The sequence below is a fragment of the Prinia subflava genome, chromosome Z (genome assembly GCF_021018805.1).
Source record: "Prinia subflava isolate CZ2003 ecotype Zambia chromosome Z, Cam_Psub_1.2, whole genome shotgun sequence".
Classification (NCBI taxonomy): domain Eukaryota; kingdom Metazoa; phylum Chordata; class Aves; order Passeriformes; family Cisticolidae; genus Prinia; species Prinia subflava.
Genome location: NC_086283.1, coordinates 40,435,792 through 40,724,149, shown reverse-complemented (window position 1 = coordinate 40,724,149; position 288,358 = coordinate 40,435,792). Strand labels below are relative to the sequence as shown.

The window sequence follows — 288,358 nt, the reverse complement described above, 5'->3', positions numbered from 1 at the left end:
CCCGTGGGCAGCAGGGCAGGGAGGGGATTCTGCCCCTCTGCCCCCTCTGCTCAGACCCCACCTGCAGAGCTGCCTCCAGCCCTGGGGTCCCAGCACAGGAAGGACATGGAGCTGTTGGAGAGAGTGCAGAGGAGGGACACCAAGGGGATCAGAGGGATGGAGCACCTCTCATATGAGGAAAGGCTGAGAAAATGGGGACTATTCAGCCTAGAGAAGTCTTTGAGGTGACCTAATTGTGGCCTTCCAGTCCCTGAAGGGACTCCACAAGAAGGATAGAGAGGGATTTTTTGCAAGAGCATAGAGTGACAGGACAAGGGGTAATGGAGTCAAACTGAAAGAATGTAGGTTTAGATATGGTATTAGGAAGAAATTTTTTACTGTTAGGGTGGTGAAGCCCTGGCACAGATTGCCCAGAGGAGTTGTGGATGCCCCATCTCTGAAAGTGTTCAAAGCCAGACTGAATGGGGCTTGGAGTGTCCTAGTCTGGTGGAAGGTGTCCCTATCCATGGCAGAGAGTTGGAAACCAGATGATCTTTAAGGTCTCTTCCATGCCAAGCGATTCTTTGATACTATAATTATTTGGTATGCTATTTAAAAAGACATCTGGGTAGAGGGCTTCCCAGTAGGGAGTGACTATTGCTGGGGTATGCAGCTGAGCAGCAGCATTGATAATTGCAGTTCTGAGTGAATATACTTTAAATCAGGAATACAGTGAGAGATGGACATCTTCTTTGTTCCAGTTACCAGGAATTTCCATTAGTTTTCCCCGGGGCTGCACTACATCTGTGTCTTACTCTACTTGGCAGACTTTCTTGGCAAAATATAATTCTGCATTATTTACATACAGAAGATTTCTGGTACATTACTCTTTTTGAATGTAGAGAGAAAACACTGCTAACTGCCATATTCCTTTAACAAATTATAAAGCATATTTTAGTTGGAGGAGATGAAATGGATCTGGTAGTTTTGAAGAAGCCTCGTTCTGATTGTTTCTGCAACTGTTGAAATACAACACCTTAATCCCAATTTTATCTAAACCTTCTAGTGTTGTCTAGACTCAAGTTTTTACTGAAACAGCACAAAGGCACAAGTTTGTCTACACTGTGCTTCATTTGGAAATGGCAAGATAAGAGACTGTTTGGTAGCAAGTTGTTTGTAATATTAAGGTTAGGTTGCTCTCCTTAGAGAATGTGATATCTCAGTACTGGTAACATTTAATTTAGATCCAATCCTTTCCTTCAGCCACATAACAATTAAATAATGTACTTACTTTACTAACAACTGTGAGAAAAAAACCCCCAAATGTATCTTTTGCTTTTCACTACCCTTTCATTACATTGATAATGTCGAAGTCATGGCAGCATTAGTCTAATTATTTTCTTGTTAAACAGTGTGCAACTGAAATGTTCAGAAGCATTTATAAAGTCATCATTACTCAAAGTAAGCAACAAAGTGCATAGAAGAGCAAACAGAAGAGGAAAGACAGGCTATTTGTTGATTTTTAAAAATTATCAGTTGCTTATCAGAAAAATGAAATGTTATTAAGCAATCAGCATCTCCAGTTGTAAATATATATCATTCTTCCACTTCTCCAGAAGTTGTGGATCGCATGGTAAAGATCTGCTTTCAGTTTCACTCCTTCCAATAACATGGAGATTGACTTTCTCAAGAATTTAGGGGTTTTAATTCACCTTGCTGAGTAAGTGCCTCAGGGTATCTCCCTTGACAAAACTCATCAATAGTTCAACAGGATTTCTACTGAAATAATTCTTGGATGAGACAAACCCCATGTATTCGGTGAAATATTTGCCATGTAGGAAACTGGTTTTTCCTCATATTTCTAGCTGGAAAATTTTTGACCTCCCTTGTTAAATGTGGTGGCTTCAAAGCAAGGATCTAAAGGAAAAAATATTGTGTTGAGCTTCCTCACCCTGCTTTAGTGTTTTAAAAAGTCCTTCTTATACAGTCAGGCATATCCACTTGCAATGAGAGTCAGTGGATACCCAATTCTAATGCAAAGCTCATTATACTTCAGCAGTGTGTTGAGAGTTGCTTAAAGTTTGAAGTGATGACTTCCTTTTGTTCAGATTTTATACAGTGGACAAGACCAAAGAACTTCCATATGCTCCTTTCAATTTATCCTTAAATACTACATTTCAAATAATAGAACAGTAAGTTTCAGTGCAAGTATATTAAATTTGAGAGAGAAGAGTGTAGTTGTGTTGAGTTATATTGGAGTACTACTGAAAAAAATGATAAAAATAATGGCAGCACTATTGTAATGCCTATTCATTAGCTCAGGAAATGCAAGACAATTCAAAGAAAGTTGAACATGTTAATAAGTTATGATCACACAATACTAAAATATCTGAACAGCCTTAACTCAGATGAGCCAAGAATATCTGGAACCATGACATTGTTACAGTTCTGATACTTCAGGATTTGTGAACCAGAATAGACGCAACTAATATTTTTTCAATAACTTCTCATGGGAATTCAAAAATTGAGGAGTGGGGAAAAGCAAGTGAAGAGTTTGAAGGCAGGTAAGCTCTTCTCCACCCAAAAAAGGTAAAAGATTTCAAATAAGTATTTAATAATGGACTTGGAAAATGATTGGGACTGGATAAAAATAGAAGGGTAAAAGACTCAGAGGCTGACATTGGAAATGTGGTGGCAGAAGATGCTTGAACAGATAAAATGAAGATGACAAGAGAACAGAGAACTGCAGTGGGTAGGACAGTAGAGACAATTTGGTTTAACTCACAGATTGCAATCCCTCAAGGGCCTAATATTAACCACAGGAGTGATGAGTCTCCGAAGGCTTCTTCTGGCTATGAATCACTGTGACACCTCTTGGTAATATGCATTTTATGCCTTCTAGCAACTGATCTACATGTAGAATAGCAGCTCTCCACTGTCACAATTGGTCAGCCTGGTTGGAAAGGATCTCAGCTGAGAGCGTGGCCTTCAGAGAGCATGGCCAGAACAAGCTGGCCACCGATCTGACTCCTGCTGCTGAAACTTCTCTTCTAGATGGGTGCTCAGTTCCCTAAAGAGACAGAAAGTTAATGCTAGAAACAAACACTACTGCAACAGCATATGCAGTAGTGAGAATTATAGATATTATATGTATAATTATATATATATTTTAATATATTAATTATATTATCTCTCAGTAGAGAGATATTTTCTCTACTGATAAAAATGTGTTTATGAAGATTTTACAAGAGAGTGTGTGTCAGCAGTTGATGTTGTGGGACTTAGACAACTTGGATGGTCAAACATAGGGGGGTTTTAATGTGGCCCTGCAGAAGCCACCAGCATGGGGAGGATTGTGAGAAAGATATTCTGTGTTCACCTCAGGACTCACATGCCCAAGTGCTGCAGATCTGCTGATGGTCTAGACAGCTGCTACCCAAATAAATACCATCATGTACCATGACCATATTAGATAAAAATGGTTAGGTTTTTATCCAGTAAAATGGACATACTCCTGTGTTTTGCCAATCTGTCTTATGATCTCAGGTGGAGGAGTACCAAAGGCAAGAGCTACTAGACCCTCTTAGTGCTGCTTTGTTCACTGCCAGACAGCAGCTACCCTCAGGGCCTCCTGATGGGGATATACACACCTTTTCCAAGTGGCATGTGGAGGTCATCACCAGCATTTACCTGCTGCTTGTGTTCAAGAAGGTAAGCTCCTAAGGGACAGCCAGCCAATCTTGTGTGTCTGTATCCAGGAGCAGGTTCCAAGCATAGTATAGCAATGTGGGAAAAAATGTGGGCATTACTTTGTATTTCCATTGTATTGGAAATTATTATGCTTCAAAGGAAAAAGATTTGCACCATTTTATGAAAAAAATCCATTTATCAAAAGCATATGAAAAAAATGTGAAGCCACTGAGCTTTTGTCCCCATGATCTATGCATGAAAGTTATGTCTAACATAATTTTCATGTTTGCTGAAGTTTCTTGATGGTTGCTTTCATACCCCCAAGCTGCAAAAGGCAGGGCAATTTTGATTAGCTGGTTGGGTGCTGAATTTTAAAAATTTCCAAATCCTATATATCCAAAATATAAATACATTAAGCATCCTGGATATAATGGCATTTTTGTAGTAGTGAGGGGTTTTAGGAAAGAATATACTACTCACATTTATGAAAAAGAAAAGAAGTATAAAATGTACCTTCCAGCTACATGTACCAAGATGTTAGAGTCAAAACTGGCTCAGCAAATACAAGCCAAAATAATAAATTAATATACCATGAATATAATAACATTAATTAGAAATGTCTACCAAAGTCAATTACTTCATGTAGTCTTTCTTCTCCTTCTTCTCCTGATGAGTGCTTGCAGCAGTCCCACTTACAGATACCATCTCAGCCAGCAAAACAGCAACAGCTATTTCTCAATCATATCTTCCCATTGCTCAAGCATCACCACAAATGTGAGGTCTTCAATTCAACCAGGAAAACAGAAATTAAGGAGGAAAGTGCGTGTATTGTAAGTATAAAGATCCATCAGAAAAATGCCTCTTGTCACTTATTTTTCTTAATGGAAGCTAGTTCCAAATTCCTTGAATTTGGCCAATTGCTCCAGTCAAAAGCTGCTGTCAGAAGTGAGGCTGCAGCACCCTTGGCTGAAGCAAGTAAAACTTTTGCATTACTATAGTTATAAAAATGAACAGATTTTTCTGAAGTCCTCTTTTGCCCCCTGCCTTTCTGGTACATGTGTCAGTAATTGAACTTTTCTCTCTGGAGAATTTAAATAGAAAACAAACTCAAACACATATTCATCATAATTTGACATTTTGGAGGTTACTGCTGCATGCAAATGAAGAGATTAGCAATGTTTTTGTGAGATATTGTTTATTTACAGAAATTTTCCTCACAAAAAAAAAAAGGTGGTTAAAGAAGAAGCGAATTCCCCTTTTCCTAATAGACTTTCATTTAAACTTACTTACAAGCAAGTTTTCAATGCCAAATTGTCTTTTACAGCCACATGTATTTCTGCTCCCTTTAAAAAATCACATTTTTTAAAATTTGCAAATCTGAGTATATTGCCAGTGTATTTTGCAACTTTGTTCTATCTTTGGAGACACAGCTTCAGAAATAAAAGCATCTGCATACTACCAGTGATGGAAAAAGAATTTCAACCCATTGCTATTTGCATTAAAACATAATTGTTTCCTTTATCTACACACAAGTTTACTATTCCTGTTAGGTAGGGGCAAATGAACACCTTCATTTAGCTGTTCACAGGGGTTTGTGTGCTGCTCAGTAAAGACGAATGAACAATGCAAACTAAAAAATGACATGTTCCTGGACCATAAATTAGTATTACACTGAATTTATGGCACAAATAGGCTTTTCTTTGGTTATGATGCTGGTTCTCTGGTGGACAACAAAACTCACCTAAGGTGACCTTTGTGCTATGGTGCACCTCCAATTATGCAGAGAAACACAAAGCTATTTAACAGATTCATTTTTTTTATCAACTTAACTTCCATGAAGCGCATTAGCAACTTCAAACAAAAATCTTTGGAGGAAGACTAAAGCACATGACTTTGCAAGTTAAGAAAGCCCCTTCTAATATATGAGAACAAGGCATCCTGTAGGAAACCAGAATTTGTTTGGCAACACTGTCGGAGTAATGCAGGTCAGCACCCTCTCAAGTGCTCTCGAGGGCTGCCCGAGCTCGGTTGCGCCTTTGCGGATGCTTTGCAGGCGCATCTCCATTAGTGCAACAGTTATTAAGGCATCGAGTTTGAAGAGTCAGCTATGACTAGAATTAGATGTATACACACGCACACACACACGCAAAACCAGACACATACGCACATTCGTGGAGTCACAGGACTGTGGCCACGCTTTGAAACAGAGACCGGGAGCTCGGGAAGCAGCTCCTGGCTTGGGATCCCCGGGAGGAGCGAGAGGCAGCTCCCTCTAGGCTGCGACATGCAGGACGAGGAGAAACAGAGAAAAGAGACAGATCCAAGAGCAGGGCGGCAACCCACTCAAGTGGACAGGCACCCACTGATGACTAAGTTGCTCTGTCTGCTCCCCAGCTCAGCGGGCCAGAGAGGCGCGTTTTCCCGCGGCAGCCTTCCAGGGTTTCCCTCATGACTCATGCAGGGAGCATTCCCCGAAAACGAGCACGCCCCCGGCCGGGGCTTCCGCAGAGGTTCCCGGGGCACTTCAGTAGGACCAAAGAACAGCTGGTGCCAAGCTTGGCAGAGGCGTCGGTTCCGGCCGGAGAAAGGCTCCGAGGAGTGAGGGAGGGAGCGGGGCCATGCCTCCTTTCGGCCCGGCACCCCGGGCACCCTGGTCGCCAGCGCCAGGGGCAGATTGACCCCCAGCGTCCCCCTCACACCGATACCTTGTGCCCGGGGCAGCCTGTCTTTGGTCGTCCTGTGCATCCCGATACCCAGTGCCCGGTGCAGCCGACCGCCCTGTCAGCTAGGCTGTCCCCACGGCCGAGCAGGCAGCCCCCGCAGCCTCAGCAAGCGAAGGGGGTCCTCCGGGGAAAGGGTTTTGTAAGCCTAAACAAAGTTTCACCTTCGAAAGAAAAAAATCCCGCAATTGTAGACGGGGGTGGAGAAACGACCACTATGCTCCTAGCAAATGCTTCCCCGCTAGCGTGTTAGAACATTGCACTGGAGGTGTCCCTGCAACCTCAGGGTGGAGGGTATGCACGCCCAGCCCCGGGCAGACCCTCGGCAGGTGCCAGGATTTTTCTCACCTTTAAGAGAAAATCGGGTTTTACTGTACCAGTTCCCGCTGAAGTTGGACCCCACGTGGTTATGGGGAGGGATACTCACACTTCTTTCAAGTATGATTGTCTGTTGCAAAGCTTTTGTGTTTTCCTGTGTTTTGGTTGGGGTTTGGATGATGCCTTTGATTATTATTCGTTATCCCGGTTTTATTTTCGAATCAGTGACACAACTTCAAGGCTGAGTAATAATTATTTACAGTTCTGGAAAGAGGTGCAAGAGACGTCCAAATGAGCCCCGGTTATGGAATTGGAAACCTTTATTTCCGTAGGCGTACAGGTACATATATGAAGCCAGCAATGATCTGAAGCCCGGGAGGAGAAAAACAACGTGTAAAGACATCATGGATAATCACAACGGTAATCAACCAGTTTCTCTAGTGCTTCTGAAGCACGGGCATCCCCCTCTTCAGCTGTCTTCTGTGCCTTGTCGGGTCACGTAGCGGCGCAGGATAATTAACCTTTGGCTTTTTCTTACACAGTCCTTTGTAGCTTGATCATCTTTCTTCAGATCACCTTCTTACCGCGGGGATCCACCTACAATTACAGCCTTTGTAACCACGGCAAGATACAAGAGGATCTACTAAACGTTTTGGATGCAGACATAACATTTACACAAGAGGTTGGTGCTTTCTCTGGTGGCATCGGAGGGAAACTGTCGGGACGGCACTGCTTCCACGATTTTACCCTTGACCACCGGCAGCTACTTTCTGAAAATCTCAGTTAGCAAGCCGGGAGTTGGCTAGTTTAGTAAACCGGTACCTGTGAAACAGGACCTTGAAGTTATGTCCAGCTCTCCTCCTGCGACCTTCCTAAAATGTGCTTCGCTGAAGCTGGGACTGGCAGGGACGGAGAGCAGGAGCCCGGGCGGCCGCTGCCAGAGCTGTACCCGACCCTTCCCAGCGCCTTGCAGACCTCTAGGACTGAAAGTCGTTTGTATAATGCTTCACGGACGCTGAAGATGGTGTCACGGTTGCAAAGGTGATAAGTGGTTTAGAAGCTACGCGGAGGGTTCACACGCGCAGCCGGCCCTTAGAGCAAAGACCAGTCAGTTTTTCGGGGAAGACAGCCCTGGCGCTGGTTCGGGCATCACAGCCCGGAGCTGCCCAGGCAGCCCAGCAGCAGCAGCCCCGCACGGACGCCCGACGATTCTCGCTCACTTCCTGCGAGGCCCCAGCGGGGCGGCGGGGATGCCGAGGCGGGAGGGATGTCCGTAACGGGGTGTCCGGGGCTGGCTGGCAAGCCGGCGAAGGCGGCCCCGTGGGACGTGGCTTTAACCATCATCCCCTGCTTGTTGTTTCCCTCTAGGAGCTACGACTCGATTTTCACACCTGCGACGACGCGCCCTTCGAGCCGGCGGGCAAGCACCAGTCCGAGGTTCGCACCGGCCCGTGCACTTCCCGGCGGCTAGGTGGCATTCTCTTTCCAAAAGGAAAAAGAAAAGAAAGGAAAAAAAAAAAAAAAAAAAGGGGAAAAGAGGGCAGACAAAGGGAGAGAGGGGTATGAGGGAATGGGGGGAAAGTATGGGGGAAAAGGAAAGCATGGAGAAGGGGGCAAGGATGAGGAGCGGGAAGTCGTGGATAGGCAACCTCTTTTTAAGGATGCGCGGGTAGGCGCTGAAGGGAAAAGGAGTTAAGAGTTGTGACTGGCAGTCTGCTCGCAGGACTCCAGGCGGGCGGAACGAGCGGGCCGGCTGCTGGAATGCCTCCTGGAGCGGGCGCGGGGATGCGGGGAGCGGCCGGAGCTGTGGCGCGTCACCCGGTTCGTTCTGAAGCACCACTGCCCCGGCTTCTGCGCGTCACGGGAGGGTACTGGGACCGCGCAGCGGGACAGCGCCGGGGACAGCGCCGCCGGGACTTCAAGCCCGGTCCCGTGCGACAAAAGCAAAGCCCGGGAGCTGATGGCAGTGTGGAGAAGCTACAACAACTTGGGATAGGTGGCCTGCGGGTGGCGCGGCTTTTCATTTTGCCTCCTCTGCCGGACTTCACTTGCATTGTCCGCCGTGCAGTCATAGCAACGGAGTTATCCTGGGGGTTGGTATTTTTTTTAATAGCCATAATTTATTAAAAAAACAAAAACAAACCAAAAAACCCAAACCCACATACAAAACCAACATTACCACCACCATAAAAAACCTCAAACCAGACACCTCGGGAAGTTCAGAGGCTCCCAATGCGGGCAGCCCCCGGGTTGCGCCATCGGAGGTGGGCTCACCTCGCGCCCCGCTGCCGCCTCTGCCGGCGGGGCCACAGGCAACCGGACTGGTGCTTGGCAAGGGCAAAGGGGATAAGAAAAGAACAAACGGGGATACAAAAATGAAGAATAAATGGAAAATATCCGCGCAGTCGCGGCTGCATGGAGTGTTTGCGGCGGAGCTGGCGGCCGAGGCCCCGCTCGGGCCCGGGGCGGGGCCGGGCCGCTTTCGGCGGCGCACGGCGGGGCGGGGCGGGGCGGCGGAAGCGGGCGGGCGCTTCCTGCGGGAGGGCGGGCGGTCGGCGGGCGGATGCGGACGCGGACACGTGCGGAGCGATGGCGCGGGAGGGCGCGGGGCTCTTCGCCGCGTTCCGCGTGCTCGGCCGCTTCAGCGGGCACGTCCCGCACGTCCTGCGCTATCACGGCCGCCACCGCGAGTTCTACCTGGCCGCCGCCGTCGGGCGCAGCGTCCATACCTACAATGTGAGTAAGCGGCGTCCCGGTCCCCGCTCTTTCTTCCTTGCCGTGGCGGGTCGGGGCCGTGCAGGGGGACCCGGCTCTTCCTTCCTTTCGCCGTTATGGTGCGGGAGCGTGTGTGAGGCCGCGGCGCCGCGCCTCTGCAGGCGGCAGTGACCGGGAGGGAGGGAGGGATGGGGCGGGAAGGAGGAATGCTGCCGGCTGACGGGCCGGGAATGGGCTCGTTCAGCCGTGTGGGCAGCGCTGGCTGAGGCGGCACAGCCCATCCGTCCGGAGCGCCCAGGTGCTGAAGCTTTTCATTGTTACCAGATAAATCAAAGCGGAGCCGCTCATGGTGTAGCGATTGAGGGTTACGATTTAGGGACGAGAGGCATTCAGATCCTATTAAAACTCCTGTGTGAAAACGGATGAGCATAGTTGAGTTCAGCAAGATGAAAGCCTGTGATAGGGACTCGCTTTTTGCAGTGTAGAATCATAAACCCATTAAGTTTGGAAGGGACCTGTGGAGATCACCAAGGCCAACCCCCCTGCCAAGGCAGGGTCACCTAGAGCAGGTTACAGGGGAACGTGGTGGCTAGGTGGGTTTGGAATGCCTGAAAAGAGGGAGACTCCGTGACTCCCGGGGCTCAGTCAAAGCATTTTCACTGTATGAGAAACAGTGCACAGAACTGAGCTGAGTACAGTGAACACCAATGTGCGGACATTAGGGATCTTCCTGTGCTTCTGTGGCGTCTTTTAGCGTTCACTCCTGTCAGTCTTCTTCGCAGCCTTTGAAGTGGAGTAGTGATCATCACTACTTCATTAGATGTTTGCAACTAAAGCAAATTCTCTGTGAACAGAGATAAAACTAGAATACAGTGCGGTTGTAGTGAAAACAAGGTAGAAGCACACGTAATGTGGAAACTCAGGTACCCAAGCTCCTCAGGATGTCTTAGCATGTCCTTAGTTTCCTGTGCATTAGGGAAAAATACATCAGGAAGCACAATTTACTGTTGGTGAGTAGTTGTGTTTTGGCAAATGTATTGTCCCATTCCTTCTGACCTACTGTCTGTGTGTGTTTCAGTAGACATTGTTATAAACTAGGATCAATAATTTTTATAGTTTGTGTGGTATCAAATTCATTGCCTGACCTAGGTTACTACCTAGAATTTTTACTTTCTGTTTATACCAAATTCATTGTAATCAATCACTAAAAATGCTTTTTTAATGTTCTCATTGCAGGTGAAGAAGCTTGGTATTGTTGCTGTGAGTAAGTATTCACAAATTGTTCATTCCTCTTATTTTGCTGGTTTTTTTTTTAACAAGCGTGACATCTGCACTTCATTTTCAACTCAAAAACAATATAAATTGTGCTTGCTAATATTTACACTGAAACATAATAAAAGGAGTCTCAGAAATCTAAAATATCAGTTTGGAAATAAGACTGCTGTTGAAACCAAAATTTAGTTTTCTTAGAGACATACCTTTTGAATCTTCTGTTCTTGCCATCTTGTTCTTCTAAAAACACCTCTAAGCCATAAGGATTGCACAGTGAATAAAGCTCAGTTATTAATTTACTGAATTAATTTTAAATCCCCTTTTTGTTGTTCTTTTGATTATTAGAGGACTGTCATAGGAGGAGAACAATTACATGAAGAAAATAGATGTGAACACCTTCAGGGAGTGTTAGGAATTGGTTTTACTGGTGCATACAAAGTACATGAACTGATGGCTTGACCTTTGATTCGCTTGGTCTTTGGTGACAAAACACTCTGGGTGTCAGCAGCGGGGCCCACGTTCTTCAATGCCACCACCAGCTGCCTGGGTGAGGAGGCAACGTGCACTCCTAGGATAAGCTTGTAGAAGGTGCTGTTGTAGGAGGAGGAGCTGACACCCAGAAGAGTCCAGGGAGCTGTTGCAAAACTGAGGCTTAGGTCAACAGGAGCCTTGCCAAGTTCAGCGAAGACGGGTGCAGAACCCTGCTGCACCTGGGACACCGCAGAGCTGGGAACTGACTGGCTTCATGGCATCCTGCTGGAAGGAAGCTGGGGCTGTGCTGGTGCCAGGCTAAATGTGGACCTCATTAGGAAGGCATCCAGCAGGTCAGGCAAAGCTGTTCTTCTCGTGCACCTCATGCTGATAAGGCAATGCCTGGGCTGCAGCACCCTGTTAATATGGTTCTGTCCCTTCCACAGCTCCCCTTTCTCCTGCAGGAGGCATGCTGAGAAGCAGGACAGTATCAGGGCCTACAGCAAGCAGTGTGAAAAGAGACACTGGAGTAACTGGATCTGCTTAGTGCTGAGAAGGGCAAGACATGGGGTGACCCAGAGGCAGCAGGTTGTCTGAAGGGCAGTTGGGTGGCAGGGCTGGATTTTGTGCTGATGCTGGGGTGGTAGACAGAGCAGAGGGGGCAACACCTGCAGACTGCAGCTTGAGAGGGTCTCAGTGGAGGGTAGGAGAAATGGCCCTAAACTTGGTACAGTGTAGATCTTCAGCAGAACTCCTTCCTCAGAAGTGTTCAAGACCCAGCTGGGCCCAGCTGCAGCTAACGCAGTCTAGCACTGGTGATAAACTTCATGAAGAGCTGATGCGATGTTGAGCCTGTTGAACCAGTTCCAAAGGTCCCTTTCACTTGATGCTTAGATGATACAGAGGGATGCACTCTGTCTTGAAAAGTAGGGGCTTTACTTCTGTATGCCACAAAATTTTTACAGAGATGTCATATATAAAATATTTTTATTAAAAAACCTCTGAAAACTTGAGAATAAATGTCACACAACTAGGACTAGATTTAGAATATCAGCTATGCATTTTTAAAGTGGTAAACATATTACGTTTTCATCTTGCAAAATCATAAAAACATTGGCTATTCTGTTCTGCAGTGGGCTACATCTTTTTATGTATATAATCATTAAGCTTTTTGGGACATTGAGAGCAGACATACAAAATCGTGACTGAGAAAAGAATGCGCAGCCTCTCTCCTTTTACGGCACCGTTAGTCTGTTGATGTTATGTGGCTGGTGCTCTGAACTTTTTAATTTGGGTCTGCCTGAATCTGTCTTAGCCTAAGCGGCCTTGCATACAGCTCCTGTGGAGTACCAGGTATCTGTAACCCGGCTGTAAGCCTGAGTCACTTGGGCTTGGTGCTGTGGGAGGATGTGTTCAAACAAGTGAAGCTTCATAGAGTGCTAGCTTCTTTTATGTTCTTATTTTAGCTCCTCCTTTGAACCTGTGCTGCAGTACAGCAGAGGGTGCAGTTTTGTTTGCATCTGCTAATAGTTCACAGTTACAAAGCACCTTTATGGGAAAGACTGCTATGTGACCATGCTAGTTTGTATCAGGTGCACTCCCATAGTGATTTTTGACCTGGTGTTTCTCTGCAGAAATGTAAAGTGTTGTAATTTACATTTTTATATTTCCTTGCATTGAGAGTATTATTCCCTATAGTAATTTTTTTTCCATTTTTCTATCGTTTGGGAACTTTGGCTCTTTTATTTTTTAGGCTAGTAAAGTAAATATCCTAGTATTAGATACTCTTTCTGAACCAGTCATGAGGTAGGGAATAAGATGAATTCTTAGAGTATGAAATTCTCAGTGTGTGCAGGAGAACACAGGTGCAGGAGTGGGTCACTAACTCCCAGGCCTGCAGAGTAACTTAACCTAATAAGCATTGCTAATCCTGAGACTTTATCAGTTGTGTTCCCAGCCCTCACAAAGCTAATGTGTACCTTTGCTTATATAGTTCACTGATTTATTATTACGTGTTTTTCAAACAATTAAGTGTTTTTTGTGATCTCCCAATCTTATGTTACTTATGGTGTTGTTACTGGTGTAGTGTTCTGCAGTAATATTTGCATTCTTCTGAAATATGTGCATTTCTCTAAAATCGAACATAATGTTTGACCAGAGGGATTTCTTAGTGGGTCACCATGCAAAAAAAGTACACAAATACACTGTCAAGCTTTCTCTCTTGCTAGGAACCTGAAACTTGTTTAACTTTTCTTTTGTTTGATCAACAGGTAATACTTTGCCACAAGACATCACATGTTTGGCCGCAGATCGCATGTTGATATTTGCTTCATATGACAATGTTCTCCATGCTTTTGCCAGGAACAAAGAGGTTCCTATTAACTTACTTATTACTCAGTAGTACAAAGCAGTTGTGTAGTGTTTGGGGTATAAAGGCAGTTAATTTCCTATGAAAGCCTATTTCCATAGCTGTTTGGTACCTGCAGTTTTAGGGAAACAAACTGTAGAATCAGAAGTAAAAAGTCTAAACTGGGAGAATGTAAGAACAAATTCCATAATACTGAACTGTTTTGAATACTAATTACAATAATAAGGTAGCTATTTAAAGATATTTTTTAAATCATGAATTCATGAAAGCTAAATTAATTGAAAATAAATAATTAAAAATACTTAGGTAGCATATTTTTTGCAAACAGTTTTAAATATCAGTTATCTATCTTGCACTTCAAGTTGTGTGGCCTTTCCATGAATTTTATTTAAACTTGTTGCTGACATCTGTTAGCTCTCCTTAAGTATTATGTTAACATTATATTCTACCTTAACATTGGAAGCGTTTCTGTTTTGAAATTATAGGTGGTTCATACTTATGAAGGCCACAAGGCAAGGATACACCTTCTGCAGCCTTTTGGTGATCATGTCATCTCTGTGGATGTTGATAATGTTCTTATTGTTTGGAATATACAGTCAGAAGGTGAGAGATTTTATTTTTGTTCCTGCTTTATAGGATAGCACTGTTAGACATTCAGTAATTTAAGAAGGAGTTTTTTAAAATGCACATGTTCAGAAGTAGTTTATTCTTAAAAAAAAAAAATTCTTAAAGGATCATGCTACTTAATTGGTGATCTGAAGTCCTGATCCTGCGGTAATGTTTCATGAATGGATACTGTACCATGTGCAGAGGCCCGGTAAGATTCTGTGTAGATGTAAAAGAGAGAATGATTATATGAAAATTACAGTGAGTGTTCCATTTTCTCGTAATGGCTGCGATAAAGCGGCTTTGGCATTATTTCTGCAATTCTTTGATACTTACCAGACTAGGTATGACTAAATGCTGATGAATAATCTTCTCTTGCTGTTGTCAAGTGCTTTGTGAAATTGTGCTTCAGCGCCCCATTTTTCTTTAGAAAGCTTTCATTGGTGTGTCCAGTGTTATTCTCTGCATGCTGGTTGTCAAAAGTATCTGTAAACAGGCTTCAGAGATTTAGAACTGATATAACGAACAAAAGGCATGCTAATCAGATGAGGTGTTTTGCTCAGGCAGGAGCAGGAATCCCTCAGAAAGATTAAAATCTCTGTGGTATTGCCAGTATTGTTGTAGTGGATAGACTTGGAAAAAAATATGCCTTCAAGCCAACAGATGTTAGAATGTAAAGAAGTTTAGCCTCTTCTGTTACACATTAGTTAATCCTTTAATGTCAGAAACACCAGTTGCAGGATTTGAAGAGTTAAACATCTATCCTGCTTTTACATTTGCAAAGAGATGATAAGCCTGCAGATTTGTAGGTGTAGCCACACTAACACTGTTTTTTACTGTTCTTTGCAGAAGAATATCTTCAAATAGATTTTGATAAAGCCATTTTTGCAGTTTCTGCACTTTTGCATCCCAGCACCTATCTGAATAAAATTCTCCTTGGAAGTGAACAAGGAACCTTGCAGCTATGGAATATAAGATCAAAGTAAGATTCTTGATACTTGATACTGAGTACTGGCACAGGTTTTCAGTTGGTGTATCTCCAGGAGCAAAGAATGCTACTGCTCCCTGAATGCTGATGCCTTTCAGGTTGCGTATTGTTTACTCTCCTTGCAAAATGTCAGGGGTTGTTCAGGATTTTTTTTTTCCTTAATTTCTTGGAATCACATAGCTTTACCATGAAAGCTATTGGAATAATAGTAAAAGCATGTTCAGGCCTCCGCATCCCATCTTCCAAGCTTGACTTTTTTGGTTTGGTGGGCCCAAGGAAGTGCTGGCAGGTAGAATGGAGATAAATTACCGGCATTTGAGCCTTAGATATGAGATGTGTAGACATGCAGTTGTCTCTGAGCGTATCTCAGTAGATCATCATCCAGTGTCAGTGTTTCATTCCTACCTAGTTGCTTTTCTAAATCATGAAAGTCACAGGTACAATGAGCTTTGCTGCATGGTAGTGTTCATACTGCAAATATGTTTTAAGTCAGCTTGCATAAATCAGTGTTCCATTCTCCTAACTCAACTTGCCATGATATCACTGATATTTCTTTTGTTTCATGTGTTCATGGCATGTAGTTATGTCACCGTTGTAGTATTAATGCACAACACTAGGCTTTTCAATAAAATTTAGCCACAAGTTTTATTTTTAACCTTAATTCTTAGTATCACAGGCTTTATTTTTCTTTTATCTGACTTAAAAGAATAGAAAGCTGATGTACTTTTCTGTATAAGTACATTTAAAGCAACCATTGTGTCATGGAAAATCCCCAAGGATTAATTGATTTATGGATTTTTTAATATTTGTTTTACAGCAAACTCTTGTACTCATTTCCAGGATGGGCCTCAGCAGTTACAACTCTTGAACAAGTTAGTATTTTTGTTATTTTTTGTTTTCATATGTAACTAGTCAAGAACAGACGGCAAAATATCGTTTAAACTTACAGCAGTAAAGATGGCGTGTATCTCTCAGATATTTGTAGTAACCCTCTCATGACTGAGGGTTTATTATCTGCTCTTCCTCTATTCCTAGTTCTGTTGCATCTTATCTGTTTTGTGTTCATCACATCTATATCTTCACTGAATGATGTTGTGAATTCAGAGTTTTCAAGATGCATGTGTATCTTGAAGTCTCATTACACTGGTAGTTTTTTGCCAAATTCGTTTTTCTTCGGAGTTTGATAAAATGTAGATTTTATTGATTCAGTAAAAGATTTTGTAATGGTATTTGCTATATTTTTTTTTAGATATAAAAGTAAGTTAAAACTTATTCCTAGCATTAATGACAGCTGTGAAAATGGTCAGCAGCTGTCCAGGATAAAACTTGTAAATATGTGGGGGAGTGTAGCAGAGTGTATAATGGTCTTCTGGAGCTGCTGGACACTTCAAGTGATCTGTTTTTTGAAGGAGTCTCAGTTTCTGGGAACAGATTTTTTTTTCATTTCTTGCAGGCTCCAGCAGTGGATGTTGTTGCTGTCGGCCTTGTATCTGGTCATATTATTGTACATAATATCAAGTATGATGAAACTCTAATGAAATTCCAACAGGACTGGGGTCCCATCACAGCAATATCTTTTCGTACAGGTAAGTCCTAGTGTTTTTAGTGAAAATATGTATGGAAGCACTAACACTAAGTGGAACAGGGGAAAATAGTTTGTGATAAAACATTTCAGAGTCAAATTTGTGCTGAGAGTTTTAGTTTTCAAAGGCTGAAGGTAATCTAGAAAAGGTAGCAATAAGTAAGGGATATCATGCATTTTCATAATGCTAGCTGTTTTATAGCATTTTCTTGTGCTCTTAGTGTACAGGAAGCATACTTGAAAAGAAAAGTTTGTTTACAGTGTGCCAAGAGCTAACACAGTAGACAATTGTCAGAGGTATTGTAATCAGTACATCTTGCTTTGGTGTCCAAACCTACTTCTCAGCGGTGTTTTTCCCCCCCAAACAATGTTAATATTTGGGTGAATACTGAATAAATGTTACAGGGGAATCTTAACTTGTATTCTAACAAACATGTCCTAATTATTAAAGCTAGTTACTTCAAGGTTAATCCTGCCTACAGAGCTGTTGATACTGAATGTATTCTCTCATTTGAATAACCTTGCAAATCTTAAAAGAGTATAGATTGGGTGCAGACCCTGTTGAGGAAGAATGCTTCTGGAGAAAACTGAGGAAAGACTTGTGAGAAATAGAAAAAAGAGCCTTTTTGTGCCAATATCTGTTGTGCTTTCAAGCAAAACCTCTAGCTCTGATTCCTGGATATAGAGATTTTATTGTTATCTGATATGAAAAGGTCCTATTTTTATTATCAGTGAGTTTTGTTTCTTTTCTGATTGACATACTACAATATTTCTGTTAAAAACTGTATTATTTCTACCATCAACTGGAGATTTCTTTTTCCTTGTGATGATAGACTTTTCTAGCATCAGTTTTAAGATGTGACAAGTCAGTAGGGATGAGGTTCATGTCAGTAAGCAAACCATTTGAAATTTTAGATGGCCACCCAGTAATGGCAGCTGGTAGCCCAGTTGGACACATTGCTTTGTGGGATCTGGAAGAGAAGAAACTGATGTGCCAGATGCAAGATGCCCATTCCACAGCAATAGCTGGCATGACATTTGTCCCTGGAGAGCCACTGCTCATTACTAATGGTGCTGATAATGCTCTACGGGTGAGTTACAATTGCTGCTGCTCTCTAAAACAAAACTCAAGTTACTGGTCTCTGTTGGACTGTAGTGGACTGTGGTTCAAAGATTTGCTGCTGTCTTGTCATTGCTTCATTTACTGCTTTTTAGTACTCTTGAAGAACAAAGCTTTGGATCCACTTTTCCAGAACCATGCTTTATATCCCGGTAATTGCTTAAATTTTGATCCATTCTGGTAATGTTTTTGATCATAAGCAGCTGGTGTTGATAGGAGTCCCTTGTGCTGCATGTCATCTGATGCCACTGGGTTTTGGTGGAGGGGCAGAATGAACAGCAGGAAACAAATCAGGTGATGTGATGGAAACTTCTGAAGTTTCAAGGATGAAAGCCAGTGTGTGAAGTTGGCTGCTGGAGCTCCCAGATAAACATGTTCTGCTGACAAGAGGTGCAATTATTAGCAAGGCAATGCTTATTAGCCTGGTTTTTCTGCGTATTTTGGGGTACAGGTTTGGATTTTTGATGGACCTGGTGGTACAGGCCGCGTATTGAGAAGCCGAATGGGACATAGTGCACCACCAACAAAAATCAGATATCATGGGCAAGATGGAAAGCAAATTCTTAGTGCAGGTATGAATCTCCATTCTTTTTCAGTCTGATTTCTTGCTGTGATAAAGAAAATGTGCAGAGCTAAGTGTCTTTGTTTTGTTAATACACTAAATTTCAAGTGGTGTATAATATATTTATGAAACATAGTAAGTCGTTAATATAAACAGTGTAATTAATTACTGTAACAAGTGTTTCACCAGAGTTTTCCTACTGTAGTAGGAAACTAGTGTTTTCCTAGAGTAACAAACATATCAGCAAGTAAGCTGAAGAGTACTTGAAAGCAGAATAGCAAAGGAGCTGCCCTTATCATCCATATTTATATATTTGATGAATAAAAATGGTTTTGTTATCTTCTGAGCAAGTATTAGCTGTTCAGAATGAAACCTGTAACAGCTCAAGAAACTTGGTTGTGGCAGGGGAAAATTAAGCAGCATAATGCATTTAGTAACTAAATTTGAGTACCTACTTTTTCCACTAGTTTGATCAAGCTTTGTGACTTGCACTCTCTTTGTGATTTATTACAGCTTACTTTATCTGTAATATATATTTTTAAGGTTGCTTTTTACTGAGATATTAATCTAAAAGTGTAAAAATGGCTACCCTTCCTTAGAAACTAGCATATTTAAAAAGACCCCGTATGAAAGAGAAGTGCTAGATCAGAGTGTGTTCTGCCCCAGACTGCTTAGGCGATGGGATGATAGAGATTCAACATCTAGTGTCTAATTAGTCTTAAGTAATTAATTGTCTATTTGGGCTGGCTACTTTTGAAGGCATTACACTACCTGTACTAAAATCTCTTGCTGGTCATCCAACTAGTGACTTGCATTTGTGTAATGAGTAACTGCCCGTATTTCAGCTCACACCAGACAAACCACAATATCAATCAGGTGTTGCTTAACAAGTCTTCACATTTGCTTTTGCAGTGGAGAGGTCACAGAGGCAACCTTTGCAATGAAAAGGGTCTTAACCTTTGAGATGTGATGTATCTGCAGTGTAGAAAGACTAACTCTCTACACTCCTTTTAAAACAGTGGTAAAACTTTTTGCAGCAGAAATTAATTAGGGTTGCCTTTCATGGGCTACTGGTTTCCTTAGAAGAAGCATCTCCTCAAATTAACTTCATGACATTTCATTAATGTTACAGACACTGCAGAGTCAGAGGAATTGAACATGGAAAGAATGTCTGTGAACAGGGGTCATTCTGATCATGTGTGGAGCAGAGTTGTAGGAATGGGACATAGGCATAGAAAACTAGGCTCCATTAGTTCTACTACTTAGAGTGTATCTGTATTTATTCTTGGACCATAACTTTGAGTGAATACCTTATTATGGTGTTTTAAATTGCTTATTGGTTATTTTTTGCTTTTCTTACTCAAATAGCTTATGAGTAAAGTTGATTTTTACTCTTCACTGCTCTGTGCTAATACTTTCTTAGGTCAAGATGGAACATTGCAATCTTTTTCAACAGTGCATGAAAAGTTCAATAAAAGCTTAGGACATGGTAAGTGTTTCAGTCACAGTACAAACACAGATGAAAAGAAGTCCCAAAAGGTATTCATGTAAATGTTAGACAGGCCTTATTTTCACTTCAATGGTTCTATAAAAGCTCATCACTTCAGTTATTTTGCAAACTCAGTCCTTCCCGCAGTGAGTGTACTCTGTTTACACTTAAAAACCCCCTGATTTCTGATCATAGCAGTGTATCTTCCTTCACTGTGGGAAACACTGTGCATGATTTCTGTATTAAAAATGTGTAAAACAGTAGCTAACATTTCAATATATGTAATCGCAACTTTTTACTCCATTTCTATTTTGTTCAATTGACTGAATTATTAGCCAATTCATATTTCTTGCCTTGAGTTAGTTTGATTTAGTGTAAAGTTTGACTTAAACACATCTTGCATATCATGCCATGGTTAAGGAACACTTTCATTTGAAAGACCAAGGATCAGAAAGACTAAAATAAGTTTTAGTTTTAAGTATCTATGTTGTTATATATGTATTTGGACCTGTTTGAAAATATACTTAAAAATTAATTTGGACATCATTTTGAAATTCAAGATTCTTAGAACGAGCTTGGTGCTGTTTGTTGCTTTATATAGTCATGTACATAAGACTGTGTTTTTAGCTGTGGTGCAGGGAAACTCTGCCAAAGGATTCCAGCACAAGGTCTTGGGACAGGTAGATTGAGTAGTGAATTCACAGCTATGCATGTAAAAGGCTGGTGATTGCCTCAGCATTGCATGAATTTTGATACAAACTCTATTAGTGTTCTTAGCTCTACAAATCTAGGGAACAGTGATGTGTTTATTTAAGCCATTTAACAGTCCTTTTTAAAACATTATTCTCGGTTTTGATAATGAGACTGAGACCCCTAATGTCTGTTTTTAAGGTTCAATAAATAAAAAGAAATCAAAAAAGAAAGGCCTTAAGCTGGATACGATGGCACTTCCACCAATTACATCCTTTGCTTCAGGTGAGTGGTCTTTGACATACGTTACAGACTAAATGTGAATACATTATCTTCATGTATTCATTTCATTTTTTAACCCTCAAAACACTGTTGATTTGGAAGCACATGCTATATCCAGATTATTCTGTGGCCTTTCATGAGCTACTAAGTGAGAGTTTAAAATTGCATTTGATTTAGTAAACTGTTCCAATATTTCTGAAAGAGCATTTTATATTGAAATGTCCTTATCTGCTCTTGGCTTCAAAATCTCCTGCACAGGAGTCAATATCTACAGATGTACATATTATACCAGGCTGGAGAAAGAGCAGCTAGGTGGAGGAAGAAGATCTTAGTCAGCTGAGGAAATCTTCATTACAGTTACAGTGGATTTTGAGTCCTCAGTACATTTATTTGAGTCACTTTTAAAATCTGAATTTAAAGTAATGCGTTCATTTGTAATTCAGTATGCAAATAACAAAACTATCTTCTTGAGGCAGAATTACAATTATCTTTGCTTCATCAAAATGTGCTTCTTTAAATTAATAACCTCCTCTTCAGACTTGAAATCAGTTTTGTCAGAAGTGTAGCTGTTTTTTCTTCCAAGGATGATTAATTGTTTCCCATGTTAAAAGATCTGGATTTACAATTTTGTGGAGCCAGTGGCTTCTGTGATACAGACAGTCTATACACACTTGTTACAAGTATTTGTATATTTTTAAGATTTATATTTAAAATTAATTAAAATTAATATTAGAGCTACCTGTGTTTGAAGACATAAAACCTCCATTTATTTAAGTGCACTTTAGAGTTTCTTCTTTCTCTTTGTTTGGTTAGGCGAACCTATTTGTATCTTGTTTTAATCTTTGAAGTTCTAGAAATACCCAACTTCAAACTTTCAATGTTTTAAAATTTCCAGAAAAAAAAAATCTAACTTGCTCATTATTTAGATCCCTATATATCACATTTGACTACAAAGTTTGGATGCAGAGCTCTTGATAAACAATTTTCCTGGAAATGCAAAAGAAGGATTTTGCTATGTGAAGCAGATTTACCTCTTAAACCAGACTTTGTATGGTGGCTTCTGCTGATTCAACAGCTGAAGAAAAAGTTAAAGACACTCAGCTGGAAATATGTAGAGATTGAGCAATCTGAACCATTCAAAGTAGTTTAAAACATTTACATTGAAATATGCATTTCAAACTGCAGAGGCTAAAATATGCAACGACACAAAGCGTAACATGCCAACATACCTCAACCATGCTTGAGGTTTTGCTGTTAATTTTAGTTACACTGCATGTGCACAACTATTTGGCCAGCAATTTTTCTTTTGCCTTTTGAGTTGCCTTTTGAGTGTGCAACAAGAACGAACTGTTCTGTCTAAAGGTACTTTAAATATCAGGAGAGCTTAAGTTTGACTTTAGGATTACTGTTTCTGAAAGGACTCTGTGTTACCTTGCAGAAGTGGCACATCAGAGTGACTGGGATGGTATTGTTGCCTGCCATCAAGGGTATATAACCTGTACAACCTGGAACTATCAGAAAACCTCCATGGGAGCTCACAAACTGAGGCCGGAAGAATTTAGCAAACACAAACCTGTTGACATATATGCAACAGTAAGTTTATTTTAGGGTAAGATTTCTTCAGATTCACACTGTATGCTATTTTGATTCCTGTTGGTACAGAAATAATGCTTAGAATGAAAAGGCACGCAGGTCTAGATGTGTTTTGGTTGCTCGCAGGATGCTTTCGGTCAGCTCAGTGTGTCCAGTGAGCTCGTTTGTAATGCTTATGGTCTTACGAAAAATTTTTCTTTTTCCCTAAACATTCTGATTAAATGCACTAACTTTCTGGATCAGAGAGCTTGTTGGTGTTTATCTTTAGTCTTTCACAGTGATGTAGAGTTGTCCATTTGTCTCTGATGATTAACTCACTCTGAGAATGCAGATTGCTGAAGACTCTGTGCCTTTTCTGGCAGTACAGGGAAGTGTATTTCCAAATTGTAAGAAGGATATTACCTCAAAAATCCTTTACAACTTGAACTGGAGACAATAACACTGTCAAACACACAGTGATTGAGATGCAAAAGTTTGCTGAGGTTTACCAGCTTTTTAAAGGAGAAGGTACTGTGGCAAACCTCATTTGCTAGGGGTTCATGCAACTCATACGTCTTATGATATGTGTTTTTTTGACATTATGGTTAGTAGTTCGGTGTTAGATAAATTAAATTGTGAATACCCAGTTTTCTTTTGACTGCTAGATTCTTTGGACTGTACCTTTCCAAAGGCATCTAGACCATTGTTTCTTTGTTTCTTTCTATTTGGGAGGGTATTGGTTGGGCAATTGAATGAGGCATGCAGTTGCCATCCTTACACTTTGTCTTAAGGACTGAATTTGTGGATATCTTTATTATGTAATTTACAGTGCTATATTATTGCCTATGGGTTCTGATGGATGTCACTAAGCTAGGATTTCATTATCTTTTAACCATGCATTGCCATATTTAATTCATGTTGATTATTTGCCCATTACAGAGCTTCTCCCTCTGCTTTCTTGAAATGTAATTTGTTTGTTCTGTGCAGGTTTCCTCAAAGAACATGTTAGTGTTTTGTATTCCTGATATGCTATGTACCTTCTAACAACTTCACTAATTGGTAGACACGTAAAGAATGGTTTCCATAGGTGCTTTGTTTTGTTGATTTTTTTTTTTTTATTTCCCCAAAAGGCAGTTGACATTACCTCATGTGGTAACTTCGCTGTAATTGGGATGTCAACTGGACAGGTAGATGTGTATAACATGCAGTCTGGCATTCACAGAGGGCATTATGGCAAGGAAACAGGTAAGAACTCCCAAACTTCCAAAATACTGCTGCTTAACAGAATGGCAGTTCCCTGACGTTCTATCATCATGAAAATTTAACACAGATTCTAAGTTGAATTCAGGATGCATTTCAGCTTTTCTAATTATGCTGCACTGTCCTGTCTTGCAGTCAGAAACCTGACTTGAAAGGCAGGATTTGTGATAATTTTAACAGCTCTGATGTTAGCATATCCTTGGTTTTATTTAACACCTAATTGTCAGTTACCACGATGGTTAGCACTGAAATGAGATGCACTGGCTTTCACTCTTTTTGAGATAGTCACATTTCCAGTACACGGCTTCTTGTTTTATAGAGTTCTATCTCTTAGATAAATTTTCCCATCTGTCTTGTGCCCCCTGCTTAGAAATGAAAGAATGTTTCATGTGAATGGAAAATTGAAGTCCTAAGCAAGTCCAGTTCTTTGCAGATGGCATTACTTTTAATTATCCAGCTGCAAATTTAGGATGTAATGTGATAGTGCACTGACATTTCCTTTTAAAGTTGCATACATATATATTTCATGTCATGTACTCTCATGCATATTTTTTTGGCACTTGTGATCTGAATTTTTTATTGTAAAAACAAGGAAAAAGTCCTGATGAGCTTTTAAGACTTACTGGATTTTTAAAAGCCATCTAGCTCAGCAAACATGAAGTGGTCTGTTTATAAAATCATTGGTTGATAGTGGGATGAATTTTCTAATTTTGCTTACTGGCCAGTAGCTGCAGGTAGAGATTAAGAAATAAAATTGATCCAAAACCAGAGGAGCTATGTCTTTACACTGCACTTTGAAGTAGCTTTGGAAAACTCCCAGACTTGGTGCCTGAACTGCAGTTATAAATTTTGTCTGGAGTGGTAGGTACTCTTGGAGGCATTCCTTAAGTAATTCAAGAAGTCCCTCAAATCTCACAGTCACAAGAAGTTCCTCAAACTGAAAGCAGAAATAAAAGCTAGCACTTAGCTTCAGTTGCACATCTTGCTTGTATTCTAGGTGTTTACTTGAAACCAGTTTGGTTTCTGTAGAGATGAAAAAAGCTTAGAATGCTGGAACATCTTGTCAGATAGCTTTCAAATTGTCATATACTTACTGATCATTCATTGTAGTCAGGCAAAGATAAACAAAATAGTGTTTGGCATTCAGCTGATTTCTGTGCTAAGTTTAAGTTCTAGAATAATACTCTCTTTTCTCCTGCTTTGCAGCACATGAAGGGGCCATTAGAGGGGTAGCAGTGGATGGATTGAACCAGCTGGTAATCACAGCAGGAAGTGAAGGATTAATTAAATTTTGGAAATTCAAAATGAAAGATCTCGTTTATTCCACTGAACTTTCTTCTTCTCCAAGTGGAATTCTGCTTCATAGAGACAGGTAAGAAACTGAAGTTATTTTATGTGTATATTGTTTGGTGAACATACCTATCTAGAAAGGCAACCAGTATTCTTAATTAGAATATATTAGAACTTACATTTCTAATGCTTTGAAATACAACTGACTAGTACACAGAGGATGACAAGACATTTTATTAGACTGAAGGAATGTAACCTTTGTTATTTTTAGGATAAAAGATACTTGGGGCAATGTTAGGATGTTTTTATTTTTTGTCTCTTGAGTATTCCCTATCATATGTGTTGATATTTCTTGGCAGTGGTATTCTGGGAATTGCCTTTGATGACTTCACTATTAGTGTTTTGGATATAGAAACCAGGAAGATTGTCAGGACGTTCTCAGGACACCATGGACGGATTAATGACATGGTAATTGTTAACTTGTTTTCTGTAACAAGTGACATACACAGATACCTAACAGATTTTACAGATGGTAGATTTCTCTGTGTGTATTAAATCATTGGATATTTTGTTCAGCTTTGAACAGTAAAGCTGTGGTTCAGCTCCACAGCACTTTTAGCCATGTTAGTTTGGAAATGTAAAGTGGTCAAATTGCCATCTGTTTTTTAATGTGCTTTGTGATTTAACTATAACTTTGCAACGAGATGATTTGGGGGTCAAACAAAACAAAGCACCGGGAATAATGAAAACCATGTTGAGGAGCAGAATTGTGCAGAAGTCTCAGCTGTGTCTGTAGAAAAGCTGAGCAAGCTGAAAATAGTTTTGAGATTATGCAGCACATTGATAATTCCTTATTTGTATCTTATGTGATAGTTCATTGTAATGTTTATTGAAATACCTTTTAGCTTCGAATTTATTTATAAATGCTATTAAAAAGATATTTACTTGACTTATTCAACTTCATGCTTAGAAATATGTTTCCACCATGAACATAAAAGTGAGGACTGAAGTGCTTTGACTAACAGTGAGATATGTTCTGTGTTTTATCTTTGAACCTGTTCTTTAAAAGTTTCTGGTTGTGTTCTTTACTCACTTTCAGTAGCATATTGTCAGTTTTGGTTTATGGCCATATGATTTCACCTGGATTTTAGGGAGCCGTCTAATCTTGGCAGGGCCTCATGTCCCCACTTATTGGTTGTGCCATTAAATTGACTATTTTATTTTAGACTTTCAGTCCTGATGGTCGTTGGCTGATAAGTTCATCAATGGACTGCTCCATTAAGACTTGGGACCTTCCCTCTGGATGGTAAGTCAGTTTAAAAGAATACAGCAGAAGAAATTATCCCCTTCTGATAAATGGCAGAAGGCCTTCTGGCTTGATTATCTGTCACCAGATGTGATATTCAAAGTTGCACATGATATAACAACTTTGCCCACTATTTATTTATTGCGTCCAGTGCTAGCAATGCATGTGTTTTTCTGAGTCCGCAGAATAACACTGTCCTGAAGATCTGTTGGTGACACTTGGAACTTCCATGTAGTGTGAATGAGTGTAAATTTGTTCTTGTCTTGAAGCAGCACTATAATCTAAAGGGAAAGTGATTGCTTAAGGGGAATTGCACTGTGATAGGCTGAGGTGTTCATAGGATCACAGAGTGCTTGGAGTTGGCAGCAAAGATACAGTCCAACTGTCTTGGTTTGGAAAGGCATAATTTTCTCACTAGGTCACCTGACCTATTTTTTCACTAGGTCAGGATACTCAGAGCCCCACCTTGGCCTTGAACACTTCCAGGGCTGGGCCATGTACTCCTTATTTATACTTATTTATCTGTTCCAGTGCCTCACCACCCTCATCACAAAAAAATTCTACCCTACATCCAATCTAAACCCACATTCAAGGTAGTGCCCCTTGTCCTGCCACCACAAGACTTGTTAAAAAGTCTCTCTCAATATTTCCTGTAAGCTCCCTTTAAGTATTGAAGGGCTACAAGGTTGTCTCCCCAAGCACCTTCTGTTCTCTAGGGTGAAGAACTCCACAGCTTTCTCATTTTCCTCATAGGAAATGTGTTCCAGGCCTTGAGTCATTTTCCTGGAGCTGATCTAAATTCATGTGTGTCTTGTGCTGGGGGCCCCAGAGTTGGATGCAGTATTCCAGTTAGTTTTGTAAAGAGAAGCCTGTTTTCACTTACATTCATTTTAACAACACAGTATGGCTTTACATCAGTTATATTTTTCATTTGTTTATACTTGCAAGTGCCAAAAATACTCTCTCATGATCCACTCTGAGTAGTCTTCTCCCAGAATAAAGTTTGGCTGAGAAGTAGGCAAGTACACACAAGAAGTTCAGGAGTCTAGGAAAAAAACAAGCTGAGAAGTAACTTTGCGTTCTGCCAGTGCATTCTTTCAGCAGCACATCAGATAGACTTTTTATTTTTGTAATCTAAGGTAGTGCTGTGCAGTGTACAGCTCTGCTGGTTGTGCCTGGAACTGAAAGATTTCATTTGGGTTGATTATTTTTGTTGATGTGGTTTGGTGAATAATTTTGTATACTGTAAAAGTTCTCATTTTACTACCAGAAGTGCATTGCATCTCAACAAACAATTGTCCTGTTCTTTCATGATGAGAGTCACTAGTCTAAAATAGGTCAGGATGGACGCTAAGTCTTCTTTCCAGTATAAATGGCAAGGAAATTAGCATTCTGGTTTTCCTCTTTCTAACACTTTCCCTTGCAAAGTAATACAAAAAATTGCAGCATTAATTACTATCAGTTTCTTCTATTTTTCTTTTCTTCAGTAATAAAATTCTTGGCAATAAGAATCTATTTGTAATGTTTTTATAAGCAGTCTGAGAGTAGTTCTCTTTTACATGTAAAAAAATTAAATATTTTGTCTCTTGTCTCTGAAATTTGGGTCCAGGTGAAATCTAGGCAGGTAAATGACAAGCCTTGGTTTTAAATGTAATTTTCTTAAATTATTCTTCCAGTATGTAAAGGCAAGGTTTTCCCATAACTATAGGCAGAGGAATGTATTGAAAAGAAAAAACAGCTTTTAATAAAAGGCCTGATGCTTGCTTTACCTCTGTGGGCCATAAATAAAAAAAGCATGAATTGTGTGTTCTAAAGCCTCAGCTTTGATACTGTTCTTATAAAAAGTTTGAAAACATGTGTCTAGAATCCATCATTATGAAAATCACCAACTGACTTTAATAAATGGTCTGTATCTATCTATAATGGTGGTATCTATTAACTGGACATCTGTTTTTCCTTGGAAGTGAAGCTTAACTGTCCTTATATAGTGTAATGCAGGTCTTCCTAGTGCGTGTTTTAACATAGGGCTTTTTTTAAACCGGGAAAAAATTACAAATTTGTGTAAAGAAAATTACAAGCAGGAGCGCTGCTGTACAGATGTTTCTGCTGTGCAGCTTGGGTAGACAAACTGAGAAATCAGAGGTATTCACTGGCTGTTCATAGTTTCTATGGAGCACTTGAGAAAAAACAGAATAAGAGACCTGTTACATGTGAGCTCAACATTATATTTTCCATTGTCTCAGTAAGGCAGGAAGTATAGAGGTAGATGCCTTCAGCCCCAAGGCTTTTTGTGTAAAAATGACAACTGTCTTATTTCCTGTAGTAGATTGATCCGTCCTTCCCCCAAGCCTGTAATTTTAATCATGATTTAAGTTCAGTCAGTAGAAAAACTTAATTTCTTGTTAAATTCATCTTCGAGTTCTTTGTGGTTGATTTATTTAACAGAATTTCTCAGTTGCAGGTAAGGATTGTCATAAAAAGATGGATTTGAAACTAAGAAAAAAGATCTAGGATAAATTTTTCTTGCCATTGTGCACTGTGTGCAAAATGTGTCTGACATTATATATGGGATTTATGGGTTTAGTGTTAATATATTTTATATTGAAAGTGATGAATGATTTTTCTCTTACCCGAGACTTGCAACATGTGTCTAAGAACATGCAGGGGGAATAAAACATTCCATTCAGGGAAAACAGGCTTTTATTTTTGACATGTTCCCTCAAACCATCACAGGGGTTCTCAGTGTCTAAGAAAATATATGCCCACAAGATTTTATGTTTTAAACTGAAACATTACATCAATATTTTTTCTGTGGCTAGTGAGCAGAACAGGGCTGTAGAGCTGTAAACAAGAACAAAGTATTCACACTCTTCGTTAGTTCTTTTTGTTTCTCTTGGTGAACTAGTTGTCAAATTTAGCTTTTACTCAAAATTTGAAGTAACTGAAATTTGTATTTGAGTGAGTGACAAGCACTGCTGTCAACCTGGGCTTGAGTGGAAGTCTGCTAGAGAGTGCATCATCCAGAACTTAAAAGTATCATTGTTAAAATAGTTGCATGGTAATATATTATTATAATGTTAGAATAGTTGCATTTTAACTTTGTTTTTACATGATATTTTTTCAGTATTCTGCAATCATGAAAAAATGATCAAAGAATGTTTCTCAGACGGAATGCCAAAACTGTTGCAGATAATCAAACTTCACATTGTACAGTTCATACTTTGTTTCAGAAACGTTAGGGTCTAGTATTAACCAACTGTATATGAAGTATGCTGAGAGAGGGAATTGTCAGTCTGAGCAACCAGGGCTGACTGGAAATTCAGAATTTATGGCCAGTAAAAGGTTTGTGTTAGAATGGTTCATCACATATTCTCCAGGGTGTGCATTTCTAAAGAGGCATCAGCTTTATGCAGTTTTCGAGCATTTTGTAGAGACAAAGGGTTTGTTGTACAGTGATGTTCATTTAATGTGTTTATGTAATATATTTGGATATTTCTACTACCCTGGTTTGTGTCCATACTTCTAGTGGCCTGTTTGCATTCAGCTGTAACTCAGATGTGTGCAGATAAACAAGTTTATCTTGCTGATAAGTACTCTGTTGTGTCTTTTTCTCCATAGTCTCATAGATTGTTTTTTGGTAGACTCTGCAGCTGTGAGCCTTACTATGTCCCCTACAGGAGATTTTCTGGCTTCTGCACATGTGGATGATCTTGGAATTTATTTGTGGTGAGTATGTAATCTGTTTCTACACAGAATTGAGGATGGGGCAGGGTTCTTTTATTGCAAACAGAGAATTGCCCTGTGAGTATCATCTCCAATGTTTTGTGTTCTCTGGTTCTAATTAGGACAAGTGTTCTGTGCTGCTCTGATTCATAAGTCACGAAATTTCCACAGTTATTACTTATTCAGATAGTTTAAATGATCTCTTTTTTTGAAATGTTTCATACTCTTAAGAATTCCTATTAATGCCGGTTGTGAAGTTTTTCTTAGACTCCATTTCCCCCACCGCTTTGAGTTGTCTTTGTTCAAATAGTGCTTCTTTCTGAAGTATTTTTCTTGTCCTGCTGTACAGTGTTCTCTAGGACTTCTGAGCAGTATATGAAAGTTGTGATTATTTCTCTTTATAAGTGATAAATGAGCACAGAAGTAGAATGTGATTTAGTTCAGTTTCCTCATTCCAGCTTTAAAGGAAATGACTGTTCAGGTCTAGTACAGAGGTAACACACCTCAGTGCCACATTAAAATGGCTTGGGTCTTTTTCCCGTTCAGTTGACAGATTATTTCAGGTTATGTATGTTTGCTGTAGTTTTGACTGAGGAGTGTTCAGTTGTTAGGCCTTCCTGTGGTTAAGTAAAAGTGCTTCTTTGTGAATCACAACAGTTGTTTTTACCTAGCCCTAGTTTATATTGACAAAAGAAGCAATTTGCCAGATTATTTGTGTTCATGTTTCAAACCTGAAGAAAATTTGCCAAGAGTATTATCCTAAAATTATGTGAAAGCAGGATAAATCATTTATGTTTGCATAATGTGTTCAGCCTGGAGAAGGCTCTGGGGAGACCTTAGAGCCCCTTCCAGTGCCTAAAGGGGCTCCAGTGCTCCAGGAGAATGGGTGAGGGGCTTTGAACAAAGGCCTGGAGTGACAGGAAAAGGGGGAATGGCTTCAAACTGAAGAAGATAGGTTTAGAGTACACACTGGAAACACATTGTGAGAGTGGTGGAACAGTGGCACAGGTAAGTACTTTTTTGGCCATCAGGACCAGGACAGTTACTGCCCCTGTCCTGGGCACTGGTCAGATCGGACTTCAAATTGTGTGTTTAGTTCTGGGCCCCTCACTTCAAAAAGAACATTGAGGTCTGCATCCCTATTATTATCATGTTCTTGGCAATAATACTTAAACATAACATTTCTATTTCAGATCTTCAGGTGAGTCTATTGCCACACTTCATTTCCTGCCTATCTGGTAGATGAAGAGAGATAATCTTGAATAGAGCCTGGTGAATTGCCATTGTGCTGCAGCAGTATTAGACTGTGGTGTAAATTACGTCTGAAGTACTTGTTCCCATTCATCTAGAGAAGGCTTTTAAAATGCCTGTCTTATTTTTTCAGGTCAAACCGTTCTTTGTATTCACTTGTGTCATTGCGGCCCCTTCCTGCAGATTATGAACCATCTTTGGTGACACTCCCCAGCACCTGCCCTATGCAAGGTAATCCTCAGATGAAAGTGTATTTTTTTTTCCCTTGCAGTTTGTTCCCCTGCTTGTATGCCATAGATTCATTGCAGTTGTCTTGTTGACAGGAGAATTGGGTTCACCTGACCTGGCATGGGCCTGTGCCCAGTGGAATTTTTTACTGAATTAATAGAAGTGATTGTGCTTCAGAAGTCCTCTAGATGGAGATCTTGTCTGCCCAAGTTTCTAGTGCCTACATTTGGATCTCCATTTGGAGGAGAAGCACACCTACCTATTGGCCACTAGAACATCATCATGATGATAGTGGCTGCTTTATCAAGCTCACACTTGCATTACATACTGAAATTAGGGAGACAGGAATTCATCCCAGAGCTTGGAATGTTTTTGCCCTGATGCTGGCTGAAAGCTTTAACCCACTTTGTGTCTTCAGCAAATGTAAAGTTCCTGTTTAGATGCTAAGGTCTCTTCATGGATTATATTCCTTTGTTATTTCAGGCTTGTTTATTAGCTTCATTGTTTTACCCAGCTAATATTTTACAAAAAGAAAGGAAAGTAGACCTGTCTGGTCAACACCACACAGGAAATCAAGAGAAAATTGAGTGACTGACATTGTAACTTTTCTTGTGGGATGTTGTGCTTTAATATTGAGATTTTCTTCATTTTTATGTACCACTTCAGTCATACCTATGAAGAGGTTGTGATGAGGTAGAGAATATTGTGCAAGTATTTAAATGCAAGGATTTCACAGCTTTATAACTTAGAACTAAAATTACTGTTTATATATTTGTACAGTTAGAACAATGGATTACTGCCAAAATTTTGTTTTCTTTAGTAACTCTGTAAACGGCTTTTATATCACTTCAGTGAAAGTAGGGAAATCTTATCAGTCTTTAAAATTTTGGTTATTAAATTCTGCATCTTAACTATAATATTTTTAAATTATTTAATATTTCATAAGGCTAATACAGATTGTTTCTGTAGCTTTTCAGCTCTGTGTTATGTTAGCACTTATGTCTATAACTAATATGCATTTGTTATTCAAAAACTGCAAAACAAAAGTGTTGGGCTTGATTTTTTAAAAAAATTATCTGGAGTATGAGTGTTCATACAAGATATCTGTTTCTGCAAGATGTGGATGTGTCAGGAGATGAAGAGCCATGTGATGAAATGATAGAATATGTCTCACCTGAGCAATTGGGAGAGCAGCTGGTGACCCTTTCCTTGTTACCGGAATCAAGGTGGAAAAATCTCATCAACCTTGATATTATCAAGGTACTGAAACCGTGCAGAAAATAGCATACATCCATACATTTGCCCTATTTCTATGAAATGTATTACCTATTCTTGTAACTTGATCCTGCCTTTCAGGTTATTTTTCAGGATTTTGCAGTAAAAGTCTGTGTGGTGTTTTTCACAATTCCTGGGATTTGGGAGAAGGGCTGTTTTTCTGCTGAATAGTTGCTTCATAATTAGTCATAAAAGATTCTAATTGTATCTTTACTTTTCAGTAAACTTCAGTATACTTAGTCTTTAGAGTTTTCACAGTATTTTAAAAATTAAACTCTTGACAAACAAAATATTCCCACATTCTCTTACTATGATGATAATGATTTTAATTCAAATATCTAATTAACAGAAAAGAAATAAACCAAGAGAGCCACCAAAAGTTCCAAAGTCAGCACCTTTCTTCATCCCAACACTTCCTGGTCTTATACCCCGATACATTCCACCAGAGGAGGAAGATGATAGACAGGTAAAAAGAAGAATAAATGTAATTGTGTTTATGTAGTGTATTTTAAAAAAACTGTCAAATGCTTTTTAGTGTTGGGTTCAATCACTAGACTTTAAAGTACCAGTTTTAACTTGCGACATTATTGCTTTATTTCTCGGTCTTATTCTCTCAGTTGAAAAATAAGGTAATTGAGTTGTAAAAATGTATTTGCATATTCATGGACACACTGCTGTGTTTTTTTGTCTAGTCGAAGGTGGTAAACCTTGGGGTACTGGCACAGAAATCTGATTTCTATATTCATCTTGAAGAAGCCCTGAGCACCAACGAATGTAAGTTAACAAAATATTTTACTAAAAATGTTGATTCTGCTTTTATTTTGATATATATTTGATTTCTAATGTCAGAATTGTAACAGATGGGGAAAAAAAATGCATAGTACATATATAAGTATAAAAGGCAGAGAAAATTACTTAATACACAGATAGCCAGACTAGATCAAAGATCCATTGGTACTGAAGCTCTTCTGCAGCACAGAACTCAGTTTTGGCTAAAACCTGAGCAATGGGGAACAAAGAGACACGAACGTCCTTATGCACCTAAAGTACACGAGCACGGCAGCGCCACAGCACAGCCCTGCGCCCAGTAGCACCTTGGTGTTGTAGAAGGCTTGCTTGATAAAATTCTCTTGCTGCAGCAGCAACATTCCTGCCACTCTGCCAGCCCCACTGCTGCCGGCAGCCAGTGCTGTCCTCACACGGAGCTCTGCGGGTGCTGCAGGGCGCTGCCCGCCCCGCCCGGGCTGCCCAGCGGCTGCACTGGGAGTCGCCTGCATGCTGCTCCGGTTCCAGCGGACCCTCAGGGGCCGCAGCAGGACCTGCTCCTGGCACCACGGCTTTCAGCTTCTCCTTGGGAGGCAGCGCGCCGCCCTGCGCGGGCACAGCGGGCAGCCCGCATCAGCGGTGTCCAGCGGCAGCGAGGTGCACGCGGAGGGGCTGCCTGGCGGGCTCTCCTGCTCCCTGGCCGGGCAGGTGTGGTGAGCAGGAGCCCAGCGGCTGCAAGCAGCATTCCGGCTGGCGAGCGGAGAACCAGCTCAGCGGGACAGCCAAGGCCATCGTGCCCGAGGGTGCGTGGGGCCATGGGCTGTGATTATAGTTCTCTGTAAGCTGGGCACTGGCTCGGTGCATCAACAACTTCCAGGTCACCTTCCTTCATTGTAACTTTCTTGCTTTTCTGCCTATGCTGGATTACAGTGCTGCTATTTTGGGCGAAAGCATGTCCATCATTTGCTTGTGGTGTGGGAATTTCATGCCAAAGGGACCAAACACGGAGGGATTTTCATCAGAGTAAGGCAATTCTGCAAAGCATGGGTCAATCTCGGGGTCGGATATGGCTTTTGGTAGCGCTGAGAGTTTGGGGGAATTAGTTTCTGAAGCTGCAAAATGGCTGACTTTCATGCAGCTTTCTTTAATGGCCACCATTATTGTCCCCCATGTGGCAAGATGCTCACAAAGCATCAGCGTCACCATCCCTGGTCATACCGAAAAGTCTCTCCCCTACCATTTGCCAGGCTTCTGCTTGAAGAGGGCCATTAAAGAGAAAATCTTTAACGTGATTAAACACCCAGTCTAGCAGGATACTCATCAATTTCACATCAGCAGTATAGTCTGTGATAGTCTGTGATGTAGGAACTGCTGTACTTGGTCCAAGTTCCTGCTTTATTCCAGGGATATTCCACCTCCTATATTGCTCCCACTGGTTTACCCAGCTTCTAGATGAGATAGGCACACTTGAATTACCTTGAGTTCTTTCCCAAACTCTTCCAGTCTTTCCCTGGATTCTCTTCCTGGCTGATTCCTTGACTCAGTGGAAGTTGCTACTGGAGTGGTGTATACCCTGCACTACTTTTATAGGTCCTGATTCAAGACAGCCATTTGTAGCAGTGGGGAACAAAAAGGCATGGACCCCCTTATGCATCCAGAGTAGATCTCCTTATTGTAGAAATTACCCCCCTTTTATACTTCTAGGTTCCACCACACAGAGCCAGAACCTAACACAAGAAGGGCGCCCATTGGCTGCTGAGCTGCAGTGCTGCTGTCCACTCATTCCATTACCCAGTCAGCTTCCTGTTCATGTGCTGTCCATGCATTTCTCCTCATAACTGCCTCTCAGCCCCCAACCAGCTCCCAACCATCTAGCCTGCAGCCGTGCCTTCCCCACAGGGCCTTCTGGTGAATATAAGCCTTAACAGCTTTAAAAAATATAACCCCACATTCCACAAAAACCCTTATGGTGAAAGAAGGTTGTGTTCCTAAGATCATTAAACTTTTTTGGAAATCGTGGTGATATCATCAGAAAAGGTGCTATGTATTATTTTGAGGGAAAGGAAGGAAGGAGGGGATTGATTTGATAAGGAATAGTCTGGTGATTCACTGAAACATGAAAAACGTAATGTGCCTAGCAAGTTCTCCTTTCAAGGGCTACTTCACCAGACATTCAATGAACTTAGTGTTAATTCATTGCCCTGTGATTTAAAGTCTAAGAAGAAATAAATGGTACAAAAATAAGGTGTTGGATTTCTTTGAACATTCAGTTTGTTTTGAATTTCAGTCACTTAAATGACCTGTGTAATGTACCAGCTGTTTTTCATGTTTATCTTGTGACACTACAGAATCATTGAAACTCAGAATTTTTAAAATGATTGCTAATATAGTAGATTTGGAAATGTAAATGGAGAACAGTTTGTCCACAAAACAGTTCTGTTGAGAATTCTTCTGCTTAAATTTTCTTGAGATGACCAGCTTACTCAAGTGCACTTAAAAGGTTTTGTGTGCAGAACTGTATCTGTCACAAACAGTATGTGTTCTTACACCTTATTTTTAGTATTTTGATTGACAGTGTTCCATTAAAGTGCCTCAGAGCGACTCAGAAGAGGTGAATGTTTAAAAATCTTGTGGATGCTGGCCGTACCAGGGAGGAAATGCGCTCTGATGCATTGTGGTGGTGGACATGTGGACTTGCCTCAGGCCACCTCTGCTGTAAGGCAGGTGTGATCCAGGGTCTGTGCCACAGCCACAGTTGTGGGAGCCTCATGATCCTGGTTGGGCCAGCTGCTGATGGGGAGCATGGCTCTTTGCAAATTAACTGGACCAAGCAAATTAAAAGAATCCTGCTGGAACCATCCTGGTTTGCTGTTGGGGTGGAAACAGGGTTTCACATCTCAGATCAGGACTGTGGAAGATGTGCAGGATTGAGCTGCAACCTTTTCCATGTTGTATATGTATCAACTTAACAACATGTTCCGTGTTTCATTTACTTAATGTCATAAAAAAAGATATTTAATGCATCTGTTTCATACTGTTAAATCAGTTATATTTAAAACTAGCTAATGATTTTTGTAGGAATCAAATACTGATTTATACCACCTGAGGAATATTAACCAATGCCTAATACCATTGGCTACCATGAAACTGGTCTTCTTAGTGAAAGAAATGTTAATCAGATACATTTTAAAAATGTTATAACTAGTTGGATTTGCAGCCAAACATATTTTTGCCGCTTCATTTTTAAAGCAAATGGATGGAATCCTCATGCATCATTGGGTAGGATGATAGAAATCCTGAGAAGGAACAATTATGAAGAGGAAGAAAGTTTGTAAATTGCATGTATTTCTACTATGGAGAAGATTTTCCCCCAACACCCTCCAGCATAAGGCATTCATTTAGCAAAAGTTATAATTTTGTTAGATGCACCAGAAGATGTTGTTTTGTTTCATGTCAACTAAAGTAAAGATGCTTAGTAAAAGTGGTGCTCTCTGTCTTTCAGAATATATTCACAGTTAATGATTCAAAATCTCAAGGATGTACATTCATTCTGCCAAGATATATGAAATGACAATGTTATGTGGTTAATTAGAAATTTTGTTTAACTTAAAAGACAGAAGAGTGAAAAAGTGAAACAAATACCAATATGTTAGTTGTATGTTTCAATTTCAAGTAAAGTGCATCTATTCTTCTAGTATGTGGTGGGATAGTAAATTAAAGACAGGGATACGTTGTTTTGAAAACAGAAAAGTAAGAGAACAGCAAAACCTTGAAAGTCATAGTCACTGCTTACGAATTTTAGAATAAGCCTGTCTTATGAAGGATCTGTTAGGTTCTGTTTTGCAGTTGTTATTGATAATGTGTTTCTCAATGTTCTAACGCAGATAAAACTCCACTTGACTTACTGAAAAGTTTGGGGCCATCTAATATTGAGTTAGAACTACGGGGTTTGGCCCCTGAAGGAGGTGGCTCCATGGAGGTGATGCTGAGCTTTCTGAGGATGATTGGGGTGATGCTGAACAAGAGGTACAACTTTGAACTCGCTCAGGCATACCTGGCACTATTTTTAAAGGTAACAATTTTCTTATAAAATTTATGTTAGTACTATTTAAAATAATGGATATGCAGTAGAAACCTATTTGAAGGGTTTTTGAAATGGTTTTAAAATATCTAATTGATTGTATTGGATGATTTGGCAATTCATTTGGTGACAGTCGAGAAAAACTTGCAAAACAAAAGATGTTGTGAAGTGGCTCTGCCAGTCAGGTTTTGTTCTATTCCTTACTTAAAATGGGTTTTATTTTTTTGTAACATGCCTAAATTCTTAGTGGTTGTTAATTGTTAAACTAATGTATGTTCTGTCTTAAATAAGCAAAAAATGTAATACACAATGGTTGGGAAGTAAATTAGACATTTTGATGGATTTATCACTAGACATTGCAAGCCTGAGCTACTTGCCATGTCAGTGGGCTGCCTTTCTTGTGTTTCCTGTGAGTATCACAGAACAGTGAAATGATTCCAGGGTGTGTGTAAGTTAGAAAGTTACATTACTGAAGCATATTAACAGTTGCTCTTAGAGACAAAGTGGTTCTGCAGAAGATTGAAACCCTTCTGAAGTACAGGTGCTTAAGATACTCTGATTTATGAAATCATGTGAAAGGAATTAATAGCAGTTTACTTGGAAAACACGGTTGCAAACATTCAGACACGTGTAATGCCAGGGCATCCACAGCTTCTCTTGGTAACCTGTTCCATTGCCTCACCACATTCACAGTAAAGAATTTTGTCTAATATTCAGACTGTGCAGACTAATAATATTGTGCAGACTAAAGCTCAATATCAAGGCTCCTAGATTTAAATTGTAGCTTGGCAAATAAATGTTCCCTCCATTAAGCGGTAATAATTGATGCAAGATCAGAAGGTTTATCTTCCTTCTGTTTTAACAAGGTTGCCATTTGTCACATAAAGAGACCTCATCCGTCTCTATCGCTATAGTGTGTGCTAGCATCATTCTTCTTGATGTGTGCAACATGGATAATTAAAATAATAATCCTGAATGACCTTAGCACATCTGTCTAGCCTTTCTGGCCTAAAGAGGAATTTGTGGTGCAGGTCAGAAAGTGGAGAAAGTTACCCTCTAGGGAAGTGTGATGAGAATAGATTCAGCAGCCTTGCCAGAAGATGATCTAGTAAAAATATAGCAGATTTAGGACGTTTTGCTGCCTTATCCCATTTAGTACATGAAAAATGGCTTGTAAAAACCAGCAAAAATGAGGCAGTATTAAATAAAAGAAATTAATTGAAGGAAAAAAGTCCTGTCCTTACTTGGGACATTTTCTGAAAGCAAAGTATTGGAATTGAATGGGGAAAAGAGTCTTTCATTGTTTCACTAACTGCTTGTTTTTATTTTCAGTTACATCTTAAGTTTCTCTCATCGGAGCCAAAACTCTTGGAAGAATTATCCAAATTGTCAATGCAACTTGAGGAAACTTGGATTCATTTGCAGGCTCTCTTCAATCAGAGTCTGTGTGTTCTGACATATATGAAGAGTGCTTTGCTGTAAAATACTTCAGAGTTTTGTCTGCATAAGATTTCCCTCAGAGTAATAGTAAAATTTATTACAAAAGATACTGGATTCCAAAAATCATACTGGGTCTTGGAATCATGGAATCATTAAGTTTGAAAAAGACCTCCATGACCATCAAGTCCAACCTTCTGCTGGATACCACCCTGTCCACTAAGCCATATCATTACGTGCCAGACAATTCATTTTTTTTAATAAAATCCCTGATTTTCCAGGGATGGTGATTCCACCATCCTGTTCCAGTTCTTCTTCTGGTGCTGTATTTTGTACAGCTACATATGGCAGAGCTTTAGAACTTGCATAACTGCCTATTTTTGTTCACTTTGGTTGGAGAAAAAGTTACTGCATGCAGCTAAAGTGTTTATTGTGTTGGCCTGTGCTGTCAATGCACAGACATTTGGATTCAAGGCCCAGAGCAACCTGGCCTTGGCAGGGGGTTGAAAGTAGGTGATCTTTAAAGTTTCTTCCAACCCAAGCAATTCAATGATTCTCTGATTCTATGGCTACATAAAATGTAGCTCACAATGAAGAAATAACGTGGGAAAAAAAGAAGTGGGAATGTAACTTCCATGCAGGAGACCAAAAACTGTATTTTTCTTAATAAAGTCATTGTTGATGCAAAAATAAAACAAAAGGTCTGAATTGTTAACACTTCATTAACATTATTTTAAAGCAAATTAATCTAAAAATTATGTTCCTCTGCAATCAGAGCAATTTTCTTACGATGTTTGTAAAAATCAGTTGTCTTCTCACTTTTGCAGGCATCTATTTCTGTATGCAAAGATTTCCAGCTGTACTAAAAATTACTGAACTTCAAAAAAACCCTGAAAACCCAAGCTAAACAAGCTAAACAAACAAAACCAGACTTTCAGGCGGCTCAGTTTCATACGAAAATTGTTTCTTTTCTTAAGGAGGAAAGATTACTGGCAAAGAAGCTTTGTTTTGAGGGATTTTTAATTAAATCAGATGGGGGTTTTTTACAATTTGATATTTGGGTTTCAAACCATAAGGTTTGGGCATAGTTTGTGACCTCTGCAGTGAAATTATCTTGAACTTTGCCGTTTGAGAGTACTTCCTCCCAGCAGAAGAATCTCCTGAGCAAGCCTTTGGTCTATTTCACATGCTCAAGCTATGTACACAGAACAACAGAGCAACTCATACAAATATGCAATTTCAATGAGTAAACTTGAAAGGTGATTCATTGCATTTGACAGAAAACTGAAGCAATAGTGGGGTCAACTGTTTTTTTTTAATGCCATCACATTGTAGAACCCCTTTTAGTCATGTGACTGGAACAAATTGCAAACATGGAATCACACAACAACAGAAGGGCATGGCTTGAAAGGGACCCCTTGCTGTGGGCCAGGAGCACCTTTCACTAGACCAAGTTGCTCAGGGCCCCTTCCAATGTGACTGGATATTTCCAGGGATGGGGCATCTACAGCTTTTCTTGGTAACCCGTAATGGTGTCTCACTGTTTGTCACAGGAAGAATTTCCTGCTAATATCCAATCTGAACCTACTGTCCTTGAGTCTAAAGTCATCCATGTACACATGAAGTTTCTTACAAAGTTTGCTACTGAGGGTTAAGAAGATCCTTTGTACCACAGAACTATTTGTTTCTGGTGATATGATTCTTGACAACCCATTGCTCCCAATTTATTGGATTGATCTGAAGTTGTCCAAAATCCCTTAAATGTCAGTGTAATATATAATGAACCTCTCAGCTTGCAGGCATTACTGTTACTCCTTTAGAAGATCTTACAGAATAATTTTCTGAATAAAGACAAAATGTACAAAGGTTAATAAGGCAGTATTTGCAGATCTGCCTCAGTGGAAGAAGGTAGAGTGGATAAAGAACTTTCCTCATGGATCATAGGAAAGGTCTGTCAAGCCCATTATTCCATCTCCAGCTGGAGGAAGGAAGAGATGTAGTATAGCAGCCTGGTTGTGTATGAAGTGATCCTTTCTCAAGCATATCACAGCACCTTTCAGCAGACAGCAATTAGATACTCTGTGACCCAGCTGTAGCCTGACAGTTGTGTTTAATGTTCTGTGACAGACCTTTTGTTCTCTGTGAGTTCATCATCTAATCTCTTTTAGAACCCATTTATCCTTCACAACATCCTGTAGTAATGGGGCCTACAATTTAATTAAGGGGAATAATGTATTCCTGTTTAAATACTCCAGACTTTCTATCTTCTAATGTATGCCCCTCCTTGAATGTGAGAAATAGCAGTTGCGCTTTAGTCTTCATCCTTCACAGACTTTGCCTCAGTGCAGTGGTGGAAGGGTTTCTACTCATGAAAGGCACACTTTATTTTGGTGAGTGCACATGTCTGCTTTTTCACTGACATCCAATTACCCTTTCTGGGCACAGATGTTTAAATCTGTATGTACAAGATTTGTCTACAAAACCTTTAAGAATTGTAGAGTAGTGTTTTTTTCCCCCTTCTGTTTCCATGGTCTGCTAATGTAATTTTAAGAAAAAACTCTGAAAAAGCAGGCTATATTCTTAAAGCAGAAACATCATTTTTGTGAGTAATGTATGTATAGCACAGTTGATGTGATGTTTACAGTCTGTATGACCTCATTAAATGTGTTTAATGCAGTTTCTTATATCATACACATACGTGTTTTAAGTCCACCTGGAACACTTCAATAACTTCCTTCAGAATATAGTATGTAGATATGAGTGCTATCTCACCTTTATTCTTACATCATTTCTCAACATTTCTACTCATCACTGCTATTTCAGGGGTGTTCTACAATTATTAAAGCTGTAGAGTCTTCCACCAGTAGTTCTGATTGCTTTGTGTTCTTGGTCTGTTATTTTGTCCTTTTTACCCCACATCAAAATTGTGAACAACTTGTCATTAATAAAAATCTTCGTCAGAAATAAAAAATAATTTCCTCCTGCTAGTGCATGAAAGTAGATATTTCACCTGCTATTTCCTGTATTGCTCCTTTACCTGAGATGTCAGGGACAGTTTTTTGTGGTATTAGTCAAAAAAATTGTTGATTACAAGTGGTAACACATATGAAAACTAAATCTGATAATTTGGGTTTTGTGTTGCCCATAAGAACTCACTTTAGCATGGTGCTTTTGTAATGGCATATGCAATAAAATGTGGAAAAAATTCTAGATGGGTGAAGGGGATATAGTTGTTAACTCTAGGTTTTCTTCCAAACAGGGCAGCTACTGGGGATTTTACCATTTTTTACGCAATGCCAAGCCCATCTTAAGCTAGCTCTGAGTAGCAACTTGCTGTTAAAATTCTCCATGTTACTGTATGTCACAGCACTCCTTCCAGCTTCCTCTCATCCTATGCCTGCCTCTGTTCCTGCACTTCCTTTTCACCATGAGTTTCTCAGCTCTTTTTGTTTCTGAATGCAGCTGCTGCTCTTAGCAACTCCTACACACAGCAGTCCCGTCAAGTTAGGTCTCTGTACTTCCGCTACTTTCTTTTGACTCTGTTTTTTTCCAAACAGATTTGGTACTCTAAGCCTGGTAGTTGGACCTTGCTACCTGAATTTGCTACTGAGTTGATTCAGATGCTGTACACTGAACTTTGCTCCTCCCTGAACTGTAAGAAGCCTTCAATCTTAGTGGTCTTTGCTTTCCTTTTTCATTCAAGTGAAAATAGAGTTGTTATGAGAAGATGCATGCAAACATGGAGAGTAAAAGGATGCCAATGTTTACATTGTTCAGTAGCCAGTGTAGACTTCTCACTTGAAGCACTCCAACATTTTGTACATTTCAAATTTAGCTCTTACTTCTTCAAGAAAAACATTAGAAACATCTCATATCTGTGCAAGTTGCCGTACTGCAAGTGTTGTAGTCCTGGAGTAAGGAAACTGGAAGATACTCATTTGCATTCTGTTAATTAGAAAAGGCAGAGTATTTGTTGGCATATTTGAACTCTGGGCTTTGTATCTTAAGAACTATTTGTTTTATGAAACATTCTCTTTTAATAAAAATAATTTACCTTTTTAGAGATGGGGATTCTAATCAGCGTCTTATTTGATGCAAGTACAAGGACAGGCATACTTTACTTTTTGATATGCAATATTTGTTAGAGGAGACCAAAATGCTGTCATTAAATGTCCTTAACCCCTGTGCTTTTCTTTTTGTGAAGCAGTGGTGAATTCAGGAAAGCAAAATGAAAGATAAAACAATTAAGATTTTCCTACCCTGGCTGTTATGTGTTCTGTTCTATGATTATGTGTTCCCCAGAAGGATTAAATGAGCTCTCTGATGCTTGTTGCACATCACAGAGCTTTGCTGTCTAGTAGCAGTCACTGAAAAATTATTTTCCTCCACTGATGTGTGCACTGCTGGTTTGTTTATGTGAAACAGTTTATGTGGCTAAGTGAATTACATATTGCTTCCCTGACTATCCAGTGTGCTAAGATAGGCTGGCTCTATGACTGTTAAGATTACAAATGTTTTAAGGATCCTCACCCTGAAGGATCAGTCTACCTCAGTATTTTGCAGTTACCTAAATCACCCATAGAATAAGTCAGAATAAAGTAGAATAAAATACCTGTAGAATCCTCACTCAGTTGCTATTTTTGTAGAGACTATGAAAGTAAAAACAAACTTGCTTACTTATGTCCAGAGGATTCCTTCACCCTTTTTTGTTAGCATACTTGCCTTTCAGCTACACAGCTGAAGCTCTGTCACTTACTGTCCTTCAAGTTGCCCAATGTTGATCTCAGAATGAGACACGAATTTAGCAACTCATCCCATTCATTAGCAGTCCAAACGCTTTCTGAGGGTTGTTCAGATTCACATATCTCAAAAGGATTTTGTAAGTATAGCTCACTGAAAAATATAGCCATGACATTCTTTTCTTCACACCAGTGACGTTCCTGCTCTCTGGAAATGTTACATGTGTTTGCTACAGCTGGAACTGAAAAGTCACCAGCCTGTTGTAACGCAACATGTCCCTGTCCTGTCCTGTGGAGCAAAGCCCAGGTAAATGTGTTTTCAGAGTGTGTCAGGTTACTTGTTTTGTTGAACATCAGGTTTGATCACACGGGGTTGTGCAGCTGGTTGTTCTTCACATTTGTGATTAACCTTTGTGTTTGCCCATTGCTTTGGGTTGTTGAAGGGGTGAGGGATGAGTGCCCAGTTCTCTTTGAAGAATTACATTTCAACAGAATCAAGACAAATGTAAGCTATTTTAGCAGTGCTTACATCAGTGCTTAATTGAGATGGGTTATTCATGGTGCTAGAGTAAACAGCACCATCTGTACAGAAATCCCTGCAGCTCCCTTTGTGTTGGTGGGTGAGGATGACAACCCACTTGTGCATATGGAAAGGGCAGAAATACTTGATACTTTTTTTCTTTAGTCTCCACAGGCAAAGTCTGCTTCCGTTCTCAGTGTGTACCAGCATCCTCTCTGAGAGAGTTGGCAGCAATGGGGGAGAAATGGCTTTGAAACTTTGGAGCACAGAGCTCTGAAGTCACCTTATAACCATGGTGCACAGGACTTTGCACACATGCTGTCCAATGTGACAGCATTGGCTACCATTGCCTGTCACAGCATTGGCATCAAGGATGTCCCTGACAACTGGGTTGAGGCTGTTGAGCCCATTTTTAGCAGAGGTGGAGGATGTGGGTTTATCAAACTTCCCACGTTCTCCAAAACAGTTGTGGAGCACATGCTGCATGTGCTTTTGGAATCCATCTCTAGTGCACAGAGGGAAAGATAATGATGAACAACCAGCAGAGAGTCATAAGGGCAATTCATGCTTGTCCAAGGTGTTTGCCTTCTAGGATGAAAAGGCTGGTTGGGCGCACAAAGGAAGAGCCATGAATTTAATTACAAAATTTAGTGCAATTACAGCAGTCTGTGATTACATTATCATAGTCTATTATGAAACACTCTAAATTGCTACTCTGAAAGTCAACAGGCATGCTTTCAGTTAATATTTTGCAAATCATGATGCTTGTTCATGGCAGTCAGTCTGTGTACCTTTTATATTGCGGGCTGACATAAGCAGCATATTGGTTCTGCGGCACAAAGGTGTGGATTTCTTTTGCAGTTACCTGTTATAAATCAGCATTACAGAAGTTAATTTAGTCACATTCTAATTATGCCTAATGAATGATTATTTTGTTTAATATCCCATAGCAAAGAAGCTCAATAAATTAGATGCAGGGTGTTGAATAATGCTAATGGCATTCAAGAGATTTGCACTGAGGCCTAGAGGAATTAGTCTGGCAAACTAGTTGAAAGTATTTCAAGTGAATGGCTGATAAAAAATTATTCTAAAATTGATGTGTGCCACAACTTGGCTGTTTTATAAGTTCTTGCCTTTTACCCATGGATGTTTCAATTTTGTGTATCACTGCTGTATCATGTTCCCTGCTGCAGCTATAGATCTTTCTTCTTTTTACAATAGCTTCTTTAGCCTGACTATTTTGTAACCATTTGGTAACAAAATTTTATGCTTGAGCAAAGACTCTTCCTGGGATACAAGGTGCTTACTCTGGGAATGGTGGGAGGTCCAAGAAACGCTGCTAAAAGAGACTGCAAAACCACATAGCCAGCTCAGAAAAAGGTGCAAAGTGCAGTTTTCTTACTGTGAAGGTGGTGCCTAGAAATGTATTTCTGGAACAAGACTCAGGTGCTTGGGCTTGGAGATGGCAAATTGTACAATAAACGGACTGTGATGTATCTTCAGGAGCTGGGTGCTTACTGCAACTAAATCTCATTTTTCAGTCAGGAAAATGCATGAAGTGATTTAAAGCATCTGTGCAATCAGAAGTAGGAAAGCTTTTCTGTCCTCAGGAAGAGAATGGGCCCCAGTACAATGGTACTTAACCCAGGAGAGAAAGTCCTCTCTAGAGATGCTGTCCCCATTACAGCATCTCTCTCAATAAGTAATGAAAAATTGCCTGAATATCACAGGAGCTACAGCAACAACAGAAAAACCTGCTTGGAGGAGAAAAACACAGAGCATCATTTTACACAAGAGAACTTGTGGATAATGAAGTAATACCAGTGTTCCTGCAGGGAAGCAAGGTTCTGATTGCTGAAAGCTCATAATGAGTAAAGACAAATTCACGTATCTCCTCTTCCTTGCTTGGCTGTGGGAGCATTGTGGCTGTGCTGTAGAAACACTTTTTGCCCTTACAGTGAATTGACTGCAAGATCTTTATGCCTTAGATTATTTCTAAGGTCCTTCGCTTAGACAAGATCATAGGGTCCAAAAGTGGCCCCAACTGGCCAATACTGAGGATATCACATGCAAGTTGCAATCCTGGCCTTCTTTGCAGGATCAAACAGAATGATTTCTACATAAACAGAAGGCCCAAATCTGGAATCCTTTCTGAGAACTGATTTGGTTTTCTATATTAATTTGGATTTAAGTCTGTCTATTGTGATTGCCAGTGTTGAGACCTTAAAGGGCAACAGAAAGAACTTATGTAGTGGAAAAATAAAAAGATATTGGCACAGTACTAACTTGATAAAAGCATGTGAAAAGTGTACTAATTTTTTCTCAACAGAATCTAATTAGTGAAATATACTGAATGTTTCTAGGCATTGTCAAGACCTGAACAGATTTGTCTTTCTAAACAGAAGGTTAAGATACAGATTATTTTTTCATGAAAATATCTGGGTTTTTGAGCTTGGGCATTTTTAAACCTAATTTATAACTATTTAATAATCTACTTTTAGATTATTAAGAAAGTACTGAAAAACAAAGAAAGTACTGAAATTGTCAAAATGAAAGGAAAAAAATCCTGAAATATTAGGAGTGAAATAGTGACATAAATTCTAATCCTAAGGGATAATGATAGTGAAAACATTATGTGCTAATGAAGGCATACCATGTTAGATTCTCTGCTGCATGCATATGAGAATGTTTTCTAACTGAGCCTAGTACCTGGTATTTAAAGAATAATTCTTGATTATATCACACATATGTAAGTAGACTATTTTGACATAACTGAGGAGGTGCTGTTCTTCATTGAATGTCTTTTCCTTTCATGCTCTAAGGAAAAGCTTTGAAAATATGGTAAATTTTTTTCAAGCAGAACCATAGTACAGCCTAGATACTCATTCCTCAGCTTATGTATCATCCTGGAGCCACAGATCATTACAGATGGTACCATTAATCTTGACATAACCTGCCCTTATGACCCCAACTCCATTAAAGCCTTTGAACCAAGAAAGACAGATGGAGCTCTGGGATTAGCAAGAGTTGGCCCTATGGGTTGTTATTCAACTTCAACATGAGGCATGAGTTCCTTGATAGGCCTGGACAGCCTAAACAGAGACATAATGTACTGAGGCATCAGATGAAGAAGTTCCAATAATAAGATGAATCTAAACCTATTTTATTTGATCTATCAAGGGTTGTGGGCTCATGCCCAGGAGTGGAGTGTCAGTGTTAAGCTGAAAGCTGATGCTGGAGAAGAAACCAAACCCAAGCCATGATGCTAGAATATTCTTGTCGTTTCAGTGTGTTCCATCAGTAAAAGGATGGTTACAGTAGCCTCTCTGAAGTTCGGCTTTATATGCTACTCCAGATTTTTTTGTTATTCTGATTTAAATATTTTTTAAAATACTGGTTACAGTCCTAAAAGAGGTGCTGTGGTCTAGGTAACCATTAAGCTGTTTTAGCTGTCTGCTTTTAATAACCATCAGTCCTAAGTGAACTGTCAATTAAAATGACAGATTTTTGTTGGTTAGAGATATCTACAGTGAATCTCTAGTCAGTGACAAGAAACAGGCTTCTATGTTACAAGACAGCCTGCTGTAATAACAGGAAAAATATTTTTATAATAGGCCATAAATCAATTTTCTACTGTCTTTCCACAATAAAATAGTATGTTGTTTTGGAAAGAGATTGGAGTAAAAGCTTTAAATGGGACTTTTGTAAAACCTACAAAGACAAGATTGCTAAATAAGTTCTTGAATTTTACTTAATCATAATTTAGAACTACATTCAGAAAGGCTAAGTAACTCTTTTTGTGTGCCTTGGAGAACATTAAACAAAATAATTCTCTGTCTTTAAACAGAAAAAGACAACTGGCAGTTTCAAATTATGTTTTAGCCTCTGTTGTTCTGTTATAATTATTCTACATTGCCACAGACTTCACCTCCCACAAATAGTAACCTCACTAGATATTGGAAACACATATTTGTAAAAGCAACAGACAAATGAAAACCATTCAAAGTTACTTTAAATCAAATAAAATAAAAAGTATCATGATTAAGAGAATTATGGAATTTGCCTCCTTTTCCAATCAGTAAAGAGACACCCAGATTTCCTCTTAACTATGACTATTATCCCCCCAAAACCAGAAAAGCAGTTTACTAGTATTAATTGATTAAGTTTCCAACTATCTCAATCTCCTCTCACTTTATGTGCAATTGTTCTTGCAGTATTCACCCCACTGCTTCCATATCATCTACAGGAATTGGAAGAGCTGATTCAAATACTGTGGACACATCTGGTCAATTCAACATTTGTGTTCTGTAGTTCTAAGCAAAATTCTTTCTTTGCATTGTTTAGTTATGCTTTTCTCGTTTAACTAAAAGGGCAGGTGTCTTACTAAAATGACAGGATTGTTACTCAGATTGTACTAAGATACAGGAAAAATCTTATTTGTTCCATTAATCTTTTTAATTTCCACTCTAGGATTCAAACTGTAACAATTATCTTTTGTTACAGATTGTTTCTATTCCTATTAGAGAAGGACTTGAAAGGCAGGTGCTTCTTTTTCCATTGTTGTTTTGTTAGCAACCACTTTCTGAGAAGCTAATTCTCAGTCTAAGCAGCACCCGCTCATATTATGATTTTGGTAATAATTTCCACTTCCTCAGAGGGAGATTCAAAGGCTAAAAGTGCTTGACTTGGATAAATTTAACTTGAAAGCAAACCGTGAATAGGTAAATGTTATCAGAACTGTATGACTTGTAGGAAAATAGACCATCTAGCCTAGTGCCATGTAGAAATATCCCTATATGTCATTCAGGACTGTTACCCAGAGATTCAGTTCCCAGCTGTGTCTTACAGGCCTGAAAAGCTTTGTGCTAGCTCACTATCTCTTGCTTTTCTCATCATGCAATCTTGATACACCTGTTGTTGCTGAATGTCCTCTAACAAGTCAGCAGAATGACCAGAAATAGTACACAGGAATTCCAACTCTTAGCTCAAACTCTTATCCTACCACTCAGAATTAGTCCTGTCTTGAGAAAATTGGAACTGTAAGAAGAAGAGTAGTGAAAGTTATGATTTCTGCATTCATTGTAAGCCAGACTAGAGATAAAACTATGTTTTAGTTTCCATTGTGTGATCAACTGTATCTTTGTGAAGATTGCTGCTCAAGCATTTTACCCAGGAATTGCTAAAGACACAACCTATATTCTCCATCTCCTCACAATTAATCCTTATGCAACTGGGCTCCCTCCTCCCTTGCCCCTTCCTTTTGATTTTCTACATCTTCAGTATGGGTAAAATTAAAACAGAGGCAGCTGAAAAATTACCTCTTATAGGGAAGGAAAAATGTGTACCTGTTCAAAGTAGATCTACTTTGTACATATAAACACTGAACAGTGTAGGTACTCTTTTTCATGAAATTAAAATTATTTACAATTACTTTGTGTTTTGAATGCTTTCATGAATAACCATGAAGGTTGATTATTTCTTGAGTTGTAGACAGCATGGGATAACTGCAAACAACAGAGAGTAAGTTGCTGGCTGCATTATCCTCTTAGTTACCAAGCTAACTATTAATCTGGTAAAAAAAATACAGGCAAACCTCCTGGAATCCTATTGCAGTTTTTAAGAATACCTTTAAAAAACACGAGCAAAACAAAACCCACAAACAAACATTAAAAATTCACAAAATTGCAAAGCAAAGGTAACTAACTTAAATTATTGTTTTCAGGTACTTCATGAACTTTTCAGGTACTTCATGAACTAACAATTACCACTTCTGGATTAAAAGTAAAAGCTTATTCAGAGTATATCAGCTTTTTTCAATAATGTGCCCTTCCTTGTCAAAATCCAAAATCTGGATTCCTTTTCATTGCAGGGAAACTGTTTCAAAATAACATTGTTTTCCTTTGGAAATTTTATGTTAAACAGCTTTGGATGAGATCTGGGCACAAGAGGACATGTCTTCAGGTTGTGCTGACCCTCTTAAATGTAGTAACTGTGCTTTTGCAGGTTCTTTTCATTATATGAAGCCATTAGCATTAAATGAACAGCCTCATTTATGATGTCATGACCAAAGCACTCTTTCTCTTCCTCGTAAACTGAGAGAAGATTGACGTAGTTGGAAACGTAGTCAATTGTGTAGGGTAAGCTAGCAGCTGGTGAGGTGTGTTCAGCCTTGGATTGTCATTGTGGAGCATCTCTGTTGCAAAAGCATGACCTGGTGTTTAACACTTAAAGAGGCAGAAAAATTGCTAAGAATATGAGTAGTTTATGTTCTCTGTTTTGCACACATATTTAAATGTTTATATAATTTAATGGGATCTCTTACATGGTTTGCAGACTCGGTAACTTCTCTAAGGCTCTGTATAAACTTTAAAAAGCATATTCAGTGTTAATGTTCAAGTGCTCTAAAGCTAATGCAGGGCACTGATAAATTATATGTGACATTTATTATGCTACATTCTGTGCTGACCCAAAGCTAATGGAAATTACCAAGTATTGTTTGCCTGTATTTGTTCCCATTACGAGTACTTGCTCTCAGTGGCTCTTTGGGCTGCTCATCTTATCTATTTATCTGTTTAGTGACTTGAGCTGCCTGAAGTCTTTCTAATTCCCATGATCAGTTCCACTTCTGTAAGGACAAATACAGGAGGAGGATCACAATGAGAGGAAAGATGTGTGCTAATGTCTTTACAAATAATTGGATGGGTGAAGATATGGGTGTTAGCGACCTGCAAATGGCTCATAAAGTCTCTACTAGCTTTGGGCAGCAGGTTTGTTACTGGGCCCAGACAGCTTGGCTCCTGAGAAACGCAAGGGTCTGCACAAGCCTGAACTTCGTAACTTTGGGATAAAACAGGAGGTTCAAGAGGGGATGTGGGGTAGATGGTTCAGGAGCGCTGTACCTTTCTACTGCCTTACCCACTGGGGAAAGTAAGAGGGCAACATACAGCCGGGAGCTTAGGATAAAAAGAGGGTGTGCCCTCCAAAACCCCGAGAGAGAAAACCCTGCAGGCGTGTGCCCCGGTGGACTCCGTCCCTTTGTTAGACTAAAGTTGAAGGACTCCTCTGTCTCCGTTTTGTACATAAACCTCTGGTGTTTGTGGATTTTCCTGACAACAAGAAGGAACAAAGTTGAAAAAAGGTAAAAGCTTGCAGTTAATACCAGGCTTGCAGAAAAGCAGAGTTTTTTGCAAGCAAAAATCTTGCAAAACTAGAACAGAAAGATGTTCTTTTCTCAGATCTGTCACCATCTCTCAGTGCCTTAAATAAAACAGTAATGTATTCCTGAGTTCCTTCATCAATGAATCAGTGCTCGGTGTGTCACTGTTACCAGGAATTCAAAAGATTATTTTATAAATGAGCAAAACGAAGTGTCAGACTAGAAGGAAACATCCTTCTCAATATGCAAGTAACACTTAGGCACACAAAGGTTGTGGCTCGCTCTGTGCCAGCGTGTCATATTGTGCTTATACGTCTTGTTAGAACAATTGCATTTAGCTCTTGCAAAACCTTTCCAGTGGTTGGACTTCCTTAACTGTCAGAATGATTGAGTAGTTTGGATGCCTTCCAAAGCTCATTTTTTTCCCAGTAACCTAGATTGTTTAAGATCAAGCGTGTCAGAGAGAAGAAATATTCCCCAGCAATGTCTGCTGCAGGAACTGGTGGAAACATCACTGGACATGACTCAAACCAGACAAGAATATGGTTTGTTGCAAATTTATATTGGCAGGTCTTGATCATAAGTGTCAAGTTTAGTCATATTAAGATTCCTGAACAATTTTCATATTTGGCTTTCTGAATTATGGAGAGGGAAATAATCTTCTGATGGCAGGTGGTTAAAAAACTGTCATCTATCCCATGCATGTGGGAAGAACATTATAGAATGCTGAAATTCTACAAGGATGTAACAAAGTGTATTGGTGGTCAGCCCCTTCTATTGAATGAGGCACTTTCATCCTTGTGTTGAGTGAGGTGTGTGATGAGTGTGGTCATGGACTCTAAATGAACTCAAAGGCAGAAACAAGTATTTTTGATGTTTGGTAATGACTTGAAAAAACAAGTTCTTGAATATGTGCTCACAGCACTCTGGCCCTGTGCAGTGTCCTTACCTTTAGTAGCTTCAGCTCAAAAATTTTGCCTCACAGCAAAATTCGATTCTTTTGGTCAAGTCTGTTAAGGAGCAATTATTTAATCTTGAAAATGTCCAGACATTCTTCCTCCGTGGTAAGCATCATCATGTTTTAATAATGATATTTTTATTATACTTTCTAGCTACATGAAGGAACTGGATTTCCTTGTAAAAGCCAATGACTTTCACCATTGCTGAGATACTGTCTGAGAGAGGAAGGGAGGAAGGGGCTAAGGGGCTAAGGGAGGGAGGTAGGACAGTCGGAAGGGCGGAAGGAAGGAAGGGCGGAAGGAAGGGCGGAAGGAAGGGCGGAAGGGCGGAAGGAAGGGCGGAAGGGCGGAAGGAAGGAAGGGCGGAAGGAAGGAAGGAAGGCCGGAAGGAAGGAAGGAAGGCCGGAAGGAAGGAAGGAAGGGCGGAAGGAAGGAAGGAAGGGCGGAAGGTGCGGAAGGAAGGAAGGTGCGGAAGGTGCGGAAGGTGCGGAAGGTGCGGAAGGTGCGGAAGGAAGGTGCGGAAGGAAGGAAGGGCGGAAGGAAGGAAGGGCGGAAGGAAGGAAGGAAGGAAGGAAGGAAGGAAGGAAGGAAGGAAGGAAGGAAGGAAGGAAGGAAGGAAGGAAGGAAGGAAGGAAGGAAGGAAGGGCGGAAGGAAGGAAGGAAGGAAGGAAGGAAGGAAGGAAGGAAGGAAGGAAGGAAGGAAGGAAGGAAGGAAGGAAGGGCGGAAGGAAGGAAGGAAGGAAGGAAGGAAGGGCGGAAGGAAGGAAGGAAGGAAGGAAGGAAGGAAGGAAGGGCGGAAGGAAGGAAGGAAGGAAGGAAGGAAGGAAGGAAGGAAGGAAGGAAGGAAGGAAGGAAGGAAGGAAGGAAGGAAGGAAGGAAGGAAGGGCGGAAGGAAGGAAGGAAGGAAGGAAGGAAGGAAGGAAGGAAGGAAGGAAGGAAGGAAGGAAGGAAGGGCGGAAGGAAGGAAGGGCGGAAGGAAGGAAGGGCGGAAGGAAGGAAGGAAGGGCGGAAGGAAGGAAGGGCGGAAGGAAGGGCGGAAGGAAGGAAGGGCGGAAGGGCGGAAGGAAGGAAGGGCGGAAGGAAGGGCGGAAGGAAGGAAGGGCGGAAGGAAGGAAGGAAGGAAGGAAGGAAGGAAGGAAGGAAGGAAGGAAGGAAGGAAGGAAGGAAGGAAGGGCGGAAGGAAGGAAGGGCGGAAGGAAGGAAGGAAGGAAGGAAGGAAGGAAGGGCGGAAGGAAGGAAGGAAGGAAGGAAGGAAGGAAGGAAGGAAGGAAGGAAGGAAGGAAGGAAGGAAGGAAGGAAGGAAGGAAGGAAGGAAGGAAGGAAGGAAGGAAGGAAGGAAGGAAGGAAGGAAGGAAGGAAGGAAGGAAGGAAGGAAGGAAGGAAGGAAGGAAGGAAGGAAGGAAGGAAGGAAGGAAGGAAGGAAGGAAGGAAGGAAGGAAGGAAGGAAGGAAGGAAGGAAGGAAGGAAGGGCGGAAGGAAGGAAGGGCGGAAGGAAGGAAGGGCGGAAGGGCGGAAGGGCGGAAGGGCGGAAGGAAGGAAGGGCGGAAGGGCGGAAGGGCGGAAGGAAGGAAGGAAGGAAGGAAGGAAGGAAGGAAGGAAGGAAGGAAGGAAGGAAGGAAGGAAGGAAGGAAGGAAGGAAGGAAGGAAGGAAGGAAGGAAGGAAGGAAGGAAGGAAGGAAGGAAGGAAGGAAGGAAGGAAGGAAGGAAGGAAATAGGCTTTAGTGGACCTGGACAACAGGATTCATCTGTGATACTGAACGCATTACAACAGGAGATAGCAGAGGGAGAAGAGGTCAGCACACTTCAGCAAGTGAAGACTCTTCAGATATATAAAACAAATGTTGAAATTTTTTTCTTAATTTTTGCATTCAAGATACTAATCTTTCCTTTTTTTAAAACCACAAATGCTCTATATGCGGTCTGCATTATGTTAGATGATTCTTATTGTATATTCAAAGATTAAAATCTGTCCAGGATATTTTTTAAATTGAAGGAAGGCATCACCTTTAAGATTTTACCGTGTATCCTCAGATGAATAGACTTCACCAGCTGCAAGGCAGCAAAGATATGCAGTCATGTTAACCCACACTGTCCTCTGTCTTTTTTAGGCTAGGAGACAATTTCAACAACTTGGCTATCTCATGGTCTTCAATTTTTTTTTTTTTTTTGTCATTTCACATAGTAAATTATTTGATGCCTGCTTGGAATAAAATTTCATGCTAGCTAATGCTGTTACAGAAGGAGCATGAGCATGGTAATAGCAATGATGTGAGCACTAACTGTGAGTATAACAGTTTTTCAGGAAGAAGGCTTGAGATGCAAAAATGTAAATTCACTGAAAATTTCCATATTTTAATGATAAAACATATGTGATAATTTAATGAGGAGATTCTGGATGGGAGAATGGGGGGCAGGGAAAGCACATGCTGATAGGATCCCAGTGGTGATACTCTCCTTATGCTGCCAGAAGGCAACAGATAGTTTTGACCTACCATTTAATGAGAAAAAGAGATGCCACTAGAGTATCATTTTGTAACACTCAGATATTCTTCAGTATCCTTCTGCTTTCATCTGCTAGTTTGCATTCTGGTTATAAAAGTTCTGCATCTATTGTAAGAACTTTGAGAGCAAGTGGGGGAGGCTGGCATTGGGGACATACTCTCAGCCACTGGAAGTTGTCTGCAGCCACCAACGCCCACAAAGTTTAAATTTGGTCTGTCATAATGTCTGTTTGGTTTCACAAATGAGGTCCCTGGTTAATATTTCCCTCCTATCCTAGGAATCGTCACAGCAATCTCAGTACCTGTGTCCACACACAGCCTCTCCATCCTCCACCAAAAAAGTTCTTCCTTCTGCCAGCATTAGTTGCTTTCCAGTTGCATTCCATCACTTGTAATGGAATGTAAAGGTCTGTTTCTTGTGCCTCCCCAGACAATTTCCCATTTGTACCTATTTATTCTGCAGAGCAGTAGCCTCCTAAATTAAAATGTAATCAGTATACTCTGGATGCACCACATTAATTAGGCATTGTTGCACAGGGATCCTTATTTTCAATAGAAAGTATAGATGATTCAGCCTCAGAAGCAGCTTTTTATTTGCCACCTGGTTATTTTTCTTGTGGGAAAATCAAACCTCCCTGTACTTCCAAGTGTATGAACTACGCTTATAGTTCACAGATGCATTTGAATACATTAGACTACTATGAAATAATTAATTCTTGTCGTGGGGAACATCTCTCTAGCAAACATACCATAAGCTGCAGACTCAGTCCCTGGAGTCTTTCTTCTTTGAAATTTGTATGAACTCTTGCTGCTGCAATCCTGTTTAAGGGTTGACAGTGCTTTCAGTTTAAAATCAGCATTTTTAAAAAGTCAGCATCAGAAAATTTAGTACCTACAGATGACTTAGGCATAGGGCCTTCTTCTTTTCTTGGCTCTGGGGCTTAAAAAAAAATATACACATATCTGATCCTTGCCATTTCTTTCAACCTAAGAAAAGATGATAGAGACTGCTGGTGGGGGATGATGCTTTCTGTAGTCTATGAGAAAAGTTTGCAGTTTGTGTAGCTGTGATTTTAAACAATCTGCACTTTTTAGGAAGTTGGCAGGGAAGTTCAGAAGGTCCAGTGGCATGGAACTAAGGCTGTTTCTTCAAAAAGTAAGTTTATATTCACCAATCCACTTAGATTTTTGCTTGGTTCAGCAAGGTGTACACGTAGGCTTAATTTTCAGTAAAATCTATGACGTGAACTGAAGCCCATTCTTTATGTCTTGCTAATAAAGATGCTAGATCTAGAAAAAGAGCCTCTTTTCCAGGATGAGAATGCGGTGTGAGCTGGAGCTGAAAAGAGGAGAACCTGCCCTACTCTTGGTGTGGTACCTGCTGATTAGACAGCTGTAATCAGCCAGGAGGTACTGAAGCACCTGATTGCCTGCTTCTGCACTTAAGACTTTAAAAACACATTTCTGGGAAGAATAGTTCATGATAAAATTACCTGTGACCACAAGGGAGGGGATCTGAGAGCCCAGAGTGCACTCCCAGACTCCTGTATAATGGGTCATGGTCCAAATTCACCAGAAACCAATTCTTGTTGTTTCAGGCTGAAAGCAGATAAGCTTGTTTACAAGAGCTGGTCACATGTGCCTGTATTGATAAGCCTGTGCATGGCCTATGTGTACACCCTCTACACAAGTCACTTCAGCATAAGTCCATGGTACCCAATCCCACTCATGTGAGTGGGATCATGCATTCAGCCCCCTGCTTGCCTGTCTCTAATTTGTCAGAGGAACACGTTGAATATAGGATGTTTAAAGCTGTTTAAAGCTCTTTGTTCTGTGATGCTAGTCTGGCTGTCATACTTTATTCTGCTTTTCTCATTTGTAGCCTTTGGCAGAGTCTATTTCTAGATGCAGCATTTTAGTAGAAAATTTATGCTGTTGCTGCAGGAGTGATTCTCTGGTTCAGTGGGAGAAAAAGAGAAGGGTTTTTCTCTAACAATCTATCACTATTTTAGTATCAATGGTATAAACTGTATCCTTGAAAATACATACCTTGTGGTGAGTTCATTTCTAGAAGAAAAGCACTCCCTTAGGTGGTCTTAAGTGAAGATCTGGCTTTGGTGTTTTGGTTTATTTTTTTAATTGAGAACAAAGTTTGGGCTGAAATTATTTGGGTTTATCAAGATCTAATAACAATATTAGAATTCTGCAGAAATGTGTCATTGTAGGTGTGTAAACCAGCATTCTCTGCTACGGAAATATTGTGTTTTTTGAGCAAGTCACTGAGGATTCGGAAATCCAAACTGCAGCAGGAAGATTAGATTCTTTAAAAGAAGCTGATATAAAATGCAACATGCATTTAAAAACTTTATCTGAAAATTGCTTATTGCCAGTTATACATACCAGTTATATATAGAATAAAGACAGTCCTACATATCTCAGTGATCTGTTTTTCATCAGACCTTCACTGCTTGTTTTAAACATTTTGCACACATCACAAGGCTTCTCTTATAAAAGTTCTGGGTTTGGTAGCCTAGACAGGAGTTTGTAGGTTTGACAAAAGCATCCTGTATAGCATGAGTTGCTGTAAAGTTAAGGTACCCTTAATTTCAGTATTCTATTTGCCTGCATTTCCTCTCTCATAACAGGGTGACTCATGTGGCCTCCAAGTTAATTTTATTATTTTTCTAGAACCCCTATTCCATGTCATGCAGTTAGTCAAAATGCACACAGGGTACTGAAGAAATTATTTTGATGAAAAAACTGCACACAATGCATAAGGATACAGGGAGAAGTTATACTAGCAGTTACTGTGCCTGAAAATGGTAGACATGGCAAAACCTTGAACTTCTTTCTTGCTTTTATTTGCAAATTTTTTAACCAGGAAATTGTTTTCCCTCTGGCAGAGCATCAGGTCATAGGTGAGGCTGCTGAAGATAGTACAGGAGATAGTACAAGGAGAAACATACAACTTAAATATTGGTTTCTGAGAGCAGTGGCTCTCACTGATGTTAGAGGAACTCAGGCCTTTCTCTAGTAACTTCAAAGTCTGGCTTGAAAATACTGTACAGGTTTAGGGGAAGAGTAACAGAGTAGAGACATAGATGACTGATGTAGTTTCCAAAGTATTTTATCAGCCTCCTACTTAATAGCTGAAAGTCTATTGAGAAAAATAATATTTGGGACTGTGATATTTATGGTGATGCTAATGCCTGGAGAGGCTGACCTAGAACAAAGACTAGACAGAGTTAAAGGAACAAAGTAGGTATGTATTAAAAGGCCTTAAAAGGATACACCTTGGGCAGTACAAAAGCCTGGCCAGGGCTCTGCCCAAGATGGACCCAAGACTGATGCAAGACAGACAATGGGTCACAAGTTTTCACACTTCTGTAAGTTTTGGTTTGTTTACATATTGCAGTTAATTGTCCAATTACAGCTTCAGGAAATGAAGTCCCATCCTCCTGGTTTGCTCTCTTCAATTTGCCATTTTTTATGCTTTTTGGGCCTGAGGCTGTAACAGTTGGCCTTGGATCTCAGGCTGGAAAAGGATTGTTTTGTCTAACTACCCTGTGAAAAGAGCTAACTAACACTTAACATTAATTCAGAGCCATACACTAAGGCAGTATAGAATCTGAAAAATATGAAAGCTAAAACTTAAAGCATCTATGCTACAGCATCCACTTCACTCAGTTTTTCTCATGACTATTCTATGATTCTATGACAAGGTGCTAAATTGATGTCATCATTTTTGGAAAATCTTCACACCTTCAGAGAACTTACGCTCCTGCTTTTTATTATTTCCACTAATTTGAATGTTGCAGTGGCTGATGCAGGCTTTTTTGGTCTCTCTTGCTAAATGGTTTTCCTCCTGGTAACCCAGCAGGAAAGAATTACCCAAGACACGCCTGTGAGTGCTGCCCAAAAGCATGGTGGTTTTTTGCCATGTTAAGCTGTGTGACTATGAAATGTGAAAAATCATAGCCAAGATAAATGTACCAAACAGATACTTCAGTGTCCTGTCGTTTTGGCTTTACATTGTTACCAACTAAGGAGTTTAGGATTTTGGTTTTGTTTGGATTTTTTTCTGTTTGTTTGGGTGGCCATTTTTTGGTGGTTGTTGTTGTCTGTGCTGCTACTGCTTCTCTGTCATAGAACTGGGGACTACCTTCTCCAAAGGAAGAAAAAGAAAAGCTCAATAGGAATCCAGAGTACTCAGAGCTAGACTCAGTAAATAATTTTGTATGAAAAAACCCCAAAAGGCTGGAAGAAATCAAAGTTTTCTATATTTTGCTATATGTTTTTGAAGTTAAATATTCTACTTAAAAACTTTTGTTGTTTTAAAAGTTCTACTGAAAACAAACTTTCTAAACTCAGTTTGAGTTAACTATTGAAAAAGTTAACCCAAGATGAGTCTGATGAAGTATTTTGTTTACTTGAAATAAGTCACTTGCCTTTTACTGCAAGGCCCAAAAATACTGATAGTAAGTTGTCTTAAATAAGTTAGTGTGGGTTTTCACCAACCAACCAGGGAGTCTCCTGCAGAGCCAGAAATGAAACACGCAAACAAGTCTTCATTCTGGTTAGGAGCAAAAGCTGAACGTTTTCCCTCATTTCAGACTGCAGGTTCTTTCCAAATGCAGTCAGAGAAACATAAGTAGCTCTGCCATTCCCCTGTTCACTTTGGTAGCTCACATTTCCTTCCCCGTGTGAGTTAAGATGCTTGTCTATGTATCTGCTGACATTTTGTACCGGTATTTGCTAAAAATCTAAGGAAATATGAAAGTGGCAAGTAAAATGGAAGCAGTCTAGATTTTCTGGAAATCTTGTGTAGAAAAAGGCAAGATTAGCTGGCTGACAGACAGACATAGCATTATCAGTGCACTTTCATCTGCTGTTGTAAAAACCCCATTTTCCATATTAAGGTCTAACTGTTGACCCTGAAGGGGGACTGGTGACAAACCTCCTACAAGATGTCTGACCAGATATTTCTTTCACTTCCAGTTGCTAATAGGCTTAATGATCGTTGGCGCTGCATAAGTATAAACCAATGTTTATTTCCAATCTATTATTAAAACTATACAAATAATTGTTCAACCTTTAACAGGAAAAAAAGAAAAAAAAGAAAAAAAGGTGTTAAATGCCTCTATCAAAGAGACAAAAAGTGTGAGGAACATACAGCAAGAGTAGCTTGGAGAGTGCTTAATGCTTTAGTTTGTTTCTGTATACTGATTAGTGATTTTACTATTGCCTTCCTACACAAGAGTGCTATGGAAGCAGGAGGTATTTTGTTCAAGTGAAAAAAACCCTTTCTGTACATCTACAGTAATTATGTGCAGATCAGCATTCAAATTATACTTGTTTTTTTACCTATACCTTGTTCAGCAAGGTATACCAGCATTCAAATTATTCTTGCTTTTTTACCTTGTCATTTACCCTTGTGAAGGCTGAAAGATTGTTTATATCCTCTTAGTGAACTTAGCTTCACTGTGAAGACTGGTCCAATGCAGGGTAGGACTTTTTAAATATATTTTGAATATAAGCAAAAATTTGACAGATCCATTTGAATGCTATTCTGATTTATGATCATAGCATTTGATTTAGTGAAGAATTTTTCACTGAAATCAATGCTCAATATTTCAGTGATTACATTTCTGTTCAGATTTTTTAAAAGTAGTTATGTGATACTACTTAAGAAAATCAGGATGTTCTTAAACATGTGTAAAATTTTACTGGCAACAAGAAGAATTTATGAGTCTTTGCAAAGTGATTTATATGAGTCAGATGTTGCCAAGGCTTTTAGGTACACTTCATAAATCAGGGGTCTAAACAATGGTAAGATTATTTACAGTACCAAATTAATGTGTGAAAAATAAACGAGAGGAATTGTTTTCATAAGTAATGAAACTGCTCTACATTTTGCTTTGCTTCAGATTTACTGAACTGAGTTCGCATGGCAGGGTTTTGGTAGAGAGACGGTGATGGAATAAGTTCCAGCCTGTTCAAAGGCAGACTTGCTGCTGGATGAGTGAGAACACCTCTGGGGTAGCATTGCTAAGAACAGAGAAAAAATCCCTGCACAACAGGTCAGGAGTCCAAGGAGAGGAGCAAGGATATGTGAGATTACGAGCCCTACAGGCACCAAGGTCAGTGGGGAAGGAGGGCCAGGCACAGAAGCAGATTCCCCTGCAGACCCGTGGTGCAGCCCATGGTGAAGCAGCTGTGTCCCTGCAGCCCATGGAGATCCATAGTGGATCAGAGACCCACGTGCAGCCCATGGAGACCTCACACCGGAGCAGATGGATGTGCTCAAAAGAGGCTGTGATTCCATGGGAAGTCTGTGCTGGAGCAAGCTCCTCACAGGCTTTCATGAACTCCTGGGGGCCCTACACAGGGGCAGTGAGTTTCTGAAGGACTGCACCCCAAGAAAGGGACTCAGACTGGAGCAGTTGATGAAGAACTGCAGTCCATGGAAAGGACTCATGTTGGAGAAGTTCATGAAGGGCTCTCTCACATGGGAAGGGACCCCATGCTGGAGCAAGGAAAGAGTGTGGGGAGTCCTGCCCCTGAGGAGGGAGGAGTGCCAGACACATGCCATAAACTGACCACAGCCCCCACTTCTCATCCTCCTGCAGCACGGGTGGGGAGAAGACAGAGAAAAATAGAGTAAAAGTAAGACGGGAGAACTTGGAGGGAAGGTGGTTTAAGTTGAATCTATTTTGTCTGTGATGGCAACTGCTGAGTGACCTCTTCCTGCCTTTATCTCACCCCAAGAACTTTTTCTTGTATTTTCTTTCTCGTGTCCAGCTGAGGAAGGTGGTGATAGAGCAGCCTGGGCAGGAACCAGCCAGGGTCAACCCACCACACTGGCTGAGGTCATAATGCAACACACAGGTAGAGACTCTCAAATACCATCTCTACACATGGTATCCAACTCACTTTACTGAAAATTCTACCTGGGTGCCTTATATTCTACATGTAATCTTGTTCAGTTTTAGTTGGAAAACAGTGGTTGAAGGGATGAGTATAGTAATAAAATAATACATTTGTTCAGTCTGCAAATGTGATCATTGTTTTTAATTCCCACCATAGAATTAAATGAGTGTACATATTTTAAAAATTTAGCCAAACAAGAATTTAAACAAAGTGAACTGCAGCTGATTTTCTTAAAGTGCAAATGAAACTCATATGCTGTGCTTGAAAATGCATGATTTTATTGGTGTAACATGTTTGAATATATATGTATATCATGTAGAGAAGAAATTGCAGTGCTGTGACTTGGAAATTCTGACTTCTTTTTTGCCTTGGAGGGATTCAGATTTTTTTTGTTTTACAAGATGTAGCATATTTTTATGAAAATATAATCTCATATGATCTTGAGTCATGAGTGAATTTATTAGGTATTTCCAGCATTTCTGAGATTTTATGAAAACTGCAGAAATTATTTATGCTATATATACATATGCCTGCATTTCTATCAGTAGGTTTAATGATACTGAGTTGCTGAATAATTGGTAGGACTTTGCATTTCAGCAGCAGCTTAGTGTAAGATATCCCTGTGTACACCCTTTCATGACAGTAACTACTTTTGAACTGTAATATATACAGAATAAAAATCTTTATGTGGATGCTTATCAAGGAGCAGAACAGCTGCTGAAAGGCTTCCTTTTACCCAACAGTAAACTCTTCTTGTCCTTGGAAGTTAAATTAGTTGTAGTGAATTTTCAAGAATCAAAATGGAAAAATCCAGGAGTTATATGGAGAAAGTTAAGCACGGCGAGGAAAGCTGGAGCTCCAGGGCTTTTATACAAGAACTGTTGAAAAGTGAAGCTGTTAGGTAAGAGCTTTATACCTGAGCAGAGACAACCTCATGCAGGCCTGAAATAGGCACCACATTCAGGTGAGACAAAGTGGGTATAAATTTGTGTTTTCCTACTTCTCTCTTCTACATTTGTTCACAGATAAGCTTACTTCCTGGGGGCAGAGATGCCCTTCTGCTTCGTCTCTGGTCGAACTGTGTCACAGAAATATTGTTACTGGTGGTAGGGCCATATGAATCCAAAGACTCAAGGGCCCTGTAAAAGAATAAAAACCCCAAAACATAGACATTCAGTCTAGAGGGGAGTAAATTGAGTAATTATTCTCTGAAATACTCAAGTGCAGGAATTTTCACTCCTTGGAATTTCTGCATAAACATTTTCCCATGACTGCTGTCTCATTTTCAGATCCCTCAACAAAAGCATCAGGTCTGTCTCTTGAAATTATCACCCTCATGGAGACCAAAGGTGCAGTACAGTACTGGACCTAAACACAAAACTAAATAGTTAACCTTTACTTTTGAGTTGGATATTGTTGTAATATCGGGATTTTTTTTTCCAGAGTTAGATCTTTTCTAGAACCCCTTCAGCTAATACAGCAAGCCTGTTATCATCAACATCAGCCAGGGCACTCAAACAGATTAGATTGCAATTGAACAAGACCATATCTGGATACTTAATCAGAAAGATGTACAAAACAATCTCAACAAACTACAGCCATTTCCTGTCTCATAAAAGCTGCAATTTTCCTGAATTTGCAGAACTGGAAGCAATTAGATCAGAAATCAGGATAAATTAGAATAGCTATGTTTTCTCTTCTGTACCATGCCCTGGGTACAAACTGTTTGTGTTTCCCACTGTTGTCACTGGCACTCAAGTCACAAGAAACCCAGTCACAACTAGACTACAGTTAACAGCCCTCTCAATTTATAGCCACTAAAATATGAGGCAAAGGAGTGAAACAAAGAAGGTCTGTTCCATAATGGGTTGCAGCAGTCAGAACTGATGGCCTTGATTGTTTTTCACAACACAGCACAGGTTTATTTATTTTATTTGGGGCAAGGGGAGGTCACAGAATCAGACTACTGGAAAGGCAAGATTACTAGCTGCTCTAGCTAGTAACTTAGCTGCCTTTTGGAATAGCAGTAGGGATAGACCTTGGATTCTCTTTGATTTTAACTGTGGCTGTTCAGTTATTGGTAATGGATCAGCTACAGAACTCACTTTACTGCTAAAAAAATGTTGAGGTGCTGGCAATGGAGAGTTAGATTTACACCTGTAGTAAAAAATCTTGCATTGCTGTATCTGTGTGTATTCATATGGGAAAACCAAGCAGACAGCTTAGACTGCCTCTCTCTGCTGGGCAATATAACACTGAGGGACCTGCTGATTTTTTAACTCGGTTTTTCTCACAAGTCAACAAAAGGACATGCACAACCACTGACTAACTTTTAAAATTAAATGAGTGGCAGTTGTTACCCTTCAAATGATTCCTTTATGGGTTTTTTTTGGCACCGGCAAAACATGCATTTTAGGAAATAGGAAAAATGTGTTCTAAGTATTAAGTATGGTAAAGGTGTTAGGGTTTTTTTAATTTCTTCAATTTATTGCAAATCCACACATGCTGCTAATGCTTCAATCTCCCCCCAGCCTTCCCCTAAAATGACCCATTTACTACTGAGTTGAGGTTGGATTCCAGCCTACCCTGGGAAAGGGAATTCTCTTCATATAAATGACCATTTCACAGAAACTGCAAACTTTGCCTTCTGCTTACAATCTTCATATACTTTCCTGTATGAATATTTCTTTTTCCAAATACCAAAATGTGGATGAAATTTTCTTTTCTTTCTTGAGAGTGAAAGAAACAATATTAACAGTCAGCTTTTTTTTTGGTTTTTTTTTAAGTGCTTGCCTGTGACTGGGTCTCTTTATATTTGTTTTCCTAATACGTGTTTTCAGCTTTCTGTTGAAACTCTGGCATCACCTTAAACCTGGTATGAGGTTTGTATTTTTACTTGTACATTTTAGAGTTCACTTCATGGGTTACTTTTTTTGGGGGGTGCAGGGGGTGGTGCGAGGAGGGTGTTCTTTTTCTCTGTGATGGAGGGGGTTTAAACTACATATTTAAACCATTTATATAATAGCATTTGAGGGGGAAGAGAAAGTTCTGCCTTAGAAACAAGGAAGCACTATATCGTGGGGAAATTTCTTGAGCTGCTAACAATGGCAGAGGACTTCCAGCTGGATTTTGTTTGAGCAGGGATTAGAGAGCCAGCAACAGCTGAGTGAGCTTATCTGAGGAAGAGCTATGTGTAACTTCTGTGGGTCCTACTAGGTGACTTCTGGTTTGTGAAGCTTGTCCTCAAAGGGGTGGTTTATTTGGGTTTAATGACTCATAGATTTATGGACCAGCTTTTTTGGGGTTTTTTGTGTGTGTGGGGGGGGGTTTTTTGTTTGTTTGTTTGTTTGTTTGTTTGTTTGTGAACCAATGCTGTTTGATCCTGCAAAATGAAAGGGAATGCTTCAAGTATCCTCCAACAGTCTAGAAATCAAATGATTTATTGAATCACTTTAAGAGGGACAGGAAAAATAAGTGACTGTCGTGCAAAAATAAGTGTTCTTTGTGCCTTCCCGCAATGCCTATAAAATGACCCTATTGATACCTGCAGCCCACATGATGTGGTTCAGTGATGGTTGAATCACACTGTTTTCTAACAGTTTATCTTCAGGCAATCACTTCTTTTATCCCCATTTATATGTCTGCTTTTCCCAGTCACTAGCAAAAAAATCGTTGACTTCAAAACCCGTGAGTAGGCTTTGAGGTAAAGGGCACGTTGTTACTGCCCTTCACCTTTATTGTCGCTCTACAAAGGGTCAGCCTGTTCCTCCTCTTCGTTTCCTTGCGCAGAGACACCTCCTCCCCAACATCGCTACTCTGCTGACCCCTCCCAGCACTGCGTTCATTCTCACCTGATTTAAACTCTTCATGTACACGGCTGATGAGAGTCCATTGTTACCCAGCAGCTCTATAAATCTTTAGGTAGACTTAGATTTACACATAAAACAGCATGAAAGATGATAATGAATTAAGAGGCTGTGATGAACTTGTTCAGCACAAGTAATAAGGCTTCCTATACATAAATAAAAACAAAGAAATTGGCAGAAGTTTATAGCATTCCCAACTGACAGGCATCCATGGAAGCTCACATTGTGATCCAGAGGTACTGGAAGTTGAGAGGGAGATGAAAGATATTACAGAAAATAAAATGTAATGCAAGGCTTTGTATTCAGCAGGGAAAATCAATGACAGGGAAGTGAAAGCTTTGGGGATTTACCCTGATCTCCACTTCTTTGACTTGTATGTGACACATTTTGAGCAACTTCTGTTTCAGAAGAATTAATCTGCATTACAATTACAGCAGATAAGCATCTGGTCTAGCATAGGTGGAAATGTGGAATCCATACTGGATCATCTTTGTAAAGAAGGAAGCTCTAGTACATGAACATCATTTTGAGGGAAATATTCCTTAATGGGGAATATATCTGACGATTTGCTTTTCGTAGATAACACTACCTTTACTACAGTAGGCATGGACACATGGCACCTTCAATAAGAAGCTGCTGCTGTTTGGCTCGGAAGAAATACTGACATAAACTTCAGAGGACTAACAGTACCCTTCCAAATGATGCCCACAAACTGGGAATTACTTATTCAAAACTCAGGACAGAATTTGTTTTTCCTTGAGTTCCTACACAAGGCCTAACTGCTAGAATTGTATGGAAACTTCAGAAGTCAAGTTTAAAAGGTTCATAGCCCACATTTACCTTTAAATTTAGCCTTCTAAAGTTCTGCTTATACCTGATGCAGTGATGTCCGTACATAAGACAAGAGCATTCACAAGACAGGACCACAGCAACCAGGAGGGCAGAAAGATTACTGATTCCACACCTCCATCAAGACACTAGATAACATTCCTGCTCTGGGGGTTAAATTTATGGGTGACAGGAGAGAGGCAGAAGACTGGACTTCTCTTGCATGTATGTTTTGTTCACATAAATTGCTTCCTCCCTGACTTTTTCCTTTGAGTTTGTAACCTGGGTTTGTTTCCTTCCTCAAAGGCCTTTTTCCTTTGAGTTTGTAACCTGGGTTTGTTGATCTTTGTATCCCCATAATAAAATTTTGTGCATGGTGTGTCACAAATCGATACATGAAGATTTGTTAGTGTTTTAGTTTTATGTCCAATAAACTTGGTGCACATCTTCACGTGGTTACCACAGACCTGAGTTGGAGCACTGCACATTTGAAATGCTGTCTTTGGTGTCCATGAGACTGAGAGGCTCGCTTTTTTTTCTTTTTTCTTTTCTTTTTTTTTTTTTTTTTTTTTTTTTTTTTTTTTTTTTTTTTTCTGGTTAGATATGGTGTGCAACCTGAAGAATCTTTAATTCAACATGGACATATTTGGACATCATGATCTTAATTTTTGAAGTGAATTTTTTGAATTTTTGATGTGGACCTTCAGAAGAACAATGTCCCATCAGTTTTCAAGTACAATGTTGTCAGCATGATGCAATGCAGCTCTCGTTTGAGTCAGTTTCAAGGAAAGTAAAATGCCTTTTCTAGAGGTATCCCACTTAAAAAAAGCATCATAAAAGGAAATCCACTGGTGCTATGTCACTTAGTAAGGAGTGGCTGAAAGCTCACGATAACTATATCTAGATTGTTAGAGATATGAGTCTGACAGCAGGTACCTGGATAAATATAGTGCAACTAAAATAATTTCTTCAAAAGCCCCACCAGAACAGAATGATATGTGCCCTTTGGCTTGCAGAATATGTTAGATATTTGACCAAAAATACAGTGTAGTAGAAAACCACTGTCTTCTAAATGTGCTGCTCTGACATTTTGTGTGTATGATTGTCTTCATCAGAGTCATGACCTATCAGCCAAAGACTTAGGAAGAGAAGTTTTGCATGCACCAGAGAGCGAGCTGAGTGGTTGAAAGAGGGCATGAGCAGCAGTGAAAAGGCTGCCTGCCTGCTGATCTCAGCCCTGTAACTGTGGGTGCTCTGGGCATGACGTTCATCTCAAAGGAAATTTGGCATTGCTTTCAAACTGTATTGGATGGAACTTGGGTCTCTAATCAGGACTTTGGGTTGCTTTTTCCAGACTTTCAAATACGAATTTGAAAATTATAAAATCTCAAATTTCAGTGGGGATCTGCATTTTAATTTTATAATGGCAATGAGTAAACTTGAGGCAAAAAGGTTTTATTTCTCTTTTACCTATCTCATTTATCTCTTATCATTTCCCACTACAACAAAGATTAGTTTAGGAGATACTTTCATTAGCTGGTTTCTCAGAGAGAAACATTTCTTTGTTAAGATCTTTGAGAAATTAAGAGGTTCAGAATAAAGATGGGCAATCCATCTGGTTACAGTAAGGAACTTAAGGAACAGTAAGAGACAGACTTGTTTATGAGGGGAAACAAATCATTTTGGAAAACATCAATACACCTGAATTAGCACAACGCCGAGCAGGATACTGTGCTTTACTTGAGCAAGAAATACGACACTTAAAAAACAGGCCAGTGAATTGTGGTTGAAAGTCAGAAGACACAGGTTTGCACATGGTCCATTTTACCTCCTGCCTGTGCTGGCATGGCAGTGTGAGCGGGTGTAACGGCACAGAGAAGATGTGAGTGGGACTGATCTGGCACACTATGCATGCGAGGCACACACAGCTGCTGCTGTTTTATTTTGCCACTACACCAACAGGAACGACCCTTCTATGGATGCTTCTGGCTAAGGATTTTGCAGTCGGGGATGTAGCACGCCTTAGTATAATTCGCATGCATTTTATAACCTGCAGATTTCGTAACCTGTTAAAGAGTGGCATTGCAGCACAGCAATTTTATTTCTCTATGGCTTCTTTTAGTCCTCTGGTGGGAAGGGAAGATGTGTTTGAGGGATTTTTATAGTAATGTTCGAGAATTTGTCAGTCTCTTTCTTTCCCACTGCTGTTTGCCTTGTTCAGCCTCAGCCCCCACACCCTCCTCGCCAAATCCACGGCAGAATTCCTGAACTCCCGCTCGGGAACTAGCAAAATGCTGCGGCACGGCAGGCCGGCGCCCACCTCGCCGGGGGCTGCGCATCCTGCCCTGCCCCGCCGCCCCCCGCCCGCCGATCGGGATGCGCTTTCTCCTCCTGTGCGGCTGTCCCCCCCGCCCGTGTCCCGCTCCCGGTGAACTCGCAGCGCTCCCCCCGCCCCGGGCCAGCCCCGGGATCTCGCTGCGGGCCGGGAGCCGGCGCTGGGCTCGGCGGGCGGATGGAGCGGGGCGGGGGGCGATGGAGGTGGATCCCGGGCCCCGCCCCGCCCGCCGGGCTGGGGACCCGCCACCGCCTCTCCAGCGCGGCGCAGGGGGAAGGAGGAGGAGGAGGGGAGAGGGAGGGGAGAGCGAGGGAGGGAAGGAAATAAGTAAGGAAGGAGAGAAAGAGGGAGGGAGGCGAGGTGTAGCCGCCGCCTTGTCGCTCTGCGTTCTGCAGCCGGCGCGGAGGAGAGGACAGCCCCCGGCAGGCGTACTGGCATGCTGAAAGTCACCATGCCCTCATCCTCCTCGTCCTCCTCGTCCTCCTCATCCTCCTCCGGCTCCTCGGCCGCCAGCCACCCCGGCTCCGCCGCGCCCGACTACTGGATCGATGGCTCCAACAAGGACACCCTGGCTCACTACTTCGAGCTGGAGTCCGAGCTGGGACGGTGAGGCGGCGCCGCGCCGGGCCGGGCCGGGCCGGGGGGCGGGGGCGGCCGGGCCGGGTGTCCCTGCCCACGTCGCTATGGCGAGAGCGGCAAAACTTTGGTGTGCGTGAGCGGCAGCTGGAGACCGTGCGGCTTTCACCAGGGGGAGGCTTTCGAAGGAAAGATCTCAGCTCCTTGGGAGCCAAGCCGAGAAATCCCCGGGTGAAGGGAATGTTTTTTTGGAGGAGGCATCTGTCCGCTCGGCGGGCTCTGGCCCGAGCGGGCAGCTTTTATCAGAGTACTTGTGTGCTGCCAGCCCCCGAGCGCTGAACGGTGGGCATCACTTCGGGAGCACCGAAAAGCCGCCTCATTCACGGCATCCCTTCACGCCAGACCTTCCGCCGTTCTCTCTGTTACCCGAACCCTGCGCTGACAAAACTCCCACTGGAGCCAGGATTCCCCGAATAGGCCTCTGCAAGCAGGGTCCTACCCATGGGGGTGCAGTGTAGGCGAGTCAGCTGCTGCATCTTCCTTCGTTAGTGTTGCACTGCTGCCCTGGTGATGGACCTGCCCAGCAACTGAAAGGTCCCAAGCCTTCAGGTTCTTAAAGACTGAAGTCTGGTGTCAACTGCTATATCTGACATGCAAATTTTGCCCTCCTAATGCATTTGTTAGTTCTTATTGAATTTACAGGTAGAAAATAATGCGCATAAAAGTGGAAAAATTACAGGAGGTTTTTTAAGGGTTCATAGTACATGACTTACACGTGTAAGTCAGCAAATAGCAATTGTTAGTTTTGCCAGTGATAGAGTATTAAAACTGAATAAATGTGGGAAAATCGCAGATAATAACATGGTTGCCTTGGTAGAATATTTTTTTCAGAAAAGACGTGCAATGAAATTTATTGCTACCAAGCATACCTGTGCTACCTTTATCGTAGCTGTTAGGGGCAGGAAAGGTGACGGAAATACAATATGGTATAATTCTTGACTTTCTGCCTAGGTCTTCTGCTTCTGCTACTTCCCCCCACTCCCCCATTACTATTATTCTTAGCCAGATTTAAATAGACATTGTTTTATGTATGCTTATCACATTTACACTTGACTTCACTGTACCCCTGTGCAGAAGCATAAAAATATAAAGCAGGAAATATTGCTGTGTCGGTTTTGTATCTAGAATTGACAGAAAAGGAAACAGAATGCTTGTGAATTACAACAGTTGATACTAACCCTATCACCTGGATTAATACACTTCTCTGGGGTCTGTCTGGAAGCCTCCTACCGTTTGTGATAGTGGCTGTGGGCTTTGCTTAAGTGTAATCTGTATGGGTGATACATCTTGGGTTTCTTGCATAAGGAAGAGTTTTTAATGTGTGAAGTCTCCTGGTTTTGGTAGGAAGAGTTAATGCCTGTAAAAGTAGTAAAGATGAGATGCAATGGATTTTTCTGCCTTGCAAGGTGAGACAGTAAATGCTGAAACACTAACAAAAGGTTTGAATATGGACGATAACCACACCCAAGTAGTGAAGAGATGTGAGCCATTAGGTCAGCACTGCTCCCTGAGCAGGGTAGAGCTAGGAGGTAAGATTTAAAACAAAACCAAAAACAATGTAGGAAAAACCATTAGGAAACCATTTAATTCTCTTCTGTCCCTAGTAAAACCTGTAGTGAGGTTATGAGAAGTATTTGGAGGTACATATGGCAGGGGTGGAACATGTCGTTGGAGGTGCTCATTGGCTGTTTTGTTCATGCAGACTTTTTGGGGTATCTGTTAAAAAATGGGGTATCTAGTCAAAAATGAACAACAGGAGGTAAGGCCACTTCAGCACAGTGTACTGGAAGTCCTGGCCACTGGATACTATAGATGCTAAAGGGTTACATGGACTTAATGGGCAACTAGGCATGTTTATACGCAGGACATCCATTTAGACTGCTTAAACATGACTGCTTAAACTATTGTACTAGAAGTTGTTGAGAGTTTTGAGTGTATTCTCTGAGAGTGTTGATAGGAGTTTGCTCTATTCTTACATGCTTGAGGCATCTGTGTTTGGCCACTATTCATACTCTGGGCTACATAGGCCTTAATTCTCATTATTTCATTCTATTTTTATGTTCCACTGAAGCCCTGATTAGTTCATTTTCCTCTTAGTCAATTTTTTACAAGTATTTTTGTGTATAAGTGGAGCTCAAAATACTGTAAATGTGAAATTTTGTGCTTTGTTTTACAAAATGTTTTTGTTTTTATGGGTTGCAATTGTTGATGTAGAGTTTGGAATTTTGTTCTGAGTGTATTTCAACTAAAAGCTTATTTTCCACACTCCTTTGGAAAAAGATGTTGAAAATATTGTACTCTGAACTTGTACTTCCTTAAGGACTAAAACCTTTTGTTAGCCTTTTATCACCCTTGCTGTATCTTTTTGGTACAGAGTTTCTGAATTCAGGGCTGGTCTAACTATGGTATTTGAGTGAAGAATAAATTCAGTAATGATTTTTTTGACACTCAGCAATATTTCAAAAAATGGAAATTTTCCTAGTTGGAATTTTATTTGCCTAACTAACTACATAACTATCTGAGTTGAAATGTTAATATTACTATTGTAGGCAGATTGCAAATCTATGGTCAAAACCAGATGAAAGTATTTCCAGTCAAATCCTTCAGGCTTTCTTTCTTCCAAGGTTATCTCTTCCAGCATGGGCAGTCTTTCAGTTGTGTGATCCTTCTGAAGACCGAGACTGAAAGGCTCTCAATACTTGGCAACTTTGCTTGGACTGACAGTGTGAGCTGAATTATGGGCTTATGTCCTTTAGCACAGAGGAAGTTTAAATCTAATGTACAGTTTGAACTCAGGATTTCAGTGTTTAGAATGACTTCTTATTCTGTCAATCCTGTTTATGAAGGCTGTCATCCTAACATCTACTTCTGTAATGGCAGTAGTAGATGAAAATTCTTTGTTAGATTATTTAACCTAACAAAGCTAAAACTATTGTCAAGCTGATAAAAGCATTATTTTATAGAAATGAATTGGTGCTTTGAAGTTCAAACAGTTTTTGCTTTGAAAATATGCCAATTATGTCACCCTCCACCCCTTCATTAAGAAAAGGTTCATTTTTCTGTTCATCTCAAGAGTAATTTGTTTTTCAGCCTCTTTACCTTGCTTATTTTGAAAATCACTTGCTCAGTAAGCTTTAGGGTGCATTTAAAGTACGTCTATCCTTCCTTCAAAAACACTTTTGGCTCACTTGCTTGTGATTTTTTTTTTTTAGTGGACCTGAGGATTTTCCAAAGTGATGCGGGCAGGCAACTGACAGAAAGCACGTGGTGCTAGCTGTGTGGATGTGAGAGCGTGGAGGTTTTTAGGAATCATGATGAGAATTATCTTTGAGGAGAAAGTGCCAGTGTAGATTTGCCTGTTCCATAAACCGTAACTTGCTTGTTACCCTCAAACCTTCAGACAAGCAGGAAGCATTTTCCCTCAGGCTGTTCCTGCCCATAGGGAAGGTTGTTGAAGAGGTGGGTCTAAAGCCTCTTTTGGGAATGTTGTAGTTGGACCTTGCTTTGAGGTAGAAAGATAGGAGATAGAGTGGGCAGGGTGAAGTTTCTCACTTGGGTACCAAAACCAGAATTTGCAGTGAATAGCCCAGGCTTTGACAACTAAAATTCTTTACTCAGTGCAGGGAATGATTTTTTTTCCCCCAGTTTTGTCTGGTTCAGTTTTGTCTGGTTGATTCAGAAGTAAAAAGTATGTTGAAAAGGCAATAAAAGAAAAATTACCATTCCGTAAATAATATCTGAAATGAATAGGTCATCAATTCTGTAAATTTAACAGCTTTCTCATACTTAAAAAAGAGCTATTAATAATGAAACATTATGATAGAGAATAGGTATTTCTTGATTTTCAATGGTTTTTTTTTTTTTCTGTCAGCCACTATGTATTTGTGTCACTGGTTTAGATAATGATTTCTGATTTGAAAAATTATATTTCTAGTGGAGAAAATGAATAGCTCTTGAAGTAAGTACTCTTAAGAATACTGAAAAAGTTTTTTACACAGTTTGGTTTAGGAGTGATAATTGTATAATTCGTGTTAATACAAGAATTGTATGCTTGAGAAACATTGCATTAGACTGCAAGAGGTAAGATGTAACAAAGTCTTTCTTTTAGCGTATTACAGAGAGAATCATAGAATATCTTGAATTGGAAGGGAGGGACCTACCAGGACTATCAAAGTCCAAGTCTTGTCCTGGTTTGGAGCAAACTGGGGAGTAAACCTCCGAAAGGAGTTCCTCTGGAGAAGCAAACCCAAACAGCCCCTCCCCTAGATGGTCCGGGAAAAAAAAATCTCCTTGGAGAAAAGTGGAAAAAGCTATTTATTTAACAAACAAAATACCCACAATCACAAAAAATGAATAATATGAAACAATAAAACCTCTCGTTGTTCTGAGGTGAGATGGCAAACTCAGAAAGTCCTTGTCGTGGGTAGCTCGGCTCGTTCGGTCTCTTATCAGTCCCTCCTGCGCTGGAAAAATGCTGAGGTCCAGGCCCCAGTGGGCCACAGGTGTGAGATCCTGGTGTCTCTCTGAGTTTCTTAGTCCAGAGCAGGGTTAAACAGTCCCAAGAAAAAGGAAAAAAACAGTCCAGGGAACTTCTCTGCCTCAGCTAGCTAAAACCACCTAAAAAGAGATCTCTGTCCTGCTGTCTGTCCATGCTTCAGATGAACAGTCCAGGAGCAGAATGCAGAGCAGGAATGCTGTTTCTGAACACAAACTCTGCGTGGTTCTTCCTCCCCCTTTGCTCTCAGAGCCAGTCTTAGAGATACAGAACACAATATCCAACACAAACAGAACAGACACCTGGGGATATAAGCATCATAAAGTCACTCTAGGACAGAGAGAAAATCTGAAATCAAATAAGTATTTTCAAGAGCAATGGAAAGAGAGTGATTGTGGAATAAGCCTGTGTGATTCTAGGTGGAGAGCAGATAAATTTACTGAAGTTCTGTGGCATCAGAAGCATATTATGTGTTCATTCCACTATGTCGCTTTTTGTGTGTCCAAGTCTGCACACTGTTGTGGAAGGGACACAGTTTCATAGCCATAATTCTTCGAGTAAGAGATGTTTAAATGCTTGGTCACAAAGAAAATAGCCACATTTAAAAAGACCACCAGTTATGTGTGGTGGTCAGTGAAAAAATACTCAGCAGTTTGCAGTAGCTATGCCCCATCCGTGGAAGTTCAAGTACTTGCTAGAAAGGGCTAACTATCCTCTTCAGTAACTCAGATCAAAGAAGTTTTATTTTCCTGAATATTGTCTGAAAAGTTCAATACAGAAATTTTAAAAATTAGTCATTCCTAGCCCTTTTGTTTAAAGTGAAACAAATTGAGCCAGCTTTATTACAGTAAACCTAAACAATTCTTCTCTGGCCTTCTGCTATCTACAATGTCTCCCTATTAACAGAGCACTTTTTTGGTGGTCTGGTAGTCCAAAAATTCCTGTAGGGAGTAAATGAACAGAAGAGCCAAGTAACATTACTGTGTCTCAGTTTGCAGGTCCAGTCTGGCTCTGCCTTGAGGTGACCCTGCTGCAGGATCTGCCTGCAGTAGCTGTTGTGTCGGCTGGGGCATTTGTGTCTGAGCTGTAAGGGCTGTCCCGAGCTCCAGTTCCAGTTTCCCTCCTGAAAAGACAGCTACTCCCAACAAGGATTACTCTGCTTACCACCGTGATATATGACAGGGGCTATGATCTTATCAGTCATTTCCAAGTCTTTCACAAGTAAGGCTTCTCTTTTTAAAGGAACCCAGTTCTCTTGTGGGTCTGGGGGAAGCAGATCTGGCTCATCATCAGAGTCTATGGGACAAGATCAAAGGGGTCTTCTTCATCATCCCCTCACCCTGCCCCATTCCTGGGGCAGTGGCCAGCAATGAATTGCAGTGTCCAGTATCTTTCTTTCACCTCTGGTGGGGGAGGAGGTGTCACAGATCACGGCGCTCAGTATCTTCCTTTGCCTCCAGTGGGAGAGGAGGAGTGGATGGCTGTACGAAAGGATTTACAGCCTTCGGTGGGTCTGCTGGTCATACCAGATCATTACCCACAGCTTGAGGTTGTTCTGGTTTTTCCATAGTCTCGTAAATCACCCTCCAAAAGGGAAGCATCTCAGCTGCTCCCCTTCGTGCCACGGTCCCATAGTTTAACCCCTACAATGTCCCAGAAGTCTTTCATAATGATAGCAGACTGAGAAATGCTTTTTACCTCAGCATCTGCCCACTTCAGTACAAGTTTTAAGTCATGAGAGGGCAAGGACTTGCTATGTTTCTTAAGCAGGTCAAACATAAGCAGAAAAATGTCTTTCTCATGGGAGGACATTCCCTGACCCATGCTTCCTTTCCCTGGCTTACCTCCTGATCCTCTGGAGGGGTTGTGTTGGGCATGATCCTGCTCCTTTCAGCAGCATTTCAGTTCCAGGTGCCATTGCCAGCTGCCACAGCTGCCACGGCTCCCAGCTTAGGTGGATATTTGCTTCCTCACACAGGAGTACCAATTGCCACGCTACTGAGAGACAAGACTTCAAATGAGGCGTGCAAATAGTAGTCCAAGCAAGAAGCCTAAGCAAAAAGAAATCAAAGGCACAAGCAAATGTCAGAGTTGGAGTCATTGAAGTCCAAGCAAAAAGGGGTTGAAGCAGTTTATTTTCCTCTCAGTTCAGTCTTATATACTGTGGCTGCTCTAAGAAGTTACAGCTCTAAGCAGTCACATCCTTAAGCAAGAATTTCTCACTACTTACAGAATTAGCCTGTTGTTTGGGTTACTTGGCAGCCTTACAAAATTGCATAGTTTCAAAAACTTTGATATCTGCATATGCTGTACTTTCCTAGTTAATCTCATATCTGTGGTCATTTATCCCAAGGCCTTTATCCCACCAAGGCCAGGATATCATTAAGCTCCACTCTTGCTCTCTGTTTTGTCCCCATTTGTTTTCCCATAGTGCTGTTGATTTTAAGTTTGACTCCTTTCATTTATGCCGTTATCTGTGCTAAAGAACCCTAAAATGTAAAAGAGAAGGAAATGGGAGCCCTCTTGAGGAACAAAAATAATTATAAAACATGTTGCCCTTTGACAGTTTACTTTCTACATATCATTGCATTTTGTGGGGAGATAATGTAAAAGCAAGTCCGAAAGTCATAATTCACAGCCTTAAAAACAAAACACTAAAGTTTATGTCTTTCAAAAAATGTATAGTCTCTGTTCCAATGCGTACCTTGCTGTGAGCATCCATATGCCACAGATAAGATGCCAGGACTCTAACTTTATCACAGAACTGATGTCATCTCCACAGTCCTTTTCCCCAAGACCTTCCTCACACATCTCTCCTCTGGCTTGTCTCCAGGCCTTGTGAAGAAAAATGAAAGCCAGCTTGGATTTAAGGAATAGCTATCAATTCTAAAACAGGGTCATGTATGTGTTTCCCTCCATACCTTTCCTTGCTATAATTTTTACTTCTTTGAATATTCATATTTTCTTCTCAATTGAGATGATCATGAACACACCAATATGTTAACTTATTTTCAGTCTTTTGATCTTTAAAGCATATCCATGTCTGCCAGGTTCATTGCATTTGGGTCCTGATACTGCATCCTAATATACTCAATTTAGTGCAATTTCATTAATGATTGTGCCACAGACTTCAGCAGAATGGAATACAAATAAAAATTTTCAACAAATGTCTTGTTTTTATCTTTTTGTATTGAGGTGGCTGGGAGGGACACTCAGTCAGATTAGCTGCCACTGGTATTATCTTCAAGTACTTCTGAAATAATGTTCATAATGATTTTCTCTAAATAGTCCTTGTAAACAGTCACACTGACTGTGCCAAAGAATGTGGTATGTGATTTTATTTTGTACTTAGCTGGAAAAAAATTAAACACACCTTGCTGAAATGATTTGACTTCTGTGGACAGCTGGCCATAAGTTGTGCAGTTTTCACTTGATAATAAGATATTTAGCTATAATGTTTTTTGGTGATTAGCTGTTTTAATTTTATTCAAACTTGAGGACGTATCTCTTTCAGATTCTTTCTAAATACAAGACATTGTTTGCTGTTTTCTGACTTATTAGGTGTCCCGTGCCAGCCTAATGTTGTGGATCAACAAGAGTATTTTAAGAACATGCTTTGGACCAGAAAAAAAAAATTCAGTGCTTTTGACGCACTTTGATTATCTTATATTAATGTGGTGGTATTACATAGTTTTAGACTTTTGCAGAGAAAATTGGTATTTTGGTAAGGCTTATAAGGCCTTGAGAATCTACCATGGATGAGTACAGATTTTTTTAAAATGTATTTTTTTAACCTATTGACATATTTTCTAGATTAGTGAACCATAGCTCTGATCTGATGTACAATGTTTTACAAATTTTTGGGGTTTTGTCTTCCTGATGGAGAATGTGTTTATCAGCTTCCCGTGTTGTGCAATAATGATTTGTTAAAACTGAATGCAAGACGTGCTGAGAACTCCGACATCATGATCATAATCTATGCTCAGGGAGCTGTAGGACACATGCACGTGTTTTTAGCTGCCTGCTTCATTGGATGGCCCCCAGCCCCACCTGATGTTGTGGGTGCAGCAAGTGATCCTTCTCTCTACGTTCTCTTCAAACCCTCGTGGTTTTCTGGCTGACTAGCTTAGTAAAATTAAAAATGGAAGGGTTGAAAGCTTATTTTGTAATGGGAAGCAGTACTTTATGATGTAGATACTGATGACTGCTCAGGACTAATTGTCTAATGATGTTGTTTAATAACTTTAGGGTCCAAGTGACCCAGGGAAGAAACCTAATAAAGGTGGGTATTTTCTCCCTCTCACCCTTTTTATTCTGGGCATTATTTGCAGTCTTTTCAATGGAAGCTGCAAATGCTTGTGCAGCACATTGTTCACTGGTCTGCTAGCTAACTGGTAGAGGATTAACTTGAGTTGAAAGAGGAAGGCAAATTTTAGTCTTAAAAAATGCTACTAGAACAACAAGTAACTGATAATATTGGTGCAACACAAATGACACTGAAAAGGCAATAATAAATTAATCTTATTTGGTGCAGGGAGGAGGAAGTAAATTAATTGTATCTTATTCTCCCTTCACAACATTTTAGTTCAAGAATGTCTTAACTGTAAACTAGAGAACAGAGTTTACTAGTTAAAATTAGCAACTGATGAATTCTAAGTAAGATCAATAATCAGTTCCAAGTGGGGTCAATATGTAGTGGAAAATCTGGAGTGAAAGAGACCCTAAAATTCACGAGCATGTTTTGTTTCTCTGACACCTATAGGGGTGAAACCCATCTCCATCTCTGTATTAGCTCCATAATAAATATGCACATATATTAATTTTTGAGTTTTAATTCGAATCCCATCTCTCTTCCTAATTTATATTGTAAGTATTCAAAAGCAGATGGAGCGGGAATAAAATTGAGTGAAAAATGCAGCTTTATTCATTACTATAAAAGTTGTTCGCAGAATTGATTTGATTTGCAGTAGCATATAGAGAATATTTTTTTTTCTTTTCAGAGAATCATTAATTTCAAATGACAAAAAAACCCATGGTCACCTTCTCCTCAGCACGATAGTGTCATTTTGACCATTTGAATATTCAGGTTGTCTGGTTAAAGTACATTAGCTCATGTTACTGTACAATGATTTCAAATGGTTTGATCCATACTAGGCTATTTTTGTTGTTCATGCTACACTTATGTAGTAGAAGAAGACACCAAACTTCTTCACATTCTTTTCCTGAATTATTTTAGACAAGATGAAATGTCATTTGTGATGGAAAAAAAATATTAGATGTATTTTCTTTGCAAATGACTGTCTAAATTAGGGCTTTTGAAATTTATTCTTCACCTAAATAGCCCTCCAAAACTTACTTTCTTTCTCTTGTCAGTCTCTATTCTGATTATGTTGCTGTTTGTGAATTAACACAATAATATACACCAGATATCCTGTTTAAGTAATTTGTCCTGGTATTTCTTATGAACTACGTGTCTTAACTGTGCTGAATACCTAATAATACTATTTTACTGTGTTTTGCTCTAATCATAGCTAAGATAGAATAATAATGATTAGCAAGATGTGTTAGTCATCCACAATGGCATGTGGCCATTAGAAGACCATATGTAATTCTTTAGAGCCATAGCTGTTAAAGCTTGTTTAATACACATATCCTTATCTTTGCAATAGTTAATTGTCATATTTGAGAACTCTGGAATTTTCATCCCATGATAAATTTCAATATTTTGGCATTTCTCTATGTTTGCATCAGAATGAACAATTGAAGTACTTATGCACTGTGGACAAGGGACAGTTTCACACCAGGGAATTATTCAACAATTTTGAATTAAAATTTCCAAAACCTTCGCATTTTATGTTTTGTGTTCATTAAAGATATTCTTCACTCTAAGTAACCAGATTGCAAGTATGAAGTAAGTTAATATCCTGTGCAATGGTACCTTGTGAAAGTTGTGATTCAGGCCCCTCTTAACTGTTTTTGTCTTCTGTCTTTGGTTTTTGCTTGGACTGTGTTCTATAAGCCATACCAAAAGTTCTGCAGCTTTCATATAACTTATTTCCCTGCTAGAACATAGAGAGGTTACAGAAGCTGTGTTTCTCTACTGCCTTCAGTTACAAAATTCTCAGACTTTTCTAATAAGAACAATAAACATTACTGAATAGGGTGGGATGGGGTCACATTTGCCTTTTTTACAGCTGCTGTCTTGGTGGCTTATAGCTGTCTGGTTGTTTGTTGCCCAAACTGTATGTTTTCCATTTTCCTTCTCTGTTTGAAATGGATGAGATTTTATAGTGGAGTTCTTGTTATTTGTCTGTACTTTGTGACTGTACAGTTAATGCAGCTAAATTTTATCCTTTTTCTCTTGATCCTACTCCCCAGGTAGTAAGTACAAGCTTTTTCTTTCTGGTATTGTAACTCTCTGATGCACTGCCAATGCCTCCCCACCTTTATCATCAACAAACTGATTCAGCATACTCCAAAGTTTATGTCAAAAGAGATAATTCAATTATTAAATAAGATGTAGAACCAACCAAAGACATAGTCCTCAAACATGCATGTCAGATAAAAGCAAAAAAACCTGAAGTAGTGTGCAGTGTATTTCTGGCAAGTTTTGATGAGGGTTAGATGCAAAGGCAAATTTTCTTGAGACTGAGGAAAAAAATCCTAAAAGCAAATGGCTAATAAAATTGTTCCCTCTATACCATTATTCCACTCCAACCAAAACTGAAACAAATCAGAATTCTTGCAGTATTGCCCATACCAAGGACGAATCTCTTCTTTTATATTCCTTTCGTGATTCCTAGCTCATTTAGCTAAGGGAATCTATTCTCACCTTCACTCGCCCCAGCTCCCAGTGCGTTCTCAAGAGAGACAAAGCACTCGAAAGCACTCTCAGTCACTTTAAAAAGAGGAAGAAATAATCTCCATGTATTTAATAATAGGCAGAACTTCAGAAGCTGCAGAATCGGTCATTCTACGCCTGTCTTCTTGTGGTGGGTGCCAAACACTATAATTGGTGTGCTAGTCAGGAAGCTGACAGAAATCTTGATGTTTTAGTAGACTGGGTTTTAATATGCAGATAGGTATATTCCTGCTCCTAGTTTTGAAATGTGGATTAAGTGTGTATAAATTTATTGAGTCCTTCCACATTCAGGACTCATCTCCACTAAGTGTGTCAAACAAAAAAATAATGTTTTTACATGGCATTTGAAAATTATGTGGGTCTGTGTGTTATCTGTGACGTGATAGGTCCTACATTTTTATCCATCCAGCATAATAGTTGCAGTTGTGAAAAGTGATGGCAACATTGACATAGAATACTTGCCTTCATATGTATTAAGAAAAATATCTTTTAAACATACTTGTAAACATTTCATCTGAAAATATACTGTGGAGGAATTTGGTTTCTTTACTCCCAGGTCGTTGGTTATGGTAGTTCAACAGAGGACCACATCTGCAAGTTAGAATAATTCACTTAAATTGAAGGACTCCCTGCACATTCAAGAGAGAACTACCTTGACCATGATTACAATAAAAATTGTAATGTAGAAGAAAGTCTGTAACCATCTGTACTTCTGTAGCAACCTTTTAAATATGAGCAAGACAGATGAGAATTGTGCCTAAAATTGGTATGTGATAATTTTGCGGAAGAGACTGTACAACATGGTTGCCCATGTTGCCAGGAGCTGTCTTGATGACTCAGGAGAGTTCTTCTCAGTTATCTTCAGAATAACTGCATTGATTTTCAGTGTCCTCTTGTTGGTAGCAGTAAGTTGAGTATTGATCTGTTGACACCACCAAAGGATCAGCCAGATTCTCCTAGTGACATATTTATCTCAAATTGAAATCAAAATGTCTTTGGGGGCTGATGTACTCTACTGCATCCTTAATGCCTGGCTCATGGAAAATATACCTAAACTGCAATTGTTGTTCTCAGAGATGGGCATGCAGTACACTCAGTATGTGTGTTTTAGTGTTTAAAGGAAACTTAAATTTGTCTTCCAGAAGGAATCAACTCTAATACCATAAATGTGTTTTTCCATTTTGCTTGTGGAGACATCTTGTTTGGAAATACTCAGTATTTGCTTCCAGAACTTTCAGCCATTTCAGAATCTACTGACTAATGCAAACATACATATATGTTTGCAATAAAATTGAAAGTGAACTGGTCATCATAAGTCATTTGAGTATTTATGGTGTAAGAATGGTGGTGCTGGGTCAGAGCAAAGGCCTGTCAGGGCTGATATCCTGTCTCCCATCTGTAGTAAGAAGCATTTACCTAGAGAAGGGTGCACGAACATCCATCCTTTGATGCTTGCCCAGTGCAGTACCTCAGCCTCCAGAAATCTGAAGCTAAATCTGAACCTTCAGCTGTGTTCCTCATAACAGAGTAGTCATGTAAATTTGCATGCCGTGCTTGAAAGGTAACACAGAATCACAGAACTAATGGAATTGTCAGAGACTTATTAAGATCATCCAGTCCAATCTCCCTGATTTAAAAAGTTAGTCATAGAAGGTCTCCCAGCAGTGTGTCCAGCAGAGCTTTGAATTGATGTAGATAAACCAGAGGAGACATTCAGCCAGTGAAATTACATATGGGCTAATGCTTAATACCTCAACAGCTGTTGGAGTTTGGGTTGCTTTTTTTTTTCTTCTAGTCAAAGGCTTGATTTCTGTAATTTTTGTCTGTGTTTCAAGATGTCTTTTCAGGTGATAATAGGCCAATTATTTTGTTTAATAAAATAAATTATTATTGTGTTCAATATTCATAATTTGGTATTTATTTACAGGGAATTTTCTCTGCCATTTAATACCCCATAACTGAATCTCAGTACACCCCTGTTGCAGCTGGGCATAGATTTATTATGGAGAAATTGGATTATAAAAAAAATCCCAACCAGCTTTTTTCAACTCATTTCTCATCTTAGCTCCTTGGGTAGCAGACACAAGTTATGGTCAGTTAGACTTACTGATGACCTCCCTCCACTGTGAAAACTAAACTTTTATTCCTTCCCTGTTTTCTAGCTCTTAACCAATTACTAATTCATCAGTGTTTCTGTGGTTTCTTCAAGCACCTTATTTGAGGGACCTTGTCAAGTCACTTCTGAAAATCCAAGTATAAAAATCAATCAAACCTACTTTGTATTCAAATGCTTGCTGAATCTTGCAAAGAAGTTCTGTGGTTTTGACACATAGCTTCTTTTTACAGAAGCCACATTAACTCTTCCTCAGGCTTATGTATGTATCCATATATCCACAGTTCATAGTCTTAGAGTTTTAAATTACTTCAGCAATGTAAAGCAACAGTACAGTCCTTCACTTCCCTCTGATTACCATTTTAAAAATTGTTGTCACATTTGCTTGCTTTCAGTCTGAAAAGGCTAAGTCAATGTTGTACAAAAATTTAGATATCACTTCAATTTAAGCTATTTTGAGTTCAAGTTAATAAATTAACTGGGTCTCATCCAGTGCCCATAATATGCTATTGGTAATTTTATCTTTTTTTCTCATGTTTTTTGCCTCTTCACTCTCTCTGTTTATGTGAGCTTTGAAGACCTTTATTTTTTCCATCTGTCTTCTGAGTAAAGAAAGATTCTAGCATTGGAAAATGTCAGATTTATCATAGGCTGTTCAGTAGACATAAAATCTTTACAGAATTGAAATTGTATAATGACGTTGCAGTCACTTTTCGGTGTATTAAGGCCATTCTGTGCTTGCTGAAGAGATCACCGTTAAGACAGAATGTTTTCCATTTGGTGAAAAACAGATAAAATATTACTCTCCTGTCATTTGATGAAAAAGCCCATTAACAGTAGATCTTAGGGAAGAGTGAAGCTGCAGAAGCTGCTGATCATCCTTGCAAGGTTTCATCCTACACCTTCCTTTTACTATGCCTTAGCACAGATTGGGTAAGGTGAAGGTCTTCACGTATCTTTACTATTTTTTATGTCTGACCACATGATGTTAGCCCCAGCAAAGGGGAAACGTGCATGACTAAAGATAAGCAAAAATTTTGTGAAATTATTCTAAATCCCCACGTAGTGCCAAAACAGTTCATTTTTCTTTTTGATGAACTATGCAAGGGACAGATCATTTTGGAAAGCTGAGGAATAGAAGTTGAGTTCCAGACTAGTAGGCAGATAGAGAAAATTTATTTTCTGTTATAGGCACAGTTTTTGGTATAGAAATTGAGAATGAATATTACGAGTCTTGCATCAAATGACTGTTTTTCAGTGCTTGTGGAAGCTATTTATGTGACAATTGTTTTATGCTTGTAAGAGAAATACATGTGGCTGGAATAGGCTGGAAAATATATTGGCCTTATTGGACAGTGAAATGTGTGCCTAAATGACTGTCACTGAGCCTGACAAAGCTATGTAAGGGTGTTCCAATATCTACTGATCAAGAACCTGAATGATGGCTTGATGGCTCCTTGGCTGGTTATTCCTTTTTGTCAGCTTCCATTGTTTCTGTGTTCATCTGTGGCCTTACATTACAGCATTACTTTTATTGTAGAAAAACTCCATTTTGTTTGACTGCTAGGAGGTAAAACAGTTGACTAAAATGGATCATGCTTATCATTGTCCCTGAAGCAATAAGATGCTGTTGTGAATGCTCTGTAATTCATGTAGCTGCTGTGAATTCATATGTGCGTACACAGGTGTAGGTGCAACCTCAGGTGGATGAGAAAGTAAGAGGCAAGCTTTTAATGTGTAGTGACTTTTGTGATTCCTTTTGATGTCAGATGATTAAGAACCACCAAAGAGGGTGCAGTGATGGAGATGAAATGAGTGATAGGCATTTAGAACCCTAATGTAACCCTTTTTTTTTTTTTTTTTTTTAGTGTTTGTTCCATCTTTTATCAGTGATGGACAACACAGCATTCTGAATTTATGGAAAAAAGCCTCTCCAAAGATGATTGGAAGCTGTTGGTCGTAATAGTTCTTGAGGCTCAGTAGAGATGATATCAAATAGAGCCTGGATCAAATAATGGAATTATTTAGGGTGGGAAAAAACCTTACATATGACCCAGTCATAAACCTAAAGCTGCAACTTTCACTACCAAATTGAGACAACGTGTTTGTTGAAACAACGTGTTGCTGACCATTTCCCCTTGGATTCTGGGGAATCCATTCTGCCTGTTATCTCTGTCTTCCAGCTCAGGGGTCCAGGTACGCCAAGGTAACTCATCTGGTGTGGTGAAAGTGCTCTTGGCCACAGGGGCACAGCAGCAGCACAGTTTCTTCTGCGCCTCTTCAGGTGAAGGAGTCTGGAAGTGTGTTACGCTCCAGCAGTTTTGCAGAGCAGCCTTTCTCTTCTGTGCTTCCCCACAACTGGGATGCTCCAAGCATTAGAAATTTCTGAAGCACTGTCAGCATCCCAGCTGGTGGTGTCACTTCCCACAGAAGTGCTCAGAAGAGATGATTTGAATCTACTCTTTCTTTCATGCTGAGTCCATAGCTATTATTCTCAGATGCTCAAACTTCTGCCAACCTCTGCCATACATTGTGGGTTGCAAATGTCTAGTTGTAGCTACAGGTTGCTTGTCAATTTCTCATTTTCTCCAGCTGAACTCTCTTTTTGTGCATCTTCTTGGGGTCACCCGTCTAATAACATAGCACAGGATAAAAATCCTCCTTTCTTCCCCTGTTGCCACACTGTGCTTCTGCGAGTAGTGGAAAGAGGAAAGCCAAGTGAGAATATTCTTCCTTGCTTTTAGGTTTTTCACAGAAAATGGAAAAGGCTGTTATCCCTTATTTGGTCTTTTCTACAGCCTTGATTTGTGTTAGAATTTTCTTGTGCTGGGAAGTAACAAAGTTTAACCAGATCACTCAGTCATTCAAAAATGACCATTTTCATGGACTCCAAAAGAAGAGTTATTCATCTGAAGTGAACTGGCCTCAAAAAATTGAAGAGGAGACTGGAAAAGGAAATGAGCATTATGATGCTTAGAAACTGTTGATTTATTGTGGAGTGTCAGACTTCATTTAGGGCTCTGCCTTGAACTGGAACTCCCATGAGAATTTGCCCTGCTGTGTTGAGATAAAGATACGTCATCCTGGCAATGATTTCTATTCAAACTCCAATACAAAATACATGCTTTGAGCATACCTTTCTTTCATAAAATTCTCATGTGCCAGACTCTTTACCAAAGTAGTTTAAGCTACCTTGACAGATAAAATGAAGTATGAAAATTATCAGTTGGCCATGAAGACTTTTGCCTCTGGGTTTCACAGGATTAGACTCTGACATGATTGGGATGACTAATGGGATGGTTGTTCACTGGTTTTACACCAGCACCACCCCCATCTTTCCCCATTTCCAATTATGAGCCAAATCTACTACTGAAACCAGTTATTTTCTGACATTCAAGTCTGAAAAGCGGCAGATAGGTCAGTGTTCTTTCATCGCCATACAGAGTGCTTTTCAGATTAAACTGCCATTACAATCATTATGAAACAAAGCTGATTTGTCTTCATCTAAACTATATTTAACTTAAAACCTGATTTTTAAAAAAATGACAGAAGGGAGCCTTTCATTGCAGAGCACATTTTTTTGTTAACATTTAAGAAATTTTGCCCATAATAGCATGAGTAAATCTTGGTACACACAAAAATAATGGAAAATATGCTTTCATATAACATAAATTTTCCTAAAATTTCATCAATTCAGCTTTAAAAACTGTCTGCAGCCTGGGGTTTTTACTTTGCTGACTGATGGTGAGAAAAGAATTGTTAGTTTGAAAGCTGTCTTCATTCAAGTGATTGCTTGGGTAGGCACAGTTCTTCTTGTTCAATGCAGATATTTAAGTGGAAGTCAGAGTATTTGGAAAACAGACTGCATCTGCCTGCTACTCTTCAGTAAATCCTTTTCTCACCACTTCTGCAAGTATGAACTTTGTTGTACCATCTGCGTGCTTGTATGATGGTGAATGATTCAAAAATGGTGATGATTCTTCCTGTGTATTTGTCCTATCATTCTCTTCCTTCTACTTAGCAAATTTCTTGTAGTGGAATGTTGCTTGTTTCTGCTATTCAGCACCAAGAGAGTTACATGTGTTCCCCAAATAATGATGGTTTTGAAAGGTTTGGAGACTTATCAGGCACCTTTGGTGTTTGGATGTTCTCCTCTGTCTGTTCCCTTCAGCTATGGGCTCAGGAGCCCTGGGTGACTGAGGAAACGGGCCTCAGTAGCAGGTGTTTCTGCCCCTTTTCAGGTGTGCCTTCTGTGTTCTTGCAGCAGTTCTGGCCCCATCATGCAGCCCGCACTCAAAACCAAAAGACATGGGTGTCTCTTCCACTTGGAACCTCATCCAGGATGATGTTGTGCCTCACCCCTTGGGAATGATCAGGCTGGAAATGAGAATATACCATGACAAGTGATACATACACCACTGCAAACTCATTTTCTTTTTTTTGAAAGGCACTTCTGAGTTTCAATTATTGTAGTTTTACTGAAACTGAAGTATTGCAGAACTAAAATTTCAGTAGTGGCAAGGATGAAAGGTTCCTCTGCTCTACTTAGTAAGCTTCACTTCTTTTAAAGGTGACTTCTTTTAATGAGTTACTCAGTGCAGAGTTTCTGCGGTTTAGGGGTGTTTTGCATAGGCTGGCAAAGAGAGAAACTGTTGTTTCCTCTTGTCAGCACCATTCTGAAGTGGGTCTGACTGCAGGATGCCTGAGAGCTTCATATGCACACATGCATTAAGAGACATAAACTTCCTGTGTATGTAATGTCTACTTAGTTTTCGCAACAAATAATTTGATTGATCAGCCAAGGCTGGGACCTTTTCAAGGCCCTTGAGCAAATAGGGGGAATTTAAAGGCAATGAAAACCCTAGTGTAGCCATCCTGACAGAAAAGCAGCAGCTTCAGGCAGAATGATGGAAGCCAAATCTATTATGCTGAAGAATAACGGATTTTGGGGGTTTTTTTGGCAATACATTAATTGTAATTTGTAATTAACTTTAATTCCTTTTGAAGGAAACTGCAACTGCTCTGTGATAAAATATTGAAAGTCTAATACATAAAGGGTGGTTCATGCTGTTGTTTAATGTTAATATTTATGTTATTGTTTAAGCTCCTGTGGATTAAAGAGCCATTCAATATTAGGTGTGGTTATCCTTCCTGTAGTATTTCAGGCCCATAAGACTGGGCTACCTTACCATCTTAGGGTAGCTTTCAGTGTGAGATTGTGTTCATATAGGTTTTATACCAAAAACTGCAAGATCTTAAATGTAGTTCTGAAATGTGTAGTTCATTTCTCTCTGCTGCTTTTTATGCTATTATTTTTATTTCTTCCTAGAAGTTGTGCTCCATTGTTGGAAGTATTTCTAGATGTTTCCATGGGGTACTTACTTTGTGTGATTGCTGTCTCTCTAAGATGGTGTTTGCATGTACTCAGATCTTTACGACTTTGTCCCTTAGCTCTTTAGCAGTATTTTCTAGCAGATGCCAATGTCAATTTATAGGTACTTATGAGCAAAAGCAGAGTAATAAACTGTGTCAGCAGACATGTGTACAGGTTTGTTTGAAGGCAGGGGTTTTGCAGATGAAAAAGCATTTGGATTTCATCAAATGGAGGTCATGGCTGACTGCTTGAAGCTATACTTTCTTGCACATAATTAAGGACCATGATTTTTGCTAGTGCATTAAATTCTTCTGTGCTGTGACTCCCCTAGCTCACCAGTCTCCAAAAGTGAGACCACAGTTAAGCTCTGTTCTTTGAAAACACAAATAATCTGTCTCTTCATCTTTAAGCAGGAAAGACTTCCTTTTTACTTTATATTGGAGTAAGTCTTGAATTTTCTTTTCAGAAAGAATTTCAGACACCATTATTAAACTATCCAGCAGTCTTCTTTGCTACTCTTACCAAATGTTTGCATGAAAAGCAGCACAAGTGCATTGCACTATGCTGGAAAGACAAAAAAATACAGTTTCTAAAAAATGGAAAGTAATTGAGAGCACTCTGGAGTGCCAGGACCAGCTCAAAGTACACCAGCATATAGCATCAGGTGTAGCAGTAATTCTCAGGAAACTGTTGAGACAAAGGTAAATTTTTATATACATTTATTTGTATGCAATAACAGAGGATATGTTCAGCTGTCTCCAGATTTGCCAAGATTCACCTGTGTGTTGAGTAGAGCATGGGGATGTAAAGAGGCTTCATTGTATGAATTAACTTCATCTAGAGATTCACTTTCCCTAAGGGAGGTATTTGTCTCTTTCAAGTTAGTTGAGGAGGAGTCTTCCTGACTAGTTCTGTAGATTGTCCAGATCTGTTTTAATTCTTGTGTGCTCTCAATCATACATTCCTACATTTGTAGCGTCTGTAGTGAAAAATACCACTTATTTTTTACTTGCTAAAGCAATCATGACATGTTTATTAATGACCTGTTATGGTAATAGTGAAAACACCAAGCAGCATCAAACACAGGACAGACACAGGACTGTTGACACATTTGTCCGTCCATTTGAACAAATTGCAACTTCTTTTAACTTTCAGATAATTTATAACTATAATTTCCATGTGTTTACTTGGTGTTTCACTGACCCTATAGTGGCTTTTTGTAGACTGCCTCCTTATATTATTTTTAAGGAGGTTATATGAGACAGTTTCACAAGCTGCATGGGGATGAAAGTGTTTGGTATCTGCTGCCTCTGCTCATAATGAGGCCTGTTACAGTGGAGGAAAAAAGATATGTTTGATAATGAATTGCTCTTTAAAAATGAAACTTTCTTGCCAGTCATCTCCTTATTCTCTGATGCTGACAAATACTTTCCCTAATGGTTTGTTTTTTTTTTTTTTTTTGCCCCTGGTATTTCACCAGTGCTCATACTGGTTTTGCTTTTAGAGAGAGTGGCAGTTTGGCTTTCTCATAATTTTCTCAGTCTTCTAATAGTTTCTCACTCATTTCCTCTGAGTTAAAAAACAGCCACTTGTGGCTTTGAAATGTCTTCAGATCATGCTTTTAATATTCTGAGATAAAACTAATGAAGGCAAGCAATTTTGATAACGTGTAATTTATCTCTCCCCAGTGTTAAGCTGTTACAAAGCTGTTAAGATTCTTCTGCTCGCTGAAAAAAGCTGACCCATTAGTGGAAGACAGGGATTCAACTTGAGCCTTGCAGAGATTTTATGACAGGTTTTTTTCACATCTGGACCAAAAAGCTGGTTAAACAATGCTCCTGGTCTTTCTTGGAACTTTCCCTTGCCTTTGACCCTTGATGTTTGCCCTTGATTTTCAGAGATGTCCTGTAAAAACCTTTGTTTTCTTTTACAATTGTCATTAGTGATATGTTCAATTTTGTTTTGGAGAGGTGGGGTATCTGTTTCTTTGTTGTTTTGATTGGGTTTTTTCCTGTTCTACTTTTTCCTCACTGTGGTTGAGGGAAAGTCCGGTTTACTATGCTGGTCTTTTAATATACTTACCTATCCCTGACTTTCACTGGACTAATTTGCACTGCTGCTTGTTGCTGTGTTTTCTGCATACTTTCCTAGATGCTCTTGCCTTAAACTTGCATGTCTCTGATCCAGACTCCTGGTTCTGAGTTTGATTTCAAAACAGCAAATCCAATATTCTGTTAGTTATCTATTACACTCTGTGCCGTATGGCTACATAACCGTTTCCTGTGATTTTTCAAAACTATTCTTACTCAGCACTGAACAAATGCAGGTTATAGATAATTGTTATATTTTTTCTATGTTGCTTTCCTTTTTTATTTCCTTTTTTATTTATTTGCATGGCTCTTCACTGAAGCCATATCCCTAACCTCTTGTACAATATTCACATCTTAAACATTGCATGTAGTAGTATTTAAGTCACATAGCACATATACAGAGCTGAAAGGTTTTGTACTGAATTATATTTGACATCACTCATATTTATTATTTTCGAGAGACATTGAAGAACAGAAATATAGCCATTCCCAAGGAACATTGAAAAGGCTTTTATTTAGTGATGTACCAACCAGTACCTTCTCTTTGAAGCTGGAAAGTTGATTTTCTATAAATTTGCTCTCCCAACAGAGCTGTCAACTGCAAAAAGAGTAAATATTAACTATTTAGGTAAATGTAGTCATTGTTAGGTACATTGGATTGTACATTAGGAGTTACATGGGATATCTAGTGAAGAGTTACTGTGAGGTTTATTCAGACAGAAGATATGGACACCTTGTGGGTGTATTTACTCATAAATGACAGAATACTCCATTCACAAATTTGGAAATGTCACCCTTTTCTATGAAGTCTGTTATTAATTATTCTAAGTATCTTGTATACCTACACTCATTCATATGCGTTTTCCAAATTTATTCAGGGAACTAGTTTGCCTGAAAAGAAACTTAGGTTATATAGCAACTATATTCAAACATGAGGAAGTCAAACACATTGTATCTTTTGCATAGAACATGCTGTTAATTTTGTTCAAACTTAACAGCCTATGGTTCTTTTCCATGAGATTCTGGGTGCAATAGTATTCCTTCTGTGAATGGGGAGATGCAGAGAAGTAATATGTTTTTGTGCTTGCTAAGAAAATAATTGATTGAGTACTACAGACTTAGTATTTTTCACTTCACAGGGAAGAATTCCAGGTCCTATGAGATGTCACAAATTCTTAATTATTCATATAACCAGTTGCGCTTGTTTCATCTGTTTCATCTGGGCAAGAAAACCCAGGGGTGAAATGGTGCTACTATCAACATCTGATGGCAACAAAGCACTTTGGAAAAAAATCCAAAACCCTCAAAATCCGAGTAGTTGTAGCATTAGTTACATTAAAATGTTACATTTTACCAGATGCTTCTGAGTACTACATTTTTTTATCCTTATAAAACGGATAGTGCCTTTCTGACCTTTCTATATATATATATATATTTAACTTACTATTTATCTAGCTAAAAATCTGTCCAATTCAAGATTTGGGAGTCTTTTTTATATAGGCATCTCAATCCAGTTCCCTAGGACATGTCATGTTATAAGAGCCAAGTTCAGACTAGACTTTCAGTATGAGACACAACTGTACCATTGGTACAGGTACAGGTTTTAAAACACCATTGGTGTTTTAAAAAAACTGCTGAACCTTTCCATGATACGAACTTTTAGTTTCAGAAATAACAGCTGACTGAGTGGCTCATAATATAAACTTACTTTTTAGTTGTATTGTGTAGATCCAAACAACTGTCCAAATCTGTTTTTAAACTGTGGCCTCAAATAAAGTAACCCCATTGTTTATTTTCAGTTGCAGTTTCATAAACTGGTATGATGTCTTGTGAGGTAATATTCCTGAAACTGTATAGGTTTGTGTACTTTTACTCAAGAAATGAACTTCTTAGTTAGGAACACAAAAATGTAAATAGTGGTACCAATGACAAGCTGAGGAAGTTGCCATCTTCTCTTCCATATTATTTGGTGTGTGTTGGCCATTGTTATGATGGAGATGTCACATGCATGAATTAAAGAGAAAGGTATAAAGTGCAGTGAAAAACACACAGGCATATTTATAACAACAGATTAGCTATTCATATAGTTGTATAAAAGTATAGGATCAAGATAAGGTGCACATTTTTAACATTTTGAGAGAATAGATAGCAAGTGAAGTGAAGTGAAGTGAAGTGAAGTGAAGTGAAGTGAAGTGAAGTGAAGTGAAGTGAAGTGAAGTGAAGTGAAGTGAAGTGAAATGAAGTGAAATGAAGTGAAGTGAAGTGAAAGAGCTCATTCATTCAGATCATAAACAAAAACTTGAGAGTACTCACCAGATGTCTGTCCAGTCTGTTGACATGAAGTGCAGACAGATGATTTTAACTGTGAGGAGGAGGCATATAGTCTTTTAATATTAAAGTGCAGAATAGGACAAATGGAAACACTTGAGAAAGTACAGACAGCAAATATCTGATGTAATGAAAGTCAAACGTCTGCCCTCAGAATAGCTTTCTTTCCTTGACCTGTTACGCTGAACATATTTTTAGTTAGATTGTAGGTGTCCTCAGCTGATTCTTTCTTCACAATTCTTGAAATGCTGACAGAGGTTCTAAAAATGCATGGAGAAGAATAACTCACAGATGGCAAAAGATTAATTAGGAATATGCTTGCAGCCTGAGGCCATTCATGTTTATGTTTTCCAAGTTGTCCAGTTTTACTTTCAAAGAAATTTTGTACTTAAATTTAAAAGGGATGGATCACAGTACTCTGAGGCTCTGCATGTTACAGCGATACCAAAAAACATTGTAGAAAATGATCTGGTGTATGGCACTCATGGAATTAAGCTTTGGAGTAGACTCAAAAATACTTTTATATTTCAATCTTTTTTTCTGCTTTCCTTTAAAACCTATTTTATTTATTAGAAGTTTATATGACTGTACTTACCTGCACTAAATTTGTAACAAAAGGAAAATCTTTCAGATTGATCATAGTTGTGAAAATAGCTGGCTTGTCAAGAACCAATGTGTTGCCCTAGTTTTTCTGAGATTTTTTAAAGCTTTCTACTTACTTGTAAGATGGAGTCAGTTCTGTAGCTACTGTTGCGATATTAAGGTTCAGTCTTTCACTTTCTCACGCTTTGGAACATAAACAACCTTTCTTGTTTTTGTTCACTGTCCTTTGCTTACATATTTCTAGCCTGAAAATAATGTTGGTTGACAGCTGGCATAGCCAGTGGGGTGAAGGGGTAGTAACCCCAAGATCCAATGTGCTTTCAGACCCACAAAATTATAAAAAGAAAGAAATAAACAAGCTGGCCCTCTTTTTCTCGGTGGGGAGCAGCTTTCACTGAAGACCTCTGCCTCTGTGTGGTTGATTATTGCATTCCAGGCAACACCAATGCTCTTCACTTGAGGAAATTACACTTGAATTTTACCTGAACGCTGTACTGCCAGTCAGTGGCACATTGACAGGCTGAAGAACTAGGCAGAGAGAAGCCTAATGAAACTGAACAAGGTCAAGTGTAGGGTCCTGCACCTGGAGAGGGATAACCCTCAGTACCACAGGCTGCAGGCTGACTCACTGGAGATCAGCTCTTCTGAGGAGGACATCAGGGTGCTGGTGGGTGACAAACTGACCATGAGCAGGTCATATGTGCCCTGGGGGTCAGGAATCAGTGGGATCCTGAGATGTATCAGGAAGAGTGTGGCCAGCAGGTCAGGGAGGTGATTCTGCCCCACTTCTTGGCCCTAGGGAGGCCTATCTGCAGTGATGTATCCAGTTCTGGATTTCCCAGTACAACAACATGGGGGTCTTGGAGTGGGTCCAGCATAGGGCAAAGGAGGGCAGTTAAGGGATTGGAACATCTCTCTTATGAGGAGAGGTGGGAGCTGGGCCTGTTTAGTCTGGAGAAGAGAAGACTGTGAGGGGATCTCACTAATGCAAATAAATATCTCCAAGGCGGGTGCCAGGAGAATGGTGCAGACTCTTTTCAGTGGTGCTCAGTGACAGGACAAGGAGCGATGGCCATAAACTAAAACACAAGAAGTTCCACCTCAACTTCAGGAAGAACTTCTTCCTGTTGAGGAAGGCAGAGCACTGGAAGAGCTGCCCAGGGTGAGTGTGGAATCTCCCCCTCTAAGGAGGTTCAAAACCCACCTGGGGCCATTCCTGTGTCACGTGCTCCAGGTGACTATACCTTGGTAGGGGGTTGATCAAGATGATCTCCAGACATCCCCTTCAACCCAAACTATTCTGTGATTCTGTGAAATTAGGGAGATTTGGGGGATTTAAATGACAAAATATTTTTAAAAGTGAAAGGCTTCACAGATAGGAGGATAGTATAAAAATAGAAACTTGCAAGAAAAGAGAACAAAAAGGTGTAGTTCTGCTCTAAAGAGCAATACTGTGAATAGCATTGTATATAGAGATAAAAAGATCTTTTTGTATTTTGTTAAATTATTAAATCTCTGATTTTTGTAAAAGAGAATTTATTTTTTCCTACTCCTTCTATTAGTACTTGGCCAACAATAGTGATTCTTCAGTCTTAACTGAAGTCTCAACTTGTGAAAGCCAAAGAGAGCTTGAAAACTGAAGTCAGTGATGTAACTCTTACAGTTAAAATTAAGCATGTGTTTAAAAGCTATAATAGGTCATGGTCACATAAAACAGTTCAGCAGAGGATGTTCAGATAAAACAGGATGAGCTCACTCTCCCTTCTGTTCACTCTTGCATTGCAGAGGAGATGTGTAGAAATCTGCCACACTTTGTCTGAGTCCATACAAGAAACAAAATGTCCAACATCAGCACCTTGATGCCTTGAGTAAAATGAAAATTTGGAGGATACATGGCCACAGTTGTCAGCTGTTGTGCACTTAATTTTATTCTGTAAGGTGCTGTAATGATTGATGAAATGAAGTGAATTAGTCCTGCATTTCCCAACAGTATACTGCAGTACAGGTATTTGGATTTCACTGGGGGCAAACGCAGCTCAGGTTACTTGTGTACAATTCCTGCAGATCGTGGTACCACTAAAGTTGCTAATGTAGTCATAGGTTTAGACAGGGAAATTTGTAGATCCCAGGCCTCTGCTGTGGATAAGGTACTTTCAAGTAACCTAGAGCATACTTTATTCCAGGAGTCAGATATTTTTCATTTTACATGGATATCTTTTAAATACATGTCATCTGGAGCTTTTCAGCAGAACTTGTGATTCTGCTGACATGAAATTTAACTCTTTGCTTCTGTGCATTATTTTTTTTCCTAAGGAGAAAGATAACTTCAATGATTTATGAACTCAAATATAACACCTTTAAATAGGCAGAAAAATTAAAAAGTCAGAGTATCTGCAGATGTATTTTCTGTCAGTCACTGGCAGAAAGCTGCATGGAGGAGGGGTGGAGGCTGAGTAGCAGTAGAGGTCTAGAAAATGTGTGATATGAAACACAGCAGCATTTAGATACCTATCATTCAGAAAACTTATAATTCCACCAGATTTGGATATGGAATCAAATTCTACTGCTGAGTTTGCCTACGTGTTTCTTATATTAAAAGGAGAGTGAGTAAGATGCATTGATAAGGCTTTCCTAATTCAAGTTAGGCAAAATCATAGTTTTATCATTTTTAGAAGTGAGGCTCCCCCGCATAAAAAAGACATATCAGAAAATTTTATTTGAAGCAAAGTGTGAGATTAGTCATTCTTATTTCTACAACATTGTGTGTTTATGTAACACTGTATATACATGTATGTTGCATATCTGTAACAGATTTGTTCTGAACTCCCGACATGCTTTTCCCAAGGGCACTGTTTGGAGCATAATGAAATTTAAACATAAATTGGAGAAACAGAGATAGTGAGTAATTACAGCTCTGTACAATCTAGGTCAGTAGTTGCTTGCCTGCAGCATCATTTTGTAAGCCAGTTAGTGTTACTGCAGAATAAACCAGAATTGTTTATAAACCAGAAAAGTTTACACTCCTCACACAGTCTTCACAAACTTCACTTATATCAACAAGCAGACTTCCTATCCGAAGTCAAAATCACATCATCACAATACCACAACACACAGGTCATTTATTGATGTTTGTCCTTTTGCCACCATTACAATGAAATTATAAAAGCTACGACCATTTCCTTGTTGCAAACAACATTTACTTTGAACTTTTTTTTTCATTCAGTGCTATGCAGCGTCATTGAATAACACCAGCTTTAAAACAGCATCAGGGCAGCCATATGTTATAATTAGTGTCTCTGACCTACCACCCAGGAGAAGAAAGGGCAGAGATAAGTGTTTTCTGTTCGCTGCCAGCTCACTGGACGTCACCGTCTCAATCAGCCGTGGCACTGGCCATGGTGCTGAGTGCTGGGAGCCAGGACGGGACAGTCCGGAGCAGGGCGTGGAGGGAGCAGAACCCTTACAGCAGAGCAAAAGAAAAGCCTCAGATGTTGCTAGAGGAGAAAGAGGAAAGGGACTGGTTTTTCTAGCAGAGAAACTGAGAAAATAAAGATTGCCACATGTTTTATTTTCCTTGTGAGGATGGCACTGCTGTGCGGAAGAGTTCAGGAAACTGAGAAATTTGTTGAACTTTTGGATAATTTGCTTTAGCGGAATTAAACATTCTGTTGATCAGACTTATTGCAGAATTGCTGCTATGATCATTTAAGCTATGAATTGTGTGGCTAGTTGTGGCAGAAAAATTTAGTTGGAATTGGAATTTATAAGGAGTAGGAGCAAAGGAGAAAGCTCAGTGTCTAACCTTGCTCTTGCTTTTAATTTTAAGTGAAAGAACAATTTTTCTACAGCTTGCCCAAGTTAAATAGTAAAATGGTATACCTAGGCCATTTTTCCCCTTTCAGCCTAGAAACATTCGAAGTCCTATATGCTGACCTGCTCTGTTTGTAAATCACAGTCTTATTTCTTTATCCCTTTGCAAGATTGGTGACATGCCAATGATAAGCAATACTTTCTTTCTGCAGCAAAGCAGAAATTATTTCTACTGGTGTCTTCACCCTCTCAGCCTGAGAAAACTGATTTAGAACTGAACTTTCTGCATGGTGTGCTGCATTTGCAGAAGTCCCATTGCATTGCATCCAAATGTGCTTGATGGAAAAGACAAGTTTATACATTTTGGAAGAATCTCCTCTATCAGTCTGCTGCATTTTCCATGCTTGCTCCAAAGTTCTTACACATTAATAAGTTGGTAGTCAACATTATTTTTTGATAGCCACCTTTGCAGCCAGTCATATTTGGTGGAAATCTGTACCCTTTTAAGCTACTGCAAGCTGGTTTTTTGTTTTGCTAGAAGATGTGCATAATTAAGGCATTCTGCTCATCTGACTTGAGTTTTGGTAATGCAGCTATTAACAAGTATCTCCCTTATGACATCAGAACACAGTTTACTTCAACAAGCCACAATGAATTATTAATTTTCTTTGGCTGAAGTTTTGACAAGCAGAAAAATCTTTAATGATGCTGTCAAAAAGAAAATCAGTTGCACAAAGCTGATGTTTTGTTAGCCTTTCTGTATTAGTGGGTTTTAGTTTTCGATCTGTTTAGTACAGTCTGGAGCCAGAAAGAGTCCTTAGGCCCTCTCATGTTACCTCCTGCCGAATCCCTGCAATTAAGTGCCATGGACGCCTGCAGATTTTGAGTCCTGTGTTGAAGGCAGCCTTTGTTTTGTGACAGGGGAATAATCATATTCCCCAAATCTAGTTGATAGTCTGTATTTCTATAAGATCTTGACTTGTGACTGGTCCTACCTATCACTCTTTAAACAATTCACCAACTTCACCAGTGTTTGAAATGCGGGAATCACAGGTAATAAAATCAGATTATTTCCTCCTGGGTTTCTCGTAAGTGATGTTTTTGAGTCTTTGCTGAGGCAAATAAATGCAGATCAGGGCATTGAGGAGCAGCATAAGAAATTATTTAATTAAAAATTAGCTTACTATTTTGCATGTATACTTAGCTCAATATACTATTTTGACAAAAACTCAATTTATATTCTATTGGAAAGGTTTCCAAAGTACCACATACTTCTCCACTGAGAAACGATTTAACATTTTCACTTGCAACAGAACATGCAAATGTACAAATTGAGTGGTTTTGCTTTCTACAGAAATAAAAGAGTTTGTAACTACCTAGAAAACATGTAGGTGCTTGTGGTATAAGTAACACCAGTTTTTCTGGCATTCTTTGTGTGTGTGCTAAATATAACTAATAATTCTAATAACATTTCCAAGTTTTATCCATTATTTCGTTTCTGATAACATCAGGTCTCAGGTCTGTATTCTACATAACTTTGAAACTCTTCTGAAGTGGGGCGGGGGGTGGTAATTTTGGTTCAGGTTTCTGTTTGGTTTTTTATGTATGAGTTTCTGTCTAGTCACACATTTTTATCTTTTCTTGGCATTTTTCTTTGAAGTTGTAGTTTTGCCTTTCTTATTTCTGCATAGAATGTTATTTTGATGGTCAAATTGGTGGTCATGTTAATCTTTTTTTGCCTCCTTTTGCTGGCTTGTTTTCACTTTTAAGAACCTTTGTTGCTCAGTCTTACCTAGAAGTCTGTCAGCTTCTTCTTCTGATTGTCTTGTGATGCCAGACCTCTTGTTTGGCATGTAATCAGTTGCTCTAGTGGTTTTCTATCTGAAACAAAATGACAGAAAAGAAATTTTTAATGTGATGTCAAAGGGAAGACTGAATCCACCATCCCTAAAGTTCATATCAAAATTGCAGCTTGTGGTGTGTTTACGCAAAGAAATCTGAAAGGGGAGATGGGATGCCAGCTGAGAAGCAGAGTTTCAGAATGGTTTCTCAGCTGTGGCATTCTTCCTTTTAAATTCACACACCGTCTTGCATCTTAAATCCAAGGTCAGCTTGAGTAGGCTTGAGGGTAGGGATTAATTTTTCACATGTTCTTCTTAATGATAAGCGAACTGTAACAGGGCGTTCTCACACAAATAGCACCAGTGTGAGAATGGCTCTGGAACCCTTCTTTGTCCCACTGGATTTTCTTTCCTCTCTTCATTATCACCCAGAGCTAACATTTCCAGGGCACTCATTGGAATAAAATCTGGTTTCTCTCTCTGATGCTTACCTGATTTCAAACTTTTCTAATGTCCAAATGTTCAGTTTCCTCTAGCAGCAAAAAAGGGGAGGGGAGGGGAGGGGAGGGGAGGGGAGGGGAGGGGAGGGGAGGGGAGGAGATTCGAGGAGAGGAGATTCGAGGAGAGGAGATTCGAGGAGAGGAGATTCGAGGAGAGGAGAGGAGATTCGAGGAGAGGAGATTCGAGGAGAGGAGATTCGAGGAGAGGAGAGGAGAGGAGAGGAGAGGAGAGGAGAGGAGAGGAGAGGAGAGGAGAGGAGAGGAGAGGAGAGGAGAGGAGAGGAGAGGAGAGGAGAGGAGAGGAGAGGAGAGGAGAGGAGAGGAGAGGAGAGGAGAGGAGAGGAGAGGAGAGGAGAGGAGAGGAGAGGAGAGGAGAGGAGAGGAGAGGAGAGGAGAGATTTGTATTTGGGGGCGATAAAATGCCACTGGCTAAGAAGAACATTAAACTCACTGTTAAGAGGCACTATGAAATTGTAGTGGCATGTCACATCTTATTTTGAGACCAAGAAATATTCAAGACTATGATGCAAGATTCCTATATTTGCATTAAGAAACCCTAGCCATAAAAGACAGTACCAGATTAAATGTCTACGTGTTATTGTTTTGTTAACTGGTAGAGTTGTTTCTCTGTTCCTCCATGTGGCCACTCATTTCAGATTAAATCCTCCAATAAAATTCCTACTTTATGTTCCCATGAGTTTTTCAGTGTGCAACACATTGTGTGCACCACTAAGGGAAAGCTGTGGCTATACAAGGCTGTTGTTTAGGGAAAACATCTCCTTGAATTCATAAATATGTGTGGCACAACTATCTGTAACAAAACAAGCAGAAACAATTACATTTTCTTGCTATAATGTATCCTGCAAACAAGTTATAAACTTATTCCCTGAATCAGTAACAATTAATGATTAGCAATATTTGACCCTCACTTTTCTGCCATAAAGGTAAGGACTTTTAAATATGCTAGCTTGTTGTTTTGTCATTTATCATTCATGCTGAGTTTTACATTTCAAATTTAATTTTCTTGATCACTTCAAGAGCATATTTCTACAAGACTGAATTGCTCAGATGTGACAATCTCTCAGTTTATCTTGCGCAAGGAAACTAACTGCTATTACACAGGACTAGATAGAGGTTTCTGATCCAGTCAAGTGTTTAGTAGATTAGTTTAACTGCAGTGAAACTGTTTCAAATATGAGTGAGAAATAAACACTATAAAAGCAAACAAAAAACCTCCCTCAAACCAACAATAACAATAATTCCAGGGACGATGCAAAGCTTAACAAGGCTTTGGAGATAAGGGTGGTTAGAATGAAGAACCAGCCATCTTGGGCTGCATTAGGGAAGCATTGCCAGCAAGGCAAGAACATGGATAATGTGTGGTTGCACATCAGTCACTAATGATAGTGTATGGAAAGAACTGAATAACTGATTTTTGAGACACTAGATGCTTTTGTGTTCTTTGGACATCAATATCCCACAAGTTCATATCACCCATGTAATTTTAAAGGTTCAACTCTGAAAATGCATTTTTTTTTCTGACTTGTTCTCATGTGATGACATACAACAATGTATAACAGAAAGTCAGTACATATTTTAGCAATCAGACAGATTCAGCTTAGAACCATGCAAGGCACAGAAAATGTGGTCTTGGTCAGGATTAAAATGTTATTAACTCACTGTATATTCAAGTTTACCTATTGTCAACCTACAGTTCATCAGATCACATATCTGTGATATAGTACTTACAAAAAGAAAAGATGGATCTATCGATAAACTTGATAATTCTATACAGCAGAAAACAAGTCAATACATTAGGTCTGGGGTTAATTATCATAATCTGCTGGTTGAAAAGTTCTCAACAGCAATATTTTACAAGTATCTAAACTGCCATGACAAAGGAATCAGCAAAAGCCAACAGTGTGAAAAACCATCATAGTAAAAATAAAATCTTAAAATGTAACTTTATTCTTCATAAAATGTGATTTTTATTAAAAGTATGTCAACAGCTAGTCACAAAAATAACAATGGCACTTCCCACCACTAGGATGTGGTGTAACTTAACTTTCTCTCAAGACTATTTGATTCAGTGAGAATGTTTGAGAAGGAAGATACTTGCCAATTGACTGCTTAATTTGATTTGCCTATTATTACTGTGAAAACACAAAAATAGTAATAAACAATGACAACTAAAGCCACTGAGGAAATAAAGAAATCAAATATATTTTGGCTTTTAATACAAGCCAGTAACATGCCTCAGATTTTCTTTCAGCCTTAAGCAAATACAAAAGTGCTGGTGTGAGAAGTAGTCAAATCAACCTTGCAGCTGATACATCTCAGAAGAGAGATTAGAAGAAAATATATGGATATCCTAAAATGGAAGGAATAAAAACTATTTGAATGCATAGATGGGTATTAAGTGAAAATGACACTGCAAGATGCCAGTGTGAGTGAATAAAAAAAGCTTTCCAGGAAGAATCAAATACAAGATGTGTCAGGTACAAAGTATACTTGAAAAAGAACAGGAGTTACCTCAATTTCAGTCACATATTAAGTTGACACAGGCACGGCCATGTTTTCCTCACAGTATGAATGGAAGAAATGCAAATTATGATCATAACAATGAAGTTCATCTTCTCTCTTGACAGCTGTCCCAGCTTGTCAATAAAAGTTGTTGCTTAGTTTACAATACAGATACTCAGATCCCAAAGCTTCTGCCAAATAAACACTGTAAATAACTGGTTTAGAATGGCATTAAAAACTTTGAAGATTAAATTTCTCTGTGAACACTCTGCAGTTTTTCTCAGCATATTCTGCATATGCAAAAGCAAGAAGCATTTAGGCTTTATTCTATGGGTACTTGAAGTATTTCACACTTCTAGGATGATTTTCCTTTTTTTACTGCTAGCAAAAGGGAAAATGAGACATGGTTCAATGTACAAAACTGTATTTCTGAAGAGAAGGTGATTTTATTTGTCAGTGTCCAGTATATTTGATCTGGAAACCATAACTGACTCCCGTCTCCCCTCCCCTCCTCTCCCTTCGAATCTCCTTGAATCTCCTGTCCTCGAATCTCCTTGAATCTCCTCTTCTCTAATTGTTGTATTGCAAATGAAATGTAGCCAGAGAGTTTGGATGATGATATGTGCTTGTAGGGCTCAGTATCTGAACAGATTTATATTTTACATAAACATGAAGCCAGAATAAAACTCTGGCCTGTGTCTGTTTTCACTTTCAGGGTTTTGTTTTTCCTTAGCTGTAGCAGTGCATTGTGAGCACCTGACTTGGCTGAGCCCATCTGGCCTTAGAACCGCTGGGTGAGGAGATGTAGAAAGGACAGGAGTGACTCCCAGCCACTTGTGTTGTCTCTTGTGGTGGTTCCTTTGGCAAATGACAGTGCTAACCTTCAGTGTAACGACCTCTGACAGGAGCTTCAGCAGCTTCAATTCAAAGCTAAAGGAAAGTCTCTTGCAAAGCCTTCTTCCAGCTCCATCTTTACAAGTGTTCATGTCAGCAGGGACTCTCCTTTCTGGAGCTGTGATGGCTAACAAGTCTGAGCTTAGAGTTTGCAGGCTTGACGGACTTCCCCACATTGCCTCCTGAAAAGCATTTATGTAATTGGGCATTTTGTGTGGTCACATCATCTCCAGAACTTCCTGTAATAGGAAGAAAGAAGTTTTGGCTTCCAGGGCTAAATGAAGCCCCCAGCCCTTTCTGCATCAAATACAAGACCAATTTCCAAACCTAAAGCTCTTATCTTTCCTGTAACAACTATCATCTGATGTAGATATAAATTGTATTTAAAAAAAATAGGAAAGAACAGATCCTGTCTCAGTCCAGCATTCTGTCTCATTTCTGTATCTCTAAAGTCCACCATTTTTTTGCAGTCTTGATTTTATAAGACTTTTCATGTCAGTCATACTATGTTTTAAAATGGGTTTAGCATTTCATACCATTTGTTTCTGCTGGAAGCTTAGTTAAGTCTTGGTTTCTCTCATGATTGAATCTGCCTGATGGGGTGAGCTGGGCTTGGCTGAGGGGCAGATACAAATCACGCTCCCTGCTCAGTTAATTAAAAAACAGTGAAAAGGTCTGGGTCAGGATAGGGATAGGGAGACCTCTTAACATTTATCATGACAGGCAAAACAAGATGATCTTGGGGAAATTGATTTTAATTAATGCCAATTAATATCAGACTAGGATGGGGAGAAATGAGAGTGAGTCTAAAACCACTTTTCCTCCCCACACATATCTTATAAGACTCAGCTTGAAGGATTGCAGTCAATTCACAGCACTTTGTCCCTGGTGCTTCTCCCTCCTGATGCTCTTCCCTTGCTCTGAGATGGGATGCATCTCCTGGCAAACTGTTCGTCCCAGCCTCCTCCAACATGGGTTATTCCCTTTGGGTACAGCTCTTCACTAACTGTTCCAGTGTTGGTCCCTTTCCATGGAGTGCAGTCCTTCAGGAACAGGCTGATTAAAATAGTTCCTGGGCAGGTGTCTTCTGCTGTGAGGCAAAACAAAGAAAAAATATAAGGAAAGTTTTCATCAAAACAAAACCAACCAAACAGGAACTTGACTATGCCTCAGTTGCTTCTGTTTTGTTGCTGGAAAAACACAGGGTACTTGGAGAAATGTTTTGAATTTCCAAAATACAAAAATATAAGACAGCAAGTTCTGTGTAGGATATCAATAAAGAATCTTGAAACTTTGTTTGAAACATTGGATAATAAACTCCTTTTGATGACATACACACAATTAGCAAAGCGTACACAAACAATTTGAATCGAACTTTCAAGTGCTAATAGTAAATAGTCATTATGAAAATAGTGCAAAATGTAGGTGCAAAAAAGAACTGTTACTGAAATGACCGAGCCTAACATAATTGAAGGTGTGCTGTATTTCCAGTAAAAATTACTGCAGGGCACAGGTTTTAGGCAACAATAAACCTCTTTTTCTTCTTTGTTAGATAGCACTATTAAAAGAAAGAGAGCCTGAAAATAAATGACAACTTTCTACCAATGCCAAGAAATTTAATTTTCTTTGTTACTGACTTAGAAAAAGCTTTGAGTATTGCAGCAGATATAGTAACAAAAGAAGTATTTGGCCTTTGCCTGAAAACACACCAGAACTCAGGCATCACCTAATGAGTTACTGCACAGTTAGAATCTTGTCCCAGTCATAAGAAATGTAAGCAATCCAAATAAAGATCCATTCTACTGTTTTATGAATTTACGATGTTTGAAACAAAGTTAATGAGTCATATAATTCACTGAATTAAAGAATTAACTCACCCTTTGTTTCATGACTGCTTGATGACATGAACAAGAAATTGTCATAATAAATTAAATATAGTACAGTGGAAGATGAGAAGACCTCAGATACATTTTTTTTAAAATAAGAACACCATTAGGTATTGTCATGGAATGTTAATGCTGCATAGGAAGGGCGTTCATTTTTGTTACCCCCTTAACATAATTAAAATAAAGTGGTTTCTTTTGGAGTCCCGGGATCCTTGTGACTGAAAAATGATCAGAAACATAAGCTTAGATTTAATGTAGAAATGCAGAGCCAAGTGCAGGATTCTCATTTTTTCCCTCTCAGTCAGCACAGCGAAGAGAAAAATGGAAAATATATGCCACAACTCATAAACTCATTAATTTATTTCTTACCATTTCAGATACATTTTCCAATTGTTTTCCATTTTCCTGGCTGAAGCAGAAATATGGTGTGAGATTGGGGAGTTCATCCATCCAAATTTTTGTGGTTGTTCTGCCAACACACAAAAGTTATACTCCTGCTGGAATTTTCACCTAAACCCCATATCTGTCTGTCTGAGCCATGCACAAAAATTAGAACATGGCAGTTAAAAGGCTACAGAAACTAATTAGTCACCTATTTAGTGCTGAGCAACATTAATTTAAAATGTGCTTTCTTATGGTCACTTCTGCTCTCAAATATAAGAGAATGGTTACAAAAGAGATTTTCTGAAATGGTAGCTGCTGTAATTCTGTCAGACAACTTAACCTCTTCAGTCTTAATGATCTACTGAGGGAAGAAACATGTAATGCTGTGGTTATCTTGTGGAAGTTGGTAAGAAACAGAAGTGTTCCCCCTACCAAAATCTTTTCTGTAGCCTTTTCACACGTCAATGTAACAACAAAAACTTGTTAAAAGAATATTTTTACTTAAGAGAAAGTGGCTAAGAGAGAAGGTTGCTAAAAGTACAGTGCTTTCTCCCTTCAAGTGGTATGTGGAGTTGATTTGAGTCTGTGAATTCAGTTACAGAAAAGAATTAGGTGGCTGGCAAAAGCAGAATATAAACCCCCAAATAATAGTGGTAGCATGTATTAATTGATTCATAAATACCTGGTGAACTGAAAGTAGTTTAAAGAATTCTGGTATTTTTGTCCATGTCTAGCTTGCAGGAAAGGGTATGTCGCTCAGGTAGGAAGAGTTTTGTCTTGAAACATTTGTGGGATAACTAGAGGAAAAAAGAAAAGGAAGTAAATTCCTTCCTGTTTGTCAGGAAGGAAATTGGGTCATACCCCTTTCCCAGAAAGGTGATGTTCTTGGAAACACAGGTGTAGGGGAAAACAATACACATAGACATAATTTTTCTATAAAGATCATACTTGTCATCACACTGCATTAATGAATCAACTGGAAAGAGAAAATATCAATGTATTTTGGCTCTTTGTGGTTCTAAACTTACACAGCAACTTTTTAAAAAAGTATTTTTCACATTGCTTTTCTGGAATGTCTGGGGCTTTTTTCTTCCTCTTTTAAAAGTATACTTTTTGTGTCAGTGTTAGGTGCAGATGCTGTCCTTTTAGAAATCAGCTATGACACTCTTGCTGTAGCCACTGGTCCCTTACATAATGAGCTTCTTGAAATGACAACCTTTAAATTTAATATAAGGTTGCAATTTTGAATAACCCACAGAGTAAGAGGTATGAATAAACTGGCAAAGGTAGCTCTTTTCAAATACAGTGGTAGAAAAAGGTACAGTGTACTTTTCCTGTCACTGATCTGTGGATAGGCCATTCCTAGCACTCTTCAGTGGTTGTTCATTGGTTTGTTTTTCCACAAAGTAATAAGATTTGAAGAGTGTATGGCTTTTTCCTAGCTGTTGCCTGTATTGTGTGCACCTAGGATTTGCCTAAGGCTATTAGAGCCCATCATGCCATGAGTGACTGATAGCCGCTGTAAGATGTATTCTTTCACTACCATGGCAGAAAAACTGTAGCTGATCAATAGCAGCAATAGTAGAAGCAGTTACATACTTATTTAAATTACATGCTGCAAGAGCACATAAAACTGCATGATATGGTTGACTTAAATAACCTCACATTTACAGAACGGCAGTAGGCAGGTAAAGACACTGCCAGAAAGCAAAATGCGCCTACTTAATCTATTGTAATAGTAAAAGAGCAAGTAAAAATGGTTTATTTTTTCTTACATTTGCACATAGAAGCATAGGGGAATTTCAGTGCTTTTAGAAGAGAAGAGAAGCTTGGGGGGAAGATTATCGGCAGCTGATTAAAGGTGGATTTATATTCATTCTATATGCACTTTATGCATTCTTCTCTAAAAGAAGGAGTTTTTTTCAGCTTACAGAATGAGTTTACTATGAAGAACAGAAAGACCGACAGTCTTTAAGGATAGTGGTTTCTCATGGTTGAATTTGAGTACTATAAATTAGTCTCAGTAGCATCTGTCAGACCACAGTTATAATCAGTTATACAAGGTGTGTAGAAAGGGCGCAGGCCTGTTTAGGCCATATTTTAGTGAGGCATGAGTTATGCCCACATGCAAGCATGAGGCTTGATACTGCAGCTTGATGCAGGTTGCCACAGTTAACATTTCTTTTTTTTCCCCTCAGTTCCTGAATGTGTAATATTTGAAATGGCATTAGGTGTAGCAAGTCTACAGAGCTGTGTTTCATACCACTTTTGATGCTGCATTGAGCCTTAAAAATTTTGCATCACATTTAATTATGTTCAGCAAGGGTTGCATCTTCTCTAAAACACTCATGATTAAATTAAGGTGTTAAATAAGAAAAAATGAAGACCTAAGCTATTCTTCACTCCATTTTATGCTTCTCTGTACTATTACTCATTGCCTGAGCTTGAAAAGCAATACAGTTGTTCTCTTCAAACTTGCAGTTTCTCTCATGCTCTTGCTCTTCACTGTGGGGCTTTTTTTTGTCATTGCATGCTGTGTCCCCAGACTCTGAAACCATGAGCCTGCCTGCTTATTTTCTATTTGCTGCTGCTTCTATTCTGAATTCCTTTTTCTCACTTCCTTTCTTACTGTGCAGCTCTTTGCTTGGCATGTCTCCTGACCCACTCTGCACACTCCCACCACCTTTTCTCACCACCTTATCTTCGTGTGCCTGTCTTCTTACTTCAGCATCCATCCCTCCTCAGCCTCCCTCGGTGTCTCGCCATATCTGCCTATCTCATCTCCAGATAACTAGATAAATATAGATACTTGTATACATGTCCTTCTCCATTTCTTCCCCTAAGATGGCTTCTCCATTTCTTTTTTGTTCCCAAAGGTTTTTCTTCCCTGTGTTCTTTCCCCTTCTGCTTCAAGTGGTGGTGTGCTATGGCGAACTTTGTGCATGCCCCACGACACAGCGTAGCTGCTTTCTCAGGACAGTTTCATCACATATGTTAGTCTGCACTGGTTTGGGGGACATGGGTAGGCAGAGGATTGAGAGATCCATTAAGTATTTCATTTTGATGACATCAAGAGAATATCAAATGCTGTTCACTGACCAAGACATGGAAGGGCTGTGGATCATGAGAGACAGATATCATGGTGATGTTTTTTGCTGCTCTTGAGAGTCTTGAGAAGAGGTTGCCATGACCTGCATTCAAAAACTCATTTCTCTATTGGCTGCCATACTTAGCAAGAGTGGGAGCAATTTCCCCTTATCAAAGACAGCTACTTGTATAGGTACCTATATAAAGCTTTGTTGGTGCTCAGAGTTAAAATCCTTTCAGGTCATGTTATACCTGACCTATTCAAAATGCCCTTAGGATGGAACGAACCATGCTCCAAAACTGCCAATTGCTCTCTGTTTTCTGCAAAGGGAATTCAGACAATTATCTGGCAGGCACACACTGACATTTGATTAGATGAGTTTTGCTCACTGTTTCTGTACAGATGGAAAGAAAAAAATTGTATTGAGTCAGACAAGCAATTTTGTGGTTCAGAAAAAGCGTTCAGCACTCCCTTTAGCATCACAAACTGTCAGACAAATGGGGAGGTAAAGCCAAAGTAGAACAAAGCTGTGCCAATGAGACATCTGATGAGTCTGCTAATAAGGGAGAATTACTCAAAGTCCTGTGTTTTACCAAAGGCTGATGTAAATACTATGCAGAGCTAAAATTAGCCAGAGGTGTTTAATACTTAATGTCTCAAGTCCTGGTCTTAACTTTGCAATATCACAACTTTCCAAACTCCCTTGAACTGACACTGGAGTTTTTTACACTTTTTCTCCTCTCTGAAAAGAAATAATTCCTTGGTTATACCTGAGAATGGCCAAGGAAACAAAATTTATCTGAAAAGAGCCAAGCTTGGTTTCAGGCTATTCTGCTGATGCTCGTAGAGGTTTTAACTTTCTGTCAGAATACACTGTGCTGGTTGCTGACATCTTACGTGCTTTCGCCAAATTCCTCCTTGATTTTGTAACCTCTTTAACCATTTTAACTCAAACTAAGATGAAGAATTGGTTCTTTGTAAGATTAATGTATGCTACAGAGGTATAGGTTTTAAAAAATCAGCAGGATTGACAATTTTGGTTATGTTGCCATTTGCTAAACATTTTCTGGTGCTCAGTGAAATGGTCTCTACAAGAAAATCCTAGACATTTTCACCATATGATCAGCTCATGTTACTGAAGTAGTATCTGAAGACAGAACTAAAAAATGCCTGCTTTTTCCACAGTGTCAGTGTATTTAATAACATATTAACTACTCATGCAGTTTGCCCTTTTAGAGTATCGTGGCTGAAATAATATTACACCACTTACATTTACTGTATGATGTTCATTTTATTATATGAAAATTACTTGAAATAACTGCAAGATTTTTTTAACTCATGCATAAATTTATGAAACACAACTAGAGCAGCAATTTTCATTAGAGTTGTGTAGTCCTGCTGCAGTGTTTGAATAAAAGGGAGTAATTTCATACTACTGCTGTCTACTGCTCATTTCTAGTACTGTATAGTACAAAAATAACCTTGCATATTCATTATTAATAGGCCTTACAATTTTAAGTTGTTAAGAATAAATTAAAAAACAAACAAACCAACCCAACCCTCCCCCCACACACACACACAACAAACCACTAAAACAAATGTTCAAAAGCAATCCCAAACCAGGAAAAAAGAAAAATACCAAAAGACTGTGAGCCTGCTACAGGCAGTCATGTAGTAAATAGCTGTATTTTCTGCAGTTCCTTTAACTTAAGTAATTCTGTTTACAAGTGATCCGTGTGTTAGTGACCTTACAGTAAGTCCAAGAAGGTCCCAGGTTGGAAGACTGGTTCTGTGCCTTCCCCCTCCCTGGGGCTGTGACTGGTCCCTGCCATGCCCCCCCTCCTCTGCACTGGGAGCAGACCCTGCTTCTCACATGAACTCTCCCCTTTCATCAGGTGATGCCTCTTGGGGCAGCACTCTTATCTCAGACTAATGGGATGCATCTTTCTGATCAGGGACTAATGAAATTACAATGCTGGGATTCTTCTCTTTTTTAAGTAATGTCCTCATTTCTGTTTTTTTTTTACTAGAGGCAAGGGACTTTCCTTTATCATAGTGTTTTTTATTATCAAACAGACTACAGTGCTATAAACCGGGCCACAAAACAATTACCCTTAAGTCTCTCTTTATAGGCAATTACTGCTAACTCTTTGCAAATAAAATCCACTCTGATGGACAAACTATGAAGCTCTAACTTTCTACCATTGCAGTTGATAGGAGTAAATTTGAAACTCTGGGAAATAATTTCACATCTTTCAATTATAGTCAGGGAGCTTATTTGTACAAACTAGGAGAAAACAAGCTACCTCTTCCTTTTTTTAACAATACTGACATTAGATCTTTCTGATGACCAGGAAATATGTTGAATGCAGTGCTTCTCCCTTAGGAAAAAAATGTGGTGTACTTACAAAATTTCATAGGCCTTTTGGTGAGAGAAGGGGAATGAAGATGAGAACAGGATGGTTTATTGTGCGATATGCTGAATGGGAAATTTGTTGATTTTATGTTTTCTAAATATTTAGAAAACTGCATGGAGCAGTAGGTTAGCAATAGCTGTTAATTTTGGGAGAAAGCTAAGCCCATTTGTTGAGACATTTGAAATCAGAGTATTTTCCAATTATAGTTTGCTTTAAAAAATAAATTAGGGAAAAAAATTAGAATGATTAGGTCTTCTGGGTCCTATCTCACAAAATCTGTGTTATTTCACAGAAATCAACAAGTGACCCCATAAGTCTCATAACTGGGAATTACATTGAAGTATGACTGTGATGAATGAGTACATTTAAGTAAAATATATATTAAGACATGGTGTACTAATCCAGGATAACTTATGTAATTACTTTTAATTTTATGTAACTGCATATAAAATATGTCATATATATGGTGAAATCATAGTCTGAAGTACAAGCTGGGACCTCATTCAAGTCTGGAATAGTTTCAGCAGTTTTATCAAAGACTGATTACTCTTAGCATTTATCTTCATGGCAATACTGCAAATATATCTTTCTTCAGATTTGAATGATTGGGAGTTCCTCTGCATAGATTTTCATTTTTCCTAAAGTCTCAGGGATACTTCAGCATTGCTGTACCACGCCCTCTCTTCCTGAGGGTGGCCTAGGTTGGAGAGTTTATTCCTCTGAATTTTGAAAACTGGGCAAACACAAGTGAAAGGTGGTGTTGTGACATGCATGATAATTCTGTTTTACCTTCCAGAGAAATAGTACAACTGATTATAAACTTAATACAGAGCATTCTTCTATGCATTATATGTTTGGGGATTTTCAAAAAACTTTAATAACATAAAAAAACTTTAATAACATAAAGTTACACTTTATGTTATAAAAGTTACACTTAAAGTTACACTCACCAGAGTGTGGAGCCCAGGGGCTTATCCCTAAGGTAGCTGTGCCTCAGCCCTGGAGGGACCGAGGCAAATGGGCAAAGTCACCCTTTTAGGTCATGGTGAGGAAAACCTCCCTCCCATGGGGCTTTGCAGCAACATGTTAATATTTCTTAGGTTTCATTGTTGTATTGGTTGGTCAAGTTTATGTCACCCTGTTACCATACATGCACACCTGCCAGAATGTTCTTCCTTTCTTGAGCCCCATTGGGTTAATTTTGCCCCAGTGTTACACCCTTTGCCCCAGGGTTACCCCAGTGTAACCCCATTAGCCCCCTTGGTTTTTGTTCACCCCTTTGCACCACTTTTTCCTATTCCTATTGGACCCTGACCTCAGGACCTGCCCTAGCTGTCCCATTTATAACTCTGTGCCCTTTTGGGCACATCATCCCTGGAACACATTTGAGGCTGTACCCACGATGCAAGCGCCATCAATAAACAGCCCTCGGATTTCCAAACAGGACCCCGTCTCCTCTCCAAACGGGATCCTGTCTCCTCTCCAAACAAGACCCTGTCTCCTTGCCCTCATCTCCCCTTTCTTAGCAGAGTGCTCGGGCCTCTGAGGTGCAGATTGCTCCCAGGGACTCACAGTTGCACGATACAACACCAGAGGTTGAGGAATAACCCATTAGGTGTCGCAGTGCAAGATCCTATCTTCTGTAAAAAGGGACATTCTCTGTTAGACTGTCATGTATGCTTTCTAGGAGACAGAAGGCTGCAGTAAATACCAATGTCTGGGAAATCAAGCAGATTTCTAGAAACTATGTGATGGAAAAACACTATCACTAAACAAAGGGAGATTTTTCTTTAGATTACCATTTTGGGGGAGTAGCTCAGTATTTGAAAGCGCAAATGAAATAAGGGTAAAAACGCGCTTTGTCCAGAAATGTTGCACAGTTCTCTCACTCTCTTGTGGCCCACAATAGTATTTTTGTTCCTGTGTGGTCTGATAATGGCAATGCAACATGCATTGATCTTTGCTAAATGCGGCATTGAAAAATCTCCAGCTAAAAGTCATGCACCCAGATTTTAAAGTACTATGTCCAGTACTTGTGTGTTGGTGAGATGTTTTGCCCTTTGTGCTGCAGTGAAGAATGGATTCAGCTCCTGGCAGTGTTTGGAGCTCATAGCTAGGTCCTCTGCTTCTGACTGTGTTGCTGTGCAGTGGAGGGGACCCGTTTGAATTCGTGGGCAGTGAGCCACTAGGTGGGAGCTCAGTGGACCAAGTGTGAGTTCTCAAGAAGGGGCAATATGGTGTCAGTTCAGGAAAGGGATAATGTCTGACTTGGTGCAAATAATACAGTTTGTCTTCCCTTTTGTGGCTGGCAAGAGGAGTATTTGTAAATGTACATCAGTCTTCCTGCTGATAAACACACTAGAAATATCCTAACTCCATCTGTCCTGTTTCCTTTCTTTATTTTGAGAGGAGAGGAAGGATTTGCAGTAAATAATAAGAATGTTGTTTGGAATGACATATGGAAGTATTTGCTGACTGTAACTTCATAATACTTGTCCTGTTCTCCTACCTCTTGAGAGCTACCTTGTGACCACGCCTGGGAGCTGTTTCACGACCCAGATGAATCAACCAGAACAACGTGGGTCTTTTGAGCCAGGGTGACCTTTTAAATAATTTTCTCCCTCTCTCTCTCTCTCCAGAGCTCACCATATGGCCAGGCTATCTCAGCATCCCTGCAGCAACAGCAGCAGCTTCTGATTTCTCTACCTGTAGCCAGGCCCACCCTGCTGAAAGATTAGCAGATGGTCCATGTCAGAAGTTAGGAATTCTCACTGGAGTTGCAGCACATGTATGTTTAAATACCTAGGGTTTACCTTTCAAGAAGGCAAATGTGCCACTTCTTAAGAACTCTTTCTTAATTTGACTTCCCCAGAGAGAACAAAAATGAAAGACTAATGCCACACTTGGAAGCCAGTTTCTCATGTAATAAGATCCCTGACACAAAATGGCACAAATCCTCTATTTTAAAATGGAGAGGTTTTGCCCTGGGGCAATAATTCCAGAAATGTACTTAATTTTCTGCTATTGTAGCTCTACACTGCAAAACAATTCCCACAGTAAGCTGAGGTCTTAGCGAAGATATTTGTGAGTTCTATCATCTTTGCCCTTTGGTAAAAGCTAAGAGGTATATGAGGTACATATCTCATTTCTTTTTCATTTCCCTCTTCTGGTTTTTGTTGTTGTTGTATGTTTGGGGGCAGTGGGGGGCAGGTTGTTGGGGTTTCTTCGTGTTTGTGTGGGGGGGAGTTTCAAGGCCATAGTAACTATGTGTTGGAAAATTAATGGTGCCAAAGGAAGGTGTATTTTGCTTTTTAATTTTGGAGCATTGAAGGCAGAATTTTAAGACTTTTAATTACTGCTCTTCACAGACATTACACTTCAGCACCCTGCAATTAGGACCCAGTCCTACTCCTTTGTTGCTGGCAAATTTGCCCTGTAGATAAATTTTGCATTTATGCAACTATAGAAAGAATTACCAAAGAAAAGGGATGTAGAAAAGCACTCTAATTAGCTAAATACAGCCATAAGGGTAAATCCTGGGATGCTGCAGTAAGTGCTTCATACCAGTGTGTTATTCAGGTAACAGGTTCTTTTCCTGGGGGAGTGATGGTGGCTTTGAAGAGTCCTCCTCAAAAATAAGAATATGGAGAAATAAGCAGTTAGTTTTAAATATATGACCTGAAGCTTCTAAGTGGCTTGTAATGCCTATAATTAGCTTCATGTAAGAACACGAATATATAACAGGTGGAAACATCTCAGTAGCACCTTCTTTGGAGTAAATTTATTGCTCATATATGTGAATGATAAATAGATCCAGCTATACAGGTGTTACACAGTTTTTCTATACCCTGGAATGGCAGCTCTGGTTCTTTAAGTTGCTTTGAGTGTGCTTTGTTGTTTAACTGACGTATTTTTCTACCTTGTGCATTGTCCACAAATACAACTACATGACATCACCACACGCCACTTCTGACTTAAACTCTTTTTCAGACCTAAATAGATATCCATTGTTGAAAGTCACTCTTCACTGTTTATGTCCTGCCACAACTTCTTTCTGTCTTTGAAAGGAGGAGTGTCTCAAGCAGCAGCAAAGTGCATTTGAGGCTCTCTGTCAAATTCTATAAAGAGTGCTAAACTTATCCTTCACTGGGAAAAAGGTTTGCAAGAGTAGTGCTTGTATTGAAAACTTCTCTGTAAGTACTAGAAAAACATCTTAGAAGTCCTTCAGATTGTTATGCTTACTGTTTTCATTTGCATAATGTCATTCCCTAGGAAAACAAAAACCTAGGGGTTTTGTCAGTGTTACTGTTTTCACTGTGGTAAGCTGTTAGACGTATTATCTCTTAATCTGTTTTCTTCTTACAGTATGTGTTCAGCAGGGGAAGAAAGATGAGGGGAGTGGGTTTAAGCCCTCATTAGCACCCAAGCATGTATGTTGTGCATGTTCCAGTGTCCTGTGATTAAAATCAAACCACATGACTGTATGTGCAGTCCCTCAAATCTTCCTGAGATTTTGTTCATTGTTCTTGCTTCCTACAGCTAAATACATTTTGTGCCTGAGTCAGTTTGTAGAAACAGTGTAGTTTCCATCTGTCTGAACCACATTTTTTACATAACCAGGGAAAATGCAGACTGTTTAAGGTTGTAATTTTACAGTCTAAGTCTGTAATATTTTAAATATGAGGTATTTTAATTTATGTTTTGCTTATCTGATTTATTAATTGACCCCAAAGAGGACAGTAAGAGTTTCTAAGGTTGTGCAAAATCTTCTCAAAATGCAGAAGTTCTAAGGGAAGAGCAACACGGCTCATGGGTAATAAGTTACAGAACTGCTGATAGCTCCAGTGGGTGAATGGAAAAAACAGCTGCAGGAGGAAAGGGACAGAGTGGGACAGAGCCTCCAATGTCCTTGAGGCTACAGTCTGCATTGTACACAAACTTTATGGTTCTTTGAGCAGACATACAAAATGCAATACAAAAAGCTCTCTCTAAAGGGCAAGGACTGTTTAGCCACAATCATTAATGTTTTGTCAGACATAACTACTTGGTTGTTCATCAGAGATTGCTGTGACCCTTGTGCTTGAAACAGTTTCTCAAGTTTGTGAGTGTATTCAAAGTTTAACAAGCATTAGTGTTGTTTCATTAAAAGCATTTGTTTCCTAACAGAATTCACAAATTGCCATTGCCAACAGGTTTGTTATTAAGTCAGTGGGGGAAAAAATCTTTTATTTTCAAAGGTTCAGATGGAGGAAAAAGGAAAACATTTCTTCTCAATAAAATGTGGATAAACTTCTTAGCAACATAGTGAACTTCAAAAAAATTTTTTTTCAGGATATATCAAATAAATTAAAATTATATTATATTTTGCCCTAATTTTTGAAGCCAAAGCTTTAGAAAGAAAACTCTTTATGGCATTGATATAGGCTAAAACTTTGTGTTATACATTTTGCCAGATAAAAACATTATTACCTGGATACCTGGACAAAAAATAATTGTTAAAGCATAGCTAAGCATCTAGAGGGATAGAGTATTGATCACCACGAGTCTTGTGCATCTTCAGTTAAATCTTCAAAAAGAATTCTTCAATTTTGGATAAATATTGCCAAATCAGATTTAATCCCTGAAGCAGCATTTTGACACCTGTAAAGCTAAATTTGCAGAGTTGGACTTCACATGAGATCTCATTAAGGGCGTTTCCTCTCCAAGCATCAAGAAAGGAACTTGTGGGAAGGGGTGGCAGAAGTACATGATGTCTTTCACAGCTTGGTTCTTATTTAGAGGAGAATGTTCTGCATGTCAGTGTGACACCCAATCTGCAGGGCACAAAGAGATATGCAGGGACACAGAGGGGTTTGCAGAAACAAAAAGAAATCTGCAGGGACATCAAGGGGTGTGCAGGGACACAGAGAGTGAAGGGACATAGAGCAGTTTCCAGAGACACAGAGTATTGTGTCTGTCAGGGATACAAAGGTCTGTGAGAGGACAGAAAGGAGAGTTCAGAGACATAAAGGTGGTTCCAGGGATGTAGAGAGAGATTTGGGCACACAAAGTGGTGTTGAGGGGCAGAGAAGAAACTGCCTGTGTGACAACAGAAGATGTTTGAAGTTCCACATCCAAACCTTCCTCGCTGCTGGTGCACCACAACTCTTTTCCCAGGCTGTGGCTGATGTGGATGCTGGAGCTGTGCCTGCAGGGGACCTCTGCTGTGCAGGGCACACACCAGCCACTTCCTGGTATGGACAGCTGATCTGCATGGCTGTCACCCACTTAGGGTTTACAAGAGCATGAACAGGCACATGGGCATAATTGACTGCAAGTTTTGTTTTAAGTACAAAAGGTATTCTCTGAAGGTACACACGGAACTTTTTAAAAACATGCTTTAAAATGTGAATCTGTAAATACTATACAGACTATGTCTCAAATACTGCCTAACTGCAATTCTATTTTACATTCCAGTGGAGTCTGAAAATGACAGCCTTCGGGTATGTCATTGGAGTGTGCTGTGCTTGAAGTTTCAGTATGATAGGGAGAACACAAAAGAAGTAATTTATTTCCAAATATCTGCTACACCACTGTGCTGAGTTCTTTATGTAGACAAGTACAGACTGACACAGATTAGATTAGATTCATTATCTTGGATTACAGAGCAGCTCTGACAGGTAAAAAGCCGCAGTCTTTTAAAAATGGAAACTGCAGCCTTTCTATAACATCACCAGTTAAACACTGGCTTGATCAGTGACTGGTGTGGAGAACCTAAGAAAAGATAAAAGATGTTGATAGACTAGAAGTTGTAGAATCTTCTCCTTGAAAACAATAATTTAATACTTAAGAAAAGGAGTTTTCTCATTTCAAGCACTTAGTAGTGGTGACACTTTGATGAAAACAATTCAGTGCACATGCACTCGCCTGCAGATGTGTGTGATTAATTACGAGGATGGTCTGTGATCATGGTTATTGAAAAGGGCTTCTTAACATCCTGTTGAAGTTTTTCTAGGTTTAGGCTGCACTGGGAGCTGTCAAATGATAGAATGGTGAAAATTTGAATTACAGAAAAAGCAGAGAAGGCAATATGGAACAGAATATACAGTAGTAGCTCAAAGAAGAGAGAAAGCTGAAGGTGCATTATTGATTCAATTTACTAAAGAACATATTTTTAAAATGTGCTGGGGGAAGAGCAAAAAGAAGAAAAAAGTTAAGTTCTTCAATTAATAGGGAATACTAGCAAAGACTGTGTGCATTTTGTGGAGAAAGCTGGGGTCTGTAAAATATTAATAGAATGTTAAATGCCCAAATTAGAGCAGGTGTGAGAATGAGTCAGAGTGCTGATGTCACTGGTGAGTTGGTGATGTTCATCATAGAGTGCTGAAGCGGGAAAGGGAGGAATATCATAGTTTTCACCTACAATCCCTCAGACTGACTATGGACTTGGTGGAACCCATTGGACTGAGACACAGCAAGTCTCTCCTAGAAAAAATGGGGGTTTTATGTAGTTTATTGCTCCAGGTGACAGCTGATAAAGGAAAGAAAGAGCTTCAGGTTTGGAAATTGGTCTTGTATTTGATGCAGAAAGGGCTGGGGGCTTCATTTAGCCCTGGAAGCCAAAACTTCTTTCTTCCTATTACAGGAAGTTCTGGAGATGATGTGACCACACAAAATGCCCAATTACATAAATGCTTTTCAGGAGGCAATGTGGGGAAGTCCGTCAAGCCTGCAAACTCTAAGCTCAGACTTGTTAGCCATCACAGCTCCAGAAAGGAGAGTCCCTGCTGACATGAACACTTGTAAAGATGGAGCTGGAAGAAGGCTTTGCAAGAGACTTTCCTTTAGCTTTGAATTGAAGCTGCTGAAGCTCCTGTCAGAGGTCGTTACACTGAAGGTTAGCACTGTCATTTGCCAAAGGAACCACCACAAGAGACGACACAAGTGGCTGGGAGTCACTCCTGTCCTTTCTACATCTCCTCACCCAGCGGTTCTAAGGCCAGATGGGCTCAGCCAAGTCAGGTGCTCACAATGCACTGCTACAGCTAAGGAAAAACAAAACCCTGAAAGTGAAAACAGACACAGGCCAGAGTTTTACACTGAGAGGCATTTGATTCTGTTAATTCTGTTCTTCTTGTCTTGTAACATTGATCTGACTGACAAAATCGTTCCTAGGGCCTCCCATCTTATTACCCTTTGTTGGCCTTTATTGTGCCTGCTGCTTTCCACCTCACAGAAGCGGCACAAACCCCTCTTTTCAAATTCTGTGGTCCAGTTATAAAGCACCAAAACCAGAAAGAGCAGCAACACAGAAGGAAAAAAAAAGGAGCAGAAGTATTGTTGCCCAGCAGAAATACAGAACTTCTGGAATTGAATATGCAGGCTGTGACTGCCTTTGACTGATTGGGTTTGTTGTTGTTTTTTTTTGGTGGTGATGGCTTTGTTGTTGTGTTATTTTTCTTTCCCTGAGACACATTTGGGATATCCCATCTGGCTTTCTGTCTTCAGAGCTCATGGGTTAAACTCACCCACACAGTGCCTGTTTGACCCATGTTTCTGTGGATTCTGCCTGTCCAGTGGACAGAGAGACCATCTCTCCTGTCACACAAAGCTTTGTACAGCATTAATGCTCTTAGACTTGTGCTGTACACAGCAGTGTAAAGTAAAAGCCACATAAATAATTACACCAGAAAGGCACAACATTCCCATCCAAGCCTGAAGATAATATTAATAAAATATGTCCTGTTGTAAGATTTTTTCTTTCCAGTTTCCACTCAGTTATTATTGGCAATAATGAAAATTAATTTCACCAAGCCAAGACAGTTTTGCCAATGTAATTAATTGGTAAGGATCTCTCTGTCCTCATCTCAACCCAAAATCTTTTCTGTCAAACTCCCCACCAGATTCTCCCCAATCCTGTTCATGGACTAGAAGTGATGGAGCAACTAGGAGGGTACCTGACAGCCAAGAACAATCCACTGCAGTCCTGCATGGTGTGCATGTGTCTCTGAGAAGGAAGATGTGGTGATTCCAACTTCCTGCCCACTTTGTGCCTGGCACCAGGTGGATGGTAGGGGAGGGCTCCATGGCATCTGCAAGGTAGCTGAGGACTGATGCAGCACTTTTCCTCTGTGTATGTGGAAGAAATCCAGCATTTAAGGAAGGTCTAGACCTACTTAGGTCTTTCCCAGCCACCAGGACCAAAGCTGGAAGAGCTGGTCTTCACAGTTTTGGAAGGCAGGACCTGACTTGAAACCTCCCCTGTGCTTGCAGTAAGTTGACATTTGGTCGCCAGGCTTGGCAGGATTGCAAACCCTATCACTCTAATGTAAATAACCCCCACTGACAAAACCTGCACCAGAGTTTATGCCTTAATTCCATCTTCTTCATTTCCTCAAGACTTTTTTCTGTTTTACAAATAGTAACAGTGTCTCTCTGCTGCAGCTTCATCTTTCTTCTGTAGCTTTGTTAATGCAGTAAAATTACAACCAAATGTTGTCTGTGGGTTATGGTTATGACAATAGTAAATTGGATTTTCTGACTGTTACAAAAATACTAGAAGTGACATATAAAAGAGCTCTCTATTATAAAAAATCAACTATTTCAATGTATCTTTTGAGAATATATGTAAATATGATCAGAATACACCAAGTGTTTTAAAATGCATTAATTTAGGGAGCATTGGCAAACTATTTTACATTCCTCCAAACTCTTTTGCATTGCCTGGCTTTCAGTCTTATAGCTTATGATTTGAAATATCTGTCCCACCAGGTTTAAAGAAAATATACACAGTAGCTAAAAAAAAAGCACAAGAACTTTTGAATCTGACATACATTAAAATTTTGTTTGTTGTCTTGTGCTAAGGGATCCTGGGCTGGCACTGAACATAAACTTTTGGCAAAAGCAAATTATTTCAGAGAAGACACTGAATAGGAATTGATGATTCAACACAACACAAACCTCCAAGGAGAAAACTGTGTAACTTACCAAAAAGAAAACTATTAAGGATACACATGGGCACAAGAGCTTTCAGAATCCCGAAAATGACTAAGCCTAAACTTGCTGGTTGTCAAGTTTGTTCAAAGCTAGATTTAAATGTGCAAGCATGAATAGCCATTATTTTTTCCTTGTCTGACTTCAGATGGTAACTTTCCTACAGAGCAAGTTATTAGAAATCCATAACCTTCTGTTTCTCTTCCCTTGACCAGGAGAACCAGAGTCAGTGTGTGAGGGTGTTCATACTGCCACATGTTGTCACTTAGTGTAAAGGCCAGTCTGCCTCCTGCAACTAGGGGCTGTCATGAAGAGCAGTAATCAATGGTGTTGACATCTGCTCTTAGCACAGACTGTTTAAAACACTTCCTGACGAAGGAATATGTCACCTGGGGAAAAAAAAAAACAACCCAGGCAGGTAATTCTGCAATGGCCCAGGAAGGAAGGGTTTGCAACACAGAAGGTTTTACAGTTTATACTGCTCAGGACTCTTTTCTCCTCACATGCACTCCTAATTAAAGTAAATAATGTTTATTCTTCATTAGTATCTTTTAAAAGCAGGAGGGAGATAATGTGCTGCTTATGAGACAGGGGTTGAAATAGTGCTTTAAATAAGGCACATGTATTCCCAGGAGGGGTGAGTTCACTGGATAGTTTCAGTTTTCAGGCTTTGTGTGGGACTTAGGAAGGGCCAGTCAGGCCATACCTGTGTACAGTATCTGTGGCTGTGAGAAAATGCTTGAGACTGCCAGTCCAAGAATCTGGGCCTGCATCTTGCATAGGCAGTGTAAGCACATGTGTTGGCAAATTTGCCCCACTGTGTCCAAAGTTCAGTACAAAGGACAAAAACATGCACGGCTTCTCTTGGTCCACTCTTCTACCTTCTTTTCATTGTTCTCCTCATTTCACTGAACTGTTTAAACACGAATAGCTAAGAACCCTCCAGTCCCTGAAAAGAGAAGAGCATTCTCAAAACTAATTTCCAGATACAGTATTCAAGATCAGTTTCTGTTGGACCGGGAGAACTTCATGTTGAAAAGTCAACTCCATATTATGATAATTTCTGTTTCAGCCAAGTTTAAATGTCATGTTTTTTCTGACTCAGTACAAAAGAAATTCGGTTAACTACTGAGAATTCCCATGCTGTCTTAGAAATACAGCTATTCCAATGTGCAGTCTGACCCAACATATTAGAGGGGCTAAAGGAAAAAGAAGAAATGGTAAATGTATTTTCTATACATTTTTCTTACACAGTGTTGTAGGAAGCACTCTAATCTTCACCTCATATCTGCATTTCAGCAATCATACCTGCAGTTTTGTTTAGGAGCCCAAATTTCAGAAAGTTGGGTTACTCCAAAGGTAGCAAGGTGCACAGAGTACAGCAGTAACATCTGGAATTCACTGTAGTTTGAGTTTTGCTTCCATGCTTTCAAATTAGTGCTTGAGATAATGATTCTTGCTCTTTTAGTAAGTTTGGGTCAGCTATTTCCACTCAGTGAAAGGCAGGGAATCCAGACTCAGTGCTGGTGGTCTCTTTCTTGTCCTCAATTCTCAGCTAAACTGAAATTTAAAAAGTAGCATTTGATGTGGGGGAAATTATCTAATGTTAATATGGATATGAAAGAATGCAGCTAATGTGACTCCTAACTGAATTCCTATGGTTTAAAAAGGCACTAGTGCCAGGTATAACAATGTGTTTAACTTTTCTGTGGGATAGAGGTACTTTTCTGTAAATTTCCTGCAATACTTGAGGGAGGAGCTCCACTGGAAACAAGTTAGAAATATGCTGCTGCAGTCCCAGCAGGAATTATCAGCTGCTGGTCCACCCACCACAGCAGGAGTGGCTTGAACGGCTGCATTTTAATTAGTGTTTCACTAGCTAACCTACCCCATGTCTAAAGAATTACAAATTGTTATCTGTGGCAGTTACAGGTTCAAGAATATTGGCAAGCACCAGTTGGATTACAGTTTTGGGGGTTTTTTTTAAATGGTGTATGTGTTTTGTTGTGCTTATGTAAGGCTCCTTTTATCTGCTGAATGCAGTGAAGACTGAGTATAAAAAATATCCTGCTGGACTATTGTATTGCCTTTGCAGGCCAGCCTGAACAATTGCTAAAAAATCCTTTCACCTCAAATATTAGAAAATCTACTCAGCAGCTAAAAATAAAATTAAAAAAACAAAACAAACCAAAACAAACAACAACAAAACCCAACAAACAAACAAAACCCCACAAAAACAAAAACACACACACACAAAAAAAACCCCAAAAAACAACAAACAACAACAACAAAATCCCCACAAAACTCACAAAAAACAAAACAAAACAAAAACCCCAAAAAACCAAAATCTGAAAAGTCATGGATATTTTCATTCTAAAAATCAAACTGGCCAGAACCCTGGAATGCAGTGGAATTATATTTCCGTTTCAGAACCACATGTATTTTTTCCATTAACCTTGCTTTCTTTAAAGATTTGTTTTATTCCTAATAGAATGTGGGAATCCAAGGCTTTTTGCTGCTCCTAAATGATATATGTTTTGTGAAATTTTCCATTCTGTTTACAAGTAGTGAAATAATGAGGGGAAAGGGAGGGCTGCAGTTGCTTGCAATTGCCTGCAAGCCCTGTATATGTAGATATTGATATTTAGAAGCAGCTTTGAGATTAGATTTGTAAATTAGATTTGAATAATTTAAGAACTGTTTCTCAGATTACTACAGAAAGAGTTTGTTTGATACTTTTACATGAAATGCAAGCTGTGAGAATTTCCAAATTTATATGTATGTATTTTTTAAAGTGAAAGCAATATTAGTAATGCCACAGAATATGCATTTTTAAACTAATTTTAATTCCCCTCACTGCTAATGGATTTCTTTTAGTTGTGTCCGGTCTTTTAACTGCAAACAAGATGTTTAGTTTTTAAGTCTGGTACTAGTAATTTTATTTCTATAAATTCATTTTGACCTTTTAGTGTATATCTAAGAAAAAGTAAATTAATGTGCTTTAACTTTATACTTCTGTAAACTGTACAAAGAAATCAGTATTCTTTGTAGAAACCTGTAAAGGACTTTGATCTCTTACTGCAGTTTTGGCAGTACAGATTTCCATGGCTTTGTACCAGGTACAGTTTTGTTAGGACTGATCATTCTTTCACCTGTTTTTACTGGACAAACTTGATTGTGTAATTATTGTTTGACTGCATGAAGCAGAAACCAATTTATTTTTAAAAAAACAATTTAATCCAAATGACATTTACAGGAGATTACATTGAGGATTGTATTTGTAATGAGCTGATTCAAAGAAAGTATAACAACCAGGATGAGTGGGCATGGTGTGGAAATGTAGACCTACTTTTGAAAAGACGATATTTCCTTCTTACAGTGAAATTACTGCCAATGAGTGTTATTTTATTTTAAAAACTGCAGCTTGAGGAATTTACTTTTACTACCTAACTGTGGCCAAATAAACATATGGCTGCATTTCATTTTGGTTGCCTTTCCTCTTTCAGAGGCAGAAGCTTTTTGTGGGTTCCAGGGAAGAAATGCTTTTTCCAAACTGGGTCAAATTCTGTCTTTCCTTGCTTTGTATTTTCTCTTTCTGCCAGGCTCCACTGCAGGATCCCGCAAATTCCATTTTCTCCTTTATGTGCAGATTCCGCTGATCACTTCCACCTCCTTAACGCCCCTCCTGGGCGTCCCTGCCTTCCTTCCATCTGTGCTGACACCAATATTTTTGACTGCATGTATTTGAAATGTGGCCATGCCTTTTCTCTCAGTCTTACAGTCTGGAGTCCTTAGAACAGGCAGGGCACTGTGGTTCTGCTGCCCAGTCATGAAAACAGTGTCCTTCTGAAATGATTGGAAACTCAATAGCACCTGAGGATAATAAAAAAAATAATCCAGAATGCTCAACCAATTGTATGTACATTGAGAGGTGGGTGAAGAAGGGGCAGAAGGTTTTGCAAATTTTAAGTATTTTAAAAAGATTTTCCAAATTTGTGTGTTAGACAACACACATGCAGAAGTCAGTTATTGAATTTTAGTCTGTTTTATGTATTTAGTAATACGTGCTTACATTGTTTGACTAATGGGTGAGTGAATTCATTGTGTCACTGAAATATATGTACTTCAGGAAAACTATTTCTGTGCTAATACTGGGTTGTGTGTGTCTCAGCTGTAATAATTCCATGCACGGGACACCATGAGCTTTCTTCTGTGTTATCATTGTCTTCATTGTAGGTGGCATCACAAAAGTGAGGGTTTCCATTTGTTGTCCATTATGACCAAGTAGCTAAGATGTATACCTTATTTTCAGGTTTTTTCTATGTTCAATGCATATATACACACATATATATATATAAAAACATATTTTTGTAGTAAAGCATTTGACATCTGCACAGTAAAATGATCTCTTGTTGTTGTTTTTGTTGTTGTAGTTGTAGTGTGATCACAGTTATACCTGGGCTTTTAAAAGTTAATCTTTAACAGAATCATTAAGCAGCTTTCCAGATTGAAACACATATGTCAGTAAAGGAGAATGGCAATATTTTCAACAATTCTAATTACTGTTTTCTAACTTGGCCAACTACATATTCCAAGAATATGCCTTTTTTTTTCTTTTTTCCTATTTTTCTTGTTCCAGCCAACTTCAAATAATTTTGTTTTGAATTCAGGTACACTATTTCCAGGCAAAGATGAAAAAAACCCAGCAGCCGGATGCTCCTTTAAGCCTCTTTTTCTTTAGAAGTAAATAAATGCACACTTACATACACAAATATATATAATAAATATTTCATATAAATGTATATATATATATATATACATACACACACATTTATATGTATTTATATGTATATATATATTTTTATATATGAGTTGACAGAATCAATTCTAAATAGGCAAACACAATATAGTGAGTAATCCTGTGGAATATGGGAGACATGATTTCTGGTTTCTAGCCTGAACTGGTAACAGGTAATTGGTAACAGGTAATTCGTAATTGGTAACTTGTCAGTCACACACTGCAATGCAATTCTGCAAGTGATTATCAGCTGTTTGGGCTCAGGGCCTTCTCAGTTTCTCCCATTTGAACTGTTAGTAGGGTAGGATTAAATATTCTCTTGAGTTGTTGTCTGCTGCTTATCAAGTAAGTGCCTTAACTATTGAGTATCAGCGTTCTCTTTCTATAGGACTATTTACATTTATCACTTAGCCAAGGTGAAACACCCCTTGCAGAGAATGGGGCATTGAGAGGCTTGTGGTCTGCATGTCAGGCCATGGAGGGAAGTGACATGTTGCCACAAGGATTGCTGGTTTCTGTATATTTGTGTATTCTGACCAAATGTGTCAATGAAGTTTTCAGTTCAAGCAAATCCAAGAGGAGGTTCTGAGAAGCCGGATGATGGCAGTCAAGGTTTGATGTTGCAAAAACTTAGGGTAGGAGCAAAAGGTTACAATTAGCAGCTCTCTGAGTGTTTCAGCTTCTCATGAGAGTCTTGCAGCTGAGTCTTCCCACTGCTCTTTGGTGATAAAAGCTTGAATTGCTCCAGCTGGTGACCTTCCAAGTCACACAGTCTCAGGAAAGCTGGATGTGCTGATTCAGCAGAAAGCTTCAGTAGCAAGCTCCAGCAGGAAGACAAAATAAGAAGCAAAGCAAACCACTCTGATATGCACGAGGCAGTTCTGTTTGCACATTTACATTAAGATCCATAGGCTGATTTCTTCTTGCTCCACCCCCCCACCACACTCCCTACATTTTTTTTTTTTTTAACTGTGAAGAAGCAAAGCTATCCTATTACCAGCAAAAAAGTAAGGCATCAGGTCCATACTAATAATAGCTCTGCCATGTTTAGCACCACACATTCTGTAAGCAGGCTGGCATCCATTTCCTGATTTCTTGTTCTGGTTTCTGTCATGGAAGAGGAAAGCAGTGTTGGTTGTTGGCTAATGTTAGGTGTTTTCTCTCCTGGCTGGTGGGAACGTGTCTGTCAGAGCCGGGCATAGCCATGTAAACCAAAAGCACAATCTTTCAAAGTGTTCCCAAGTCTTGCAATACCTTGTCATCAATTTTACAACAAATTAGGACTCCAGAGATTTGCAGAAATCAGTACGATAGAGAATAATTTTGAAAGTTTGTGTTTTGAATATTGACTAATGGACCTGATGCCAAACTGCTCAAATGGATTCTGTCTCTGGGCTGTCTTACACCTCTTTCAGGCATTATGCTGCCTCTCTTCCAGGTTTGGGGACAGTCAAATGAACTGTTAAAGGTGGTGTGATGCTATCTGTTTTTGCTGGTCCACCTCATCACTAAGGCAGTTAAATAATCTGGGGTGTTTTAGTGGCTAGGATTTTATTTACATGGAAGATGTTGCAGCACCATGTTGCAAACTAGTGCAAATACTGACAGTAGCTTTACTGAGAGACAGGGACTGCCCTCCATTGGCATAGCAGCAGTGAACACCAAGAGATTCGCACAGGAATGATCATCTGTATATTTGGATCACCAGCTGGATAGCTTACCTAATTCTGCCCTCAAACAAATAAAATAATTTCTAGAAGGTTTACTGCCTACTTTGTAAGAATTTATGTAATCTAGTGAGTTTAATGTTTATACTGCACTCTATGTATGTGAAGCAGGGTACAGGAATGATTGCAGTTTATGCACTGCCTTCCCCTTTGCAATCCTGCAGTGAAATACTGGAGATGTAAACCTTATCACAGCACGTTCTTGGAATTGTCTTTTAACAGTTTTTCTTGTATTTAAAAGATGTGAGGTATTTTTTAATGTGGTGTAATTTTTCTCCTTGCTAAATAGAGTCTTTGGAGACTTAGCCAAGGAGAGGAGATCCAATTAAATTCATTTAATGATTCTGGGAGTCACTGGCATTCTAAATACTCCCACACGTTTATCAATATATTTTCAAGGAGACAAATCAGTTTAGCATTTGAGATGAAGATTAATTTATATGTAGTACAGAGAGGCCCTCAGATGACTGAGCTGCATAACCCTTGCCACAGGTGACCTTTCCTTATGAAGAAGTCTTTCTGAAATAAATCTTCTCAGTCAAACTTGTGCTCAACCATGTACTTATGAAAACAGCGATGTGCCTACTCGGAGCCTTGTCTGCCACCTGTCTGGCCCATGCTGAGGAGGGAGAAGTGCAGGACACCCATGGCAGTTTTGTGTAGCACTTAGAATAATGAAACTTGCACCACAGCTCTTTTCCTATAATCAAGCACACCTATGCCATTCTACTGTTTAAAAGAAATCTGCTCCTGTTGTTGTGCAGCTTCTGGTTTTCTGCTGTAGACTTAGTAACATGGGTTTATCTTGGTTCAGAGGGATCTGCAGTGCCATTTGGCATGTGGTATGCATAAGAATTTGCTTGCTGCAGAGCTGCTGTATGCAGTTCTGCAGTGGTTGTTCAGGTGGTCATATAAGATAACTGCAGTCCCCTGTACTTTAAAAATATGCAGCTATTTAAAAGTGCAGAATCTTGAGGAGTGGGTCTGAGGGCAGAAGGTTTCAAAAAATGCCTTAAGTGATGGTGCTTTAATGCACCCATTTTGGGTAGAATACAAGGTATCTGAATGTAACAATTAAAGCACAGCAAGCTGAGCCTCCCTCTGAGACCATCTAGCCCAAACTACCCACTCAGAAAAGTGCTTTCCATCCAGCAGAGACATAATTTTATGTTTAGGAGTGCTCAGACTATACACCTTGAAGGCAAACAGAAGATGTAAGCCCAGTCCACTTTTGCTGTGAACATGTCCCACCAGTTTCCACTGCATTAACCTAAGGTTCCTCCATTTGGTGCCTGATGGCTATTGATAGAGACGTGGACTCCATGGTTTGATGCATGAAGCCAATTTATTGATTCCAGAGCCCAGTGTTTTTACCTTTTCAGTTGCAGATATAAATAACTCCTTGCTTAAGCAATAATAACCATAACAACCATATCTATGTTTCTTAATAACATTACTTAACTATAAGCTGGCACATACCCACACAGACATGTATGGACTTGCACACCAAAGTGCACCCAAGCACCCTTGTTATCTCTTGCTTCTTTCTTCTGGGTTCTGCTTTCAGCTGCCAGGGCTTATGGCCTGCCAAAGCTAACATGTCCACTTCTGTCATGAAGCTGAGTAGTGCTCTCAGTTCTGCTTTCTAGATGTATTCCCACAGTGCCAAATTTGACTTTTTGGTCCACTGGGCAAGGAGCAGTGCAAACATTTTTCTGTTCCATCTCACCGCTGCTGTCATCAACAATTAGTGAAAAATACCCCGCAATGTAACTTAATATGTTGCCTTGACAAAGGCAAGATGTGTTCACTTGATTATCCAAGGAAACATCCAGGAATTTTCATGGGTCAGAAAAGGTGTGACCAAGCAGGATATTAAACTCTTGCAACTTCTGTTGGCTGAGCAACTGCTGAAGTTCATTGGTTAAACACAGATGTTTTGATACCTCTTGTGTTTTGGGGGGAGGGTATATTTATCTATGGGGAAAAGTGAGATAGTCCTGCCCAAACTGAGAGGAGTAGAAAATGTAGGCAACTCTGTTTATTGACAGATTTGAAGAGTTGTACGTACAACCCAACTATTTTTCCTTTTTTTTTTTTTATTTTTCTTTTTTTATTATTTTAAATTTAGTGGGGCTACATCCATTGTCTACAGATGCAGGCAGAAAGGGACCCAGAAACCTTACGCCGTCAAAATGTTGAAGAAGACAGTAAGTCATTTTTGTTTTGTTTTGCTTTGCTTTGCTTTGGAATATGTTTGGGATTTTCTCTGGGCTTGCTCTTTTTTTGCCTTTTTTTTTTCTTGGTGCAGTTTTTTCATGTGGGGAAAATGCACTAGATTTAGGATTATAAGCCACTAAACTTATATTTTCCATGAGTGAGCTTTTGGCTCCTCATCACTAAAACAGCTGTTAGAGGTAACAGTACTGTAGTGAGAAAGCCTTATCTCTACAAATCTGATCGGGCTTGTACCTTCAGCTGTTTTTGTCCATATAAGCTTGGATTTGGCAAAAAACTTTTAGAAAAAAATATGTCTTTTTATTTCACTAAAAAAAAAAAAGACACCTTGAAAAATTTGTATATTCAGTGAGGTTTTTTAATTTAATACATTGTTTTGCTCAAAAAAAGCCATGACACAATTAATCTTTTTTCAGAAACTGATTGAAACCCAACTCAAACCCAAGTAAAATTAAACATTTTGTAGAGGGTTTTTTTTCACTACAAAATTGCTAGAGAACCAGTTGAGATGATAATTTATTTTTAGAGCTCCACATATGTCACACTCACATTACAGCTATTTTTGTGTGTTCTAAAAAATAGGTGGTGGAAAGCAAGAGGAGAGATTAAGAGAGGAAAGGCAAGTTATGGACTGAGACTTCAGGCTGAAAGACTGTGTGGGGCATGGGATAGAGCAGTTCATCTTCCTACGATAAGAAGAGAAATCTGAGAGAAAGCAAGCAAGCTGTGAGATTGCTTAATGAATGGTTTTGATCCAGTTTATTCCAGTATTAGGAACACTGTGTATTATTACACAGTGTTCAGGAACGTTCACATGTAAAAACATAAGGATGGATGGGTAGGCATAAACATGTCCAAGTGGTGACTTCACAGGTGGTCTCAGTGCAAGACGTAATGAGTGGGTTTCACATGAGGAAAATGTTGTCATTAATTTGTCATCTTTGAAAGTAAGCCAAGGTTTAAACCAGAACAAAGATTCAGTTGTGTATGCTGCTTTTGAATTTGCGTCTGGTTCACTGGAAGAAGCAGAGCATGTGCATTGCTGCAGCTTATGGTCTGCTGTTCCTATGGAAGGGCAGAGAATTTCTGAGGTGTCATCAGTTCATTATGCCAATGTCTTAGGTTGCAATGCAAGATGTAACCAAAAGTATGTATTCTATTACCATCTGTTAAAATTGGGGAGGAATGTTCTTTATTTCTTCCATGACCCATCCCTCATAACTCTCTGGGCGTGTCTTCTCTTAATGGGCCAGCTGTTAAACCCTGTGGGGCAGTGTTCTTTATCTCTTCCATGACCCATCCTCCCTTCAGGGAAATATCTTCTGTTAATGGGCCATTGAGTCTCACTGCATGACTGATAAAATTACATCATCCCACTGGGAGATGCTCCACTCAGGGGGAGGAGGCCAGCATTCCTACCTGCATATAATCTGACATTCAGAACACCAGGACAGCCAATTTCCACTGGATTCTTGGAGGAAGACTGGACCCATCTACACCACCACTGAACCTTCAGAGGAAAACTGCACCCTTCTTTAGGATCATTGCTTCAACAGAACCACATCTGTCACTCCAGGAGGACTGCAGCCACCATTTAATTGGACTGCTATTGGACCAACAGGGTGTCAGGTTGTATTCTGACTGTCTGTGCTTTGTTTGGGGTTTTTTGTTTGTTTGTTTGTTTGGGGTTTTGTTGTACTACTGAATTTTTATTCTAATTTTCCTAGCAAAGAACTGTTATTGCTATTCCCATCTCTTTGCCTGAGAGCCTCATAATAAAAAAATTATAATAATTTGAAGGGAGGAAGTTTACATTTTCCACTTCAAGGGAGGCTTCTGCCTTCCTTAGCAGACACCTGTCTTTCAAAACCAAGACAGATTTTGGTGCCCAATGTAGGGCCAGAGGGCATGGAGAGCAAAAGGGTGAAAAAAGGAATAACAGTTCTTGATGGACCTAATTTTTTTTGTGCTGGATATAGAAACAACATTAGACGGCACCATAGGGTCTACCTAACCCTAGTTCAGGTGGCATGTGGTTGTGGCTGTATTTCTGCCGTTTGTAGACCCTTATCTAAACATGGGCCCTATAACTAAGGCTACTGTGGCTGTTATCCAGTCTGCTTTATGGGCTAATTATAAGGTGAGGAATTCATGGATTTTTAACTTCCTCTGGAAGGCAGGCACATGGATTCAGAGCTCTCACACACTAACTGTATGTTTTTGGGTTACTTTAATAATGGTACCTACTGTGAGGAAATGACACTGTGGGGAGTTTTCTCCCAGCCCTTCACCCAGCTCTTTCGGTCTACCCCACCAGTGTTTGAAGGGTTCAAATTTTTAAATGCTAATGGTTTTACCACCATAAAGAGGCTGGCAGTGCTGATATGCCTGTTCTGTTTAGCATTCAGAGATAAGGAGAGATGGATCTAGACCACTGCCCTGATACCTTCCCCACAGACTAAAGAGGTTGCCCCAGAGCCTGATCATGCCCCACAGCCCACCTCAGAAATTACCTACTCGGATTGGGCGGGGGTTCTGGTGAAGGAGATTCATGAGATGGGCCAGATGCTGAAGGAGCACATTTCCCCAGATGATGGGAAACCCTCCCCCTGCCTTGACATAGGAGAGTCTGATGGTGCAGCAGTGGAACCGACAGACATTGCAACCATCCAGGTTCCAGCTGAACTACAAGGGCAGAGTCAGCAGCAGTCACCCCTGTAGAAACAAAGAAGTCTAAGATCAAACCAGTGCACCCAGCTAATAAAGATAAGAAACAAGGGTCCTCACAATCTTCAGGGGAGCCAGAGGTTGAGCTCATCACAGAGTCCTTGTCATATAAAAGTGTCTGTATTCTGCAAAAAGATGTGTGATGGGGACGTGAGGCTTATACAGCCTGGTGACTTCGGCTCTGGGACCTTATGGGTAGAGGTGTGCAATGTGCACCACTGGATGGTGGTGAGGCAAGGAATTTAGGACCCTTGATCCAGGGCTCAGGTGTGAATCAGGTATTTGTAAGGGAGCCAGGGGCCCTTTCCCTCTGGCAGTAGCTTCTAATGAGTGTAAGAGAGAGGTTTGTCCACAGAGAGAGAATGCAGGAGCACCATCATAGAATGTGCTGGAAGACCCTTGAGAAAGGGACCCAACAGCTGAGAGAAGTGGCAATACTGGAGGTACTCTTTGGGAGGGGTGGACAGCATGACCCCAACAAGTTCAGGTGCACAGGGCAAATATTATGGAATCTGGCAAACCTAGGACCATCTCAATATGCCACATTCATTGCAACAATTAATGCCAAAGACAACCAAGAGGCAGTGGGTTCTGTCGCAAACAAGCTTAGAAATTTTACAAGTACAATCAATGGCCTGCAATGATGCAGGCTCATGTCTCTGCTGTGGTTAAGGAACTCAAAGATGAGATGAGGTGTTGGGAAGGATGAAATAGAAAAGCCTTATAACTACGACTGCTTAGATTTTGGGAATATGAAACCTACAAGGGAGATGGAAATTAAGGCAAGATTTGAGATGTAAGATACCGAGCCATCAGCTACTGAACCATGGTGTGGCTAGCTGGGGGCAATCTCCCTTGATTAACAATGCCCTCCTGCTTGCCAAAGGTGGCAAAAAAGAGAAAGGTAATCCTATAGGCTGTATGTAAATGCTCTAAGATCTGTATCTTGCACTGGATTGGTTAGTGTACATCAGAATATTCAACACAGGAGATTTATTGTATTGTAACAAGAACTTCGCTCTCTTTTCTGGCCCGCTTCTCACTGTGGCTAGCAGCTCTAATCAGTGCCCTGGCATCCACACCCTAGGCAATAAACCACGTGTTCACAGAGCTGCCTTGTCTCCAGAGAACTCTCGTCTATGTCCCAGCCATCTCGTGAATCTCCTACAATGAGGACAGTAAGGGAGGAGATGAGGAAGACCAGTGCAGCACCGGTGCGAGTCACAGGCCCCAAAATCAGAGCCCAACATCCCCCAGCTAGAGACAGAGGGTACATCCCATGAGCTGACCTGTGGTTCTTTCTACACAACCATGGAGAAGTCATGAAAAGGTGGCAGGGGAAACCCTCTTCTGTCCTGGCAGCACAGACGCATCAGCTCACGGAGGGAGGGAAACACTAACCAAGGAAGTTCCACTAGAATGAAGGTAGCCTCAGCCTCCCCTGACGAAGTCACCAGGTATTACAGAAGTGAAGATGCTTGGTTGGATCCCCTTGAATGAACCTCTACTGTGTATGCCCAGGAAGGAAATGATAATCAGTGCTAGAGAGGCCCTGCCTCTAGCCAGGAAGAGGCATGTAAAACTGAGTCTTTTGGACTGTGTGTATTCGATGGCCTGGCACATCAGAGCCACAGAAATATAAATCTTTGGTTGACACCGGTTCTCAGTGTACCCTAATGCCATCAGAACATGAGGGAGCAGAACCTATTTCCATTGCCGGGGTGACGGGGGGATCACAAGAATTGACCCTGTTGGAAGCCAAGGTGAGCCTGACTGGGAAGGAGTGGCAGAAACATCCGGTTGTGACTGGCCCAGAGGCTTCGAGTATTCTGGGCATAGACTATCTCAGGAATGGCTATTACAAAGACCCAAAGGGGTTCAGATGGGCTTTTGGAATAGCTGCCGTGGAGGCAGAGGGCATTAAGAAATTGAACACCTTGCCTGGACTGTCAGAGAACCCATCTGCAGTAGGACTCCTGAAGGTTGAAGAACAACGAGTACCTGTTGCCACCTCGACGGTGCATCGCCGGCAGTATCGGACGAATCGAGATGCTGTGATCCCCATTCACAAGATGATCCGAGAGCTGGAGAGCCAAGGGGTAGTCAGCAAAACCCACTCACCCTTCAACAGCCCCATCTGGCCTGTGCACAAGTCTGATGGAGAATGGAGACTGACTGTGGACTATCGTGGCTTGAATGAAGTGACTCCACCGCTGAGCGCCGCTGTGCCGGACATGCTGGAACTCCAGTACGAGCTGGAGTCCAAGGCAGCGAAGTGGTACACCACAATCGACATCACTAATGCGTTTTTCTCCATTCCTCTGGCTGCAGAATTCAGGCCTCAGTTTGCTTTCACCTGGAGGGGCGTGCAGTACACCTGGAACCGACTGCCCCAGGGGTGGAAGCACAGTCCGAACATCTGCCATGGACTGATTCAGGCTGCACTGGAAAAGGGTGAGGCTCCAGAACATCTACAGTACATTGTGAGGGAACATGGCAATGGAAGGGTTTGAGAAAGAAGATCATCCAGATCTGGAAGTTGGTTTTGCCATCAAGAAAAGCAAAGTCAAGGGACCTGCCAAGGAGATCCAGTTCCTGGGAGGAAAGTGGGAAGATGGGCGGTGTCAGATTCCCACTGAAGTCATCAATAAGATCACTGTGATGTCTCCACTGACCAGCAAGAAGGAAACGCAAGCTTTCCTAGGTGCCATAGGCTTTTGGAGAATGCACATTCCTGAGTACAGCCACATTGTGAGCCCTCTCTACCTGGTTACCCACAAGAAGAACAATTTCCACTGGGGCCCTGAGCAGCAGCAAGCCTTTGCCCAGATCAAGCAGGAGACTGTTCATGTGGTAGCTTTGGCCCAGTTAGGATGGGACTAAAGGTGAGGAATGTGCTCTACTCTGCAGCTGGGAGCCATGGCCTGTCCTGGAGCCTTCGGCAGAAGGTGCCTGGTGAGACTTGAGGCCAACCATTAGGATTTTGGAGCCGAAGTTACAGGGTGTCTGAAGCCAACTACACTCCCACAGAGAAGGAAATCTTGGCTGCCTATGAAGGAGTTCAAGCTGCCTCAGAGGTGACTGGAATGGAAGCACAAATCCTCTTGGCACCCCGACTACCGGTGCTGGGGTAGATGTTTAAAGGAAAAGTTCCCTCTACCCACCATGCCTCTGATGCCACATGGAGCAAATGATCTGCCCTCATCACTCAGTGCGCCCGTTTTCGAAACCTGGATCACCCTGGGATTTTGGAAATAATTACAAACTGGCTGGAAGGTGAAAACTTTGGTCTCATGGACAAAGAGGAGCAGGAACAAGTGACATGTGCTGAAGCAGCTCCACCATACAACCAACTGCCAGTGGAAGAAACACACTATGCTCTTTTCACTGATGATTCTTGTTGCATTGTAGGGATGAACCAGAAGTGGAAAGCAGCTGTATGGAGCCCCACACGACAGGTTGCACAAGCCACTGAAAGAGAAGGAGGATCAAGTCAACTTGCTGAACTCAAAGCTGTTCAGCTGGCCCAGGACATTGCTGAAAGAGAGAAGTGGCCAAAGCTCTACCTTTAGACTGATTCGTGGATGGTGGCCAATGCTCTGTGGGACTGGCTGGAAAAGAAGAATAAGGCCAACTTTTTTGTTTTCCCCCAAAGCATGGGGGAAAACCAATCTGGGCTGCTGATGAGTGGAAAGACATTGCTGCTCGGGTAGTCAAGCTACCTGTAAAAGTCCACCATGTAGATGCCCACATCCCCAAGAGTCGGGCTAATGAGGAGCACTGAAACAATGAGCAAGTAGATCAAGCTGCCAAGATAGAAGTGTCAAAGATAGACCTAGATTGGCAACACAAGGGAGAGTTGTTCCTAGCTCGATGGGCCCACGACGCCTCAGGTCATCAGGGCAGAGATGCCACCTATAAGTGGGCACGAGACTGAGGAGTAGATCTAACCATGGGCAGCATTTCTCAGGTTATCCATGACTGTGAGACGTGTGCTGCAATCAAGCAGGCTAAGCGAGTGAAGCCCCTATGGTATGGCGGGCGGTGGTCCAAATACAAGTATGAGGAAGCCTGGCAAATTGACTACATCACCCTTCCCCAAACCCGCCAAGGCAAGCACTACGTGCTGACCATGGTGGAAGCCACCACTGGATGGCTGGAAACCTACCCTGTGCCTCATGCTACTGCCCGGAACACCATCCTGGGCCTGGAAAAGCAAGTCCTGTGGAGACATGGTACCCCTGAAAGAATCGAGTTGGTAAATGGAACACATTTAAAGAACAGCCTTATAAACACCTGGACCAAAAAACATGGTATTGAATGGATATATCATATCCCATATCTTGCACCAGCTGCTGGGAAAGTTGAACAGTGCAATGGACTACTTAAGACTACCCTGAAGGCACTTGGTGGGGAGACCTTCAAAAACCAGGAAGTGAATTTAGCAAAGGACACCTGGATGGTCAGAACCTGAGGGTCCATCAGCCCAGCTGGTCCAACCCAGTCTGAACCCTTGCACACAGTGGATGGAGATAAAGTCCCTGTGGTACACAGGAAAGATATCTTAGGAAAGAGTATTGGGATTAGCCCCATCTCAGGCAAAGGCAAACCCATCTGAGGAATTGTTTTTGCTCAAGGACCTGTTTACACTAGGTGGGTAATGCAGAAAAATGCAGAAACCCATTGCGTACTACAGGGAAATCTAATCTTAAATGAGAATTATGTGTAAGGTTTCATTATGAATATATATATATATATATAAAGTTTATTGATTTGGGTATGATGCAGATAGTAAGGGAATAAGTGGTGGACAATGTAGGTTGCAATGCAAGATGTAACCAAAAGTATGTATTCTATTACCATCTGTTAAAATTGGGGAGGAATGTTCTTTATTTCTTCCATGACCCATCCCTCATAACTCTCTGGGCGTGTCTTCTCTTAATGGGCCAGCTGTTAAACCCTGTGGGGCAGTGTTCTTTATCTCTTCCATGACCCATCCTCCCTTCAGGGAAATATCTTCTGTTAATGGGCCATTGAGTCTCACTGCATGACTGATAAAATTACATCATCCCACTGGGAGATGCTCCACTCAGGGGGAGGAGGCCAGCATTCCTACCTGCATATAATCTGACATTCAGAACACCAGGACAGCCAATTTCCACTGGATTCTTGGAGGAAGACTGGACCCATCTACACCACCACTGAACCTTCAGAGGAAAACTGCACCCTTCTTTAGGATCATTGCTTCAACAGAACCACATCTGTCACTCCAGGAGGACTGCAGCCACCATTTAATTGGACTGCTATTGGACCAACAGGGTGTCAGGTTGTATTCTGACTGTCTGTGCTTTGTTTGGGGTTTTTTGTTTGTTTGTTTGTTTGGGGTTTTGTTGTACTACTGAATTTTTATTCTAATTTTCCTAGCAAAGAACTGTTATTGCTATTCCCATCTCTTTGCCTGAGAGCCTCATAATAAAAAAATTATAATAATTTGAAGGGAGGAAGTTTACATTTTCCACTTCAAGGGAGGCTTCTGCCTTCCTTAGCAGACACCTGTCTTTCAAAACCAAGACAGACAGTGATTCCCATAATATTTAGGAATACATTGTCCTATAATTCTCATTCTGAAATGCACTAGGAAGAACTATATTTCTTAAAAATATTTCTCTGCCTTTTGATTTTTTGCCTTCATGGAAATTAATTTATGTTTACCATTGTCCCATTTATGCATTTATGCTATATCTATTTTTTTTGTGTCTGAAATTAGTTTAGACTTTGGTAGACTTACTGTAGCACAGGTTTGATTGTTTTTTTTTTTTAATGGTAGTGAAGGAAAATACTATAGTTATGTAAGTTTTCACATCAGCAATAGCTTGGCTTAATGCAGCTTTGGTTATATTAGCAGTGTGGTTAAGCTGTTCACAGAGCTGAGTCTTTCCTAGTATAATTGATCACTTTGGGATGTTTTGCTATATAAACAAGTAATCCTCTTAAACAGCTTAGCTTTTCTGCATAAATGAGAGACAATGCTTTAAGGATGTGCCACTGCTTCTGTCTGTCCAATTTGGAGATGTAATTATCATCACACTATCACAGGGACTGAACTATCTGTGTTAGAGTGCTCCTACAGCAGGAGGTCTGATCTTTGCTCTGTATCTCAGTACAAAAATAACCATGTGTGGCCAAGTCATGTACTAAAATGCTGATCAGCGTAAGTGTCCTGTTGGCTTTTCAAAAACAATTTAAAAAAGGATGCCAGTTCAACAGTGGAGGAAAAGGGATGGGATGAAAAGAAGAAGAGCCTGTGACTGTTTTTGGCAGACTCCTATTCCTTCAATTCCCTTCACAGAGAATTGAAGGAATGGGAGCACATGAAATCAGAAGGTGAAGGAAGATACCAAAGAGAAATACTCCTGATTTTTCCATTCAAACTGACTGACTGAATGGAAATAGTCTGCTGCTCTGAACAAGACTGACTCTCTGAGGAAGAGGTCTGTAAAAACAGGATGAGGAACAGGGATAGAGTGTCCTGATTGTTCTGGAAGTGATAACAAGTGATGTGTGATTAGGAGGCTGGTGGCTGATGCGCAGCTCCAGATTTCTGAATAAATATCACTGAAGTGTTGTAATGTGAAATAAAGCATTAGATATTATTACTTTTGTCCCATGGGAACAGCTTAGGTAACAACATACGATCCTTTAGGATTGAAGTAGTCTGCTAGGAACAGACTGCAAGACACATAAAATAGCTATCAGTGTTCTTTTCATTTAAATGGAATAAGCAATTTTTCATTTTGCACATGATTAATGCATTTTCATTTAAGAGCAAATAAAATTTTGGGCAAGACCTATCAACCAGTTCTGAGAATAAATACTTGTATAGGAGGTTGAGTTCCTAGAAGGTTCTGCAATTAAGACATTTTTACCATCATGTTTCATAAAATAGCCGTAGATTATATATTAATTTCTGAGGGGGCCTGGCGGTGTGGATGGTTTCATGTGTGGTTTGGTGGTTTTTAATTGCTATCTAAACCATCAAAAAGTAACAAAACAAAATATATTTATATAAACCTTTCTGTGTGACTAAAATAAAAGAAAGTGTCCATATTATTATCTTTTGAGAAGTTTAATAATTCTTAATCGTTAATACAATTTTTCTACAAATCCGAAGGGAGGAGGAGAAAAGCTTTCTCTGCTTCAAAATTATTGAAGCAGAATGCTTCTGTAGTTTCAAATCCTTTATTTACACTTATGATGAATAAAATTTTCTTCAAAGAACCTCTGGTTCTTACACCTGATGTGTCTTAATGTCAAAGTTGGGAAACTAAGAGGCAAGTTATAACTTTAACTCCTAGAACTGCTAAAAGACAACTGTCAGAAGGGTTAAAGAGGTCCTGAGAAAAAATAATTTTGAATTAGCAGGAGAGACAGTCTCCAATAATGTACAATAAAATTTGTAGTTGTTCTTAAGAGCTACAAAAAAAATGTTTAAAACTCAACATCTATGGGTCAGATGAATAAGCATGCAAAAATATTGGCTGTGATTGCCTCATCCAACCTTTGTGAATAGCTCCCGAGCATAATGAAATGTACTGCATGCTCATTTGCTATGATTAGCAGGTCTCTTAAATTCCATACAGGTAGTAAATATAAAGATATGAACCATGCAATTTCTTTGGGGGGAAATATATTTCATGAAGCAAGAAAGAAGCAAAAGCAGATCACATAGCACTTCAAAAAAAGTCATCAAATGAGCAGAGTACTGTGATGAACTTTTACACTTGCAAATATGAGTTTGTTTTGCTTTTCACTATGCATTTTACCTCTCCCTGATGACTCAGTGCTACAGAAAAATTAAGTATCATCAGGATACACTTTACAAAAAATATTCTCACTGCTCTTAAACTGAGACTTAAAAATTATGTGGTATTTACAACCAGCCATTCCGGAATGGTCGTTGCTGTAAAAAACATAGAGCATGTGGATCATATTGGAAGAATGTAGTTCTCTAAGGAAGCAAATATATATATATATAGTATTTTTAATATGAAATGTCTCATCTACTTTTCCATCTTTTGGTGTGTTTTGAGGAAGCTAAGCAGCCTGGAGGTTATCTCAGAATCTGGGTAGGTGAATGCCTTCCAAGAAATTAGATCCACCTCCATTTTATATTTCCTACCTGAGTTGCTTTAAAAATAGTGATAAGAACAGATGGACTAGGTTACATGGTTTCTAAACTAAGACACCAAGTGCCTGCCTACATTATAGGTCTACCAAGTACTACTGCAACTGGAGTAATTTTAGAGTTGCCATTGCAATAAAGCAATATGCTCTGCTTAAAAAAGAACAGGATTCTGAGCTGGGTTGTCTGTAGCCTGGGTCCTGGTGTATTCCCAGTATTTCTTTCGGTTTCAACTTTTTCATCCACAAAAATGAGATAATATTTATTTGTTTTGCTTCTCAGCAATGCTTTGAATGATAGCCTGGCTAATATTTCTAGGTTCTAATTGATAAGTGCTGTCCCATTAGAGCAATTAAGTATTATGAAATATTAGACCCTCTCCGTCTCTGTCAATGAGACATACAAGTATAGAGACTGGTTGGAGAATTTTCATTTTGATTTCCTCCTTTTTATGTACAGACATCCTCCCTCACACAGACTGTGATGCTTAAACAATACTTCTGCAGCACTTCTATCAAAACCAGTATATATGAAGCAGCATTCTTCCTGCAGACTGGTTGATATTCAAAATCAGACAAACGTTCAGGCCCATCAATTTTTTCTCAGATCTGATACACAGCAACACCTTTCAATCAATACATGCTCTGGAAATAGTTGGTCTGGTATTAATCCAGTTGTACAAATAAATTAGACAATTTGAGGACAATACTATATGTCCGTGGATCAGAAAGGAGAGTGAGCAAATGTAAAGGTAATAGCTTCCCTTATGGGTAATTGGGGTTCTGTATCTGGAGTTAGGGTCCAAAGGAGATTATAATGGTCTATAAGGCATATCTAAACAGTCTCATATACACATAGACACATGCATACACGTATGTGTGAAGAAGGGACAGGAGACTAAGGAGGAGTACACGGATGTCGCTGGTGATATACAGAGAAAATAAAAAAGGTGAAAGCTCAAATAGAACTCAATCTGGCCACTGCTGTGAAAGATAATGGAAAGTGTTTTTTGTAAATACATCAACAACAAAAATGGGGCCAATGAAAAGCTCCATCCCTTATTGGATGCAGAGGCAAACACTGGAACCAAGGAGGAGAAAAAGGCTGAGGTACTTAATGCCCTCTTTGCCTCAGTCCTCAACAGCAAGGCCTGTTTATCCTCAGGGAACCAGCCCCAGAGATGGCAGACAGGGACAGAGAGCAGAACAGACCCTGTGCAATCCAGGAGGAGAGAGGCAGTGACCTGCTGAGCCACTTAGACACGCACAAGTGCATGGGACCAGGTGGGATTCATCCAAGGGTGCTGAGGGAGCTGGTGAACGAGTTTGCCAAGCTGCTCTGCATCACTGATCATGGGTTCTAACTGGCAAGGTCCCAGATGATTTGGAGGTGGGCTAAAGTGATGTCCCTCCACAAGAAGGGCAGGACAATTAATGCTGGGAAGTACAGGCCTGTGAGCCAGACCTCGGTGCCAGGGAAGATCATGGAGATCATCTTGAATGTGATCACACGGCACATACAGGACAGTGCAAGGGATCAGGCACAGCCAGCAGGGGTTCAGGAATGGCACATCCTGCATGACCCACCTGATCTCCTTTTGTGAGCAGATGATGTGCCTAGTGAACGCATGATGGGCTGTGCATGTGTCTACTTTGACTTCAGCAAAGCCTTTGGCAGTGTCTCCCATAGTACTCCCCTGGAAAAGCTAGAAGCCCATGCCTTGGACAGTTGACTGCACTCCTGGCTGAGTTAAAAAACTGTTTGGATGGCCTGGTGTTTGGATGGTGGTGAATGGTGCTGGATCCAGCTGGCCTTTGGTCACTGGTGGTGACCCCCCAGGATCAGTGTTGGGCCCAATTCTGTTTAATATCTTCATTTATGTACTGGATGAGGGGATCTATTGCACCCTCAATCAAGGTCAAGGATGAGACTGAGTTAGATTAGAGTGTTGATCTGCTGGAGGGCAGGAAGGCTCTGCAGAGGGATCTGGACAGGCTGGATTGATAGGCCAAGAACACTTGTATGAGGTTCAACAAGGCCAAGGGCCAGGTGCTGCTCTTAAGTCACAATAACCCCTGCAGTGCTACAGGCTAGGGGAAAAGTATCTAGGGAGCTACCTGGAGGAAAAGGACCTGGATCAACAGTGGGACCTGGTCAACAGCAGCTGAACGTGAGCCAGTTGTGCCCCCGGTGGCCATGAAAGCCAAGGACACCCGGCTGGGATGCGGCTGGGATGCACAATAGTGTGGTAGCAAGACCAGGGCAGTGACCACGTGTGACCACAGAGTTCCCTCTGTGCTCTGTGGTGGGGCTGTGTCTCGATCTCTTGTCCAGTTCTGGGTCCCTTACTGCAAGAGGGATATTGAAGGGTCAGAGAAGGTAACACAACTGGGGAAGGAAAGTAAGTCCTTTGAGGCACAGATGAGGAATGTGGGTGCATTTAGCCTGGAGAAAAAGAGGCTTAGATGACCTTATTGCTCTCTAAAACTATTTGAATTGAGGTCGTAGTGGGATGAGGATCATCCTCTTCTCCCAGGTAACAAGGGACAGGGTGAAAGTAAATGGCCTCAAACTGCAGCTAGGGAGATTCCAGCTGGACATTGGGAGGAACTTCTTCACAGAAGAAGGACGATTAGACATTGGAATGGGCTGCTCAGGGATATGGTGGAAGCACAATCCCTGTTAAGTGTATTCAAAAATAAGTGTGGCACTCAATGCTCCTGTCTCTTTGACAGGTGGCAATTGGTCAAAGACTAGATCATCAAGATTCTGTTTTTCAACCCAAACAATTTTGTGATATATGTTTCTAGGCATTTATATTTTATAGATACACATATACAAACACCTACATACCCTAGAAGATTATGTATTAATATGCTATTATTTAAAACTCTGTATATTCCCAGCTCTACAGGGAATACAGCTGACTGGGTTTTTCATTTTCTGTTGTAGTGAATTGATGGTATTAAGTGGTTATCAAGAGGCTCATGCAAATGTTTGGCCTTGTGTCTTGAGGGAACACTGCTTTTGGTTGAGCCTTCCCAACTGATTAGGTAGACAAGCGTCAGGGTGGAAGAGGCAGGTGGAGACTTTTGTATCACAATTGGTATAATCAGAATTAGTAAATTCTTCCTTTATTGACTTCAGAAGAAAATGATTTGTGTTTGTAGCTATAAAATTAAACCTTCTATTTATTGCCATGTGATTTATATTTTAAGGGATTTATATTTTAAGTGCCTCCTGCCTACATATGCCTGTTTCTCTATAAATTTTATATATGAATGTATAAATAGATATATACACACGTTTATGTGTACATATCTATATTTATATAATCTATATCTATCTAAATCTATATTTAATTTATCCAACCGCACTGGTGCAGTAACAGGCAAAAAAGCAAGAGGCTGACGTAACACACCAATTTGTACAACATGCTAAGGCAGTATCCTTTTTTCTTTAGGTTAGAAATGTGTGTATATATCCACATTCATATGTTTATTTAAGGTAATTCTTTCCCTTCACTTTGTATTAATGTGTAATACTGATTTTTTCAAAATTTTCAGAAAAAGAGAATTGTATCACAGGAAACCAGTTAGCTCCACATCATGGTAGATCAGTACACACTAAAAAGGACTGTTTCTGTCAACTAGCTCACATATTCTCTTCAGTTATTTATTCACACACACATACACATGCACACCACACAGGCCACAGCTTCGTCATTAAAGGAAAACAGTAATTTCCTAACTACCACTTAATTACCACTCCACCTCAGTACTACCTGCTATTTTTCCTGGCTTTCTCACTTTTCTTCATCCACGTCATCATCTCATACATATGCAGTTCACACTCTTATGTTTTTACTGAGAGATAAAAAAAAAAAAAAAGAAAAAGAAAAGAAAAAAAAAGTTTCAGTCAAAATTACTCTGAATAAAGAAATAAGGCAGTAAAACTTTGGGTTTTCCACTGTTTATTTTCAGCTTTTCCTCATGTGAGGGATGTCTGGCTTCTATTTTATGATTCACTATGATCCAAAAGAAATGGCTTTTGAGAATAAGTTCATTAAATGCATAGTGTCTAAAGAAGAACAAAGAAAATCACTTTACTTAAATTCTCTACAAAATAAGGAAGAACTAAAACATTTATTTTCTGCACTAAGTTACCAATAGATTTTTGCTCTAGAAGCTATGAAATCAGACACCTGTCAATGAAAGTGGAAATTTAACTGAAACATAAATTTCTTAGATATTTTAATCCTTGCAAAGAAAAAAATGAACAAAAATAGTTGTATCAGGACAATTTTTCGAAAAGGAAAAAAAATTTCTTTCTACCATTGTAAAACCCTGCCCTATGTTTATAAAGTTATTTAAAACCTGCTGTACGTTGTATTGTATTATATTGTGTAGTGCAGGCATTGTGTAAAAATCACTTCATATAGAATAATATTTTTCTGTCACCATTTAGATCAAATTGCTGTGTTATTCCTGAGTAAGCCAGAACTTTGGTTAAGATTTTAAGAATTAACAGTACTGTAGTTCTTTCCTCCTTACCTAATTTATAGGTACCCAGAAACAGTAATTTCTGGTCCTTACAGCTTATTTTTCAGGAATACAAAGATAATCTAATAAAAGAAAAAAATTATAATGCTCAAGTCTTTGTTATGCTGTTCAGGGAAGCTCAACCTACTGTATACATTGCACTGTTGAACAAATAGTTCTGGGTGATAATATACTCTAGCTGATAAATTCAGCAAAAACCCAAATCCCAATAATTCAAAGCACGTTTAGCATTGAATTGCCTCACAGGAACTCTTTGTGAAATTATCTCAGCCACAGGTATTCTTCCACCAACCTATCCATGCACATTTTGCTCCTTTCCTGTTGTAGTGATTTGTCTTCTCCATGGCTTTAAGCAAGCCTGGAGGAACTCTGTGCCTCGGGTGCACATAAAAATGGAGCAACAAGATGGGGAATAGGACCAGAAACTCTTGCTCTGTGAGGCTGTATTTAATGCCACACAACCTTCCAAAGGGATGGCATTTCTGAACAATGCTGCAGAGGTAAATATTAGGCTATCCTGAGACTATACCCCTTCTCTTCGGAAACCTTTCATTATTTACAGCCTGGTTATGAAATTTCCTCCTCTGCATTTTAGGAAGTTTTTGGTTTTAGATGTGTATGGTGTGATGCTATCATCACAGGTGTGACAGCTATTCTTTTGAGGGGAGAGAGATTCTAAGCTATAGAGCAATGAACTAAAGGAAAGCTGCCTGTATGCACTAAAATATGGAGATGGCAGACGATAAGAAATGGCTGTGCTTTCTCTGGTGCTCACAGTTCAGGTGTTGGAACAAATCATGAACATTTTATGACTTAAAATGAGTCATCCTGTGCTTATTATTCTGAAGATGAGTTCTCTGTACCTCCTCAGAGAGGCAAATCTAACTGAGATCTGTAGAAGAGAGGATTTATTTTACCAAGGATTCTGTAATCAGCATGTTCTTTCTTGACAAACTGGCTTATTTCCAGAAAAAATATATGCTCTTTGGTTGAGGTGGTCTTCATTTATTTATGTCTTTTAAGAGAAAGATCAACCACACATAGGGAGGAATGGAAAAACAAAGGTAGAAATCAACACAGCAGCTGTAAAAGCAGCACAATCTGAGGGCTCTGTAACAGAAACTTCTTAGAGAAATCAGAAAGGCAGCACCTCTGTCTGATTTATTTCCTTGAGATACATCACCTGACAAGAGGACCTCTCAAACTAGAATTAAGATTCAATACAAATTTCTAAGCTGAATATTTTGACAGTTGACAGCTGCAGCACTGGTGTGTGTGAGTGAGACTCATGACAAGTTTTTGTCAAACCAAACTTGCTCTCTAATCAAGTCACTAAAAAACAGCTTTCTTAAGGAAAAAGCCCCAAACAAAACAACCCCAAAAGACCTGACCCCTCCAACCAACAATACATCAGCTAAACCCAAACTCTGAATACTTAAAAAATAACTAACTAATAACTTGTTTTCATACAAATGTAAAAAAGCCATTCCACTTCCATTGTTATTTTTCCCTCTATTTTACGCAGTCTTCAAATACTACTGTTCATTTTCAACAAACTATTACATTACACTTAGCCTATATTTAACAAGCAAATGTTTCAAATTCCACCTGGGCATGTCTTCAGTAGATACAATTGAAAAGATCGGGAAGCATTTCCATAAGTAACAAGAAACAGCATTAATAAGATAATTATTTTATATTTCAGTCCTGTGATATCCAAGTCACTTTCTTTTACAATTTGTTGGAGACAATTCCGATTCCAAATTCTTGTTAGAATTGCAACTATTACATGATGTGCTAACTTGTGAGGACTTCTAATCAGCACTCTCACAAACACCAACCTGCAGAAATTTAGATTTTTGTCTGCAAAATACCTAACACTCATATAGTTTCACTTCTTTGTAGAGTGATAAGAGAATAGCACTACAAGAAGAAATAGCATGATAATAATTGTAGGTTCTTGGACTGAGGAGTAAACACAGTGGATATGGAACTGAATATAAAAATGTAAAAACTGCAAAGTCAAAAAAACATACAGTTCAAATGTAAAATGTAAGAAAATACAAATCAAAATAACTCCATGATATGGCTTTCAAGAATTTGTGGGAAAAGTCATAATTCCTCAAGATGAAAGCCCTAATTCCCAGAAATAAGAAGTCATAAATCTGTTAATCAGAAGTCCAGGAAAATTATTCATTTCACCATTATAACTAATTTCAGTTATTCTTTTTTACTGTTACAGCTGCAACACCACAGTGAGAACACACATTAGCATTTCCATGTTTTATGGATGAGGACCACAGGAGCTAGAGCTGTAAAGTGTTTGTATCCAGGCAGTTGGTACCACAGTTCATAGCATGTCAACCATTATCCCCTGCATTCTTTACTTCACAGGTAAAATCTGTCTTCTCATCCCAAAACCCATGGGGCTTCAGGGATTGCAGTTTTGGTTGTCTTACTTTTTTTTCCTTTTCTTCTTTAAATACCAAAATTGCACCCAAATCACACAGTAGGCACCAGAGTTAGGTTTTACGTCAGGTATTCTGTCATTGGCCGAATCTACATGTAACTTCACTGTCCATAAAGGGAGACATAAAGTCTCCTGAAATTCTAATATTCATCTGTTCTGGTTCAGGTTCATATAGCTTACAATTGTCCCCTTTCATCTCCTCCATTTACTCTTAAATTGTAGGAAGCATCAGGGAACATAGGATCAAATATGAAAGGCACCCTGTGGCTCTTTGTGCAGTGAATTCATGGGTTGAGGTGACCTGTTGGGGAGGGAAGTCACTGCACATTCCTTCTGCTCTCAGCCTGCTCAATCACTTGTCCTTTTTTTCCCAGCACAACTCCTAGTTCCTGGCAGAGGAGGCAAGTTAACATGTCGCCATTAATGTAGCTGAGACATCCTCTCCTGGGACTGGAGAGATGTAGGAACAAAAGCAGCCCTGTAAATTATAGTGTTATTTGTTGACACATAGTGCTAACAAGAAAATCTCAGCTCAGACTTTCTAATCTAAGAAGCAAGCTCTCTAAATTAGTTACAAAGGCTTGCTTTCACATCTGCCTAACTTTCTTAACCATCTCACCATTTCTACATGCTTCTCTGTATCATCTTCCAATTATGTAAAATACTTCTCATTTTCAGTCCCTGAAAATCTTCTGCAGGGAATTCCTTCCCTGTTTTCCTTTCAGCCTCCACTGGTTTGTTTTTTTTTTTTAGTTATTCAGATTATAAGGTATATAATCTGTAAATCTGAAGCAGTTTTGGAGTCCATGTGTACGAGTCCTGTAAGCATAGAATGATTGGTTCTGGATACTATCAAGCAACACAGAAATTGCTTGTTATCAGTGTTTGGGGCTGACCTATCAGAAGAATGGACTGGAATCCAGACTTTGCAAGTCTCCTATTACAGGGGCCATTTGAGCAGCAGGTAGAGAGATTCAGGATGGTTCAGAAGAGGAAATGTGCATGACTTAAGTTGCACCTGACATTGTCATGCTTTTATCCCACCTGAAATATTTTTAATAAAACAACCTCATTTGAGCATCAGCACCACAACTAAGCCTTCCCTACCGGTCATCTGTGTAACTGCTTGTAAATGGAGCAATGCAGCATGTAGCCCCATACAGGTAACAATGAAGAAAACTAAATCCAGCCCAGACAAAACTGCTTCACTTATCACACGGAATTATGTGATATCTGTGACTGAGATTATGATATTAATGGTAGCCTTGATGCACCAAACCTTCACTTGGTAACAGTGAACTCATAGAAGTTGAATTAAGAAAAAGATGGGTCCACCAGCTTATTATTCATGTGAAATTTCTTAACTTGAAGCAAGCATGGCACTTGGCTAATGGTATAAGCAGATATATTCCAGATCTTTATCATGCAGCTGAGGGCTCGACAGAATTCGGAGTGATTTTAAGACAAAATATTTTACATTATGACAGGAAATGCCCTGTCATCTAGTAGCTCTCCATTTCTAATTTCTGTGTGGCAATTTGTTTATTCAGAGGGATGGTGTGGATGTGAAGCCAAGATGTTTAATACTGGGTGCATCACCCAGGATAAAAGCTGGATTAATAAATTTTCACTGAGAAGAGAGAAAATTTTTGGATTTGTAACAGTTATAGGTGAAAAGCAAGACTATACAAGATGGCAAGTACAAATTTATTAATAGAACCATAAATGTATCTATTTTGCTTACCTTTGTTCTTGCATCTTAAAAGTGTCCTCCTCCACCCAGCTTTGGGAACAGTAACAATGGCAGTAACATACTATAAATAGAATAGTGAGCAATTAATGAATACCTAATAGGCTTACATTTGTTTGCATAAACTGCTCTACAATTATCTAACATATTTGCAGAAATCTGTGTATTAATGAGACAGGGAACGAAATAACAACCAAATTAGTCATTTAGTTAGACCATGGCCTATAATGAGGCTAATTCTAATGAACAGATAAACTTGTTTTGTACTCTGACATAAAGATGTTGTTGCAAATGACCAGTGTTGTGCAAGCTGAAAGTGGCTCTGAACCCATCCATTCACCCTGTGGTGACGCCCCCAAGTTAATGTGGGTGAGTAACTGAACATATTCACAGTGGATTGTGTGTCTTTGGGGAAAGTTACATGCATCTGGTCACCTTTACTACTAAAACCATGTACTTTAAGATGCAGGGCCTGTTAATCTGATATGTCAGGGTGTGATTTACTGTGCTGCAGTAATAGAATAATATGAATTTTCTGTATCCATCTGAGGGTTTCCCTGCAAATGACACAGTAGTGTTGCTTCTTTCCTGGAACAATTTACTCTTAACAGATTAACAGCCCTATCCCATGCAGATAGATCAGCGTCTTTCAGCTTCTACAAACCCAGGCATTTGCAGCCAACAGCTAGCAGACTTTTATTCACTTGACAGGACAAATGCAGACACAGGTATGTAATGGCAATATTCCCATGCAGGTGTGTTCAGTCTGAGGAACAGGCATCCCTTCAAGGACTACAGTTGCAGACTGGAAGCATGGACATGTGTGCAGAAAACAATTGCTCTAGTAATGAATAGTTTGGATTTTTTTCCATTAATAGTACAAAATTACTTATGTAATTTTGTACTATTAATGGAAAATATAATAAATATTTTAATAGGGTAAAAATAGAAATCCTCAGTAACCTACTGTTGTTGTTTAACCCCAGCTGACTACTGAGCCCCATGGAGCTGCTCACTCTCTCATCTGAAGCAGGATAGGGAGAAAACCAGAAGAGTATAAGTGAGAAGACTCATGGGCTGAGATACAGACCATTTAACAGGCAAAGCAAAAGCTGTGCACATAAGCAAAGTAAAGTAAGGAATTCATTCACTGTGTTGCTTAGTCAGCCATCTCCAGGAAAACAAGACTCCATCACACAGAACAGTGACTTGGGAAGACTCTGAATTATCCCCCCAGCCTTTCCTTTTTGTCCTCCAGCTTTATGTCCTGGCATGATGCCACATTGTCTAGATTATCCCTTTGGTCTTCTGGAGTCACCTGTCCTGGCTCTGTCCCCTTCCAATTCCTTGTGCACTCCCAGCCTGCTCCCTGCTGTGTTGGAATGAGAAGCAGAAAAGGCCTTGGCTCAGTGCAAGCCCTGCTAAGCAATAGTAAAAACATCCCTGAATTATCCACACTGTTTCTAGCATCAATCAAAGCCCAACCCCATTCCAGCCACTGTAAAGAAAATAAATTCTACCCCAGCCAAACCAGCACACCTGTACAGCGATAACTCCAGGCTAAATTTAGGGAAGATATTACAGGGCTGTGCAGTTGCTATTGTGCTTTATTGAGTTCTTTATTGTATTCTTCAGGGAGCCCATGTTAAGCTTGAGCCAGAATAGTTTGGCCAGCATAAAATACAAAAAAGATTATTTGAACAGTTTTGTTTTTAAGGTAATATTAGTCCGTTAGGAGTTCAAATGTTGTTCCCACACAAGAGACAGCTGCAGACCTTGCTGAGAAGGTCAAGCAATGTCCCACCAAGAACAGCCACTAAAACACAGGAGCAATTCTTTGCTTGAGAAATTGTTGTTTTCATTCAAAAACAGGTCGTTCAATGAATCAAATTATCTGAAGCAGCTGTTAAATAAATGTCTTAGTTGGAACAATGATGTATCCTTTCCTATTCAGAAAGATCAGCTTTTTAGAATTCTGCTTTTACCTACTGTCCATTGCCATGGTGATTACTAAATTACATCAGAGTAATTTAGAGAAGTGGGCTGAGTCTCATTAAGTCTCTATTTTCCTTTGTCCTGAGATTTTTCTGTCATATCACTTTTTGTAACCTCCATGATTCTTTATCATTTATGCTGAAGACTGACATCTGTATCTTGGGTTGATACACAGATGAGATCAGATGATTTCAATATTATCCATCTTTATAAAGACATAAAAACACATTCAGAAGTCTCCTTTAAAGTGTTTTATCCTTGAAGTCTTGACTGAAAGACTTAATGAGAAAACATTCTATATATAAACTGGGCAGAACTATTACTCAAAAAATTCTGAAACTGAAAAGCAAGACCTTGAACTGCAGAGAAAATACCTTTTTGAACCTTCACCTTGAAGAAGAAGCTGAAGATCTATTTAAATTCAGTCTTTAAATTCAAGCCTATTTCTTTTATCCTTCAAACCTCTCAAGAGAGCGTGGGTAACCCATCACTCCTGTGTTTAGTTGTGACAGTTGGGGACAGACCTTTTAGACTATCAGGGAACTGACAGCTCTGTGTGTACGTAGTCTTTGTCTGTACAGGTTTTAATATTTTAGCTTAACTGTGAGAAGGCAAAATAATGGCAAAATTATAAATGGTATTTAGCAATTGATGCCATAAAATACAGAAAGGTTTAGGCTTCAGAGCAGTTACTGTCTCAGCAAATAAAACTTTGTTTCTTGGAAGCACTTTTAATAGTGTAGTGTCAAGCCAATAATGCCTTCCACTGTGATCCTTTTAAGTGCAGAGAAGCACATAGTCCAAGCCTGATCTGCTTGTTCAATAAAGAATTCATTGCTCATATTAGAGGTGTTCATGTGAGTCAAGAAGTAGGATATTAATTAAGGAGCTGTGCAGAGCTGGTGTGAACAGGCTCCCTGAGGCAGGCAGTGCTGTGAAGCTCCTCAAGAGATGTTTTGCACTGGTTTCTTCACACCCATTGCCTGGGCACACTGTCGTCACCCAACCTGCCCACACCTGGGCAGATGTGGTCACACTTGGGCAAATGTGCCCCTTTGCCTCCACAGTGCCCAGGGGAAGGAGAACAGCAGAGACTGAATTTGCAGGATGAGGAATGTGCTCTTCCTCTTGCTCTCCACTAAGTTTCACGGTACAGAGAACCTCTGTTGGCCACCTGTTTTTAGGATGGTACTATATCGCAAAACAGCATTTGGATTGATCTGGGTAAAGTGGTGGTTCATTTTATCTTGTTTCGTTTAATTCACACAGAAACAACACTTTTACATCTCAGTGGTTTTTAGCATTACTCCACCTCACCATCTTGGGCGTGGAAACAGGGAAGGATCTCAGCTTTCATTAAGGAACTTTCCATTCCTTTCTCTTGTCAAAATAATCTGGAATTCAAAAGTAAGAAATACACTGAATATAAATCTAGTGCTCCTTTTCTGCATGATCAGTATGAAATTTCAAAGACAGGGTAATTGAAGACACATACCTATAAAAGAGATAAATACCCAATTCTACTGAAGCGAAATAACTGGAGGGACAAATACTAGCAATGATCCAGGAATTATCACCCTTTTCATGTAAATGCTTTATTATAAATATGCCCAGATTGCCTTTTGCTCTCAGGTTCAGGCTTTTAGATCTTTGCTGCTGCAGGTACTTTATCTAGTAAGAGTAAAGCCAGCGTGCAGGTGTTTATCTGTGGTACAGTCACAGCCCCTGGTTTGCCTGCTAGAGTTTTACTGAGGAGCACTGGAAGCCACAGCACCAGGCAGTGGCTCTGTAGCACCTACAAACAGTTCTTGCATATTTGCTGCCTTTCAGCATCCCATGTGCCTCCAGAGGTAAGCTGGGGAAACACGTAAGTGTTGTGGGTTTTAATATTCACAGGCTATCTAACAACTTTGTTTGTTTGTTTAATCTATGACAGGGAAATCTTCAAGCCCAGAGTCAGCAGTGAAGGGATGATAAATAACTGTTTTGGGTTTACCTGTCAAGTGACTTCTCTAATTGACATGGATGTTCCACAGCAGGTTGTTGCTCTGCAGGCCTATCACAGCAAATGCCTCTTGATTACTTGCAATTTAAAATTTGCAAATACAGAAAATAAAGCTCAGTAAAATTGCACCAGTGTTAAAATCACCCTACCAGGCATTTACACGATGTGGCACAGAGGTAATGTTTTTCACACAGAGTAATTATTTAAATAGAAATTAAATTATACTGATGAGATATTTGACCAAAGAGTACTCTAGTCCATTCAGCATAGATTAAAAGCAAAGAATAAAGAATAGAAGGATAATTGCTTAACTAGTGGAACTGTGAAAGCTCTGAAAGTTAAAATTTGATTGTTTTTTCACTTCACAAACAGAACAGTTCTGCTGATCCCATTATTCTTGACTGTAATAGACTCACACATAACTCACTAATGCTCCTGTGACTAATGCTAATTTCAGGAAAGCTCAGATAGTTTTCAAGCACTGTACTGCCTATGTAAATTGCATCCAAAGAGGAGGAGAAAAAATAAAGAGTTTCGCAACCTCATTTTGATCAGTTATTACATAACCACAAATCAGACCACTATATTTGATCTAGCCTAACATAATTTGCCCAAACATTTGTGGCAATGGCACATTTTGATTAAATCATCTGAGTTTTGAAAATTGTTACTATAGCAACATACACTCTAGAGTGAGATGCCTGACTCTCATACTAGCAAATAATTTCTGTCAGGAAATTATTTGATAGGGTGATGATAGGAAAATTTAATATAAGTAGTTGAATTGCTGATACTCCTGGCCAAACTAAAAATAAGCCAAGTTTGGCCCTAATATAGGTAAGTACCTTTTTTATTTTGTTAGGAGGTGAAAGAAGGTAAGTGTTCACATAACTCTATCTGTACTTGGAGTAGGAGAAGGTAAGAAAATAAAAGTGATAAAAAAGACTGTCTGTAATGAAATGTCGTGACTAAGTACGTCCCTGTTTTTACTCTGGAACAATTCATATCACCCATACATGTCCATTCCTATAGTAAAATCTATCCCAATAGCCATTACATATAAATATCTAAGTGTTTCTCTGTGGCATATTTGCCATTGCATTTTATCATCTTGAATTCTGAGGTATTTTTTTCTCACACTGTCATCTGAGAAAGTGTGAAAGTCTACTGTTGTGTGTCAGGTCACAAACTTGATCACCTCCAGTTTGAGAGTAAATGTCTGCGAAACCAAGAACCTAAAACTGAGTCTCAGTCCCTGATTTCACTTAAGTACTTGCTACCTGCAAGGTGACAGGAGGCCTCTGTAGTTTCTCACTTGCAACTAGTCAGTGCCAAAAGAAGTCATCTTTAGATTCTGGGCAACCTTTTCCATGCTTGCTCCCAGGTGTGCTTGGTGCCCAAACATTTTCAAAACTGCAGGAAGCAAGCTGTGGGTTGCTCAGTCTATAGCAGTGCTTTTGGATAAGGTAAATTTTTCAGTCTAAACTGCTCTCCTGTCACTGTCCATGCACAACTGCACATTAATTTTTCTCATCCTGACTGAGGTGCAAAGTGTGTGAAAACAGTCACAACGTGTGTTACTGTGTGAATCATCAAAAGCCCTTTACTGCCCAACAGTGAACTTAGGAGGCCTTTGCTCCATGTTTGCACTCACCAGAGTAACCCAAAGTGATGCCAAGGAGATGTTAAAACTGAGCAGCACCACAGGCTGGTGCTAACAGCATTTTAGGAAAAGTTCACGGAAGCTTATCTTCAAATCTGCTGCTCAGTGTTTATGTAGCAGGAAAAAGCATTTGTTAGTTGCACTTGGAGTAGAAAGTAAAAACATTTATAAAGTATGCATTGGTCATAAGCTTAAAGGGTCCCAGGTTTGATTCCAGAGCAAATGTTTATCCATGAAGATTTTGTTATTGGCTATATTTATCTTCAGTTAGATACTCAAGTAATGGAATAGTTCATTCCTCTTCAATATTTAATTTCTGCTCCTTCTTACATGCACTGAATTTGTCCACAGTTGATTTCTCTTGTTTCGTTTTGCTTCCTGGCAGAGCCACTAAAAGAGACTGAATGTCAGTAAGTTTTAAGAAAGCCCTGAGGGCTCTAGTTCTCTACTCATTTACACCACTGTCGGAGCACTGTGGCATTACTAAGCTGGAATCGTCCCTGATTGACACAGGGGTAGAATCAAATTCTGCCTATCCAGTAGTTCTGAATGTAATGGATACTTGGATTTTATCTATGCTGGAACACAAAATAAATTACTGAGTAGTAGCTCTCTTCTTTCAGGTGATAGAAAACCCCCATGTGTCTTCTTCACTAAGAATTTGAAGGTAATTTTATGTCCCCTTTAAAGGTTTATATATTATGACTGCCATTCATTTCCAATCTGATGTAAAAAATCAACACTAAAATTTGCCTTTGATAAAAAACCTCCACCACAAAAAAGCATCGCCAGTCCCTCTCAAAATATCGTGTATGTCATCAATCTTGAACCACACAGTGACTTTCTGACTCTCACTCATTTCAGAATCCCCTGATTCATCAGTGTAGGACTTCCCTAGGGTTTGGGAGAATATTTGCAAACCAGGTAGTTTCCTCATAAGTGTATTAATTGCCTTAGAAACAAAAGGATTCACATTTTGCTCACAAACATTTTCCATTCTTGCTTGCTTAAGCATTCTAGTTCCAGGAGAGCTGCCGTTTTCTTTCCTGAATTAAACACTCCCTAGCTCTGTATTTCTTGTGAGAAATGACTGATGTCCCCCAAGAACGTAAGTTGTGCCTGGATTGTTGAAGACTACAGTTTGAAAAAGGAAGGGGTAATCTTCTCAGAGGTTTAACGTCAGATCATTCTGTCAGAGATAACTGGAGCAAACTGAGGTTAATCCTTATACTCTATGGCTGGAGGTATTTGACCTTTGCATTTTTTTTTTTTTTGTTCTAAGCAGTAAGTTACACTACTTTGATGAGCACATCCTACATGCAAAAACCTTTTCCAGCACAGCTGCTGGACAGTGTCAAAAGAAAGCTATCCTAGCCTAAACTCAACAAACATAAGTAGCAACAGACAAGGTCAGAACTTGAGTAACGATAGAAATTTTCCTACCTTTTTCAGATACCATTTCTGTATTGTACTTCTTGTATGACTCACGTATACATTTGTAATCATTTTTCTGGACGTGGACATTTCTCTTTTACAGTATCCATCTTGTGTTAATGGAAAATTTCTCTTTACAGTATGTTTGATTTGTCTGTCTCACATTACCTTACTCTTCTGGGAGATCTAGAAGTGCTATTCATACATAGCATCCTGTGATTCATCCTGGAGTTTCTATGCTGAACATGGAAATAATGTTTCCCTTTTCTCTCCCCACTTTTAACCAGGTAGACAAGAAAATTGTCCGCACCGAAATTGGAGTTCTTCTTCGCCTTTCACATCCCAACATTGTAAGTTTATCCATGTTCTTTCACTACACATTTATTTCCTTGCTTCTTAATACTCTTTCTGTTTGTGAGAGAAGACTGTTGTGTTTCACCTATAGATCTGGATTAAAGCTCTGGGTTCTGTTTGTGGGCATGAGTATACATTGAGTTACACTTCCACTTTAAGATAAAACATTGGTGTTCTTACAGAGTTGGTTGAGAAACTATGTGAAAGAAGTTTTGCAAATGAAAGTAGAAGTTGGTGTTTTCAGCCCTGGGAGGGTAGGAAAGGTTTAACTTTTTGGTTTCTCTGAGAGACTGGCAGATGGCCTCTTAAACACCTGTATTTCACAGAGGTTACTGACATATGAGAATAACCAAAAGAGTACAAAAAAAGAAAAAAAGCGAGCAAAAAAATTGGAAGAGAACAGTATAACTTTCCCAGCTGTGGTCTGTGTTCTACTGGTGACCTTCAGATGTGCTACAAAGAAGACAAATAAGCGGAAGAAATATTTTCTGTTATCTTTTACTAGATAAAACTGAAGGAGATATTTGAGACCCCTACAGAAATCAGTCTTGTTCTGGAACTGGTCACTGGTGGAGAACTATTTGACAGGTAAGTTACCTGTACACACCTCTCCCAGTACCTTCCTTCCCCAAAGATGTTAGAGTTGAAATTTCTTCTCTGTATGTAAACCCTGTGTTAGTAATTAGTGTAATTATTTCACCAGCATATGATTTATTCAAATGAATAAATATAATGAATAATTATTTTAAGTAAATAGCTTAAAAGTGCCTTTGGAAATGTAATTATCAGGAGACTTTTGGGAAATAAAAAACCTGAGTTGAAAATGGAGAAATTAGCCAAAAAACATTGAAAAAAGTAGCTCAACAGGCACATAGCACCGAGTGTGTTACAGTAGACAAAAGATGGGAACAACTCACAAAATCTCATTGACAGGTCATCATAAAACATAATAGATTGCAACCAGCCTGCCAGGATGATAGTGTTATATCAAATAAAAATTTCGTAAGCAGACTAACAAGAAATTCTCTTTGGTATTCACTGTGTTTATGAAGCACCTGGTTTTGCTACAAATGTTCTTCAAGACTTGAGTTTCTGAAGGTTTTGCTCATGAGGCTGCACATGTTTCTGAAATAAATGTATATGCATAAATTGAGATGATTCTGTAATAGTGCTGGGATGATATTTTATTGGTAGGGAATTGGTTTTTTAGACCAAGAGATGATAAGAAAAACTTTGATACTGGCTTCAGTAAATTACTTAACTTACTGGAGTTAGCTCGCATAAGGACAAGTTATATGACCTTCCTTGTTCTGTTACTAAAATTTAGTATCATAGAGGAATATTACAAAATTACACACAAATATTGAGTCTGATAGTATCTTCCACTTGAAAAAACAAAAGCATAGATTTTTTTAATGCCATGGTCATACCTTCAACCTTGACAAGAACTATTTCTGAACAACAACACAAGCCACTGCCCCTATGATGTCCTAAGTTCAACAGATTACTCTCAGTACTCAGACAAAGGAATGAGAAGCGATATGCTGCAAGGTAAAGAACCAGTGAAAGCCCAGTCCTGAGCTGGAAAGGGTCCTGGTCAAAGTGTCTTACCTTTCATGTAGCCCTTTATATATTCACTGGGTTTCATACTGGGTCATTTTCAGGAGGGCTGGACACTCTACAGGAGTCTTAGACGAGATTTTGCAAAGGCAAAACACAAATAATCCAGTGAAAAAATTGATTCCTGAGTAATAGCCATCTGTGTGGTAGAAGAACTGAAGACAAAAGACTTCATGGGATCCAGGACGGGGAGTTGCATTATTTGATGAAACCAGGATTTAATCTTCTGAAAGTTTCAAATCATAATCTATACTCAGTAGTGACTATGGGATTTGAACTGTCAGAGATTGATCTTTTCAAAAGATTGGATGCTTGATGAAATAGTTTGGACAGCTAGTACCAGCTGTCCGGCATGACTAGAAAAAAAGTCAGTCAGTAGAACTGCAGGGCCCCCTTGTGATGCTATAGATGAGCACCAATACTTTGGAGATCTGAACTCTGCATCCTCCTTTGCTCCACGTACAATAGAACTGGAAACTTTGTCAATACAGACCTCTGTGATTTGGAAAAAGACCCAACAAGCAATGAAACAAGAAACCATATTAAATTATTTTCAGCTCTTAAGCTATTAATATGGGTATTACTTGGACCTTAAACTAAAAATAATTAAACAGAAATATGCAGCCAAGACGTTTTGCACTAGTGACTCCAATTAAATATTACCTGTCTCCCTTTTCTAAGTTGGGCTGAAGGCTTAGCACTTGCATTGTGTTCCACAATGGCTGCCCTCTGAGTTTTAGGGAGGATAAATTTAGCTTTCTGCCTTAGGGCAGATTCCCCTCTCATGCTTAATCTTTTCAGTCCTTACATCTTTTCATCATGCATGAAGGAAATGTCCTGACTGACAGACCTCATGCATGCCTTTTTCTGTGCTTGTCTAATTCCCATCACAGGAGAGAGAAAATGACCCTGGAACACCTCCTCCTTAGCAGAGGAGCTGTGTCAGATGTGGAGGGAGAGCTGTGACCAGGTCTTGAGATCCACCCCATAGTTGCCCTCAAGGCGAGACCCTGTGTGGGCAAGCAGGACCCCAGTGTGGCCTGGGACCACCTCCAGGGTTTGGAATACCCTATGTGCCTATGGGTGGTAAACTACCATCCATACACAGACAGCAAAGCAACTTTTGTACTCTGGAGGAGATACTCTTACCCCTTTTCTAATCAGCTATCAGCAAATGACACAACTGGGCCTGTTACACAAGCAGTCTGCTCTCCTGGCTGCAAACATCTTCCTCCTTTTGTTACTCCTAAATCTTATAATATGCTGCTACTTTTTATATCAACGGTTTTATTGCTCCAGTTTTCTTTCATGCCAGATGTCCATTCTTCTTCTGAATAGTATTTGAGCTGCAGAAGAGTAAGTTCTTCCATGTAAACATCTCCCTCATCATGAAGATGATTTTATAAGTACCCAAGATCCAATTAGTCTTCTAGAATCCTATTAGCAGTGTTGATGTGCTGCTGGTTTCATCCCATTCTAACAGTTCTGGGTAATAAAATTATTCACTTCCTTCACCGTATTTAACATTACTGTCAAATAATCCACGTTATTGCTAAAATGAACTCTCATTATGACAATTTTTCAATTGTGTTACCTAAAGGGAGATAAATTCAAATTAATGCATCAGTTTGACACCTGAGTTAATACAGCTCAAATCAGATTTTGGCTGTATTTTTAAAAAGAAAAATGTTTCTCAGACTTTAAAAATCACACTGTAGGTCATACCCTACATACTACTCCAAATACAATAAATACAACTCCTCAAAACTGGAGAAGTTTGTGTAAATTAAAATGTTTGTTGCCAGTGTACATTATGATTTTTGCCAACCCAGTAAGCGAGGAGTGACAAAGAGCTTGTGGCAAAGAATGACAAAGAGAGTGGCAGACCAGTGGAGGTACTTACCAGGACAGAGAGAAAAATGCAGCAGGTCTAAGGTAACTAGAATTAAAGTTCTTTATGGGTGCTGCGTCTCCAGCCTGGTGCTGAGATATACTTCTGATATTTGCTTGGCCCTCCTCTTTCATTCCTGCATGTTTAAAACAGACAGGCATGGCTGAAGTGCATTTAAACTGGCAGTGTTTGACAGAGCCCCAAGGGATAATCTTCTGATAAGGCTCTGAGTGTTCCAGCAATGGGTCCCCAAAGCACAATCTGGTATCTTGTCTTTTATGGGCTACCTTTTGTTGAAGTTGTTTTTTTCAATTCAAATTTTATTCATATCAATTGTCTTTCAGCTGAATTACCAGTATCTCTCTTTTTCAAATATGAATTTCAGCAAAAAATCCAACTTTAACTTCTTTTTAGTCAGAATATCTGCAGATTGCTAAGAATACTTTTTGTTTTTTCCACTTAAGATAAAAATGTCAATCCATACATTTGTCTTGTTTTTACTTTGGCATCCTGACCACAGAATCTTCTGTTTCTTCTTTCATCTTATTATTAAGTGCACCGAACAATGTCTAAAAATAGAACTTAGAGCTGACAGTCTCTTGACTCACTTCCATTTCAACTTTCATATAATTTCCTCTGAACTCTAGGTTCACACTCATATCGTCTTCTTTTATATAGTACACATTAACAAAAATATTATTTGTTCTAAAGAACTTGCCTTTTTAAGAGGTGTAGGAATTATTGCTTCTTAAGGACAAAATATAGTGAAGCTTTCCCAGGCTTTAGGAACACTTTTTTTTAGTACTTTTGGAAATAAAAAATTGCAAAGGGATGTCAAAAACAGTCAAGGAATTAATCAGTTACTAAAATGAGAGGCTTTTATGAGCTAGTGTCAGAATAGCACCTTCTGTTTGTTTCAGTGCCCTGGTCTCATTATGTCATGGCAGTCTGTCTGTCTTCTGAACAGGGGTGGGAGAAGCCCTTTGGACTCCCTGCTTCATGAAACCATGATACAGATCCCACACTCAGGACTGGCAAAAATAAAAAGAGCTTGGGGACTTGACTACACCAACTATGCCTATTCTCTGAAGCTGGAATTCAAGACACAGAGTTCTGACAGAAGTACTCTTTAAAATCTTAGTAGTTCATTTGGTTTCTCTTGAATTTAACTTCAGTAATGATAAAACTGAGTAATTTCAGAACAGAAACATGTGCATTAATGCTCATTTGTAGTCTTTCAATGTAATTTGGTATTTTGTTCTCATACAGAGTTATAATAGTGAATTTACAGGGGGTTTTTTGGGGGTTTTTTGTTTGTTTGTTTGTTTTGGATGTTTTGTTGGTGTTGTTGGGTTTTTGTTTGGTTTTTTTTTTGTTTTGTTGTGGTTTTCTTGTTTGTTTTGTTTTGTTTTGTTTTTGTGTGTGTGTGTGGTCAATGCCTAATTTTCTATCACTCTGAAGCTGAGAAACTGAGAAAACCTTTTGTAAGTTGTACACATTAGTGCCTGTGAAGCTCTTTCGTTTATTAGGTATTTTTAATAAAGCAGGTTCTTGTGATTATAGGTCCTCTGACAGATCTATTCTGAGTTTTCTACCACAGCCTCAGCATTGTAATATAGATATACATTGTCTGTATGGCAGACAAACTAGAAGAGCTAAATTACCCTGTTAAATCAATTAGAAGGTTGATTAAAGCTTAGCTGAATTCCTTCATTATTAACAAATTTTAAGTTCTTATTTTATTGAAATGCAGAGAGGTTTTGACAACTGTTGCAATATATACACCTACAGCCTATATAACTGTGCTCTACACATATATGTACATACAGAAAGTCCCTGACTGACCCAAGTGCTACTGACGTGTTTTCTGTGCATTGCTTCAACACCTCTCCTGAAATTATAAAGTCACTTTATAGGACATGCGTACTTTGTGTGTACATTTCGGATTTAAGTGCTTTTTTGCTATGTACATTATGACAAGATTGTAAAGTGAAGTCAAAATGGTTTTAGTAAGAAGTACAGTTTTCTTAAATATTCAGAACAGTGAAATGCTTTTCCTAGGTGATAATTAAGGAGATTTTTTTTTAAATGAAAACCTGAAAAGCAAACATGTTTTAGGTAATGTACTTCTTGATTCAATGTTAACCTTTAGTCATGGTTGTAAGGAATGCGTCACACACCTGTGCACTGTAAGAGGTGCCAAGGCCACAAAAGAAGGTCTGGAAGAGGTGAACCTGAAACAATCCTGAACTGAATAATGATAGTGTGAATGCTCTTGGGAATTGTGACACAGAGAAACATAAGCACAATCTGAGTTATGCAGGCTGTGCCCATTCCCAGCATTTGATGGTCAGTTGCTAGGAAGTAGGTGATTTGCCAGAGTGAGCTCCAGGGCAACACGTTTAAAATGTCATGGCAACTAGAATTGGCTTGGTATGGAGGGGTGGAGTGAGGGGGCAGGTGGGTCACCTGAACTCAGGTAGGATCTTTCCCATCCTTGGGTATCCATGGTTTTGGCTTTTGTTTCTTAAACGCCTCTGCAGTCTTATGTGTAAGCTATTCCCAGGACTCTCCAGACTGATAATTACATTCAATGTCAATATTAGGAATTTTTTTTTCTGTAAATTTGGCTAGTATTTGTTTGCCTTGTCACTAGCAGGTGGAGAGAAGGTGATTATTCCTTAAAGCAAACTTTATAGCACACTCTCATGCAGCAGAGGATTGTGAAAGACTATCTTCTTTGCCCCTGCAATCTTTTGTTCCCCATTATGTTTTCTACATGTCAGTTACTTCCTATTGAATTTCCTCCAGGTTCCCACATCTTTCCCATATCATGGGGCACTTAGCTAGCCAGAGAAATCCAATTACAGCCTCAGCAGTAGTGGTCAGGGCAGCTTTATTCGTGCTTTAGTGCTGCTCTTTTCCCCTTCCCAGACTACTGCCTCTTCTGCAAGCTTTCAGGGATTCTTCTCTTTGCCCCCTCTCAGCAGGCAGGAGTTGTGACATGCTTCAGTAATTCCATTTGTTGCATTGCCTCACACAGCCAGTTACACAGAAACTTTTGAGAGGGAAGCTTCCAGCCAGTTCCTGAGCACTGTGGCTTCACAACCTCTAGAAGCAAAGACTACTATTTTTTAAAGTGTCTTCTGAGATCAAGGTCCTGAAAGGTGAACTTGTCTAATTCTGCGGCTGCTATAGTAATGCTGAGTTGGAAGAAGTTAAAGAAGGGGAAACAAATCCAAGTATGAGCTATAAGAAATATGTAATCTTTCTCTAAATTCTCCTGTATGCCACATTTATCAGAAAGTGTGTCTTGCTTAATAACAATGGAGGGGAAACAGTTTTCCTGAATGAATGCAGGGCTGAATTTCATTTCTAAACACAGTATTGAGGAAAAACTTCTAGTTTGTTTCACAGGGAGTCACATCCAAATCCAGGTCAGTATTTCGTTTTATCTTTTTTCAGATCAAGACAGGCAGTTTGAGTCATTAGAGACAGTTACAGCTAGTCTGCTCTGGAATATGGAAATGGATGTGGAGTAAGAGAGATTCTGAATCAGAGCTACTTTTAAAAATATTTATTATTCTTCAATTCTGTAGTATGGAAAATGCATACATATTTATGTGGGAAAGTTTTTTTTCAAACTAAACAGATGCATTAGAGCAACCAGGAATTACAATCACCTCAATAGAAACAAGAACCAACAGATCTGTGAATCATTCATTGAGAAAGTGTCCCTTGTGGAAACTATTTCATCACCAATGATGAACAACAATCACCATTCAATAGAGTGATGTCTTCCTCTTTTCCTGTTTCTGCTAGTAGTTTTTAATCTCACTTTAGCTTGTAGAAATCTTCTAATTTAATTTTAATTGAAGTATTTGCATAAGAATTGAGTAGCTTCAGAAAAAATCTCCATGACAACCAAAGCATTTTAGACAAATTAACATTTATTGTATAGAACCAAAAATTTTTTAAAATTGGTAGCACATACTGGCATTTGAGCAGAACTTTTATGTATCTTGGGCAGTTGTCTTGCCTGCACAAGCAGTACATGAAGTAGCATGACACAGTCCACAGCTAAGATGTGGTGCAAGGGTTTCAGGTAAAAGCCAGATAGAGGCAGAATGAAAATGACTCTTAAAAAACTGATGGCTTTTTTTAATGTCACAAAAGTTTTAAAGGATGGTCTGCAAAGCACATACAGACAGTGATTAAAGAAAGCAAAACAATATTGGGAACTGATAAGTATAATAATTTTTACTGTCTTAGATGGCCAAGTTGATTTAGCAGGACTTTGCAAGACATGATATGTTTCTAAATTCAGCTAATACTTGAAAGTTACCAACTCTACATTGTGGAGAAATAGTATTTTAGCAGCAACATTAAACAATTGCTAAATACTGCAAATTTTAGAGTAACTGTTTAGATTAATTAGCATAAAACTAAGTGCATTTGCTAATATGAGTTAAGGCAGGAAAGCAACAGCCTTTACCTGCTCACATTTCAGGCAAGACTGGAGGATGGGTAGAGCAGCCCACGTGGGAGGGAAGCAGAGAAGAAAAGCTAAGAATAGGAGAACTAGTGCATGTAAAGCATGGGGGAGGAAAAAGTAAGTTTGTTAAAGTGGTAAGATTTCAAATTTTCTTGATCAGTAGGAGTTGTGAGTACATGTTGAATTTAATAATGCAGGAATATTCATTGTACCAGTACCAATTTCAACACCAATGAAAAATAAAAGAGAGGCTTTGGTCTCAGGGTCAGTGGGCTCAACTGAAAGTTTCAAGCATTGCCACAATGAGAGTCCTAGAGTGGTTCTGTGGACGGAAGAAGGGTGGTCACTCTTCCACACACTCTTAGCTGAGAGCTGTCACTGTAACACCAGCAGCAAATGCTGACTGGGAATTTAAGGCACTGTCAACCTTGCACAAAGAGGTGTGTGCTATGAGTGACTAGCCCAGTCTAGCACCCTCTAGCATTCGATGAATCGTCTCCTAGCTCAAATCAGGTTCCTGGCCAATTTTGATTTCTTTTTCTACCACTGCAGCTGTGCAAGCTCTGTTTCTCTTGCTGGGCTTGAAAAGAGCTGGCCCCGTTTTGTTCCTCTCTGAAAAATCAAACCTCAAACCTAGTCCTTTTCTTCTCTGATGAACTGTTCTCTTGTTTGTTCTTGTAGCAGACTGATTATTTTCACTTGCCTGATGTGGTTGTCATTAATTCCCAGAAACATATTTTAGTCAAGTGTGAAAATGTATATAAATAATTTTAATACTCCTCTGAAAATTGATTCTAAAATGATGCATTGGGATTACCCATTTCTTTCTTTATTGATTTTCAAAGTTCCATGTGTTTAGCTTAGCAGGACTGTATTCTTCTATTTTTTCTTCTATGAGTAATAAAGTTTCTGCAGAGCAGATGTGGCCTCCACCTCCCTTCCTTTACTGAGATGGCCCACTGCTTTCCATGGCTTCACACAAATACAGTGAATTAAAGCCTAATATCAGGAAGAATGCCCTAAAAGGAGTAAAACCCATTACATGGTCTTTCCAAATTACCCTGTAGGCTGCAGGGGTATGGTGAATGCTGGTAAGAGTTTATGTAGCTGCAGATGTAAACTCTGATGAAGACATCCAACATGGAAATATTATTTAAAAAGTAGCAAGAGCTGCAATTCTGCAGTATGGAGGCTACACAACAAACCATCCACAAAACTAAAGAATTTATTCTGCAAGAGAATTTCCAATGCTCACAAGGAACAGAAATGCTGGAAAGGCCAGTTGGAATCTGGCAAGGATTACTGCAAATTAGGAAACACTTGAACGTATACACGTGTTTGGTGATGGAAGCGGCCAAATTATCAACTGGAGGAGAGTATGCATCCCCAGAAACACATTATTCCATTTCCACATATTTGCTGGGCAGTGTGATGCTAAGGGTGGTTTTGACCACTGATAAATGTTATAGCCCCGTTGCCTGGCAAGGCTCTTCCACCTCTGGGCAGCAACAGCAGCTGAGGGAGCGTGATAACACAGATTTCTGCGAGTGCCTGGGCCCTGCAGGCGGGCAGGGATGTGTCTCAGCACCATGGGACTGTGGCTGTTCCCAAAGGGCATCTCTATCTCTGCTGGCACCGGGAGAGCACAGAGAGTAGGGGCTCTGGGAAGTATTTCCCTGCTCCTCTATAAAGAAGGAGTTAGATTTGTCTCGAACATGATAACATGTGCTTGGAAAGCCAAGACTGAGTCAGATGGTGCTTTGGGAGAGCTCCGGCTTGCTGTCCATCTACTAGACATTCTGTTAAACGTATATCTTGACATACGAAAGTGTAAACAATTGGATCAGCATATTTCAATAAATGTGTATGCATAACCATGAGAAAGGGATCCTACACAAATTGTGTTGCATTTTTGCTCGGTCTAGAATGTCTTCATTCTGAAGGTGCATCTTAAATTTCCTGGATGTTCGCAGCACCAAATTAAGTGTTTTTCTAAGCATTTTTTCTGGTCTCAAACACTTCTGGATTCCCTGCTGCCTTCCTCACAGTTTTTCTCTCCAGCACTCTCTTGGCTTACCTTGCTCGTTCATTTGAATATCAAAGAGAATATTTAATTAGTTCCTTATTGGTGCTGTTCCTGTCTTTCTGTCCTCTCAGCAAAGGCTTAATCGTCCTTCACCCATGGTTTTGTCAAAGATCATCCTGTAAACTAGATGTAAATAGCTGGGGTTTGCTTCAATAATAGTGAAATAAGATATTCCTGCAGGTTTTCTCCCCATTACAGAAAAAAAGGCAATGAGTCATTGTAAATCTGCAGACTGAACTTGAAAAATGCTTTTACAGAAGACTCCTTGGTCTCAGATAGGAGTCTTGCTGGCACACCTACCATTTATCTTGTGTAAACTATCACAGGGAGGATGCGAAAAATAAATATGCAAATGATCCCCCAGCATTACTGTATGACCTAAACTACAGGATAATCTCCTTTCAATACTCCTCCTTACTGCCTAATAGCCAGGTTTTTCTTCTAAAGCAGAGTACCCTTAGAAATAAATGTTCATCTTTAGAAAGGGATATGACTCTTTTCATTTATTGATGTCATAGAATATTAAGTTTTCTATTTGCTAGATTATTATTGATTAAGAGCAAGTTTTCTATTCTCAATAAATCTGAATCCTGGACTTCTGGAAAATTGGAAAGTTAAGTCTATATGACATAATCTGTTATTGGCTTGCCAGTTCATGTTAGTCACATGTAGCATTAGCAGATGGGGCCAGTGCATTGAAATATTTCTACAGTTGTTTTTCTTGCTCTCCAGAAATATGGGCCCACACTTCATTATATTTATTTATTTTAAAATGTAAATTACAAGTGTAAATTTCATTGACAAGGTCTGTGTTTCTTCTGCTATGTGTTTAATATAAATAATGAGAGCAGCATGCTCTCATTGTTTCTATTAAATAATGTGAGTGTGCCTTACCAGCCTGTATTGTCTAAGTCAGTGTGGACTCAATCTTGAGATCAAGAGGGCAGTCTTGAGCATGTCCTTGATTTTTCCCTTGTTTCCAGTGGTCAGGTAATTAGCATTGGCTGGACGCCTACTCCTACAAAAGCTCCTCTTTTCTGTGATTTTGGTGAGTGGAGGAAAATAGAAAGCCTTACACAGCCCATATGAGTTTGTGGTTGTTTTTTTTTTTTTTTCCATTTCCCTGGTTTATGTATTTCATAAAGATAGAACTAAGACTGGGTTACCACCTTGAATAAATGGAATTTTTTCAGATTAAGGGAGAAATATAAATTGAATTGTAACTGCATTGCTTCATATTTCTCTGACCTTAGTCTGACATATGTTGGAAAATCAGAGTATCCTAAATACTCTTTAAGCCTTAGAATCTGCCTCAAGCATTTCTGAGGTCAGGTGCAAAGGGTTATCCTGCACCTGGTGGACTCAGGGCGTGGGGCAGAATGGATGTTACAGACAGGTACATCTACCTGAAACTAAATACTTCATTTAAATTAAAAAGGAGGAAGAAGCAAAGCCAGTGTATTTGGGGGAATGAATAACTAAGTAAGCATGACTGGGGCTCAGGTGTCACAAAGTAATCCAACAGAAGAGGATAATTCAGCCTGAAATGGCTAAGGAGTGACCTAGCCTTCAAGCAAAATGTAGCATTTAATTACATAATTTTTAGGGTTTTGTAACACCTTTCCTATACTTCAGTCTAAAAGCCTAATATAATGTCTCAGTGAGTAAGATTTGCTTTATTTTCCTTTTATGGTGCTAAGTTCCAGTAAAGCTCTCCCTAACAGTGTAAACAGATGACCAAAACAGAAGAAGGGCTGAAGGCACAAAAAAAGCAAAGGTGTTAAAGCAGTGCATGTGGCATGACAGCTAAAGGGTTGCTAAAAAACCCAAAGAACCCAACCAAATATGCTTCTAGAAGTAATCCCAAGCAATTATGCAGCAAAGAAATAATGATGAAATAGAAGAGCTGCTTGAGAAGGATTACTTGCTGCCACATGAATAGACTCAGTTCTCTGTGAACACAATGAGTGTAAAGTAATTGCAGCTGATTAGGAATATCCCTGTGTAGACTGCTTTCCATAGTGCCTCTGTTTCCATAGTTTGCCTCTGTTTCTGGTGGAGTGTTATCTTTGCATTATTTCTTACTTCTAATCACTTCATCCTCTAATGAGTATAAAGTAATGCTTTTCATATGTATGTCAATCACATCTTTCCTGTCAGTTTTGTGAAACTGTGAGGAGCTGCATTGATGGTAACTCAGCATAAATCTGTTATTTCAGTAAAAGGAAGTGATAAAAAGTGCTTGCAAAGCAGGAGCAGTGGGGAGAGAGGATAGCCTTCCTGCCAACAGCAGAGCCTTTTTATGGACTTCGGGACATAAAAAGCCTTTAAGTCTTTAAGGTCTTTCCAGTGACTTCAGACATTAAAGGTTCCTGGACTGCTTCATGGGGATTTTAGGTTACTGTTCTATAAAACCGGCTTGTCTGCTTGCAGAACATCATTTTATAAAATGTCTTTCAGGCATCACAGGTTCTGTTTCTAGACAACATCTGTCTAGGTTTTCTTAGGCCTTGAAAAATTAATACAGTAAAAATATCAAGACTTCAGATCAAAAAATCTGACCTTTAAGGTAATTCTCCGAGGGAGAATCATTGTAGTTCACAAATACTACAATCAGTTAAAAACATTAGTAAAAAGACTGTTCAGTGTCTTAAACAGAGTATTAAGATATCTTAATTATAGATCCTTCTTTCATTAACTGCTTGCATGTCATTGTGCAAATATTATTAACTGCTTGCATGTCATTCTGACTTCTGCTGACTCTCTAGAAAAAAGTAACTTTTCTGAAAGGAAAAAATAGCTTTAGTTGTAAAAAAATGTGTTTCTTTGCATATAATTTTCTACTGATGAGGGGAAAAAGTTGTTCAACCCATCACACTTGAGGGATAATTTGAAACTAGTAAACTTTTACACCAACTTTTTCTCTTGAATAATTCAGATCTGTGTATGCATAGCATAGTGGTTTAGTTTTATATCTTACTATCTGTCTAACTAACTAACTAACTGGGGAGGAGGGGCTTAAGTTAAATATAAAAGTGAAAAATCATCTCCTTGATAGTTTTGTCTTTCAGTAATTCAGATTCCTTGAGTGTCAGATAGTTTCAAAAACTTTGCACTGAATGTGTACATATATTATGAGCATCTTATCCAGTTGATATTTTATCTCCCCTCTTTCATTTAACTGGAAAGGAAAGGTAACTTAAATTGCAAATGGGTTGTTTCCCAGTCTCGTCAGGACACTCCACTGTCCTGGTCACATTTAAATTTGATTGCTTGCTATCTCATTTTTGAAAATAAGCACCTACCTTCACTGCTTGTTCACCTTAATGCTTAATTGTATTGCTTTTTTTCCTGTAGGATTGTGGAGAAGGGGTACTACAGTGAACGAGATGCTGCTGATGCTGTCAGACAAATCCTGGAAGCGGTTTCTGTAAGTATTCTCTGGCACCTCATGCTCAGCACCTGATCTGGCATCCATGGTGGCTCAAAAAATACTTGTGTGTGAAAGAGTCAGGGTGCACAAGTTTCCTCCTTCAATTCATCTCATATTGATAATTTTTAAGGTAATCAGTGACACTGAAGAATTGCACTTCAATCAGAATGACAGTACTGTTGAGAGAGAGCAGAATAATAATTGTCTGTAGCTGGTGCAGTTTCTAATACACATTCTTCCTCTGTGTGTTTTGTGTTTTTCAAACTTTGGAATTTTTTAGACAACACTTTCACATTCTATCACGTAGAGAAAGGTATACAGATTCTTGAGGAAGGCTCCTAGTGTCTACATACAATATTTCTGTATGTTTTCTGGGCTTCTAAGTCACTTGTAGCTCTTCCATCTGATTCCACACCAGATGTTCTCCATACCAGCAATCAGATGCTGGGGAGGCACTTAAGAAATTAACTTGTCCAATTTCCAGTGTATGTGTTAGTTCTGTTCACTTCCAGTACAGAAGAGAGCGGACATGTTTGACAAGGGAAAAAGAAAGGGCCATCTGTGGAGTTTCAGCGTCAAAGGAGCTGTCCTCAGAAAAGGACTGGTGTAGGGTTTGGTTTATAATTGTATGAGGGGTTTAATTTTGTAAATAAGAAGTATGTTTTGGATGGTGTGTCTGACCATTAGAGCTTAGGCCAAATGAGCTAATCAGACTTTTAGAGACAGGATGAGAGTCAAGAGAATTGATTTCGATATTTGGGGGGTTGGCATTCAAAAAAAATGTACAAGACATAAAGATTGTGCAGAGGTTTCCTTCTTTTTTCCTATACAGTCATTGCATTAGTTCTTGCTGGAGATAGAGACAAAGGATGTATTTTAGCTTTTGCCATCAGCAACAAGGTGAACTTAATTGAGATGTAATTGTCACAGGTTTCTGAAACTTCAAACACGGCAAATGTATTACATTATCAATATATACTTAGCAAAGCCTAAAAAGACACATGATAAAAAAAGGATAAGAATTGGGAACAAACTTGGAGCTCAGTTGTGTAGAAAATGAAGTCAAAATACACAGAAGAGAATGGCAGGGATGCCTAGGTATTACAACACAGGATAAAGACTTGCCTAAATTGGCAAAATTTAGGAATAATCTATGTCCAAAGAAAAATCCTATGCTTGATTGAAGATACTGAAGAACATTGACTTCCTCTCTTTAGAAGATTTTGCAAAGGATTTTTGTTTCAACAGAAGAGGCATTTGTCCCTTCATATTTCTTCCCATTCACTGATGAATCCACTGATGATGAGTGTTTTCCATCCTCCCTCTGGCAGCAGAGAGTGGCTTTTCTGAGTCCTGGCATAAGTGTTTTTATCCATATGGAGGAAGTTAAGAAACAGCCATTGTTCTGACATATGTCTACCCACCAAGCCCTGCTTTTCTGATGGGGAGAGAAGGGAAAATGTAAAATTCTTCTGACAAGTGCTCTGTATGTTTGCTTGAAAGTGGAATTTCAGAAGCTTACAGGTTTAGACCAGATTCAGTGAGTCTTTAACTACGTGCTTGTTGCTGAAGACCAATGCTTGATACTGTAAGACAAGGAATTTTTGCTAAGGATTATGATGTATTGTATTCCCGAGAGTGTGGTCCACTTTCACCATTCCCCTTTTTACAGGCTCATAGCCTCTTGAAACAGTGTAAATGCTACTTCAGTACTGGTTATATTAGACCGCAGAATAAAGAGATTCTAGCAGTATTTCGAAAATTAACTTCCATAATAAAACGTGCCTCACGTGCACAATAAACCCTGTATATTAAGGCACAGTGTCCGACATAAAGGAGGAATGAAATAAGGGGAGAATCTATTATTGGCTTGCATTGTATCTCACAATACCGTGAAGGCGGGTAAGGACTGATGATTGGATCGATATCATGATGTGTTTTGCAGATCAATTACATTCATTCTTACCTGAACTGGGAGTATTGCCACAGGCATGGCAAACTACTTAATGACTCTACTAAGAAATAACACCAGTCCACCCTACAGCATTGTTGCTAGGTTTTTATTAAATAAAAAATAATTTCTATTTGATCTAGTCTAGGCACAAAATGTTTCTTTCTTCAAGATTTGTTTGTGAAGCTGGAAGGTGAATCCTCTTGGGTGGTTTAACACGTCATGCGCAGAGATGACTCCATTAAAACTGGGAAATTGTCTTGGCCTTTTCTTCCATTTGGTGGCAACATTTTAACAGAGGCTTCATCAGTGCCCTGAGTGACTGTTCTGCCACACTGCTCTTAAGAACAGATAAGCAAGTCGGTAAACTGTCAAGTTATGTAAGAAACCAATTGAAGTGCTGCCCCTGCCTGGGAGACAAATTTGTGTTGCATTTGTGCTGCAAACGTCTCTGAAGCAATGTTTAGTAAAGGTTCCATACACAGGATAATCTGCTTAGAGAATGAAGGCATTCTTAACGAGTATGTTCATATTTTGAAAACTTAAATGTGATTGCTTTTCATGTTTGTTGTAAACAGATTTTAAGGTATTTTTTATTGTTATTGATGTACTTAAATTGAGGGGAGGGTTACAAAGCAGTATTTATGATTACACTAACCTGATTTATCAGTACCTTGCTTCAGCATTATTTTTTCAAAAACATTTTTGAGGTCTGTTTTCAGCCGAGTACAAGGTTCCTCTTGCAGCACATATATTGGAGAAGAATTACAGATGAAAGAGCCTAGCAATGCTGTCATCAGCAATGAGGAAATGAGAGTATTGTATTTGCTATTATCACTAACACAGGAAATGGAGCAAGCAGATTTACTATATTGCAGTTAATGCTCAGTGCAGCAAGAAGTCAGCGTCATATTTGGCTAATTGTTACAATTTGATATTATGCCTTCATCTAAGTAAACTGTCCTCTTGCTTTGGAAACACTTCACTACTATTAATTTTGGAAAATATTTGGAAGTAACAATGAAAGTGACTAATTAGCACTTATTTTAACTCTCAGCACACCACAAACACAATGGCAAATGATGCTCTTTTTGGGTTAGTAACTGGTACTTAGTCCAAGAGAAACACATTTGCTGCAAAATTGCTGTCTAAGAACTGACTAAGGACTCAAGGATCTGACCTTTTCCCAATTCATCTCAGGGAGATTGGATATATTCCTGCAACTTCATTTATAAGCTGGATTGTTGAGAATATTGTGTGAAGAGAGGGCTGATCCCATCCAAAGGCAGTGTCTATATGCCTGATTCACTGATTCATGAGGCATTGTTTGGTGATGGTCTGGCCATCTCCTTTAGAGGGGCAACAGCATAGGAAACCAACTCTGTGAAAATCTGAGTCTTGTCTTTAGACAGCCATACATCGCTCTTCCCCATGTTAGCCAGCATAATATTACCAATTAATAAGCACGAGCAAAGGAAAAAGACTGCATTTGCTGACACAACCGGCAAAAACCCCTGGCTGGCCCCTCGGTCCGGCCAACGCCAGGGACAGCCACCCCTGACCACCTTGGAACTTGGGTGGTAGTTTGGAGAGGGCTGCTTCTGACCCCCACAGCTCCACGCGTGTCGGTGCCGAGAACCAGGGTAAGAGAGCAGGGAGGAGCCATCTGTATGCATCTGAAGGAGATTTATTCCTTGACACACTCGGACACAGCAGACAGAAGACAGAGCTGCACAGAGCCCTACCCTGGCTCTTAAGTGGAGGTGAAACAAGGGGCAGGTACAATACATCAACCAACTGGGGATAAGCAGGGGAGGAGCTCAAGGAGGGACTTACAAAACAGGGACCAATGGGAGAACACAGGGGAGGGTACAGCTCGAACCACCCAATGGGGCATCGAACAGCACAGAACTCTCCAGAACTAGGGGAAGGGATAAACCTAGATTGACAACCAAATAGGTGGGGTAACAGGCAGGGGATTGGTTCAAGGGAGGATTGGCACGGAACATTCTGGAAAGAGGGGTAGACTTTGGCGCAGATTGACATCTAGGTAGGTAGGTTCAGGGTGTGATGGGCAATAGGGAAAGGCAAGAGAAACTTGGGATAAACTAACCACTTGGGGGAAAGCTGGGGCTAACCATCCAAAGACAACAAAAAGTATATAATAAAAAAAACCACACCACCAAGTTTAAACTGATAATACTCATTTTATTAAAATAATGTTATTGCATGCATTTTGCAAACTGAAATGCAAGGATAGGGCATTAAAGTAGCTGTTCCTGTGGGTCACACTGTATGCACTGCATCTCCAAAAAGTGCATGTTGTTATATGAGCTTGACAGGGCTCTGAAGGCTTCTGAGTTGGAGAAGCTCCTAAAGTATCCTGAGATCCTCGCATATTGTGTAGAATCAGTAAAAGATTAGCAGCTGGATGCTACAGAAAACGTAAAGAAAAAATGATGAAGACTGAGGAGGTATCTGGAATTGCCCTAGAGGAAATACCAAAGTAGAAAACCACCCCACTGTGCCTGAAAAGACAGAGGAGAATTGTTTACTGACGCTGCAGGAGTGCCCCCAGTAACTGCTGCCCTTCACACAAACTGTGCAGCCTTGATAAGGTGATAGTGGTGTGGACACTTACGGCAGCATTTCATTAAGGACTGAAAGTCATCTGGTTAAATGTTTCATTGAAATAGAAGCACCTTTATGGAAGTCACTGTTTTATCCCCAAAAAGGTTTACTGAAACATAAGGTTTACTGAAACCTTTTATCTAGACCTCCAAGACTGTTTTTCTGTTTGCTAAGCCAACTGTGCCTGTAGGACTAAGCAAGGACAGGTCTTTCTCCTTGTGTCTTGCTGTTCATGCATCAGTAATGATGGTAAGGAATAAAGACACATTGATTTCAGGAGTAAATTACAAGGGAACCGGTAAAAAGAAAGAGAATTGCCAAAAAATTACTCAGTAGTATTATTACAGCATTATGCAATTTTGCATCTCCAATTTTATAGTACTGGACTGACTAAGATAGCAGCCTCTCAGCAGAACAACTGTTTGGAAAATTGCATTTTTTTCATTAGGTAGTATGGAAACTTACCAGAATGCCCATGCCTATGATTTGAAAAAACAGTAAGAGAATTTCTTCCCTTTTTGGGGAAGATTCCTGACATGCCAAGGAGTTGTCATAAACTAAGATTGACTGACACTGATCCCTCTTAAATAGGCTGCTTAAAAATTTATCAGTCATTGTTTCCATTTGGTGGCTCCATTTCTGTGGCCCTGATATTATGAGTTAATCAAGACTCCTCATTTAATCTCTCAGGATCCTGAACTGATCCCGAACCGAAATGTCAGCAGCTGTGGATATTTTGGAATTTGTAATGAATCTGGTTTTCTCCTTTTTCGTTTAGTATTTCCTGATGATTTTTATGTCTCTGAGTGACTGGTTTACATGACATTATCACACTTATTTGCTGGCATATGAGGAATGCTTTCTGAAGCCTTTTACCTCCACTTTTATTGTTTCTACCAACAAATCAAGGGAGTGCCTAGACTTTAAATTTCACACACTCCTTCTTTTCAATTGAGCTTTACACAGACTTCCACGTTGGAAGAGCCAAACGCTGGCAGAGGTGAATATTGAATCCAATGTTTTCAACAACCAGCACCACCCCATACTTACCATTTCGTTAGATTTGACTGCATGATTTTACTTTGTGAGCTAGAAATAATGAGATCAGGTATTTATAAGAAACAGGGTGTCTCCTGTATTCAGGTAGTGCGGGATCAGGGCTTTTTTCAGGAGCCATGTTAGATAGTGCCTGAATGAAGCACACAGTCAATGCTAGTTTGATTTCTGACATTGACAAATTTGACTGTTTGGTGAATAGTGCTGGATGTGAGGATTTTGTAGTATTTTCTGACACAAGTTATTGTGCGATAGTAAGGATGGGCAGAACCTGGAGCATTAACAAACAGCATATTTCATTAGTGAAATGTGCTTTTCCAAATACTCTTCTCAGATGAGTCCATCTGATAAGCAGCAATAGGAGAAAGTCAGCAATGCTGTCTGTGAGGAAATAAACATATGAATATTTTATTTCTTGTGTTTTAAAGTTGCTTTGTTTTACAATTGTGGTTTCCTGTCCATAAAATACTATTGTATTTTGTAATTATTATCATAATTTATGGCAATAAAATATGATAATCCTGAGTTATGCTTTAGTGAGCAAAATCTAACAACTGTAGAGCTAGGTATAATAAATTATCAGGGCTGCAAACTGGTCTTTTTTCTTTCATCTGACTGTGCCTGCTTCACTGGGGTTCTTTTATCTTTCTGTGTGACACAATGATGGATTTTTTATAAGGAACTTAGACAGGCATGCAATAAAATCTGTTAAAATTATGTCCTTCATTTTACAATCAAGATTTAATCTAAAATTTCATAAAGATTCAATAATATATGGTATATATGGAACATTGTTGCCAACAAAAAATTCAACATGGTTTTCTGTGCAGATACAACCACCCTGAAATAAGTTTCTGCTTGTGGCTGTTTGGAAGGATGAATAATTGAAAAACTCAGAAAAGAAAAATTTAATAGCTCCATGTCTCTCATAAATAAGAGTTCTTTCTTCCTGAGAGGGTGCTTCATTAAAGTGTCTTTAGTCAGAGCACCACATGAGCATTCAGATGTATATGGAATGAGCGTCTTGTCTTGTACCATTTTCCTTGATGACAGGACTAAAAAGATCTCTTCTGCTGGCTGCTAAATTTTTTCCACCTAGTGAGAAAGATGATTGGTAATGTGTTAGTTTCTTGTAAAATGTATTTGAAATTATTCAGTAGTCTGAGAAATTATTAGTTAGAGGGAGCAGACTGACTCCATACATCTTCTTCCTAAAGAAAGAAAGGGTAGAAGGCAAAAAGAATGCAGCAAATGTCCTGAAGATGAGATCTGTGCAATCAGGGTTTACCTCCCATATTTTATTCATATCAACCCTAGTTTTTGTTTCTGAGACCCTCCCTCTGACTTTATTTCTCATTGGAAATCCAAAGTAGGGAGGATCAACAAGCAAGCAAGTGCTGGTTTACCACTGCAGGCGTACAAGGTACCACAGGGTGCCTCAGTTCCCTGGCTAGTGAGAGCTGAGAACTGCTTGGTGCAAAGCCACCTTGTCCTCAGAGAGGGTCTTCCACCTTTCAGTGGCTGCTTCTTCTTCAGGTTTACAGGGCTCCCACCATCATGTGCAGAGCACATGCTCCTTCCTGCCCTGCTCCTGCCAGTGCAGATGCTGGTGCAGAGGTGCACAGGCCAGGGTCTGCCAGCATCTTTGTTTCCTGTGCAGGGACTGATGGAGGAGCAGTTCCCCTTCAATGATGGGTGCTTTCCACAACTCCCATCCTCCAAATGGTGCAGTATGGTAGTGCCATTTACTCTGTGCCTAGATTTGGTATATTTAGTTTGTAAATTAAGTATTCTGCTGTTCACATGCCTATTTGTAGATCAAACAGATAAACTTAAGCCATTTTTTATACGAACAACATAGTTTCAGACAAAATACTCTTAACAAATCAGAAGTTATCTCACTATTTTGAAGAATTCATTTTTTCTGTGAAAACATAAGTCCTTGCAATAATTTTGAATGTGTGGTTGTCTAGAAGGACAAACCTGTCAAAAATTAAATTAATAAATCCACAAATAAAATTAGAAGCTTCAGTCTCTAGTATGCTTTGAATTCTCTAATCAGATAGCATGAAAAAGAAATCCAGTAACATGTAGAGAAACCAACTCAAAGACAAAATCTGATATACTTTGCTTTTAAATACCTGTGTGGTCATTGAAATTTGCAGCAAGGATAAGATCCAGTATGTTGCTTAAATATAAAATAACCATTTCCAGCCCTACATGTTTTTGCATTTGTTTCCATGTGAGACTGCAGGATGACTCCTGTGCTGGGTTGTCACTAGTGTTGTCAATGGAGGTGTTCCAGCTGTCACTTTCCTAAGTTTAATTTCAAAGTAGGGGTCTTTGAAGGATCCTCTGTTTAGTCAGGTACAGACCTTCTCCCTTTCCAGACTTGCTACATTTTCTCCATCTCTGCTGAGCAAGCACCAGACTGAAGCAATTACGTCTGAGCAGATGTTTGAGCATGTGTTTCAGGAATGCACAGAAGATTTTTATAGTTGCATCTTGGTGATAATGAAGAATTAACTGTTTAAATAACATAATAGAAGGTTACTTCCCACAGTATTGGATAAGATAAGCAGAAGAGTGATATAGTTGGGTTAACAATGCTGCAAGAGGACTGGCTGGAAAATAGAAAATTGAAATAACCAGCAAAGTATGTCTATTTTGCAGGTCTTTTGGAGGTCTGTTGCAGATAACCCAGTAATATGAGTTCAGGATCACACACTGGGACTGTTCCATGGTGCACCTGTACTCTGTGGCTCACATCACACCTCAGGCTTTGGAGGTGATGGGCAGCAGTCTGGCACTGGCCGGATGGCCTCTACTCCCATGTCCCTATTACCACATAGATGTGCAAGACAAGTCCTGGGCTGCACAGCTCCCCATGCTCCACCCTGTGCCAGATTCCCAAAAAACAAATGCCAGAGCTGGTTGGATTTAGATCTGTAACTCAGATGACACTCTCTTCCCCAGAAAATATTTAATGTGTTGAAAGCAAAGGTTCATGAAATGCTGTCACTCTTAGGGTTTGATGTACTCAATATGATGTTACACAGAATGGGCATGTGGGTCTACGAGTAAATTATTCATCCCTTACTATAGTACTATTACCTTACTATAGTACTATTTTACTTTCTGTTCTTCCTGGACTTTATTTTCCATTACCTTTTCTCTTGGTTGTTTCTTAGAATTGTTTGCTTTCTGCATGAAATACAGACCAGTGTATCTAAATAATGAAAAGTCATGGACCAGTTCATAGCTTTCTATCAGTTTTCAATTTGATCAATATGCTTAAAGTCACAGAGCTGATGCCTGTCATCTGGGCAAAGACGATTAAATTATTTAATATGGTGTCTTGGTTCAGAAAGACAGGTGTCTGCTAAGGAAGGCAGGAACCTTCCTTGAAATGGGAAATGTAACCCTCCTCCCTCCAAATTATTATAATTTTTTAATTAGGGGGCTCTCACACAAAGATATGGGAATAGCAATAACAATTCTTTACTAGGAAAATTAAAATAAAAATGCAGTAGTACAAAAAAACCCACCCCACTGACAGAGTTAGAATACAACCTGACATGTTGTTAGTGTTGGTAGTAGTCTAATTAAATGGTGGCTGCAGTCCTCCTGGAGTGACAGATGTGGTTCTGTTGAAGCAATGATCCTAAAGAAGGGTGCAGTTTCCCTCTGAAGGTCCAGTGGTGGTGTAGATGGGTTCAGTCTTCCTCCAAGAATCCAGTGGAAACTAGCTGCTGTAGTGTTCTAAATTTCAGATTTTTATCCAGGTAGGAATGTTTGGCCCCTCCCCTGGGTGGAGCATCTCCCAGTGGGATGATGTAATTTTATCAGTCATGCAGTGAGACTCAATGGCCCATTAACAGAAGATATTTCCCTGAAGGGAGGATGGGTCATGGAAGAGATAAAGAACTCTGCCCCACCTGGATTAACAGCTGGCCTGTTAACAGAAGATCCCCCCCAAAGTTATGAGGGATGGGTCATGGAAGAGATAAAGAACTGCCCTAGATTGTAATGGAATACATACATTCAGTTACATCTTGCACTGAAACCTCAGACATGGAAAGGCACAGCTAACCAAAAGAAAAGAAGTAATTCACTAGGCTGTTGTTTTCAAACACTAACAATCTACCTTCAAGGTCTGAGTTTTGTTTCAGATCAGAGCTGTGTCCAATGTGTTGTAGACTTGGCAAGGGTCTTTGGCTGAAATTCTTTCATGCAACTTTGGACATATAAGAAGGAATGACACCAGAAAAATAAGGTTGGTCATTAGGCTTCCCTGTTGGACGTCCCACTGGTTACCACAACAAACCCCTTCAGCACAGCCCTTCCTTAAAGATTATCTGAGATGATCACAGCCCCTATAAAAATTCTCATCTGCAACGAGAAGTGCTGAAAAGAGCCTGGCAACCCTTCAAACACGAGACCTTTAAGAGCTCACAAGAATCTACTCATCAAAAATGTTGAATGAAAAGCACTGTGTACCCAGCAGGGTGTGTGCCCCTTCCAGCAGAGGCTGCAGACATGTTCATCACTGGCCTTCTTGACTCTGCTTCGTATTCATACTGGAGCATGATCTTGGTTTGTTACCACTGCAGCACTCAGGGGGAGTCCACAGTTTTTTAGATTTTAGATTAGAAAAAGTAGTTTGTATTTTGTCAGTATTCAGAGCTCTAGGTTCCACGTGGAGAAGGAGGTTGTCTTCCAGAGGGACAGGGAGATAGAATTCTTCACTAGTTTTTTGGAGGGTGTGAGAGACCACAGGAACCTTCTAGTGACAGATGCATTCATGCTTTTGGGTTGATCAATAAATGCAAAAGAATGATGGGTTGGAGGCCATAAATCCTCTCCAGTTCTTAAATGTCTGATCCCTTCCTCACAATGCCCAGCACAGAAATGTGTCTGTGATGTTGGGAAGTCAAGAATCCAGCTCTGAGCAACCCCTGGATGCAAAGTTTTCTGCAAAAACAAAATTGAATGTAGCTTTATGCCTGTTGTCCTTCCCTTCCCATGCAAGCATAGGCCCCTAAGGTTATTTGTAATTGCACAGCAACTAATCACATGAGATTTGAGAATAAGCTGTAGCATCTGGCATGCTATAATTTCTTCATCTTCTATCAGTTTTGATTTACTCTGAATTTCAAACCTAAATGTGTAAAATTTCTTTCAAATAAAAAAAGAGTGAAATTTTCAAGTAAGATTTGTGCAATATTTAACAATGGAGGTAATTGTACATAACATTTCATGATAATTAGATTAAAGGACTGCTGTTTCTGTAATGTCATGGACATATGAGACCTTATCATAATGGGCAGCTGATTCCTCTAAGTAACGATTTAGTAATGTGCAGTGACTAAGTATGTCAGAGAATGTGGTACAATAGTTCTGAAATCCTCTTTTCTTAATATCTGTGCCAGGATAACATCATTTACTTCCTTCCCAACTTAGGGGGAAGGACACATTTTGTAAAAAAAAATTTTGCATTTCTTTACTGATTTGCATGGATTTTATTCAGTTTCAGGAGGCTCAGTCCCTGGTTGACTTCTGGCCCTGTTGATAATTGCTTTGAATAAAGAATCTCACTCCTGAGAACTATTTAAGTGTCCAGTTCCAACCACAGAAGTTTTAAAGAGTTGGTTTCTTTAATTAAAGTAGTAAACATGATAGGCTCTACATTTAGGCAGAAAGGTATTTCTGAGTGCCATTGCACTTCCATTCAGAAGCATCTTTGTATTTCAACCATTTGGAAAGTCACTTTGAACTTGGCATGGACATTCATCCTTGTGATCTGTCATAAATCTTCCTTTGCTGTGTTTCTTCTGCATTTTGCTTTAATTTTGGAGGGGTGTCTAAGCAGGGAAACATGGCTAACAAACAATAGTTAAGCATTCGTTCTAATAGATTGTCTGATCAGTTGAACAGGTGGATTATCTGCAGATATTGTTGATATCACTGGTGGGCTTGTTCTGTTCTTGAGGAATCAACACTAACTTTGAAAGTAAATAACTTAGGTTTAATTAACTTAGAAAACTCTTTAATGTGATTTAGCAGTGTAGCTGTGGTTTGTATTTCAAACAAGTCTGCTCTGACCAAAGTATTCTGCATGTAAAATAAATGCAGCCAACTAAAATAGAATTTTAGAAATAAATATTTAAAACATTACTTGTTTGGCTTTTATTAAGCTTCCTTACTTGATTTCAACATAAAGAGGAATAGACTGTTGGAAAAACAGTGTGATGTGAGACATAACATGGACACACTGGAATAATCCAGCATCAAATCTGGGTAAAAAAAGCTGAGGCTATGCTGGGTTACAATTTCTGAGGCTGGAAAATACACCACTCTACAAAAAGGCTATGCACACCCTGGTTCCAAAAATGAAGTGTCACTAAGCAGATGTTCCACAACATCCCACTGCCCTGTTCTGGGTCTGACTGGGGTGGCTTTGCCCTCTGGAAGGAGGGTTCAGGTACTGGGAACAGCAGCCATGCATGCTGCCTAGCTTGGGGCAAAGAGGGTTGCTTGGAGCCTCAGTTGTGCCTTGTTGATTGTTGGAAAATGAGAGGAGAAAGCCGTGTATTTCTGCCTTCAGCCACTGTTGCAATAGCAGTTTTTAATCCAGGATTTGCCTTGAGAAGAAGGAGTTCTCAAAGCAAAGGAAATGGTGTCTTCAGATGTGAAAATGGTGTCTTCAGATGGAAAAAAATGAATAGTGGTCTTCAGCCATTTACAAACATACAATTTTCTTGGTTGCCAAAATGAAAGTCTCTTTTTGGTAATTGTTTTTTTAGGTTTTTAGGGTTCCAAATTTTTGTCATTTCTCTTGAAAAAAAGTGGCTTGTCTTGAGGAAAGGACTGAGATGTCACAGATTCACATATTTAAATGTTCATTACAGAAAAGTATATTCAGTCTCTAAGATGTGTAATGTAAAGCTTCAGTATCAAGATTTCTCTCAATACCTCCGAGGGTCCAGCCAGCAGAGCAATGGCTTAATAAAATAGCGAGACGGCTTCTTAGGATATGCTTTGTAAAATAAAGGTTTTAATAACAGCAAAAATAATAAACATTACAAAATGAAAAGAGATAAGCTGAGCACAGTGTACCAAGCACAGTTACACAGGCTAAGGCACTCCCAAAAAGCCTCGTGCACCCTCTGTGCAGGCCCTTTAGTACTTGATGGTCTAGGTGGGCTATTTGGCCCCTTGCCCAATGAGATGGACACTGGGTTTTGAGGTGCACTTCCAAAGCCCTATCACTGTGTCTGTGTTGGTACTGAGCCAATTGCAACGACCAGGCTATAGAAAATTCTAGTTTAACTTCCTTATATAGAAACATCTGCTCGGGTACAGAAATGCACGACTACACCTCAGGTGTTGTGCACTGCTAGGCTTTGACTGAAGCAGGTAGAACTGTGCCAAAGACTGCAGGTCAGATCAGGTCCTGTCCTGAATTTTAGAATAGTTTGGTTTTGGCAAGTATTTTCCTTAAAAAAAATCACACATTTTCTAGGGATTTTATTATCTCGTTTTTGCATGTTTAGTTCACACTGAGTAATCATATCTCCCAAATTAATCCTTCTTGATTTCATGCAGGCTAGGCAAAGGGAAGAAATATGTTCTGAGTAGGGAACTACAAACTTACATGCCCTTTCACCAGCAAAATAAAAGCAAATAAAGTCTCAGATGAAATCATTTTATTTCTCTTTTTCAGAGCTTTATAAATAAGAGGCATTCCAGTGGAAAGCGGCTATAATGTAATACTTTCCTGGCAGTCACAGTATTTATTATTGCATAACCTTTCCCTTTGCTTTCATTACTCTGCCCCAGCTATGTGGTAGGCAGCCAGCTGCCTGCTGCCTCCTTCCAGGATAGTCACAGCTCACCAAACTGGGCCTTAAAATCCTGGTCAAGAATGTTGTCCCTCAGGTTTACAGGTACAAAAGCACAGCTCGACATGGAAGTCATGTTATTGAAATGCACATTCTTAATTTTGCACCAGAGTGTTGCAAGTTAAATGCATTGCTGTCTTCTAAAGAAAATGTGTCTGGTTTGGTTTAATTCTTGTACAGTGTGCTGGTGTACATTTGTATGCATACAGTCATCCATGTAATGTGATAGTCTGTAACTTAAGGTTGACTGCTCTCAGTAGGCTCTGTGGTAATCTTTTTTGTTTTGTGAAAAATACCAGGTTTTGTTCATAATTCACATGCATACTGTTCCAAATCTGTGATAAAATCTTCCAGAACCTGAGATGAGATAGCTTAAGCACAGTGACAGTTAAGATAATTAGGTTTGTCAAAGAGGTAGGTGTAGTAAACTCATTTTAATGGGGCAAAATGTTGACAATTTCCTAAGTTTTCATAATGTTTTTGATCTATTCCTGCTAAATTATATGTTTGATGGTGTGCTTGAGAGTTTCTGTTTCCTTGTTTGGAAACAACATTGGTTTGTACAAAACAGTTGTGACTTTTTATAATAATATTTGTCTAAACACAGTTACTGTAATCTCTGCAAGTTCAAAAAAGCTGAATGATGGCTACAGCAGCTGAAGTCCCAAAGCTTTCGTTCACTGATTTAGCAGGGAAAAAAATACATCCTATACTGAAAAATAGGTATGTGTTGCATAAAAGTACAGATTTTACTGTGATTTAATCCTCCATCCATGGAGATCATCAATGCTGCACTGAAGCCAGTGGAGTAAACACAGCCATTAAGGTTGGTCCTCTTGACTCTACAGTTTGGAAAAATCATCCCTGACTTCACAGGTGTGCTCACTTTTGGACACTTGGAAGGGTGCTCAAATCTGAAATTCAACCTTTGTTTCCATTGTCTCTGTAAGTTCTAGGTTTTTTTGGTGTTGCCATCATAGATATATGTTCTCACAGAGCCATAATCATGAGACCAGTCAGCTTTTTTCCTACTGCATTCCTGTTGGAAACCTCCTTTGATCTTGGTGATTAAGCAAAAGCTGTGGGTTGCCATTCCTCTTTCCATCTTGTCCACTCTTGTCTTGACAAACAACATTTGTTTCCTCTTACAGCCTGCAACTATTGTTAAGCCAAATAAGCCCTTATGTTTAATCTCTGCTCATAAGAACATGGGCTTCATGCTTAAGACATTTCATATTGGTAGGTTTGAACTTGATTGCAGCCTATTCTGGGAAAACTCTAGTCTCGTATTTCAGGCACGCATGCTCAAGGTAAAACAATTCAAAATTAAACAAATTTTCCTAATCACTCAGATAGACCTTATCTTTACAAGTATCATCTTATATATGTAAAATATTGCATCTCACTTACTGATCTTCCTTTGCAAAATGAGAATTTTCATGTTCTCAAAAATTCCCTGCTTGTTTTTCAGTCCAGAGAAGTCTCACTATATAAGTTAAATGTTACAGCATACAGTAGCATCATCAGCCTGTTTTTGCATCTGGTCTAAACCAGAGTCTTGTGCAGCAGCATCTCTCTCCATGACAGTATCTCCCCTGCTGCATCCAGAGGACTGCATTTGTCTGTTGCAAAAATGGCATCACTCCAGGAGTTCACCCTGTGCATCTGGGATGTACTCATAGTACATCCTGTGGTGTATAAATACACCTAAGCATCTATCTTCCTCTTGCATTTCCAGCTGATAACTCCTTACCTGTGAGCTCAACAACTCTATAAAGGTGTTCAGTAGCAGGATTGATTACTACTCTTCAGGGAAGTTGTTATATTACTGATTCCTGTGGACCTGCCGACACCGATTGCAGTTCCTCTCTAGAGTGGTCTCATGAAACTGGTTATATTTGCTGTGTGAGGAAAACAGCAGAGCTGTGTGTACTATAGGACATGCTGCCAGGATGCTGGAAGATGCATAAATGTGGATAAAGGCTGGCGCTTAACACAGATCTTGGAGTATCTGGGTAACAGAAGCAGTGCAAGGGGGTGTGAGAGACCTAAGAAGAAGTAGGCTAAAAGGCTAAAACAAAGCGTGTGGTAACAAAGAAGAGGGACAGACCTTGAAATGAGCAAGAAGATACCAGTAGTTTGACTGTTTAGCCCTGTGGAATGGAGAACTGGAGAGAGAAGAAATATAAGGTACCTTAAAACTAGCTTAAAAAAAGAAAAAAAAAAGAGCAGCAACAGAAGCAAAGATGTGTTATTAGTAGGATTATGTGGGCTAAGTTGAAGGATGATAATTATCAAAAAATCGACATAAGTAAACATTAAAAACCTAAGCAAAAGAATGCACATAAACAGTAGACCTCATCACAGACAACTGTGTAGAAGCTCAGCTTCGCAGTCTGCAGTGCTATCTTTGGTGTTTGACAGAAGTCTCAGTGAAACATATATTTTCCAATTTTATCTAAGCATCACAGATTGAAAGATGTAACTTTCAGCAGTACCTTTCCTTTACATCACTATTTCAGAGTTACAAGATCTCTCTGCACCACATTATCCCTTGAACTGGAGCTAAGCAGCCCATTAAATCATTTGACATGTTAGCAGTTTGAGGTTCTTACCTGACAGTAGACATTCCTCATCTGAACTTCTTCCACTGAGCAGGCAGAAAAGTCATCTCCCCTTACTTGTTTGCAGTTTTTTGTGTACTGGGGCTTTGACTGAGCAGAGATCACTCTCAGTGTGATGCTCACCCTGGCAAGCCCTGAGTTGAGATCAATACTTAAGGATGTATTTGTCATTTCCTGTTCATCAATGAAATAAAGTACTCTTGGCTCATTGTTTCCCTTTTGGCCTTCTTACTTTCAGCTTGTGTCCTCCTCCAGCCCAGCTGCACAAGTGCTTGCAGCCAGCTCTTACCCAAGAAATAGGATTTGATGCACAGAGTCAGATTGCCTATGCATCAAATCCTATTTGTGCTAATTAGCACAACACAGAGAAGCCACTATAAACTGCAGCTAAAAACCATTCAAAAAGATATATGTGGGGCTTGAGTCTGTCTAGATGATAGATGCCCACCTAAGCTGTTCTATGCCGCCCTTCCTCAGATGGGCAGGGGAGAAAAAAACAACAAAAAGCTCATGAGTCAAGGTCAGGAAGAGGTCACTCAGCAAATTCCGTTACAGGCAAAGGAGACTTAACTTTGGGAAATCAGTTTAATTTATTACCAATTAAACCATAATGTGATAATGAGAAAATATTCTTACTTCTCTCCTTGAACTGCTGTTGCTCTGGTGAGGGAAATTTTTCCCCTTCTTAAATACCTTATCCCAGAGTTACTGCCCCTGTTGCTGATGGTCAGCCTTGGGTATGTCTTGGAGCCAGCTGGAATTGGCTCCATTGGACTGGGAGGAAGCTTTTGGCAGCTTCTCACAAGCCACCCCTATAGTCCAAAACTTTGCCATGCAAACCCAGCACATTTTAGTATAAACAGGAAAAAAAAATAGCATAGCACGTAGTCTTTATAGCTGTGCTGAGCATCACCTTAGAAGCAGTTTGTGGTTTGACCCACACACACTCCTGCTGGAAGGTTGCCCTGAATACTTGTAACTTTCACAGTGAGGAGCCTTTTTCTCATTTCTGGCCTAAAAATATTCATGTTTTCTGGTCTTTTTTTTTTTTTTTTGTGCCAAGAGTGTCTTGCCTTTGGCCTGTTCCTTCCATCCTGACTGGTGTTTATTGCTACATACTTGTAGAAGGTGGTCAAATCCTCTTTCAAACTCTACTTTGTGTTGCTGAAAAGGACAAATTTGGCATCGTCTCATCAAACAACAGCTTACTCGCCACTGACGGCTCATTTTTCAGAACAGGTTTCTGAACAACAAGTGCTTTCCTTACTTTTCCGTGCTCCTGTCTATTTGCGTTTCTCTTACTGATCTCTAATTCCATCAATGCAACCCTCAGCAAGATTAGTAAGATATCTGAGGTAATGTTAGATACTTCACTGAAATCCAGACATATTCACATCAGTGATTGTTGCATGAAGTTTACTGATCAGAACTTCTGAAAGGAAGGATTTTTCCCCCTGTAAACAGTGCACAGGCAGGCTGTTGTTTTCTCCAGCATTGGTGTTTATATTTACATTTGCCATTGAGCCTAGTCCAGGTGTGGTTTGATGAGAGGAGGTTCTGGTATAGAAGTGGTGTTGCTGTTGGTGGAGACAGGAACATGACACACACACACCAAAGTTCATGCAGCAGCAGCCGGATTGTATTGTGAGGTGCCCCTTTTTATAGGGGCTTTGAATTTCCCACTCTTAAACACCTGATGGGTAAGGGTCTCAACTTTGCCCAGCTCACTGGCCAATGATGTGGGTGCCTCCTTGGTTCAAAGGGATTGGTTGGGGTCTCCTGTGTGATCTTGATTGAAGCTCATCACCTTCATACCCGGGGACTTGTTTGCTTCAATTGCCTAATGAGCTAGACTGGTCGAATAAATGTCTATCATGGCCAAATTATTTGTGCAGCTATAGACCAGCTACAGCTGTCACAGAGGGGCACCCCATGTTCTGAAAATGTTAAAATTAACATGGATTAATCTTCTCTTAGGACTTTTTAGTCTTATGGAATTGTTCAACTTTAGCATGCAAAGGCTGAGGGGGTTCGGTTCCTCTTACATAATTATACCATGCAAAACCATAAAAGGCTTTGAATTTTTACTTTTGTGTTTCCTTGTAAATGTTTTCACATTTATAATCCAGATCATAGCAAGACAGAAATTTCTGTGATTTTAAAGAAAAACAACATAAATGATGACATTATAAACACTGAGATGATGAAAACCAGGGTGTTAAGAAGGGATATAATTTTCAGTCATCTCTTCACCGTTTTTCAGTCAGGTTGTTTTCTCATTCTGATCAACAGGAATTTAGCTGTTTACTTGAATGAGGTCAAAATAGCTTTTCTTGTTTATATGGATTTATATTTAGATTCAGAGATGTGAAGGAAAAGGCTGGCATTCCTATTTCTCATTACATGTTCTAGATTTATTTACTGATATTTTGAGTAAAAGACTTCCTATACACAAATTTTTAATACAATTATCCCCTCAGTTTGGAAGTTGCTCTAAAACAATAAATACATTTTATATCTCATACTGATTGCTAGGCTAATCAAAAAAATCTGTGGACAACAAGATTGTGGACCAGATTATTACATATCCTGTTGTGTCCTTTTAGTATGGGAATAAATTTACCTCTAGTGCTAATCTTTGAATCTCCTGTACTTGATACAAAACCACAAACCTAGAATAAAATATAAAAAGAAAAACATACTGCCACCCTATCTGCAACCCTCAGAGGACGGTGATAACATGTGACTGAGTGTTGGTCATTACATTTAATTCCACAGTTTTAAATCAGAAGACCTCAACCTTCTTTGAGAGCCACAGCAGCGACTGTCTGCTGATCAAGGGTACAGGGATGTTTGAATTATGGTGGTAGTGTAGTGCAAAACACTAAACTAACACACACACTCTGGTTTCTTTGAAGATAACAGAAATATTTACACTGATTTCATGGGATTATTTGCATTTGTGATGTGTGGCTGATCCTTTTTCTAGCTCTAAGTCCTAACTGAAAATTACCAGTGGCCTGTAAGACAAACACCTGAGATGCTTTTGCACCCCAGGCTCCTCTTTTCTGACCACAGACCCTGAGGCAGATGCTGAAGATAACAGCAGGTTCTCAGACATATTTTATCACTATTCATCCTGGAAAGTACTTGTATTATAAGAGTTTGTCACGCTCTTAAAGAAACAGCTCTGGAAGTTGTAGTTTGGGAAAGATTGGTTTATTTGCATTGGGAATACAATCTGTCCACAAAGTAAAGCCAAAATACTAAGGTTTTCTTCTCAGTTCTATGGCTTTGTAGAATACGTGGTGTGGCATAACAGTTTTGTTCATATTTGTAGGAATTTTTACAAGGATTTTCTGAATGCTGGGAAGTGTATGGCACACTAACATAAATTTAATTTTTGTATTTTTTTATTGACATCTCCATTATAATAGCAATATTTGGAATTCACATGGAAACTAGGAAAAATATTTGAAAACATGTTTCTGAAAATCTTTCAGTGATAAAAATACAAAATTAAATTAAATCTCTTACTGTGTCTTCCAGTATCAGCATATTGATAAAGGAAAATATTTGTAGTCTTCTGGATATTAAAACAACAATCATATGATGTATTTTAAAAATGAACAGCATTGCCTGAAGTTCTAAACTAGAGCAGCGAAACCACAGGGAGGTTTCTTTGTTAGACAGAAATTTAACATCCCATTTTGATCTGTTCCAGCCTTTCTAAAAAAGAGGAGTTGCTAGCAAATTCAGATTTACTATTTGGCATTTCTCTGGGTGGCACATGTTATTTCAGAATTCCAGGTGTCTGAACAATGAACGTGGACTGCCTTGATGAAGTTGTGACGATTCCCAGCAGAACATGAAATTTTCTTCCACTTCTGAGAGTCTGCACAAACACGTAATTTGCCTTTACAGAAAACTTATACAAGTGTGCAATCTCAGAAAGCTTGTTCAATAGAAGCAGTCACCTATGTATCGGAGATATTCACAGGCTAACCTGGTCTCTTCCTCTTACTAGTAGATAAGAATTTTATACCTCCTTCCAGTTACATTCTTACAAGCATAGCTAATTTTTATTGGTCTAATTTTTTTTTAAATTAATGAAATTAATGATTTCCTTACATGATTTCCTTACAAATATTGCTGGTCCCTTGTAAAGTACAACAGAAATATATGTTCCTAATGTCATCACCTGAAGAAAAAATCAAGTTTTAAAAACTAGAATGGAAATGGATCTTATGAATTCTCACTGTTTTGGGATCCTAAGTAACTGTCCATGAAGTTGTTTGGGTTTTTTCACTGAGTGCCCTTGTTTCAGGAGTGAGAGAGTACAATGGAACTGATAAAGGAGCCTGGTATCTTAGGCCTGATCAAGCAGAAACCGTGGGAGAGACACAGATAAAGGCTCCCTGGGGTAGAAGTGACCAAGAAACATGTTGTGAAACTTTGTAGTGATTACCAAGTAACTGATGTCATGAAGAATGTATAACCAATGAGAAATTGTTACCAAAACCAGAAACCTATATAAGTGCCATACAAGAAAAACTCTATATAAACACCTTTTATGCTCAATAAATTTGGCTTCTGATCAGAACTCGGAATTCCCCCGTCTCTCAACCGCCGATACCCATGATAGAGCATAACAGACTTCTTTTCTCATTTTAAGTGTAAATGAAAGTGGGGGATAGTTAGCACGTCTAGCCTGCAAGTCTCCTCGAGCAAGGAGGTGCCTGAGGTATGGTGCTGTTGACAGAAATGATACTTTGTTTTCCTGATCTCAGAATAGGAGAGTGCATCTATCACATTTCTGTAAAGCTGAGATCAGTCTAAGTTTGCCACACCATCACTGTAGTTTAATGTAACGGCACCTGGAAGACTGAGGTTGGCTTTTGTATTGCACGGGCAAGGGCTCACATCTAGCAAATAAATAAGTGGAGACTCTTCCATGCTCTTTGAGGGCTAAGCTGTTTAAAACTACATTTTGTAAAAAGTCTGTAACAAAAGTAAAAAAAGATTATTATTTTTTAAATAATATGGTTTATGCAGCTTGAATGTGTGGTCAGTATTAGGCTTAACAAGTGATGCCAATGTAGGCCAAACAAAGAAAGAAGTATAGTTAACACAAAACAACATCTGTGTGTTATTTATGCATAAAGAAGAATTCAAGTAGCAGGATTATAAATATCCATCGATAAAATGATGCATTAAAAATCGTAGACTTTTTTACATGCATAGTTTGAAATGAGAGTTTCATGGACAGACAAGAGAAATTTCATTCTCCTTGGTTTATGAAATCTCACCTATGAAACAATTTACAGTCTGCCCCTACCAAAACAATCATTCATGGTCAGCAATGCCAGCTGGCTTGTTACAGAAAATATCCATGCCATTAAATTGTGCCAGCCTTTAAAAAAAATGGCCAGATTCATATTGCCTGATGGGAATACCCTTTTGCTTGAGAAACAGGGTGTTGTTTTGATCAATGCCAATTTACCCAGGACTTTTCTAAACATTTGAACAATGTAGAAACTGAGTATTGGCATCTAGGAGCCTTTCCTGACATGGCTTAATTTTGTAGTGAACAGTACAGGCAGAACAAAATCTGCTTCTTCAAGAGCACATAATAAAACTGTAACTTACCATTTAAGATCCACATTACTTTATGAAATATCTCTCTTTAAAAAAGGAGACAGATTAATCAAAATTAAATTTAGTGCTTTGATTAGAATCCAAAAAATCAATTTCTTGCAAGAAAACTAAAATATGTTGGTGCAGAATGAACAGATGTGCACCTAAGCCTAATTAGGGCGTTGTGATACACCCCTGTTACAGGTATCCTAGAGCTGTGGCTAGTGAATCCCTGTGGTCAGTGAAACCTAATGCTGCCAGAAATAGTTTTCCATTAGCTAAATGTGTTTCTGATGATGAAGGTTATTGGAAGCTGAGCTAACACCAGATATCATTGACAAGAGCTGTAGATCTATTCTAGATTGGTTTTCGTTTGTATCATTTCAATTTCCCTATGGCAAAACCAAAGACATTACTGACTTGCAAAAACAGTACTTGCTTTTCAATAACCTGCTCAGAATAGAGAATCTACTTAATTTTTAAATTTGCTAGAATTACAGTCATCTTGCTGAATTTTCTGTTCTATATAGGGATAGCACTCTGATAAAAGCCTTTCTGTGGATTCATGACATTGGCTGAAATACCTCCCTGCTTCCTTTCAGATTTGCTGTAGCTGTTACTTTGCAAAGGCACCTCAGTGTATTTATGAAGCTTTTGAGGTTGTTTTTTTGTAGATTTGTCTTAATTCCATCTCTAATGCAAGTTAAATATTTTTCATGTCTTGAAGTTAATGAAAAACTCTTGCTTATTAGGGATTTGTTTCTTTCTTTGTAACGTGACTGTGGTTAATAACATAAAAGATGATGAAGACAGTGAGTATAACAAAGTGGTAGAATGTAATGTGATTGTGATGTTTTTTGTCTTCTGAACTCTGTACAAACCATACAACCTCAGCACACTGTGAGGGTTTGTTGTAAGAGCTTTGTTAAGTGAACTAGGTCGAGCAGAGAGGTTCTGTGAGTTGAATAAAACTGTAGAAGAAATGAGTGCCTGTACCAAGGAAGAACTGCACTGTTAGGTTTTGGGTTTTTCTTTAAGAAGGATGATGGTTTGGGGAGAGTTTAGCTCACCTGGGGGTTTTTTGCACCTCACAGAGGAGTGTTCTGAACCTCAGCAGTACCGACCAATCAAGTCACACCTGTTCAGTAAGCTCTGCCCTCTCCAATTTTGTGGCATTACCCTGCATCTATTACAATGATCCTTTTGAATTTCACCATAAATTACTGAGTTTTTCCAAAACAAAATATATTCTTCACCTTTTCCGAATGCAACTGGAAAAGGTGCCCAGTCTGTGTGGAGACTGCAATGGGAAGATTTATCTACATGAGGAGTCTGGGCAATGGCAGGAGAAGATGTATCGTCTTTGTCTTCTGTACCGCAGACATGCAGAACAAAAAAAATCCCCAAAACACCAACAAACCAAACAAACAACAGAAAAAACCCCAAACCAATCAACCACCACCAACAAAAACCAAAACAACAAAAAAAGAAAATTAAGCAGAGTGGTTGTGTGAGCAACATGGTAAATCTATGTTAATTCTCTGAATTCAAATAGTCTGCAAGTGGGTGGCTGTTCCAGATGGATGTAAGAAAAAGCCCGTGTCAAAGCTCTATATCAAAGCTACATCAACGCTCTTGTAGCTACTCTGATGCAGTGTGGCCTACTTACAGTTTAGGAGGAGAATTTCATGTCACTGCAGACAGTTAGCTCTCTGCACAAAGCCCCCTCATTTGGGAATTGTGTGGGAAGGTGTGTGTGTTATCATCTCCTACATTTGTCAGATTGTACAGAAATTACTGTACATGATTTGCTGTCACCACACCTGGTGTAGTGTCATCATCCCTAAGGCTGCTTCATTCTCCTAAAAGCTGGAACATTCAAGATAAAAATGCTTCCTAATGTAAAGGAAAATTAACTATGGGGAATGCAGTCGAAATTTTATATAACCTAATTGCTTAATTTAAAACCTCCTTTCTGATCTATCTCATAACTCTAAACATCACAGATCAGCAAAAAAAAATAATGAGGTTTAGGTTTATTTATCTATGCTGATGCATTTCTTCATTCTTTTTCATAATACACACATTATCTGAAATTGTAAATCAAATTAGTTGTGTTAGTGCATACTTATGCTAAGTACAAAGGCAAATATTCTTTGTTCCACAAAAACAATGTTCAGTTAAATGAATCTGACTAGGTTAATTGACATTTTATGAAAAGACTTGGAAGTTGGTTTCTCAAGTAGCAAACATAATGGCATAATCGTATTTCCCAGAGCAACCAGTAAAAGCAAGACAAGTGCAGAAATTCAGATTTCTGCAAGATGTCTGAAGGAGCTTTCATTATGTGTGGCCTTTCTAAGTCTCTGGTTTGTTGTTATCAAGACACTGAATTCCAAAACCTGCTGAAATAATACATCCAGAAAATAAACTGATACTGGTTTTGTCTTCTGTGGTGATAAAGTGGTCCTCTGTTCATTCGGTCCCAAAACCAATGTGACTACTGGAAAGGAATGGTGGCAAAGGGGAGATAAGGATGTGTACATAACTCTAACTTGATCTCACACTTTTATTACTGAAGCCTTGTTCATGCCTGTGGTGCTGAGTTCTGACATTACCATTGATGGTGGTTTTTTATTTGGTTTTTTTTTCCAAGCTCTTTAAGCAGGAATTCTAACATATGCTTCTGCAAGAGCTCTTAAAACAATCCCTGTATCTTCAAAATTATTTCCATTCCTGTATTCTATTTTGTACAGAAAAAATTTAACCCAAAGTAATGTTTCTACCATGTAAGCAACAGATAAATGCATTTTTCTATAATCAACACAAATAAAAGTATCCAATTTCCAAACCAAAGCAAATAGGATTTCAGGTCCCGTTCTGCATTTAAAGTTATATGTTGCCTAACGAATAAATGGAAGCACAGGAACATACTATCATATTACCATACATATTTGAAATAAAGTCTGACAAATTTGAAATAGAGGAATTTTACATGGATTTCAGTGGTGACAGCACCGTTTCAAAACAAATTATGTGTCCCCATTTTCCTTTGCACTTGTCACTCTGACACCTGCATAGCTTATACGCCTCAAAATTTCGAAAATGGAGAAACTGAGATGCAGAAGAACTGCCCAGTTTCCCCTAGGATAAGCCTACAGTAGCTCCAGGTCACATACCATATCCTCTTATCAATCTGTAACATCTGTACAGTTGTTGGACCTGTGAAGTGCAAATTTGCTAATACATGTGTGAGGTTGTCACTTTGCAGAATTGCTCACTAACTGTAACATTTTAGATATCTCTCAATTCCCTCGAGGTGCATGGGCCTTGTTTTCCAAAGTCTACGCCAACATGGAATGTAGGGTTCCAGGTACATTTTCAGTGATGCATTTTGAATGTTTCTCTGTACTCTGTATGATCTGCGTTGAATGATGATTTTAGACACCACTTAGAGGGAGACTGGCTTTCCCATTCTGCTTGTATAAGGTGAACTCACTCACCTTCCTAGGACTAGAAAACAGAGAAAACTTTTTTCCCAATATCCTTCTGGTTTATTAAAAGTTTATTTAAACTATCTCTTAACTGAAGCAAAATCTGTATCAATTAACCATGCCCATTCAAACAGTATATGGCTGTAATCAAACTAAATTACTGTGCACTAGCTTTCATTATGCAATGACCCTCTTTTGTACAGCTTTTGTGAGGGCTACAGAAAGAGCTTAATTACAAGTCTAGACATTCATGAAAAGGGAGCAAAAAACCTCCCTGTTTTCATCTCCTTATGCGTGTAATGACTGCACTTACAGCAGAAGATGCCCCGTGCTGGCTTTGGTTCAAAACCCTGCAGTCCCGGTTTTGTAATAAATTCAACATGCAAGTCCTAAATATATTCCATCAAGCAATGAAACTAGTGGAAATTTTCCTTTTAAAAACATGAGTGAATCTGGTATTCATGATCATGACTATCACATTATCAGCATCCTGGACAGAAATTACTATAATGAAACCACTGCACCAGCCACATCAGACAACAGGCTTCTCCCCACTGCTGATGCACACAGAAATCTGCCATCATCAGTCCTTGAATGAAGGTCACTGCTCAGGAAGAGCCCATCCTGGAGTTAAACACAGACACATGCAGAAGCAGAGAACAGGTCAGGGTCTTCATGCATGGGTTTGAATAACACCAGGAATTCAAAGGCTGAAGCCAGGAGGGCCAAGGCAGAAAATGTGAATGCATCTAGCCTGAGACATGAGTAGCAAACTCAATCATCCTTGTAAGAAGAGCTACAGGTGAAGGAGACCTATTGAAAGGTGTCTAGAAGAAGGAAGCACTGTTTCTGTCTTTTTTTTTCTGCTAGTTTCCATTAAGTGTTCAGCTATATCCAGATGTCTAGCACATTTAATAGCAGTGACTAAACTGTAAAAGAAAATATTAACTAAAATTAGTTTCAGAGTGTATACAAATTTAGATTTTTTAAAATTCTTTGCATCCAGTGACCTGCATAGTACCATCTTTAAAGAGCAAGCTTTTAAAGCTTAAAATAGATTTAATAGATATCTAACACTCACTTCCGATGGAGGCAAACACTCACTTCTCCAGCAAAGCAGATAAGATATATGTAGCACTCATTTCAAGAGGAGGAAACAAGTAATTAACTTCACTCTCCACAAAAATTTGAAGTAAATATTGAAGAAAAGAATGTGGGACACCTGGGGAATAACAAGGCCTGAAGGTCACCAGCAAGGCAGGATTTTGTTCAGATCCAGCCATGACAAATCAGTCTGACTTTTTCTCAAGCACAGTAAGAGGCATTGTTAGTGGGGCAGAAGCAGAAGGTATTGTACTTGCATAAGTAAAGCTTTTGGTACTTGATTCATCTGACAGTTTTACTATAAATTAGCAAAATATTATCAAGGTTATGTGATTTTAAGCTGGTTAGAGACTGGTTGTCTCTACTGAGAGACAATGTGTATCAGTCTAATTGAAGATCACAGTGGAGGTTCAGGAGAAGCCTTGCCTGCTCTGCTTTTTTAGTGTGTTTTGTTGGTAAACTCATCTGATGGAATAGAAGGTCCACTTACAAAAAATTCCAGACCATAAAATTGGAGAAAGCTGCAAGTATGTTGCAGAATAGGATTAGGAAAAATAACTTAGCTAAAATCCAATGTCCTTTTTGTACAGTCAAGGAAAAAAAAGAGAAAGAAGGTTACACAGGATCAAAAGGTAGACAGGAGTGGTATATGTTGGAAAAAAAGGGCAAATACATCTATTAGTACATTCTATAAAGTTTGTCAGGTCACAACTACCGGAATGCATTTTTGCAGTTTCAACACATTAGTGAAAGTTGACCCTTTCTTGTGGGAAAAAACAAGAATGACCAAAAGTCTGGAAAAGACTGAGCAAACAAAGGTCCTGCATTCCTAGAGAAAAGAATGATTGTGTACATGGTAAGAAATATTCAAAAGGCTCTTGCAAAAAAAAAGGAGATAATCCACTTTCTGCCTCTTCCATATGTAGGAAACAAAGCAGTGGGTTTCATCTGCTCTTGTCAAAATCCAGGTGAGTTGCAGGCAAGTACTTTGTAACAGTCAGGAAAGCACAGACCTGTAATAAATTGCTTGGGGAAATTGTAGAGTCTCTAATAGCAGAGGCGTGCAGGAATAAATTGAACAAACAACCGTTGTAGGTGTAATTGATGCTGCAAAGGAGCTTAGAGAGGAATGGATGATTCAGGTTCATTACAACACTACTTTTCTACAGTTCTGTGAAATGGGTACCATAAATAAAATTAAGGGATAGGGCCAGAGTTTTAAGCAGTTTACATTTGTTCATTTGTTATAAAATCTTTCAAGTTAGAGAGGTACCTGAATTATTAAACAACAAAACAAAGAACAAAAGAAACTTTCATGCAGTAAAGTGAGAGCTTTTGGGGGAAAGAAAGCTTAGAGGGAAAGAAAAAAAATCTTTCTGTTACAGTCGTAGTTAAAGCTATGAAAATTGTTCAGTCAGGAATTGCTGTTGTCTACTGCAGGAGTAAAGACCGAGATGCAGGCTGCTTTTATTTTAAGCAAGTCCTGCAGAGAAGGGCCTGTATGTCAGACTCAGCATGACCTAGTGTCATGATGAGTCTGACCTCAGAGTTTATCAAAGAGTAATAAAACTGTGCTACTCAATTTTGTTATAAAACTTTTCTCCTAGATTACCTGAGAGGTCTTTGTGATTTTAATTGGCTGACATTCTCTATTGAAAATCTGAAGAAAGTGAAAACTGAATATTTTAGCTGCAGTGAGAGTACCACATCATGATCACATTTTAATGTGCATGCTATCTTAAACTGTTCTGCAGTGCTATGCATTTACAAACTCTACATCCAGCTGTAGAAATGAATTATTTTCCAAGTCTTATCCATATCTTTTATGTGGGAAAGGTAATGTAATTCAGTAATGCCTAGGCCTATAAAGTGAGCTCTGGCATGGTACCTGGGCCCAGATCCTTTCATTTGATCACATAACTTAGTCCTTAAGAGACATAGCACATATGTAGTAGAGCAGAGACTACCCGTCTTACAATGGAAGTGCACAATGCCCAAGTCTGTACTACAAACTGGGAAAGTCTTTGAAGTTATGCAAAAGAACATGACTTTTATTAAAATTAGTATATGAGAAATAAAGCAAGACCAATCAAAATATAGCACATATAAATTAAGTGTTATACAAAGTATATTATACTAATTTAACAAAACCCGTTTCTAAGCCAAGATATTTTAGCTCAGAATACTGTTCATATTTATACAAAACCAAGTAGTAGTCCTGTCAATACCAGGAGCTTTAATGCTACATGGGGAGCAGAGCTGTTGGGACTGACGAAAATTTGGAAACAGGTCAGTACCAGAATATCTACTAAATAAGAGAGCCGTGCTGAAAATGAGTACTGTAAGGGGGTTGTGGAGCAGGAAATGCTCTCAGTAAGTGACAGGTGGCTCAGGCTGGAGGACAGGAGGTCACTGTATCTGCTAAAGACCTGTATTAACAAGGCTGTTTGGATGCAGATACCTTTTACAGATGTCCAGCCAGCTCTCCATCCCCTCAGGGGATCTATGAGCCTAGCTGGTACTTCCATGAAGAATGGGGTATCCGTATTCATAAAACCACTGGGGTTTTTTGTTGGGTTGGTTTGTGGGTTTTTTAATCTATGTTGCCCTTCTGTCTGCCAGTTCACAATAAAACTATTGACCCTATTGGCAAAACTCAAAAACTTTTGATGTATTATGAAAGATATAAGCTGCCAACAGTAGGTCTTTTAAACCCAGGACCTGGCAGCATGAGGCATCCCTGGCCAAATGCATGTCTTGTCCCAGCCCAAATAGGAAGTCAAACAGGAGAAACAATGGATGAGAGAGAAAAGAACAGGAAAGACTGATTTTAGGGTGTGACCATGTCAGGACCTATGTGGGCTGCAGAGGTACGTCACATGTCTGGGCAGGAATTCTGGATTAGGTTCTGGGAAGATAAGGGGAGATGTGGTGAAGAGGGAGTAGGTGCAGGTGTTGTGATGAGGGCACATGAGAGAGAGAGCTCAGATTATCACAGTGACAATCTTTGAAAGGCATGGGTTAAGTTATTGTGACAATTTTCATTTGTTAGGCATCCCCTTGTGTGAGTTTTATGCAAATAGTGGACTGGACAGAGGAGGAAAATTTTCCTGCTTGAGGTTTTGTGAGTTTGCAATAAAAAAATCAGTTTGCATTCCAAGTTCAATAATAATTCGTTAAAAAGTCAGTCAGTCATGAGGCACAAGCGTGGTTAGCAGATGTTCTCGGTTATGGTTGTTGATGTATCTGAGAAGGAGACCCACAAGCCAGGAAAAGTTGAACCCTAAAGTTTTTCCTAAAATCCCTCCCACAAAAATGTGTTTCTGCAAAGAGAAGAAAATTTCTATGTTTTCAGCCTCACAGCATAAAATGTTTTTATGAATATGGGCATGTGTTATAAAGGATCTGCTAAAAGACTGCAAACTTGGCTGGAACATTCTTCTACACAAATTTGGTCAAGGATTTTTTGTGCAGATGAATTGGAAGTGTCTCTTTTCTACTGAGTGATTGTGGAATGTCTGATCCTTCTCACTCCTACAGAGGCAGCTAAACTGATTGCAGCACCTGAACACAGATCAGTTCAGACATTTTTTCCTGTCCACCTCAGTCTGATGGCTTTTGGTCCACTCCCTCTGTGCCACTGCTATGCTGTGTGAACATCTTTGCTACAGTTATGTCTGGCATGATGAAGATGTATTTTTATGCAGGGTGAACATGATTGTTTGCAGCCATGCAGATGTGGCTGCATTAAATTATGTATTTAATGTATACAATCCATCAGGTTCCATATCCTGTTGGCTGTTTTTACCTTGGATAATTGATTAGTTATCTTACTGTAGAAAACAGCTGGAACAAACACTTAAATTTTACTGTGAAGTAAGGTGAGTGTCTTTGGCTGATCTCTAAAAGACACATCATGGCAAATCCTCTGACTTCAGGATCGCAGAGAAGGTCAATAAAGAACACTTATTGCACTGTGAGAAAAACACACGTGTAAACCACACTGTCACTAAAACAATGCCCAAGGACAGAGCAATGTATTCCTCCTCAGTGTTATTTAATCACTGGCAATTTATAGGAACTAAAATTCCAATGAGATACATAGTCAAGAATTCACCTCAGATGCTAACTCAGGTGCACATTATAGCTGTGTTGTCTAGGTGAATATCCAACCATTTATCATTTCCTGCATAAATATGCACAGAGACTGGGCTTTTTTGCCAGTGAAAACACAGCTAAGAGAGATGCTACTAAAATGCAGAACATGAGACTTTTGAATAAGGTAATGTAATTCTACCCTTTAGCATATCTCTTCTAAAACGTAAGAGTTTTGTGTGAATATTTGATCAATAAGAAATACAGAATTTCTCTTGCTAGTTTATCCTTTTTTGTCTATCAGTATATTGTGCAATTTTTTTTCTGTTTCTGTCCATGGCAAGTGTAAATGGCAGTCATATGTTTTAGAAATTTTTCTTTCCACTAGTGCAAGGCAGGAGTTCAATGGTGAATGAATTTGCATGTACTGCATGTACTTTGGCAAGACAGATGGATTTTTGGGACTTTACAATTGAGTGGTTTTAAAACTTGTAAGTCTGTACCAAAAGACCCCAACATTTTTGTAGGTAGCTCAGGACACTTACTGCATCCTTTCTACTCAAATACATCTATTTAATTGTTTAAATGACCACTTTCCTATCTCCCAGAATGTTATAATGTGCAGAAACAACCTTCCTCCGAGCTGGACTTTGGCATCTCATCATCTCTTGGATTGCTGCTTAGGAGCTATTGCTGTATTAAAATTCAAGGATACTTTCTGAGATGTTTTTGTTCCCAAATGAACATGATGCCTTCCCAACTTTTATTTTCCTATTCAGATTACAGTATATATCCAAGGATCCTACACTGAGCAAGTTTCCAGAAAAAGGAACTGCTGAAAATTAGTGAAGTAACTCTGTGTCACACACAGAGCAAATATTAATCTGCTGCTATGGAGAGTTAGAAAGATGTCAACTCATGCTTGACCATTCTCACTTACATGCTTTGACTTTCTCTTTTTTAGTATCTGCATGCAAATGGGATTGTGCATCGAGACTTGAAGCCAGAAAATCTACTCTATGCAACACCAGCACCAGATGCACCATTAAAAATTGGTGAGCAGCATTAAATGTGTCCCTCCCTGATGCCTTTACATCAGTAATATGTGCTAACTGGTGTTTGGAGTATATGCATCTCACAATCACCCTATTTCTGAATGAGCAGCACGTTACTTCAGCAGCACAGCTGTACATGATGGATTCAAAACCAATGCAAAACTAGATGCTTACTTAGAGAATTTATAGCCAAAGTCATGCAGAATGTGGCAGAGATTAAAGCACTGGGAACATGAAGCATCACAAGAACAGCATAAAGTTCTGTGCACCACTTCCTATGCCCCTTTTTTTCTGTTAAATTAGTACTGCAATAAAAGGACAAGGGGATCTGCTCCTTTTTAATGCCTTTATTAAGAAATCAGCTCTGGGTGGGGACCCACGGGGCTGCACACACCACCCCTGCTCCCTTTGGCAACATGGAGGAGGAGTTGGGCAGCTTTGCTACACAGCAGAGTGGGGCTTCCGTCCTCATGGGCATGCCTGGGAAGTTGGATTTTGGGCTCCTTGTCTGAGGGTGACTTGCAGATGGAGAACTGTTTAAGTTCACGGTGACAAGGTGGAGCTGCTTTGGTTGGTGGTCTTCTCCACTGGTATGCCAGCCTAGGGGTACTATTTTGAGTCTTGGATTTTACACTGGCTCGTTGTCTTAAGGGTTCTTTATCTCTGAGTAGTACCCAGTGTCTCAGTGTCCTTTCATTTGCATATTGTGCGCCATTTTGGGGAGCAGCAGAGGCTACACTTGACAGAAAAAGGGTACAGGGCTGTTGGTTAGGGTAATTAACAATATGGGTGATTAACAGTCTATGCATTCATCTTGGTGATCAACATTTGACATGGTAACATTTAACAATTAACAGAACATGGTAACAATCGATTAACTTATCAACTTGTTCATAACAGTACCTTAAGAGGAAAGATACATTGGTGTGAAAATAAAAATGTGCAGATAAGTGATAGAAAGCAATCTGAACAAGGCTGGCTTCTGTTTTGAAGGTAGATTAGAGGGACATGGAGAGATCATTGCAAAGAGCGCAGGGAAACTCTCTGAAGCATGGTCAGCACCATAAAGGCAGTGAGGAGGGACAAGGCTCTCCTGATCCCAAATGTATTGTGACAGTTCTGTTGGAGATGGCAGACACTTCCAAAGGGTATGACCTTCAGAAATTTTGGACATGTCTAGTTTTTGCCTGAGAACCAAGGAACATCTGTGCAACCCTTGTAAGTTTGAAAATATCACCTGGTGCTCCCTTAGGAGTGAGTGTTTCCACATTTATCAGGCTGGGGTTTGTCATGGGTTTCTGGAGCCAAATTTCCATGAACTAGCCCCAAGCAATTTTGTATAAATTTCTAAGAATGTCTTGGTTTTCAGGGTGATGGTATCTTCATTTATATCACATCCTATTTCTTATCTTTCCTGGAAAGGCTCTAAACTTGATAATTTAATGCAGCACAGTGGCTTTGGTTTGACATCCAGAGTATGTAGGGCTTTTGAAGCATTTCCTAAATGCCATGATTCTTCATCTTCCTGGGAAGGTCATTGCCTTGTTTAAATTGAAATCCAATTTACAACGAGTGGCCATGTTTATAAAAGTAAACTGTATTTCTAATTAGACAAATGATAATGCAAGAAGGATAGCCATTTAAGAACAAGTGACCTATTTTTATCCTGATCTTGAATCAAAACATTCCCTTTTATATTTGGTCTAACAAAACAAAATCAAGTACTTTTATTCTGCATTTGAAGGCAAAGGTGATTTTCATCATCTAAACTGGAATTTTAATAAGCTCAGTTCATTCTCAGTATATTTTTTTAATATATATTATTTTAACTCTAAAAAGAGAGATGTGAACGCAGCAGTTTTTATGACATTTGTAAAGGAGTCATGCAATTACAATGTGTATTGTCACGAAGGCCTTTGCTCTGTGAATAGTAATTCAGTATAGAAACATTGGAAAATGGATGTTAAGTACTTCTTCTATCAGCATCTTTATGCCCCTAGAAGCCTTCTATCAAAATACTGCTAGGATTTTGTCTTGCAGAGACTACACACTCTGACCCTTGACTAAAAAAGCAACCCAAAATAGTAATAATAATTTTACTGGATTACTCAAAGAGTGGAAACTGAATATATACCTAAAATATATTTCTAGATCTCTGCTTTTATGCCTTTGGCCTCCCACTGTACTGGCTTTCTGCAGTTTTCAGAATAAAATACAAGCTACATTTCTGTCAAGCAAGAGCCAGGAATACTCATTTGAACAGCAAATTTTTCTTCCAGATTGCAGCATGAGTAGATTCATTAAATCAGTGATTATCTCTGGAAATATCAATACCATTCATTTAACATATAAATGTTTATTTAATTGCACATACAACATAAAACCCGACATTATTACAGGGAGTAAGAATGCTAATATTCCCAACCATCTTAACAGCTGACTTTGGACTTTCCAAGATTGTGGAAGACCATGTGACCATGAAGACAGTTTGTGGAACTCCAGGGTACTGTGGTATGTTGTTTTGTTACTTACTTATTTGCTTTTATAACTGTAGAGTCAAAGGAACGAAGACACTGGAGAAGACCGTGAGATCACTCTGTTACCTCATAGAACAGCTGATAATGCAATTCAGGTGACATTGTCATTGTCCATCACCTTGTAAAGAACACACACCTGTCAAGTCTGCTTTAGAGCAGAACCTAATTCCAGTCCAGTTAGTTTCATTAAACAGTATTTCACATATTAGCTATTAATGTTCTGGTTGTCTTCTCTTGTGACAATTATACTACCAATGCCACAAATCCATAGTTAGTGCTTAGCCCTTTTGATGGCCATCTTCATATACTACAAAAATGGGATAAGGCTTATTCCCATAGAAGAACCCTCAGAGTTATGTTAACTTGATGGGAAGGATTGAGGCTGAATTTTTCTGCAGAGAAGGGAAGAAAGGAGTTTTATGCCTACAGTCATGTGCCTGTAGCAATCCTTGATTTACATCTCCAGCTAACTGACTGCGCAGAAGTCCTGGTGCCCAGAAAACATTCAAGCATTACTTTCCAGAACTGGAGGAAACCCAGGAGAAATACTGTTTAAATGCCAAATTAAACTATGAATAATTGATGGTTCCGGGCTGCCAGCTCCCACATCCTGCCCACCCATCTATTGGCAGCTTCTCCAGAAAGGACACAGCAACAAAAACACATACTAGAATCTGAATACTTTGGCATCAAGACTCGACAATCTACAGTCCTTGGGATGTGCAGATTGATGCAGAGGACAGAAACAAGAAGATGTTCACAGAGAACTTAGTTTGCTGCAATGTTTTGTTTTCAGTTAATTTAACAAGAAGAGCATAAGCGATTTCTGAAAGTAGTTAAAAAAATCAAGCCCATGCAAAGCAGTGATTCATGATCAGTCTGTTACAGGCAACATCTAAACTAACAGCAATGTGTTGGACAAAACCATTCACCAGAAACAAACTTCTGGAAATCTTAAAAAATACTAAAAGCCCTTCTGTTCATGGTTGTGAAAGTGTAATGTGGGAAGGGGAAGAGATTGCGTTGATGCTCATAGGTACAGCCAGCCCACTGTGCTCCAGAAATGTGGCAACCATCCCACATGAATCACAGATCCAGTGGGACCAGGGTCCTCAAGCTGTGCCTATGAAGCTGCTTGGGCAGACATTGACTTCTCTTTACTGTTGCAGAGCTGGAGTCCCCCACAACTGCCTGGCCTTTCTGTCTGCTCCTCACTGCAGCAGAAGTAACTGCCTAAAATTGTCTGTCTTTCCTTCCAAATAAAACAGAATATTAAAAACAATTCTTAAATAAAGTGCCAAATAAATAGACTTATAGAACCATTAAGGTTGGAAAAGACCTCCAAGATTGTTAAGTCCAACCTTTGACTGAACACCACCATGCTCACTGAACCATGGCACTAAAGGCCAAGTCCAGTTGTTTCTTGAACACATCCTGGGATGATGACTCTACCATCTCTTGGGCAGCCTGTTAAAAGCTTAACTGCCCATTTTGTGAGAAAATCCTTCCTAATGTCCAACCTGACCCTCCCCTAGTGAAGCTTGGGCCCTTTTCTCTTGATCTATCATTGCTACGTGGGAGAGGAAGCCAACCCTCACCCCACTTGCACCACCATCCAGGTAATTGTAGAGACTCCCTGAGCCTCCTTTACTCCAGCCCGAACACTCACACCTCCCTCAGCTTCTCCTCTTAGGATTTATTCTCTATTTCTTTGCCAGTCTCATTGCCCTTCTCTGGACGTGCTCCAGCCCCTCAAGGTCCTCCTGGCTGTAAAGGGCCTCAAACTGGACACAACATTTGAGTTTTGACCTCACCAGTGCCCAGCGCAGGGCAGGGGATGATCACTGCCCCATATTGCTGATACAAGCCAGGATGCCTTTGGCCTTCTTGGCCACTTGGGCACAGTTGGCTCGTGTTCAGCCACTGTCAACCAACACACCCAGGTCCCTTCCTGCAGTGCAGTTTTCCAGCCACTCTGCCCCCAGTCTTCAGCACTGCAGGGGGTTATTGTGGCCCAAGGCAGGACTAACACTCAATCTCATAAAGCCTCATCCCATCAGCCTTGTCTCATCCTTTGTAGTGCCTTCCTAATCCCCACCTGACTTGGTGTCATATGCAAACTGACTGAGGGTGCCCCTTCCCCTCATCCAGACCAGGATAAAGATGTAAAACAGGACTGGTTGCAACACTGAGTGCTGGGGGATCCCACTAGTGCCCAGCCACCAGCTGGATGTAACTCCACCACCACTCCCAGGGTCCAGATGTCCAGACAGTTTTTCACCCAGTGACACTGCACGTGTCCAAGCCATGAGCAGCCAGTTTTTCCAGGAAAATGCTGTGTGAGTGCCAAAGACTTTTAATAGAGTCCCCACAGACAATATCCACAGCCTCCCCTCATCCGCCACATGAGCAGATGGATCATCTGCTCACAAAAGGAGATCAGGTGGGTCATGCAGGATGTGCCATTCCTGAACCCCTGCTGGCTGTGCCTGATCCCTTGCACTGTCCTGTATGTGCCGTGTGATCACATTCAAGATGATCTCCATGATCTTCCCTGGCACCGAGGTCTGGCTCACAGGCCTGTACTTCCCAGCACTAATTGTCCTGCCCTTCTTGTGGAGGGACATCACTTTAGCCCACCTCCAAATCATCTGGGACCTTGCCAGTTAGAACCCATGATCAGTGATGCAGAGCAGCTTGGCAAACTCATTCACCAGCTCCCTCAGCACCCTTGGATGAATCCCACCTGGTCCCATGCACTTGTGCGTGTCTAAGTGGCTCAGCAGGTCACTGCCTCTCTCCTCCTGGATTGCACAGGGTCTGTTCTGCTCTCTGTCCCTGTCTGCCATCTCTGGGGCTGGTTCCCTGAGGATAAACAGGCCTTGCTGTTGAGGACTGAGGCAAAGAGGGCATTAAGTACCTCAGCCTTTTTCTCCTCCTTGGTTCCAGTGTTTGCCTCTGCATCCAATAAAGGATGGAGCTTTTCATTGGCCCCATTTTTGTTGTTGATGTATTTATAAAAACATTAAGGAAAATACTAAAGTTAAAGCACCACCTTCTTGATCACATTGTAGCTGCAGTGCACCTGTAGCTTTCCGTGGTTCCTTTCACAAATGTAAAAAACTATTTGAAACCAAAGTACACTTCTCATTTTATTCTGGCATAGCTTGGTCATACTTCTCTTGTTTTATATTCAGTGAAGAGAATCATCTGCGTAATTAAGGGCTTAAATGGGCAGTCCTAACTTTTCATAAAAGACATGATTGCGCATGGACTTTAATTGATTTTGTAACTGTTATTTCTTCACTCAACTTTTGTGTTACTGACAAGTGTTTTGTCCTCTGCAGCACCAGAGATACTACGGGGATGTGCCTATGGCCCTGAGGTGGACATGTGGTCCCTGGGGATTATCACCTACATCCTGTAAGTGCAGACACTGCTACAGAGAGCTTCACTTTTTAGCACCCACAGGATTTCATGACACTATTAGCTGTGCCATTGGAAAGAACAAGATCCTGAGCTTCAATTATTATATTCCTAATTTTACTGAAGTAAGTCAAATCCTAGAGGAGCATGGCAAAACACTCAGCTTAAATATTTTATAAATATAACATTTCTTCCTGCACAGCAGCGAGATCTGTGCAGAATCATGATATTAATGTGAATGAATATAGAGCAAAACTTCCAAACACTTGTGCTTAAATAGGCATTTGTGTGTAAGTCTTATTGTGGCTAGTCATCATTCAATTGGTAAGAATTGTAATTACTTGTAATTACTTGATTGTATTGATTGAATCTTTCAAAGGAAGATTATTGAGAAGGGAAAATAGCATATGGTGTATTGACTCTCTTTTTTATGGGAGAATAATTATGAGACTTAATTGAAATTCACGGCAATGACAGTGCTAAGACGGCTTGTGTATTTATATGCAATACTTCTAGGATGACTTTTATGGGAAGAAAGCGAGATTTTACATGAGTACCTTAATGATATGGAGGATTTTATACATGTAGGCCATTATCCCTCCCCTACTACTTGCTATGTCCGGCAAGTACAGTGTGCAGTAACACAATTATTTTCTTCTTTTGCAAAGAAAGAATTATATTCTCTAGGATTTTTACTAAAAGTGCATGTAAGGATATATAAACCCTCTAATGGTAATGTCAGAAAACATTCATCTTTTGTTCTGCACATAAGCCTCAAATAGTTCACAGGTCTCCTTTTGGGTACCTCTAAATAATAGGCTACAATAGTCCCTATTTGCCATTTTGCTATTGGCTGCTTTTTAAATGCACGTGTGTTATCTTTGTGTCAAGGTCTGGCTTAAGATCCAGACCTTGTGTTGAAGGTCACATCTCAGATATTATCTGCCAGTTTCTCATTTCTTGTCATTTCTAAGGTTTCCACTTATGACAGAGAGATGTGAAATTTGCCAACAAGGTGGTCCCCAAGACTGGAGAGGTGACTTTTGATGTCCCTTTACAAAGCCACCTAGTTTAAGTTATGGCCTTTCCTAGTTTACTCAAGGCTTAATGAAGTTGTTGCACTTCAAACTAAGAGCCTTTCTTAAGCAAAACTTGTTTTCAAGTGTAAACAAGCTCCAACCAAACTCAAACAATTCTTATCTGATTATCTGGAGTGGCATTTTCTATATGCAGCCTCTCAAAACCTTCCAGCTGTTCAGGGGATGCTTCCAAGCCACACTAAACCTCTTGTAAACTTGTAAATGCAAGTGTGTGAGTTCCTGCCCTGGATGAGGCTGCATGACTATAGATACTCTTCAATTCTTTCTCCTTCTAATCTTGTCCTACTCCACCACAAAATACAATTTGATCTACAGGAACAAGACAGGCAAAAATTCACCTGGCTGCCTCTTCTATTTAGCTTTAACAGTACTCCACATTCAAAACTCTTCTATTGTGTGTAATGCTTTGTGGATCAGTATCTGATGGATTAGAAACTAAGACCAGAAAGGTACATGTAAGATTACTAAATCGTTAATCCTGGAGTCCAGAGGACCATGTTGTATGTCTCATAGTTCAGTAAAGGAAGCCCACTTACATAGAGTCAGAAAAACACCAAAACATTCTTGTATGTCCCCCAAAATGGAGTGGATGTAAGAGTTAACAACTATGTTACAGAGGATCTGCAACAGCAAACCTGTATCTTGCCATTGATCAAAGTGAACTTACCATTTTATTAAAAAAAACTTTGACACATTTCTTGTTGGAATTCCTGGCTCTTTCCTGCTCCAAGGGCAGGGCAAATAAAACTCAGAAGATGTTGTTTTTGAAGTGTCACTCTGAAATTTAATATCCTTATTTATTACAAACTCACAAGATGTGAGTTCTCTGTAACAGGTCGAGAAAGTGAGCCTAAAATGGTGTCTACCCAAGGTTATTTAAGCCTTAATTATCCAGTAACAAGTTGACATCTATATTATTTATGCTTCTAATCCAATTGTGATCACCCAAAACCTACAATGCAGACCTCTTTCCCCCAATAACAGAAAACCACCCAGATTTGTAATGAAGAAGGAAGAAGAAGGTGCAAAAAACACAACTAATCCACACCCAAAGTCCTCCATCTTGGCTCCCATATATCACCATACACTAAAATCCCAAATCTAAGTTTTTCACCCTGTGAGATCACACAATACTATCCAAACTACATCCCCATGATCCCAGTACTATCACTCATTTTTGGAAGCCTGTTTCAAGGTCTCAGGTCAAATGCAGTGCTTCTCTGGAGTTCTGTGCCTGTCAGCACAGAGTCCGAAATTCTCAGCATCTGGAGTTCCCATCTATTCTGACAGAACAGTTCTTCCTGAGGCAAACTGTATTAAGACCTATTGGTGATAACTGTCATAATGTATAGTTTCAAAAGTCAAGAGGAGCAGTCCTCTTGTATTCCTAAAGCAGCTTAGAAGTCCTTCTGCATGTCTGAGAGGCAGACAGTGGTCAACAAATACAAAGACTTTGCCTGTAGTTGAAATTGCATGGATTTAATTAAAGGTGTTATTTTACCAAGTTACCTAAAAGGACACAAAACACCATCTAGTCATTTTTAGTCATTTTTAAAGCTGTTTACATTGACTTTTCCCTTATTTTAGGCAACTGATTTAAAATAAATTACAATAATAAAATGTTATTTCAAAATAAAATGAAATCAAGAGCAGCCACAGTTGTCTTGCACTGATTTAATTAATCTAATTTGGAATCTCTAGATTTACTCATCTATTTTGGCATGTAGCAAAAAAAAACCCTGTCTGCTTAATTGGATTTTTAAGTAGAAGAATATCTATTGTAATTGTTAATAGGAAAAAAATAGACGATAGTAGCAAGTTACAGTGAAAACAGAGAGTTCACTTAGGAGGCTTTCAACAGTCACAGCAAGGCTTAAGCAGGTTCTTACTGTCATTGGTTACCCGGTTCCAAAAGGTAGTTTGGGCTGAGCCAGCGAGGGGCCATGCCATGCTCAGGGGTATTCCATGGAGACAGCAGGGACCTGCTGCAAGCACAGAAATGGTGATGGCAGAGCCAGCAGACAGCAAAGGAGCAGCAGAGGGGCTCTGGCTCGCCAGCACCTACTGAAGCATGAGGTTTGGAGTCTGGATCCTTGTGTTTTAATACATCTCTGCTGGACTTGGAAAAATAATGTGCATAGAACGTACTTGTAATGAGGTGTTCCTCCTCTTCAGCAGTGGAATGTGATGCAGCTGTTCCACCCACGGCTATACACCACTCCCAAAACCACATTTCTTCCTTGAACCTCAACCTCCTTTTTCAGAACAGTAAGCACATTGTGTTTAAAAATACAGAAACAAGTTAAAATGTAAGGCTTTTTTAGATTTGTTGCTATCTTGATCTTTATGATCTGCTGTTGTTTTCCTCTCATCATCTTACTGCTTGTTGCATTTTCTGGAGGTAGAGGAGCAGATAGACTTCCTCTGTTAAGCTCAGATCACACACTGGCTGAATAGGAAATTCACTTTAAAAATTTGATTATGTGTGCAGGCGTGATAAAGTGCAGTGAAGCAATAAAAAAGGACATTATACAAATGGAAACCACATCTATGAGTCTGCCTTCCCTGGTGCCAGCAGTGTGTATCTCTGCTGGGATCTCTGTTATTCAATATATTTATATATGCAGTCATTAGTGAGATCCAAGACTCCTGATTTGTAGATTACCTAAGTAAAAATGAGGGCTGATCTTGAAAACTTACCAAAGGTGCTTACATATTGTGGCTGATTGGATGAAAAAATACACAGGGATGAACATGACTATAAATCAGTCCTAACTGGATATATAAAAACTTCTAACTTCATGTGTAAGATAGTTTTCCTCAGCTAATTCCTATTCCTTTGGCAAGAGTTACAGAGATTCTGATAAATGCTCTTCGATCCTGTTTTAATAGTTCCAACTAAACACATGTGAAAATAGAAAAATTACTATTAGAAAAGCCTTTCCCAATGAATACTTAAGAATACTTATGACCACATTCCTCTCTGCTCTGTAGAATTAGGAGTTCATGAGTACATCCAGGTCTGGTTTCCCAAAGTGATCTACAGGACACAAAGTAGGGAAAAATACTACCATGAACTTTTTCTAACAACACAAGACTAATTAAATTAATTTCTTTTTTATCCTTTCAGACTTTGTGGCTTTGAACCGTTTTATGATGAAAGGGGAGATCAGTACATGTTTAAGAGAATCCTGAGCTGTGAATATGACTTTGTGTCCCCCTGGTGGGATGATGTGTCTCTGAATGCCAAGGATTTAGTAAGTAAAGCAAAAATGAGACTGAAGTATTTAGTATTTCTACCACTGAGAAAGAGTCTGGGGTGGGAGCAGAATAATTGGTCAATTAATTGTTCATAATTGTTTCCTCTTGTCTTTGCTATTTTATGGTATTGTTAATATCCCCCGTTAGTCCAGTTGTGTAATTATGCACTCAGAACATGGATATTCAGGTTCTTCTGTGAAGTAAGCCGTAGACTGTTGGCAGCGTCACAGTGTTCATGTATGCCTGCCTTTCCTTCCAGCTCTGAAGTGTTTCACCATTCCTCTTTTCTGGACAAACCTTCAAGGGAGTCTAGAAACAAGCCCTTCTTTTTGTGCAGTTTTCAAGCCTGAATTTTGGGGAAGAATATAAAAAGGACTGAAACTTTCCCCTACCACTTCTTCTCACATAGTTTTTCTGTCCATTAAGGGGTTTTTTTAGTAGGTGAGGAAAGATTGACTACATTTAAATATTCTCCATTAGCAAAATGCAAGGGCTGGCATGCTATCTGCACTGTGTTTTTTTATTACTACATAAAGGAATTTGGATCCAGGAGACACTGATCTGTAAAGATAGGTATGCCTGAGTCTGACTTTTGTGAATAATAACTTGCATAATTCAATTATTTCATTAGCACTGAAAACACAAGTGCTCTGTTCCATATATATTTATACAAACTGTCACATAAAACCATGTCACTGGTGTTACTGAAGTACTTCAGGATATTTTAAATGGAAGGACTGTCGAAGTTTAAAGTACTTTTTTGTTGTTTTATGAGATGTGAAGTTTTTCTAAGGAAAAAAAAAATTACTTCCAGATAAACAGCAGTCTGCAGGTAAAGCTTTTGTCCAAGCTGCTCCATACTGTTTTAGTAAAGTAAAGCTCAAACTTTCAGGTTTGAACATTGCATAGCAAACTGAAGATGATGATGATGACCATGACTCTCAAAACCCATGCTATGGGCAGTTTAGTGTTCAGCTGAAGTGATTGGCTTAACTCAAGGTCTTCCTTGGAGACACAACCAGTATTACCACCATGCCTGTTCTCCTGCACAGACTTCAGGGCACCAACTTTCTTTAAAAGCTCTTTGTAGGGAGATTTCAGAGAACCCTAAAGCAAGTTTTCCCTCACCCTTGGGCACATAGGAGCAGTGGGGCCCTGTGTCATCACTTGCCCTCGGCTAAAGAGGGTCTGCAATCAGGAGAGCTGGGTAAGTGTGGCTCTGCAGAGCTATCTGTGTAGTTTGTTACTCCATCCTCAGCTTTCTTCTTTTTTTAAAACACCCCTTGTCCAGCGATATAATAAAACCCATGGAATGTCACTTGATTGGACACACTTTTTATCCAGCAGGACTATCTCCAGTCCCAGGGGTATGTTTGCAGTGCCTTTTTCCCAAAAATATTGTACTGTCATGTTTGTAGGAGTCCAGGTTTGCTGACTTTGGTGATAGAAGGAATGGTGTAAACAGCATTAGTTTCAGAGTGGCTAAGACAGAAACACTTGTACAGTGCTTTTTTTTTATGTGTACATGAGGTTTTACAGTGAAGGAAAGAAACATTTCCTTTGTGATATACAGGGACAGTGTGGTACAAGTCTGCATGAGCTGCATAAGCATAATTTAAACCTTCTAATCCAGTTCAAAACTTGTCCAAATCCAAAAGTAGAGATATTGCTCAGAGATTTTGAGAATTTCTTAGGGGTTTTGTGACAATTCAGGCATGAAAGAGCCCATGATAGGTACAGGTCGTCTGCATTGGTACATACCCTTAATAGGTTGGTAACCAATTGATTCTTTCTTTTCTCTTCTCTCTTCCCCCTTAGTGGCTGTCTCAATCAGATGTTATTTATGGAGGACTAAGAAATGCCAGAAGCAGAATACTTGCAAAGACACAAATGAAAATTCCTGTTGGTTTCTTAGAATGTCTCACTTTAGATACTCCCCAAACCAAGACCAGAAGCTCCGAAATACAAAAATAGGTAAATTTGAATGAAGAATAAGGTTGACAGTTTTTTGTATTTCTTGCTTGTGATGCAGGTTAAAAAGTTGATTGTTTTAGACCCCAAGAAACGCCTCACTACTCTTCAGGCTTTGCAGCATCCATGGGTCACAGGGAAGGCAATAAACTTTGCACATATGGACAACGCACAAAAGAAACTTCAAGAATTCAATGCCCGGCGTAAACTTAAGGCAAGTCTCTGCTCACAGTCTCTGTTTTGGCTATGAAAGCATGCAATTAAATTAGTAGCCTTGCAGAAAACTTGCACATTTTTGAGGGCAATATTCCATGGTATTATGGAAGCTTTTTATTTAAGATGTCTGATAAAGACTGAACAATTTTGAAGCTGATTTAGTCAGTGACTGAAGCCAAACAAATAAAAATGTGTGAAATTGACTGAAAACTCTACCTACACAGATATGACTGCTGAGGATGTACATGGTTTTCACTAAGTCCTTACTTTTCCTCTTTTCTTCCCTTCTTCCTTTCTTGCTTCTGTCCATCAGTCTGTCCTGTATTGCTGGTGCATGTTTAGAATACTGATCAGAAAGAACAACATACGGAGCAATTTCTTAATGAGCATCCATAAATCTAGAAGAAAATTAGTCTATTAAAGCATATTTTGATTCCTAACCCACCCTGAGTTACCCGTACCTATCAATACAAAGCAGGAGGTTTAAGCCATCCTTCTGTATGAACTCGTGTCAGCATTTCCAACATGTAGGTCCATAAAACGTCCTCAGGATGCTCCTTTACCATCCAGTCTACATATCTACCATGGGAAGAAGCAGGGAAACATCTTTAGGATCAAATAGCAGGCAACTGGGCACCTGACTGACATAGTATAAGGAAATCCTAATCCGTTCTTCAGTTTTTAAAGATTTTCATCTGCTCAGAGATAATTCCAGGCATACTTCAGCACAGAAATTGTTAGCAACAGCTACAGTGAAGCTGTCCTTGTAGCCCTGGGGAATAAGAGTAAAAAGCAACTTAAATGAGAGATTTAGTAAATTCCATAGAAAAACCAATTCACAAAAAACTGAGCCTTAACTTTGGCTTCACTTTTTTTTTTTAGTGGAGAACAGTAGCAGACAATCTCTACAGGGCAAATAAATTTCTTTTGTCATTTACAAAGATTGTAGATATAATTCACATTGACATTTTGATTTTGTTTTTCTTTATATTTTTACACCAGAGATATTTTTAAGCTACAGTAAATCCATTTAATCTTCTGTGATTACAATCTATCCCTTTTTATAAGTTTATTTCTTTGTGCTTCTCTGTTAAAGATTAAATTACCAAATCTCCAATTATTGACAGTATTGATTGAAGTTAGCAATTCTTGTAGAATTAATAATTTTCCACAAATATATCTGTATAAGAAACAATAAATTCATAGACAATTAATTCCTGGTCAAAAAACTAAAACCAAAGCAGACATCAAAGTAGTGGGTACACATTTTAGCTGTTATTTTGTTAGTTAGAATAATACATGATTATCTCCTCTTTCCCAACACAAAATTCCATCAGCAGGCTTTCTTTAGGTACAGACAAGTTTTAAAGAGTAACTCTAAAGATCTCAGTCAGAATTTGGTTTCTCATGGGCTGTGTTAAATTTGTTTCATAAATATTCAACAGTGGTTGTGAGAGTAAATTACACTAAAAGTGTCTTTAGACATTATAGTATCATTGAGTTTGTAATCAATCAAGGCCTGTTCTGTTTGTAATGAGTTTTCCAAAGTCCTCCTACCACTAATGTGAATGTCTGTGATTTTTCCTTTAAGACGTCTAGTCTCTCAAAATTCTTGCCATTTTCTTTGGTTTATGCCTTATAGTATTTCTTCATAATCTGTTGTAGCTGAATCTTTTTTATTGACAATGTTTATGTTATCTCTTTTTCATTAACATCTTTTTTTTCTTTTTTTTTCTTTGTGGGAGATTTTTGTTTGTTTCTTTTTTGGAGAGGGTTTTTTTTTTGTGTATATATGTGATTACCTCTCCAAAGAGTCCACAAAACTTGCTATTTTCCTCATCTCTTCCTGCAGACCCACTTCTTTGATGCCTAAGCAAAAGCTGCCAAGTCAAAAATAGCTCAAGTTGTCACACACACAAATTAGCATTTATTTTCCTCACCTCTGTATGCTTTTTTCAGGCAATAAAACTCTTCAAGGCAAGGGCTAATACAACCGTCTTCATGTTTGTCTTCATTTTGTGATATTTCACAAAATTCATGTGATATGAAAGCCCATCCCCAATATGTATTTTTATATGTCTATACTTAGGAAATTTCCCATGTGCTCTACAATATTGTGCGTGGAACACGCAACAGTGCAATAGGGATAAATATTGTGTTCCTTTGTGAAATTTTCATGGAATAATCAGTGATAACACTGTTGTTATTACTATGACAGAAGATGATGACTTTCTTTTTTGCCATCCAACTTCAACACGGGACACCTGAAGTAACTTCTAAAAAAAAAACACCCCAAAACAGGTATAGCTGAAAAAAAAGTTGTGTTCACGTCACCCAATTTGTAACCTTGTGAAAGCAGCAATTTTAAACAGCAGATCCATATTCCAGATGGCCTTCTGAATCCACCCAGGCCCAGGCAGGTGTCCAAAGGTGACATTCCCAGGAAGACTAAATGCATTTGCAGCTGCGTTCCCTAGGTGCTGAGACCGCGGTGCCAATGGGCTGTGTCCTCTAAGGAATATTTGCTTGGTTCTCTCTCTCCCAGGCCGCAGTGAAAGCCGTGGTGGCCTCCACGCGCCTCGGCAGCGCCAGCAGTCACGGCACCCACGATGGCCACAAGCCCAGCCACGGCCCAGGCCCCACGCACGACACCCAGCCCACGGAGAAACCCACTCAGGAAGCGGCAGCAGCAGCGGCTCCAGAAGAAATGCTTTAGGTGGATGTTTGTCACTCATGTCGGCAGAGATGTGTCCTTTCACACACCAGCTACCCTGTCATCCAGCGAGACAGATTAGTAAGCTTGGCCTCTCTGGTTCTGCTTCGGGGTGCCACAGGCCCCGGCTGGTGATCCTACCTTCAGTGCATGTGACTGCTTATGAAAATAGTAAACTGTTCCATTAGGCATGTCATGGAAACAGTGTAATTTGCAGTAATACCGGCAGGTAAAAACATGGGGATTATTAACTACCTACCATAATGTGTATATTACATCTATCTGGTGTTCCTAGGTGGCATTTGAAATGAAATGCTATTTTGTTTGGTTTTATGGCAGTAGGTGTCTTATCTGTGTTGTGAGTTTCTTTGAACCGTTTCCTTCCAAGTTCATAGTCCTTCAGCAGACAAAATGGAAGGAAATACCAAACTAATACTTTTAAAACTGATGTATGAAACAATTTTTTATCTGTAACATTGAAAAAGTATTTGGGGATTTACATGCAAAAAAAAAAAAAAAAAAAAAAAAAAAAAAACCCAAAAAAAAAAAAAAAATCCACCAAAAAAACATTCCACTACTTCTAAGAAATGGAAATGGTAGTTCCACTGGGCATGAAAACATACATTGTTCAAGTTTGCATTGAGAATGCCTTATCCTGACTTTTCCTGTTTATATACAGTATTTTAATAGCAACCAAAATTATTCAGATTTCTGCCATTTCATTCCACAGTAAAGTGTTAGTGAAAAACCCCATAGACTAAACAAGGATTAGCGTACATGCAAATTTTTGGCATACCATTATATTTATTCGTTTAAATCCTAATCTGCAGCTCGAAGACATTTTATAGGCCCTAAGGAAATAATCTATATTTAAGTAAGTTGTAAATGCTTGGAGGAAGCTATTCCACAACTTACTGATTTTGCTTTGCAGAAACACTCTTATGCAAGGTCTGGGAGCAAGCAGTATAATCTAGCTGGTTCCTGGGTAGTTCAACCTCATGAATGAGCAGTTTCCACTTGTAATTAGCCCACATTTTCCTAACAAAGGACCCCTCCTGCAAAGTGATCAACCAGCACCGATCTTGCACCCACCCAGAGCTGTGTCTTGAGTTAGCAGCTGTGTGCATCAATCAGCTTGCAAAAGTAGGGTCAGGCTCTTCAGCTATCTTAATGTTTTTGTTGAATGTGATTGATAGGAACTGAAAAACTTGTGTGCATCAGTGTGTATGACCACTTAGACTTGTTTGTTATCTATTTGACAGCATGTGACTATTGTACTGATATATTACAAAAATGGCAAAAAGAACCTGATGTACAAAAATGTCATTTGTGCTTGTTAAACTTTTTAATTCTTATAGTTACCTAATATCCTAATACAATCATCATTCCTCTTTTGCTTTAATGTTTTTATGTTGTTAGGCCTTGCACAACTTGCCCTGAAAAACTACAGCAACTACTGAAAAAAACAAGACTTTAATAAAACATTCAATAACTACATTTTCTGATGAAATTAAAGGGTAATACAATGTTATTCGTACAGTACATTTAATAAATAAATGTGCTCTAAATTAATATATAAAGGAGGATTAAAGATCCTCTCTTTACTGGGTGAAAATGTGTGCTAATGAATCTATTATACCTGAGATTTTTTTATCCATTTCTTAGAAATCTTTGAACTTGTACAAAAGGTTTTGCTGACTAAGAAGGGTTGAAATTTAAAATACATGCATTCATTCAGTTTTCAAGAACACACTTAGAGGTCAGCTGAAACATCTGCTGGGGGCATGGCAGCTGTATGCAAGCCAACATGACACTTTTACAGACTTTTCCCTCAGAAACAAGTACAGCAAGATTAACAGCTTTGGAGAAGATCATAGCTACATCCACCTGTCTCTCTTTTTATTCTCTGTCTTACCCCCTTTGAGGTCACTGCAGGAAAAATGCAATTCTCAGCTACTTTACTCCACCCTCTTACACTGTGGCGAAGTCATCCAAATTCACTCAGTAGGGAAGTTTCATGGGATAGGCTGGATTTCTGTAACATTTCATCCTTCATTTGGGATAATTGCTTCAAACCTGCAGAAGTGGAGTTGGCTGCACAGTAACTGCACATCTGTGAGAATCTGAGCATAAATTCCTTCATCTGAGGCATGGTTTATTGAGCTGAAAAGTGGTCCCAGCTGATTCCCAATGGTGGTTTTTGCTAAATTATACTACAGCATATCCTAAGTCTGAACTGATGCCATCCAACAGGAGACCTCTTTGTGACGGCATGATCTTCAGAGGCAGCTCAATTTTGTATATAAAGGCTCTGGGGCTTCAGTTGTTTTTTTGCTTAGTTTTCTTTTATCATACTCGACATTAAGCAAATAGGATGTCTGTGCTGAGTTTATGATTACCAGTATGTGACTCAGTTAAGCTGATGTAATTGATGTATGACAGCATTTGTGTGTATGTGTGTGACTGGAAGACAGGAGTGTTACCTGCACTGGCTTTGAAAATTCACATCCTGGTGGCATCAGCTGTACTGCAGACTGAGATGTGCATCAGTGTCTTACTGTGGCTGAAAAATGTGAACACACTTGAAAACTATTGGAGATGGACCAAACTGTTTCCAAATCTGTGCTTATAAGCTAAGTAGAAAGTTACTTGTGGTCTTTTGTATTGAAATCCTAAGCTTTAATTTTTTAGAATATTTAGCATATTAACAAAGGTCTTCAAGTGCCAAAGGGGAAACCTTGCAATCTTTTTGAAGTATTTGAACTCAGCAAAACTTCCTTTAAAAGCTGATTACTTTTGTTGTAGTGTAATATTTTAGAGCTACGTTGATGATCAGATGGCTATTAAATAGCTAAGGAATAGCTGCCTTTGCACCACAGCAGGGGTTTTCCTGGGTTCAGAAAGATTCCCTCCAAAACAGAACAGATTTCCTGTAATTTCAAACACTTTTGCTTGCAATTTTGTGGATAACACAGTAGATTGCACTTTGTAAGCCTGGCTCTGGCTTTTTTTTACAGTGTGCAACATGCTGTAAAGCGGCAGACACACTGTAATCAAACTTCTGAATGCAGAATACCATCAAGGCAAAAGTTTTTGATACAGCAAGTTCTTCAGAAGGGTTCTAAGGACTCTGACCCTACAAATGAGCAGGCTGTTGGCCACACAGAGTGACAAAAACTGCCCATCAGTCCCTTTGCCTTGGTGAATAGTGCAAAATGCTCTGAAAAGCTGTGTAGTAGCAGAGCAGGGTAACAGCATCCTCCAAAAAGTTTTTTGAAGTGGCTTAGACCAGCAGGGGCGCCCAGGCTGCAGGAGGCTGTGGCTCACTGGCAGGTAGGCCTCCACACTTCTCAAAGTAATTACCTTCTCCTACAACTCACACTGCAAGTGGAACACAGACACAGCTGGCAGCCATGGGAGAAGTGAAGACAACACCACATTTTCTGCTGCCAGCAGCAGGGAAACGGAAGATCATACTGGGAGTTGTTAGTGTCCAACTTGGCAGAAGAAAAGCAATATCTGACAAGCAGCAAATGCAGCAGGACTACGGAAAATAAACTCTTGTTTCTAGATAAGTGTCCCTCAGCTCCTGCACATGTGCTGGGTCATTTTAAGAGCAGCATATGAAAGTGCGGGGTGGAGGAACTCCCTGCAGATCCTTGCACAGTGTCCTGCACATTGCCTGCTTACACAATGACAGACACAAGCATCAGCACAGTGTCCTGACCCCAGGTTTGTGCAGAGGCTGTTTCTCCTGAAGAACTCATTTTTTTGTGGCTGAGCTAACCTTGTTGCTGCTGAGGTTATGAATGCATAGCTTATGGAGGCATTCATGTAACAAAAAATATCAGAGGCTGACCAAGAAAGATGCACAGTTAGACCTAGAGACCAGTGGCAGGGATATACATAAGTCCTGAAGGTAACAATGGTAAAAAAGAGACAGGCAGAACATCCGTAAAGTTACTTTATAAAACCAAAACAGCTCAAAGAATATCCTTTACTCCTTATCAGAGGTAATTCAGTTGGAACATAAATTAAGAGTTCATTATTTTTTGTATAAAGAAATTGATATAAAATTCACTTTAAGCCCCTGAACAATACCATGTTTTACTGAACAAAACCCATCAGCTGCATTGCATTGAAGAATAAGACAAAAATAAGGAAAGAAAAGGGAAAAAATAGGATTGAAATATTTGCCTAGTCTAGACACAGAGTTCTGCAGCAAGACTCGCAGAGGGTTACAAAGATGATGACAGGACAGGATCAGCTCTTTTGAGGAAAGGCTAAGGGAGCTTGCCCTCTTCAGTCTTAAGAAGGGATGACTGAGGACCTCATCAATATATGGGAATACCTGAAAGAAGGGTGCCAACAGGACGGACCAGGCTCTGCTCCATGGTGCTGAGCAATACGACAAAAGGCAATAGGCAGAAATCAATGTCCAGAATGTTCCCCCTGAACATGGGGAAGAATTTTTCTACTGTGCAGGTGTCCACACACAGAGACAGATTGCCCATAGAGAGTGTGGAGTCTCTCTCATATCTCCTCATGGAGATATTCCAGAACCTGGACACAATCTGTGCAATCTGCTTTAGGAAACCTGGCTTGGACCAGACAACCATGCCAAAAGTCATTTACAGCCTTACCCATTCTGTGATTTTGTGATTTTATGATCTTAGTTCCAGAAGATATATAAACTCTTACTGGCAAGACTGCAGATCCTTTATATCTGGGAAGTAAAATTTCCACACAGAGTAATTCAGAACATTGCTGGAGGGGCTGTGAAGAGAAACCCTTGGAGTGTGAATCCTCAAACTAATATAAGGACAGGACAATATACATGCATATAACTAAAAATTCAGCAAATACATCCTCTTCTACCCCTCCAGAGTGGAAAAGAGAACATGAATGCAGTCATGAACTTAGTTATTATTGGAAGGCATTCAAATATTGTAGGAATAGGCATCGTACAGAAGCAGGAATACAATGGAATATTTGAAATGGCCCAATTACTAATTTTGCAGTAAAATTATAGATTAAGACCTGAATAAGTATATGAACACATAAATACATACATTTATCAATTAAGAAGCAGAGACAGCTGAACAATCTCTGAGAGCCAAGTCTGTATTAGAATTTGCAGCAATCTTTTAAGCCACCTTTTGTCCCTTGCCAGCATTACTCAGCTGGACCTGAAACTATAATGATTAACAGTCTGATATACATAGATCATTGCTGCATGAAATTCAGTAATGCATATCAAGGTATGAAAGATAACAAATACAGTGGTACAGAGTTTTGCCCAGCTCTGGCTCCTTCCAAGACACAGCTGGGAAAAGATTGTTTCAGTGCCTTCTTTTCATGTGCTCAGTACAGGGGTCAAAGAAGAGTGAAAACACAAGCACAGCATCTCATGATAAGTTGGAGCTGCCCCAAACTGTACAGAGGCTCTGCCCGTGATGCTCCATCCACACTATGTCTAACTGAGAACAATCTGGCCCTTTATTTGTGTATCAGTGTAATGGTTTTAAATTCAAAATCAGGCAGAAACAGCAAATCATGTAGTGGTTTCACGTTCGCTGAATTCTGCTTGCTAAATTTAGTGTAGTGGTCTAAATACTTTTCTGCTGTGAAAGATGATTAGGAGAAAGAAGGCAAAACGGACCCAACCTAAAGATAAAAACGGATAAATTTATGGAAGAAAGGAAGGCGCGTACGGAAGGCGTGGAAGGAAGGTGCGGAAGGAAGGTGCGGAAGGAAGGAAGGCACTGAAGGAAGGAAGGAAGGAAGGAAGGAAGGAAGGAAGGAAGGAAGGAAGGAAGGAAGGAAGGAAGGAAGGAAGGAAGGAAGGAAGGGCGGAAGGAAGGAAGGAAGGAAGGAAGGAAGGGCGGAAGGAAGGAAGGATGGATTAAAATGAAAACTTTCAAAGCACTCCCCTCCCCCCACTAATGGTTCACTTTCTCACATACAACATAAAGAGACAAAACCTGTGATTTTCAGTCAGTTTCACTATTTAAAAATAATCTTTCATCAGTTCTTTTAGGAAAGTAGTCTCTCTTAGAACTTTCTATGGAATTTCCGCACTGACAACATAGAACAGTTCTCTTGTGGGTCTCATCTCTCACAAAGACAGCCGCTCAGAAACCTGCCTTTGTGAGGTCCTTCCCAGTAGCAGCTTTCCCAACACTGCATATGGGCCATGTCCGCTTATTAGGGCTACTGTTTAAGGATGCTTCTTCTAGTATAAAACAGAGATTCTCTTCTATCTCTAAAATAATTTTCATCTCAAAACCAAAAAAGCCCCTTTTCCTTAGAGCAAAGAGCTTCACATCTCCTTTAACTAGAGCCTTACATTCCCGCCCGGCCCCCCCCCCCCCCCCCCCCCCGCCTTGCCCCAACAGCACTCATATGTTACGGGAAAAATAGTCCATTATCCATAGTTTACTAGAGGTGTCCGGCCAAATTAGGCCACTCCTCGTCCTTTGTCCCAAACAGTCTTTTCACTCTCTCTTCACTGACTCCAGTTTCACGCTATCTCTCTTTGTAGTTCAGTCACTTTGTGTGTTCCCACCCTGGGAAGGCCCAGTGCTCTGGGAGTCCCATCTGCCCGCAGGAGAGAGTTAAAGCTCGCCCAGGCCAGGGGTGCTCGCGTGTTCTCTGCCGGGCGGCAGCCGCAAAGATCTCGAGGCCGCGCCGCTGGGGGAGGCTGGTGGATGGATGCCGCCTTTGCACCCCTCGATCTCACGGCGTGGGCCGCTCAGAGATGCTCAGGAGCGGGGGCTGCAGAGAACATTCCCCCCAGCGCTGGCCGGCGGCACGGGCAGCTGCCGGGGCGAGTTAAAACTCCTTAGGTGTCAGTGGCCGGGGCTTTTCCTCCCCTGCCCCGCTGCCCGCTGTTACCGGGCCTGGCCACGGCCTGGCCCCTCTGCCGCGGCCCTGCCTCGCAGCCAGCCCGGGCTGCAGCCTCCCCTCTCCCCCCGGCAGCCGGGAAGGGGGCTCCGCCGGGAAGGGGGCTCCGCCGGGAAGGGGGCTCCGCCGGGAAAGGGGCTCCGCCGGGAAGGGGGCTCCGCCGGGAAAGGGGCTCCGCCGGGAAGGGGGCTCCGCCGGGAAAGGGGCTCCGCCGGGAAGGGGGCTCCGCCGGGAAAGGGGCTCCGCCGGGAAGGGGGCTCCGCCGGGAAAGGGGCTCCGCCGGGAAGGGGGCTCCGCCGGCCGGGCCGCCCCACCCTGAGGGCAGCGGCTCCGCAGGCCAGGCCGGGCCCGGGGCAGCGGGGCCTGAGCCGGCCCCTCCTTGCTGCCCACGATGTTACCTGGGGGCTCACCGGGAGAAAAGAGAGGGAGTGCTCAGACAAAGCCTCAGTTGTACGTGGCTATCACCAAAAGTCGCTTTCTCCGTTTTCTCAGTGGTCGAACCACATGCCAATAGCTAAGAACTGGCCCTTACTAGGTCCTTGTCTTTTCTAAAGAAATCTAAGGTCCTGACAGGACAATATTCCATATTCTTCTTCAACTAAAAACCAAACTGTATTAACCCATAACAAACAGGAAGATGTTTATTGGCCAAGATGTATTAAATAACACATGTTTACCCCTATGAAGTAGCACAGAGTTTCTGCTATAGGAAGACACATAAAGAGCAAAGCTTAAAAGAAAGGGATAGGATAAATATTTCCCCATTTTTAACTCTGTCTTCAAGAACAAGTGCTAACATTAATGGCTAAACGGTTTATTGTAATTCTTCCCTTTTGTGCTTCATCTTGGTTTTTTCCTGGCCCAGGGGTACCCAGGAACAGCTGTCAGCTGCCAGTCAGTGGTAAAGAGCCATCTGACTTCCGGCAGGTTTCAGCTTTTCTGCCCTGACAGATCTGCCCTTGATTCCATCAGATGGTTTCACTCCTGCTCTTGTACACCCAGAAGAGTCTGGGTTTCATCAGTCAAGTATACATGTATTTCTCTGTGAGCCAGCCCTGGTGTGATTTGTCACTGGCAGTTAGTACACAGGGAGAGGTATTTCTACTTTCCCTCTCCATTTTCCAGACTCATGCTGTTTTCAGATTCCTTTCTTAAGGACCCTATACCTGGCTGACATAAATAGCTCAGTGGTGTACAACAAATGCCAGCCAGATACAGAAGATAATTGAGCTTCTTTGGTTATTTTCCCAAAAGAAAATTGAGGCACCTGGGCCGCTGGAGGCCGAGATTGAGGGGTTCAGAGCAAAGAGGCACAAGAACAGCACCATGCCAGGTTCTGCTCCTCAGCACCTGGAAGTTCCTTTGTCAACAGCACCTTTTTCCTTTTGCGGAAGACATTGTTTAGGTCAATCCAAAGAGACAAGTCAGGCTTAGGAACTCTGAAAAATATCATGTGTGCTATGACCAGTGACCTTCTTAATATTGTTAACATAATATGAGTTGATATACTTAGAATCATATTGCCATTGCAGTATTGCCATTTACAGTGCTGGCACAAGAAGCTGCAAAGTCAGTTTGGAACACTTGGTCCCATTTGTTGGCTGGAACTGTAAACAATGATCTGCTTTGTAATACAAAACTCTGGAGCCAGTCCTTTTATCTGCATATGTATATACAGGGAAAGTCCATAAACAAGAAAAAAACCCTGTGTTGGAATAAGAATTGGAATTCTTATCCCTGTGTTGGATCTGGGGTGGCTCTTCTGATTGAAATTATTATGTCAAACAATTCAAAGCAGCTATTCTGGTCACTTGAAAGCTGAGGACAAATCACTGGGTTTGATTTACAGCTGCAAATGGCACGTGATCTGTCCCAGAGACAGTATGCTCTAGGAGCCACTGAGTCATATTTATTCATCCACAGAACTGTGCATAGGGGTCTGCACTATCCTATCAGCCCTCAGATCCCAAAGCATATGATGTCACTTACAAATGTTAAATTTGCATCAACAAGCACAACTACAGAAATCCCCAAATAAAACTGCACAATATCCACAATAAATAACAAGAAACACACCAGAGAACTCTGCTCCAGAACACACAAAAAAGTGCTCCTTTTTAGGTTTGTGTCAACAAGGTGAAAACTGTCTATAAATATACATTCCAAGGTTTCAAGTTTCTTGATTTCTGTTATTTTCCTGACATCCCCACCAACAATGTTTATGGAAGTAGTGCAAACATATCTATCCAGTGACAGGCTCCTCCAGATGGAAAAACCTCACCACTGACCCTACTCTTCATTTTTAAGACATCAAAGTTGTATTGTTTGTACTATTAATATGTCTCCCAGTCATTTCTACCTCAGCTTGCTATGGGGCCTGAAATAGTCTTTTATGGCAAACTGAAACTTGTCAAGAAACGTTTCATGAAACTAAGCAAATGGACTGTATGTATATTTTGACAAAAATGTCTTTGAAATATCTCCTAAACCCAGCTGCAGCAGTGCCGTCCCTGAGAAGTGTTTTCCTTGGGAATGACAAGGACCCTGCAAAGCATCCAAGGCATCCATCCATCATCAGTGTACTACCTTCAGTGTAATGATAGGGGCCTTGTTTGCTCTGCTCAAATAATTACCATTCTACTCCCTGCAGGAGACAATAATTACAAACTAAGATACTCTTTTTTTTTCTAATTACTTTTAGAAAGTAATTAGAAACAAAGACATTTAAAACTACTAACTGCTGAGAGCTAACCCAAACTATTTCTTAGTGCTATTGAGCACAACAACCACTTCCTTGTTCACACCACATCCTCATGAGATGTCACACTACCACTTCTGATTAAATAGCAGAAATTTTACTTAATGTTCCATAAGAGGACATTGTTTTGTGGTGTGGTTGTTTTTGGGGGATTTCTTGGCTTTATTTTGGAATACATGGTGTTGAGAGGCCTATGCCCATGAGAAAGTAACTTCTGAAATGGTTAGTTGCTCAGGGAGAAGGAAAGATGGAGAGATGGAGGGTGAACCCTAGTCATAGACCCATAGAACCATTCAGGTTGGGGAAGACCTTTGCGAGAGATTGCTTAGGAAAGATCAGTCCAACTGTTAACCCAGCACTGCCAAGTCCACCATGAACAGGATGTTCTTGCAAAACAGCAGTGGTGGCTGGTCCAGCTTGTCAGAGAGCAGGAGGAGGGAAGAGCTATTGAGGCTGCCTGGCCTCAGGGAATAAGTTTCTTAGTCCCCAGGAGCTATACCACCACACCCTTGCAAACCAGGGGGTACCAAGCAGAGGCTGCCTGGCTGCTCCACACCCACAGTAAGCAGCTCATCAGCTTAATCTGGTTTTAACCTGAAGAAATGTGATACATGAAGGATGCATGTCTGGCTTGGCCTTGGATGCTCATGGCTGGATGAGGACCTAAGGAGGGAATTTTGTTCTTTTTCTTACTGAAGAATACTGTATGCTAGATGGTTTGGGTATGTGCTGATGTTTCCAAGAAAAACAGAGAAATGGTGCCTTTGACTAGTAACACAAAAGTATTTTATAAGACTGTTACAGAAGCTCGTTGATCTCAGAGCAGTGGAGGCTGGATTCTTACTAATAACAATGAAGAATACTGTAAATATATATAGCAGACTCAAATTAGCTTCATGTCCTGTGTTCCTGACTCCTTATTTTACTGCTTAGTGTGTAAGAAATCCTGTACTGTCAACAGTCTTCTTCTACTGGCAAAGATGTAAGCAACTCAATAGCAGTTTATAGTCTGCTTGTTTAACTGTTGCCTTTTGCTTCTGATTGAACCTGTTTGTGTAGTAACTTTCCTGATACTGTGCAAGTGAACCAGAGAGAAATTTGAACCAGAAAAAAAGAACCATTTTGTTGTTTCCGTGTTGCAATGGTTTCACATTCACCAAATTTAGTGCAGTGGTTTGAGTGTTTACTTTTTTTTTCTCCTCTGTGAGATAGGATCAGGAGAAAAGCAAAGCAGGACCAAACTGAAAGGGTACAAAGACAGATTTATTAACACACATTAGAAGAAGAAAATGAGAATCAAAATGAAACTTTCAAAACACCCAACCTCCCCCACAAACTGTTTCCTTTCCCACAAGCAACATAAAGAGACAAAACCTGTGATTTTCAGTCAGTTTCACCATTTAAAAATAATCTTTCATCAGTTCTTTAGGGAGAGGAGTCTCTCTTAGTTTACCATGGAATTGTCCCCGCTGACAACCTAGAACAGTTCTCTTGTGGGTTGTAGCTGTCACAAAAACAGCCGCCCAGGAATCTGCTTTTGTGAAGCCCCTCCCATCTCACAGCTTTCCCGACCTGCATATGGGTCATGAACTCATGCATACTGGGGTGTTATTTTAAAGATAAACAACTCCAAAGGCAAAGGATTTCTTCATCTCAGGAAACAGAGATGTCTTCTCAATTCTTCACTAGCACAGAGGGCTTCTTACCTCTCTCTGTTCAAACATCTCATGGGATCATAGGATCACAGCTACTAGCTCAATATTCACTCAGTTACAAGCACCTTTGCTCAAATCCCCGAATCTGAATAATCATCTCACCAAAATGCGTATTTTTCCCATGGTTTAAAGGGATGTTGTAATATATTACAGTTCATTACCATAGCTCATAAGAGAAGTCCAACCTAAAACGCCAACTCGTCAAATCCCGTCTCCCACTTAGTCTTTCCCTCTCCCTTCACTGACATCCATCTCATGGGGTGTCTTCTCTACATTCACTCGGTCCCTTTCCTCTCACTCAGAGAACGGATAGGGTTTTGGAAGTTCCATCTGCGCCAGCAAACAACTTTAACATCGTGCCCACGTCCTCTCTCTCTCGGCCTGCGGGTCACAGTGTCAGACTGCCAGATTTCGAAGCCGCGCTGATGGTGGGCGGGGGGCGAGCTCAGGCGGAGATGGCGGCCGGGGCAGTCAGGAATCTCAGCAGCCAGGATCTCAGTGGTTAGGTAGCCTGGTGGATGCCGCCCCCTCCAGCCCTTGGTCTCATCCGGGGTGGCCTGGCTCGGAGCTGCTCCCTGCGGCCCGTGGGACATCTCTCTCAGCCGGAACCAGCAATGGGGCAGGCGTCAAGAGTCAGCTGGATGTTAGCAGCTACTTGGGTTCGGGCTCGGTTGGGACAGGGCATAATCCCTCCCCTTCCTCGGCCCGGGAGTCATCGGGCCCACCCCAGCCTAGACGGCTGCAGTCCGGGCTGGGCCCGGGCCGGGCCCCGGGGGGCCGCGGAGCGGAGCGGAGCCTGCCCTGTTACCTGTTCCAAGGCAGGAAGGAAAAGGGCAGTTTCCCAAGATCCTCCGATATGTAACCCTGTGTGTTCACAGAGAAGTATAATTTCTCTGTTGGCTATAGTAGCTGTCAATTTCAAAACCAGTCACTAATTGGCTTAGCTATAAATTCCTGAAAAATCACTTCCCCAAAGTCAAACTCCCTCACGTGTATTGTATGTGGGACCAGTGTACCTCCTTGTATGTCTGTATGGGGCAGCTGATAAGCCATGAGAAAATTCTTTGATGCTGGGATATCCATTTTTAGTAAGTGGCTTGCATGATTGATCTCATGCTACATAAACTAGTAAATCTAGAAAAGGTTGCATCTGTTATTTGCTGACAGCTAATACTCAATGTAGAGCAAGGAACAATAATTATCCTTAAAAAGAGGAGTCATCATGGGTATTAACTGTTTATATTGCAAAGTCTAGGCTGGATTCCAGCTTGGCACAGCATTTCCCCACTCCTCTTCCCCCAAAAATTAGCAACTGAATAACAAACTAAATCTGTTTTTAGAGGTGGAGTACAGAGCCAGGTGCTTACCAGGCTTCCCCTGTGCCCAAGGGTGAGTTGTGTGAGATAGATGCTTGTGTCCCATATTGTTAATTACTTCCAGTGATTAAGAAATTACCACCTCCTTGTGCACTCTAGTTCTGCTGTTCTTTTAACTGAGAAGAGTTAAAAGAGCAGCAGAGTTTATATATCAAGATTTGTTTTCTGCCACCTAATCCAAAGGTTATTGTGCTCCTTCATTCAGCATCCTCCTCTCTCAGCAGCATAAATCAAACCTTTACCCCAAAGGTCTTACACTCCTCTTCCTGCTTGAATATGGATTTTCTGCATTTAGAAAAGCAGACTACTTTGTGCTGCACATGTTACCTGAATGGAGAACGTTGTAAGACTGATGTGTTGACGTTTTATTTTTTATTTCTCTGCTCTCTTCCCATATTTGTCACCCTCAGTGGTATCCCCTCTTGCCTGGTGCTGGTGCATCTTGTTATTCTTGCCACCTACAACTCCTTAGTCTTGCAAACAGGTTGAATGCAAAGTCCCTTCATACCATTTTGTGGGAGATGCTTTTACAAAATCTCTCCATCCTGGAGCAATGTAAGAAATAAACTATTATAAACTCTACAAGACATTTTGCATGGCAACAGTGCTCCAGAAAAAAAGAAAAAAAAAAGTTAAAAAAAAAAAAAGTCTAATATGGCACTTCCATGGATGTTGCTAAATCTTTTCCCAAGCTCTAATGCAAGGCATACATTTTTACTGCAGTTTCATGGAATCATCTGGATCATGCCTCCATAACAGAATGGAAAAAGGGCAGTGGAAAGACCAAAGCAAGGAAGAGGGCAAGTATCGAGCTGGCTTTGAGCTCCCCCTGGAGCTCAAGGGTTGTTTGCTTTTGGCTGACGTCTTAAAAAATGGCACATCAAATAGCTGAGTTGGAGCTCGTGATAAAGCACATTACACCGGTTTTATAGTGTGCGTGAGACCAGTAAGAAAATGGGAAATAAGAAAGACCTAACAAGTTAGAGAAACTTTTCATGAGTTAGAACAGCTGAGGAGTTAAACATAATGATCCTGCCTCAGAACTACCAAATTTCTGCATTTCTGCTGATGCCTGGTGCAGTCTTCCTCTTTAAAAAGTCCCAGGTTTTTGTAGTTATAATGCCCTTCTCATTGTTTCCTTCAACGTTGTATATATCCCAGAAACTTTATGTCTCTAATATACAATGATGCAGGAGGCTTTGGGAAGTGATTTGGTATTTTTATATCCATGGTGAATTCTCTGTACTTTCATTTGACATTTAAAAGAAATGAAGGGTCTCTTCCCGCTTCCTCATTCCTTTGGTACTTGTGACAGGCATCAGATTTCCTCAATTTCGTTTCCACTGAAGCTCTGTTCCCATGGTGTGGACTGGGAAGCACACAGCAGAACAGAAAAATGTTTTGCCCATGTGGAGCATATACAAAATTTTATTTTCATGTAGCTGATTGAGACAGGGAGACCATGAAATTCTGCAGATATGGCTGTGCACATACAGGCTACATCCTTAATTCTGTATGCAGAAGAGATGGTGGTCTGTGGAGACATGGTTTATGCTCCAGTGAACAGGCATACTGTGGTTTCTTTCCTTCCCCCTTCAAATTCTGAGGAGCTTGAAATCCTGTTAGACATACAGACAAGGAGTTGTTGTATGGCACCCAAATAGCATGAGCTGACCAAACTCATGTTTGCTGCTGCTCAAATGCACCCGCTTGAGCATTGCCCTGCCTCCCCAGTGCACCCTGGAGCTGGAATTAGTAATGCCAACACCTCAGCAGCAATGCTCCCTGACTGGAACCCAAATTGCAGGCAGCACTCAGACTGACACGCTGAGACATTCAGGGAATCTTGGCATAATAATTTTCTCTTCAGGATTATAAACTGCCTCATAGGCGTCTGCGCTGGCAGGCAGGCCAGCAAGGCCCAGGAAGTGCTTTCTACCCCCATGCATCCCAGAGCAGAGCCAAACTGGTGCAGTGAGGGCTTGAACAAGGTCAGTTTCTGATTACACTTTGGGCAGTAACTGATCTTCTAAGAGTTCCACTTAGGTTACCTGTATCAAAGAAAAACTTCTGAGGACTATTAGGTTGTCCTACTGTCTTGGCACACTGAAAAAAATGTTTTAAAGAAAAAAACTCTGAAGAAGGCAGTTCTGGGTAATGTGTTGGTATCTGAGGCTCCTTAATCCAGATGTCACATTTCTTATCATGTGGGTCGGCTATGAAATATGCACAGGTATCTCCTGCCATATGCTGTTACCATCTGTGTCTGCTGTCTCCCTGCTAGTGGCACAATCCCAAGGAAGGTTAATCATTATAAGCAGCCCCCATCTGAACTGTAAAACTGAATCACCAGCACAGCCCAAGGAGGACTAGAAAAGGCAGAATGTGTTACGAAGTTTAAATTGTGATTTAGGACTTCAAGATATATTATTTTCTAGAGAACATTTAATACTTAGCATAGGTTTAAAATCTCTCCAATCTTTCTACTACCTTTCACCAGGAAATGGGTTTGAACATCAATGTGTTAACAATTCTAATAATTAATGTCCTTAAGGATTTTCCAAAGATCCCAAATGGCCTCTATACCTATTCCTACCACACTTCACAGAAAGTGACATGCCCTACAAGACTGTGTTGTATCTCAGAGGTGACAGTTCCTTTTCTCAGCAACAGAAGAAGGCTACAACTCTTTCCACTGAAGTCAAATGCTACAGAACTCTACTGCCTTTATGCCAGCTTTGTAAGAGAAACAAGGGAAGGCTCTAGAGAGACACAGGGATTTTCTTCATTTCTGTTGGTGCTAATTAAATACATGTCAATATACCTTTTGCAGCTTATTTTATACACCTAATATACATCTATATGCCTTCTGCCAGGTGCTATATGCTCAAGTGTTTCAGATTAACTTAATGTTTGTGGTTAATAAGTCATTTCTTAAACATACACAAGGTAAATAATACTAAGCCAAAATAATAAAGTTCTTCTACAACAATCATGGGGTCATCATAAAAAAACTCCTGTTTTTAGAACTGAAGCCTTGAGAAAATCCTACTTGTACAGCTTTCAAGACATTTCAATTGGGCATTTTCCTCAATCTAAATCAAGTTTCTAAGTGAAGGCAGGCTTTATGGCTTTCAAATTTAAGGAGACAAACTGGTATCATTAGAGATCACCACGCAGCTAAAGATAAACTACATTATCAAACATAACTCCCCAAAAATGCTACATACGGCTGCACAAATATTGAAGAAGCTACATCACAAGCCTGTTGGAATCCATTATTTTAATTTATTCTGCAGTTGCACTCAAAATACAAATACAATCACTTAAATGCTGAACACAGTAAGTTAAACCCACTGTTAAAACAGACTCTGACTTTCCATACACAGGCACAAGTTGACTGGTTTCACTAGAATTAGGGCTATTTCTATAGCAGTGAGCCCCCTAGGTTGAACCACCAGGTCACACCATCAAAACTGTTCTGGTTACTTATGATTACTGGAGGAATTATATGCTATGCGTTTTATAAGCTCATCATGTTTCACATTTATAAATTCTTCATATTTGAGGTCAGGGCCTGTGCACAGAGTATCTCTCTGAAGTATTGGTCCACCTCCCAGCCAGCTGTGGTACTTTGACTACTTCTAAACTGAGCTTAACCCCATCTCTGCATCTTCTGTACATCTACAGGCAGTGTTTAATGCTGGAGGTTTTAGATGAAGAACAGAACCCAAACATGAAAACTGTCTTATCTTCAGTCACCTTTCCCACACACAAAGCACCTAGTTTAAGTGCCAAAGAGTAAAGCGTCACATTGCTCAAACCTCTAAAAATGTAAGTATTTTTAAAAATATATTAGCCATATAAAAATAATTTTGATGTGTCTATATACATGCTATTTGTCTAGCAAAACCAGATCTCTGCTATTCCTGGGCAACTTGTTCATTAGTCTGGGTAACTATATTCCTAAGTGACAGAAATCTATACTAAGTATTTACTTTGTCTCCCACTTCTTCTGCATAAGCAGAACATGGGTTCCTGCACTTTGTGTCCTTGCCACTGCTTTCCTGTTTTAACCCTCTTGGCTCCGCCTAGATTGTCCACTAACTCAGGAGAAGGAGAATGCAACAGGATTCTGGCATCAATTCCTTGGTGTCCTTGGTGGTAGATGATCACCTCGTGAGCTTGCAGTACTTTGCAGACACACAGAATGTAAAAAAATTGGGAAGACTAACAGAGGGTTTTAAAGAGAAATGCAGAATACACAAAAACTAACAAGCAATTAACATTTTCTGCCCATGAAGACACCAAAGGCTGTTTGATACACTGTTTTTAACAGTTTAAAACAGTACTAAATATCTTACAACATGAATAAAGGTTGAAAAAGCCCCCACTCTATTTAGTATTATGTTTTTGCTACCTCTTTGATTGAGCAGTAAGGAAGGAAAGTCCTCACTATTCAGAGTTCAGCTACGGTGGCCAGTGTCAAAAAAGCCAATATTGCAAGGGACTTTCATCTGAATTTTTGTTTTTCTGAGACTCCACTACCTGTCCCTGGATTGTAGCTATACAATTGGCTCCATGGTATCAGGGATCCAAGATACCTTCCCTAACTCCTACACAGTAAAATTTGCCACTCTGAACACTGGCAAACCATGGGAATAACTGCTATGTCACCTAAGCCAATGACACATACCAACATTAAAGGCTTAACATCAGATTTTAAAGAGAATTCATGTTCCTAGCAGGGAGACAGTTATTTTTTAAATGCCCCTGTTATGTATCTGTCAGAATCACTAGATTGCTGAATATCCTCGAAACTTGCATCTTAAAAAAAGACCCTGTATCCTTTGGCAGATCTGAGCAATTCTGCAGCTTGAACTCTGGCCTTCATTTGGTCATGTTTTAAGATGTTAATTTACTGCAAAGATCAATCTAGGGGCAGTACCACAGAACACTCCACAGCACTGTAACACTGGCAAGTCTGTCCTGTTGTGGCTACAGCAACACCGAAGCAACTGAGTGGCTCTTTCTGTAGCTTTTGTAATTCTAGGGTTTGCAGTTAAAGAAACATACACAGAAAGAAAACCTACCAAAAACCCAGCCAAATGAAATCCTTCCACGCGCTATTACATGCAAATTTAAGTTAAAAACTCCTTAGAAGTACAGGGTATCCCTCAAGATCCACTGGAAGTTTCCTATTTAGACACCAAAAAAACCTATGGAAAGATGCCTGATGACCTAAATGACCTTTGGATCAGCTGTAAGGGCATTTCTTTATGCACTGAGACTGTTATATACAGCAGTAAATAAGGTACAACATTAAAGAAATGCCAATAATGAACACTTATTTTTGCTCTCAACTACAAATAGCTTTCTTATGAATAGTATCATTTAACAACTGAGCCATATAATATCCATCTCATAAATCAAAGCAAATTTTAAAAACAAATTACAGATGCAGCTGAACATACATAAAAATAAATTAAGTAAATATAAATATACATATTACAAAATTACATCTTCAGTGAGATGCTGCCTGTACAGCAACCTGCACCATCAAAATCCTGAGCACCTGGCTCCTAAAACTGCTGGAGAGAGCTGAGCTGCATTTTTTAAGCCACACACACATCTTGTGCTTTCAACTGAGGAAATTTGGGGTTTAGAGATTCAAGCTATTCCTTACAAAGCTGCAGAGTGCTGAGAAGCAATAAGCATTTCAAACTGTGCACTGGGAATGCATGCCAATTATCATACCAAAAAGCACTTGCTAAAGTTGTTTGGATTCTCAACACAAAGGTTCGGGTATCATTCAGGAAGCGTTACCTCAATTTTGTAGGTAACCTATACTAAGCTAAACAATATAATCTGATTGCAAAGAATGCACTGGCTTTTAAGTCACTGTTTGTCTATGTTTTGAGTGCCTTTTTGAGGTCAGAGTAGAAATTGGCCAGGGTACTAGACATGGCAGTGTCTACTGCAGACTGCGGTAGCATCCCTCGCAGTTCAGTCTGGATGTAGCCTGTCAGAAGACTGTGGCCAGGAGAGTCCTTGAGAGGGACGCAGAACCAACCGCAAGGGTGATTGTATCCACGGACAAAGTTTGGTCTCACCTCTCCATAGTCCAGGCTTACACCTAGCAAGGAAAATAAAACAAACAAAAAGGGAAATTAATTTGAGAGAGATAAAAAAAAATTAATGTGCAGTAAATTTGAAATATACAAGCTTCTGGTTGCAGAATTTAGTAGTAGTGACAGACACACTACATGTTCCTAGGTATTTTCATGCATGGAATTTGCTGTTCATCCCAACTCTGCAACAGACAGATGAGCATGATAAGCAAAAATTAAAACGTTAAGAGGACATTTCTCCCATTTACTAGAAGCAAGTTGTTACTCATCCCAGTTTAAGATCCAAGCTGGAGGATTCAAATTGTCTCTAACACTCCTGCCTCACAGCTGGCATAAGTGAAACCTGGCACAAAGGAATGGTTCATGGGTAAACCAGTAGCTTGTACAATTCTTTAAATATGTAAAATGTTAAAATACCTTTAAATTTGTTAAAACCTTGGATTTATTTTTTGAAGACCATCTTAGACCATTTTTGGAATGTTTACTACTACTACTACATCTGAATCAAATCTTAAGCCAAGTAACTGTTGCAAAATAAGAATTCAGCAGAGGCAGGTGGTAGCTTACCACACGTTAGAAGCCCATCTTCATAGCTTGTGGTGTAAGAGAAATCAACAAACTCCCTTGGTGCTATGATGTTCCAGAACTGGCCAGCAGTTGTATAGCGCATCACACAGCAGTTCTTGTTGAGTGACAGAATTATAAGGGCAAGAAAATAAATACATCTTAGTACAACGAATACAGGGAAACTTAATGTTTGCAGGCAGCTAACGTTTTTCATGAAGGTCACAGCCTCTGTCAACTACACTGCAAATTCAGTGAGGTCTGAATGGCTGTGCCATTCTCAGCCTAAAAGCTGGAAGTTGTAAGGACTTGTGGTCTACAACTGAGAGTTGTGGGAGTAGAGAATACCTGGCACCATAAAGGTTTAAAGATCTAAAGAAAACTGGAGATCTAGAGAACTCCGGCATGCCTGAGAACTGAAAGCCACATGGCTCTTAAGTCACTAAGGAGCATTTTGGAAGTCTAAAAGGACCATGAACAAATCTCAAGAGGAATCTCTTGAAGATAATCTATCAAACACTTTTAATCCACTAAGCGAAAAATAAAACAGAATGTGAACAATTCTTCAAAAGAGGCTTTCTTATAATACAGTTGAGTCTGTATAAAGTTTATATAAATACCTTGTTATATAAATCTTTTTTGAGAGAGAGAGCAAAAGACAATCCAGGTTCAAGCAAGCTGTCCAGATGAGGGTTTTGAATTCACACTGAATGTCTGCATTAACCAAAGGAAGGCTATGAGCTGTTCTGTAACCAGCCTCAAACCTACCTTTCTTTTACCAAGTCCTGACCCTCAGTATGAACTACTTTGTGTCTCAGCACAAAGCCATGCCACACGAGTCAGTCCTTCAGGAAGAGGGGGAGTTTGCAGCTTCCGTATGTGTGGACTATTACTATTGTTTTTGTGGAACGGAAGAAAGCAAGCTGTATGAAATGGCTTTGACATACACAGTATCACACTGAAGCCCTCTGTATGTGGATTTTATCAGAGGCCACCAGAGCTCCCAGGTGCAAGAGATTTGTGACTAATTCCTTTATTTTTAGCATTAATGGAAAGACGGTGCTGCCAGAGAGCCTGATCTGTCATCACACAGAGCATGCATGCACAATGCTGCTTGTGCACGCAAAAACGAAGGCTGAAAAAGGTTCGTATCTGTTGGAATTGCTCTGCTCTACATGAATGTTAAATGAATGAATGTTAAATTCATGTATTCACAAATACACATTTCTCACAAGAATCTAAACAAGTCTTCACCTCTTCAAATGTTTCTAAGATGTCCATTGAAGTCATCAGGCTGTCCCAGTCGAGCCTGTAAGGTCCAGGGCGAATATGATCCACTATTCTGTTAGTAACATCTTCCACCACTCCTTGAGCTTTGTACCTAGAAAAACATATTTACATTTATTAAGAAATTTTTTATATTCCATTAATTTTCAACAGTACACTTACATTAATACCTTGGTACCTGGAAGTACGGTCAGGGGACAATTGCATCAGAGAAACAGTACAGGAAAAGACCTATGGATGCATCTATTCCTCTTTGCAAGAAATTTTCTTCTAAAAAAAACCTGTCTTTTTTTATACAATTAGTATTTAATAAATGGCAAATTCCTTCCTTGCATAGACATTATCCTGTTTATTTCCCTAACATCTGTAACAGCTTATTTTACTCCTACTGCTGGGCTACCAAGGAAGCTCACCAGAGATAAGTAAACTAAAGTAACAAAGACATCAGGGATATAATAGGAAAAACATTTTTCATAAAGCAGAAGTAAGAGGATGCTGGAGACTGAAATGCTATGCTTTATGGCTCAAACGGTTTTATGAAGGGCTTTTCTCTATAGTAAAGCGATATAACAAAAGCTGCACAGAAGCACCCTAAATGGGCCTCCTGAATGAGGCCCTGGACTGTAAGTTGATTTGAGAAAAGATAAAGTGACTCAGGGCTGGCCTGGAGGAGAAAAATACTTTTCCAGGATTAGGGCCAGCACTTGGGGTGCAGGCCACAGCCCCATGCCGCCAGGAACAGACCCTCACACCATGTGTGCGGTGAAGAAGCCTCTGCTCAGAGGCAGTGAAAGCCTATCCTCTGCTGTGCACACCAGCCCACCTGTGCAGCCTCTTCACCCCGGCAAGGTCACTTCTAAGGGACATCCAGATGAGGGACAGCAGATTTCCCACCTGCCCAAACATGCTTTAATCCATGGGATTCTATACCTTTGGACCCTCACCGCCAAGAAGACTACATTGAGGGGAGCAATGAGACATCATTGGGACCCACAGAAGGAGAATATGTTTCTACTTAACCTGCCTTTGTCACTCTCCCTGTCCCCCAAAATACACCTCTGTTTTTCCATTTCTTTCTTTTTCTTCCTTTTTCTTTGCCTTTTACCACTAAATAAAATGTATTAATTTTTCAGTATCAACATCTAGCCTTGTTTGGTTTTAATTAAGTTTTGGCAAATATTCAAATGTTCCTGGGTTCATTCTGCTTTATTCACAGACAGTTAATACTCTTTTCTCCTCTGTGATTAGAGCAGCTCATAACACAGGAATAGAAGCAAGCTAACGAGAAACTACATTCTGCTTTAGTAGCGTATGATTACCAAATAAAATAATCTGGTACCCAACATTATTGAACATTCATTTGAAATTAGATATTTTAGTAGACACCAGAGACTTTGTTTTCTTGAGTTACTGGGCCTCCAAATCCTGCAGGGGAAGAATCCGTCAAAATCATGATTTTCAAAATACTTTATTTTCATTAAGATGTTCCTTTTGATGGCATATAGTCAAGCAACAAATTCACCTCTTCACTTGTGAAGTTCACCTATATTCAGTCATAATCCTCTGTGTGGAGCCCATCTCAGCTGTATACTTGGAACTGGAGGACCACGAGAACATGTCAGTGACTTCCAGGTAGGTGTCTGGAAAGCTCTTCAAAGCGTGTGTCCTCTAGTTCTCCAGGTGCATAAACAACCATGGGGTCTTCACCTGAAAGCAGCAGTCACTGCCCTCCTGGCAATGGCTCAACTACACAACCTTTTAGTGCCAGTGGGCCCATGGAACTCTTGGTGTCTGGGGCCATCGGTTCTTGCAGATTCAACAGGATTTAAATTCCTGTGGGGTGTATCAGTCTTTGAGATAATTTTAAACAGGATCTTTTCACAAGACATTTTGTTTCTTCAGCATACTGTTTTCTAGTAACTATTTCTCTACCTAAACCTACAGATACCAACAGAACCCAGTGACAGAAACTCACACAGGAAGGACCTTCATGTCACACAAACAACCCCACACAACCCTTTCACAACCCCACACTTGGTATTTTAAAGTCTCACAGTCACTCCAAAAGTCCAAGGGCTGACTGAGCTGTCTTCCAGTGACCCTTCAGGACTACTAAACATAGGCTTGATTCTGAGCTTTATAGGTCATCATTTCCGAGCAGATGCTGCTGCCCACTTTAGCCAATGGGAGTCCTGTGGTGTGTTCCACAGACTTCACTCTTGTTCTAGACACCAGGTAATGCTGAAGTATCAAACTGAAAAGCTAGAAAGGAATCATACAGCCACAACAGATAATCCATTTAGCTTCCCCTCTGGAGGATCTGTGTAGCTGAGGGCTGTAGAATTCACAGTCTTAATTTCCAAATTCTACAGAACACATCTGTGCAACATTAAAAACGTATCTCTTGTGCAGGCAAACTTACAGGTATCCACTGAATTCCTCTGATGGTTTACGCCACACAGTTGCATCTTTCTAAAAGAAAATATAAGACACAATATTAGCTGTCACTTACATACAATTACAAGAAGTCAGAAAATGCATCAATTTTCTGAAGATAAGCAGCCAACTTTATCATTAGCCAAGGTTCATCTGAGCACCACTGTACACTTTTCTTCTGATTTCTCAGATACCTTTTACTTGTAATTTACTATTATTTCAAAAACAATCAGAAAATTTGCTTTCTCAGAATCAAACGCTAGAAGTCTGTGCAGACATAGGGCTTGGGAGGCCAAGTCAGTTTACTGTGAAAACACAGAGAATAATGGAACATTAGCAGGGACAGCCTTTCAACTGGCAGGCCACTGGAAAGCCAACAGCCGGATGCTACTCAGACAGGAACACGACACCGCTTCTGCTTGCACCCCTGTAGCACAAGTCACAGAAGCGCGCAGGAGGTGCAGGTGCAGACAAGAAAGTTCAATTACCTTTCTTTCATAGATGCCTGACTAGAAGAGTCTTGCAAGCAGTAGTCTATTTATTTTAAAGTTAAAACAGAGAAACCAGTATCTTCTGATTTTTACATAACTATGAAATGGAACCTCTGTATGAAATCTCTGAATTTTAGTGTTGAAAAGAGTACCATATGGCACCACTTAATTTGGAATCATGATAGATTCCAAAAAAAATTATATAAGCACAAAGGACCAAATGTCCTAAAGCACTGCACTGTTAAATACCACATCCAGAATCATTTAAGACATTCTGGGGCACAACACATCTCCTTGTGGTGGGTAAAGCCCTGAATGTCTTTTACATGGCACAATACCAAAATGGAAAGAAAGGAGGGAGGAAGGAAAGGTGAGAGGAAGGAAAGGCTGGAGGGAGAGGTTAAATCTGAGGATGTGAAACACAAGGATGCAGGTAATTCTTTAAAGGAATAGAGTAGTATTTAACATAACACAGGAATACTAATACAGGAATAGACATTTAGTAGAGCAGAGGTGGTATAGGTGTATTGCAAAAGAGAAAGGCTTGGATGCTCTGTTCCTCCCTCTCCAGACAGCAAATCTGTTAACTTTGCAAAAAAAAAAAATCAAGTTACATTTGGATCACTTGCCTCTGTCTTATCAATGTTTGCTCATGATGGAAGAAAAAATAAAAGCCCTACTCAAACCACTGTAACAAAAAGACAAAGCAGTTTACCACACTAGCCCTACCATATTGCTTCCACTTTCTGTGAAGGACAGCACAACAAAGTATTTACCCAGCCTAGAACTGATGCATGAGCAAAGGCTATTTAGCTTGTAAAAACTCAAAAGAAAAACAAAAACAAGGCAGCTCAAAATAAGAGGATGGCAAACTGCTTACAGAAAGCAGAAACTGTATTCCCTTTCAGAGAAGGAAACTTAGGATAATGCGCAGTCTCCAAAGATCAACAGGAAAGTTGAGGCCTTGAGAATTATCTCATTTGTTAAGAGGAAGACATTTAGAAACTGAAGCATGATGAACTATTTATGACAAGACATTCCAGAGGCCGGCAGGCTGTGTCTGCTTCGTTGAAAGTACACGTGAGCCTCTTGCAATACTATTAATGCTAAGTACTCCACATTTTGTTTCAAGTCAAGCCTATAATCCTACACAGGTAGGATTCTTCCGTGAGATACTCCCCTGAAAATGGTAGGAAGAATGACAGAGTACGCCTGAGAACACGAAAAACACATTCTGCCATCTAAAGATGTTCTAGAAGGATGGTTTCACAGCGCCTGCCAGTTTAAAGTCCTGCAGTGCCCGGCCAAGTGTTGCTCAGTGGTGTGACACGGCACGGCCGGGCTCTTTCCGCCGCACCGGTGGCCCAGAGCTTCCTGTGGAGCACGAACCGGGAAGCCGCCCAGAGCACTCACGGTTTTCTTCGCCACCCTCCACTCGCCGTCTCCGATGCTGTGGTACCGAACCAGAGTGTTCTGCAGCTTCGAGGCCAGGGGCGCGGGATCGGACAGGGGAAACATTTGCTTCCCTCCAACGCGAAGATCCCTAATCACACAGACACACAGCAGTACAAGGCACGGAGTCAGGGATGCCAACAACTGCGCAGATCTTCCAAACCCGAAGGGAGGATGCGGAAGACACCGCCGCGCGCACACACGCACATCTCCCAGCCGGGTTCGGGTGGCAGCCAGCGGCTGCCAGGGGCTCAGGCCGAGGGTCAGGGCCTCAGGCCGACGGCCAGCAGCCACCACCCAAGCGCCAAGCCCGTCCCGGGATCCGCCGGGAACGCGGCACAGGCGCGCTCCGCTCACGGCCGCGCCGCCGCCCGGCTCCGCGGTCACCCGCGGCCCGCCCAACAGCAGGCGATGCCGGCAGCCAATCAGAGTGCGACCACCCCGCCGGTGCAGCCAATGGCGACGCCGTCCGCCGGGAGCGGGGCGGGGGGTCACCGCTCCCGCGCGTCACACGACCTCGCGAGTTGTCGCGGCCGTGACGTCATGATCCGGGACGGGCCGCCGCCCGGATTGGGAACGTCGGGGGTGGTGTGAGGGAGGGCGGGGATGGCGTGAGGGAGGGCGGGGGAGCGGGACCCGGGTGGCACCTGCGGGGAAACCGCGGTTCCGCCTCCCTGGTACAGCGCCAGAGCTGCTCTGTTCATGTGTCTCTGGTAGTGTCGCTGTCTGTTGATCGCAGAGAATTACAGAATGAGCTGAATTGAAAGGGACACATAAGGATCATCGAGTCCCAACTCCTGGTCCTGCACAGGACACCTCAGGAGTCACAGAATGCCTGAGGGCATTGTCCAAAGGCCTCTTGCACTCTGTCAGGCTGGTGCTGTGACCACTGCTCTGGGGAGCCTGTTCCAGTGCCCAGGCACCTCTGGGGCAAGAACCTTTACCTGATACCAAACCTAAACCTCCCCTGACACAGCTTCGGGCCATTCCTTTGCATCCTGTCCCTGGGCACCACAGAAAAGAGATCAGTGTCTGTCCCTTATCTTCCCCTTCAGTGAGGAAGTTGCAGACCCCAATGGGGTCTCCCCTCAGTATCCTCCAGACTGAACAGACCAAGGGCCCTCTGCCACTCCTCATACAGCTTCACCTCGAGGCCCTTCATCTCTGTGTCCCTTCTTTGGACATTCTCTAGTAGCTTTAGATCTTTTTTACATTGTGATCTCCCAAACTGCCCCCAGCACTGGAGATGAGACCGTCCCAGCCCAGAGCAGAGCAGGACAATCCCCTCCGTTTCCCAGCTGGCGATGCTGGGCCTGATGCCCCCCAGGACGTGGTTGGCCCTCCAGGTTGCCAGGGCACTGTTGACTATGTCCAGCTTAACATCAACCAGGACCTCCAGTCCCTTTCCATGGTGCTGCTCTCCACCCTCTCACTCCCCAATCTCTCCATGCATCCAGGGTTGCCCCATTCCAGGTGCAGACTCCAGCACCTTCCCATGTTGAACTCCACGGAGTTGATGATTGCCCAGCCCTTTGATTCATTGCGGTCTCTCTGCAGGGCCTCCTTGCCTTTGAGGGAGTCAACAGCTCCTCCCTGTCTGGTATCATCTCCGTATTTGCTGAGTGTCCCTTCCAGTCCTACAGGCAGATTTGTTTATGAAGATGTTGAAGAGCACAAGGCCAAGGATGGAGCACTGTGGAGCCCTGCAAGTGACAGGTCACCAGTCTGATGTCTCCTGTAATAAATGAGTGTGGTTCATGCTAAATTGTATACTTAATATCACTTAATGTCAATAGGTCAGTGCTATATATTTAATCAATGTTAGCAAAATTAGTAAAACTAACTTCAGATAAAGGCGTAGTGTTAGACTAGTGTCCCCCCCCCTCCCCTTTTTTCTTTGGCAAAGTACCATGAGAAAACAGAACATGAGACCAAGGACTGTTAGGGAGTGATGTCCTTGAAGACGCTAAAAAAGGGGATTGAGACAAGTCCAGAAAAATTAAGATAAGTCCAGATTGTTCCTTTTTGGCTATATCTAATAGAACCTAACTATTTATTTGTATAACACTAGCTTGGCACATATGTATAACTTGCAAGGTCAAACAAAGGACATAAAAGGAAGAGGAGTAGCCTTCATCCCAGAGACCAACAAAAGGAGTCCAACGACCCTCATGAAACAACTGGAGCATGTGCAATGAAGAAAGTGACGCAGACTCCAAGAATTGAAACTGGGAGGAAACAATCAAAGATGGGAGGAGATGGAGTGTTAACTATAGTATAAAACTATAGATGGAATAGGCTTTGATTCGTACATGTAGTAGGGTCTTAAACCCTGCACATGTACCCAGGCGCCTGCCTTTTGCTCATGCTTTATCGGATCAGACCCATTCACTGCCAAATCACTTTTATAAAGAATGGAATACATTTTTATTTGAATGTAACCTTTTATTTAATTATATTCATCTCAACTAAAAATTGCTGCTAAATTTTAATTTGGATGTTTTTGGGACCTTTTCATTTATAACACACCCAAGTCACTGTAACCCTTTGTGCCTGACCTGTGAGCCACTTGCTCACTCATCATATGGCATGTTTATCCAGGTGTTCAAAAGATCAATTTCTTGTAAGTAGAATGGCCATGTCAAGGTTTAGGGTTTCACTGTCAGGATTTACAGGGAGGTTCAATGCTCAGACCTAGGGAGAGGTTGACAAAGCCTAGAAGAAGAAAGTACTGTTGCAAAATGTGGAAAATGTAAACATTTTTTTTTTAAGAAGGGATCTTCTTTAATGTATTACAACAAGAAAGATTTAATCTCCAAAACAGAAAGCAACCAACAAGCTGTAAGTGATGTCCAGGTGTTAGAAAAACAAACTACTTTTTGGCAGAATTGCCTTATTAAGCGTTAGGGCTTGGCACACTTCAATGATCTCAGACCAAGGGGAGGTTTGCAAAGCCTGGGGAGAAGGATGTACCACTCATGGTGGACACAAAGAAAGCCAGAAGGACATCTGGCAGAATCCTCAAGAAAAGGAAGAAGCTAATAAAGGAACTCAGCAACTGTGCTGAATTGGGTATGACTGGGTAAAAAGTAATTCCGGCCCGGCAGCAGGAGATGCAACCACCGACCCAAAAGAAAAGAAAAACTAAGCATGCAGACTAATTAACATAAGTGAGGGACTCAACCTGTAGAAGATAGACTACTACTTAATAAGAGAACTATGCAACTTGTAGCCACTGAACATTAATTCCTATTTTTGCTAAAATGTATAAATAGTAAAAAGTTGTGATAGTTGGGGTGCTGCCTTTGTGGATTTGCCACCAAGCCCCCATTGATGCACAGTCTATAAATAAATTACTATCTCCATTCTATGAATGGTTTGGCTTCCTGCACACCAGGTGCAAGAACATCTTTGGGGACAACAGGACCTCTTTACAGTGGCCATATAAAGGGTTATTTTAGAGTGAAAGCTCTTGTAAAGGCAGGAAGATAAATCAGTTAAAAAGCAGATGATTAGAGTGGGAGGATGACATCTTCTTTGTGGGGTAATACGTTGTTCATTTTGGCCAATGTTGGCTCCCAAAATGAATGCTTTGAACATGGTTTTGTTTTCAATACAGGGCTTTACACCAGACTTTTTGAACTGTCCCTAGTTCCGTTTGCAATTTACAACTCTTGGTCATTTTTCCCTAATTGAAAATGGGTCTCTAAATAAAGGTCATGCTAGCACATGCTGAACAAAAAAATGAAGATATTTTACATGCAATACTTGAAATTTTACAATGCAGAATCAAAAGAGAAGTTTTAAGTTGAAAGCGTACTGACAGTACAGGAATGTACTTCACTCATCTTCCTTCAGATTACTGTTTATTATATTTCTCCGAGTGAAAAGCTGTACATTTGACCAATCCCTGGCTGCTTTCTCCATTCTTCCTTGCTCTGTTACACTCCTTGAAGTCCAGCGCTTTCATGCCTTTGAGCATGACATTCCTTCCCCATGGGATATTACTAATTTAAACCACCTTTTAAGAGGGAAATTTCTTTTTCTTAAAGGAGGGAATGGTAAGTTTTCATTGGAAAATGCTGATGTTTTAATAAAACCTTATTTGTAGAAGTGTTTTATTTATCTGTGGACCGGATGGATTTTAACAGAAAATTGTTTGGTTTTTTTAAGTTTCTCTGGGCACTCATACATCAAGTTTCTTAAGTTTAGGAGATCTGAAAGCTTTCTGTACAAAAGTCTTATGGATTATAGATACTCTGTATTTTCATATTCAACATTAATTTTATTATCTGAGCCAACAGGGTGCTTTCAGGGTTTATAAACTGGTTCTTGCTCACAGTGAGGTGTTTCCATGCCTTCCGGGCTTCCCAGCTGTGCAAAGCACAGTATCAGTGAAGCATGTGAAATAACTAATATGATGCTGAATATATTTCCTGTGTTATGTTCCTTCACAAGTTACAGCAATATCTACAATGCTACCAGCTTGTGCCTATGTGACACATGAGGATGTGAGTGTTAAATATTGCTAACAATACCACAACTGAGCTTTTACTGCTCCTTCCTGCTGGTCTCTGTGGCCCATCTCTGCACAGTAATTCCTGAACCACTCCCAAGTTACACCATCGCTGTGTCATACCTGAGATATGCTGTATTCCTGTGGAAGAACATCAGTTCCTCTTGTTACATAACACCTTGCATGGGTGAATTTTGATTGTCATAATGGGTGAGACCCACAAACACTGTCAAAAAGCCCAAAATACCTCTGTCTCCCAACTGGAAACATAACTAGATAAATTAATTTTCTTCCAGGAAATGTCTGCATTCACCTCCATGAAGAGGAATGCTTGTCTTAGAATGCTGATATTTCATATCAGAAGTCCTGTTGTTTGGAAAAGTGTGAGACTAACTATTGGCATTTAATTTTAGTTTACTAATGCCTGGTAATGTCTTTGATCACTGAAGGTGCTCCTCTGTAGAATGTATAACAGTCTTGCCTGGTTTTCAGACACAAGGAACTGTACACATTTAATCCTAGTGTCTTGCAAGTCAGTAAAATGTCTGCAGTTTACCAAACATATTGGACCAAGTTCTGCTTTTGTAGCTAAGGGTATAGAACCACTAATACATAATGTGCTCACTCATATATGACACTCAGCAGGCTGTTTCCAATGCCAAACAGTACCCAAAGTATTTAACTGGATGAAACCCTAGCTCCAGCTGTTGGAAGAGGAGCAAATGGCACACAGTTACATCATTAAAGTTATTACGATTGATTTATTTCTCTTAAATTTAAATGTATTTAGTGCCCTTTCCAGATAAAAAAAGATCCTCGATGTCCCTGGCAAGTATTATATTATTCTAAAGCTCAGCAGGCTTTCATTAGTAATAAAATATTCGATATTCTCCAAGTTAAATGTAATGTGAACTTGTGTCACACAGAGAACTCTAGAAAACCCACCATATTTTGTCCTGCCAAGACTTCTCTTTGCTGATTGAGCTGGTCTGATCATATGGTGATACAGTATCTCTATTTAGAATTAAATTGATACAGCTCTTCATAATCAAATCTGAATTTTGGAAATGAAAAAGCAAATCCAAGATCCATGTTACCAGGCTTACTGTTTTCTTACTGCTTTTTACTAAGTAATCAATAGCTACAGATAGTCTGAAAAGAAGCTTTCTTCTTTCTACAAGCATTAACTAGGGGTTGTGCAATTAGAAGTATCAGATAATTCCAGTGCAGAAGGGTGGAGATAATGACACCTGGCATCCTTTATTCTTTGAGACATCTGCATCACTTTGGTTGATGGGTTGGCAAAAGCCATTAGACAACTTTTCAAGAACGAAAATGTAACTATGACTATCAGTATTGCTTAATACTTTTGAAGAAAAAGCAGCATTTTCTTACTAGATTTCTTAACTGTTTATTTTACTGTGAATAAACTACACTGTGTCAGTGGGAGTGTGATTACCAAGGTAGCCCAATATATTTATTCTGAGCCCGAGTCTTTTTTAGCAGTTATGAACTTACGAAAAGTAGCTGCAATATCTGTGCCAATACATGTTATGTAGTACACTTCTGTTGGACATATCTAATTTGAGGTGTTTTTTCTAGATTTGTAATTCTGTAGGTAAGTGATATGATTGCTTGATTGACCAATTGATCTGTTCCTAGACCTGTGCTTAATTTGATCACGAGCAGTGTGTTTATCATTACTCTCTTCTTACTGCTCAATTTTGCTAAGCTGGTTATTGTGCTCACTCTTACCAGGACATTGCATTCAAATCTACTTGAATCTGTCCACTGGTGCAGGAGATCTGAGCAATTTCAAGCAGTGAAAAATACTCATAACTGAAAATACAGTTCGAAACGTTGAGTTTTTGGGTTTTTTCAGGTATTAACTTAAATTGCTTTTAACTGTGTGTACTGGTTTGAAAGCAAAACCAGTGAGACTCCAAGTCAGAAATACAATTTAATAGAGAGAGAACGAACAAACAACAAGAAAGGTAAAAATAAAATAAAATAAGATAAATGCAATAGTACAAAGGACCACTGACAGAGTCAGAATGTAAACCTGACACCCTGTTGGTCAGGGTGTTGGAAGCAGCCCAAACTAAGTCCTCCTGGAGTGACAGATGTGGCTCCATTGGAGTAGAGATGATCCTCAAGAAAAGGGTCCAGTCACCCTCTGGGAATCCAGTGGAAACAGGCTGCTCTGGGGTCCCAGTGTCACCATTTTATCTGGGTAGGGAATGGTTGGCTCCTCCCTCCTCCCAGGGTGGAGCATCTGACAATGGGATGATGTAATGTGTCATGTCATTGGTGAGCCTTAGTGGCCCATTTGCAGATATCCCCCAGAGGGGGAGATGAAGCCCATGAAAGAGATAAGAAGGCACTGCCTTATCTGGTGATATCAGTTGTCCCATTAACAGAAGGCATCTGTCTTCTTCCCCTCCCCACTAGAGTTATAAGAGATAAAGAACAATAACTCCCAATTGGTTTCAACAGATGAAGGTACAATACACATTTTTGGTTACATTTTTCAACCCAAGACACTGTGAAAGGTAAAAAGCCCTTCATGTTTGGGGCCTTTGCACAGACCGTTCCTGTGCGTGCACTGTCACAGAGTCCTGAGGAGCAGCTCGGTGTCTCTGAGCTGGAGCGCAGGGCTGTAAGGGCACTGACCATACGGCAAAGGGACAGGTTCTCATTCGAATATCCGAAGGCAGTTTATCAGGAACACAAACAGGAATAGCGAAGGGGTCCAGGCACGCAGAATAGAGGTTCAGTGATGAGAACAGCTTCAAACAGAATCAGGAACAAGAACTGGGATCAGGCCAAGGGCACAGGGTTATATACGAGACAAAAGAGGCAGATCTGTGGGTCAAGGGCCAACAGGGATAAAAGGAAGTGGTGCAGGGGGTGAATAGAGACCAGGGGAAACCAACAGGTAAAAGGTGGGGAGTACTGCATCAAAAATAAGCCAGTGGGGATTAAGGAAGGGAAGAATATTCTGGAAAAAATACATGGTGAACAGGGTTAACATCAACTAACTAACTCTCACGGTGCCTCTTGAGACGAGGTCCCAAGCCTACCTGGGCCAGCTCAGACACTGCGACACTGCGACAAGCCTAAGGTACAGTGAGTGAAGCACGCAAGCTCAGCTGATCCCAAGCTGATCCTTGGCTCCTAGAGCAATCATCAGTGGCACAGTTGGAGAGAAGCAACTGTGGCAGAGAAATGAATGAAGGCGTCTGTGGAGAAGTTCCAATATGTTTACTGGAGGGACGTGGAAGACCTCCTCACGATAAGCAGACTGCTCAGGCAGAGCCACCCCTGGCTGTGTGACAGCCTGTGTTATCTGCGGGTGGTACAATGGGTGATGACAGGACCAATTGGGATCTGTCTGGGAGTGGTTACAGAAGTGAGTGGCATTTCCAAGAACCATACACAGGGGTAGGGACGGACTTCCTCTGAATCTGTCCTGTCACTCAACAACCCTGACAGAACTTTCTAGTCCTGAGGCAGGGCGCCGAGATGACAGGCAGTCTCCAGGGAAAGGGGGAGAAAAGGATTGACAGCTAACTGTCAGCTAGGGGATTTCCAGGAACAAACCATTAGGGAGCAGAACACGGTGCATACAAGGAACCATGGAATAATGAACTTGAATAAAGCATACAGAACGTAATTAAACAAATCACGCACCGCTGCAACTAACCAATAATGCAATGGAACTTAAAAGATACTATCATGTGGCTGCAAAGGCCGATGGAAGGGAGCCTTTTCTCACCGTAACCTAGAGGGGGATTTCTGCCTGTTTGCATCAGCCCCTCCACGGCCGAGGCACAGCTGCCCTGGTGGCAGGCCCCTGGGCCTTCAAACAAGCATCAAGTTTTGTGGTAAAATCAGACTTTCTAGACCCATGCCTTCTGTGTTACACAAAACACATGGGCTGTGTAGTGCTTTAAAGCTGTTCTCCAGTGCAGACCCAGTGACTGGATGGTTGAAGCTGGCAGGGATCTCGGTGTCAGCTGATCTGGATGAGACTCCGGTCAGCCCCTTTCTCCAGCCTGTCCAGGTCCCTCTGGACAGCACCACGACTCTGGTGTATCAGCTCCTACTCACAGTTTGGTGTCATCAGCAAACTTGCTGAGGGTGCAGATGTCCCATCATCCTGTTATATGTTACTGGATTTTCACAAATATTAAAATGAATGCTATTTGTATAATGTTGAAAATTTTTGCTGTATTAATATAGTTTCCTTTATTTCCGCTTTAATGAAACTTAAAAATAAGTAGTGCGATGAATATACATATTTCTTAGGCTATAGCATGATTAAAGACTGAATTTGTTCATATAACATCTAAACCAGAGAATGAAGACCCCCAACCCCCCACCCCTCATTCCTGACCATCTTAGTGACCAGAGCTCCAGGAGAGGAATTTATTGAACCTCTGCCATCAGAGAATGTGAGATGGAAAGACAGAATGGAGCTACTTCCAGATTTATCTGCAAGATAAAATGGTTGGGGAAGAATTGAAACTGAACAGAGAAACATTCAAACTCAAGAGGAATATTTGAATCATGCATGTGGATTTATGAGTATGCATAAACTGGTACTTTTAAGGAACAGTTTTTTCATTAGCGGGTGTCAAGTCACCCAGCCGTAATTGTTAATTAAATATTTGCTTTATTTCTGTCTCCTAATTGTCTTTTTATTAAACTTATAAATTTTAACCAAGAAAATGAACTTCATTTTTCACAATCCAGAGCATTAATGAGGGTGTGAAAGAGGTTTAAACCCAGTATTGACCCCTGGGTCACACTGCTCCCATCAGACTGTGCCTCTGACCACCACCTCCCTCACTATCTGGTCATCCAGCTGGTATGTCAGCAACTTCTTTATGAGGATCTTGTGAGAAATCCTGCAAGTACTTTTCTTCTGCAGCTCACTTCTAAAATTTTTTTTCCCCCACCATTCTACCAACCCAAGTTATGTTCTCTCAAGAAAATATAATGCAAGTATCCAGGTTTGCAACTGAGGTGTAAGTAGAACAGTTGAAAGTTGAACATAGAGAAAAACCTACCCTGGAAAAGCACAGACTTGGAATGTTGTGGAAAGAGCATTCTGCAAGTGGCACAGGAGAACTGATATTTAACTAAAACAACTCTGTTTTGAAACTTTCTACTGGCTCACCTGAAATTATATGGCCTAGAAAAATTCTTGCTAAATAAATAAATACACTGGCAAAAACCACTCTTTGTGTATTCAGTTTGACTAGCATAGCATTTCAACTGGCAGGGCAACTGCTGGAGGAGTCTGACTTCCTAGAAAATTCAGCCAGTGAAATCTTAAGAGGGTATTTCTTGCTGAAAAAATGCACATGTATTGTTCACCCACAAACTGTCACAAGAACCACTAAATCTAACTGACTATACATCTTTGGTAGGAGGTCCTTTCAAATCCAGCATAGGCAAATTTTTTTTGATACAAATACGTCACAGGCGTGAAAAAAAACCAAATCATTTTATTTTTCTATTGGGCAGTTGAAAAAGTAGCCACAACAAAAACAAAACAAACCAACCAAACAAAAAAGCCTCCAAACTTTGTAGCAAACCTGTAATATTTTTCATGTCTGATCTTCAACCAGCTATTTAATTTTGGCTGTATTAGGTAAATATACAGTGTGGTGCTTTTTAATCAGAGTGTGATAGAAAGCACACTCTACTTTCTTTTCTACAGTTGGCCCACACAAAATGACAGACATAACATTAGCATGTCATGTTTGATTACTTAATATAAGCTGTATTAAATCAGCTAGCTCAACCATTCCCTGTAAATGCCAAAGAATCCCAAAAAGATACATCTGGATTCTTAGCACTCATACATATTGCCAAATGCAACTTTCCAGGTGGTGAGAAGTGTAACTAATAATATTTCATGTTTCACTTATCTACCACTGATAGAGTTTGTCTCAGTTTGTGAATGACTCAGACTAGAATTAGCTCACTTCTCACATAATCATTCAAACTAGTTTATTTAACTAAGAAACAGGAATGCAGTAAGAATTCACTGTCTTAGGCAGATCTGGGTCAAGGGAACAGTCTGGAGGAGAGAATGGGCCATCACCCCCCTGGTGAGATCTGCGGTAGCTGGCACAATTTCTTTCCAAGGTATCAAGTTGTAGGAATTCACTGGACAGCAGTCCATGCTGTTGAAAGCTGCAGTGTTGTTTAGGGAAGAGGGGGTGATGGTTTGGAGCACAGCTTAGGCCAAATAGTATTCCAGAAGCAATCACTTCATAGACCAGTAATTGTACCTCTTTTTTTAAAGTGCATTTTGTGGTTAAGCCACGAGATGGCAGGAAAACAAAATAAATATTATTTTATGAAGCTGCTGCACTTGAAAGTCACATTTAAAACCAAATATAATCAAGAAGGTGGCAAATTTTCCTTATGAAAGTGTTGCTTAAGTCTTATAAACTTTCCAAATATGTTAGATATCACTTTAAATAATGTTACCTAACTGTGATTTATGCTAAACCATCTTCCTCTTATCTGCTGCTTTATGGATCTGGATAAATATCCATTTTTTTGCATATAGGCAGGAATTAAAAAAGCTAGCCCTGCTTATTTCAATTTTGGTTCCAGTGTAATATAGTGTGTAACAAAATTAAATTCAGAATACAAGTCTCTTTTTATCTGGAAGAAGAACCATGATTTCCCTGAATGGTGATTAATCCTTGGTTTCTCTGTCTTACATAGTATAACCGCTCATCCTGCCTTTGCAAAAAAAAAAAAAAAAAACCAAAAAAAAACAACCTACCTTCACATTGTTCTCAAAGCAGATTGCAAAGCCAGATAGGAGATTGAAGTGATGAATTGATTTTTCTTGATTTGAAGACTAAAAGGCATAATGCCTTAAAATCACCTCTGTGCTTTATCTGCCTGTGTCATCTGGTATTAAGAAAGTACTATAACTTTTTCTATGAATTTCTAAGAATTTCAAATGACTGGGTCCTGTTCCTCTTATGCCATACCCGATCAGTGGAATTTTAAAGAGAGTGGCTTCTGAAGTATCTTAGCTCCTTTTTCAAAAGCAGTGGTCACAAGTCATTGTTGATACTGTGAAAGTAGCAATAGTGCACACTAGCAGTACGTGGCAGTAGTGTCTGTAAGAGTGGTGTACATGGAGTCACATGAACAGTTGTTTAGATAGTCTTGGCCTGCAGACACTCTTAAATGTCCTGCAGTACTGATTTCAAACCAGAGAATACGTTATCTACCATAATTAATAATGTTTAGGGGGGTCTTAAATGTTTTTCTGACTGTAGCAAGCTGAGTGTAGCAAAAGACGTATGTCCAAGGATGGACAGTCTCTTCTGTATTTCATTTTTTCTCCCTTCACCCAAAGACAGACAGCAGGTTTTATGGAGCTGGTTGCCGCAAACAGTGAAGCTGAATTTACTCCTGGTGGTCTTACACCAGTAGCAGTGGTCTTACATCAATAGCAGAGCTCTGTCAGTCTTACTCTACCAAATCAAACTGCTCACTACCTCAGCTGCTCTAGTTTTGAGGAAATCATAAAAAGAGAAAGAAGAGAGAGAGAAACAATGACAAGTAAACACCAGATCCACTTTTCCTTTGGTTTTTTTCTTTTAATTATTTAATTCACCATGCTGCCAAGCCCTTGGCAGCAGTGTAGGCTTTTGTGCCATTTTCCCATAAATATGTAAACCTTTGTGGCCACACATTGCTCTGCTTTGGTATTGTCCTGACATTAGATCTCGACACCATGTTCCTGATATATTTGCTGCTACATTGTTTATATTATTTTGTAAGTCAACTTGAATATGCAAAATTTGCTGACCCTTTTACCAATATTAAGTGTACATAGGTATAGGGCTGTCACCATCACCAAAATATTTTGAGTGAGTCACAGTCACTGTCAAGAAAAACATGACCTCTTTTGACCTCTATGATTTCCAGGGTCAATGGAAATGCTTAGTCTTAGTAATTACCTGTTTTACCATATATTCTCTGAAAGAACTCTGTTATGTTCACTTCATGGAAATTGTTTTGTAGCTGGATGCTGGGGTTTTTTCATGACTTTTTTTCTGAGTGGTGGCAGAACATTATGGGACACAGTCCTCCTAGATGACATTTTTTCTTAGAAAAGTACCCTCCTTATCATCCATACAAAATAGAAACCACTTAGAATCCTTCCAGGGTAACAACTTGGAGCTTTTAAGATCTTAAAGTATGTTTGGTAACTTCTCAGTGAGGTAAGATACATTTATCTTGGATGTCTGAGCTATTTTCTTTCAGAAAATGGCATTCAGAGTTACAAATAAGCCTTTTTGACTAATGAACAGAATATGGCATCATTGTTTTAACACACATTCTGTCTTTATCAGCTAATTATATGGACATATATATATATGCCTCAGTTTTCTCAGCCAGTCCAAAACAGACTTGATATCTTGAATTACATCTCCTCCTGGTTATAAATATAGTATTGGGAGTATTAAGTACATAGACTAACATAGGGCAGCATAGTTCTGGTTGAGGCTTGCAGTCACAGACAGGAAACCTAAAGTATTTTTCACATGTGACAGTGGCAGAAGACTGAACCTGATTGTCTTAAAGCCCCTCTTTAGCCCTATGACCTCTTGTTTTCTTAGCTTTGGTGAGAACTAGTGGTATAAATAAAACAGTTCTTCCTCTGTACCTTAGAGATCTGTCTTTGTCTTTTCAGATTATTCTTATTACAATGCGCTCCAGGGTTTGATGTGTGAGGACAGTAACAGTGTGCATAACAAAATTCAGAACACAGCTTAAAACTCATTGCGTGCAGTTGCTGTCGGGATGTTTTTCAATATGAAGGGACTCCTTGAGGCACCTTTAGATGAGACAAAAATGACTAATAGAAATTTTTAGGAAAGAATTAACAAATGGATGAAGAACACCTTTGTCCTAGGATGAGATCCTAAAAGATCACCAAAAAAATCAAAATCCACCCTTCTCTGGTGGTGAGGGCACTCTGCTAATACATAGCAGAGAATTGATGAAGAAAGTATGCCAATTACCAGGTTTATGTAGAGGCAAAACAAGGTTGGAATGCAAGGAAACCATGCATGCAGCCAGCTAGAAGTAGAAGGCTCGTGATTTGGGGAGGGTTGTTCAGCTGATAGAAGGATGCAATACTGTTGGGTAGTAACAAAGGCTGCACAACAGGGGTCAGAGAGGGACTGGGTGGTTTCAAGTGCCAGCCAAGCTTTTAAGGGGTTTCAGTCATATCAACTGCCTGTGTATAGGGCAAGAAGAAACTTGAATAAAGCCCTACTCAGTGTTCAAGGAGCTTTAATGTGTTTGAAGGATGCTCTGACACAAGCTTTTATGCAGGGCTCTGGAAATCAGAGGCTGAAATTGGGTCAAGAGAGCAATATTCTTCACAGCACAGTATTTTAAATTGCAAGATGCATAAGAAAGTCTGAGTGACCTCTTCTCTGCATAAGAGGTTCAGGAAAATAAACTATGTGTTAATAAACCTTTTTCATAGAAAATTTCACTGCTGTACTTCTGTGGCAAAAAATTGTCAGATAGCCTAGGGAGAAACAATTTACAGTAGTTTGCATCTCAGTTAATTCTGTTTAAAGCGTAAGGAAGGATTAATTGATTCTTGATATACTATAAATGATGTGATGTGGATACATATATTCCCTTTTAATGATAAATCTTGCCCAGTGGCCCAGTATTATATATCTTAGTGGCTTCATCTTGCTGTATCTGAGAATTTTATAAGTTGTCTATAGAATTTTCTTAAATACAAACCAGAAGTGTATTTATTTTAAATAAAATAATCTCATTTCTTTTATTGGGAAAATATTTATTCTTTATTGTAATTTATATTGGGGGTAACATTGGACATTTATGCACCCAGTAGTGGCTGACAAAGTTTTTGAGTGGTGTTAAATAGTTTAAGGTAATAATTGGTTTAAATTTTCTATGACTACAGCTGTGAAGTAATGACAAAGAAAATAAGATAGTAATAACTCTCATGGGTTTATTTGAAGAGAAAAGCAGCAAAACAATAAAAGTTCCAACAATCTAAAACAAACAAACAAAACGGCTTTCCTGGAAAACAACACCGAAAGTTTTATTTATTGAAATTTATAATTGAGCACTTAGTGTTGGGAAACTTTTACAATGTTATCTGTACCTGGAGAATATTAGCTTTTGTTAATTAGGTTAAAATTAATCAAAAACATGCCAAAAGCCAAAAATGTACTGAATTCTGTTTTCTAGAGAAACAGTTTGGAATTCTGGAAACTCTTGCTAATGGATACAGAACTGACATATTTCTTTCTTGATTTTAACAAAGTACAATAAGCACCAATAACATTATAACTGTCCTGTATTTTTTTAATTGTTATTTATTTTCACACATCTTCTCTCTGCATCTTCTGGATCGGGACAGCCTCCGGTTCTTTCTCTTTCCCCTTCTGCTCTTCTCTTCATCCCATGGCTTGTCTGCGCGTAAGATCTGTGTTTGCTTCAAGAATCGCAGTCCCGAGTGGAGAGAGCCAGCATCAGGATGATCGCGCCTCGAGGCGGGGCGGCGGCGGGAAAGCCGGGAGCGGGAGAGCCGGGAGCGGGAGTGCCGGGAGCGGGAGTGCCGGGAGCGGGAGTGCCGGGAGCGGGAGTGCCGGGAGCAGGAGTGCCGGGAGCAGGAGTGCCGGGAGCGGGAGAGCCGGGAGCGGGACACCGGCGGGCGGCAGCAGCAGCGGCGGCGGGGCGGCGGCAGCAGCAGCGGCGGCAGCAGCAGCAGCGGCGGCGGCGGCGGCGGCGGCGGCGGCGGCGGCGGCGGCGGCGGGCCAGCAGCGGGCTGAGGTAGTACTCAGGGCTCCAGGCTAGGGGCTGGGCGCTGCAGTGCACTTCTTAATTCATTATATACATCGTGGCCCCTCCCACAGTCTGATCATCCGGAGGAGGCATTGGGTCGTCTGGAGGAGTTCATCCCAGCGACAGAGCCTCCCCCCCGCCTCGAGGCGTGCTCGGAAAGGGTGGCTCAGGGAAGTCATCCTAGCGACAGAGCCTCTCTGATCTCCTCCTCCTGACGATCCACGGGTGCTCGCTCTCTCTGGACACGTGTGGCTTTTCTAGTAATTTCAAATTTAACGTTAGTAAACCAAAATTTTAAGCAACAATTCAGAGTAAAATCCAAACAATTTCAGACCTTTTCCTTTAACATTAATCTTCTCCATGAAGTGGGAGAAGAACCTTTTCCTGATACCCCTGACACAACTTCAGGCTATTCCCTCTGGTCCTGTTGATGCCTTTTTCTGAGCCACAGGGTACAGCGGAAAAGAGATCAGTGCCTGCCCCTACATTTCTCCTCCGGAGGAAGCTGCAGACTCCAATGAGGTCTCCTCTCAGTCTCCTTTTCAGCAGGCTGAACAGACCAAGACCATATGGCTTCTTCCTGAGGCCTTTCGCCATCTTCATGGCCTCCTTTGGACACTCTCTGATAGCTCTTTGTTACATTGTGGTGTCCCAAAATGCCCCCAACACTCGAGGTGAGGCCTCCCCAGCCCAGTGCGGGGTGGGACAATCCCCTCCCTTGCCCAGCTGTACCTGATGTTGCTCAGGACAGGGTTGCCCTCTTGGCTTCCAGGGCACTTGACTCAGATCTAATTTGCCACCGACAAATTAGGTGGCAGGTCCCTCCCTGTGGTGCTCCAGCCTCTTATTCCCTATTTCCAGCTACATTGTTTGGCAGCTGAATAAAACAGGCATCTCAGGGAGGTGAACAGGGCAAGTTGCTCTGAGTTAGGTTCATGCTGATACCTTCTCCAGATATGCAGGACAGCTTTGGTTACATAATCTCAGTTGTATTTTGAGAACCTAGGACAGATCCCAGACACAAAGGGACTCAAAGGGAATCATGGATTCCATGGCCATGGAAGTGAAGTTAAAATGCTCCCTTGCTCCCTCAGTGGAGCGCAGGGTGCCAGTGGCTTGTGGAAGGGCCTGGGAACACCCTGCCCTGCTGCCCTGGTGCTCCCAAGGAGCCACCAGCCCATCAGTGCCCACCTCAACACAGCCAGAGGAACACAGGAGCCCAAAGCCAGGTGGGAACTGTGCCCTGTCCAGGCTCTTCCCAGGGCTCTCCCAGGGGACCCAGTGCTCCATGGCTCAGCTATGATACCAATTACAATAAAAAGCCAAGGCTGGAGCAGCTTTTGAACTAAGGAGTTTTCTGCCTAGAGGCACAGGATGTGTTAGGAGAAGAGGGTTTTAGGATTGCAGAGGATTTATAATAGGCTGTTTAGGGAAAAAACAAATATGGGAAAGGGAAAACATTTAGATGACTTGGGGAGGAACAAGTGGAGGAAAACAGAGGGATAAGATTACAGAAAGGGCTGGTTGTTTTTAAATAAGTACAGTTGTCTGCCTTTGGGATGTGCCCAATTAGCAGAGTCTGACCTATCTTCTTATCATATTAATTTCTAACTCTTTCTTCCCTGGGTGTGGGAGGAGCTCTCTCCTGGGGGCCCAGAGGAGTCCCAGCTGCTGGAGAGATGGCAAGGTCTGGGGCAAAGGCAGGTGTCGTGTCTGTGTGAGACCGCAAAGTGGTTGTCTCAGTGTTGTCTCTGTCTGAGAGGTCCTGTACCTCCGGCACTCCTACATCCACTGCCAGCAACTGAAGAGTCTGGGATCCAGGGGCAGCTGCTGGATCCACATCCTCATTGTCCTGCTCAGCCAGAGGAGGGAGCAGGATGACGCTGATGCCTTGAGTTTTGGCTTTCATATTTTCAGATTCTGTGCTGCTTAGGTTTTCAGATTCTGAGCCTTATATTAAGTGCCAATAAGCTCTCTCCACAGAGCAGGCAGACAAAACAAATCCTTTCCTGCTGAGAACCAAGGACCTAAAACCAAGGGCTGAAGGGAGGAACAAGAAGGATGAGACCTCACAACCTGAAGCTGTAATTGGACAATTAAACCTCAATATGCAAATGGACCAAAACTTATAAAAATGTAAGATCTCTTGATCAGGAAGGGAGGGGGGGAGTGGGGGGGGGGGGGGCAGTGGGGTGGCATTTTGTGACCATTTGCGTTTTATGACTCTGGGTGCAGCCATGGTCAGGCACCTGTCCTGCCCAAGGTGGATCCTGGAGGCCTTTTAATAAATACCTGCTTTATTCCCTAACTCTGTCCAGTCTCTGTTTCACGTAAGCCATCCAAGGCATCAGTGGTGTTTGTGCTGTGTTTATGTGAGTGCTCTGCGTGCCTGTGCCCACCATGCAGCAGGCTGTGATGACCCGTGCACGTGCTGTGCACTTCTGTGCTCTGAGTTCTTGGTCATCTCTGGATTGGTTTTATGTGTCATTTAAAGAAAGCTCAAGCCATGTCAAAGGAGAGACATTTTGAAGCTCTTGATTTCTCCAGAAAGTGTCTGGCAACCTGACAGATGGCAGTTTCAGTTAGTTACAGAGAAATGGAAAGGGGTTTAGCATTTAAAGGAACCCAACAAATTCAGTTTACTGTCCCACATTATCTAACCTTTCAAGAATGAAATTCACACCTCACACAGGCCAGTAGATGAAACTTTATCTGTCCATTTTAACAGGAAATATCTTGGGTTGAAAAGTGAATCTTCAACAATTTTTTTTTTCTATACTGCCATTACCCTTTTCTTCAATTATTTCTTTTACCTTCATTTTATTTCTGGCATTTGTTCTGGTGGGGTTTTTTTTGTTGTTGTTGTTGTGGTTTGGTGGGCTTTGTTGTCGTTGTTTAGTTGTGGGGTTTTTTGTTTGTTTGTTTTTTGGTTTTTGGTTTTTTGGGTTTTTTTTTTCTTTCTTTCTTTTTTTTTTCTTTTTTTTTTTTCTTTTGGCTTTAGGTTGATTGTGGTTTTGTTCATTGGGTTTCTTTCCTGCTGCTGCTTAATGGAATAAAAATTATCATTACTTATTCACTGATCTCCCACAATACTTTTGAATTCCTGTATTTTGGTGGGATTTTTTTTCAGGAAGTAGAAGTTACTGTTGGATAAGATCCAGAATATTTGAGAGACTGATTTCAGCTCATGATTGAATGTCATGAAAAAAAATGCAGTATCAATATGGATCTTTTCCTTAGACCTAATCACATGTGTAGAAACATGCTGAAGTCTAAGAATGATGCTTGCATTCTTTTTTGAAATAGTCTAAGCAACCAGAACAGGAGACTGCAAATATAGAATGTTATTTCACCTTCTGCATAAATTCCTAATATCTTTAGAAGAAAGTAAAAAGAAGTAGATAACTCATGCCATAAAGAAATTGTGTCATTTATGGCATAACTTTCCTTAAATTGCTGAAGCAGTATAGTCTGCTTCTGTAAAACATTTATAATAGCATTTAAGATGTCCATAATGATTTTCAGAGTTTCAGAATACACTGCAAAGAACATAAGAATGTCTCTTGTAGTGACCAAGAGCAACTACCTGTAGAAGAATATAACATGTTAATATTCACACATACACTCTCTTGCCTTTCGATTATTTGCAGATAGATATTTTTATAGGATTTGATTAATTAATGACTGCTTATGGATTTTTCTCCTCTGAATTTGCCTACTCACTTTTCAAACCTCTGTAAAATAATACTATCAAAAATTTGCCATATGCTGTGAGGAAAACCACCTCCTTTTGCTTTTTTCTATCTGCCTTCTGTTACTTTTATGAGATGCTCTCCCCAGCTCTGGTGCTGGAACACAGTGATCAGTTAATCTCCATTCAGTCTCTCTGTATACTTGGGCTTTATTGACATCTGTTACAGACCTCATTCAGTTGTCTCTCTTTTTTCAGACTGAAGACTCCTAACTTAAGAATCTTCACTGAAGAGTCTTTACATAAATACTTGTTGTGTGGAAGGAGTTATGGACACCTGGGCCACGTTCTTTGCTCTTCTTCTAGCCTTTTGCAGTTCTGTGTCCTCTCAGTCAGACCTACATAAAATATGCCAGTGCCTCTGCATGGACTAATGTTTCTAACCCTTGGGGAAAAAAAGGCATTTATTTAGATTACATCTGCTCGCTAAATGGATCACACGTATCTTGCCACATGTTTCAGGTGTCTTAACATTTGTACATTGGGTGAAACCAGGCTAACATCTATGCATATCAGATCTTGCTAGACTTTGACTGCTGATTTTTACAGGGAGCGGGGCTTGCCTGTTGACTGGTTCTGTTCAGCCAAGAGCTGCTCAGAGATACTTTCCAGAACTAGAGGTATAGGTTCTGTGCCATTGGTTACTCACTGTGGATCTTACTGGGGAGAGGTTGGTAGCCATGCCCTAGAAGGGTGTACTGTAGGCTCCAGGAATACCCCACAGCATAGAGTGAGGAAAAAGGCTTCCCCTGTAATGCTTTACAGCACCATGCTAATATCTCCTAGGTTGTTATTCCAATGGCTTCTTCGGTTGATATAAGCTGTTCAGCTATGATGTACACTCAGAAAGTTCTCCTTTCCCCATTTTCCCATTGACTCCTACCCTTTGCCCCACCTCTGTAGCACTCTGTGGTTTTCAAATCCTTGGTCCTTGATGCTCTGCTCTGCCTCCCTCTTACCCCATACTTAAACCTGGACCTTGCTTTGTTCTTGGTATTTTGTCCCTGGACCCTTTCGGCATGTGGCCTCAATAAACCCAGTGGGATCTCCTTACAGCAGACCCTTCCTGTCTCTCGTTTGTCCAGCTATTCATGGTGTGCGCGTGCTTGGACTGTGTGACTGTTTTTATGCCAGCCCAAATACCTTCCTGTGGAGATGCTTTTAGGAAGTTGCTGCTTTTAGCAGCAACTCACCACATAGCCGTGCTGCTACAGCTCATAGACAATGGTAAAGTTCCTCTTGAAATTATGCCCCAAAATGTTTTTGTCAGATCTTTATTCTATAACTTGAAGAGAAAAGATGACAGATGGTATTTTCTTTGCCTAACATGGAGGAGTTGTTTTTGCTGGCATAGGGTAAATGATATTTCATTACTTCTCAATGATTTTGTGTGGTTTTGAGGAAGAACAGAAAAAAAAAAGGTGCTTGGTGATTTTCACTGCTGTCCATTAAAATCTTCTTGCTCAGTCATACTTCAGCCATATCAGTAAATTCCTGGGGAATTTTTGGTCTACTTTTTTTTCCTTCCTGCTCAAGACAATGACAACATGCTAAATGCTATGCTTGATGCTAAATATGATGTCCTGGTTTAACCCTGACTATTCATTTAGCTTTTACTCTGAAGATTAAATAATTCTGTTGTGACAGGAGCTTTTGTGATGGAGACTTGTGTAATCCATTACCTTGGACAATATTGACACCAGTCTGAGTAATACTAAACTGGTGCATCCTTCATAACTCAAGACTAGGCATTCTTCTCTGAAAATGTTAATGATCCTTTCAGCTTCTTTATGGCATGCCATTTTGTCCACATGAGCCTTGCCGCTTTGTTCCAAGGGCTAGTAGAGCTTAGAACTTTTACTCTCTACAGTGTAAAACTTGTGTCGTGGTTGCGGGGGAGGTGAATTTTTCCAGGGGGATGTAGGCAGTCCAATCAGTGATCAGCTTTTCTGCTGGCACCTAGATTAGTCACTCAGAAGTTTGGACACGCCTCTGAGGACACAAAGAGTTAAAAGCAGGACCCCAAGGGGGTTCGGCCTCTTTTCAGATCCGGGTTTCAGCAGAGGGATGTGTCAGGCCTCCTTCCCCTGCCCGGCCACGAGGCTGGGTGGGGGAGGGGAAACACGTGGTCGGCTCAAGTAAGCCGGAGCCCCCGGGGGGGGGGAGAAGAAAGGGGACAGGACTGGAACTGAGCTGCCCCGTCCAGGATGGAGGGGTGGAAAACTGTGGAAGTGCCTTCTGTGTGTGCTCACCCCCCCCCTTCCCCCCCAAACTCCGGGAGAAGGTGCCCAGCCACGTGGGGGTTTGCGGAGCCTGAGAGTGCCTGAGCCTGCACCCTGCCGAGAAGAAACTGTTGGCCCTTGCTTGGCAGAAAGAAACTTTTCTTAGACATTGATTCTCATGACTGGTGATTTTAGAAATAAGGAGAAGGAAGCGGCCTGGGACCGAGATGATAAAGCATGATTGGAAAGAACCCGATAGAAGAATGAGAGGAGTAGCCTTCTGAGCTAGACTTCTCTTGCATAATGTCAGCCATGGACTGAACTTAAGTCTCTTTTGAACATAAACTGCATTTTGGGTGGATGCAGCTGCCCTGCTTTTGCTACAGTGACTAGCACTTGAAGAGTAGAGCGAGCAGAGAAAAGAGGGGGAGGGTGAGGTGGCGCCCTCTGCCCTCAGGGCAGACCTGCTCCTGGAACCCCGGCCCCTGGGTAAAAAGGAGGAGAGCTCGGCATGCAGCATCCTTAAAAAGCCCTGTATGTAGTTTTGGCCTATGAGACAGCGGTGAGAGCGCTGGACATAGGAAAAAGAGAGAGTCACCCTGGCAGACTTCTCCGGGCGGTGCCACGGGTGACATAGAAACACATAAGGGGTGGACCCGTGTTTTCTGAAGAACAGTCTGTGGTGCCAGAGAGACTCCTCTCTCCCTTGCTGAATTGAAGATTAGTTTGTTTTTGAGTGGTGATTGTTTGATCTAAAACCCAAAGGTTGGTCTGTGAAGAGTGATGTGTGAAGAGGTAGAAACTGGGAGAAGAAATGTTCTAAGAAGTTTTTATTTCTGTCTCTGTGTGTGTTTAAGAGTATTTCTGTCCCTGTTCTTATGTAATGTAATAAAGTTTTAGTGGGTTTTTTTTTGTTTTCAAGATTTAAGCCTGCTCTGCTCTGTTCCTGATCACATCCCACAGTAGCTGTTAAAGAAAAAAACATATTCATGAGTGCATTAACATCTGGCCAGTGCCAACCCATGACAACTTGCCATACAGTTCTGTACATTTCTTCTTGTTATCAGCCCTCATTTAGAGATGGGGGAGTTGCTGCTATTGATACAAGACCTCCCAGGTATCTTGGCCATTCACATAAATATTACCCCACTAGTGCCTTAGTGAAAGAGGCAGCAATACTGCCTCTGAGGAAGGAGCCCAAGAGTCTTTTGCAAGGGGGATGTGGGGAGACTGATTTGCAGTTATCATTACTGATAATTAATGTGATAATAAAAGATAGTGGAAGGCAAAAAAATGGAAAGGAAATATGATGTGAGACCTTCAAGCAGTGAGTGCTCAGTTCAGAGAAAAACTCTCCCAGCATATTTTAATTCTTTGCAATTAGTGCAGAGGTTTTTCCTTCTTAAACATGCCAATACACTGATGTTTCTACTATTTCTGTTTTATCACTGGCACTGCATCACTGACCTATAAATGGTCCTTATGAATCACTCTAAAACCACATTTCTCCCTAATCAGTGACCACTTTCCCCTTTTGAAATTTTTGTTACTACTTCACACACAAATTGTCTGGAATTCAGCGTTTGGGGATTTTTTAATGTAATTCCTTTTGGTTATTCAGGACATCCATTCCTGTCCTCCAGCTTAATTCTAGAAGACTTCATACTTTTTACCAAAAAAATGCAGTTTTGTCAGAAGTGTACATGCTCTGCTACACCTCCCTTCACCTCATGTGGAAGGTCAGTGAGAGGACAACAAGTTACACTTGTGGAGAAGGTGTTTCAAAGACCTAAAGGCAGTGGGCTTTCAGCTCTGACTTGGAGACAGAGGAAATGAAGCAGCTGTCTACTTTGCCTGGTCTCTCAGAGGACCCTTCTGTTGTGGTGCTGCTGAAGGTCAAAGAGCAACAGCCCTCAGTCATTTCTACAACTGATGTGGAAGATTCCCTGATAGTTGTCCACTAGGTAATTTATTGCCTGGGAAGCAAGAAGGGATCAGCAGGACCTGTTCATCCTTTAGTCCCATGTAGCCAGTGTAAAGATCTGAGGAAGAATGGAGACTAGCAATAGGCTACTGCCTGAAGGAAGTCACACCATCACTGAGTGCTGCTGTACTGGACATACTGGAACTTCAGTATGAATTGGACTCAGAGGCAGCCCAGTGGTACCACAGTGGGTGTCTCCGAAGCATTTTGTGTCAATCCTTTCAAAAGCAGAGTGCAGGTCACAGTTTGCTTTCACTTGTCAGTGCTGTGCTGGATTTGGGGCTCTGACCTCGATTCCCTTTTGTTCACACATTAATGAAGAATGAACTTTGATGGAACCATGAGCACAGTGATGGATTCAGAACTGCTTTCCACAGGCAACAGTCCAACATCACACACCCTCTTTCCTGCCTGAAAACTGGTTCTGACAGATGGAGCCCAGGGTCACGCACCCAGTGAACTCGGTGGGCTTTTGTAGGGATGGTCCATAATTTAAGAGAATGTTATCTGTGTCTATATGTACCAAAAGAGAGGAAAGTGATGGGGTTTTGGGAAGTGGGACTTGGCCTTAAACAAATTATATGGAATGAGGGGTGCCTGCTGTCTTAGTTTCAGCTAGAATAGAGAGAATTTTCTTCCCAGCAGCTGTTAGTGCTCTATTTTGGATTCAGTGTGGAAATAATACTGATAACACACTGATGTTTTTGTTGAACAGTGCTTATGTTAAATCAAAAACTTTGCAGTGCCTCATGCTCTGCCAGTAGGAAGCTGTGGCAAGTAACTGGGAAGGAGCATTGGTACATGTAACCCAGTGTGGCCAAAGGGATATTCCATACCATAGAAAGTCATACATAGAATGTATGTAAACTGGGGGAGTTGGCTGGCAGGGAACAATTGTTGCCTGGGCAGCCTGAGTATCAGCCAGTGTGTGGTGAGAAACTCTATTGTGCATCACTTGTCTCCCTTGTGTTTTAGTTCTCTTTCTCACTTCTCACTACTATTGTATTACTATTGATTTTCTTTATTTCAGCTATTCATCTGGTCTTATCTCAGGCCATGTATTTTTTGTGATTCTTCTCCCAGTCTTGCCAGGGGTGGGAGTGAGCCAGCATGTGTGCAGTATTTAGTTGCTGGCCGGGTTTGAACCAAAACACCTTATCATCTTTGGAGTTTACAAATAACAGTTGTTGACTTGCACAAATCACTGGATCTGTATACACAGGGTATCCATGCGTACACTGTAAATACAATTTAAAAATTCTTATTACTGTGGATGCAAATTACAGAATCACAGAATCACAAAGTAAGCTAAGCTGGAAGGGACCCATGAGGATCATCAGACCCAACTCCCGGCTCTGCACAGTACCATTCCTAAGAGTCACACCATGAAAGTATTGTCCAAAAGCTTCTTGAGCTCTGTCAGGCTTGGTGCTACAACTGCTGCCCCAGGGAGCCTGTTCAGTGCCCAAACACCCCCAGGGGAAAGAACGTTTTCCTGATATCCAAGTTAAAGCTCCCCTGACACAAATTCAGGCCATTCCCTCCGGTCCTGTCACTGGTCACCCAAGAGAAGAGATCAGTGTTTGCCCCTCCTCTTCCCCTCTCGAGGAAGTTGCAGCCCCCAGTGAGGTCTCCCCTCCGTCTCCTCCAGAACAGATCAACGGCCCTCAGCTCTTTCTCACATGGCTTTCCCTCAAGGCCCTTCACCACTGCCCTCCCTTGGACACTCTCTAATAGTTTAATGTTTCTTGTGTTGTGGTGCCCCAAAACTGCACAAGGTATGTGAGGTGGCTGCACCAGTGCAGGGCACAGCTGGACAACCACATTTACATAACATGCTAATGTCTTGGTTTAGTTTTCAGTAAGTCCTGAAGATTCACTCATCTTGAAGGTATACTTGCTTCAAGTTCAACAACAGCTTTCTGCAGACAAGCAGAAAGTTCCCATACGATGAAAGGAATGGAGAACCTGCACTGTGAAGAATAACTGAAGGAATTCAGTCTTTTCACTCTAGAGAAGAGAAGGCTTAGGGGCCATGTCACCACAGTTTTCCAATATTTAAAGGCTAGCTACAAAGAGGATAGAGCTTGTCTCTTCACAAGGACAAGACAAGGGACAATGAGTACAAGTTGCACCAGGAAAGATCTCAGCTTGAAAAGAAAAAAAGAAAATGTTCATGGTAAGAGTAATTTTCAGAGCAATTGGACAGTCCAGTTTACTGCAATAGCTTTAATAGGCTGGATAATTAATTAAACAGATAGCATGTGAAATGGTTATTCTGAATTATTTAGAGATAGAAAATACATGCTCTTCAGAACATTTTCTGCTTCTCTGTCTTCTTCTCCTCAATTCACTTGTTTATTGACCTGACCTTTTTTCAGGTAATAATTAATTTACTTACCTACTCAATTACATGCTAAGATAGTGATATCTTTAATACATTTTCCCAGAAATGTGGTAAGGACCACTAGAAACCTTACCCTTCTTTCTCCACCTTTTATTTATTTATGTTCCCATTCTTTTGAGAGGTTTGGGGTTTTTTCACATGTGATTGTGACTCAGACAAACAGCAGTAATTACATTGATATATCCTTTATGATGTTTCTTCCTAGCCTAAGTGTTTGCTATTTTCTAGGTTGAACTCTTCCAGTGTGAAGAGGTCCTCATTGTAGTTTAGAAAACACTTGGCTCATCTTGATGCTACCTAATGGCTTTAAAAAGCACTAACATTCATTGAGTAATTTTCTCATGCCTGATTTTGATTGTTGGTGATTTGAGTCCCCTTATATACTGAGTATGCCTAACTGGCTTAACATGAAATGACACATGATTATTTTATTTTCTACGTACTATCAGTGAAGCTTGGTCTTTCAGGCCATTAAAACACTGCCTGATAAAGGGCAGGAAGTCACAAAATCCTAATTAATTTCTTTTTTTTAATGCAGTTTAGTAAGAAGAACAGCAAGTCTTGGTATTTTGTAGAGGTTTGGTAAGGTCTCTGTTTGTGTGGTCATATGCTCAGAACAGGATACTATTTTACCTAACCATACAGTTCAAATGTGGCTCATTTTTTTACCAAATGCTTCATTTTCACTCCCATCCTCACATTCAAAGGTAGCATAAATGAGGCTGAAAGCATGTATTTCTTTGTAAAGCAGTTTGATGTGAACATACACAGGCTTGAACTTTGCATAATGAGTCCTGTAGCCCATAGTGAAGACCTATGAAGTTACTTGGGTTCCCATGGCTATGCCAAAGAAGAGTTGCAAAACCCAGAAAAATATTATTCTTCATCTGGAAAAAAACCCCAAAACAAACAATAAAATACCCCAGAAAAACTCGCTGCATTAAAAAACATAACTGAGTTTGCTAATTTTTGGGAGAAAAGCAAAGATGTGGTAGACTTCTAATGCACTCTTTACCTATCAAATTCTTATTCTTCAATAGCCAAATTAACTACTGCTTTGAAATAGTCGTATCATCCCAACATTTTATCTGGTTATTTTTCTAGTTTCCTACATTGCTTTTTCACCATAATGGAAGGATTCGTTTGCCATGAGCATGAAGATATAACAAGGTATTGTAAAACAGCATACAAGCCTGGTTTAAAGGCTCTTTGGTGCCTACAGAAAGTCTGCATGGCAGTCAGGTGTGACTGACAGAGCATATGGAGCTCTACTAAAATAGCAGAAGCCCAGGTTTGTTGATGCCAATAAGAGATAATTATCAGTCAGGCATGGGTGCATGAAGCTCGCACAGGGCAAGGATAGCCAGCCCAGGCCAAAGCCCTCGGCACTGGCAATGCTGGTAATACAGACTTTAAGTAGATTACAGTTGGCAAAACTTTTCCTGTTCTCTATGTTTTTACACTTCTGCTTAGACCATGGGTATATTCAATGCAGTGCATGTGTGTACACAAACATAAGCATGACCCCAGTGTTACTTCCAAGATCCCCACTGCCAGGTGGACTGGTATGGTAATGTTATGGTAACTGCAGCACTGAAAATGCTGGCGGGATTTATGGTCATTTTGGTTCCTGTTTTGTTATACTGTGTATAACAAAAATATACTGTAGTATAACAAAAACTTTATCTATTCTTACTACTTTCAGAATTTTTTTCAGATCATTATGCAAGCTGATGGTGGTTCTCTTAACTAAATTTAAAGGTTCCTTATGTGGATATCATAAATAAGTTTTTAAAGGATCATTTACTTATTGACTGGTGTAAAGGGGAAAATACTGAAAGTAGACAGAATGTTCTGGATTGAGCTGATGGATAAACAGGAAATCAAAAAACTAAAACTATTCATTAGTTACAGATGTAGTTTCAGATGGGTTACAGATGAAGTTTCCTGCATTCAATAGAATAAGAAAGCCAGGAACATGAGGAGGTAGGGAGATAAGCACTAACATTCCTGATAGGAAGAAAATGAGGTCACCGTTGCAGCAATAGAACTAGAGCCCTGGGGGAGGAAGGCAGGTGTGCAGACAGCATGGTTGCTTCTGCTGGAACACTGATCTCCAAGGAAATTGTGCCCTGGGGAACTTGGAGACAAGCAAGGTCAGGTGGACTGGAGCTCTGCAACATGGTGATGCTGAGTAACAGATCCACCCAATGTAGAACCCTCCCTCTACACTGATTTTTTTCAGGGGACTAGAACTGTAACACAAAATAATTGCCACCCACTTCAGTGTGTCGCTTTCACTGAGGGTACAGAAATCCAGACAGAAGTCCTCCCATATCTACTCAGGACACAGGCTAACTGAGGTGGGGGTGATAGCACATCCTTTTGCGATTTTCTGCATGGATGGGTTTGTCATCCTTATCACCATAAGACTGACTAAACTTCTGGCCTCTGGGATTCTTCAGTGAGAGCATTTCCTGCTGTTCAACTCCTTTGGAGCAAAAATTGAAAAAGCCAAGAAAAGTAATAAGCTGAATGAAAATTCAATCTGCCGTTGTGATTATAACATTTCAGTGACAGTTCAGATGAGAAAGAACCTCTTTTTTCACTCTGTGTTCCAAAAACTGCTCTCTATTGCTAGGCAAAGGGAGCCTGTGATCACTTTGCACACAGCTGAGTAGGCCCAGCTCTGCCTGTGCCAGCCCAGAAGGAATGGAGACTGCCCTTCAGAGGAAAGTTTGTTGTTTAGAGTGTGCTATACAGTAGCTGAGATCATGGCTCTTCCAGTTGTTAGAGGAAGATTTTATTTCTGGAATGCGCCTTGGCTTCCCACAGGCCTCAGAGCTGTCGACACCTGTTGCGTTGCATTTTTAGGTTAGGATTTATTCCTGTATTGTGCTTGTTATATTGGGTATAATCCAGGCACATCCCTGTCTCCATCCCCAGTTATGGTTTTGCCCGGTGGTTTGTTAGGCTCTGGGACTCCACCTCACAGTTGTCAATCCTCCCAAATCCTATCCCACTTTCCAGAGTTTTCCCTATCAGTATCCCCCTGTAGGCCAATCTCTACCTAATCCCCACCTTGGAAATCCCCTAATCCTCAATGCCTCATAGGCCCACATGACTCTTTTCCCACCCCCGTCCATGTTATTGGCCCCATATCCATGTCATTCCACCCAATTCCAGTCCCTTACCTGTAACCCATTAGTTTGTGACCCTTTGCCCCCTCCCCTTTCTGTGAAAACGTAAAATCCCCCCCAAGCCTCTGCCTGGGGTCTTGGGGCTCCAACATCTGCTGAATAAACATCTCAGCTAGCACCCAAGTCCCATCTCACTGTTGTCTGTCTCTGCGTTGACCCGTTGATAACTGGGACCAGCAGAGCTCACCAGGGGGCTGCTGCATCCCAGCTGCTGCCTGCAGGAGCGTCCAGAAAATTGGGCACTGCTTCAGATGCCTTTACAACCAGATGTTTGCTAATGAATGTTTGAGGCATAGCAAAATGCAGACATTACATTAAATACCAACACTAGTTGTTCACACGTCTTACTTTCAGGAGTCAAGATCAGAAATGGCATTGGAGCAGTTAAGAACTTTGGCCTCAACCACACTCCTTTTCCTCTGCTATTCTAGGTCTTCTTAATCAGACTCTTCTATAGATAATGAGTGAAAGAGCTTTTCTGGCATGTTGTATGTGAGCAACACTTTGTAATTTGGCTTTCTTCTTTGGCTGTTTCCTATGTCAGATTTTTTCTAATTCCCCTCGTCAGAGACAGTGGAATGCCTGTTCCTTATAATGTATTCTGATAATGCCAGCAAGAATGTGAGCACACCACTGCAAGCTGACCTCATCTGTACCATGTAACCATCTGTACTGTTCCTGCAGGTCTGCAGGTGGCATGATGGCAATGTGTTCAAATAGTTTCTCATGCAAAACAAAGGTAGGAGATACTTCCTGGAGTCAAAGCCCCTCCAAAGACTGAGGGCAGTTCTAAGTCAGGATTTGTCTAACAGGGATGTCAAGGTGGTAAATAAGGAGGCGATTATAACGGCAATGCAAATGTTAGCCAGAAGGCCATCATATCACATCTTGAACACATAGTGTACATGTTAGTCTTCCCTCTAATCTACTCACTGCAGAAAAGGATTATCCAGTGCCTTTTCTGAAAAAAAAACAGTGCAGAGATTGATTAGCTGTTGTAGTGTGTTACCACTCACACATGGTGAAACAATTATTTCATCTTATCTAGTCAAATATTCTGCCCTTGCTTCATAGTACTGATGTATTCTCCATTTTTATGATAAAGGCAGAAACTACATAATAAATTTGTTTGTGCAACATTGTAACATTTCTCCTTTGTCTTCACCCTCAGATTTAATGTTCTAATTAGTTGAAAACAGGTACAGAAAAGCAGAAACCTTGCAAGGCTAAGCAGTGACTTTGATCAGATTATGAGCTTCAAGAACACATGTAGGACCTCCACAAATCCAATTATGCAGTTTATGCTAAGAGGAAAAAATTGTTCCCAGCACAACTGTTGCAGTCATGAATTCTGACATGAACCATAAATCTATTCTGTATTAACTCTAATTCTGGTTAATTTAACACCAAATAACAGCTCATTTATGAAGAATATGTTAGATGTTTTTTAATTACTCTTTATCCATCTAACCTTTTTTCCTTTTTTTTTTTTCTGATAGAAAGAGATAGAAGGTACTCTGATTATTATTTGGTTCAGCACATAATTAAATTTCTCCTCCTGATTCTAAATGGTTTACCTCTGTATCTTCAGAGGATGGTCCTTTTTTTTCTTGTCTTATGGAAACTAAATGGGTGACACTTGGCTGACTTCCTGACACTGACTGTTATAGGGTTTTTCTATCTGCTCTGCCATTTTTGAGTTAGGACATGTCTAGTGGCCAAAGAATAAAGCATTGTAAAAAGCTGTTAGATGCCGCCTGAAAGAATTATGTTCCTGTAAGTTCATAACCCTGTCAGCCTTGGTCTGATCTTGAGCTAAGGAGCCTTGCTCCAAGAGTTAATGAGATTAGGTGTTGCAGCCTACTGACATGGGATTCCAGATCCAACCTCATCTTTTATTTACAGTTCTGGGACAACTCACATGGGTGAATAAGCTTTTGAGTTCCATCATTACAGTGGAGTTCACCAGTATACAAAGAAGAATTACACTCTTCTATGTGTATGACCCTTCTTTCTGCCCCTAAGGCCTTGCTGTTCAAGTTCATTTGTCTCTTTTGCTTAGTGCTTGGCTTAGCTAATATTTATCACTTGGCTCAGCTACTGACAGATACACACATCTGTCTTCTCCTTGGTGCCAGTTAGAGGACATCCTCTCTAAGTGTTCAGTGAAGATCTTGAAGCTGGGTGCAGATAGGGCCAGCCCTATCCACCTCACTACATGCAATGTCCTCAGACAGCACAGCCTGGACATGTTGGACAGTGCAACAGGACAGTGCCACCACTGCTCCTGTAGTAAAGCTGCTAGAAGCTGATTGCTATTTGCAAAACTCCCCTATTGCAAAACTTCTCTTTTGGGGATAAGTTGAAATACAAAGATTTTTAGCACTGGCCCCTTTCTGTGGCACTACTGAAGCCATTTCTACAGAGGTCTTAAAGGTCTAAGAACATTTTATGGTCTTAAACAGAGTTGTTTATTACATGGAAGCATGTATCTGAAGGTGTGAGAGTCCTAACTGTGCGGTCTTACAGTCTCACAATCGGTTATGGGTATAAAGTATATGAGTATAAAGTCTTAGAAATAAAATTCCAGAATAAACAGTAGTCTTAATATGGAATTAAACATAACATTCCAGCCTTAGGATAAAACAACCTCCAATCTCCTGACCCCAAGCAGGGTTTCCAGCTGTGGGGTCGCAATAACAGAAAGGGATCACGAGATCACAAATCCCAGACAGAGGTCCTGGCCGCGGGGATCACAGTGACAGAAAAGGTCCCGAGATTCAGAACCCACACAGAGTCCCCGGCCACAGGGTCACGATGGTAGTGGGGGGTGTCCCAAACCCGGCAGAGTTCCCGGCCGCAGGACCACGGTGACAATGAGGAGTCCCGAACCCGGCAGAATTCCTGACTGCCGGACCACTATGGCAGTGGGGATGTCCCGGGGTCCTGAACCCTCGCAGAGTCCCTGGCAGCCCCGAACAGAGTTCTGGGACAAACACCACAAGGGGGAAAGGGAAGGGACGGGACCACCCCAGGGCTGTGATCCAAGCGACAAAGACTGCAATAGATGGTACCTTTAGAATCCCATTTGGCTCCCTGGCAGGGCTCCTTCCTCAGGCTGCAGAAGGTGGAGGTTGGATCAATAGATCAGATTGATCAATTGATACCTTCACTCCCAACCCAGAGGCTTTTATCCATAAGTTACACATGCATGTTCTTATCTTTATCTACAGACTACCCAATCCAGGTGCAATTTTCTAAGTTCGTAAAACTACGAAAAACTACGAAAAGCAGTATCAAAAACCTACGCATATAGCATATCTGTTAGTGCAAAAACTCTACCTTACTAGCATAAAAGTTCTATCTTTTTGTGCGTAAAAATCTTACCTTATTAAGTGAAAAACTCTGTCTTAACATATGTAAAAAACTTTATCTTATTTGCATAAAATTCATACCAAAAATTATAAGCAGTACTCTATTTTTGTTATGTCTAAATTCTATCACTAGGCCTGAAGCTCTGTATTTCTACACTAACAATTAGGCACTTAGGGCATGTGAGGCTTAAAACTGAGGCTTAGATTTCTACTTTATGTGTGTGTGGCTTTATATATTCTAATTTTTCTAAAGGTTTTGATTCAATCCCTGCACTTCTCATTCTCTGTGGAGGATCCATGGAAACATGGACTCCAGCTTGGCACTACACAAGAGAAGCCACAAACACTTACTCTGGTTGCAAAAAATGCTGTTTATCTGGGATAATTTTGTTTGGTTCTGAGGAAGGTGCTCAGTCCCACTCAGTGCCATGGTGCTGTAACTATGGTGCAGAGACTGTGCTGCTCTCAAACCTGGCTTGCTTTCTTGAACTTCCTCAGGTCAATCTGTACTGCTCTTTGAGCTGCTCTGGTCCAATACAAAAAGTGCAAACAATCCTGGGAGATCCCAGAATATCCTGAACCCTGCTAAATTGTTTCTATCACTTGGCTGCTCTCACTTTCTACATGCTGTTTCTATGGCAGTATTAGCCTGTGGCAGAGGGATGGAAAGGAGATTCAACTGTGTAGATATGAGAGGATTCTTGCTGGGAACTGGGATCTTAGGTCCTACAGATTGTATCTCATGATCTGGAGCAATATGACCCAGCAGCTGGGTACTTTCCAAATGTACATACAGGTTAAAGGATGCCAAAGTGAAGCACAAGAGAATGTGTTTAGTCATCAGAGAACTGAAACACATGAATTTTCAGATGCCTTTGGAAGTGACAGGTTTTCTTGTGAGACTTTAGCACTTACACTTCCAATTTAGGCAGACTAAACTCACTGCAGTATGTCTGCTTGCACAGCTCTTGATCGGTCCCTGTCAGACAAATTAGCTTTCTGAACTGCCCTTCATGATATCACCACTGACTTGAAGGGAGTGTGGCCCCAGTCCCTTGAATTGCCTTGTTTGTTAAAGGCTTTACAATGTCTGTTTTGGAGGTGACTTACAGGAGCTGAAGTCCTGGAGGCCTCATAGTTCACACAGAGAAGAATAATGTAACTACAAATACTAAAACAAAACAAACAAACCCCCCAAAAAATAAAACAAACAAACCCCACCAAAACCAACCAACAACAACAAGCAAACAAACAAACAAACCAGATTGCAAAATACTAATTTGTAGAAAACACAAAAATGGGGCAAAAGTTTTGCACCAACTTAAGCAATACCTCAGGGTTAGAACTAGGGATATTTCTTAGTCCTAATATCAGATAAGAAAGAAATCAGCCTACATTTGGCCCAGGTTTACCAGCAGTAGTTACTGAATAATCAGATCAAACATTACCTTGTTAGTAAGCAGAAATATTCTCTTCACCCTCCAGTGCATTCTAAGCCAGATATTACTCAGATAACATTTAACATTTTGCAATATTGCATTGACATGAAAAGAAGATTTTTATTATTTACCTGCAAACCAGTGCTGCATTCTGTTTTTTTCCAAAAACTTAAGAAGATAATAAATTCTATTTCAGCACAGCTTTACTGATACAGAACTGACCTTGAACTATTTCCTGTATTTATTTTAGTTGATCTGTATTTTTTGTATTTTGATCTGTATTTTCTGTATTTTTCACCAGCAGAGTATTTTTCCTAAATAGGACTTCAGGCAGACTTTAAGATTTGAATAATGCCTCTCAGAAGCCTTATTTTCCTGCAGTGAGAGATTCTTTCAGCCTTATTATACACTGTGTATCACAAGTAAGAATGTAACCCTCAGATATGGAAAAAACCTGAAACGTTTAAATCTATCTAAATTGGAGAAGTTTCCTGCAGCCATAATATGGTGTCTCTGCCTTTATAAATGCCATACAGTCGTTACAATACCAATAGAAATTGTCTGTTTAAATAACATTTTAAAAAACAGAATGGGCGACTAATGCTGTACATAAATTTCACCACCTTCTCATCTACATTGGTGAATAAACATCTGATTTTCTGCAATGGTATAAAATATATTTTAATATAATAGAGAATACTTTTCAACTGGTTAAGATTTCAGGTTAAGTAACACGTTATCTTAACATATGGCCAGTAAGTGTCATAATTGCTCTAGCTTAACACTTCTGATTTATGTCTGGCTTGAACCAGAACCCAAAAAGTTTATACAGCAGCCCTTTGAACTAAAAAGCCTGTTTACTAAAAGTAAAGTTTACTTTTAGATTTTTTACCAAAAATAAAACATTCAGTAAAATGGAGTCATCAGGACGGGTAAGACTCAAGTCTGTTCCTATTTTGTTTGTTGTGTATTAGGCTGCTTGTACTGACTGGAAAATTCATTGAACATTAACTTTATTTCCTGCCCTTCCTCCTCAACTCCAAATGTGGGCTGTGTGACAGAGTGAGATGTTGCTTCTTACATTGTCTTTCCTGTAGACATTAAATAAAATTACTGTTTCTAGTGATAGTACTTCTGATAGTTTCTGTGTTTTGTGTGTTTAATATGATTTTGTGGAGTTTGGTTTTTTGTTAACCTTGAGCTGTTGGAGCAAAAGTAGATAAAAAACAAGTTGCAGCAGTGAACACTCTACAGAAAATGGTTAATTTGTAGTTTTAGTGTCTTCCCTCACTTACAACATCATTACAGTTTGTCTGATAGGAGCTGCAAAATGTGCATGCAAGATACTTGCCCAGGTGTTCTGGGCATCTGTAGCTTGTGCTCCAACCAGACAGTCTGATCTCCCACCCAGAAGATCAAAATCCACTTTTGCTCCTAGACATGCCTTCCAAGCATGAAAAATCACATCTGCAAAGACATTAAAAATGTGACAGACCTAGAAGCACTTTTTGGATTACCAGGTTTTTGGGTAGATAAAATTTCAAGTAGCAACATTACTTTTCCCCCTTTTATCTTCTCTTTGACCTAAGGTGTGTTTACAGGGAAAGCTACGTGAAGCCAGTTTTTAGATAGATGGGACCTTTATTTGGCAAACACTTCAGCAGCAGAACTGTACTACCTGACTTTCTGCAAGTGAAGAGTCTGCAGTGGAACTGGTTATTTTAAATGGAAGAGGTAAGCCAGTGCTTCACTGGGCTGTGACCAGGACACTTGAAGCATTACAGAACTCAGCCCCTGGTTTTTTTGTTTGATATTTTGTCAAATTCAAAAACATGTCAGCTGTGCAGCAGGTTTGTTGTACAATAAGGTTGCTCCATAAGAAGCAACCAATAAGAGTTTTTTGAGGACTGATTGAGAACTTCATGCGGAAACATGCCTAATTTTCAAATGAGATGTTAAACAAAAAACAAAAAACAAAACAAACAAAAACCCCCACACACAAACAAACAAACAAACAAACAAAAATATTCCATGTGCTTTTGATCACTTGTAGTCATCTTAAACATACTACGATTAGTTTTTAGAAGTGGGGAAAAAACTCATTCTTTATGATAACAAAACTTACTCTCCTATTTTTAAAATATATATGCTTACAAAACTGTCTGTGATATTTTTGATTTGGAAAAATACAATCAACCAGAATGCCCTGAAGTATTGGGTTCCTTTGCTAGAGAGTGCTTGGAATGCAACCACCTCTGAATCACATTGCATGACTCTGTAGGTAGGAAAACCTGAAAACAAATGAAACTTGAAATAAGCCATGCATACTTGTTTTGTAACATCAAGAGAGCAAGGAGTGTTGTTAGTCCTCAAACTACATATTTTTGCAGTCATCTACTTTTATTTTCCCATCATAACTCAAGAAGATTTGAAAGAAATCTAGGAAAAAAAATCTCTGTGGCTAGGAAAACATGCTAGAAGTGAGAGAAAAAGCTGAAGCAATCCTTTCAACTCTGTTATTCAAAACCTCTGACTTCTGCTTAGCTTTCATTTCAGGACATTAGTCCTGAAATGAAAGCTAGTGAATACTGGTAGAGGAGGAGCTAAAACTTGCAGATAGATACTATACTCTTGAGGCTAGCAAATGAGGTGGAACTTTTGGCATCTCTTTCTCACATGCTTGCTATGCTGGACAACTTCCTACATAACTGCTGCCTTATTTGGAAAATGCTTAAACTATTTCTTGGAAAGTGTTTGAAGGTCAGGCAGAGGGGTTTTTCTGTGTTTTACAGTATTTGTTATTGCATAAGGAGGTTGTGTCCTACTTCTCCTAGAGATCTGGCTAAAGACTGCTGATATGATGGAGGCATGCTTCCTGACACAATAGAAACCCTGCTGAAGATAGTGAAGGGCAGTACTACCTTCATGTCCCTGTACCTGCTACACATCCATATTTACATTTAGGAAATAGCCATTCTAGAATTGTCTTTTAAATCTCCCAAATATTTTTGCACTGCTGTCTTGGTTTGAAAGACAGATATCTGCTAGGAAGGGGCAGGACCTCCCTAGAGATGGAGAATTCAAATCCCCTCCCTCCAAATTATTCCAATTAGAAAAATTAAAGGAGCTTTCAGACAGAGGTGTGGGGGTAGGAATAACAGTTCTTTACTAGTATATATGACAAAACGACAAACAAACAACAACTACAGCATCAATAATAAACAGAACCAAGAACCTTGAGGGCTTTCTTTTACAAAAGCCCAGAGCAGTTTGATCTCGGTGCCCCTGCAGGGCTCCGAGAGGCCGAACTGGAAGGAAGGAAAGTCCTGGGCTGGTGGATGAGATGAGGAGCTCTGCGCTGGCAGCTGGAACAGCAGGGGTGTCCCGGCAGGGCTGGGCAGTGCAGGGCTACAGAGTAGCAGGAGAGCCTCAAAGGTCCGAAGAAGCAGCGGCGGTGGGGGGAGGCTGGAGAAAGCAAGTTCAGGATTCCCGGGTACACAGCAGATGACGATAGATTTCCCAGGATGAGACAGAGGCAGAGGGCAGCCTGACCGTCCTCCTTGGCGCTGAGAGCAAGAGTGCCTCCCCCTCCTCCAGATCTGTCTTTTTGCCTTTCCCAAAGCTCATCATCTCTCCCCTCTGAGGGACACTCCCAGGGACTCAAAAACAATAGGTGTAGCTTCGTGCTGCTATATCCCTCAAGTACTCCTTTTGTTCTGACTAAGTAGTCATCAAGGCTTCGTGGAAACTTATGGGAAAAAATTCTGTGAGAAGAAAAAAAACCAAATCTAACCCCCAACAACTGCACAAATTTCGGAGCTCAAAATGAGGTCTCTGAAACACAGCTTTGGAATCCTCCTACTTTGTGACAGAGCTCCTCAAGAGGTCTCTCCTTTTGAGACATCTCAGAGGTCCTCAAAATGTGGCAGACAATTATGGTAGAGGCTGTGAAGATATAGGCACAAGGGAGTAACAGGAGGCTGAGGGTGGAAGCACAAAACAGAACTAGTCAGCAAATGCAACAAAGAACAGGAAATACATATGCCAGATGTAAAAATATCGTATGTGGTAAAAACACAGGAGAAAACAGGTAAGTGTCAGGAACTATCACAACCCCCAGAAGGTCAGGAATACAGAGAAAGGGAAAAAGAATGGGAAAGAAAAAAGAAAGGAATTGCTCCACTCTTGTCTTCCTCCACGAAGGACACCACAGCTCTTTAATCACAGCAAGTTCCCCTAAGCCTGAGTAGGTAAGAAGGGCTGCTTTTTGTCTTGCTATTCAGAATATTTTGCCTGTATGAAGTGTCTCTGCTATCTTGCTGTATAATGTAAATTTGGCCCCTACAGAGCCCTGTGAGTGTGTGTATGTATATGTACACATGTGCATGTGTGTGTGTGTGTTTCCCACTCCAGCCTGCTCACACAACAAAGTGGTTTATGTGCAGCACTGAGTGAAATTTAAGCTCAGAGGCAAAAACTCACTTGAATGAAGAGATTTTTAAACCTGCTCTCCACTCCATTCTATAGCTTCTTTGATCTCCTTTTTAAAATCTCAGACTGTCAAAACATGAATGTCTGTATGCATTTATGCACATGAATAGTCCCAGCAAAGGCAAGAGAACAGGGTTCTGCCTACTCTCCCATTAGCACATTTGATGGAAGACAAACCTCTCCTTTCCTATGCACTTCTATTCTTGCCTTACCTGACCACTGGATTTGTTCTTTGCTGGCTGCTTTCTGTCCCACATATTTGTACCTTGCATAGAAGAGTGCAGTAACAACCCAGTTAATTATAATTAAATGAATTGCAAGAGAAGTGTGTGATTCAAAGAGCAGTGGTCCTGCTGTACAGAAAAATAACAAAATAAGTTCTAGGGAAGGTATAGGTATTTCTTTTACATTTTCTCTTTTAAGGTTAGGGTTGTTCTGGTTTTGTTCAGCATAGACTTAGATTTCTGGGTGGAGGAGAAACTGTTCACACAACAGTGTCTGGATACTATGGTCTTCTAAGGTTTTGGCAAAGTGTCTCCCAATTATTTGAAATGTTAGTTAGAGATGTTGGGATTTGGATTGAAAACAGCAAGATAATAATTAGAAAAGTACTGACTTGAATATTTCAGTTTTCTGGGAAAAAAAACCAAAACCAAACCAACCAACAAACAAATCTCTTTTATTCACTTTATGGTTTTGAGAAGGTACTGTGTGCTTGCACACTAACTGCCCTCCTACATCACCACAGTACTGCAGAATTACAATGCTGCGTATAATACTGTCCAAATAATTTCACTGTATGTTTACCTATGGCAGAAGTTTAAAGCAGCCTTTGCCTTTCTCTGAACTCAGACTGGAAATGCAGTTGATAAACTGAAGTTTGTAGGCAAAACCCCAGGTTGCTACATTAACTCCAAATTATGTCCCTGGCAGACTATAAACATGATCTTCAGTCTAGTGAAACAGTATCATCAGATATCTGCTTCTCAGCTGGAGGGGGCTTCCCCCATCCTCTTAAAATTGTCTTTACTAGCAGTGGTGTAGGGAAGATGTGAGTGAGCATAAATATGAAGGCAATGTGTAACACAGACACTCAGTTAAAAACAAAAAATAATTACTTTGGTGCGAATCATCCCCTGGGAAATTTATTGCTTTTTGAAGTGTGCAGTCCAGGCCCTGTGAATTACGCAATCTGATAAATTGTCACACATGCCATATGTTATAGCCTTGATTCAGAAGCTCCCCAGAGACGAGTTTTGTGAGACAGACCATTGGAGGACTGGATGAATTTCCCTCTTTCCAGTTCTTTGTGAGTTCTCAGCACCCAAAATTTTTTGCAGAAGAGCGTCAATTTTGGCAGTGGCCTTAGAATGAAAGCACTCCCACAAACACAGCTAGGGAGCAAGAAGCTATTTTGCAATAAATTACACTAGTTATAAATGACCTTTGCCTTTGCCATCTTGCTGAAAAAATAGCCATTTAATCTGAGATAGTTTTAAACACCAGGCTAATTATATTTCTGTGACGAGCAGCATGCTGAAGTTAAAGAGAAGTTGGTTAGAAATTCAAGACAGATCTACTTCCTCCAGACCTTGCTTACTTTCTCCCTCAAATGTCTCTCTTTCAGACTCTTTCAATCTTTACACTATTCTCTGTAAACACACTGGCATTGAACAAAGCAAGGCAAATATTCTATTAATTGCAGAAATGAAAGTAATATTAATTTTGTCTTTGCTGTGACTTGGATGCAATTGCCAGGAAAACACGAAGTTGAGATATTCTAAATAGCTGTTGGCTACAACAGTGTATGAATTGATCTAAGCTGCAGTGAAAGAAACCAGTCAGACATTCTTTCAGGTCTTGTCAGTTCAGATTAATTCAAAGAATTGTACTAAACCCCAATATATTATTACTATGTATTACAAAGGAAATACCAGGTGGAATGTTTCTCTCATAACCTTATTTTTTATTTCAGACTGTTGGGCTAAAATACCTTCTGGCTATTGAAACATTCATGAAGATGAACCATATGAGAATTTAGAGAATTCCCTTCATAATTACACGTTGCTTTTTTTTAGCAATTCAGTCACATTGCAGCAGAAGCCAGTAAGTTTACTCTGATGTAAATGTGCAGGTACTAAATCAGATCTGAGACCTAGTCAGTTGACTTCCCCATCTCCTAGAGTGCCCAGATGCAGAAGCATTTGATAGCTGTACAAAAGCAGACTGGTAGGAAGAAATTTATTCTCCTACATCAAGTCTTTCCTTTTATCTCCAATAGCAAAAGTAGCTGAACTCATGAAGTTAAAATTTAAAGAGATGGTGTTTTATGATGGTCCTCTTACCTGCATGATAGTCAGCACAGAAACCTTCCTAAATTCTCGGCTTCACCTCTGAAAATGAATGTGTACAAAGCTTTCTTTAATGAAGTTTAGTAATAGTTGTGTTCATTCAAAAATAAGGAAAAATGCACAAAGTAATCTAAGCACTTCAAAATTTGCAACATGAGGAAAGGCAAAGTAATTGACATAAATTGTTGTCACATAATATAGAAAACACAGGTAATTCTTCATGTCAAATTTCCTTAGAGGTTGTTTGCTAAAAAAAAGAACTTCTCTTTATTTCTTCACTAGTATATAGAACATCTTCTATTTAATTTCATTGTACAATTGTACATTTGAGTGTATAATTCCGCGTTTGTTGACTGTCTAGTTCTAACAGACCCCATAAACTTACTATGGTATTAGTCCTTAGGATTAAGCAAAAGTGAGTCCCAGAAACAGTTTTTCACATCTATAGTCAGTACAATGCATAATGAATTATTGCTTTTAAAGGTACATGAAGTGCTATAATTCTCCTGATGATGATGATGTCGAACAGATGATGTGCTAGAGTTAATGGGTAGAGTACAGGTGTTACAGACACACTTCTGAGGGCAGACCTAATGCTAAGATGAAATCAAAACTTGCTTTTGGACAGATAATTATCCTGGTGGTTATGTGTGCCTCAACAAAGCTTGAGGCAGCTTGGATGTTACCAGCTGAGCCCAGAGAAACAGTCCTTAGCATTGTCATGTTGTGTGTTAGGAGCAGGTTTGTAGATACAAATCTGCTCCTGTGTATATTCCCCAAGGGGAATGCTGCAACAGGCATCTTGTTCAGCAGTTTACGCCCAGCCTGTGCTACCTGGTAGATTTCAGAAAGGTGAAGGTTATTTCCAATAGTCAAGTACATTAGACCTCTAGCTTCAACAGAAGAAATAGGTTTGGTGCATAAATTGTACGTGTCTGGATTTTCAGTGTCTAAAAGTTGGTCCAGTAGAGCTTTTGGCAGCTGGTGGGGTCACTTAACTTGTCCATGGAACCCCTCAGTAGCCTCACAGCAGAAAACTCTACGCAGTGGTCCATCCACTGTGGTCACAAACATCCAGCCCATGTCCATGTCCCAGTTGCTAGCTACTGTACCACCTCATGAGGCAGATAATTAGAAATAAATTAAAACCTGTCTTTCTTTGGGCAGCTGTGTAAACTGGTGGGAGCAGGGTGGACTAGCAGGAACTTGGAGCAGGTGACCTTGTTATGTTCAATCCAGCACCTTGGGCCCATGCTCATCTCTCTTAGAAGAGCACCTAGTGGTCCTGGATGAAGGGTGAAGGTGCCTGCTGTTCTTGGCACCACATAAGTGGGATGGATGATTTGAGGGGGAAAACTGGCTTATTATCTGAGTAGGTGTCTTTAAAGAAACCAATCTCCTTTAATCGTTTTCTTAAGGCAGTAAGATAAAGTGAAAATGTAAAATAATTTTTGAAACAAAATAAATACTGTAGGTGGCAGAAATAATAGAAACTTGTGTTTTACTCACTGCTTCCTCCTCACATTTGCTGTGGTAGATGCATCATATATTCAATTAAAGCATAGGATCATTAGGCCAGGGGCTACAGTCTGCAACTGCTCCTTCTGCTGGTTATTAGATTACATGCAGCCATGAAACCAGTAGTTTTAGCACAGCCTCCTGAGAGTGTGTCAAGAGGGCAGTTAAGGTTCAGAATTTTATGTATTGCACTGCTTACACCCATGGAAACCAGCGCACTTAAACATATATTAAATGTTTTAAGTGGGGTACAGAAAGGAAAAGGAAAGGATAAAAATACTGTATAGTATATAGGAAGTATAAAGCATTGAAATCTTTGGTTTATTAACATGATTTTGCATTCCTGATTTAGGTATTGGGAGATTGATATTGCAACCAGCCTGCAAGACCTGGTTTGAGACAACAAAGAGTGGGAGGCAAGGGGGAGTGGGCATCAAAGGCAGCACCATTTAGGGGACAGAACACCAGCTCCAGAGGAACAGCACCAGAACCCTCAGAACAGCTTTTCATGTCTGCCCCATCGCAAAGTTTGCCTGGAAAGATCTCTAATGTCTTCAGCTTTCTTCAGCAGTATGAAGTACCTGCACGGTTGTGAGGTTTTCTGCAGCTTGGAAAAATATGTGCAATTTTCTTTCTAAGATGTCCTGCAGCAGAGGCCAAGCTGTTAGGAAACCACTTTCAAACATTAAACCTAGTGCTTTCTACCAGGATTTAGGCTCTTTGCATTCTGCCCTGACTCTCATGAGCCAAGAAACAAAAGTTTTCCTCTGCTCCTTTGCAGCCTTTTTTGTTGTGCTTCCCTCATTTAAATTAAACAGTCCTATTTCATGCAGTCTTTCTTTGCTCAGCATATTTTCTAGACCCCTATTCTACAGCTCTCTCCTAGGCATCCTACAGCTTCTCCCCATCTCGTAGGAAGTGCCTTGCCCAAACCCAGATTCAGCTGTTCATCTGAGGTTTAGCAAGTGCTGACAGGAGTGGATTGAGTTCTGCATGAGCCCTGTAAGTTAATGCTTCTGTTTGTATAATTTGGTAGAGTGTTATCTTTTCTAGCAACAGCAGCAGATTAACTCCTCCTAGCTACAGACTCACTGTGACCCCCAGATAGTTTTCCACAGAAGTATTACCCAAAACTTTGGCTGTCTAAGCGGTGGGTGATATTGCCCTCTTCTTGAACAACAAAAGAAAACAAAAATCAGTTTGTAATGAAAATTTCAAGTGTTCCTGGTTTTCACCTCTGGCACTGACTGTACTTTTACCTCAGTCTCTGCATTTCAGTTGGGTTTCTTCCTAGTTCAATATCCTAGTTGCTGGAAATACTGATTTGGACAAAGATAAGGACTTAATTCACAACTGTGTTTTTTAAATGGCTGGGCACTTTTCTGGCATGGTTCTCCAGTTTTCCTCCCAGACAAATGTATTTCATCCACTCTTGGTTTGCCTTATTTATTTATAAAAAGATCACATCAGCCAATATCAAAAACATAATGACAGACAAAGGATCACATCAGCCAGTATCAGAAACACAACAAAAGATAAGATTTATCCCTTCTATTGTTTATTCACAAGCCTTTAACCTGATTATAGCCTTCCATAAAGGAAATGGGATTGGTTGGATGCAGTTTTGTTCTCATGAAATCCTTGCTGAGTGCTAAAAAATGGTTTGCATAATATCATTAGTTTTGTTTCAAACTTTCAAACTTTTGGTATTTTCTCTTAAAACCATTGCAATCAATTTATTTAATTGGCTAAGCCCAATTTCTCTTATCTTACACAGATGAAAGTGCAGGCCTATGCACAATACCCCACAGTGTAGAGAAGGTATGGAAATTTCTGTTGCAAGGCATTGCTAACTCTAGAGGAGGATGAGACTATCCAAATGATTTTAAGGAATATATTCCTAGACATGGGATAAAATAATGGCCAAATCCCACACCTTATGATCAGCAATGAGTCTGAACCTTATGGCCTTAGCAAGCAACTGATCCAAGGTGAATTACAAAGGCTTAGAAAAACTTGGGTACTTTAGTCAGTAATGTAATTTGAGTTGTGAATATCAGCAGTGGCTGTTGTTATTAAAAGATATGACAGGATTTTTGGAAAGCCATGAGTAACTTAATAACTTACATCAACAGTAGACTCAACTAAACAACCAAACCCCAAATGGATACAGCAAACATGTAAATGATCCTCTCAAGTAAATCAGAGCTGAACATACAGGGAGGAGCAACAACTATTGATGAGCCCAAATAATGTTGCTGCTAGAGTTCAGGAACATAACTGTAGGAAAGCCTGTGTGTTGAGGCAGGTACTGTTAGCTATAGCGAGTATTTCATGTTGTAGAATACTCAAGTGTCAGCAATCAGTCTTTTGAGTGTTTAGAAGGGAATAATGACAACCACTGCATGGATCTTTCATACTTCCATGCATCAGACCATCATGCATTTAGTATTTCAGAGTGACTCAGTTGTCCCTGCAGCACTAATGGGAAGGAAGAACGTTGTGTTTTATAGAGGAGTTATTAGTGATGAAAATCGGCAAGGAAGAGGGGGTAGGTTACACACCTGGAGTGCCAAAAATACACTCCAACATAGAGCCCATAGTTGATTTCTTTTGTTTTTCTGTTTCTGTTCATGTTGTTGGTGGTGGTTTTATTATTGCTATGGTTGGTTGTTTGGGGTTTTTTTTTAGATCTGACAGAGTGACTTGCAGTAGTTGGCATAAGAAATCAGTGAACATGACTAGTTTCCCAAATTTTTTTTAGTGTCCCACTCTGGTCTCAGGGCTATTTTTAATGCACACTTTTAACTTGATCTTGGGGACTTCTGCACCCTCTCACAATACAAAACCTAATAATCAGTGTTATCTCCTCTTACACCTGTTAAAAGAAACCAGTGATAACTTAAAGTTACTTTTTCAAAAGCAGCGAGTGTATCAGCCACTGTGGCTTAGAAGGACTTAGAGATAGCATCTCTTTTAAGGACTGCAGCTATACCTAGGGGAGCCTCCTGCTAATCCAGGGCTTCCTGGAGCAACAGCAGCTGCTGTGCATCCTCCTGGCTCTCCTGCATCCAGCAGCACAGGTTGCACAGTGTGCTGGCCCTGGGGAACAGACTTTGCTGGTGCAGCCATTAACCTTTCTCCCTTGGGGATTTCAGCTCGTTTTATAACTGCTTGCTTTTATTAGAGTCAATAAGTTTTGTGAGTGAGAGCACCATGTGGATTGGTATCAAGCTGGGACACGCCCCCCATTCATTGTAAGATTTTCTCTCTACTTTTTCTTATAACTGCTAGGAAATCAGCAGAAAATCGAGAAAATAGCACAGCACAGCCCATAGCTTTGCCCATATATGTATAATTGGTTCCTCCCCAGGCCTGTCAATCAATCCTTCTGTGCCTTTCCTTGATGGAGCCCTTTTCATATGTTGGTTGGTGGTGCAATGTTACCTTGCCAGGCTTCCCAGCAACAAGTGTCCCCCTACTCCCTGCTGCCTCTTACAAGGGGCAAATACGCTCCCTTCCCCCCATGTTTTTACAGCCCTGTAAGCTAGAACTACCACTAACCACCAGAGGGGAGGGGAGTATTGAAGGGAGAACAGAAAACAGTTCAAACCTATACTGGAACAACAAAAGTACATGTCAAAAGAACTGTAAACCCCAACAAAACTTCTACCCACCATACTCAACAACTCCTCCTCATTTGCACGAGTCAATCACCAGACCTCATTCATAAGAAGTATGTTCTAATTTAAATATTTCTCTTGTTCTCAGATATACCTACCACCCTGAGTAGAGATAGTTTTGTTCATTATAGACTAAAAAACTCTTATGTAGCTAAACAGTATTGAAATGAGATGTTCTGAAATTATCACCTCTGCCTATCCCTTATACTTTGTTATTGCTGTGAAGCCTCTGGAGAACTATTTCTCTTGGTTTTGTGTGATATTCCTAATATAACCCATTACATAATGTTTTCTAGGGTTCAAGACTTTAAGGTTAACCAGAAAACATTATGTTCTTCTCCAAAGGGAAAAAAATAAAGAACACACATAATTATTCTCTCACAGTCTTCAAAAATCCATTTCTTTAACAGCACTCTATCCTCTCAAAAGAGAGTTTATGCTTATGGGGATGGTTTGCTGATGGGCTGTGTGGGAACAGGTTCAGTACTTCATGTTTGATTCCAAGAAGCACAAGGAAG

At 40.2% G+C, this 288,358-nt stretch overlaps 3 protein-coding genes across 3 annotated transcripts; 2 read left to right on the top strand and 1 right to left on the bottom strand.

Moving 5' to 3' along the window:
* The first annotated feature begins 9,231 nt into the window (after window positions 1-9,231).
* WDR36 (WD repeat domain 36) lies at window positions 9,232-39,740 on the top strand. Its single transcript, XM_063422367.1, has 23 exons — window positions 9,232-9,443; window positions 10,659-10,686; window positions 13,436-13,536; window positions 14,019-14,136; window positions 14,989-15,121; window positions 15,945-15,999; window positions 16,581-16,713; window positions 17,625-17,800; window positions 18,281-18,401; window positions 19,815-19,880; window positions 20,772-20,855; window positions 22,291-22,445; window positions 23,555-23,669; window positions 24,891-25,056; window positions 25,334-25,442; window positions 26,201-26,280; window positions 29,899-30,006; window positions 31,388-31,485; window positions 32,600-32,742; window positions 33,107-33,223; window positions 33,450-33,531; window positions 37,407-37,594; window positions 38,936-39,740. Exons 1-23 carry the CDS (start codon window positions 9,297-9,299, stop codon window positions 39,083-39,085), a joined length of 2,673 nt encoding a protein of 890 aa, XP_063278437.1. The 5' UTR covers window positions 9,232-9,296; the 3' UTR covers window positions 39,086-39,740.
* A 29,242-nt stretch (window positions 39,741-68,982) lies between these two features.
* CAMK4 (calcium/calmodulin dependent protein kinase IV) lies at window positions 68,983-219,854 on the top strand. Its single transcript, XM_063421991.1, has 11 exons — window positions 68,983-69,480; window positions 129,347-129,425; window positions 156,529-156,591; window positions 157,101-157,183; window positions 170,045-170,117; window positions 201,581-201,671; window positions 204,108-204,182; window positions 207,556-207,631; window positions 211,865-211,991; window positions 214,028-214,180; window positions 216,728-219,854. Exons 1-11 carry the CDS (start codon window positions 69,311-69,313, stop codon window positions 216,896-216,898), a joined length of 1,161 nt encoding a protein of 386 aa, XP_063278061.1. The 5' UTR covers window positions 68,983-69,310; the 3' UTR covers window positions 216,899-219,854.
* Window positions 219,855-232,916: 13,062 nt separating this feature from the next.
* Window positions 232,917-242,443, bottom strand: STARD4 (StAR related lipid transfer domain containing 4). The gene is made up of 5 exons (XM_063421992.1): window positions 241,973-242,443; window positions 240,055-240,104; window positions 237,600-237,726; window positions 236,349-236,463; window positions 232,917-235,786 (listed from the first exon to the last, which is right to left on the bottom strand). Exons 1-5 carry the CDS (start codon window positions 242,075-242,077, stop codon window positions 235,560-235,562), a joined length of 624 nt encoding a protein of 207 aa, XP_063278062.1. The 5' UTR covers window positions 242,078-242,443; the 3' UTR covers window positions 232,917-235,559.
* Between the last annotated feature and the right edge of the window lie 45,915 nt (window positions 242,444-288,358).

Excerpts from the sequence above, each read along its gene's own strand:
- WDR36 (XM_063422367.1), top strand. The coding sequence starts at position 9,297 with ATGGCGCGGGAGGGCGCGGGGCTCTTCGCCGCGTTCCGCGTGCTCGGC. Across the intron at positions 17,801-18,280 it reads GTGCTGATAATGCTCTACGG|GTTTGGATTTTTGATGGACC; the intron begins GTGAGTTACAAT and ends TTTGGGGTACAG. Across the intron at positions 31,486-32,599 it reads CAGCACCTGCCCTATGCAAG|ATGTGGATGTGTCAGGAGAT; the intron begins GTAATCCTCAGA and ends TGTTTCTGCAAG.
- CAMK4 (XM_063421991.1), top strand. The coding sequence starts at position 69,311 with ATGCTGAAAGTCACCATGCCCTCATCCTCCTCGTCCTCCTCGTCCTCC. Across the intron at positions 129,426-156,528 it reads TCAAAATGTTGAAGAAGACA|GTAGACAAGAAAATTGTCCG; the intron begins GTAAGTCATTTT and ends ACTTTTAACCAG. Across the intron at positions 201,672-204,107 it reads AGATGCACCATTAAAAATTG|CTGACTTTGGACTTTCCAAG; the intron begins GTGAGCAGCATT and ends CCATCTTAACAG.
- STARD4 (XM_063421992.1), bottom strand. The coding sequence starts at position 242,077 with ATGTTTCCCCTGTCCGATCCCGCGCCCCTGGCCTCGAAGCTGCAGAAC. Across the intron at positions 236,464-237,599 it reads TCTTAGAAACATTTGAAGAG|AACTGCTGTGTGATGCGCTA; the intron begins GTGAAGACTTGT and ends TCACTCAACAAG. Across the intron at positions 235,787-236,348 it reads AGATGGGCTTCTAACGTGTG|GTGTAAGCCTGGACTATGGA; the intron begins GTAAGCTACCAC and ends TTTCCTTGCTAG.